At 49.1% G+C, this 217,725-nt stretch overlaps 5 protein-coding genes across 7 annotated transcripts; 2 read left to right on the top strand and 3 right to left on the bottom strand.

The window, feature by feature from the left end:
- The first annotated feature begins 9,835 nt into the window (after positions 1 to 9,835).
- LIMD2 (LIM domain containing 2) lies at positions 9,836 to 20,636 on the top strand. Of its 3 annotated transcripts, none has more exons than XM_038754583.1 (5): positions 9,836 to 9,916; positions 17,742 to 17,811; positions 18,936 to 18,989; positions 19,749 to 19,888; positions 20,462 to 20,636. In XM_038754583.1, exons 2-5 carry the CDS (start codon positions 17,770 to 17,772, stop codon positions 20,634 to 20,636), a joined length of 411 nt encoding a protein of 136 aa, XP_038610511.1. In that variant the 5' UTR covers positions 9,836 to 9,916; positions 17,742 to 17,769. The 3 variants fall into 3 exon arrangements, with proteins under 3 accessions (XP_038610511.1, XP_038610512.1, XP_038610513.1); XM_038754584.1 differs by having other exon boundaries at positions 9,863 to 9,916; positions 17,745 to 17,811; XM_038754585.1 differs by lacking the exon at positions 9,836 to 9,916 and adding an exon at positions 13,094 to 13,117.
- A 3,818-nt stretch (positions 20,637 to 24,454) lies between these two features.
- On the bottom strand, positions 24,455 to 111,338 carry MAP3K3 (mitogen-activated protein kinase kinase kinase 3). Its single transcript, XM_038753673.1, has 17 exons — positions 111,243 to 111,338; positions 83,147 to 83,265; positions 78,107 to 78,199; positions 77,845 to 77,885; positions 68,837 to 68,936; positions 67,468 to 67,581; positions 58,973 to 59,093; positions 48,674 to 48,807; positions 48,432 to 48,505; positions 45,805 to 45,872; positions 44,962 to 45,054; positions 44,013 to 44,204; positions 40,776 to 40,924; positions 38,729 to 38,860; positions 35,581 to 35,710; positions 35,278 to 35,455; positions 24,455 to 25,263 (listed from the first exon to the last, which is right to left on the bottom strand). The coding sequence occupies exons 1-17, from the start codon at positions 111,244 to 111,246 to the stop codon at positions 25,035 to 25,037; spliced, it is 1,971 nt and encodes a 656-aa protein (XP_038609601.1). The 5' UTR covers positions 111,247 to 111,338; the 3' UTR covers positions 24,455 to 25,034.
- On the top strand, positions 111,245 to 113,532 carry LOC119934721 (basic proline-rich protein-like). The gene is made up of 6 exons (XM_038754270.1): positions 111,245 to 111,380; positions 111,415 to 112,264; positions 112,372 to 112,553; positions 112,715 to 112,952; positions 113,056 to 113,301; positions 113,421 to 113,532. The coding sequence occupies exons 1-6, from the start codon at positions 111,245 to 111,247 to the stop codon at positions 113,530 to 113,532; spliced, it is 1,764 nt and encodes a 587-aa protein (XP_038610198.1).
- A 9,296-nt stretch (positions 113,533 to 122,828) lies between these two features.
- LOC119934851 (translational activator of cytochrome c oxidase 1) lies at positions 122,829 to 146,773 on the bottom strand. Its single transcript, XM_038754399.1, has 6 exons — positions 146,689 to 146,773; positions 143,727 to 143,984; positions 138,443 to 138,549; positions 131,720 to 131,847; positions 127,323 to 127,500; positions 122,829 to 123,432 (listed from the first exon to the last, which is right to left on the bottom strand). The coding sequence occupies exons 1-6, from the start codon at positions 146,696 to 146,698 to the stop codon at positions 123,232 to 123,234; spliced, it is 882 nt and encodes a 293-aa protein (XP_038610327.1). The 5' UTR covers positions 146,699 to 146,773; the 3' UTR covers positions 122,829 to 123,231.
- Positions 146,774 to 164,999: 18,226 nt separating this feature from the next.
- On the bottom strand, positions 165,000 to 216,522 carry DCAF7 (DDB1 and CUL4 associated factor 7). Its single transcript, XM_038754801.1, has 7 exons — positions 216,315 to 216,522; positions 189,291 to 189,449; positions 185,495 to 185,606; positions 185,270 to 185,388; positions 176,873 to 177,082; positions 171,664 to 171,781; positions 165,000 to 165,262 (listed from the first exon to the last, which is right to left on the bottom strand). Exons 1-7 carry the CDS (start codon positions 216,450 to 216,452, stop codon positions 165,090 to 165,092), a joined length of 1,029 nt encoding a protein of 342 aa, XP_038610729.1. The 5' UTR covers positions 216,453 to 216,522; the 3' UTR covers positions 165,000 to 165,089.
- Positions 216,523 to 217,725: the final 1,203 nt, after the last annotated feature.

Here is a 217,725-nt window from a genome sequence, read left to right as displayed (position 1 = left end):
CCCCTCCCTGTGGCCCCCAGGCCTGGGAGCTGCCGACCCCTCCTCTTAGCCCCCCACATTGTCCCCAGAGAAGCTACAAGAAGCAACACGGCTTAGTGGAAAGGGCCGGAGGACGTGGGTTCTAGTCCCCGCTCCGTCATTTGTCTGCCGTTTGACCCGGGGCAAGCCACTTCTCTGTGCCTGTGACCTCGTCTGTCAAATGGGGATGAAGACTGTGAGCCCCACGTGGGACAACCTGATCACCTTGTAGCATTTAGAACGGCGCTTGGCACACAGTAAGCACTTAATCAATCGTATTTATTGAGCGCTTACTGTGTGCAGAGCACTGGACTAAGCGCTCGGGAAGTCCAAGTTGGCAACGTATAGAGACGGTCCCTACCCAACAGTGGGCTCACAGTCTAAAAGGGGGAACTATCGTACTTAACAAGTACGATAGTTATTATTATTACAAGCCACCCATTCACCCCACCTTAGCCCACGTCACCCCAGTTTACAGCAAGAGACCACTGCCTTCTGACTGCCCACCTCCTGCTTCCCGGGTCGCTCAGCGGGCCCTGGCCCGCAGGGGAAGGGGCAGCTAATCCCCCTCATCCTGGCCCCCCTGAGCTCAGGATCTGGCCGGGCAGGGACCCCCCCTTTCCCCTGTCACCCTCCTGTCACCGGGCACCGTTGGCTACCCCTCTGGCCTCTCAGTCGCCTTCAGCCTCGGCTGGCCGAAGCCCCTGAGGTCTCCCGACCTCCTAAGTTTGGAGAAGACTGATGAAAAGGGAGGATGGGCCCACGCAAGCCCCGGCCCCCCAGCTCGAGCAACCCACCCGGGCCCGCCATTGGCCACCTCTTCTTGCCCGGGGCCACCTCGGTCCCCGACGATCTCCAGCTCCCCTCGAGAGCCTGGTCCAGGCCCTCTGGGGACAATTTTAGACTGTGAGCCCACTGTTGGGTAGGGACCGTCTCTATATGTTGCCAATTTGTACTTCCCAAGCGCTTAGTACAGTGCTCTGCACTTAGTAAGCGCTCAATAAATACGATCGATGATGATGATGATGGTCCAGGAGCTCGACCCCCACCACCCTCCTCGCCGCAGCCGCTGACGTCACGTCCGACCTTCTGTGGCCGTGGAAGTAGCATCTCCACCGTGCCCGCTGCCTGCCACGTGGAGCGAGCCCTGTCCCCGGCCCGTCTGAACCAGAGGCCCCGGGGGCAGCCGGACTGCTGTCAATCAATCAATCAATCAATCGTATTTATTGAGCGCTTACTGTGTGCAGAGCACTGTACTAAAGCGCTTGGGAAGTCCAAGTTGGCAACATATAGAGACGGTCCCTACCCAACAGCGGGCTCACAGGCTAGAAGTCTGCAGTCTTCCTTGTTCCCCTCTTGCACATGGTAAGCGCTCAACAACTACCACCATTATTATCAATCGTATTTATTGAGCGCTTACCGTGTGCAGAGCACTGTACTAAAGCGCGTGGGAAGTCCAAGTTGGCAACATATAGAGACGGTCCCTACCCAACAGCGGGCTCACAGTCTAGAAGTCTGCAGTCTTCCTTGTTCCTCTCTTGCACATGGTAGGCGCTCAACAAATACCACCATTATTATCAATCATATTTATTGAGTGCTTACTGTGTGCAGAGAACTGTGCTAAAGCGCTTGGGAAGTCCAAGTTGGCAACATATAGAGATGGTCCCTACCCAACAGTGGGCTCACAGGCTAGAAGTCTGCAGTCTTCCTTGTTCCCCTCTTGCACATGGTAAGCGCTCAACATATACCACCATTGTTATTATTTTTATCGACAGGTTGCCTTCAACCCACCCATCATCCCCTGGCCCTCCAATTTTCCCATCAGGAAAGCCCCTTTTTCCCAGTTGTGTGGCCGCCCATGGGTGATGCTTTGTGCCGAGCTCCGCTCCTTCTTTTGGCAGGGTGGGAGCACAACCTAAGTTTAGATTTCCCTGTCTGCCCTCATCCACCCCCTTTCTCCGACGCTTGTCCGAGTCCCCTGGGGGATGGAGAACTATTTCTAGACTGTAAACCCGCTGTTGGGTAGGGACCGTCTCTATATGTTGCCAACTTGGACTTCCCAAGCGCTTAGTACAGTGCCCTGCACACAGTAAGCGCTCAGTAAATGAATGAATGGGGGGGGGGGGGACCCCCATCCCCTCCAATCCCACCTCCCGGCCTGGTTCTTGGAAAAGCTCGGGTTCCCAGGGTGCAGAGGATGCGGGGCAAGGAGTGGGTCCGTGCTGTCGCCCAAAAGATAGGAGAGGGGTCCAGCAAGGTGGCCTTTGGGCCACCTTTTTTTTTTAATGGCATTTATTAAGCGCTTACTATGTGCAGAGCACTGTTCTAAGCGGTGAGGGGCATACAAGGTGATCAAGTTGTCCCACATTGGGGCTCACAGTCTTAATCCCCATTTTACAGATGAGGTAGGTTGCCGTTTGGTTCTCCGGTCAATGTGGAGTTTATCGAGCGCTCACTGGTGTTTTAGACTGTGAGCCCACTGTCGAGTAGGGACCGTCTCTATAGGTTGCCAACTTGGACTTCCCAAGCGCTTAGTACAGGGCTCTGCACACAGTAAGCGCTCAATAAATACGATTGATTGATTGGTGTTGAGGAGGGACCAGGTCCCTTCGAACAGCAACCCTTGGCCATCGGCTGTAATAATAATAATAATGATGATGATGATGACATTTGTTAATCACTTACTATCGATCAATCGTATTTATTGAGCGCTTACTATGTGCAGAGCACTGGACTAAGCGCTTGGGAAGTGCAGGTTGGCAACATATAGAGACAGTCCCTACCCAGCAGTGGGCTCACAGTCTAAAAGACTTACTATCATCATCATCATCATCAATCGTATTTATTGAGCGCTTACTGTGTGCAGAGCACTGTACTAAGCGCTTGGGAAGTCCAAGTTGGCAACATATAGAGACAGTCCCTACCCAACAGTGGGCTCACAGTCTAAAAGACTTACTATGCTTGCTTACTATGTGCAAAGCACTGTTGTAAGCGCTGGGGAGGATACAAGGTGATCAGGTTGTCCCACTGGGGCCTCACAGTCTCAATCATCATCATCAATCATATTTATTGAGCGCTTACTGTGTGCAGAGCACTGTACTAAGCGCTTGGGAAGTACAAGTTGGCAACATATAGAGACAGTCGCTACCCAACAGTGGGCTCACAGTCTAAAAGGGGGCGGGGGGGGGGAATGGGGAAATGTAAAATCCCCATTTTACAGACGAGGTAACTGAGGCACAGAGAAGCTAAATTCATTCATTCAATCGTATTTATCGAGCGCTTACTGTGCGCAGAGCACTGGACTAAGCGCTTGGGAAGCACAAGTCGGCGACATATAGAGACGGTCCCTACCCAACAAAGGGCTCACAGGCTAGAAGGGGGAGACAGACAACAAAACAAAAATGGAGATGGGTGTCAAAATAGAAAAAATGGAATTAAAATTAAAACTAACTTGCCCAAAGTCCTGCCCACCAGGAGCTTACAGTCTAGAGGGGGACGGGCATTAAAATGTGGATATGTATGCAACTGCCCTGGGGATGAGGGTGGGGTGAAGAATCCAAGTGCGAGGGTGATGTCTGTGAGCCCACTGTTGGGTAGGGACTGTCTCTATATGTTGCCAACTTGGACTTCCCAAGCGCTTAGTACAGTGCTCTGCACACAGTAAGCGCTCAATAAATACGAATGATTGATTGATTGATTGATTGATTGGAAGGGAGTGGGAGTTGAATAAATGAGGGCTCACCGGGGGAAGACCATTTTTAATTAGGAGACGTTATTTTACTAAGGCTTTGAGGGTGGGGAGAGTGGTGGTCTGTCAGATGTGAAGCAGAAGTAGCATGGCTCAGTGGAAAGAGCCCGGGCTTTGGAGTCAGAGGTCATGGGTTCAAATCCTGGCTCCGCCACTTTCATCATCATCATCAATCGTATTTATTGAGCGCTTACTGTGTGCAGAGCACTGTACTAAGCGCTTGGGAAGTACAAGTTGGCATCATATAGAGACAGTCCCTACCCAACAGTGGGCTCACAGTCTAAAAGGGGGAGACAGAGAACAAAACCAAACATACTAACAAAATAAAATAAATAGAATAGCTGTGTGACTTTGGGCATCACTTCATTTCTCTGCCTCACTTACCTCATCTGTAAAAGACTGTGAGCCCCCCATGGGACCACCTGATCACCTTGTATTTCATTCATAATAATAATAATGTTGGTATTTGTTAAGCGCTTACTATGTGCAAAGCACTGGGGAGGTTACAAGGTGATCAGGTGGTCCCGCGGGGGGCTCACAATTTTAATCCCCATTTTACAGATGATGATGATAAATACGATTAATGATGATGAGGGAACTGAGGCACAGAGAAGTGAAGTGACTTGCCCAAAGTCACACAGCTGACAGTTGGCAGAGCTGGGATTTGAACCCATGACCTCTGACTCCAAAGCCCAGGCTCTGTCCACTGAGCCACAGCAGCTTCTCAATTCATTCATTCATTCAATTGTATTTACTGAGCGCTTGCTGTGTGCAGAGCACTGGACTAAGCGCTTGGGAAGTCCAAGTCGACAACATATGGAGACGGTCCCTATCCAACAGCGGGCTCACAGTCTAGGAGGGGGAGACAGACGACAAAGCAAAACATATTAACAAAATAAAATCAATAGAATAGTAAATATGTACAAGTAAAATAAATAGAGTAATAAATATGTGCAAACATATATACAGGTGCTGTGGGGAGGGGAAGTGGATTCATTCATTCATTCAACTGTAGTAAAATAAATAGAGTAATAAATATGTGCAAACATATATACAGGTGCTGTGGGGAGGGGAAATGGATTCATTCATTCATTCAACCGTATTTATTGAGCGCTTACTGTAACCTCCCCAGCGCTTAGAACAGTGCTTGGCGCATAGTAAGCGCTTAATAAATGCCATCATTATTATTATGTGAAGGGGGAGGGCGCAGAGATAAAAGAGACTGAAGTGCAGGGAGTAGATTGGTGTTAGAGGAGCAAAGTGAATGTGCTGCATTTATAGGAGGAAATCAAGCAAGCTCCTTGTCGGCCGGGAAAAATGCCTACCAATTCTGTTCCCAAGGGCTTAGGACAGTGCTCGGCACGCAGGAAGCGGGCAACAAGGAGGTTTGATTGATATATGTTTGTATGTATTTATTACTCTATTTATTTATTTATTTATTTTACTTGTACATATCTATTCTATTTATTTTATTTTGTAAATATGTTTGGTTTTGTTCTCTGTCTCCCCCTTCTAGACTGTGAGCCCGCTGTTGGGTCGGGACCGTCTCTAAATGTTGCCAACTTGGACTTCCCAAGCGCTTCTTACAGTGCTCTGCACACAGTGAGCACTCAATAAATGCGATTGATTGATTGATTGATTGATTTCAAGCTGGTGCGAAGGACTTTTTGTTTGATGTGGAGCTGGGTGGGCCGCCACTGGACGTTGTTGAGGAGCGGGGAAACGTGGAGCGGGCCATCTCTGTAGAAGAACGATCGGGGCACCAGAATGAAGTGTGGACTTAGTGCAGTCAAGCGCTTAGTACAGTGCCAAGCGCTTAGTCCAGTGCTCTGCACACAGTAAGCGCTCAATAAATATGATTGATTGATTTCAAGTTGGTGCGAAGGACTTCTTGTTTGATGTGGAGCTGGGTGGGCTGCCACTGGACGTTGTTGAGGAACGGGGAAACGTGGAGTGGACCATCTCTAGAAGAATGATCGGGGCACCAGAATGAAGTGTGGACTTAGTGCAGTCAAGCGCTTAGTACAGTGCCAAGCGCTTAGTACAGTGCTCTGCACACAGTAAGCGCTCAATAAATTGATTGATTGATTGATTTCAAGTTGGTGCGAAGGACTTTTTGTTTGATGTGAAGCTGGGTGGGCCGCCACTTGGACGTTGTTGAGGAGCGGGGAAACGTGGAGCGGACCACCTCTGTAGAAGAATGATCGGGGCACCAGAATGAAGTGTGGACTTAGTGCAGTCAAGCGCTTAGTACAGTGCCAAGCGCTTAGTACAGTGCTCTGCACACAGTAAGCGCTCAATAAATACAACTGATTGATTGATTTCAAGTTGGTGCGAAGGACTTTTGATGTGGAGCTGGGTGGGCCGCCACTGGACGTTGTTGAGGGGCGGGGAAACGTGGAGCGGACCATCTCTGTAGAAGAATGATCGGGGCACCAGAATGAAGTGTGGACTTAGTGCATTCAAGCGCTTAGTACAGTGCCAAGCGCTTAGTACAGTGCTCTGCACACAGTAAGCGCTCAATAAATACAACTGATTGATTGATTTCAAGTTGGTGCGAAGGACTTTTGATGTGGAGCTGGGTGGGCCGCCACTGGACGTTGTTGAGGGGCGGGGAAACGTGGAGCGGACCATCTCTGTAGAAGAATGATCGGGGCACCAGAATGAAGTGTGGACTTAGTGCATTCAAGCGCTTAGTACAGTGCCAAGCGCTTAGTACAGTGCTCTGCACACAATAAGCGCTCAATAAATACAATTGATTGGACAGGAAGGGGGGAGAGACAGGAGGCAGGAAGGTCAGCAAGGAGGCTGATGCAGTAGTCCGGGGGGTGGATAGGGTAAGTGCTCGGATCAGAGAGGGTAACCTTGTAGTGATAAATAACGGTGGCATTTGCTAAGCACTTCATCATCATCAATCGTATTTATTGAGCGCTTACTGTGTGCAGAGCACTGTACTAAGCGCTTGGGAAGTACAAATTGGCAACATATAGAGACGGTCCCTACCCAACAGTGGGCTCACAGTCTAAAAGGGGGAGACAGAGAACAAAACCAAACATACTAACGAAATAAAATAAATAGAATAGCTATGTACAAGATAAATAAATAAATAAATAGCGTAATAAATATGTACAAACATATATACATATATACAGGTGATGTAGGGAAGGGAAGGAGGTAAGATGGGGGGATGGAGAGGGGGATGAGGGGGAGAGGAAGGAAGGGGTTCAGTCTGGGAAGGCACTTACTCTGTGCCAGGCACTGTACTACGCTCTGGGGTGGATACAAGCGAATCGGGTGGGCCGCCGTCCCAGTCCCACGTGGGGCACGTACTCTTCACCCCCATTTTACAGATGGGGTAACCGAGGCCCGGAAAAATAAATCAATCGTATTTATTGAGCGCTTACTGTGTGCAGAGCACTGGACTAAGCACTTGGGAAGTCCAAGTTGGCAACATCTAGAGACGGTCCCTACCCGACAGCGGGCTCACAGTCTAGAAAGGGGAGGCTGAGAACATGACAGAGCATATTAACAAAATAAAATAGAGTAGATATGTACAAGTGAAATAGAGTAATAACATCCCAGCTCCACCAATTGTCAGCTGTGTGACTTTGGGCAAGTCACTTAACTTCTCTGTGCCCCAGTTACCTCATCTGTAAAATGGGGATTAAGACTGTGAACCCCACCGTGGGACAACCTGATTACCTTGTTACCTCCCCAGAGCTTAGAACAGTGCATTGCACATAGTAAGCACTTTAACAAATACCATTATTATTATATATACATATGTACAGAAAAGTGGAGTGACTTGCCCATGGCCACACAGCAGAGAAGCAGAGAAGCAGCGTGGCTCAGTGGAAAGAGCCCGGGTTTGGGAGTCAGAGGTCACGGGTTCTAATCCTGGCTCAGCCACATAATAATAGTAATAATAATTATGGTATTTGTTAAGCGCTTACTATGTGCAAAGCACTGTTCTGAGCACTGGGGAGGTTACAAGGTGATCAGGTTGTCCCACGGGGGGCTGAAAATCTTAATCCCCATTTTACAGATGAAGGAACTGAGGCCCAGAGAATCAATCAATCAATCAATCGTATTTATTGAGCGCTTACTGTGTGCAGAGCACCGTACTAAGCGCTTGGGAAGTACAAGTGGGCAACATATAGAGACAGTCCCTACCCAACAGTGGGCTCACAGTCTAAAAATAATAATAATAATAATAACAATGGCATTTATTAAGCACCTACTATGTGCAAAGCACTGTTCTAAGCTCTGGGGAGGTTACAAGGTGATTGATTGCCCCTCAGGGGGCTCACAGTCTTAATCCCCATTTTACAGATGAGGGAACTGAGGCACAGAGAATCAATCAATCAATCAATCATTCAATCGTATTTATTGAGCGCTTACTGTGTGCAGAGCACTGGACTAAGCGCTTGGGAAGTACAAGTCGGCAACACATAGAGACAGTCCCTACCCAACAGCGGGCTCACAGTCTAGAAGGGGGAGACAGACAACAAAACCAAACATACTAACAAAATAAAATAAATAGAATAGATATGTACAAATAAAATAAATAAATAGAGTAATAAATATGTACAAACATATATCCAGGTGCTGTAGGGAAGGGAAGGAGGTAAGATGGGGGGGATGAAGAGGGGGACGAGGGGGAGGGGAAGGAAGGGGCTCAGTCTGGGAAGGCCTCCTGGAGGAGGAAAAGAGCCTGGGCTTTGGGAGTCAGAGGTCATGGGTTCAAATCCCTCTCTGCCAATTGCCAGCTGGGTGACTTTGGGCAAGTCACTTCACTTCTCTGGGCCTCCGTTCCCTCATCTGTAAAATGGGGGTTAAGACTGTGAGCCCCACCTGGGACAACCTGATCACCTTGTAACCTCCCCAGCGCTTAGAACAGTGCTTTGCACAGAGTAAGCGCTTAAAAAATGTCATTAAAAAAAAAGTCCTCTCCCCTTCCTCCCCCTCACCTTACCTCCTTCTCCTCCCCCCAGCACCTGTATATATCTTTGTACATATTTATTACTCTATTTTACTTGTACATAGTAGAGAAGCAGTATGGCTCAGAGGAAAGAACACAGGCTTTGGAGTCAGAGGTCATGGGTTCAAATCCCAGCTCCGTCAACTGTCAGCTGTGTGACTTTGGGCAAGTCACTTCACTTCTCTCGGCCTCAGTTCCCTCATCTGGAAAATGGGGATGAAGACTGGGAGCCCCACGTGGGGCAACCTGATCACCTTGCATTCCCCCCCCAGCGCTTAGAACAGTGCTTTGCACATAGTAAGCGCTTAACAAATACCAACATTATTATTCTTCTTCTCTGGGCCTCAGTTCCCTCATCTGTAAAATGGGGATGAAGACTGGGAGCCCCATGTGGGGCAACCTGATCACCTTGTATTCCCCCCCCCCAGCGCTTAGAACAGTGCTTTGCACATAGTAAGCGCTTAACAAATACCAACATTATATATATATTACATATATATTATATATTATATTATAAGCTTTTAGTACAGTGCTCTTCACACAATAAGCGCTCAATAAATACGACTGATTGATTGATTATTCTTCTCTGGGCCTCAGTTCCCTCATCTGTAAAATGGGGATGAAGACTGTGAGCCCCACGTGGGGCAACCTGATCACCTTGTATTCCCCCCCAGCGCTTAGAACAGTGCTCTGCACATAGTAAGCGCTTAGCAAATACCATTATTATTATTATTATTATTATGAATGACCCCAACAGGCTGACAGAGCCCGCCGCGCATGCGCGCTCGCTCCCTCGCTCGCGCGCTCCCCCCCTCCGCCCTCGCGCCCAACGGCCGCCACGTGACGCGCCGGGGAGCGATCCGATTGGCTGCGGCCACCGCCCCGCGGGAAGAAGGGGGGGGAAGGGGAGGGCGTGACGTCACCTCGCCGGGCGGGAGGAGCGCGGCCCCTAGCGGCGGCCCCCGGCGCTGCCCCCGGAGGGGGGGCGGCCCGCGGATAAAGAGGAGTCGGCGGCGCAGAAAGAGGAGGAGGAAGAGGAGGAGAAGGGGGAGGAGGAGGAAGAAGGGGAGGAGGAAGAGGAGGAAGAGGAAGAGAAGGACGAGGGTTTGCGAAGCCCCCCGACCCCCTCCGGCCGGACCCTCCTCCATCAGCTGCGGCGGCCGGGCCTGGTAAGACCCTTGGGGGAGGGGACCAGCTCTCTGTTGGAGCCCATTCATCCCTCCATCCCTCCATCTTACTCTATTTATATATTTATTTTACTTGTACAAATCTATTGATTTTATTGTGTTAATATGTTTTGTTCTGTTGTCTGTCTCCCCCTTCTAAACTGTGAGCCCGCTGTTGGGTAGGGACCGTCTCTATGTGTTGCCAACTTGGACTTCCCAAGCGCTTAGTCCAGTGCTCTGCACACAGGAAGCGGTCAATCAATACGATTGATTGGTTGATCCCTCCATCCATTCATTCATTCGATCGTATTGATTAAGCGTTTCCTGTGTGCAGAGCACTGGACTAAGCGCTTGTGAGCCCGCTGTTGGGTAGGGACCGTCTCTAGGTGTTGCCAACTTGGGCTTCCCAAGCGCCTAGTACAGTGCTCTGCACACAGTAAGCGCTCAATCAATACGACTGAATGAATGAATGAATGAAATACGATTGGATGAATGAAATACGATTGGATGAATGAAATACATTCAAAGCCCTACTGAGAGCTCACCTCCTCCAGGAGGCCTTCCCACACTCAGCCCTCTCCTACCTCTCCCCCTCCCCCTCCTTCCCTTCCCCACACCACCTGTATATATGTATAGATGTTTGTACGGATTTATTACTCTATTTTATTTGTACATATTTATTCTGTTTTCTTTTGTTAATATGTTTTGTTTTGTTGTCTTTCTCCCTCTTCTAGACTGTGAGCCCACTGTTGGGTAGGGTCCGTCTCTATATGATGCCAACTTGGACTTCCCAAGCGCTTAGTACAGTGCTCTGCACACAGTGAGTGCTCAATAAATACGATTGATTGTTGGAGTCCCTTCATTCATTCATTCATTCATTCATTCATTCATCCATCCATCCATCCATCCAACCATCCATCCGTATTGATTGAGCGCTTCCTGTGTCCAGAGTACTGGACTAAGCGCTTGGAGCCCACTGTTAGGTAGGGACTGTCTCTAGGTGTTGCCAACTTGTACTTCCCAAGCGCTTAGTACAGTGCTCTGCACACAGTAAGCGCTCAATCAATACGACTGAATGAATGAATGAATGAAATACGATTGGATGAATGAAATACATTCAAAGCCCTACTGAGAGCTCACCTCCTCCGGGAGGCCTTCCCACACTGAGCCCCCTCCTTCCTCTCCCCCTCCTCATCCCCGCCGCCTTACCTCCTTCCCTTCCCCACACCACCTGTATATATGTATAGATGTTTGTATGGATTTATTACTCTTATTTGTACATATTTATTCTATTTTCTTTTGTTAATATGTTTGGTTTTGTTGTCTGTCTCCCCCTTCTAGACTGTGAGCCCACTGTTGGGTAGGGTCCGTCTCTATATGATGCCAACTTGGACTTCCCAAGCGCTTAGTACAGTGCTCTGCACACAGTGAGTGCTCAATAAATACGATTGATTGTTGGAGTCCCTTCCTTCATTCATTTCATTCATTCATCCATCCATCCATCCAATCGTATTGATTGAGCGCTTCCTGTGTGCAGAGCCCTGTACTAAGCACTTGGAGCCCACTTTTAGGTAGGGACCGTCTCTAGATGTTGCCAGCTTGTACTTCCCAAGCGCCTAGTACAGTGCTCTGCACACAGTAAGCGCTCAATAAATACGACTGAATGAATGAATGAATGAAATACGATTGGATGAATGAAATACATTCAAAGCCCTACTGAGAGCTCACCTCCTCCGGGAGGCCTTCCCAGACTGAGCCCCCTCCTTCCTCTCCCCCTCCCCGCCGCCTTACCTCCTTCCCTTCCCCACACCACCTGTATAGATGTATAGATGTTTGTACAGATTTATTACTCTATTTTATTTGTACATATTTATTCTATTTATTTTCTTTTCTTAGTATGTTTGGTTTTGTTGTCTGTCTCCCCCTTCTAGACTGTGAGCCCACTGTTGGGTAGGGACCGTCTCTATATGATGCCAACTTGGACTTCCCAAGCGCTTAGTACAGTGCTCCGCACACAGTAAGCACTCAATAAATACGATTGATTGTTGGAGCCCCGTCATTCATTCATCCATCCATCCATCCATCCATCCATCCATCCAATCCTATTGATTGAGTGCTTCCTGTGTGCAGAGCACTGGACTAAGCACTTGTGAGCCCGCCGTTGGGTAGGGACCGTCTCTAGGTGTTGCCAACTTGGACTTCCCAAGCGCCTAGTACAGTGCTCTGCACACAGGAAGCGCTCAATCAATACGACTGAATGAATGAATGAATGAAATACGATTGGATGAATGAAATACATTCAAAGCCCTACTGAGAGCTCACCTCCTCCGGGAGGCCTTCCCACACTGAGCCCCCTCCTTCCTCTCCCCCTCCCCCCCCACCTTACCTCCTTCCCCTCCCCACAGCACCTGTATAGATGTATAGATGTTTGTACGGATTTATTACTCTATTTTGTTTGTACATATTTATTCTATTTATTTTATTTTCTTAATATGTTTGGTTTTGTTGTCTGTCTCCCCCTTCTAGACTGTGAGCCCACCGTTGGGTAGGGACCGTCTCTATATGATGCCAACTTGGACTTCCCAAGCGCTTAGTACAGTGCTCCGCACACAGTAAGCGCTCAATAAATACGATTGATTGATTGTTGGAGCCCCTTCATTCATTCATTCATCCATCCATCCAATCGTATTGATTGAGCGCTTCCTGTGTGCAGAGCGCTGTACTAAGCGCTTGGGAAGTACAAGTTGTGTAGGGACCGTCTCTAGGTGTTGCCAACTTGTACTTCCCAAGCGCCCAGTACAGCGCTCTGCACACAGTAAGCGCTCAATAAATACGACTGACTGAATGAATGAATGAAATACGATTGGATGAATGAAATACATTCAAAGCCCTACTGAGAGCTCACCTCCTCCAGGAGGCCTTCCCAGACTGAGCCCCCTCCTTCCTCTCCCCCTCATCCCCCTCCCCATCCCCCCCGCCTTACCTCCCTCCCCACAGCACCTGTATATATGTATATACGTTTGGACGGATTTATTACTCTATTTTATTTGTACATATTTATTCTATTTATTTTATTTTGTTAACATGTTTTGTCTTGTTGTCTGTCTCCCCCTTCTAGACTGTGAGCCCACTGTGGGGTAGGGACCATCTCTATATGTTGCCGACTTGGACCTCCCAAGCGCTTAGTACAGAGCTCTGCACACAGTAAGCGCTCAATAAATACGATTGATGATGATGATGATGATTGAGTGAATGAATGAATGAAATACGATTGAATGAATGAAATACAAGTTGGCAACATCCAGAGACGGTCCCTACCCAACAGCGGGTTCACAGTCTAGAAGGGGGAGACGGACGACAAAAAAGACATATTAACAAAATAAAATAAATAGCATTCATTCATTCAGTTGTATAGTGCGCTTAGTACAGTGCCCTGCACACAGTAAGCGCTCAATAAATACGATTGAATGAATGAAATACGATTGAATGAATAGAAGATTCATTCCATCGTCTTGATTGAGCCCGTTGTTGGGTAGGGACTGTCTCTATATGTTACCAACTTGTACTTCCCAAGCGCTTAGTCCAGTGCTCTGCACACAGTAAGCGCTCAATAAAGACGATTGAATGAATGAATAACTGTGTGCAGAGCACTGTGCTAAGCGCTTGGGAAAGTCCAAATGAGCAACAGGGACGGTCCCTCCCTCCCCAACAACGGGCTCCCAGGCTAGGAGATTCATTCCATCATATTTATTGAGCACCGACTGTGTGCAGAGCACTGTACTAAGCGCTTGGGAAGTACAATTTGGCAACAGATACGGTCCTTCCCCAACAACGGGCTCCCAGGCTAGAAGATTCATTCCATCGTCTTTATTGAGCCCGTTGTTGGGTAGGGACCGTCTCTATATGTTACCAACTTGTGCTCTCCCAAGCGCTTAGTACAGTGCTCTGCACACAGTAAGCGCTCAATAAAGACGATTGAATGAATGGCTGTGTGCAGAGCACTGCGCTAAGCGCTTGGGAAAGTCCAGTTGAGCAACAGAGGCGGTCCCTCCCTCCCCAACGATGGGCTCCCAGGCTAGGAGATTCATTCCATCATATTTATTGAGTACCGACTGTGTGCAGAGCACTGTACTAAGCGCTTGGGAAGTACAATTTGGCAACAGAGACGGTCCCTCCCTCCCCAACAACGGGCTCCCAGGCTAGAAGATTCATTCCATCGTCTTTATTGAGCCCGTTGTTGGGTAGGGACCGTCTCTATATGTTACCAACTTGTGCTCTCCCAAGCGCTTAGTACAGTGCTCTGCACACAGTAAGCGCTCAATAAAGACGATTGAATGAATGGCTGTGTGCAGAGCACTGCGCTAAGCGCTTGGGAAAGTCCAGTTGAGCAACAGAGGCGGTCCCTCCCTCCCCAACGACGGGCTCCCAGGCTAGGAGATTCATTCCATCATATTTATTGAGCACCGACTGTGTGCAGAGCACTGTACTAAGCGCTTGGGAAGTACAATTTGGCAACAGAGACGGTCCCTCCCTCCCCAACAACGGGCTCCCAGGCTGGAAGATTCATTCCATCATCTTTATTGAGCCCGTTGTTGTGTAGGCACTGTCTTTATATGTTACCAACTTGTGCTCTCCCAAGCGCTTAGTACAGTGCTCTGCAAACAGTAAGCGCTCAATAAATACGATTGAATGAATGACTGTGTGCAGAGCATTGCGCTAAGTGCTTGGGAAAGTCCAATTGAGCAGCAGGGAGAGACGGTCCCTCCCTCCCCAACAACGGGCTCCCAGGCTAGGAGATTCATTCCATTGTCTTTATTGACCTGCGGCACAATCAATCAATCAATCGTATTTATTGAGCGCTTACTGTGTGCAGAGCGCTGTACTGAGCGCTTGGGAAGTCCAAGTTGGCAACATATAGAGACAGTCCCTACCCAACAGTGGGCTCACAGTCGGAAAGGGGGAGAAGTGAAGTGACTTGCCCAAAGTCACACAGCTGTCGACAATCGGCAGAGTGCGGGATTTGAACCCATGACCTCTGACTCCAAAGCCCGGGCTCTTTCCACTAAGCCACGCTGCTCTCTTTCCACTGAGCCACACTGCTTCTCCAATGAATCGGGGGGGGAACTGGGGGTCCCCAATCAATCAATCAATCAATCAATTGTATTTATTGAGCGCTTACTGTGTGCAGAGCACTGTACTAAGCTGCTTGTACCAGCTTCTCTCTTCCGCTTCCTCCTTCGGCCCCGGGAACTGGGGCCCCAGCCCCGCCCCGGGGGGACCAGGCTTTGGGGCTGGGGACGGGGGTCTGAGCCGTGAGCCCACTGTTGGGTAGGGACTGTCTCTATATGTTGCCAACTTGGACTTCCCAAGCGCTTAGTACAGTGCTCTGCACACAGTAAGCGCTCAATAAATACGATTGATGATGATGATGATGAGAGCCGGGGGATTGTGGAGCCGCTTCTGGCCTTCTAGACTGTGAGCCCACTGTTGGGTAGGGACCGTCTCTAGGTGTTGCCAACTTGGACTTCCCGAGCGCTTAGTACAGTGCTCTGCACAGAGTAAGCGCTCAATAAATACGATCGATTGATTGATTCTGGGCCGGGCCGAGCAAGACTTATGTGGGGAGGGGGCCTTCGGGGGCTGGGGGCTTGGAGGGGGAGCTGGGAAAGGAGGGGGCCGTGGGGCCGAGCTTCGGGGGGTTGGGGAAAGGAGGGCTGATGGGGTGGTCTGATTCTAATAATGGCATTTATTAAGCGCTTACTATGTGCAAGACGCCGTTCTAAGCGCTGGGGAGGTTACAAGGTGATCAGGTTGTGCATGTACATACATATATATACATATACATATATACATATATAACCTGTATATATGTTTGTACATATTTATTACTCTATTTATTTACTTAATTTACTTGTAAATATCTATTCTATTTATTTTATTTTGTTAGTATGTTTGGTTTTGTTCTCTGTCTCCCCCTTTTAGACTGTGAGCCCACTGGTGGGTAGGGACTGTCTCTATATGTTGCCAACTTGGACTTCCCAAGCGCTTAGTCCAGTGCTCTGCACACAGTAAGCGCTCAATAAATACAATTGATTGATTGATTGATTGATCAGGTTGTGCCCCGGCGGGCTCACAGTCTTCATCCCTACTGAGAGCTCACCTCCTCCAGGAGGCCTTCCCAGACTGAGCCCCCCCCCATCCCCCCCACCTTACCTCCTTCCCCTCCCCACAGCACCTGGATATATGGATAGATGTTTGTACGGATTTATTACTCTATTTTATTTCATTTGTACATATTTATTCTATTTATTTTATTTTGTCAGTATGTTTGGTTTGGTCGTCTGTCTCCCCCTTCTAGCCTGTGAGCCCGCTGTTGGGTGGGGACCGTCTCTAGATGTTGCCAGCTTGGACTCCCCAAGCGCTTAGTCCAGTGCTCTGGTAAGCGCTCAATAAATACGACTGAATGAATGAATGAATCCCATTTTCCAGAGGAGGTCACCGAGGCCCAGAGAAGTGAAGTTTTGTTAGTATGTTTGGTTTTGTTCTCTGTCTCCCCCTTTTAGACTGTGAGCCCACTGTTGGGTAGGGACCGTCTCTAGATGCTGCCAACGTGTACTTCCCAAGCGCTTAGTCCAGTGCTCTGCACACAGTAAGCGCTCAGTAAATACAATTGATTGATTGATTGAAGTGACTTGCCCGAAGTCACCCAGCTGACAGTCGGCGGAGCCGGAATTCGAACCCACGGCCTCCGACTCCACAGGCCGGGCTCCTTCCGTTGAGCGGCCCCACGGGCAGCGGGCGCGGTGGCCACAGGCCCAGAGTCTGGGGCCGAGCCCAGCGCCCTCCCCCAGACCCTCAGCCCCTAGTCCAGTGCTCTGCACACAGTAAGCGCTCAATAAATACGATTGAGGGATTGATCCCTTCAAGGCCCTGCTGAGAGCTCACCTCCTCCAGGAGGCCTTCCCACACTGAGCCCCTTCCTTCCTCTCCCCCTCCTCCCCCTCTCCATCCCCCCCATCTTACCTCCTTCCCATCCCCACAGCACCTGTATATATGTATAGATGTTTGTACAGATTTACTACTCTGTAGTAAATTATTTATTTATCATCATACCAAATAAATAAATAAATAAATAAATATCTATTTATTTATTTAAATAAATAAATATCTATTTATTTATTTTACTTGTCCGTATCTATTCTGTTTATTTTATTTTGTTGGTACGTTTGGTTCGGTTCTCCGTCTCCCCCTTTTAGACTGTTAGCCCACTGTCGGGTAGGGGCCGTCTCTAGATGTTGCCAACTTGGACTTCCCAAGCGCTTAGTCCAGTGCGCTCTGCGCACAGGTAGCGCTCAATAAATACGATTGATGATGATTGATGACTCCTTCTCCCAGGTTGGGACAACCTGATGACTTTGTAAGCTCCCCAGCGCTTAGAGCAGTGCTTTGCATATAGTAAGCGCTTAATAGTCTCCCCCTTTTAGACTGTGAGCCCACTGTTGGGTAGGGACTGTCTCTATGTGTTGCCAATTTGTACTTCCCAAGCGCTTAGTACAGTGCTGTGCACATAGTAAGCGCTCAATAAGTACGATTGATTGATTGATTGATTAATAAATGCCATTGTTATTATTAATATTATTCCATCCAGCCCCCTGCAAGCCCTTGGGGCTGCAGGCGAATCCGGAAGTCGCTGAACCTGCAGCCGCAGGAAATGACTTGGGGAAAGTCCCAACCGCAGCCCCTCCGCCCCAACCCCAGCCTGAGCCGTAAACAACCCCCCAACCCCGGGGGGCCTTCCTTGCCCCCCCTGACCGACTTCTCCTTCCAGAAGAGCCTGAGCCCGTCCTCTCGCCGCCATGTCCCAGCCCACGGGAGCCGCCACCACCCCAGTCGCCCACGTAGGTGCCACCTTCGACGGGGCGCGGGAGGTTGGGCCGAAGACGCCGGGCCGGGGCCCAGAGACCCTTTGGGTGGGGGGAAGAACGGTTGGGTAGGGACTGCCTCTATATCATCATCATCAATCGTCTTTATTGAGCGCTTACTGTGTGCAGAGCGCTGGACTAAGCGCTTGGGAAGTCCAAGTTGGCGACACATAGAGACGGTCCCGACCCGACGGCGGGCTCACGGCCTAAAAGAGGCGGAAAGGGGGACGAGGACCGACTGGCTCCCGGTTGGAGAGAAGGCACCTTTGGGAAGAGGAGGAGGAGGGAACTTCCCAAAGGTGTACTTCCCAAGCGCTTAGTACAGTGCTCTGCACATAGTAGGCGCTCAATAAATACGATTGATTGATTGATTGAGGGAAGGGAGGAGCCGAAAAAGGGGCATCCAGACCTGAGGAATCCCAGTAGGGCGGACCTCTATATGTTGCCAACTTGTACAGTGCTCTGCACACAGTAAGCGCTCAATAAATACGATTGATGATGTACTTCCCAAGCGCTTAGCAATAATAATAATGATGTTGGCATTTGTTAAGCGCTTACTATGTGCAAAGCACTGTTCTAAGCTGCTGGGGAGGTTACCAGGTGATCAGGTTGTCCCACGTGGGGCTCACAGTTTTAATCCCCATTTTACAGATGAGGGAACTGAAGCGACTTGCCCAAAGTCACACAGCTGCCACTTGGCAGAGTCGGGATTTGAACCCATGACCTCCGACCCCAAAGCCCGTGCTCTGTCCACTGAGCCACGCTGCTTCTCTAAAATGTGGATGGTATTTGTCAAGCACTTACTAGGTGCCAAGCACTGTTTTCAGCACTGGGGTAGAGGCAAGGTAATCACGTTGTCCCCCGTGGGGCTCACAGTCTTAATCCCCATTTTGCAGATGAGGTCACTGAGGCCCAGAGAAGGGAAGCGACTTACCCAAAGTCACCCAGCTGACAAGTGGCGGAGCCGGGATTAGAACCCGTGACCTCTGACTCCCAAGCCCGGGCTATTTCCACTGAGCCATGGAGTGGCTTAGTACAGTGCTCTGCACACAGTCAGTGCTCAATAAATACGATCGATTGATTTTTTTTTTTTTCCCCAGGAAGCGAAGAGCAGCCCAGGCGGCGGCGGCGGCAACAAAGTGCAGCGATCCAAGGTACCCCCCCAGGCTGGAAGTCGGGGAGGAGGAGCTGGGGGCATGGGGAATCCCGTCCCCCGACGGATACCTCCCCCTTCATCATCATCATCATCATCAATCGTATTTATTGAGCGCTTACTATGTGCAGAGCACTGTACGAAGCGCTTGGGAAGTACAAGTTGGCAACATCTAGAGACAGTCCCTACCCAACAGTGGGCTCACAGTCTAAAAGGGGGAGACAGAGAACAAAACCAAACATACTAACAAAATAAAATAGCATAGATAGTACAGTGCTCTGCACATAGTAAGCGCTCAATAAATACGATTGATGATATGTACAAGTAAAATAAATAGAGTAATAAATATGTACATACATATATACAGGTGTTGTGGGGAAGGGAAGGAGGTAAGATGGGGGGGATGGAGAGGGGGACGAGGGGGAGAGGAAGGAAGGGGCTGAGTGTGGGAAGGCCTCCTGGAGGAGGTGAGCTCTCAGCAGGGCCTTGAAGGGAGGAAGAGAGCGAGCTGGGCGGATGGGCAGAGGGATTGGGGGCATTCCAGGCCCGGGGGAGGACGTGGGCTGGGGGTCGATGGCGGGACGGGCGAGAACGAGGTACGGGGAGGAGATTAGCAGCGGAGGGTGCGGGCTGCGATGGACAAGGAGAGAAGGGAGGGGAGGTAGGAGGGGGCCAGGGGATGGATGGACAGCCTGGAAGCCCAGGGGGAGGGGTTTCTGCCTGATGTTTCCCCCTTCCCCTCGATCCCCCCGCCCCGCAGTCGTTCAGCCTGCGGGCCCAGGTGCAGGAGACGTGCGCCGCCTGCCAGAAAACCGTCTACCCCATGGAGCGGCTCGTGGCCGACAAGTTCATCTTCCACAGCGCCTGCTTCTGCTGCAAGCACTGCCGAGCCAAGCTCAGGTACCCCTTCCCCTCCTGACGCCCGCCTCCCCAACTCGCTGGCCGCTTCCTCAGATCAATCAATCAATCAATCAATCGTATTTATTGAGCGCTTACGGTGTGCAGAGCACTGGACTAAGCGCTTGGGAAGCACAAGAAGCAGCGTGGCTCAGTGGAAAGAGCACGGGCTTTGGAGTCAGAGGTCATTGCTGTGTGACCTTGGGCAAGTCACTCCACTTCTCGGAGCCTCGGTCGCCTCCTCTGTAAAATGGGGATGATGACTGTAATGATGATGATGATGGCATTTATTAAGCGCTTACTATGTGCAAAGCACTGTTCTAAGTGCTGAATACTAATAATGATGATGGCAGCCCCACGCGGGACAACCTGATCGCCTTGTATCCGCCCCAGCGCTTAGAACAGTGCTTTGCACATAGTAAGCGCTTAACAAATGCCATCATTATTATTATTATTATTGCAAGTTGGCAACATCTAGAGACGGCCCCTACCCGCCAGTGGGCTCGCAGCGTCCCCTCCTCCCTCGGCCCCCGCGCGGGTGGGCTCGGGGGTCCCTGACTGGGGCGTCTACCGCAGCCTGGGCAGCTACGCGGCCCTGCACGGGGAGTTCTACTGCAAGCCGCACTTCCAGCAACTCTTCAAGAGCAAAGGCAACTACGACGAGGGCTTCGGCCGCAAGCAGCACAAGGAGCTCTGGGCCCACAAGGAGCTGGACGGCGGCGGCGGCGGCGGCGACGCCAAGACGGCCTGAGCGCCCTGCTGCCCCGGACCCAGGGTCGGGGGTGGGCTGGAGGGTGGCATCCAGGGGGTGGGTGGGGGGAGAGGGTCAAGCTGGTTAGATCTCAGGCCGCCGGGCTCGCCCGCGGGGTGAAGAGGAGGGGTGAGGCGGGGAAAGCGTTCAGGCCTGCCCGTCTGGATGCCCCTTTTTCCGCTCCTCCCTTCCCTCCCCAAAGGTGCCTTCTCTCCTCGTCCCTCTTTTTCCCCCCCGCTCCCCTCACCCCGGCCTCGAGTCGCTGCCATCTACCTCTGCCCGCCGGCGGGCTGCGGATTAGGGAGGCCGGGAGGGGCTACGGCAGCGGCGGCCGGGGTGGATTTTACAGCTCAGCGGACCGGACGGCACCGGGCCCCCGGGGGGGAGCCCAGGAAGCCCCCCAGCAAGACCCCGGAACGGCGCGGATGCTGGTGAACCGCAAAGCCTCGGGGCAGCTCAAGTGCCGTGAGCCGTAATGTTGCCAATTTGTACTTCCCAAGCGCTTAGCACAGTGCTCTGCACACGGTAAGCGCTCAATAAATACGATTGATGATGATGATGATGATGATGGCCAAAGGGCTAGAGGTGGGTGGCGTCCTAGCATCCCTGCCCTGCCTCCGCCCGGGTGGTGCCCGTCGGCGTGACCGTTGTGACCTCTGTTGCCCGTTTTAACAAACACATTCCCAAACCTCTGCCTGGCTGTGTCCGTTCTCGGGAAGGTCGGGGGCGGCTCAAAGTGCGCCCCGGGGGGGAGCAGGGTTGTTTGGGGGGGGAGCCAGTCCTGTGGATAATTAATAATAATAATAACGATAGCATTTATTAAGCGCTTACTATGTGCAAAGCACTGTTCTAAGCGCTGGGGGATTACAAGCTGATCAGGTTGTCCCACGGGGGGCTCACAGTCTTCATTCCTATTTTACAGATGAGGGATGAAGTTAAGTGACTTGCCCAAAGTCACCCAGCTGACAGTTGGCGGAGTGGGGATTTGAACCCACGACCTCTGACTCCAAAGCCCGGGCTCTTTCCACTGAGCCACGCTGCTTCTCTAATAATAATGGTATTTGTTAAGCGCTTACTATGTGCAAAGCACTGTTCTAAGCGCTGGGGGGGATACAAAGTGATCAGGTTGTCCCACGTGGGGCTTACAGTCTTAATCCCCATTTTACAGATGAGGTAACTGAGGCTCAGAGAAGTGAAGTGACTTGCCCAAGGTCACACAGCAGACATGTGGCGGAGCTGGGATTCGAACCCATGACCTCTGACTCCAAAGCCCGGGCTCTTTCCACTGAGCCATGCTGCTTCATGGGCACTGGGGGTGGGAGAGGAGTCAGGCCCCTGGAAAGAGAAGAGAGCGGGAGGGGAGGGCTGCAGAGCGGGGCCTCTTCTCCCCCCTCCCCACCCCGGCTGCTCTTCCATGGTCGCCATGGGCCGGATAATAATAATATAATAATAATAATAATAATAATGTTGGCATTTGTTAAGCGCTTACTATGTGCAAAGCACTGTTCTAAGCGCTGGCGGGGGAATACAAAGTGATCAGGTTGTCCCACGTGGGGCTCACAGTCTTAATCCCCATTTTACAGATGAGGTAACTGAGGCTCAGAGAAGTGAAGTGACTTGCCCAAGGTCACACAGCAGACAGGTGGCGGAGCTGGGATTCGAACCCATGACCTCTGACTCCAAAGCCCGGGCTGTTTCCACTGAGCCACGCTGCTTCTCTGATGCAGGGGCAGAACGGGCAACAGCCAAGTGGAGGAAGTTTGAGATTCCCCCTCTCTCTTTCAGGCCAGGTTGAGCAGTGTGGCCTAAGGGCTAGAGCCCGGGCCCGAGAGTCAGAAGGACCTGGGTTCTAATCCCAGCTTCCCCATTTATTTGCTGGGTGAACTTGGGCTAGTCCCATCATTTCTCTGTGACTCGGTTTCCTCACCTGTAAACTAAGGACCGAGACCGTGAGCCCCATGAGGGACATGGAAGGTGCCTACCCCAATGAGCTTGTATCTACCCCAGTGCTTAATACAGTCAATCGTATTTATTGAGCGCTTACTGTGTGCAGAGCACTGTACTAAGCGCTTGGGAAGTTGGCAATATATAGAGACAATCCCTACCCAACAGTGGGCTCACAGTCTAGAAGAGTCTACAGTGCCTGCCACGCAGGAAGCGCTCAATAAATGCCTTAAAAAAAACCCACCACCCAAGCTCGGGGGCTAGACGGGGTCAGTGAGGAGGTGGGCCGGGTTCTGGGGCTGATTCTCTCCCTCGAACCCCCCACCCCAGAGCCCCCCCAAACCCGGCGGCTCCGGTTGGGGGTGCGAAGACCGCAGGCGGACGCTCCCTCGTTCTCGGCTGGGAACGCGCGGCGTGTCCACTCGTTCTGTTGGATTGCACGCTCCCGACGCTCAGTCCAGCGCTCTGCACACAGTAAGCGTCCGTAAATGCCGTTGAATGATTTTTCCCCCCTGCCTGGCGGAGTCCCCCAGGGTCGAAGGGCAAGCAGGGCAGCCAGAGCCGGTCCGTATAAATGATCATTTATTGGAAAGAAAACACGCTACGCTGGCTTTGCACTGCAAGCCCTCGGTCGGGATAGAGTCGGGTAAACTGCGGCTGCGAGTTCTTTCCCCCACCGGGACCCCCGACCTCCGACCTCTGACCCCCGGGGGAGCGGCTCCTCGCCTCTACGGGTCGGAGGTCAGGGGTCAGGGAAGGCGAGCAGGCTCCGGCCGGCCGCGGGCCCAGCCCAGGTGGCCCTCGAGCCCCAGACGGTGGCCCAAGGCGAAGGGCGGAGGGACGGCGCTGCTCCCGGGCCGCGGGCTTCGGATAATTTAATACAAAAATAATAAATTAAGCAGCAGCAGCAGCTCAGTCAGGCCTGAGGCTGCAGGTCCAGCGCCTCCACAGCGTTTTGGCACAATAATCAAGTGTTTTGGGGAGTGGGCTTTGTTTCTTTTTTGATGTTTTTTTTCCCTTTTGAGACCAAAAAACGATTAACCGCTTCCCGCCTGTGGCGCTCGGGGCCCGGAGAGGTGCCCCGGGCAGGACGGGCCCGTCCCCTTCTCCTCCGGCAGCGCCCAGCTCAGGGGGAGGGCAGGGGATTGGGATGGGGCGGGGAGGGGGAGACCCCCGTCCCGAGCCCCTACGCCAAGCTGAAAGCAGCTTTGGTCCAGGCAAGATTCCCCCAACTGGAGTCGGCGGGGAGGAATGGGGGACAGGGGACGGGGTTGGGGGGCTTGGAAGGCCCCGGCCGCCAGAAGGGGAAGAGGCGGGAGGTCCGGCCGGAGCCCCCCGCGTCAGAACCAGCGGCAAGAAACCGGCTGAGGCGGGTCGAGGGGGGTCAGGAGGATGCGGGGTCGGGGCCGTGACCCGCCGGGCGGCTCGGCCCGAGGCCTCACCCGCCGGCCCGGCCGGGAAGGAGCCGAGCGAGCCCTACCCACGACGTTCGGGAAAAGTGCATCGTCGACAACGAAGGCGGGAATGGAGGTTGGAGGGTCGGGACTTTGGCTTCTTCTGGTCCGCTGCAAGGCGGGCCCGCCCGACCCCCGGGCGAGGACGCCCCCCGCCACGCTGGGCAGTTTTGCTTCCTTCGCTTTAGCTTGAAGCCCAAAGAAGTCGGGGGGTCGGGGGAGGTGGGCTTCTCTGCTAGGCACGTGGGTGGGCCGGGGGTAGGGGGGCGGCTGAGGTAAAACGTGGGAGCTGGAAGCCGCCCAGGGACTCCGCTCCCGTCCCCCCAGACCCATCCCGGGCCGAAGTGGGGAGCCGGCCGGGGGGCGAGGGGCACGCGGCCCCGGCCCGGAGGGACCGGGGTGAGAGCCACCGGGGCCCGGAGCGTGACCTCTGCCTCCCCCCGACACCCTGGGGCCCCCCAAGGTGCGGGGAGAGGGGAGGGAAGACAGCATGGCCAGGCCTCTGGCTCCCCCGGCCCCTACCCTCCACCCCGCGTCGCCTCCCGGGCTCTGCCCGCCCCGTCCGGGCCCGGCCAGCTCTTCCCTGAATAAGGCAGCCGAGACTTTTTTCCGTTCATCTTTGGTCAGCGGAGGGGTAGGGAGGGGAGAGCGGGGACGGGAGCCGATCCCCTCCTTTCCTCTCCCGTCCCCTCCGCGGCCTGGGGGGGCTGTGACCCCCCGGGTTCTTCTCCAGAAGACAAGTAACACCGCGCGGCCCGCGCGGCCGGTGGGACCGGGGTCCGTGGGGGGTGGGCGTCCTTCCTCCGCGCGCCTCCCCAGAGCGGACTGCGAGTCCGGCGGGCCCACGGGCCCGGAGCGCGGCGTGGCCGCGGCCCGGCCCAGGCGAGCCTCGCGCTTGCGGGTCGGACGACTCGGTCCCCGCGGCGGTCCCCCCTCCGGGCCCGACGGCCGCGGGAGCTCGGTCGGCGGCGGCGGCGGCCTCGGTCGGCGGCGGCCAGCCTCAGTACGCGAGCTGGGCAAAGTGGTGCCGGAGCAGCTCCTCGGCCGAGGGCCTGTGCCGCGCCTCCACGAAGATTCGCCGGAGGAAGTCCCGGCCGTGCTCGGAGATGTGGGGCGGCAGCTGCGGGTTGGTGGGCTGGGTGGCGATCTTGAAGATGGCGGCCATGGCCTCGTACTCCGCCCAAGGGGGCTTCTCCGTCAGCATCTCCACCACGGTGCAGCCCAGGCTCCTGGGGAAGGCGGAGGGCGTCTCGTCGGCAGCCCGCCCGCCCCGTCCCGCCCCGGTCCCCCCAGGAAGCCCCCAGCCTCCGGAACCGGGAGTGGGGGAGGGCCGCGGCCTCCATGGCTTCCACAGCTATCATCATCAATCCCGCCATCGACCCCCGGCCCACGTCCTCCCCCGGGCCTGGAATGCCCCCAGTCCCTCTGCCCATCAGCCCAGCTCGCTCTCTTCCTCCCTTCAAGGCCCTGCTGAGAGCTCACCTCCTCCAGGAGGCCTTCCCACACTCAGCCCCTTCCTTCCTCTCCCCCTCATCCCCCTCTCCATCCCCCCATCTTACCTCCTTCCCTTCCCCACAGCACCTGGATATACGTAGATATGTTTGTACATATTTGTTACTCTATTTATTTTACTTGTACATATCTATTCTATTTATTTTGTTTTGTTAGTATGTTTGGTTTTGTTCTCCGTCTCCCCCTTTTAGACTGTGAGCCCACTGTTGGGTAGGGACTGTCTCTATATGTTACCAATTTGGACTTCCCAAGCTCTTAGTACAGTGCTCTGCACATAGTAAGCGCTCAATAAATACGATTGATGATGATGATGATCAATCATATTTACTGAGCGCTTACTATGTGCAGAGCACTGTACTAAGCACTTAATCGTATTTATTGAGCGCTTACTGTGTGCGGAGCACTGGACTAAGCACTTGGGAAGTCCAAGTTGGCAACACATAGAGACCGTCCCTACCCAACAGTGGGCTCACAGTCTAAAACACTACCACCCCTACACGGGGTCACTCCTAAATCTCCCTCCCTGGCCCCAGCATTTTTTTTTTAATGGCATTTAACTAAGCACTTACTATGTGCAAAGCACTGTTCTAAGCGCTGGGGAGGTTACAAAGTGATCAGGTCGTCCCACAGGGGGCTCACAGTCTTAATCTTTTAGACCGTGAGCCCACTGTTGGGTAGGGACGGTCTCTATATGTTGCCAACTTGGACTTCCCAAGCGCTTAGTCCAGTGCTCTGTACACAGTAAGCGCTCAATAAATACGACTGATTGATTGATTGATCCCCATTTTACAGATGAGGGAACTGAGGCCCAGAGAAGTGAAATGACACGCCCAAAGTCACACAGCCGACAAGTGGCAGCATGGCATAGTGGAAAGAGCCCGGGCTTTGGAGTCAGAGGTCATGGGTTCAAATCCCAGCTCCGCCACTTGTCGGCTGTATGACTTTGGGCAAGTCACTTAACTTCTCTGGGCCTCAGTTACCTCATCTGGAAAATGGGGATTAAGACTGTGAGCCCTGTGTGGGACAACCTGATCGCCTTGTAAACTCCCCAGCGCTTAGAACAGTGCTTTGCACATAGTAAGCGCTTAATAAATGTCATTATTATTATTATTATTATTATTAAGTGGCAGAGCCGGGATTTGAACCCATGACCTCTGACTCCAAAGCCCGGGCTCTTTCCACTGGGCCATGCTGCTTCCCCAGTATCTCCCCTCCTCTGCTATCCTGCCAGCCTCACCCATGTTTTCAGTCATTTGATCCTATTTATTGAGCGCTTACTGTGTGCAGAGCACTGGACTAAGCGCTTGGGAAGGACAAGTCAGCAACATGTAGAGACGGTCCCTACCCGACAACGGGCTCACAGTCTAGAAGGGGGAGACAAGACGATAAAACAAAACATGCAGACGGGTGTCAAAACTGTCAGAATAAATAGAATTATAGCTATATAATAATATTAATATAATAATAATAATAATAATGGCATTTGTTAAGCGCTTACTATGTGCAAAGCACTGTTCTAAGCACTGGGGAGGCTACAAGGTGATCAGGTTGTCCCACTTGGGGCTCACAGTCTTAATCCCCATTTTCCAGATGAGGGAACTGAGGCCCAGAGAAGTGAAGTGACTTGCCCAAAGTCACACAGCTGACAGTTGGCGGAGCTGGGATTTGAACCCATGACCTCTGACTCCAAATCAATCAATCAATCGTATTTATTGAGCGCTTACTTTGTGCAGAGCACTGGACTAAGCGCTTGGGAAATACAAGTTGGCAACATATAGAGACGGTCCCTACCCAACAGTGGGCTCACAGAGCCCGTGCTCTTTCCAATGAGCCACGCTGCTTCTCTAATGCTATATATATACATATTATAATATATAATTTGCTATATAATTTGCTATAGAGTAGCAAATATGTACAAGTAAAATAGAGTAAGAAATATGTACAAATATATACAAGTGCACCTTCCCTGTTCTCCCCATCTTCCAAGCCCTTCTGAAGCCACATCTCCCCGTGGTTTTCCCCGATTAATCTCTCAAATAATAATAATGATGGCATCTATTAAGCGCTTACTATGTGCAAAACACGTCCGACCCAATTTCCCCAATTTCCCCAATTTCCCCCCAATTGCCGTCTCACTTCTCGAGAACCTCCAGAGGTTGCTCATCCCCCTCCCCATCAAACAGAAACCAGGCCACCTTACCCCTTCCTAATAATAATAATGGCATTTATTAAGCGCTTACTATGTGCCAAGCACCGTTGTAAGCACTGGGGAGGTTATAATGTGATCAGGTTGTCCCACGGGGGGCTCACAGTCTTCACCCCCATTTTACAGATGAGATAACCGAGGCACAGAGAGGTTAGGTGACTTGCCCAAAGTCACCCAGCTGACCAGTGGCGGAGCCGGGATTAGAACCCGCACCTGTATATATATGTATATGTGTTTGTACATATTTATTACTCTATTTATTTATTTTACTTGTCCATATCTATTCTATTTATTTTATTTTGTTAGCAAGTTTGGTTTTGTTCTCTGTCTCCCCCTTTTAGACTGTGAGCCCGCTGTTGGGTAGGGACCGTCTCTACGTGTTGCCAACTTGGACTTCCCAAGCGCTTAGTCCAGTGCCCTGCACACAGTAAGCGCTCAATAAATACGATTGATTGATTGATTGTACCTAAGTGCCGTGGGATTGAGGGGAGAAAATCAAAGTGCTTAAGGAGAACGGACACAAGTAGGCAAGCGATGCAGAAGGGACGGAGCGCGGCGTGGCCTAGTGGCCAGGGCAGGGGCCACCAGGGACTCAGAGGACTTGGGTTCTAGTCCCACTCTGCCACTTAATAATAATAATGAGGGCATTTATAAAGCGCTTACTCTGTGCAAAGCACTGTTCTAAGCGCTGGGGAGGTTACAAGGTGATCAGGTGGTCCCACGGGGGGCTCACAGTCTTCAACCCCATTTTCCAGATGAGGGAACTGAGAGAAGTGAAGTGACTTGGCCAAAGTCACCCAGCTGACAATTGGCGGAGCCGGGATTTGAACCCCTGACCTCTGCTGACTCCAAAGCCCAGGCTCTTTCCACTGAGCCATGCTGCTTCCCCTAGTCTACTTGCTACACTGGTCCACTGTGTGACCCTCCCCTTCGTCCCCCTCTCCATCCCCCCCCATCTTACCTCCTTCCCTTCCCCACAGCACCTGTATATATGTTTGTACGTATTTATTACTCTATTTATTTTACTTGTCCATATCTATTCTATTTATTTTTATTTTGTTAGTATGTTTGGTTTTGTTCTCCATCTCCCCCTTTTAGACTGTGAGCCCACCGTTGGGTAGGGACCGTCTCTAGATGTTGCCAACCTGGACTTCCCAAGCGCTTAGTCCAGTGCTCTGCACACAGTCAGCGCTCAATAAATACGACTGATTGATTGATGGACCCTGGGAAAGTCACTTCACTTCTGTGTACCTCCGTCTCTTCATCTGTAAAATGGGGATTAGATCCCACTGTTTCATCATCATCATCATCATCAATCGTATTTATTGAGCGCCTACGGTGTGCAGAGCACTGTACTAAGCGCTTGGGAAGTACAAGCTGGCAACACATAGAGACAGTCCCTACCCAACAGTGGGCTCACAGTCTAAAAGGGGGAGACAGAGAACAAAACCAAACACTAACTAAGCGGTTAACACAAATCATCATCATCATCATCATCAATCGTATTTACTGAGCGCTTACTATGTGCAGAGCACTGTACTAAGCGCTTGGGAAGTACAAGCTGGCAACATATAGAGACAGTCCCTACCCAACAGTGGGCTCACAGTCTAAAAGGGGGAGACAGAGAACAAAACCAAACATACTAACAAAATAAAATAAATAGAATAGATATGGACAAGTAAAATAAACAAATAAATAAACAGAGTAATAGCCTGTCAGCCCCGGGGTGGGAAAGGGATTGTGTGTGACCTGATTACTGCGTATCGACTCCAGCCCTTCGTAGAGAGCTTGCCACATAGTAACCCTTAACAATGATCTTAATAGTAATAATTATTAATATTATTATAGGGAATACTTCACATAATAATAGTCATTACTATTATTATAGGGAAGTGAGGGCTTAGTTGGGGAAGGCCTCTTGGAGATGAGATTTTAAGAGGGTTCTGAGGATGGGTTATCCTTCCTCTCCCCCTCGTCCCCCTCTCCATCCCCCCCATCTTACCTCCTTCCCTTCCCCACAGCACCTGGATATATGTATAAATCTTTGTACATATTTATTACTCTATTTTAGTTGTACATATCTATTCTACTTATTTTATTTTGTTAGTATGTTTGGTTTTGTTCTCTGTCTCCCCCTTTTAGACTGTGAGCCCACTGTTGGGTAGGGACTGTCTCTAGATGTTGCCAATTTGTACTTCCCAAGCGCTTAGTCCAGTGCTCTGCACACAGTAAGCGCTCAATAAATACAATTGATGATGACGATTGATGATGATGGGGAGAGTTGGCTATTAAAGGGGGAGGATTTCCTGGCCAGAGGGAGGATGGAAGGCCAGGGGTCAGCGGGGACCACCTGGATTACCACCACAGCCTCTTCGCTGACCTCCGGGCCTCCTGTCTCTCCCCGCTCCAGTCTCTACTGGAGAAGCAGCGTGGCTCAGCGGAAAGAGCCCGGGTTTTGGAGTCAGAGGTCATGGGTTCAAATCCTGGCTCCACCAACGGTCAGCTGTGTGACTTTGGGCAAGTCACTTCACTTCTCTGGGCCTCCGTTCCCTCATCTGTAAAGTGGGGATTGAAACTGTGAGTTTTAGGATGTTTTAGGCTGTGAGCCCGTTGTTGGGTAGGGACCGTCTCTAGATGTTGCCAACTTGTCCTTCCCAAGCGCTTAGTACAGTGTTCTGCACACCCTAAGCACTCAATAAATACGACTGATTGATTGAGTCCCCCGTGGGACAACCTGATCACCTTGTAACCTCCCCAGCACTTAGAACAGTACTTTGCACATAGTAAGCGCTTAACAAACACCATCATCATCATTATTATTATTATTATTATTACTACTTCACTCTGCTGCCCAGATCTTTTTTCTACAAAAACGCTCAGGGCAAGCCTCCCCACTCCTCAAGCAACTCCAGCGGTTGCCCATTCACTTCCGCATCAAACAAAAGCTCCTCATCATTGGCTTAGTGAGCGCTTAGTCCAGTGCTCTGCACCCAGTAAGCGCTCAATAAATACGATTGATTGATTGATTGGCTTTAGGGCGGCTCCTACCTCACCTCACTGCTCTCCTTCTACAACCAGCCCGCATGCTCCGCTCCTCTAAGGAATAGAATAGAATAATGGTATTTGTTACCATTACAGTACACTGTAATGCACTGTACTAAGCGCTTGGGAAGTACAAGCTGGCAACATATAGAGACGGTCCCTACCCAACAGTGGGCTCACAGTCTAGAAGGGGGAGACAGCATCACCATGATTTGCTCCTTTTATTCATCCCTCCCTTCCCAGCCCTACAGCACTTATGCGCAGATCTGTAATTTTTTAAAATATTAACATCCGTCTGCCCCCCTAGGGACTGTAAGCTCGTTGTGGGCAGGGAACGTTTCTGTTTACTGTTGTACTTGCACTTACCAAGCGCTTAGTACAGTGCTCTGCACACAGTAAGCGCTCAATAAATACGATTGATTGATTGTACTGTCCTCTCGCATGCGCTTAGTTCAGTACTCTGCACACAGTAAGCGCTTGATAAATAATAATAATAATAATAATGATAGCATTTATTAAGCGCTTACTATGTGCAAAGCACTGTTCTAAGCGCTGGGGAGGTTACATGGTGATCAGGCTGTCCCACAGAGGGCTCACAGTCTTAATCCCCATTTTCCAGATGAGGTAACTGAGGCCCAGAGAAGTTAAGTGACTTGCCCAAAGTCACACAGCTGACAACTTGAGAAGGCTGGATGGCTCAGTGGAAAGAGCACGGGCTTTGGAGTCAGAGGTCATGGGTTCAAATCCTGGCTCTGCCAATTAGCTGTGTGACTTTGGGCAAGTCACTTCACTTCTCTGGGCCTCAGTTCCCTCATCTGTAAAATGGGGATTAAGACTGTGAGCCCTACGTGCGACAACCTGATCGCCTTGTAACCTCCCCAGTGCTTAAAACAGTGCTCTGCACATAGTAAGCACTTAATAAATGCCATCATTATTATTATTACTATTATTATTATTTGAACCTCTAACCTCTGACTCCAAAGCCCAGGCTCTTTCCACTGAGCCACGCTGCTTCTCAAATATGACTGAATCAATGGATACAAGGGAGGAAATTGGTTTTAGGCAAAGCAGCGTGGCTCAGTGGAAAGAGCCCGGGCTTGGGAGTCAGAGGTCGTGAGTTCTAATCCCGGCTCCGCCACTTGTCAGCTGGGTGACTTTGGGCGAGTCACTTCACTTCTCTGGGCCTCAGTTCCCTCATCTGCAAAATGGGGATTAAAACTGTGAGCCCCATGTGGGACAACCTGATCACCTTGTATCCCTCCCAGCGCTTAGAACAGTGCTGCCAACCTCCTCCTCCACCCCACCTCACCCACTCACCAACTTGGTCATATCCTCGACCTCATCATCTCCTATCGCTGCACTGTGTCCACCCTCACTAACTCTGTAATCCCTCTCTCTGATCATAATCTTCTCACCTGCCTCCTCACTCACACTCCTTTCCCCTGTAAATCCGTATTACTCCCTCACAGAGATCTCCGCTCTCTGGACCCCACCCATCTTTCGGAGCGCCTCACACCCCACCTCGCCGCCCTCTCCTCTCTACCCAGTCTTGATGATCAGATTACTGCTCTCAACTCTACCCTTTCTACTCAGCTCGACTCGCTCGCTCCCCTTTCCCTTCGCCGCTCTCGCACCACTAACCCACAGCCCTGGATCACTGCCACTGTCCGCCTCCTTCGCTCTTATGCTCGAGCTGCCGAACGCTGCTGGCGAAAGTCTAAACACCATGCCAACCTCGTTCACTTCAAGTTTATCCTTTCCTGCCTTAACTCAGCCCTCTCTTCTGCCAGACAAAACTATTTCTCCTCCCTTATTGACACCCATGCCCATCACCCCCGCCAGCTCTTCCGTACATTCAACTCCCTTCTCAGGCCCCCGGTTCCTCCCCCTCCTCCTTCCCTCACCCCCAACGATCTGGCCTCCTACTTCATTAACAAAATTAAATCCATCAGGTCCGACCCCCCCCAAAGTCTCTTCCCCCCTTTCTCCATCCCCCGCCGCTCTCAACACTCTCTGCTACTCTCCCATCCTTCCCAGCGGTATCCTCAGAGGAACTCTCCTCCCTCCTCTCAAGTGCTACTCCGGCCACCTGTGCTTCTGACCCCATTCCCTCTCATCTTATGAAATCTCTCGCTCCATCCCTTCTCCCCTCCTTAACTTCCATCTTCAACCGCTCACTCTCCACTGGTTCCTTCCCCTCTGCCTTCAAACCTGCCCATGTCTCTCCCATCCTAAAAAAACCCTCTCTTGACCCCACCTCACCTTCTAGTTATCGTCCCATATCCCTCCTACCATTCCTTTCCAAACTCCTTGAACGAGTTGTCTACACGCGCTGCCTAGAATTCCTCAACAACAACTCTCTCCTCGACCCCCTCCAGTCTGGCTTCCGTCCCCTTCATTCCACGGAAACTGCCCTCTCAAAGGTCACCAATGACCTCCTGCTTGCCAAACCCAACGGCTCATACTCTGTCCTAATCCTCCTCGACCCCTCAGCTGCCTTTGACACTGTGGACCACCCCCTTCTCCTCAACACCTCAACACGCTATCTGACCTTGGCTTCACAGACTCCGTCCTCTCCTGGTTCTCCTCTTATCTCTCCGGTCGTTCTTTCTCAGTCTCTTTTGCAGGCTCCTCCTCCCCCCCCATCCTCTTACTGTGGGGGTTCCCCAAAGTTCAGTGCTTGGTCCCCTTCTGTTCTCGATCTACACTCACTCCCTTGGTGACCTCATTCGCTCCCACAGCTTCAACTATCATCTCTACACTGATGACACCCAGATCTCCATCTCTGCCCCTGCTCTCTCCCCCTCCCTCCAGGCTCGCATCTCCTCCTGCCTTCAGGACATCGCCATCTGGATGTCCTCCTGCCACCTAAAGCTCAACATGTCGAAGACTGAGCTCCTTGTCTTCCCTCCCAAACCTTGTCCACTCCCTGACTTTCCCATCTCTGTTGACGGCACTACCATCCTTCCCGTCTCACAAGCCCGCAACCTTGGTGTCATCCTCGACTCCGCTCTCTCATTCACCCCTCACATGCAAGCCGTCACCAAAACCTGCCAGTCTCAGCTCCGCAACATTGCCAAGCTCCGCCCTTTCCTCTCCATCCAAACCGCTCCCCTGCTCATTCAAGCTCTCATCCTATCCCGTCTGGACTACTGCACCAGCCTTCTCTCTGATCTCCCATCCTCGTGTCTCTCTCCACTTCAATCCATACTTCATGCTGCTGCCCGGATTATCTTTGTCCAGAAACGCTCTGGGCATATTACTCCCCTCCTCAAAAACCTCCAATGGCTACCAATCAATCTGCGCATCAGGCAGAAACTCCTCACCCTGGGCTTCAAGGGTGTCCATCACCTCGCCCCCTCCTACCTCACCTCCCTTCTCCCCTCCTACTGCCCAGCCCGCACCCTCCGCTCCTCCACCGCTAATCTTCTCACCGTACCTCGTTCTCGCCTGTCCCGCCGTTGACCCCCGGCCCACGTCCTCCCCCTGGCCTGGAATGCCCCCAATCCCTCTGCCCATCCGCCAAGCTAGCTCTCTTCCTCCCTTCAAGGCCCTACTGAGAGCTCACCTCCTCCAGGAGGCCTTCCCAGACTGAGCCCCTTCCTTCCTCTCCCCCTTGTCCCCCTCTCCATCCCCGCCATCTTACCTCCTTCCCTTCCCCACAGCACCTGTATATATGGATATATGGTTGTACATATTTATTACTCTATTTATTTATTTATTTTATTTGTACATATCTGTTCTATTCTATTTATTTTGTTAGTATGTTTGATTTTGTTCTCTGTCTCCCCCTTTTAGACTGTGAGCCCACTGCTGGGTAGGGACTGTCTCTATATGTTGCCAATTTGTACTTCCCAAGCGCTTAGTACAGTGCTCTGCACATAGTAAGCACTCAATAAATACAATTGATGATGATGATGATGCTTTGCACGTAGTAAGTGCTTAATAAATGCCGTCATTATTATTATTATTATGTGTCAGCTGTGTGACTCTGGGCATGTCCCTTAACGTCTCTGAGCCTCAGTTCCCTCATCTGCAAAATGGGGTTTAAGTCTGTGAGCCCCACCTGGGACTGTGAGCCCCCCTTTTAGACTGTGAGCCCACTGTTGGGTAGGGACTGTCTCTCGATGTTGCCAACTTGGACTTCCCAAGCGCTTAGTACAGTGCCCTGCACATCGTAAGCGCTCAATAAATACGACTGATGATGATGATGACGACAACCTGATGACCTCGTATCCACCCCGGCGCTTCGAACAGTGCTTGGCCCAGAGCGAGCGCTTGGCAGATGCCATCATCATCCAGTGTGTGGGTCGTTTCAGCGTCCCTCTCCCCGGCTGGGCCTCGGGGGCGGGAATCGCGTCCTCTAAGGTCCCTCTCCCAGGTGGTCAGCGAGGTGCCCATGACGAGTTAGGCGCTCAATAGGTAGGGCGGACTGACTGAGGGCTTGCCTCCCGTGCCCGCCGTCCCCGCGCCGGCGGCTCACCAGACGTCGGCCTTCCTGCCGTAGCCCTCGCCGCTGATCACCTCGGGGCTCATCCAGTAGGGCGTCCCGGTGACGGAGCGGATGCCGCTGCCGGACACGCAGATGGTCTGCAGCCGCTTGCTCGCCCCGAAGTCCCCCAGCTTCACGTTCCCGGCTGAGTCGCGGAGGATGTTGGCGCCTGCGGGGAGTCGGGGGTGGGGGGGGGACGGCGGCGGCTGGAGCTCCGCTCTCCGAGCGCCCCGGCCCGCCCGCCCCCCCGGGAGTGGGAGGATGGTGGGCGGCTGGCGGGGAGGTGGTCCTCACCCTTGATGTCCCGGTGCACGATCATGTTGCTGTGCAGGTAGGATACGCCCTCCAGGATCTGCCGCGTGTATCTCCGCGTCACGTTCTCCGTCAGGGCGCCGTAGGCCTTCAGCTGGTCTTTCACCGAGCCCTGGGACATCATCCTCATCATCATCATCATAATTATGGCATTTATTAAGCACTTACTATGCGCAATGATAATAATAATAATAATAATGATGGCATTTATTAAGCACTTACTATGCGCAATGATAATAATAATAATAATAATGATGGCATTTATTAAGCGCTTACTATGCGCCAAGCACTGTTCTAAGCGCTGGGGAGGTTACAAGGCAATCAGGTGTCCTACGGCGGGGGGGCTCACAGTCTTCATCTTCTTCTCTGGGCCTCAGTTCCCTCCCCTTTTCATTCAATCGTATATATTCATTCATTCATTCATTTTTAGACTGCAAACCCGCTGTTGGGCAGGGACCGTCTCTATTATGTTGCCAACTTGGACTTCCCGAGCGCTTAGTCCAGTGCTCTGCGCACAGTAAGTGCTCAATAAATACGATTGATGATGATGATGATGATATTCATTCATTCATTCATTTTTAGAGTGCGAGCCCGCTGTTGGGCAGGGACCGTCTCTATATGTTGCCAACTTGGACTTCCCGAGCGCTTAGTCCAGTGCTCTGCACACAGTAAGCGCTCAATGAATGCGATTCATGATGATGATGATATTCATTCATTCATTCATTTCTAGAGTGCAAGCCCGCTGTTGGGCAGGGACCGTCTCTATATGTTGCCAACTTGGACTTCCCAAGCGCTTAGTCCAGTGCTCTGCACACAGTAAGCGCTCAATAAATACGATTGATGATGATGATGATATTCATTCATTCATTCATTTTTAGACTGTGAGCCCGCTGTTGGGTAGGGACCGTCTCTATATGTTGCCAACTTGGACTTCCCGAGCGCTTAGTCCAGTGCTCTGCGCACAGTAAGCGCTCAATAAATGCGATTGATGATGATGATGATATTCATTCATTCATTCATTTTTAGAGTGCGAGCCCACTGTTGGGTAGGGACCGTCTCTATTATGTTGCCAACTTGGAATTCCCGAGCGCTTAGTCCAGTGCTCTGCGCACAGTAAGCGCACAATAAATACGATTGATGATGATGATGATATTCATTCATTCATTCATTTTTAGAGTACGAGCCCGCTGTTGGGTAGGGACCGTCTCTATATGTTGCCAACTTGGACTTCCCGAGCGCTTAGTCCAGTGCTCTGCACACAGTAAGCGCTCAATAAATGCGATTGATGATGATGATGATGATATTCATTCATTCATTCATTTTTAGACTGCAAGCCCGCTGTTGGGCAGGGACTGTCTCTATATGTTGCCAACTTGGACTTCCCGAGCACTTAGTCCAGTGCTCTGCACACAGTAAGCGCTCAATGAATACGATTGATGATGATGATGATATTCATTCATTCATTCATTTTTAGAGTGCGAGCCCGCTGTTGGGTAGGGACTGTCTCTGTATGTTGCCAACTTGGACTTCCCAAGCGCTTAGTACAGTGCTCTGCACACAGTAAGCGCTCAATAAATACGATTGATGATTCATTCATTCATTCAATCGCATTTATTGAGTGCTTACTGTGCGCAGAACACTGTGCTAAGCGCTTGGGAAGTACAAGTTTGGACGGTCCCTGCCCAACAGCGGGGCTCACAGTCTAGAGTATATACTGTATATACTGAGCGCGCTTACTGTGTGCAGAGCACTGTACTAAGCGCTTGACAGCCTCACCTGTCAAAAGGGGATCAAGACTGTGAGCCCCACATGGGACAACCCCCCAGTGCTTAGGACAGTGCTTGGCACATAGGAAGCCCCCATCCCCCCCCCCCCCCGCCTTACCTCCTTCCCCTCCCCACAGCACCTGTATAGATGTATATATGTTTGTACGGATTTATTACTCTATTTTATTTGTACAAATTTATTCTATTTATTTTATTTTGTTGATATGTTTTGTTTTGTTGTCTGTCTCCCCCTTCTAGACTGTGAGCCCACTGTTGGGTAGGGACCGTCTCTAGATGTTGCCGACTTGCACTTCCCAGGCGCTTAGTACAGTGCTCTGCACACAGGAAGTGCTCAATAAATACGACTGAATGAATGAATGAAAGTACAGTATATACTACAGACTGTAAGCCTGTTGTTGGGTAGGGACCGTCTCTATATGTTGCTGGTTTGTAATTCCCAAGCGCTTAGTACAGTGCTCTGCACACAGTAAGCGCTCAACAAATGCTACTGAATGAATGAATACTACATAGTGCTTAGTACAGTGCTCTGCACACAGTAAGCGCTCAATAAATACGACTGAATGAATGAATGAAAGTACAGTATATACTACAGACTGTAAGCCTGTTGTTGGGTAGGGACCGTCTCTATATGTTGCTGGTTTGTAATTCCCAAGCGCTTAGTACAGTGCTCTGCACACAGTAAGTGCTCAACAAATGCGACTGAATGAATGAATACTACAAAGTGCTTAGTATGGTGCTCTGCACGCAGTCAGTGCTCAATAAATATGATTGATTGACAGCTGTTGCACTGTGCCCCCCAAGTGCTGAGTATGGTGCTCTGCCCATGGTAAGTACTCAATAATAATGACAATAATAATGATAATAATGATAATAATAATAATAATAATAATAATAATAATAATAATGGCACTTATTAAGCACTTACTATGTTAAAGCACTGTTCTAAGCGCTGAGGAGGTTACAAGATGATCAGGTTGCCCTGATCCTAAGGGGCTCACCATCTTCATCCCCATTTTCCAGATGAGGTCACAGAGGCCCAGAGAAGTGAAGCAACTGGCCCAAAGTCACCCAGCTGACTAGCGGCGGAGCCGGGATTCGAACCCCTGACCTCTGACTCCCAAGCCCGGGCTCTTTCCGCTGAGCCGCGCTGCTTCTCTGGACTGTGAACAGCGCTGCGTGGTTGAATGGCTAACGGGGGCTTTTCCGAGCGCTTAGTACAGTGCTGTGCACACAGTAAGCGCTCAGTAAATACGACTGATTGACGGGGTGCGGCCCGGGCGGCTCAGGTCCCCCGTCCCGCCGTCCGTCGGGACCCCCGGGGTGGCGGGGTCCCCGCGACGTACCCCCGGCATGTACTCCATGAAGATGGTGAGGGTCCTCTGGGAGCGGTCCCGCAGGCAGCCGTAGTACTGGACGATGCGCTCGTGCTGCAGGTTCTTCAGCAGCTGGATCTCACACTCCAGGGCGCTCACCTCCTGCGGGGACGGGCCATACATATTTATTACTCTATTTATTTATTTTACTTGTACCTATCTATCCTATTTATTTTATTTTGTCGGTATGTTTGGTTTTGTTCTCCGTCTCCCCCTTTTCGACTGTGAGCCCACTGTCGGGTAGGGACCGTCTCTATACGTTGCCAATTTGTACTTCCCAAGTGCACAGTACGGTGCTCTGCGCCTAGTAAGCGCTCAATAAATATGATTGATGATGATGATGATGATTCATTCATTCAACCGTATTTACTGAGCGCTTCCTTTGTGCAGAGCACCGCACTAAGCGCTTGGGAAGTCCACGCTGGCAACGTCTAGAGACGGTCCCTACCCGACAGCGGGCTCGCAGGCTAGAAGGGGGAGACGGACAACAAAACATATGCACAAAATAAAATAGAATATGTACAAATAAAATAGAGCAATAAATCCGTACAAACATATATACATATATCCAGGTGCTGTGGGGAGGGGAAGGAGGTAAGGCGGGGAAAGGAGGGGGAGAGGCCTCTGTCCGGGGGCCACGCGGCCTCTTTTTTAACGCCATTTCTCAAGTGCTATGGATCGAGCGCTGTTCGAAGCACTGGGACGGACACAAGTTAATCAGGATGGATTGACTTTATGGATGGATGGATTTTAGACTGTGAGCCCACTGTTGGGTAGGGACTGTCTCTATATGCTGCCAATTTGGACTTCCCAAGCGCTTAGTACAGTGCTCTGCACATGGTAAGCGCTCAATCAATACGATTGATGATGATGATTGACTATCCCACGTGGGGCTCACGATCTAAGCAGGAGGGTGAACAGGTATTGAATCCCCCTCTGACAGGTGAGAAGAGGGAGGCACGGGGACGTCCGTATGTTTTGTTTTGTCGCCCGTCTCCCCCTTCTAGCCTGTGAGCCCGTTGTTGGGTAGGGACCGCCTCTATATGTTGCCGCCTTGGGCTTCCCAAGCGCTTAGTCCGGTGCTCTGCACGCAGTAAGCGCTCAATAAATACGACTGAAAGGATGAATGAGATCATTCAATCGCATTTATTGAGCGCTTACTGCGTGCAGAGCACCGGACTAAGCGCTTAGATCAAAGAGATTAGATGCCAGGTCCTCTGACTCCCGGCCCCGGGCTCCTTCCAGTTGGCCACGCTGCTTCCCTGCCCTGAAGGGCGGGATGTTAGTGGGGTCTAACGGCAAGGGCCCAAGGCTGGGAGTCCGGAGTTCGAATTCCAGTATGGGCTCGGCCTTCGGACAAGTCGCTTACCTTCTCTGTGCCTCCGTTTCCTCATCTGTACAATAGGGGTAATACACCCGCCATCCCCCCATCCCCCCAGGCCGCCCACGACCTGCCAGGAGTCCACAGTGTCACAAGGGCAGAGGGGAAGGAACTCGAGGAAGACAGGGCAGGGGCTAGTGGCTAAATCTCCAAGGGAAAGGACAGGAGGAGGGGAAGGAGGGACAGAGGGCCCCATCGTCCTACAGAAGCCCTGGCACTCCCTGGACCCCAATTTCAAAGGCCCAGCCAACCTGTACTTCCCAAGCGCTTAGTACAGTGCTCTGCACACAGTAAGCGCTCAATAAATACGACTGATGATGCCGATGGGCTTCTGGATTTGCAGAAGCTTGGGATCCCCCTTCCCTGGCTTCTTCCTCGGATTCAGGGGCCTCTGGAGGGGTGGTACCCCTCCCGGTACCTTACGTTTTGATCACGAGACTCCCCTTTTCCTGACCTCACCCGGTGGGAAAGCAAGCGTTGGGAGGTGAGGGGTGGGAGGGAAAGGATGGAAGGAAAGAGAGGAGGAGGAGGAGGAGGAGGAAGAGGAGTCCACCGGGGCCAGCGCAGCCGGCGGGAAGGGGCAGGAGTCGGGGCCGGGGGAAGGGGCAGCCGGAGGGAGAGGCGCCGGGCCGGTACCTTGCTGGTCTCGGGACTGTCCGGGTCAAACTGGACCTGCTTGGAAGCCAGCTCCCGCCCGGTGTCCACGTCGTAGCACAGGTAGACCTGGCCGAAAGCCCCCTGGCCCAGTAGCTTCCCCCGGCGCCAGTTGATGGGGGCGCTGGGGGCTGCGGGGACAGAACGGGGACAGGGCTGAGCCGACGGCCCCGGCCGAGCATCGGCCGCCCCTCTCCAGCTCTCGGCATCGCGGGGAATCGGGGAGGGGGTTCGGCGTGACCCCGGCGGGCCGTCCCTCCGGCTCCACTGTCCGGACTGGGGGCCCTGAGGAATCTCCAGCGGCTGCCTGGCAATCTAAGAATCAAGCCAAAACTCCTCCCTGTCGGCTTCAAGGCTGCCCATCCCCTCGCCCCCTCCTTCCTCACCTCCCTTCTCGCCTTCTCCATCGCAGCCCGCAACCTCCGCTCCTCTGCCGCCGCTCACCTCCTCACTGGGCCTCGTTCTCGCCCGTCCCGCCGTCAACCCCCGGCCCCCGTCCTCTCCCTGGCCCGGAATTCCCTCCCTCCGCACATCCGCATATACCTGTATATATGTATATATGTTTGTACATATTTATTACTCTATTTATTTTACTTGTACATATCTATTCTATTTATTTTATTTTGTTAGTATGTTTGGCTTTGTTCTCTGTCTCCCCCTTTTAGACTGTGAGCCCGCTGTTGGGTAGGGACTGTCTCTGTATGTTGCCAAGTTGTACTTCCCAAGCGCTTAGTACAGTGCTCTGCACATAGTAAGCGCTCAATAAATACGATTGATGATTGATGATGATCCGCCCAGCTAGCTCTCTTCCTCCCTTCAAAGCCCTACTGAGAGCTCACCTCCTCCGGGAGGCCTTCCCACACTGAGCCCCCTTTTCCCTCTCCTCCTCCCCATCGCCCCCGCCTTACCTCGTTCCCCTCCCCACAGCACTTGTATATCTATCTGTACAGATTTATGACTCTATTTATTTTCCTTTTACATATTTACTATTTATTTTTTAATGATGTGCATCTAGCTCTATTTCTATTTATTCTGATGACTTGACCTCTGTATACCCGTTTTGTTTTGTGGTCTGTCTCCCCCTTCTAGACCTTTGTCGGGTAGGGACCGTCTCTATATGTTGCCGACTTGTACTTCCCAAGCGCTTAGTACAGTGCTCTGCACATACTAAGCGCTCAATAAATACGATTGATGAACGAATGAATGAACGGGGGCAGCAGGAACCACTATGTCCAGGGTCTCAGCTGACCAGAGCTCTAGCCACCTCGGGAAGGATGGGGGCAAGGCCGGAGGGGTGGAAAGGGGAAGGGCAAGGGGAGTGAAAGGGAAAGAAGGAGGAAGGCTGGGAATGTCTCCCTCGGGCACGGGGCGGGAACGTCCGGGGACCGAGCAGCTCCCGGCCCCTTATTTTTTACGGTATTTGTTAGGCACTTACTACGGGTCAAGCACCGTACTAAGCGCCGTACAAGGTAATCAGGTTGGACACCTTCCCTGTCCCCTGTTGTGGGCAGGGAATGTGTCCGTTTATTCATTCAATCACATTTATTGAGCGCTTACTGTGTGCAGAGCACTGTACTAAGCGCTTGGGAAGTACAAGTCGGCAACACATAGGGACAGTCCCTATCCAACAACGGGCTCACAGTCTAGAAGGGGGAGACAGGGAACAAAACAAAACACGTGGACAGGTGTCAAGTCCTCAGAATAAACAGAAATAAAGCTCGATGCACATCATTAACAAAATAAATAGAACAGTAAATATGTACAGGTAAAATAAATAGAGTAATAAATCTGTACAAGCATATATACAGGTGCTGTGGGGATGGGGAGGAGGAGAGGGAAAAGGGGGCAATGTGACCTTGGGCAAGTCACTTCACTTCTCTGCGCCTCAGTTCCCTCATCTGTAAAATGGGGATTCCATTTTGATGCTGTTGATGCCTGTCTATTGTTTTGTTTTGTTTTCCGTCTCCCCCTATTAGACTGTGAGCCCACTGTTGGGTAGGGATTGTCTCCATCTGTTGCCGAACTGTACTTTCCAAGCGCCCAGTACAGTGCTCTGCACACGGTAAGCACTCAACAAATTTGTTTACTCTCCTACTGTCCTCTCCCAAGCGCTTAGCCCAGTGCTCTGCACAAAGTAAGCGCTCGACACATTCGACTGACTGAATGGCAGTCCACGTCCCACGGAAGGCTCACGGTCGTGATCCCCCTTTTACGGATGAGGAAACTGAGGCACAGGGAAGGTGAGTGGCTCGCTCAGGGTCACCCAGCGGGGCAAGGGGCAGAGCTGGGATTAGAACGTAGATCCTGAACGTTTGGGAGTTGGGGAGGAGGCACAATAATAACAACAACAATAATAAAGACGGTATTTGTAAAGTGCTTACTACGTGCCAGGCAGTGTACTAAGCCCTGGAGCGGATACAAGCAAATCGCGCTGGACACAGTCCCCGTCCCACGTGGGGCTCGCCGCCTCAATCCCCATTTTACAGAGGAGGAGACTGAGGCCCAGAGAGGTAAAGCGACTTGCCCAAGGTCACCCAGCAGGCAAGTGAAGCAGCGTGGCTCAGTGGAAAGAGCCCGGGCTTGCGAGTCAGAGGTCATGGGTTCAAATCCCAGCTCCGCCGCCTGTCAGCTGCGTGACCTTGGGCAAGTCACTTCACTTCTCTGAGCCTCAGTTCCCTCATCTGTAAAATGGGGATTAAGACTGTGAGCCCCATGTGGGACAACTTGATCACCTTGTATCCACCCCCAGCGCTTAGAACAGTGCTCTGCACACAGTAAGTGCTTAACAAACGCCATTATTTATTTATTTACTTAACTTCTCTGTGCCTCCGTACACATCTAGTGGTTTCTTCCTGACTCTAAAGGACTTGGGGGACGCATCATCCCCCATTGCTTCATCTGTAAAATGGGGATTAAGACTGGGAGCCCCACATGGGACAACCTGATCACTTTGTTACTTTGCACACAGTAAGCGCTTAACAGATACCAAAATTATTATTATTATTAAGCGGCAGAGAGGGATTAGAAGCCATGACCTTCCGACTCTCAAGGCCGGGCTCTGTCCGCGTCGCCATGCTGCTTCCTTAGACGGGGCAGATCCTGGAAAATGATGGTTCTCTCCCCCCATCCCTCCCACGGTCCCCCGAGCCCCCATCCTCCCTCCTTCCAGGACGGGGTCCGGCGGCCCCCGGCGACCCCCACCCCGGCTGCTTTGCTTACATTTGGTGGGCACGTTCCTCTCCTGCACCGAGAGGGAGTTCTCGCTGTCGGCGGGCCGCAGGCGGCCCCGGGGGTCCAGGTACTGCCCTGTCAGGCCCAGGTTCTCCCCGTTGGTGCTCAGGGAGCGGCTGGACGGCACCAGCGTAAACAGGTTGCCTTGGTGACGCCGTATCCGGGGGAACGTCCTCCGGCCTGTGGGGTCGGGCACGGGCAGGGGGGAGTTGAGTCGGGCAAAGCCCTCCCATCACCCCAGGGAGGGTCACCTTCTTGCCCTGTCTCTGCTCTTCTGGACCGTGACCCCGCCGTCGGGTAGGGACCGTCTCTATACGTTGCCAACTTGGACTTCCCAAGCGCTCAGAACACAGTAAGCGCTCAATAAATACGATTGAATGAGTGCCCGGGCACCCCAGTCTGGCTGAGCTCGTTGTGGGCAGGGAATGTTACCGTTTATTGCTGTATTGTACTTTCCCAAGCGCTTAGTACAGCGCTCTGCACGCAGTAAGCACTCAATAAATACGACTGGCTGAACTGAATGAGCGAATGATTGGATGAATGCTGCCCGGAGGAGAAGGCCTGCTGTAGGGCAGAGGGCAGAGCCGGGCCGAGGCATCACGCAAAGGGGGCGGGGGGGATGCCCACACGTGTGGCTAACCCCCGCTCTGTGCCCTCGACACCCTGCGGCCTCAGGGCCCCCGAGGGCAAGTGCCGTGCGAGAGGCTGGAGGGGTGGTGGGCCTCAGTTTCCCATCTCCCCCACCCTTTTCCCTGCCCCCAGCCTGGCCAGGCTGGGATCCATCCTGGGGGAAGGGGAAAAGGGACTCCAGGGCCCGCCTTCGCACAGGGATGTCTGCTCGGGGAAAGCTCCGGAGACAGGTGGCGGCCCCGGAGATGACTGAGGGTGAAGGCCCTGGGTGGGCCGGGCCGGGGCACGGCAGGACCCGGGAGCTCACCGTCATTGTAGTCCTTGTGCTGCATAGACACGTGGTAGCGCCTTGGGTAGGTGCCGCCCTTCACGCCCTTGTCATAGAGCTGCGAGTCCCGATCTGGGAGAGACACGGGAGAGGTTGGGTGCGCGGGGGGCCGGCCCTCGCGGTATGCTGACTGGGCAGGCCCACCCCCTCAGGGCAGGGTCCCGCAGACGCCCGCGGCCAGGCTCGGCGGGGGCCGCCAAGTCGGTCTCCCGCTCAACCGCCGGGACGGACCGCGGGCCTGCTGCTTGTGACGGTGCGGAACGGTGGGTAGACCCCATCCCCGCGCTCGGGAATAATAATAATAATAATAATAATAATGGCGGCATTTGTTAAGCGCTTACTATGTGCAAAGCACTGTTCTAAGCGCTGGGGGGATACAAGGTGATCAGGTTGTCCCACGTGGGGGCTCACGGTCTTAATCCCCATTTTACAGATGAGGGAACCGAGGCTCAGAGAAGTGAAGTGACTTGCCCAAGGTCACACAGCAGACGTGGCGGAGCTGGGATTCGAACCCATGACCTCTGACTCCAAAGCCTGTGCTCTTTCCACTGAGCCACGCTGCTTCTCGGGAAGCCTCCAGTCTAGCTGGAAACGGACCGGGAAATCATTTACCGCCCGAAGCATGCGGGAGGAAAGGGATGTGGCCCAGAGTTAGTACTTCCACAACTGTGGGGACTGGCTCATTAGTATGGAAGTGCCTCGGATACTTGTTTAATTGATGCGTTCTTCCCCGCTCCCCTCTTCCCTCCAACCTGGCCGCTCAGTCCCTCCCCACTCCTCTCCCACCCCTTCTCTCCCAACCCACGTGGCCCGGCGGCCTACCGGAGCATTCCTGCCTGTTATCCGGGAAACTCTGGGCTCTGGACATCCGGGACTTCCGGAAGGAAGGACTAGAGAAGCGAACACAGAGAACCGACGGGAGACCCTCAGAGGGCTCCCCCGAGGAGCCGACTGGGGCCGCGGGTCACTCCCCTCCGGGAACCATTATTGGTAGTATTTACTAAGCGCTTACTGTGTGCAGAGCACTGGGAACAAATACACCCATGGAAATTAGACATGGTCCCTTCCCCCTCAGGGGTGGGGGGAGGGCCTGTAAACTGAAAATAAGAAGGGGGAAGGGGAATGGATTCAGATTTCCCTGTTTTTATCTGCCGGCCCACAAATCACCAAGGGAACTCAGCATCGTTCTCCAAGACTCCCACACTGAGCCCCTTCTTTCCTCTCCCCCTCATCCCCCTCTCCATCCCCCCCATCTTACCTCCTTCCCTTCCCCACAGCACCTGTATATATGTATAAATGTTTGTACATATTTATTACTCCATTTATTTATTTTACTTGTACATATCTATTCTATTTATTTTATTTTGTTAGTATGTTTGGTTTTGTTCTCTGTCTCCCCCTTTTAGACTGCGAGCCCACTGTTGGGTAGGGACTGTCTCTCTATGTTGCCAACTTGTACTTCCCAAGCGCTTAGTACAGTGCTCTGCACACAGTAAGCGCTCAACAAATACGATTGATGATGACGAAGTGCCGAGGGCCGCACTGAGGGCTTCTGGGTAGCAAGCGGGTCGGGTGCCGGGGTGGCCGAGCTTGTGCATATTTATTCTATTTATTTTGTTAATATGTTTTGTTTTGTAGCTGCCCTCGACACTGCAATCACCCCCTTTTACTCTATTTATTTTACTTGTACATATTTATTCTATTTTATTTTGTTCCTATGTTTTGTTTTGTTGTCTGTCTCCCCCTTCTAGCCTGTGAGCCCGCTGTTGGGTAGGGACCGTCTCTAGATGTTGCCAACTTGGACTTCCCAAGCGCTTAGTCCAGTGCCCTGCACACAGTAAGCGCTCAATAAAAACAATCGAATGAACGAATGAATGAAACTTTATCCAACTTCGACTTCACTGACCCTGTCCTCTCCTAGTTCTCCTCCGATCTCGACTTACACGTTGCCAGCTTGTACTTCCCAAGCGCTTAGTCCAGTGCTCTGCACACAGTAAGCGCTCAATAAATACGATTGATTGATTGACTGATTGTCTGTCTGTCTCCCCCTTCTAGACTGTGAACCCGCTGTCGGGTAGGGACCGTCTCTATATGTTGCCAACTTGGACTTTTCAAGCGCTTAGTCCAGTGCTCAGCACACGGTAAGCGCTCAATAAAAACGATTGAATGAACGAATGAATGAAACTTTATCCAATTTCGACTTCACTGACCCTGTCCTCTCCTAGTTCTCCTCCGATCTCGACTTATACGTTGCCAGCTTGTACTTCCCAAGCGCTTAATCCAGTGCTCTGCACACAGTGAGCCCTCAATAAATACGATTGATTGATTGATTATTGTCTGTCTGTCTCCCCCTTTTAGACTGTGAACCCGCTGTTGGGTAGGGACCGTCTCTATATGTTGCCAACTTGGACTTTTCAAGCGCTTAGTCCAGTGCTCTGCACACGGTAAGCGCTCAATAAATACGATCGACTGAATGAAACTTTATCCAACTTCGACTTCACTGACCCTGTCCTCTCCTAGTTCTCCTCCGATCTCGACTTACACGTCGCCAGCTTGTACTTCCCAAGCGCTTAGTCCAGTGCTCGGCACACAGTAAGCGCTCAATAAATACGATTGATTGATTGACTGATTGTCTGTCTGTCTCCCCCTTCTAGACTGTGACCCGCTGTTGGGTAGGGACCGTCTCTATATGTTGCCAACTTGGACTTTTCAAGCGCTTAGTCCAGTGCTCAGCACACGGTAAGCGCTCAATAAAAACGATTGAATGAATGAAACTTTATCCAACTTCGACTTCACTGACCCTGTCCTCTCCTAGTTCTCCTCCGATCTCGACTTACACGTCGCCAGCTTGTACTTCCCAAGCGCTTAGTCCAGTGCTCGGCACACAGTAAGCGCTCAATAAATACGATTGATTGATTGACTGATTGTCTGTCTGTCTCCCCCTTCTAGACTGTGACCCGCTGTTGGGTAGGGACCGTCTCTATATGTTGCCAACTTGGACTTTTCAAGCGCTTAGTCCAGTGCTCTGCACACGGTAAGCCCTCAATAAATATGATTGATTGATTGATTGATTGATTGACTGATTGTCTGCCTGTCTCCCCCTTCTAGACTGTGACCCGCTGTTGGGTAGGGACCGTCTCTATACGTTGCCAACTTGGACTTCCCAAGCGCTTCGTCCAGTGCTCTGCACACAGTAAGCGCTCAATAAATACGACTGATTGATTGATTGATTGTCTGTCTGTCTCCCCCTTCTAGACTGTGATCCGCTGTTGGGTAGGGTCCGTCTCTATACGTTGCCAACTTGGACTTTTCAAGCGCTTCGTCCAGTGCTCTGCACACGGTAAGCGCTCAATAAATACGATCGACTGACTGAATGAACTGAGCAGGGCCCGCCCGCCCGCCCGCTGCGGCCTCAACGCTCCGGTCCCCGGGGACCCCTGCGGTCCTACCTGTCCGCTGACCTCTCCAGGGACTGGCAGCTCCCGGACATCGAGTTCTCCGCGCTGCTCAGGGGGTCCAGCATCTGCAAGGCCGAGCCACTCCGTCCTGAGCCAACGGCCGGCGTCACGGGCCCAGACGCAAAGCCCAGGGCCCGCGTCGACCCTGCCTCTCCCGTCCGCTTGCCCCCCGAAGACCCCCGGCGGCTTGGGGGGTTTGGGCGCTCCGCCCCTCGGCCCCTGGGATTACTCACGCACTGCTCGTTGGCTTCCGGGATGAACTCGCCCTCGCTGTTGATGCTGGTGTAGGAGCCCTGGCGGGCAATGCGCTGCTGCCGCTCGGGGACGTAGCCCGGGGGAGGAGAGCTGCGGCCTGTGTTCTGGGAGCCTGGAACGCACAAGCCCGGGATGGCCCTGGAGAATCCAGCCTGGAGAGGGTGGCCGGCCAGCGAGGGCCAGCGTGCCCGCCAACGGAGATCCTCGGATCGGCCACGCTCCCTTCCCTGCAGCTCCCGAACAGACCCGGCAGATCCCCGTGCTCTGCACATAGTAAGCGCTCAATAAATACGATTGATGATGATGATCCCCGGCCGGGAGACCCAGGAAGCCCGCTCATCATCATCATCATCAATCGCATTTATTGAGCGCTTACTGTGGGCAGAGCACTGGACCAAGCGCTTGGGAAGTCCAAACTGGCAATATCTAGAGACAGTCCCTACCCAACAGTGGGCTCACATCATCATCATTATCATCAATCGTATTTATTGAGCGCTTACTATGTGCAGAGCACTGTAGTAAGCACTTGGGAAGTCCAAATTGGCAACATATAGAGACAGTCCCTACCCAACAGTGGGCTCACATCATCATCATCAATCTTATTTATTGAGCGCTTACTGTGCGCAGAGCACTGGACTAAGCGCTTGGGAAGTCCAAATTGGCAACATCTAGAGACAGTCCCTACCCAACAGTGGGTTCACATCATCATCATCATCATCAATCGCATTTATTGAGCGCTTACTGTGTGCAGAGCACTGGACTAAGCACTTGGGAAGTCCAAACTGGCAACATATAGAGACAGTCCCTACCCAACAGTGGGCTCACATCATCATCATCAATCGTATTTATTGAGCGCTTACTGTGTGCAGAGCACTGGACTAAGCGCTTGGGAAGTCCAAATTGGCAACATATAGAGACAGTCCCTACCCAACAGTGGGCTCACATCATCATCATCAATCGTATTTATTGAGCGCTTACTGTGTGCAGAGCACTGGACTAAGCGCTTGGGAAGTACAAATTGGCAACATAGAGAGACAGTGCCTACCCAACAGTGGGTTCACAGTCTGAAAGGGGGAGACAGAGAACAAAACCAAACATACTAACAAAATAAAATAAATAGAATAGATATGTACAAGTAAAATAAATAGAGTAATAAATATGTACAAACATATATACAGGTGCTGTGGGGAAGGGAAGGAGGTAAGGCGGGGGGATGGAGAGGGGGGCGAGGGGGAGAGGAAGGAAGGGGCTCAGTCTGGGAAGGCCTCTTGGAGGAGGTGAGCTCTCAGCAGGGCCTTGAAGGGAAGCAGGGGAGGCTCCACCTCCACAGGTGACCTCGGCCAACCCTGGGGCGGAAGAGGGGCACCGAAGGCCACCTCGGTGGAGACCAGACTTCCGGGGACCTCAGTGTCAATCAATCAATCAATCGTATTTATTGAGCGCTTACTGTGTGCAGAGCACCACACTAAGTGCTTGGGAAGTCCAAGTTGGCAACATCTAGAGACGGTCCCTACCCAACAGCGGGCTCCCAGCCTCAGCCAGCTGATGGGCCTGGGCAATGGGGATAATTAGCTCCCAGTGGGATGATGGAGAGGAAGATTGGAGGGGCGGGGAACAAACCAGGAAAGCCGGCATCTCCCCTCCGGCCCCCAGCCCAGGGACGGGTGAGGGGTGAACGGTCGGGGGCTCCCCCATTGGCCTGCCTCCCTGAAACCCCTGGTTTCCGGAGGTCAGTACGAGGGTCGTCATCATCATCATCAATCGTATTTATTGAGCGCTTCCTGTGTGCAGAGCACTGGACTAAGCGCTTGGGAAGTCCAAGTTGGCAACATCTAGAGGCGGTCCCTACCCAACAGCGGGCTCACGGTCTAAAAGGGGGAGACAGAGAACAAAACCAAGCATAAACAAAAACATAAAAACAAAACCAATCAGGTGATGGCGGTGACGTGGGAGCGGAGGAGGTGATGGCTCCCAGGACCCCATGGTGAGAAGGGGATCTGATACAGCCTGGGCGCCCCCACCCCCTTTTTAATATAGCATTTATTACTATGTGCAAAGCACTGTTCTAAGCGCTGGGGAGGATACAAGGTGATCAGGTTGTCCCACGGTGGGCTCACGGTCTTCACCCCCATTTTCCAGATGAGGTCACTGAGGCCCAGAGAAGTGAAGTGACTTGCCCAAAGTCACACGGCTGACAGTTGGCGGAGCCGGGATTTGAACCCGTGACCTCTGATTCCCAATCCCGGGCTCTTCCCACTGAGCCACGCTGCTTCCCTTGAGTGGACTTCACTTTACCAACAAATGGGAAGAGGAGGTCAAGGCAGTTAACGTAACCACCCGATGAGAAAGGCCGGGAAAAGGCAACAACTGCCAATTCATTCATTCAGTCGTATTTATTGAGCGCTTACTGTGTGCAGAGCACTGGACTAAGCGCTTGGGAAGTCCAAGTTGGCAACGTATGGAGACGGTCCCTACCCAACAGTGGGCTTACAGTCTAGAAGGCAGGTTCACAGTCTAGAAGAGGGGTGGGTTAGGGAAACAGATGTTACGGAGCCGGGATTTGAACCCGTGACCTCTGACTCCAAAGTCCGTGCTCTTTCCACTGAGCCACGCTGCTTCTAGTTTCCCTCCCTTCCCCACAGCACCTGTATATATGTATATATGTTTGTACATATTTATTACTCTATTTATTTATTTATTTTACTCGTACATAGCTATTCTATTTATTTTATTTTGTTAATATATTTGGTTTTGTTGTCTGTCTCCCCCTTTTAGACTGTGAGCCCACTGTTGGGTAGGGACTGTCTCTATATGTTGCCAACTTGGACTTCCCAAGCGCTTAGTCCAGTGCTCTGCACATAGTAAGCGCTCAATAAATACGATTGATGATGATGATGATGATGATGATGTTACGACCAATGAGGGCGACTGAATTAGGGCATTCATTCGATCGTATTTATTGAGCGCTTACTGTGTGCAGAGCACTGGACTCCGCACACAGCAGAGTAGGGCAGCAAATGTTACCACCGGGCTATGTTAGAGAAGCAGCGCGGCTCGGTGGAAAGCGCGCAGGCTTGGGGAGTCAGAGGTCATGGGTTCTAATCCCAGCTCCGCTACTTATCAGCTGCGTCACTTTACTGCTCTGTGCCTCAGTTACCTCATCTGGAAAATGGGGATTAAGACTGTGAGCCCCATGTGGAACAACCTGATTACCTTGTATCTCCCCCAGCGCTTAGAACAGTGCTTGGCACATAGTAAGCGCTTAACAAACACCAAAATTATTATTATTATTATTACCAGCCAGTGAGAGGATGTGGGGCAGGAAATGCGTCCCCCAAGTCCTTTAGAGTCAGGAAGAAACCACTAGATTGTCAAATCCTGGAGGGCAAGGATGATGTCTTCTTTCCCTAGTGTCCTCTCAATCAATCAGTCAATCAATCAATCGTATTTATTGAGCGCTTACTGTGTGCAGAGCACTGTACTAAGGGCTCGGGGGCTGTAGCGCTCAGTACAATACTACGCATCCAGCGAAATGTCAGTAATTACCACGGACCGAACGAAGGGATTCAGGCTTGTCCAGGTTCTGGGGGACGGCCCACAGTTGTGCGGGGAGGTGGCCATCTAGGAGGGAGCTGGAACGGCCAGTACGTTCCCCCAACGATAAGCCCAGCAATCATCATCACCATCAATCGTATTTATTGAGCGCTTCCTATGTGCAGAGCACTGTACTAAGCGCTTGGGAAGTCCAAATTGGCAACACATAGAGACGGTCCCTACCCACCAGTGGGCTCACAGTCTAAAAGGGGGGAGACAGGAAACAAAACCAAACATACCAACAAAATAAAATAAATAGGATAGATATGTACAAGTAAAACAAATAAATAAATGGAGCCGGAGCCGCCGACTGAGGCGGGTGTTGGGGGTTGTGCCCAGCTGTCTGCACCAGCCCGGCCGGCCAAGGACTACAGTCCTTAGGGGAGCCCGCCGTTGGGTAGGGACCGTCTCTATATGTTGCCGACTTGGACTTCCCAAGCGCTTAGTACAGTGCTCTGCACCCAGTAGGCGCTCAATAAATACGACTGAATGAATGAATGAAAGGGGAGGGCTGGAAGTGGGCCGGTGGGGTGAGCCGGGAAGAGCCGTTTTGCGGGCCAGGGTGTCTCTGTAGAGAAGCAGCGTGGCTCAGTGGAAAGAGCCCGGGCTTTGGAGTCAGAGGTCGTGGGTTCGAATGCCGGCTCCGCCACTTGTCAGCTGGGTGACTCTGGGCAAGTCACTTCACTTCTCTGGGCCCCAGTTACCTCATCTGTAAAAATGGGGATTAAGACTGTGAGCCCTCCGTGGGACAACCTGATAATAATAATAATGGCATTTATTAGGCGCTTACTATGTGCAAAGCACTGTTCTAAGTGCTGGGGAGGTTACAAGGTGATCAGGTTGTCCCACAGGGTGATCCCCTTGTAAACTCCCCAGCGCTTAGAACAGTGCTTTGCACATAGTAAGTGCTTAATAAATGCCATCATTACTATTATTATTATTTGGAGTCAGAGGTCGTGGATTCAAATCCCAGCTCTGCCAATTGCCAGCTGTGTGACTTTGGGCAAGTCACTTCACTTCTCTGGGCCTGTTACCTCATCTGTAAATTGGGGATTAAGACTGTGAGCCCCACGTGGGACAACCTGATCACCATGTAACCTCCCCAGCGCTTAGAAGAGTGCTTCACACATAGTAAGCACTTAATTAAATGCCATCATTATTATTATTTCTCTGGGCCTTTTAACTCTTCTGTAAAATGAGGATTAAGACTGTGAGCCCCACGTGGGACAACCTGATCACCTTGTAAACTCCCCAGCGCTTAGAACAGTGCTTTGCATATAGTAAGCACTTAATAAATGCCATCATTATTATTATTATTATTTGGAGTCAGAGGTCGTGGGTTCAAATCCCGGCTCCGCCAATTGCCAGCTGTGTGACTTTGGGCAAGTCTCATCATTTCTCTGGGCCTGTTACCTCGTCTGAAAAATGGGGATTAAGACTGTGAGCCCCACGTGGGACAACCTGATCACCGTGTAACCTCCCCAGCGCTTAGAAGAGTGCTTTGCACATAGTAAGCACTTAATTAAATGCCATCATTATTATTATTTCTCTGGGCCTTTTAACTCATCTGTAAAATGGGGATTAAGACTGTGAGCCCCCCGTGGGACAACCTGATCACCGTGTAACCTCCCCAGCGCTTAGAACAGTGCTTTGCACATAATAAGCGCTTAATAAATGCCATTATTATTATTATTATTATTATTATTATTATTATTATTATTATTTGGAGTCAGAGGTCGTGGGTTCAAATCCCGGCTCCGCCAATTGCCAGCTGTGTGACTTTGGGCAAGTCACTTCACTTCTCTGGGCCTGTTACCTCATCTGTAAATTGGGGATGAAGACTGTGAGCCCCCCGTGGAACAACCTGATCACCGTGTAACCTCCCCAGCGCTTAGAAGAGTGCTTTGCACATAGTAAGCGCTTAATTAAATGCCATCATTATTATTATTTCTCTGGGCCTGTTACCTCATCTGTAAAATGGGGATTAAGACTGTGAGCCCCCCGTGGGACAACCTGATCACCGTGTAACCTCCCCAGCGCTTAGAACAGTGCATTGCACATAGTAAGCGCTTAATAAATGCTATCATTATTATTATTATTATTATTATTATTATTATTATTATTATTATCTGGTACGTGTGTCCCCCCCATGTGAGATGACCAAGGTGGGCGGCTGGATTAGGGAGGGGGCGGATGGAAGCCAGGGAGGCCCCTGGGATTACAGCATCTGGGACAAGGGCCCGGGAGATGAAAGGAACCTGTCTGGACGGCAGTCACCATCAATGAATTGTATTTATTGAGCGCTTACTATGTGCAGGGCACCATACTAAGCCCTTGGGAGCAGCGTGGCTCAGTGGAGAAGAGCCCGGGCTTTGGAGTCAGAGGTCATGGGTTCGACTCCCGGCTCTGCCACCTGCCTGCTGTGTAACCTTGGGCAAGTCACTTAACTTCTCTGAGCCTCACTTACCTCATCTGTAAAATGGGGATTAAGACTGTGAGCCCCATGTGGGGCAACTTGATCACCTTGTATCCAGCGCTTAGAACAGTGCTCTGCACATAGTAAGCGCTTAACAAATACCATTATTATTATTATTACAATATAACAGAATCGGTAGACACGTTCCCTGCCCATGACGAGCTTACACTCTAGAAGACTGCAAGATTACAGTCTAGAGGACACGTCAGAGGTGGCGGACTACCGGGAAGCCAGGAGGGGTGAGCAGCTTGGGGCTGGGTGCCCACGGGTGAGGCAGAAGGTCCCCCCACGGCCTCATACGCTACGTTCGGGGGGCACCGACAGGCTGAACGGTGGTGCCAGGCCCCGGCAAGATTTCCAAAGCAACTGGCAGGTGGGTGGGTGGAAGCAGCCCCGAAACCCCGACAGACCCAGGGGAGCCCAACTCCTGCCTCTTTCTCTTTTTTTTTTGGTATTTCTTAAGCGCTTACAATGTGCCAAGCACTGTTCTAAGCACGGGGGGCAGGGATACAAGGTAATCAGGTTGCCCCACGTGGGGCTCCCAGTCTTCATCCCCATTTTACAGATAACTGAGGCCCAGAGAAGTGAAGCGACTTGCCTAAAGTCACCCAGCTGACAAGCGGCAGAGCCGGGATTAGAACCCATGACCTCTGACTCCCAAGCTCGGCCTCTTTCCACTGAGCCCCGCTGCTTCTCGTTGATCTCCTCCAGGAGGCCTTCCCAGACTGAGCCCCTTCCTTCCTCTCCCCCTCGTCCCCCTCTCCATCCCCCCATCTTACCTCCTTCCCTTCCCCACGGCACCTGTATATATGTATATATGTTTGTACATATTTATTACTCTATTTATTTTACTTGTACCTATCTATTCTATTTATTTTATTTTGTCAGTAGGTTTGGTTTTGTTCTCTGTCTCCCCCTTCTAGACTGTGAGCCCGCTGTTGGGTAGGGACTGTCTCTATGTGCTGCCGACTTGTACTTCCCAAGCGCTTAGTCCAGTGCTCTGCACATAGTAAGCGCTCAATAAATATGATTGATTGATCTCTGGTCAATGATTGGGGTCAGTCCCACACTCTCAACCTGCCTGCCGGGGAGGAGACCGGGGTGGGCCCGGGGGTTCTGCCACAGATGTAATTACTGAACTGTTGGGTAGGGACTGTCTCTATATGTTGCCAACTTGTACTTCCCAAGCGCTTAGTACAGTGCTCTGCACACAGTAAGCGCTCAATAAATACGATTGATTGATTGATTGAACGCTATGCAGCGCATAGTACTAAGCGCTGGGACCCTTTCCTCCTCTCCCACTCCCTTCTGCGTCGCCCTGCCTTGTTTCCTTTGTTCATCCCCCTCTCCCGGCCCCACAGCACTTACGTACATAGCTGTGGACTTTTTAAATAAAATATTAATGTCTGTCTCCCCTCATCTAATCTGTGAGCTTCTTGTGGGCCGGGAATGTGTCTATGATTGTATTGTGCTTTCCCCAAACACGTAGTACAGTGCTCTCTACCCGCTAAGCGCTCCGTCTCCCCCTTCTAGACTGTGAGCCCGTTATTGGGTAGGGACCGTCTCTATATGTTGCCGACTTAATACTAATAATAATTATGATGGCATTTATTAAGCGCTTACTATGTGCAAAGCACTGTTCTAAGCGCCGGGGAGTTTACAAGGTGATCAGGTTGTCCCACGGGGGGCTCACAGTCTTCATCCCCATTTTACAAATGGGGTAATTGAGGCACAGAGAAGTTAAGTGGCTTTCATTCATTCATTCGTATTGAGCGCTTACTGTGTGCAGAGCACTGTACTAAGCGCTTGGGGAAGTACAAGTTGGCAACATATAGAGACGGTCCCTACCCAACAGCGGGCTCACAGTTGGAGACAGACAACAAAACACATTAACAAAATAAAATAAATAGAATAAATACATACAAGTAAAATAGAGTTTTTAGACTGTGAGCCCACTGTTGGGTAGGGACTGTCTCTATATGTTGGCAATTTGTACTTCCCAAGCGCTTAGTACAGAGCTCTGCACACAGTAAGCGCTCAATAAATACGATTGATGATGATGAGTTTTGCTCAAAGTCACCCAGCTGACAAGTGGGTGACCTCTGTCTCCAAAGCCCGCGCTTTCCGCTGAACCACGCTGCTTCTTCATCATCATCATCATCAATCGTATTTATTGAGCGCTTACTATGTGCAGAGCACTGGACTAAGCGCTTGGGAAGTCCAAATTGGCAACATCTAGAGACAGTCCCTACCCAACAGTGGGCTCACAGTCTAAAAGGGGGAGACAGAGAACAAAACCAAACATACTAACAAAATAAAATAAATAGGATAGATATGTACAAGTAAAATAAATAGAGTAATAAATATGCTTCTTGGGACTTGTACTTCCCAAGCGCTTAGTACAGTGCTCTGCACGCCGTAAGCGCTCGTACATATCTATTCTATTTATTTTATTTTGTTAGTCTGTTTGGTTTTGTTCTCTGTCTCCCCCTTTTAGACCGTGAGCCCAGTGTTGGGTAGGGACTGTCTCTATATGTTGCCAATTTGTACTCCCCAAGCGGTTAGTACAGTGCTCTGCACACAGTAAGCGCTCAGTAAATACGATTGATGACGATGATGATAAATACGAAGGAATGAATAAATGTGACTGAATGAAGGAAATACAAGGGCGACCACTGGATGCTAAGCCCTCATTTCCCCTATCCACCCACCCCTCCGCGTCAACTCCCCTCTTGGCTGTGTGTCCGGGTTGAAAACTCACCCTAGCCTATCTCTCCTCCTACTCTGCTATTTCCCATATCGGTCATTTCTTTTGATACCTGTTTCCCTCTGTGGATTGTAAGCTCCTTGTGGGCAGGGACCACGTCTACCCCCTCTGTTGTTCTGCGCTCAGCCCAGGGTCACGGTAAGCGTTGAATCAACGCCAACGACTGATCGATAGACACGGTCCCCGGTCCCCGAGGGGCTCGCCATGGGGCGGCCTCACGTGAGCCCGGGCCGGCGGGCCGGGGGTGGGGGAAAGGGGACCTTTTGGCTCTTATTTCCAGCCGGGACTTTCACTTTTTCCAATACACCCTGCAGCCCGCACAGAGCCGGCGGCTATCTGATGGGCCGCGGGCCAGAGGCTATTGTGGAAAGACCTGCGACTCTGGGCAGGAAACGGAAGTCTCCCCGCATCAATGTCTATCGGAGGAAGTGAACGGAAAAACCGAGAGCTGGCCGGCCTGCCCGCCCGCCCGCCGTCCCCAGAGCGTTGTCGATTTTGTTTCGGTCTCAGCTCCAGGAGCGGCAGGGGATTTGGGCGCGGGACGGGGTCGGCGAGGGGCCGGGCGTCCGCAAACGTTCGGCTAGTGGCAGCGGAGGCCGCTCGAGGCAGGGCCGGGCCTTCTGGTCCAGGAGTTTCCCTGAGCTCCTCCGACAGGCCCTGTGCCCACCGGAAGCTCAGGAAGCGGGGAGTCCTAGTGTCGACGGTTCTCGGAGGAGAGCTCTGGCCAAGGTCTTGGCGCTCCCCCGTCCCTCCCCGATGACCCACTCACGGAACTGAAGCCCTCGCCCCGGGGAGCCGACCGGCTGCGGCTCTGCCGGCTGGGGCCGTCCTGAGAGAGAGGTTGGCGAGAAGGAAACAACCACAAGATTCCTCCTCCTTCCCTCCCTTCTGCCAGGCTCTAGGATCTCCCCCTTGACCCGAGGCGAGCCTATTAGCACCTCCCCGACTGGCCCGACTCCTGCTCTAGGGCACAGGGTGGCCAGAGAAGGCCAATCCTCCACGAGCGCGTCCACCCTCCGGCTCCTCGAGGCGGCACCAGGCCCGGCGAACCTCGGCCCGCTTCCGTCTGGCCGCTCGAGCCGAGTGGACGAGGGTATAGGGCCGGGCCCGGCTATCCGATCATTTTCCTCCACCCGACACGGGCGGCCTGACCGACTCCTTTCCCCGAGGGGCCGGCGGTCACCTTGGCTCCCTAGAATATTAATTCTGGCCCTGCCGGGAGGCCGCTTCCAGAACAGCCAGGCCGGAGGAGCAAACCAGTGAACTGTTGCCGGTTGAGGACCGGAACGGAGGCGAGGCAACGGTGTCTCCGCGCTCCCCCAAAGTGCCTCCCGCGGGCAAGGAGTCGAGGGGACGGGCCGGCCGTCGCTCGAAGCGCGGGGATCGGATCCCTCCACCCCAACCCCTAGACAGGCACAGAGGCGAGCGGGCGATACTCACTGACAGAGAGGTGCCTGCTTCTGGGCTCTTGGGGCTGGTACACCGTGGTAACGTCCGCCAGAGACTGGGAGGCCTTGATCCGCACCTGCTTGGGCCCCCCGGGGTGGGGAGAGGAGCCGGTCTACGGGCGGAGAGAGACGAGAGCGGCCGGGTTAGGGGTGTACGGCCTTGCCCTCCCCGAGCCCCCTTCCCGGAGTCTGCCAGCTTCCCGGGCGCCACCGCACAAGCCCCGGAAACCACCGCGATACAGGTCTCGGTGACCGTGAGGAGCCTGGGTCTGGAAAAACGCTGGAATTTCAGAAGGTCACGGGGAGAGAGGAGGAGGAAGCTACGTCTCCCCGGCACAAAACGCTTCTGGAGCCCCGCCAGATCTGCCCTCGCTTCCCGGGCCCTGCTGGGGAAGCGGCGTGGCTCCGTGGAAAGAGCCCGGGCTTTGGAGTCAGAGGTCAGGGGTTCAAATCCCGGCTCTGCCAATTGTCAGCTGGGTGACCATGGGCAAGTCACTTCGCTTCTCTGGGCCTCAGTTCCCTCATCTGTAAAATGGGGGTGAAGACTGTGAGCCCCCCATGGGACAACCTGATCACCTTGTAACCTCCCCGGCGCTTAGAACGGTGCTTTGCACATAGTCAGTGCTTAATAAATGCCATCATTATTAAGAAATACCACTTTTTAAAAGGATCATCATTACTATTATTCTTTCGTCGGGCTCAAAGGCTGACTCTCCACGAGGTGATTGAGGCCCAGAGATGGGAAGTGCCTTGCCCAAGGTCTCCCGGCAGAGCCGCGATTAGAACCCGGGTCCTCCTGAAGTCCAGGTCTGTGCCCTATCCACTAGGCCATGTTGCTTCTCTGCTTGGATGACATCCCTGGGCCTCAGTGGCCCGTGGACGGGAAAGCCATCTGGGGCAGCGGCATGGTCTAATAATAATAATAATAATGATGGCTTTTGTTAAGTGCTTTACACATAGTAAGTGCTTAATAAATGCCATTATTATTATTATTATTATTATTACCCTCTTCTCGTCAGAGGCCCGGGGGCCGGGCCAGGGGTAGCAGGCTAAGGGTTCGTGCCAAGAGAAAGCCTTGGCTCAGCATCGCGAAGGGACTCTCTAAGCAGGCAGGTGCCCCCCTCTATTGGGAGGCTGGCTTCCCGGGGCACCCGGGGAAGGGTGAGGAGGATGGCAGTCCCCTCCTCTAACGGGTCCCCAGCTCCAGTGGACGCCTTAGCAGAGTTGAACAATCGTGGCAAGAAGAAGAAACCGAGTCCCGCGTGCTGGCCCCCGAACACATCCCCTTAATTATCAGAGACTTGGCAAGATACAGGCTGGGTGTCCACGGGAACACCCCACCAAGCTCCCTCATATCTAAAATGGGGACTGAGACTGTAAGCTCCTTGCGGGACAAGGACTGTCTCCAATCCGATTTGCCTGTACCCACCGCAGCGCTTAAAGTTTAGTGCCTGTCACCTAGTAAGCACTTAAGAAGTGGAGAAGCAGCGTGGCTCAGGGGAAAGAGCCCGGCCTTCGGAGTCGGAGGTCATGGGCTCAAATCCCAGCTCCGCCAACTGTCCGCTGTGTGACTTTGGGCAAGTCACTTCGCTTCTCTGGGCCTCAGTTACCTCGTCTGTAAAATGGGGATGAAGACTGGGCCCCACGTGGGACAACCTGATCACCTTGTATTCCCCCAGCGCTTAGAACAGTGCTTTGCACGTAGTGAGTGCTTAATAAATGCCATCATTATTAAGAAATACCACTTTTTAAAAGGATCATCATTATTATTATTCTTTCGTCGGGCTCAGAGGCTGACTCTCCACGAGGTAATTGAGGCCCAGAGGTGGGAAGTGACTTGCTCAAGGTCACCCGGCAGACAAGCGGCAGAGCCAAGATTAGAACCCGGGTCCTCCTGACGTCCAGGTCTGTGCCCTATCCACTAGGCCATGTTGCTTCTCCGCTTGGATGACGTCCCCGGGCCTCAATGGCCTGTGAACGGGAAAGCCATCTGGGGAAGCAGCATGGTCTAATGATAATAACAACAATAATCACCATCATCATCATCATCAATCGTATTTACTGAGTGCTTACTGTGTGCAGAGCACTGTACGAAGCGCTTGGGAAGTACAAGTTGGCAACATATAGAGACAGTCCCTACCCAACAGAGGGCTAATAATAATGATGGCATTTGTTAAGCGCTTACTATGTGCAAAGCACTGTTCTAAGCGCTGGGGAGGATACAAGGTGATATCTAGATCTAGTGGATACCCCCTCTCCCTCCTGAAAATGCATAAGCCCCTTCTGATAATCTTGTAGTGGCTCCAGGGTTGAGCAAGGGCCCGGGATTTAGGTCATGGGTTCTAATCGCGGCTCTGCCACTTGTCTGCTCCGTGGCCTCGGGCAAGTCGCTTCACTTCTCTGGGCCGTATTTTCCTCATCCGGAAAATGGGGATTGAGACTGTGGGTCCCACGGGGACTGTGGGCCGCCCAATCTGCTTGTATCCACCCCAGCGCTTAGTCCCTGGCACACGCTCAACAAGTACCACAGTTATTATTTTTATTATTAGCCCCAACAGGCAGTCTCAAAGGTCCCGGGAAGGCAGGTGACCGGGACTAGATGTTGCCAATTTGTACTTCCCAAGCGCTTAGTACAGTGTTCTGCACATAGTAAGCGCTCAATAAATACGATTGATGATGATGATGACTACTGGAAAAACACAGTCTGGGCCCCAGTTCCTGCCGGGGCTCAACCCCTTCCACTCCCGCGACACCCGCCACCCGCCCCAGGCCCCTCGCCCTCTTTCAGCAGGAGAAGAGGCCTGAGCTCTCGCCCCCAACAAACCCCGCATCCTGTTCTCCGGGAAAATTGCTTCCTGCTCGAGGGGGTGAACCGTGCGTCCAGGCAGCGGCCCCGGCAGGGCCGTCTTGACCGAGCGACAGGAAGCGAAGCTCTGAGGGGAAGTTGGAGCTCTCTCCCTGAAGCCTTTGCTGCCCGGCGGCGGCGGTTCGACGCTGTCGGGCGCCGGAGAGGAAACGACTGCCGGTGGCGGGCTCTGTCCGGGAGGGGAGCGGGCGGGCGAGGCGGGAGGGATCTGCCGCCCGCCGCAGCACAGTCGCCGAGATGCCCGGCGAGGCCAAACCCCTCCATCCCACGGAGCCTCGCAGGGAAGCCTGGAGTCACCTCGCTGAGGGGAGGCGGAGGGGAACGGATTACCATCCTTACGGTCCGTCTCCATGGGGCCTGGTGAGGGGGTCCTTTTTGACATCCTCCTATTGCGGGGACCGGCGCGGCGCCCCAGTTCTAGTCCCGGCTCTGCCACCCGCCTGCCAGGTGACTTTGGACATGCCACTGTAAATATGTTATTACTCTATTTATTATTTATTTTACTTGTACATCTCTATTCTATTTATTTTATTTTGTTAGTATGTTTGGTTCTGTTCTCCGCCTCCCCCTTTTAGACTGTGTTGGGTAGGGACTGTCTCTATACGTTGCCAACTTGGACTTCCCAAGTGCTTAGTACAGTGCTCTGCACACAGCAAGCGCTCAATAAATACGATTGATGATGATGATGATGCCACTCACCCTCCCCGGGCCTCAGTTTCCTCATCAGCTAAATGGGTAGAAGATACCCGCTCTGCCTCCTGAAAATGCGTAAGCCCCTTCTGATAATCTTGTAGCGGCTCCAGGGCTGAGCACAGAGAAAGTGCTTAACAAATAAATATCATGAGAGTGATTATTATTGCTACGGTACATGTGCCATGGGCGTTAGAATGCTTTCAAACTGTTTGGCATCTCCTTGGGAGCACTAAATGTTACGGGGCACGGGGTCCACCTCCCTGTCGCTGATTATTAATAATAATAATAATAATAATAATGATAGCATTTATTAAGCGCTTACTATGTGCAAAGCACCGTTCTAAGCGCTGGGGAGGTTAACAAGGTGATCAGGTTGTCCCACGGGGGGCTCACAGTCCTCATCCCCATTTTACGGATGAGGGAACTGAGGCCCAGAGAAGTGAAGTGACTTGCCCAAAGTCACCCAGCTGATAAGTGGTGGAGCCGGGATTTGAACCCACGACCTCTGACGCCAAAGCCCGGGCTCTTTCCACTGAGCCACGCTGCTTCTCCAAGGAATTATTATTATTTTTACTATTGTTAAACGCTTACTAGGAGTCAAGTAGTATTCTAAGCACTGGGGTAGATACCAATTAAATCAGTCCCCATCCCACATGGGGCTTGCAGTCTAAGCAGGGGGGAGAAGAGAGACTGAATTGCCTTTTTACAGATGAGGGAACAGAGGCGCACAGAGAAGGGAAGTGACTTGTCCAAGGTCATACAGCAGACAAGAATTCCCAGGCCCAGGATCTGTCCGCTGGGCCACGGTGCTTCTCACTGTCCCAAGAACATTACTTGGGAAGGCTGCCGCCCACGGCCCCCCGACCCCCAAGGGTCCAGGGACCCCAGCCTCCTCCTTCTGAATTTGGATATTCAAGGGATGCTGGAGTGGGATGGGTTTTCCCAATTGGGATGGGGGTAGGAGGAGAACAACGCGGGCGTGGAAGAAGAGGAGAGAATCTTCTCCTTACTCTAAGACGCCTCCCCCTGCTATCCTCTGCCAAGAGAAGCAGCTTGGCTCAGTGGAAAGAGCCCGGGCTTTGGAGTCGGAGGTCATTTATTTTACTTGTACCTATCTATCCTATTTATTTTATTTTGTTAGTATGTTTGGTTTTGTTCTCTGTCTCCCCCTTTTAGACTGTGAGCCCGCTGTTGGGTAGGGGCTGTCTCTATATGTTGCCAATTTGGACTTCCCAAGCGCTTAGTCCAGTGCTCTGCACATAGTAAGCGCTCAATAAATACGATTGATGATGATGATGATGATGGGTTCAAATCCCGGCTCCGCCAGTTGTCAGCTGAGTGTGACTTTGGGCAGGTCACTTCACTTCTCTGGGCCTCAGTGACCTCACCTGGAAAATGGGGGTGGAGACTGGGAGCCCCCCGTGGGACAACCTGATCACCTTGTAACCTCCCCAGCGCATAAAACGGTGCTTTGCACATAGTAAGCGCTTAATAAATGCTATAATAAATAAATAAATAAATCTCCAGTGGCTACCAATCAATCTGCGCATCAGGCAGAAACTCCTCACCCTGGGCTTCCAGGCTGTCCATCCATCCCCTGGCCCCCTCCTCCCTCACCTCCCTTCTCTCCTTGTCCATCGCAGCCCGCACCCTCCGCTCCTCCACCGCTGATCTCCTCACCGTACCTCGCTCTCGCCTGTCCCGCCATCGACCCCCGGCCCACGTCCTCCCCCGGGCCTGGAATGCCCCCAATCCCTCTGCCCGCCCGCCCAGCTAGCTCTCTTCCTCCCTTCAAGGCCCTGCTGAGAGCTCACCTCCTCCAGGAGGCCTTCCCAGACTGAGCCCCTTCCTTCCTCTCCCCCTCGTCCCCCCTCCATCCCCCCATCTTACCTCCTTCCCTTCCCCACAGCACCTGGATAGATGTATATATGTTTGTACATATTTATTACTCTATTTATTTATTTATTTATTTTACTTGTCCATATCTATTCTATTTATTTTATTTTGTTAGTATGTTTGGTTTTGTTCTCTGTCCCCCCCTTTTAGACTGCGAGCCCACTGTTGGGTAGGGACTGTCTCTATATGTTGCCAATTTGTACTTCCCAAGCGCTTAGTACAGTGCTCTGCACATAGTAAGCGCTCAATAAATACGATTGATGATGATGATGATGATCATTATTATTGTTACTATTATTATCTCCCCAGCCCCCGCTTCCAGCCATAGTCTCTCCCATCATCACCCCCGCCCCTGTCCTGCGCTCCCCACCCAGACGTGTTGGCCGCATCCCGGATCCTAAGCACAGAGGACCCCCAAAGAGCTCCCCAGTGGAAATTTAGTGTGTGTATGTGCGTGTGTTGGGGGGAAGTCTCTATCCTCCTGCCCCCCGGCTCCTTTAACCCTCTCCCCTCAAGTGGGGGCATTTCAGCCAGGTATACCCGCTGCCCACGCCACTAAGCGCTCCGTCTCCCCCTTCTAGACTGTGAGCCCGTTACTGGGTAGGGACCGTCTCTATATGTTGTCGACAATACTAATAATAATTATGATGGCATTTATTAAGCACTTACTATGTGCAAAGCACTGTTCTAAGCGCCGGGGAGTTTACAAGGTGATCAGGTTGTCCCATGGGGGGGCTCACAGTCTTCATCCCCATTTTACAAATGGGGTAATTGAGGCACAGAGAAGTTAAGTGGCTTTCATTCATTCATTCGTATTTATTGAGCGCTTACTGTGTGCAGAGCACTGTACTAAGCGCTTGGGAAGTACAAGTTGGCAACATAGAGAGACGGTCCCGACCCAACAGCAGGCTCGCAGTCGGAGACAGACAACAAAACAAAACATATTAACAAAATAAAATAAATAGAATAAGTACATACAAGTAAAATAAATAGTTTTTAGACTGTGAGCCCACTGTTGGGTAGGGACTTTCTCTATATGTTGCCAATTTGTACTTCCCAAGCGCTTAGTACAGTGCTCTGCACACAGTAAGCGCTCAATAAATACGATTGATGATGATGAGTGTTGCCCAAAGTCACCCAGCTGACAAGTGGGTGACCTCTGCCTCCAAAGCCCGCGCTCTTTCCGCTGAACCACGCTGCTTCTTCATCACCATCATCATCAATCGTATTTATTGAGCGCTTACTGTGTGCAGGGCACTGGACTAAGCGCTTGGGAAGTACAAATTGGCAACATATAGAGACAGTCCCTACCCAACAGTGGGCTCACAGTCTAAAAGGGGGAGACAGAGAACAAAACCAAACATACTAACAAAATAAAATAAATAGGATAGATATGTACAAGTAAAATAAATAGAGTAATAAATATGCTTCTTGGGACTTGTACTTCCCAAGAAGAAGAGAGGAAGAAGAGAGGGTCACCGCCGGAGACCCCTCAGGACAGGCATGGCAGCGGGGCTGCCTTGGCAATCGCCTGCCCGGGACCTGGGCGGCGCCCGGGTGAATCACGGGCGGCCGTCCAGGCCTCCGGGCTCTCTCGCATCCAGCACAAGAACGGTTTCCTTCCTGCATGTGCCCCGGGGGAAGGAAGGAGCCCGGGCAGCCGGGAGAGCTGAGAACGGCGGCCTGCACGGGACGCTGGCGATACCAATCCTGGATGCTTCTGCCCGAGGAAAGCAGTGCCCCATCTTTCCCCTCTGCTGCTCCTTTGGAACCGAACTGGGAAGCAGTATGGAGAGAAGGGCACGGGGGCTTTTCGGCAACTGCCATTTTCCCCATTTTTTATGGTACTTGTTCAACGCTTACTCTGTGCCAGGCAATGTACAAAGAGCGGGGGTAGACACACGCTGTTCAGGTTGGACAAAGTCCCCGTCTCCCATAAAGCTCACGGTCTTGATCCCCGCTTTGCAGATGAGGTAACGGAGGCGCAGAGAAATGAAGTCACGGAGCAGACAAGTGGTGGAGCTTCCGACTGCCCGGCCCGAGCTCTACCCACTAGGCCACACTGCTAACCTGCTTCCTTCCTCTCAAACCCCAGCTGCCGTGGCTCCGAGGTGGTCCAGCCAGCCCTGGTTGGAGTTAAAAGGCACACCTTGGCCCTCCCCGGGCCCGATGCCCGCCAGGCCCAGACGGCCAGGACGGTGGCATCCGAAGAGGGGTCCAATCCTCACTTTTGAGAAGGAAGAGAAGGCCGTACCAGGGCCAGGGTCGTCGCTCTCTGCGAGGTGTAGGGAGCGGGACTCCAGCTACTGCACCGAAATCAGTGGGACGACACCCAGGAGCCCCAGAGAGATGTCTGAGCATCCCAGGCCAGGCCAGCGCTTCCGTGGATTTTGGGCTTTTTTTATGGTACTTATTAAGCGCCTATTATGGGCCAGGCATTGTACCAAGTGCTGGAGTAGATTCAAGCTAATCAGATGGGACAACTGTCCCTGTCCCACATGGGGCTCAACGTCTCAATTGCCGTTTTGCAGTTGAGGGAACTGAGGCCAAGAGAGGGGCCCGTGGAGTCAGGAGGCTGACTTGGGTCTCTGCAGGCCCGACCGGGGGGCATCGGCACCTCGGATCTCCTGGGGCTACTTCCTACTTCCCACTCCTGGGGCTGGAAAATAATACCCCCCACCACGGAAACCGCAGACTCACAAGGAAGCCCTTTGGGGCTTTCCACTCTGTCCACGTGGGACTCTAGCTCCGGGGGCAGCTGCAAATGGTCTGCCAGTCTAAAATGGTCTTTTAGACTGTGAGCCCACTGTTGTGTAGGGACTATCTCTATATGTTGCCAATTTGTACTTCCCAAGCGCTTAGTACAGTGCTCTGCACATAGTAAGCGCTCAATAAATACGATTGCTGATGATGATGATGCCAGGGATGCCTGGGTCCTCCCTGAAGCCCTCTCTCCACTCCACCCTCAACAAGTGCAAGCCCAGGGGTCCGAGGAGCCCTCGACATGGGGTCCCGAGCTGGGCTCTACTCACTTGGTTACTCTCCTGGGACAGCAGCAGTATCCTAAGGCTCTTCATGCTTGAGCTTCTATCCAAGAGGTCGATGGCTTTATCCAGGTCATCTTGGTTTTTCAGCGGGATGGAGAGCTGGAAGACGGGACCGGGAAGAGAAGGCGGTTTAATACTGGGCCGCGGACGCGGTCGGCTTATCGGAAGCGCGGGAACAGAAAGCGGCTGGGAGGAGAGCGAAGGGCAGGCCCGGGGGCTTTCGGCAAAGGCCACCTCCCACCCACCCGACGCCGCCCCTCGCCTACCACCCACTAACCGACAGCTCACCCTAAACCAGGGAACCCTTCCCCACCCCGAGACATCGCCCCGGGATCAGGAAGCCGCTCGAGCAGCTGATCGGAGTCGTGGATGTTGTTTGACGAGGCACAAAGCTGGAGAGGGGTCGGGGGAAGTAGGGTGGGGGTCTCCGAGAGGGACGGCAGTTCAAAGGGCATCATTCTGCCCCCAGAAGCCGGGGTCGAGGGGCTTAGGGTCTTCAGGAACCAGGACCCCCAACTTTACCCTCCTCTCACCCTCTCCTCACGGAGACCAAGCAGGACCCTCGAATGGAGGCCAATTTCTCCCCAAAGGGCAGAAACGGCTCCTCGCCATTCTGCTCCCTCTGAACACCGGCCCCGAGAATGCCCGAGCCCCGCCAGGGTGGAAAAGGCATTCCCAGTGGCTCAAGGGGGAGGAACCAATCAATCAATCAATCAATCATATTTATTGAGCGCTTACTGTGTGCAGAGCACTGTACTAAGCGCTTGGGAAGTACAAGCTGGCAACATATAGAGACAGTCCCTACCCAACAGTGGGCTCACAGTCTAGAAGGGGTGGGCACCCCTTCAATCAGTCAATGGTATTGATTGGGCGCTGACTGTGTGCAGAGCACTGGACTGATCACTCGGGAGAGTATCAATCAATCAATCAATCGTATTTATTGAGCGCTTACTATGTGCAGAGCACTGTACTAAGCGCTTGGGAAGTACAAACTGGCAACACATAGAGACAGTCCCTGCCCAACAGTGGGCTCACAGTCTAAAAAAGAGAGAGTACAATACGACAGAGTTGGTAAACACGATGCCTGCCCGCAGGGAGTTTACAATCAAGAGGGGGGGACACAGACATCAAAAGAGAAGCAACGGAGTGCAAGGTCACATACATAAGTGCCTTGGGGGGTGGGGTGAACCCCAAAGTGCTTTGGGGGTAGGGATAGGAGTCCACGGGCGATGCCGGAGGGAGGGAGGGAAGGAGGGAGCGCTTAGTACAGTGCTCTGCACACAGGAAGCGCTCAATAAATACGATTGATGATGATGAGGGAGGCTGCGGTGGGGGGGAAAGGAGACGCCCTCACCTCGTTGTTCATATAATGGAGAGCCAGGGGCTGCCCGAAGGCCGTCTTCACTTTCTGTTCCACGTCTTCATAGCTCACGGGCCGGCTGAAGGGGATGATTCTGGGAAGCAGAAGGGGGTCCGGTCACCCAGCACATCGCCGGGGGGGTCCCGGGGGCCGGCCGGCCGGCGTATTGGCTGTTTTGTCGCCCGGGCCCTGGTGACCACCCGCCCTCTCTCCCCCGGAAGCCTACTGGGCGGCAGAACGCAGCCCAAACCTCCTCACCTGCCTTATCCCCGGACACTAGCCGGTTTTGTTAATTTGTTTTGTTGTCTGTCTCCCCCTTCTAGACTGTGAGCCCGCTGTCGGGTAGGGACCGGCTCTAGATGTTGCCAACTTGGACTTCCCGAGCGCTTAGTCCGGTGCTCTGCACACAGTAAGCGCTCAACCCGATCACCTTGTAACCTTCCCGGCGCTTAGAACAGTGCTTTGCACGGAGTAAGCGCTTACTAAATGCCATCATTATTATTATGGAGGGGAAGGGGCTCAACCCGGAGTCCGGCTCAAGGGGACGGGGAAGGGACGGACCCCGTTCCGACCCCCTTCGGCCTCCCGAGCCCCACCTCCCCGGCCTGGGCCACGACGGGCCTCGGGGCCTAGGGGAGGGAGGTGGGGTGGCCCGGTGGAAAGAGCCCACGATTGGGAGTCAGGAGAGGCGGGTTCTCAGACCAGCTCTTCCACTGGTCTGCTGCGTGACCTTGGGTCGGTCACTCTGCCTTCCTGGGCCTCCGTTTCCTCGTCTGTAAAATGGGGGCCAACGCTGCTCTCTCCACCTCAGACTACGAGCCCCGTGGGGGACTGCAACTATTTCAGTCATTCATCCAGGAGGCCTTCCCAGACTGAGCCCCTTCCTTCCTCTCCCCCTCGTCCCCCTCTCCATCCCCCTCATCTTACCTCCTTCCCTTCCCCACAGCACCTGGATATATGTATATATCTTTGTACATATTTATTACTCTATTTTACTTGTACCTATCCATTCTATTTATTTTATTTTGTTAGTATGTTTGGTTTTGTTCTCTGTCTCCCCCTTTTAGACTGTGAGCCCACTGTTGGGTAGGGACTGCCTCTATATGTTGCCAATTTGTACTTCCCAAGCGCTTAGTACAGTGCTCTGCACATAGTAAGCGCTCAATAAATACGATTGATGATGATGATGATGATTCAGAGAAGCAGCGTGGCTCAGTGGAAAGAGCCCAGGCTTGGGAGCCACGGGTCATGGGTTCTAATCCCGGCTCCGCCGCTTGTGTCAGCTGTGTGACCTTGGGCAAGTCACTTCACTTCTCTGGGCCTCAGCTACCTCATCTGTAAAATGGGGATGAAGACTGTGAGCCCCACGTGGGACAACCTGATCACCTTGTACCGCCCCCCCCCAACCCCAGAGCTTAGAACAGTGCTTCGCACATAGTAAGCACTTAACAAATGCCATTATTATTATTATTATTCAATTCATTCAGTCGTATTTATTGAGCGCTTACTGTGTGCAGGGCACTGTACTAAGCGCTTGGGAAGTCCAAGTCGGCAACATATAGAGATGGTCCCTACCCAACAGTGGGCTCACAGGCTAGAAGGGGGAGACAGACAACAATCAATCAATCAATCAATCGTATTTATTGAGCGCTTACTGTGTGCATAGCACTGGACTAAGCGCTTGGGAAGTACAAGTCAGCAACATATAGAGACGGTCCCTACCCAACAACGGGCTCACAGGCTAGAAGGGGGAGACAGACAACAATCAATCAATCGTATTTATTGAGCACTTACTGTGTGCAGAGCACTGTACTAAGCGCTTGGGAAGTACAAGTCGGCAACATATAGAGACGGTCCCTACCCAACAACGGGCTCACAGTCTAGAAGGGGGAGACAGACAACAAGACAAAACATGTGGATGGGTGTCAAGTCGTCAGAACAAATAGAATTAAAGCTAAAATAGAATTAAAGCTATTAACTATTTCCTATCTGATCATTTGGTACATACCCCAGCACTTGGCCAGGAAGCGCTTAATACGTATCATCATCGCTATCACCATCATCATTATTATTATTCTTATTCTCATTCTGGTGATGATAACGATGATGGTGCTGAGATGTGGCGTTGGCCTTGGGTCCCGGGCTCAACGCTGGACACTTCTACTGTCGAGCCTGGGCAAAGGGGCCACTAGCCTGGTGGCCATTTATTGGGGTCTTCCCCGGGCAAGTGGGAAAATGTCTTCCACTTCCAGACTCTGTGGAATTCCAGAGCTCAGCTCGGACTTGGGACCTTTCGCTGCGCCTCACAGCACGTGGCTGAGAAGCAGTGTGGCCTCATAGGAAGAGCCCGGAGACTTCAGAGTCCAAGGACCTGGGTTCTAATTCCGGCCCCTCCACCTGGGTGTCCTTCTCGGGTCTCAGTTTCTTCATCGGCAAAACGGGGGTTAAACACATTCTCCCTCCTGCTTAGGCTGTGAGCCCCATGTGGGACAGGATACAGCGCTTAGTAATAATAATAATAATAATAATAATGATGGCATTTATTAAGTGCTTACTATGTGCAAAGCACTGTTCTAAGCGCTGGGGAGGTTACAAGGTGATCAGGTTGTCCCATGGGGGGGCTCACAGTCTTAATCCCCATTTTATAGATGAGGTAACTGAGGCCCAGAAAAGTGAAGTGACTTGCCCAAAGTCGCACAGCTGACAACTGGTGGAGTCGGAATTTGAACCCATCACCTCGGACTCCAAAAGCCTGGGCTCTTTCCACTGAGCCATGCTGCTTCTCAGCCATCAAGTACAGTGCTTGATGAAAACCACAATAATTCAAATGAGGATTACTATTGTTCCTTTCCCTTTCCTTCCCTTTGTGTATATATGTTTGTACATATTTATTACTCTATTTATTTATTTATTTTACTTGTACATATCTATTCTATTTATTTTATTTTGTTAGTATGTTTGGTTTTGTTCTCCGTCTCCCCCTTTTAGACTGTGAGCCCACTGTTGGGTAGGGACTGTCTCTATATGTTGCCAACTTGTACTTGCACACAGTAAGCGCTCAATAAATATGATTGATTGATTGATTGATTTCCCCAAAATGGGATCCAGTGGGGGTTTCTGAGGCCAAGAGCCCTGCTGCTGCTGCTGTCGTCGCCTGAGCTCCCAGTCCAACGACAAGAGGAGCCATGACCTGGCATGTGTTTCGTTCCTTCATTCATCCAATCGTATTTATTGAGCGCTTACTGTGTGCACAGCACTGTACTAAGCGCTTGGGAAGTCCAAGTTGGCAACATAGAGAGACAGTCCCTACCCGACAGTGGGCTCACAGTCTGGTAGAGCGGGCTCACAGTCTAGAAGAGTGGGCTCACAGTCTCATCATCATCATCAATCGTATTTATTGAGCGCTTACTGTGTGCAGAGCACTGGACTAAGCGCTTGGGAAGTCCAAGTTGGCAACATCTAGAGACGGTCCCTACCCAACAGTGGGCTCACAGTCTAAAAGGGGGAGACAGAGAACAAAACCAAACATACTAACAAAATAAAATAAATAGAATAGATATGTAAAAGTAAAATAGAGTAATAAATATGTCTACACATCATCATCATCATCATCATCAATCGTATTTATTGAGCACTTACTATGTGCAGAGCACTGACTAAGCGCTTGGGAAGTCCAAGTTGGCAACATCTAGAGACAGTCCCTACCCAACAGTGGGCTCACAGTCTAAACGGGGGAGACAGAGAACAGAACCAAACATACTAACAAAATAAAATAAATAGAATAGATATGTACAAGTAAAATAAATAAATAAATAAATAAATGGAGTAATAAATATGTCTCCACATCATCATCACCATCATCGATCGTATTTATTGAGCGCTTACTGTGTGCAGAGCACTGGACTAAGCGCTTGGGAAGTCCAAGTTGGCAACATCTAGAGACGGTCCCTACCCAACAACGGGCTCACGGTCTAAAAGGGGGAGACGGAGAACAGAACCAAACATACTAACAAAATAAAATAAATAGAATAGATATGTACAAGTAAAATAAATAAATAAATAAATAAATAAATAGAGTGATAAATATGTCTCCACATCATCATCATCATCATCATCATCATCAATCGTATTTATTGAGCGCTTACTGTGTGCAGAGCACTGGACTAAGCGCTTGGGAAGCCCAAGTTGGCAACATCTAGAGACAGTCCCTACCCAACAGCGGGCTCACAGTCTAAAAGGGGGAGACGGAGAACAGAACCAAACATACTAACAAAATAAAATGAATAGAATAGATATGTACAAGTAAAATAAATAAATAGAGTAATAAATATGTCTCCACATCATCATCATCATCAACCGTATTTATTGAGCGCTTACTGTGTGCAGAGCACTGGACTAAGCGCTTGGGAAGTCCAAGTTGGCAACATCTAGAGACGGTCCCTACCCAACAGCGGGCTAACGGTCTAAAAGGGGGAGACGGAGAACAGAACCAAACATACTAACAAAATAAAATGAATAGAATAGATATGTACAAGTAAAATAAATAAATAGAATAATAAATATGTCTCCACATCATCATCATCATCAATCGTATTTAGTGAGCGCTTACTGTGTGCAGAGCACTGGACTAAGCGCTTGGGAAGTCCAAGTTGGCAACATCTAGAGACGGTCCCTACCCAACAGCGGGCTCACGGTCTAAAAGGGGGAGACGGAGAACAGAACCAAACATACTAACAAAATAAAATGAATAGAATAGATATGTACAAGTAAAATAAATAAATGAATAAATAAATAGAGTAATAAATGTCTCCACATCATCATCATCATCATCATCAATCGTATTTATTGAGTGCTTACTGTGTGCAGAGCACTGGACTAAGCGCTTGGGAAGTCCAAGTTGGCAACATCTAGAGACGGTCCCTACCCAACAGCAGGCTCACAGTCTAAAAGGGGGAGATGGAGAACAGAACCAAACATACTAACAAAATAAAATGAATAGAATAGATATGTACAATTATTGAGCGCTTACTGTGCGCAGAGCACTGGACTAAGCGCTTGGGAAGTCCAAGTTGGCAACATCTAGAGACGGTCCTTACCCAACAGTGGGCTCACGGTCTACAAGGGGGAGACGGAGAACAGAACCAAACATACTAACAAAATAAAATGAATAGAATAGATATGTACAAGTAAAATAAATAAATAGAGTAATAAATATGTCTCCACATCATCATCATCATCAATCGTATTTATTGAGCGCTTACTGTGTGCAGAGCACTGGACTAAGCGCTTGGGAAGTCCAAGTTGGCAACATCTAGAGACGGTCCCTACCCAACAACGGGCTCACGGTCTAAAAGTGGGAGACAGGGAACAGAACCAAACATACTAACAAAATAAAATGAATAGAATAGATATGGACAATTATTGAGCGCTTACTGTGCGCAGAGCACTGGACTAAGCGCTTGGGAAGTCCAAGTTGGCAACACCTAGAGACGGTCCTTACCCAACAGTGGGCTCACGGTCTACAAGGGGGAGACGGAGAACAGAACCAAACATACTAACAAAATAAAATGAATAGAATAGATGTGCACAAGTAAAATAAATAAATAAATAGATAAATAAATAAATGAATGAATAAATAAATAAATAAATGAATAAATAAATAAATAGAGTAATAAATATGTCTCCACATTAGCCAGGGGGATTATTCTTCTCCTCCCTGGGGGGGCTCCTATGGGCTAGCAACCCAGGAGTGCTCTGAGAACTTGTCCCGTGGGCTTGGGCGGACAGAGACCCCGGACCACCTTTTCTTGGCAGCGGTAGCCACGGCCTCCGGCCCTTCACTCTTTCTCCTCCTCGGGAGCTAACGGCTCTGAAGTCACGTGCCCGCTAACTTGTTTCTCCTGCATTCTTAAGGCCAGAGAGCTGAACCTGTTCCAAGAATCCAAGCAAGGATTCCTGTAAGGGATAGACTCCAAAGCCAGGCCAGGGCTAGCGGGGGTGGCGCAGCGCCAGCGACTACGTTTCACCGGGAGACACGTAAATTCTGAGGTTCAGACCTAGCGATACCCCCCTTCCCTCCCCCGGCCAACAGACGCGGCCTGCCAGGCAGCTGAGGGACAATCCAAAAGCACAGAATTCCACATCCGAAGAAGAAGCGGGGGACTCACGGAGCGTGGAATAAAATCACTCCGGCTACCACTTTGACGGTCGGAGCACTTTCTAAAATCGCTGGAAATTCTAGAGTGAAACAGTCCCGTTGATTGTTGCCAACTTGTGCTTCCCAAGCGCTTAGTGCAGTGCTCTGCACACAGTAAGCGCTCAATAAATACGATTGATTGATTGATTGTCGCCTTGATGACAACAATACTGATTGTGGTACTGGTTAAGCGTTCATTCACTGTGTGACAAGTATTTTACTGAGGACTGGGGTAGACACAAGATAATAGGGTCGGACGTAGTTCCTTGTTGCCGGCTTTGTGACAACAGAGGGGGAAGAGGCTACATAGCAGGAATAGCAGTAGGATGTATTAATTGCTAACTGTGGACAGAGCACTCTGCGAATAATAATTGTGGTATTTGTTAAGCGCTTATTATGTGCCAGGCACTGTACTAAGCACTGCGGTGGGTACAGAGAAGCAGCGTGGCTCAGTGGAAAGAGCCCGGGCTTTGGAGTCAGAGGTCGTGGGTTCGAATCCCGGCTCCGCCAACTGTCAGCTGTGTGACTTTGGGCAAGTCACTTCACTTCTCTGGGCCTCAGTTCCCTCATCTGTAAAATGGGGATGAAGACTGTGAGCCCCCCGTGGGACAATCTGATCACCTTGTAACCCCCCAGCGCTTCGAACAGGGCTTTGCACATAGTAAGCGCTTAATAAATGCTATCATTATTATTATTATTATTATTATTACAAAGCAAATCAGACTGGACACAGTTCCTGTCCCACACGGGGCTCACAGTCTCAATCCCCATTTGACAGATGAGGTAACTGAGGCCCAGAGAGATAGAGTGACGTACTCAAGGTCACATAGCAGACAAGAGGCAGAGCCAGGATTGGAACCCAGGTATTTAGGCATGGTCCCTGTCCCTCGGGGGGCTCCCGGTACATGGTCCCTGTCCCTCGGGGGGCTCCCGGTCGGTGAGAACAAGTGGGGAGAAGGGCCTGGAGATGGACGCTCAGGAAGGATGAAACGTTAGAGCGGGCCTGGTGCCCACAGCACCAGCACAGGACCAGCCCACAGCCTGGTCCTTCCCCACAGCACCTGTTTATATGTATATATGTTTGCACATATTTATTACTCTAGTTATTTATTTATTTTACTTGTACATATCCATTCTATTTATTTTGTTAGTATGCTTGGTTTGTTCTCCGTCTCCCCCTTTTAGACTGTGAGCCCACTGTTGGGTAGGGACTGTCTCTATATGTTGCCAACTTGGACTTCCCAAGCGCTTAGTCCAGTGCTCTGCACACAGTAACCGCTCAATAAATACGATTGATGATGATGATGATGATGCCCCATCTGAAACCCTGTCCCGTGCATGGGGCTCCAACCGACTTCAGGGTCCCTGGGGAAGGCACCCTGGAGGAAACTGAGGGCAGATTCTGGTTCTGGCCCTGGGACCGGAGGCGGTTCTCCAACTGAGGGTCCTGAGATCGGCCCGGCCCTGGAGGAGACTTTCACAAAGCCGGCAGCAAGGAACTACGCCTGACCCTATTATCTTGTGTCTACCCCAGTCCTCAGTAAACTACTTGTCACATAGTGAGCGAGCGCTTAACCAGTACCACAACCAGTATTGTTGTTATCAAGGCAACAGTCAACGGGGCTGGTTCACTCTAGAATTTCAAATGATTTTAGAAACTACTCTGACCATCAAACCTCGAGAGCGCAGGAGAGGTGCGGCTCTCTTTGACCCCGGGGAAAGCCTTGGGTTTGGCTGCCGAGTACCGTCCCTTCGGGTGGAGCGGGGGCACCCAGGGGGTTGGGGCCCGGGACTCTCCCCTAAGGCTGCCCAAGGTCCCCCAAACTGAGCTCATTCCTTCCTCTCCCCCTCGTCCCCCTCTCCATCCCCCCCATCTTGCCTCCTTCCCTTCCCCACAGCACCTGTATTTATATATATATATCTGTTTGTACATATTTATTACTCTATTTATTTATTTATTTTACTTGTACATATCTATCACTATTACATATTTACTATTACTATACATATCTATTACTATTACATATTTATTACTCTATTTATTTATTTATTTATTTATTTTACTTGTACATTTCTATCCTCCTTATTTTATTTTGTTGGTATGTTTGGTTCTGTTCTCTGTCTCCCCCTTTTAGACTGTGAGCCCACTGTTGGGTAGGGACTGTCTCTATGTGATGCCAATTTGTACTTCCCAAGCGTTTAGTACAGTGCTCTGCACATAGTAAGCGCTCAATAAATACGATTGATTGATTGATTGATTCTCCGTCTCCCCCTTTTTGACTGTGAGCCCACTGTTGGGTAGGGACTGTCTCTACATGTTGCCAATTTGGACTTCCCAAGCGCTTAGTACAGTGCTCTGCACATAGTAAGCGCTCAATAAATACGATTGATTGATTGATTGATTCTCTGTCTCCCCCTTTTTGACTGTGAGCCCACTGTTGGGTAGGGACTGTCTCTACATGTTGCCAATTTGGACTTCCCAAGCGCTTAGTACAGTGCTCTGCACATAGTAAGCGCTCAATAAATACGATTGATGATGATGAAGGCCCGGGGAGTCTGTCTCCAACTGGACCCTTCGCCGGTGGCCACAAACTGCTAGAGGGAGCGGTGTGTCGGCTGCCCTCCTGGACGGCCACCCCGCAGGGAGGGAGGGAGGGAAGGAAAGAGGGGGACCCTCAAGCCCTGGAGGGATCTCGCCGGGCAAAACGGCCCACTGGCTCGACTCCTCATCGCCGGGGCCGGCGGGTTACAGCAGAGAGGTCAGGGAGCACAATTCCCACACTGCACCCGGGGGGTCAACGCTTACCGCCTCTCCCCGCTGTGCTCGAACTTGATCCTCACGTCGGCCTGCCAGAGGAAAGGCGCCGACAGGTTAGGCTCCTCTTCCAGAATCCCTGTTCCCCAGGCCGGCCCTCCCGCCCTCGAGAGCCATTCAGAGTCCCCGTCCGCCCGTTAGCGATGCTGGGCTGACACATCTGATTCAGGTGTTCCCCTCCGTCCTCCCTCCCGTCCCTCCCTCTTCCTCCTCTCCTCCCGCTTCCACCCGGGTTGCTCAGTGGATCCCTCACCGAAATCTTTTTCTCCTTGCTGGCTCCGGCACAAGGGCTTGGTGTTATGGTGGTGCCGCTCCCAAGGCCTGGGCTGCAGGGGCTGTGTTTTTTCTTAAAAGACAAAAAACAACAACCAGTAAAACCCCGGTTTCATCAATCAATCAATCAATCAATCGTATTTATTGAGCGCTTACTATGTGCAGAGCACTGTACTAAGCGCTTGGGAAGTACAAATTGGCAACACATAGAGACAGTCCCTACCCAACAGTGGGCTCACAGTCATCGAGACCAGCCGGGGAAGGCGCAACTTGTGGATCAAGAGGACGTCCGGGCAGGTAAATTATGGCTTTCTGGCCACCAGCCAATCCTTCCTCCCAAGAAGCAGATTCCCCAAATGCCCATTTTTCGCCTCCCCGGGCAGGCGGAGAAATGGGAATTCCCGGCTCGGGGTGGCTCACGGGGACCAGGGATCCAGGCTCGGAACCACGCTGGACCAGAGGACTGAGTTCGGGCCGGGATTGGGCTCCTCCTCCGCGGCCCCTGCCCGGCCCCCGCTCCAGCCCCCAAACTCTTGGAAGGCTTCCCGGGCCGCGACGCGGCCAATAGGGCCCACCGCCCTAGCCTGCTCACTCCCTTGGGTTTCTGGGATTTCACAGGCCTCCGGAGCAAATGGATCATCATCATCATCATCAATCGTATTTATTGAGCGCTTACTGTGTGCAGAGCTTGGGAAGTGCAAATTGGCAACATATAGAGACAGTCCCTGCCCAACAGTGGGCTCACAGTCTAAAAGGGGGAGACAGAGAACAAAACCAAACATACTAACAAAATAAAATAAATAGAATAGATATGTACAAGTAAAATAAATAATAGAGTAATAAATACGTACAAACATATATACATATATACAGGTGCTGTGGGGAAGGGAAGGAGGTAAGATGGGGGGGATGGAGAAGGGGACGAAGGGGAGAGGAGGGAAGGGGCTCAGTCTGGGAAGGCCTCCTGGAGGAGGTGAGCTCTCAGTAGGGCCTTGAAGGGAGGAAGAGAGCTAGCTTGGCGGATGGGCAGAGGGATTGGGGGCATTCCAGGCCCGGGGGATGACATGGGCCGGGGGTCGACGGCGGGACGGGCGAGAACGAGGTACGGTGAGGAGATCAGCGGTGGAGGAGCGGAGGTTGCGGGCTGGGCAGTAGAAGGACAGAAGGGAGGGGAGGTAGGAGGGGGCGAGGGGATGGATGGACAGCCTGGAAGCCCAGCGGGAGGAGTTTCTGCCTGATGCGCAGATTGATTGGTAGCCACTGGAGATTTTTGAGGAGGGGAGTAATATGCCCAGAGCGTTTCTGGACAAAGATAATCCGGGCAGCAGCATGAAGTATGGATTGAAGTGGGATCTCCCCAGGAGATGGATCTCCCCAGGAAATGGATCTCCCCAGGAGCAGCCCCCAAGCCCAGTCCGGCCTCGGAAGCCAGGCCCAGGCCAGCTAAGGGCCGGGGAGGGGACGGGGGGTAGTTGGGAAAACTCTCTCTCTCCCCATCCCTCTCTCCCTCTCTCGTCTGCTTGCTGCAGACATCATGCAGGCTCCTTTGGTTAAATAGGGAAGGGGCTTTAGACACCCTGCGTGCACGCTGCCCTCTCCTCCCAGGACCCCAGAGACCTCTCCCTCTCGGGGTCTCGCACCCTCCAGCCTTCCCGTCTACTCATGTCTTCTCTGCGGCTCAGTTTCCTCAACTGTAAAACGGGGATTAAACCCTACTTCCTCCTACTTAGATGGAAAGCCCCAGGTAGGACAGGGGACTGTGTCCAAAATGATGAACATGTATCCACCCCAGGGCTTCGACAAGTGCTTGACACATAACAAGTGCTTAACAAATACAACACAATAATAATAATAAGCCCCTGCTTGAGAAGCAGCGTGGCTCAGGAGAAAGAGCACAGGCTTTGGAGTCAGAGGTCATGGGTTCAAATCCCGGCTCCGCCAATTGCCAGCTGTGTGACTTTAGGCAAGTCACTTCACTTCTCTGTGCCTCAGTTCCCTCATCTGTAAAATGGGGATTAAGAATGTGAGCCCCCCGTGGGAAAACCTGATCACCTTGTAATCTCCCCAGCGCTTAGAACAGTGCTTTGCACATAGTAAGCGCTTAATAAATGCCATTATTATTATCGGGCAACAGGCCCTTCTCTTAGCACTGCCTGGACAGGAAGGCCCAGGAAAGGGGACCAAAGTGCACTAGGGAAGAGATCCAACCCTGGATCAAAGGCCAGGGGAAGGGGCCTCTCTTAGGGGAAACGACAAATCCTTTTTTCCTTTTTTTAATGGTATTTTTTTAAGCACTCACTCTGCGTCAAGCACTGGGGCGGGTGCAAGCTCATCAGGTAGAACATCATCCATCGTCCCACATGGGGCTCACGTTCTGCGTAGGTGGGAGAACAGGTATTGAGCCCCCTTTTTACAGCGGAGGAAACCGAAGCACAGAGAAGTGAAGTGACTGGCCGAAGGTCACACAGCGGGAAAGTGGCGGAGTGGGATTAGAACCCAGGTCCTCTGACTTCCAAGTCCGTGCTTTTCCCACTAAGCCGTGCTGCTTCCTAGGCTACTTCTGAATGGGGCTTTCGCTCCCAGACTATTAAGGGAGATTCTGCCCTGATCACCTTAGAAAAATACCTCGGCCACTCCTAAACAGCAGGGCCTAGTGGCAACAGCCTGGGCTTCGGAGTCAGAGGACCTGGGTTCTAATCCCAGCTCCGCCACTCGTCTGCTGTGTGACCTGGGGCAAGTCACTTCACTTCTCTGGGCCTCAGTTACCTCATCTGTAAATAAGGATTAAGACGGTGAGCCCCATGTGGGACAACCTGATTACCTTGTATCTACCCCCCCCTTCTAGACTGTGAGCCCACTGTCGGGTAGGGACTGTCTCTATATGTTGCCAGCTTGTACTTCCCAAGCGCTTAGTACAGTGTTCTGCACATAGTAAGTGCTCAATAAATACGATTGATTGATTGATTGATTACCCCAGTGCTTAGGATATGGCACATAGTAAGCGCTTAACGCATACTATCGTTATAATTATTAATTATGGTATTTGTTAAGCGCTTACTATGTGCCAGGCACTGTACTAAGCGCTGGGGTAGATACAAGCAAATCGTGTTGCATACAGTCTGTGTCCCACATACAGCTCACAGTCGTACTCCCCATTTTACGGATGAGGTAGCTGAGGTAACTGGTCGTCGAGGCCAGATGAGGTAACTGAGGCACAGCGAAGTGAAGTGACTTGCCTAAGGCCACACAGTAGGCGAGTGGTGGCACTGGGATTAGAACCCGCGACCTTCTGACGCCCACGCTCTAGCCACTAGGCCATGCTGCTCCTCAGAGGCTTGCAATCAATGGCTCACCCTGGCTAGGTGGCTCCTTATGACCCTGGGCTAACAGGCCTTGGAACCCAGTAGCCTTCAAGACGGGGAAGGAAATTTTTCAGCGGGAGGGCCCGGGGCCTCCCGCTTCCCGGGAGCCACGTGGCGGGACAGTTGGGACAGGTGAGGCTGGGAAGAGGCAGTGCCTGGTGGGGCCCCGGACCCCCGAAGCTGGGCAGAGCATCTGGGGGCCGGTTTCCATCGATCAGACAGAGGCTCTCTGCTTCAGTGTCCCCGGCTTCCCGGATTGTCTTTGTCCAGAAACGCTCTGGGCATGTTACTCCCCTCCTCAAAAATTATCATCAATCGTATTTATTGAGTGCTTACTGTGTGCAGAGCACTGTACTAAGCGCTCCAATGGCTCCAATGGCTACCAATGAATCTGCGCATCAGGCAGAAACTCCTCACCCTGGGCTTCCAGGCTGTCCATCCCCTCGCCCCTCCTACCTCACCTCCTTTCTCTCCTTGTCCATCGCAGCCCGCACCCTCCACTCCTCCACCGCTAATCTCCTCACCGTACCTCGCTCTCGCCTGTCCCGCCATCGACCCCCGGCCCACATCCTCCCCCTGGCCCGGAATGCCCCCAATCCCTCTGCCCATCCGCCAAACTCGCTCTCTTCCTCCCTTCAAGGCCCTGCTGAGAGCTCACCTCCTCCAGGAGGCCTTCCCAGACTGAACCCCTTCCTTCCTCTCCCCCTCATCTCCCTCTCCATCCCCCCCATCTTACCTCCTTCCCTTCCCCACAGCACCTGTATATATGTATATATGTTGTACATATTATCACTCTATTTATTTATTTATTTATTTATTTATTTATTTTACTTGTACATTTCTATCCTATTTATTTTATTTTGTTGGTATGTTTGGTTCTGTTCTCTGTCTCCCCCCTTTTAGACTGTGAGCCCACTGTTGGGTAGGGACTGTCTCTATGTGTTGCCAATTTGTACTTCCCAAGCGCTTAGTACAGTGCTCTGCACATAGTAAGCGCTCAATAAATACGATTGATTGATTGATTGATATTTATTACTCTATTTATTTATTTATTTATTCTGCTTGTACCTATTCTATTTATTTTATTTTGTTAGTATGTTTGGTTTTGTTCTCTGTCTCCCCCTTTCAGACTGTGAGCCCACTGTTGGGTATGGACTGTATCTATATGTTGCCAACTTGTACTTCCCAAGCGCTTAGTCCAGTACTCTGCACACAGTAAGCGCTCAATAAATACGATTGATTGATTGATTGAGGAGGGGGGCCCCGGGTGGGTGGTCCCAAGCCCAGCAGAAAGCACTCCAGGAGGAGAGAGTCGCCTCGGGCCCCCGATCCCGGCGTTTTGTCCGCGCAGGCCCCGAGACGTCAACACCCTCTGTCTCCCGGGAGTCGATGTTTGGTTTTGTTCTCTGTCTCCCCCTTTTAGACTGTGAGCCCACTGTTGGGTAGGGACTGTCTCTATATGTTGCCAATTTGTACTTCCCAAGCGCTTAGTACAGTGCTCTGCACATAGTAAGTGCTCAATAAATACGATTGATGATGATGATGATGTTGTTCCGGGGGGATGGAGAGGATGAGATCGAGTCCGGGAAGAGCGGCTGGGAAGCTCGGCCCGTTTTCCGGGGTGTCCCGGTCGCCCCCGCCGCCAGGCGCACACCCACCTGCTTGCTTGGGTGCCCGCCGTCTTTGTTCTTCATGGCCTCGAAGGCTGGAAGTCGACGTCGGCCCATCTGGAGGGCCACCAGGTCCTTCATGATCGAATTTAACGCCTCCTGTTCGTCTGCAACCAAAGAGAGTTCAGGAATGGCACTGCCCCATTCATTCATTCAGTCAGTCAGTCATACTGATTGAGCCATTGCTATGTTCACAGCATTCATTCAATCATTCATTCATTCATTCAATCGTATTTATTGAGCGCTTACTGTGTGCAGAGCACCGGACTAAGCGCTTGGGAAGTACAAGTTGGCAACATATAGAGACGGTCCCTACCCAACAGTGGGCTCACAGTCTAGAAGGGGGAGACAGACAACAAAACAAAACATATGAACAAAATAATATAAATAGAATATGTACAAGTAAAATAAATAGAGTAATAAATCCGTACAAACGTATATCCATATATACAGGTGCTGTGGGGAAGGGAAGGAGGTAAGGCTGGGGGGGATTGAGAGGGGAAGGAGGGGGCTCAGTTTAGGAAGTGACGGAGCTGGGAGTAGAATCGTATTTATTGAGCGCTTACTGTGTGCAGAGCACTGTGCTAAGTGCTTGGGAGAGTACGCTACAATAAGCAGACGCATTCCCTGCCCTCGATGAGCTTACAGTCTAGAGAAGCAGCGTGGCTCGGTGGAAAGAGCCCAGGATGGGGAGCCAGTGGTCGTGGGTTCTAATCCCGGCTCCGCCACTTGTCAGCTGTGTGATTTGGGGCAAGTCACTTAACTTCTCTGGGCCTCAGTTACCTCATCTGTAAAATGGGGATGAAGACCGTGAGCCCAACAAGGGACAACCTGACCACCTTGTATCCCCCCCAGCACTCAGAACAGTGATTCGCACATAGTAAGCGTTTAACAAATGTCATCATCGTTATTATTAGAGGGGGAGACATACATTAATAGAAATTCTGTCAGCCCCCGGGCCAGGGGCCAGGCTGGTGACGGAGTGTATCAATCAATCAATCAATAGTATTTATTGAGCGCTTACTGTGTGCAGAGCACTGTACTAAGCGCTTGGGAAGTACAAGTCGGCAACACATAGAGACGGTCCCTACCCAACAGCGGGCTCACAGTCTAGAAGGGGGGAGACAGAGAACAAAACCAAACATACTAACAAAATAAAATAAATAGAATAGATAGGTACAAGTAAGAGAAGCAGCGTGGCTCAGTGGGAAGAGCCCGGGCTTTGGAGTCAGAGGTCATGGGTTCAAATCCCGGCTCCACCACTTGTCAGCTGTGTGACTTTGGGCAAGTCACTTCACTTCTCTGGGCCTCCGTTCCCTCACCTGTAAAATGGGGATGAAGACTGTGAGCCCCCGTGGGACAACTTCATCACCTTGCAACCTCCCCAGCGCTTAGAACAGTGCTTTGCACATAGTAAGGGCTTAATAAATGCTATCATTATTATTATTTACCCCAGCGCTTAGAACAGTGCCTTGCACATAGTAAGCGCTTAATAAATGCCATTATTATTATTATTATTATTACTATTATAAATAAATAAATAAATAAATAAATAGATAAATAGATAAATAAATAGAGTAATAAGTTGGGCCTCTGTATGCAGAGCACTGGACTCAGTGTATGGAAGAGTAAAATATACAGTAGAGTTGGCAGACAAGAGCCCCACCATGAAGGAGTTTACAATCTAGTTGGCGAGGCGGACGTTAAAATATTCAAGAGACAAACGGCAAAACCAGAGGCAACAGAAGTGAGGAAGACGGCAGATACAAACATTCAGAAGAAGAAGAAAAAAAACCAAGCGCACAGGGTGGGATTGAGGTGGAAAAGGGGCAAGACAGGGTAGAGATGGGTTCCCAATTGTGAGCTAAAGGAACGGAGGGGCAAGGATCATCATCATCATCATCAATCGTATTTATTGAGCGCTTACTGTGTGCACAGCACTGTACTAAGCGCTTGGGAAGTACAAGTTGGCAACATCTAGAGCCAGTCCCTACCCAGCAGTGGGCTCACAGTCTAAAAGGGGGAGACAGAGAACAAAACCAAACATACTAACAAAATAAAATAAATAGAATAGATATGTACAAGTAAAATAAATAGAGTAGTAAATATGTACAAACATCTATACATATATACAGGTGCTGTGGGGAAGGGAAGGAGGTAAGATGGGGGGGATGGAGGGGGGACGAGGGGGAGAGGAAGGAAGGGGCTCAGTCTGGGAAGGCCTCCTGGAAGAGGTGAGCTCTCAGTAGGGCCTTGAAGGGAGGAAGAGAGAGGAAGAGGAAGGATGATCTCCGGGAGGAGCCGGACCGTTTCGAGCAGCTCGACCGAGGGGTTGGAGGTGGGAAAGTACATACTTATTACTCTATTTATTTATTTATTTTACTTGTACATATCTATCCTGTTTATTTTATTTTGTTAGTATGTTTGGTTTTGTTCTCTGTCTCCCCCTTTTAGACTGTGAGCCCACTGCTGGGTAGGGACTGTCTCTATATGTTGCCAATTTGTACTTCCCAAGCGCTTAGTACAGTTCTCTGCACATAGTAAGCGCTCAATAAATACGATTGTTGATGATGATGATGATGATGATGATGATGAAAAGGTGGGCCGCCAACCCGGGAGAGGAAACAGATTGGAGGGTGACCAGGGTTGGGGAGACTGGGCTGTTCCTTCAGATCCCGGCTCTGCCGATTGTCAGCTGTGTGACTTTGGGCAAGTCACTTCACTTCTCTGGGCCTCAGTGACCTCATCTGGAAAATGGGGATGAGGACTGTGAGCCCCCCGTGGGACAACCTGATCACCTTGTAACCTCCCCAGCGCTTAGAACAGTGCTTTGCACATAGTAAGTGCTTAATAAATGCCATTATTATTATTATTATTATCAGGCCTGGTCGGGGACGGTTTGCTGCTGGTGGCCGTCAAGGCCAGCAGGTTTGGGGCCCGTCCGAGCTGGTCGCGATGGCCCCCAATGAATCAATCAATCAATCAATCGTATTTATTGAGTGCTTACTATGTGCAGAGCACTGTACTAAGCGCTTGGGAAGTACAAATTGGCAACATATAGAGACAGTCCCTACCCAACAGTGGGCTCACAGTCTAAAAGGGGGAGACTTTTAGAATGAAGATGACCAGTTTGGGTTAGGAAGAGGCCAACGGGGAATCCTAGGGGTTGTGTCTCTGTCAGGAGGACGCTCGCATGGCGAACGCCAGGAAGGTCTCACAGACAGCGAAGGGTCGGGTTTGCACGAGGGGTGAGGGGGAGACTTGAGAGTCATCCCTCTACAACGGGAATTAATAATAATAATAATAATAATAATAATAATAATGGCATTTGTTAAGCGCTTACTATGTGCAAAGCACTGCTCTAAGCGAGGCTACAAGGTGATCAGGTTGTCCCACAGGGGGCTCACAGTCTTCATCCCCATTTTCCAGATGAGGTCACTGAGGCCCAGAGAAGTGAAGTGACTCGTCCAAGGTCACCCAGCTGGCAACTGGCGGAGCTGGGATTTGAACCCATGACCACTGACTCCAAAGCCCGGGCTCTTTGCACTGAGCCACGCTGCTTCTCGGGAATTGAAACCACAAGGGTGCTGTCCCCTCCCACACGCACAGTAGGTGCTCAGTAAATACCACTGAATGATTGACTGATGAGAGTGAATCAGCTGCCCAAGGTGGTGTGTAGACGGTGGAAGGACACCGGTGTTGGAGGAGGAGGGTGAGCTGGTCATAGAGAAGCAGCGTGGCTCAGTGGAAAGAGCCCGGGCTTTGGAGTCAGAGGCCATGGGTTCGAATCCCGGCTCTGCCAATTGTCAGCTCTGTGACTTTGGGCAAGTCGCTTAATTTCTCTGGGCCTCAGTTCCCTCATCTGTAAAATGGGGATGAAGGCTGTGAGCCTCCTGTGGGACAACCTGATCACCCTGTAACCTCCCCAGCACTTAGAACAGTGCTTTGCACATAGTAAGTGCTTAACAAATGCCATCATTCTCACAGAGTGAGAAGGAAATAGGAAAAAGGATCAGAGGGGAACTACTGACCGTATCCCAGAAGTCAGTCAATCAATCAATCAATCGTATTTATTGAGCGCTTACTGTGTGCAGAGCACTGTACTAAGTGCTTGGGAAGTCCAAGTTGGCAACATATAGAGACAGTCCCTACCCAACTGTGGGCTCACAGTCTAAAAGTCAAGCCTAGGGAGGGGGCGTTTTCTGGAAAACCAATCGATTGATCGATCAATTGGTGGCATCTGCTGCATGCTTACGCTGTGCGGAGCGCTGTGCTAATGCAGGAGGGTGGATAGAACAAGTGCCTTTGGATAATAATAATAATGATGGCATTTATTAAGCGCTTACTATGTGCAAAGCACTTTTCTAAGCGCTGGGGAGGTTACAAGGTGATCAGGTTCTCCCAGGGGGGGCTCACAGTCTTAATCCCCATTTGACAGATGAGGGAACTGAGGCCCAGAGAAGTGAAGTGACTTGCCCAAAGTCACCCAGCTGACAATTGGCGGAGCCAGGATTTGAACCCATGACCTCTGACTCCAAAGCCCGGGCTCTTTCCACTGAGCCACGCTGCTTCTCCATCTGACCCCAGGGAAGCCTGGGGGTTAGATAGGGGAGACAGAGTCAGTGCGGGGTGGGGAGGAGCAGAAGTGAGGTGGGCCGGGATTCAGAAAGGAGTTTGAGGAGAGGATTTGGGAAACAGCAGGAATCATCATCATCATCATCATCATCATCAATCATATTTATTGAGCGCTTACTGTGTGCAGAGCACTGGACTAAGCGCTTGGGAAGTACAAGTTGGCAACATATAGAGACAGTCCCTACCCAGCAGTGGGCTCACAGTCTAAAAGGGGGAGACAGAGAACAAAACCAAACATACTAACAAAATAGAATAAATAGAACAGATATGTACAAGTAAAATAAATAAATAGAGTAATAAATATGTACAGACATATATACAGGTGCTGTGGGGGAGGGAAGGAGGTAAGATGAGGGGGATGGAGAGGGGGGCGAGGGGGAGAGGAAGGAAGGGGCTCAGTGTGGGAAGGCCTCCTGGAGGAGGTGAGCTCTCAGTAGGGCCTTGAAGGGAAGAAGAGAGGAATAAATAAGGGAGAGCGCTAGGGGTTGGCTGGGTCAATTGAGAATTCTTTGAAGACAGGAAAAGGGAATAGGCAGGCAGAACTGGAAGGGGACAGAGAAGTTGGAGCGGGTTGGGGGAGAGATAAGTGCCGGGGCGAGAACCCCTCCGAAGGCGAAAAGAAACCAGATCCCCGAGGCACCGAGCGCTGTACTAAAAAACAAAATAATCAGGTTGGATCCCTGGTCCACACGGGACTTCCAGGCTTCCCTTTCTCGGCCTCAGTTTCCCCCGCTGGAAAAAGGGTATAACGATCCCGGCCTCTCCCTGCCTCATGGAGATATCGGGAAGATAAAATGAGCTAACTGATGTAAAAGTGCTTTGGAAAAATGCTACACAGATGCAATAAATTATTACTATCATTATTATTATTATGGCACCTGGAAGGAAGGATTCCTTCACAACCTTCCCAGAAATGCTGCTGCCCTACACTTCTGTGGTCTTGTTCCTCTCTACCCCTGGTCTTCGCCTGGACCGGAGGCTCAGTAAGCAGCGCGGCTCAGCGGGAAAGAGCCCGGGCTTTGGAGTCAGAGGCCGTGGGTTCAAATCCCGGCTCTGCCAATGGTCAGCTGGGTGACTTGGGGCGAGACACTTCACTTCTCTGGGCCTCAGTGACCTCATCTTTAAAATGGGGATTAAGGCTGCGAGCCCCCTGTGGGATAACACGATCACCTTGTAACCTCCCCAGCGCTTAGGACAGTGCTTTGCACATAGTAAGCGCTTAATAAATGCCATTATTATTATTATTATTATTAGCTGCAAAATTAATTTGGGTCCGACCCCGACGCAAAATCATTCCTGGATTTTGAAAACCAAGCAGTCCAACCCAGTGCGGCCTCCTGGAAAGGGCCCGGGAGCCAGGAGACCCAGGCTGGAATCTCGGTTCCGCCCCCGGCCCGCTGGGTGACTCTGGGCAAGTCGCTTCACCTCTCTGGGCCTTGGATTCCTCATCTCCCGTTCGCTCACGGACCGTGAGCCCCGTACGCCGCTCCAACGCCAAGCCCTTCCCTTCCCTTTTTAGACTGTGAGCCCACTGTTGGGTAGGGACTGTCTCTATATGTTGCCAATTTGTACTTCCCAAGTGCTTAGTACAGTGCTCTGCACATAGTAAGCGCTCAATAAATAGGATTGATTGATTGATTGGGTCTGAGGGGAGCACGAGTCCCGAAAACCCAAGTCCTGGACTCGGAGCTGTCCGATGCCGTAGCTCATCCGTTCGATCGCATTTATTGAGCGCTTCCTGTGTGCAGAGCGCTGTACTAAGCGCTTGGAGAGTACAATTCGGCCACCAATAGAGACAGTCCCTACCCACCAATGGGCTCACAGTCTAGAATAATAATAATAATAAGATAATAATAACAACAACAATAATAAATCATAACAATTAACAATTAATTTATTATTAAATCAATTAAATTAAATAATTAATAGTAATAATAATTAATAATAATACTCTAGAAGTATAGCTGTACTGGTTCGGGGGGGACGGGTCAGCTGAAAACCAGACGGTCACCAGGGTAGCAAATTGGACAAATGGCCACCTCATCTGGAGCCAGAATGTACGTTCCTAACAGTGCTTTGTACGTAGTAAGCGCTTAATAAATGCCATCATTATTATTATTAGGCTTTTAGACTGTGAGCCCACTGTTGGGTAGGGACTGTCTCTATATGTTGCCAACTTGTACTTCCCAAGCGCTTAGTACAGTGCTCTGCACGCAGTAAGCGCTCAATAAATACGATTGATTGATTGACTGTCTCTATATGTTGCCAACTTGTACTTCCCAAGCGCTTAGTGCAGTGCTCTGCACACAGTAAGCGCTCAATAAATACGATTGATTGATTGATTATTATTATTATTGAGGACAGTACTCTCCCATTAGCTGAAGACAGGGCGGGGAGCCTGTCTACTAAGTGTCTGATCTTCTCCCAGGTACTCAGTACAACGTCCTGTCCCCATTAGGCGCTCAAATACCACTGACTGCCTGATCAGTGTGAGATTTAATCAATGGCCTTTACCAATGGTATTTATTGAGCACTTACTATGGGCAGAGCACTGTACTAAGCGCTTGGGGGAGCACAATACATCAGCATTAGCAGATACATTCCCTGCCCGTAACCACCTTACAGTCTAGAGGGAGAGACAGACATTAACATGAAAACGTAATTTCATCATCATCATCATCATCAATCGTATTTATTGAGCGCTTACTATGTGCAGAGCACTGTACTAAGCGCTTGGGAAGTACAAATTGGCAACATATAGAGACAGTCCCTACCCAACAGTGGGCTCACAGTCTAAAAGGGGTGGGGGGGAATTTATAATATAAATTAATATATTATAAATATAATATAATATAGAATTTAAAGAAGGAGTGTGGCTTAACGGAAAGAACCCGGGAGTCGGAGGTCGGGGGTTCTAATCCCGGCTCCGCCACTTATCAGCTGTGTGACTTTGGACAGGTCACTTCTCTGGGCCTCGGTTACCTCATCTGTAAAATGGGGATTAAGACTGGGAGCCCCATGAGGGACAAGCTGATCACCTTCTATCTACCCCAGCTTACTTGGCACATAGTAAGCGCTTAACAAATATCATTATTATTATTAAAGATACGTACATAAGTGCTGCGGGCTGGGGTGAATAATAATAATAATAATGATGGCATTTATTAAGCGCTTCCTATGTGCAAAGCACTGTTCTAAGCGCTGGAATATCAAATGTCCAAAGGTCACCGACCCAAGGGCGTTGAAGATGCAGAAGGGAGAGCGATCCGGGGAAAAGGGGGCTTAATTGGGAAAGGCCTCTTGAAGAAGACTATAAGTTCTTTGTGGGCAGGGATCAATCAATCAATCGTATTTATTGAGCGCTTACTGTGTGCACAGCACTGTACTAAGCACTTGGGAAGTCCAAGTTGGCAACATATAGAGACAGTCCCTACCCAACAGTGGGCTCACAGTCTAAAAACCCTAAAAATCACGTCTTCCAACCCTATTTTGTTGTGCTTCCCCAAGAGCTCAGCAAACTGGAAGTGCTCAATAAAATCCACTGCCTGGTTGACTGGGAGGCATGGGGTCGAAACCCCAACTCTCAGAGAAGCAATGTGGATAGAGCGCGGGCCTGGGTTCTAATCCTGCTCTGCCACTTGACTGCTGTGTGACCTTGGGCAAGTCACTTCACCGTGCCTCAGTTACTTCATCTGTCAAATGGGGATTAAGACTGTGAGCCCCACGTGGGACAACCTGATTGCCCTGCATCTACCCCAGGGCTTAAAACAGTGCTTGGTACACAGGAAGTGCTTAATAAATACCAGAATTATTATTATTATTATTCACTTCTCTGGGCCTCCGTCACCTCATCTGTAAAATCAATCAATCGTATTTATTGAGCGCTTACTGTGTGCAGAGCACTGTACTAAGCGCTTGGACTAGGAGCCCCACATAGGACAGGGACTGTGTCCAACCCGATTTGCTTGCCTCCACCCCCGTGCTCAGTAGAGTGCTTGGCACATAGTAAGCGCTAAACAAATACCACAATAAATACCACAATTAACTCTCCATCGCCATTATTAAATTAAATTAAATATAAATAAATGGCTATAGATGTATACATATATACATACGTGCCGTGAGGGGAAGAGCAAAGGGAACGAGTCTAGCTGAGGCGAAGGGGGCTTAGTCTGGGAAGGCCTCTTGGAGGAGGTGAGCCTTCAGTAGGGCTTTGAGGGGGGGGGGGAGGCAGAGGTTATGGGTTCGAATCCCGCCTCCCCCACATGTCTGCTGTGTGACCTTGGGCAAGTCACTTCACTTCTCCGGGCCTCAGTTCCCTCATCTGTAAAATGGGGATTAAGACTGTGAGCCCCACGTGGGACAACCTCATCTCCTTGCGTTCCCCCCAACCCCCGGCGCTTAGAACAGTGCTTTGCACATAGTAGGCGCTTAACAATAATAATAATAATTATTACATTAATAATAATAACATTATTATTATTTGAGGAGGGAGGCCCTTCCGGGCCGGGGGTCGGCGGCGGGACAGGCGAGATGGAGGCACAGTGAGAAGGTTATTACCAGGTTAAATTACAGAGTGCGAGGATGTGTACGTAAGTGCTGCGAGGCAGAAGATGAGGCGACTATCAAGTGTTTAAATTGTAATGATGGTATTTGTTGAGCGTGTACTATGTGCTCAGCACTGTTCTAAGCACTGAGGGAGGAGTGCTCCCCTCCCCATCCCCCTGCCTTATCTCCTTCCTCTCCCCACAGCACCTGTATATATGTTTGTACAGATTTATTACTCTATTTTACTTGTACATATTTATTCTATTTATTTTATTTTGTTAATATGTTTTGTTTGGTTGTCTGTCTCCCCCTTTTAGACTGTGAGCCCGCTGTTGGGTAGGGACCGTCTCTATATGTTGCCAACTTGGACTTCCCAAGCGCTTAGTCCAGTGCTCTGCACACAGTAAGCGCTCAATAAACACGACTGAATGAATGAATGAATGAAAAGGTCATCAGGTTGTCCCCTGTGGGGCCCACAGCCTTGATTCCCATTTTCCAGATGAGGGAACTGAGGCCCAGAGAAGTGACTTCATCAATCGTATTTATTGAGCGCTTACTATGTGCAGAGCACTGGACTAAGCGCTTGGGAAGTACAAATTGGCAACATATAGAGACAGTCCCTACCCAACAGTGGGCTCACAGTCTAAAAGGGGGAGACGGAGAACAAAACCAAACATACTAACAAAATAAAATAAATAGAATAGATATGTACAAGTAAAATAAATAAATAAATAAATAGAGTAATAAATATGTGCAAACATATATACATATATACAGGTGCTGTGGGGAAGGGAAGGAGGTAAGAAGGGGGGGATGGAGAGGGGGACGAGGGGGAGAGGAAGGAGGGGGCTCAGTCTGGGAAGGCCTCCTGGAGGAGGTGAGCTCTCAATAGGGCCTTGCCCGAAGTCACACGACTGACAAGTGGCGGAGCCGGGATCCGAACCCACGACCTCCGACTCCCAAGCCCGGGCTCTCTCCCCTGAACCACATTAAGGGGTGTAGATCTGAAGCGCTTAGTACACTGCTCTGCACACAGTAAGCGCTCAATAAATACGATTGATGATTCAGAAGGGAGGGAGAGGGGTCACGGAGGGGAGGGGAAATGAGGACTTAGTCAGGGAAGGCTTCTTGGAGGAGATGTGATTTTAGGAGGGCTTTGAAGGAGGGGATGAGGGATGGGGATGAGGTTTTTCCAAGCTCTCAGTCCAGTGGTCTACACACAGAAAGGGCTCGATAAATACCACTGGTTGGCTGACTGAAGAGCGGGAACGGCACCACAAAAATCAATCAATGTGATTTATTTAGCGTTTCCCGTGTGCAGAACACTGTGCGAAGCGCTAGAGTCCCGCAGAATTAGCACATCGGTTCCCTGCCCAAAATGAGTCTAGAGAGGGGGAGACAGATGCTAAAATAATTAATTTATAATGTATAAAGATATGGAGACTGTGAGCCCACTGTTGGGTAGGGACTGTCTCTATATGTTGCCAACTTGGACTTCCCAAGCGCTTAGTACAGTGCTCTGCACACAGTAAGCGCTCAAGAAATCATCAATCGTATTTATTGATGATAAATTTATTGATTTATTGATAATAAATACGATTGATTGATTGATTGATAAACGCTGTGCAAGCCCCGAGCATTAGAAGCCACTCCTCTGGGCAGATTCATTCATTCATTCATTCAATCGTATTTATTGAGCGCTGACCGTGTGCAGAGCACTGGACTAAGCGCTTGGGAAGTACGAGTTGGCAACATCTAGAGACGGTCCCTACCCGACAGTGGGCTCACAGTCTAGAAGGGGGAGGCAGGCAACAAAACATATTAACAAAATTAAATAAATAGAATAAATATGTACAAATAAAATAAATAAGTACAGTCGTGGCAGATGTAGTAAGGACTGAAACCCATCCATCAGGAAGCGACAAGCTAAGCTTTCTCCATTTCTATCAAACCGCGAAGGTGAGGGACTATTTACTGTTTGTACATATTTATTACTCTATTTATTTTACTTGCACATATCTATTCGATTTTTATTTTATTTTGTTAATATGTTTGGTTTTAATAATAATAATAATAATAATAATAATAATAATGGCATTTATTAAGCGCTTACTATGTGCAAAGCACTGTTCTAAGCGCTGGGGAGATTGCAAGGTGAACAGGTTGTCCCACGGGGGGCTCACAGTCTTAAACCCCATTTTACAGATGAGGTCACTGAGGCCCAGAGAAGTGAAGTACATATTTATTACTCTATTTATTTATTTATTTCTATTTATTTATTTATTTATTTTACTTGTACATTTCTATCCTACTTATTTTATTTTGTTGGTATGTTTGGTTCTGTTCTCTGTCTCCCCCTTTTAGACTGTGAGCCCACTGTTGGGTAGGGACTGTCTCTGTGTGATGCCAATTTGTACTTCCCAAGCGCTTAGTACAGTGCTCTGCACATAGTAAGCGCTCAATAAATACGATTGATTGATTGATTGATTGAAGTGACTGTTCTCTGTCTCCCCCTTCTAGACTGTGAGCCCACTGTTGGGTAGGGACCGTCTCTATATGTTGCCAACTTATATTTCCCAAGCGCTTAGTACAGTGCTCTGCACACAGTAAGCGCTCAATAAATACAATTGATTGATTGATTGATTGATACCCTCGGACAGTCAAGAAGACACAATCTTTACGCCCTCATACTTTGCCAAACTTTGCACTGTGGGTTTTCCTCCTGTAATACTCACGCGCTCACTAAATCCTTGAATCTGTGACACCCTAAATTAAGATCGCTGGCAGCACCATTTAGAATAATAATAATAATAATAATAATAATGGCATTTTATTAAGCGCTTACTCTGTGCAAAGCACTGTTCTAAGCGCTGGGGAAGTTACAAGGTGATCAGGTTGTCGCCCGGGGGGCTCACAGTCTTCATCCCCGCTTTCCAGATGAGGGAACTGAGGTCCAGAGAAGTGAAGTGACTTGCCCAAAGTCACCCAGCTGACAATTTACGGAGTTGGGATTTGAACCCGTGACCTCTGACTCCCAAGCCCGGGCTCTTTCCACTGAGCCACGCTGCTTCTCTAGATAACAGCGGCTCAGTGGAAAGGGTAACGGGCTTTGGAGCCAGAGGTCATGGGTTCAAATCCCGGCTCCGCCAACTGTCAGCTGGGGGACTTTGGGCAAGTCACTTCACTTCTCTGGGCCTCAGTTCCCTCAACTGTAAAATGGGGGTGAAGACTGTGAGCCCCCCATGGGACAACCTGATCACCCTTGTAACCTCCCCAGTGCTTAGAACAGTGCTTTGCACATAGTAAGCGCTTAATAAATGCCATTATTATTATTATTATCATTATTATTATTATTATTATAACAGTCCATGCCAAAGACAAACTTCAAGGCCACGTGGGGGGTTCCTGGGCACTGTACATCCCCTAGACTGTAAACCCCGAGAGCAGGCATCGGGTCTCCTAATTCTACCGTACTCTCTCAGGTGCTTAGTACAGTGCTCTGCATGCAGAGAAGAGCTCATCAATCAAACCATCAGTGGCATTTCTGCGCTTAGACAGTGCTTTGCATTCATTCATTCGTATTTATTAAGTGCTTACTGTGCGCAGAGCACTGTACTAAGCACTAGACGAAGATTGTGAGCCCCACGTGGGACAACCTGATCACCTTGTATCTCCCCCAGCGCTTAGAACAGTGCTCGGCATCTAGTAGACGCTTAACAAATACCATCGTTATTATTATTATTATTATTCTCTGTGCCCCACGTGGGACAACCTGATCACCTTGTATCTTCCCCAGCGCTTAGAACAGTGCTCGGCATCTAGTAGGCGCTTAACAAATACCATCGTTATTATTATTATTATTATTATTATTATTATTATTATTATTATTCTCTGTGCCCCATGTAGGACAACCTGATCACCTTGTATCTCCCCCAGAGCTTAGAATAGTTCTCGGCATCTAGTAGGCGCTTAACAAATACCATCATTATTATTATTATTATTCTCTGTGCCCCATGTGGGACAACCTGATCACCTTGCATCTCCCCCAGTGCTTAGAACAGTGCTCAGCATCTAGTAGACGCTTAACAAATACCGTCATTATTATTATTATTCTCTGTGCCCCACGTGGGACAACCTGATCACCTTGCATCTCCCCCAGTGCTTAGAACAGTGCTCGGCATCTAGTAGGCACTTAACAAATACCATCATCATTATTATTATTATTATTCTCTGTGCCGCACGTGGGACAACCTGATCACCTTGTATCTCCTCCAGTGCTTAGAACAGTGCTCGGCATCTAGTAGGCGCTTAACAAATACCATCATTATTATTATTATTATTCTCTGTGCCCCACGTAGGACAACCTGATCACCTTGTATCTCCCCCAGCACTTAGAATAGTTCTCGGCATCTAGCAGACGCTTAACAAATACCATCATCATTATTATTATTATTATTATTATTATTATTATTATTATTATTATTATTATTCTCTGTGCCCCACGTAGGACAACCTGATCACTTTGTATCTCCCCCAGCGCTTAGAACAGTCCTCGGCATCTAGCAGGCGCTTAACAAACACCATCATCATTATTATTATTATTCTCTGTGCCCCACGTGGGACAACCTGATCACCCTGTATCTCCCCCAGCGCTTAGAACAGTGCTCGGTATCTAGTAGACGCTTAACAAATACCATCATCATTATTATTATTATTCTCTGTGCCCCACGTGGGACAACCTGATAAACTTGTATCTCCCCCAGCGCTTAGAACAGTTTTCAGCATCTAGTAGGCGCTTAACAAATACCATCGTTATTATTATTATTATTATTCTCTGTGCCCCACGTGGGACAACCTGATCACCTTGTATCTCCCCCAGCGCTTAGAATAGTTCTCGGCAACTAGTAGATGCTTAACAAATACCATTATTATTATTATTATTATTATTATTATTCTCTGTGCCCCCCGTGGGACAACCTGTTCACCTTGTATCTCCCCCAGCACTTAGAACAGTGCTCGGCATCTAGTAGGCGCTTCACAAATACCATCATCATTATTATTATTATTCTCTGTGCCCCACGTGGGACAACCTGATCACCTTGTATCTCCCCCAGCGCTTAGAACAGTGCTCGGCATCTACTAGGCGCTTAACAAATACCATCGTTATTATTATTATTATTCTCTGTGCCCCACGTAGGACAACCTGATCACCTTGTATCTCCCCAGCGCTTAGAACAGTGCTCGGCATCTAGTAGGCGCTTAACAAATACCATCATCATTATTATTATTATTCTCTGTGCCCCACGTGGGGCAACCTGATCACCTTGTACCTCCCCCAGCGCTTAGAACAGTGCTTGGCATCTAGTAGGCGCTTAACAAATACCATCATTATTATTATTAATATTATTCTCTGTGCCCCATGTGGGACAACCTGATCACCTTGTATCTCCCCCAGCGCTTAGAACAGTGCTCCGCATCTAGTAGGCGCTTAACAAATACCATCATTATTATTATTATTATTATTCTCTGTGCCCCACGTGGGACAACCTGATCACCTTGCATCTCCCCCAGCGCTTAGAACAGTGCTCGGCATCTAGTAGACGCTTAACAAATACCATCATCATTATTATCATTATTATTCTCTGTGCCCCACGTGGGACAACCTGATCACCTTGTATCTCCCCCAGCGCTTAGAACAGTGCTCGGCATCAAGAAGGCGCTTAACAAACACCATCATCATTATTATTATTATTCTCTGTGCCCCACATGGGACAACCTGATCACCTTGTATCTCCCCCAGCGCTTAGAACAGTGCTCGGCATCTAGTAGACGCTTAACAAATACCATCATCATCATTATTATTATTCTCTGTGCCCCACGTGGGGCAACCTGATAAACTTGTATCTCCCCCAGCGCTTAGAACAGTTTTCAGCATCTAGTAGGCGCTTAACAAATACCATCGTTATTATTATTATTATTATTCTCTGTGCCCCACGTGGGACAACCTGATCACCCTGTATCTCCCCCAGCGCTTAGAACAGTGCTCGGTATCTAGTAGACGCTTAACAAACACCATCATCATTATTATTATTATTATTCTCTGTGCCCCACGTGGGACAACCTGATAAACTTGTATCTCCCCCAGCGCTTAGAACAGTTTTCAGCATCTAGTAGGCGCTTAACAAATACCATCGTTATTATTATTATTATTATTCTCTGTGCCCCACGTGGGACAACCTGATCACCTTGTATCTCCCCCAGCGCTTAGAATAGTTCTCAGCAACTAGTAGATGCTTAACAAATACCATTATTATTATTATTATTATTATTATTATTATTCTCTGTGCCCCACGTGGGACAACCTGATCACCTTGTATCTCCCCCAGTGCTTAGAACAGTGCTCGGCATCTACTAGGCGCTTAACAAATACCATCATTATTAGTATTATTATTCTCTGTGCCCCACGTGAGACAACCTGATCACCTTGTATCTCCCCCAGCGCTTAGAACAGTGCTCGGCATCTAGTAGACGCTTAACAAATACCATCATCAGTATTATTATTATTCTCTGTGCCCCACGTGGGACAACCTGATCACCTCGTATCTCCCCCAGCGCTTAGAACAGTGCTCGGCATCTAGTAGGCACTTAACAAATATCATCATTATTATTATTATTATTCTCTGTGCCCCACGTGGGACAACCTGATCACCTTGTATCTCCCCCAGAGCTTAGAACAGTTCTCGGCATCCAGTAGGCGCTTAACAAATACCATCATCATTATTATCATTATTATTCTCTGTGCCTCACGTGGGACAACCTGATCACCTCGTATCTCCCCCAGCGCTTAGAACAGTGCTCGGCATCTAGTAGGCGCTTAACAAATACCATCGTTTTATTATTATTATTATTCTCTGTGCCCCATGTGGGACAACCTGATCACCCTGTATCTCCCCCAGCGCTTAGAACAGTGCTCGGCATCCAGTAGACGCTTAACAAATACCATCATTATTATTATTATTCTCTGTGCCCCACGTGGGACAACCTGATCACCTTGTATCTCCCCCAGCGCTTAGAACAGTGCTCGGCATCTAGTAGGCACTTAACAAATACCATCATTATTATTATTATTATTATTATTATTATTCTCTGTGCCCCATGTGGGACAACCTGATCACCTTGTATCTCCCCCAGTGCTTAGAGCAGTGCTCGGCATCTAGCAGACGCTTAACAAATACCATCGTTATTGTTATTATTATTCTCTGTGCCCACCGTGGGACAACCTGATCACCTTGTATCTCCCCCAGCGCTTAGAACAGTGCTCGGCATCTAGCAGACGCTTAACAAATACCATCATTATTATTATTATCATTCTCTGTGCCCCACGTGGGACAACCTGATCACCTTGTATCTCCCCCAGAGCTTAGAACAGTGCTCGGCATCTAGTAGGCGCTTAACAAATACCATCATCATTATTATTATTATTCTCTGTGCTCCACATGGGACAACCTGATCACCTTGCATCCCCCCCAGCGCTTAGAACAGTGCTCGGCATCTAGTAGGCGCTTAACAAATACCATCATTATTATCATTATTATTATTCTCTGTGTCCCACGTGGGACAACCTGATAACCTTGTATCTCCCCCAGCGCTTAGAATAGTTCTCGGCACCTAGTAGGCGCTTAACAAATACCATTATTATTATTATTATTATTATTATTATTGTTATTCTCTGTGCCCCACGTGGGACAACCTGATCACCTTGTATCTCCTCCAGCACTTAGAACAGTGCTCAGCATCTAGTAGACGCTCAACAACTACCATCGTTATTACTATTATTATTCTCTGTGCCCCACGTGGGACAACCTGATCACCTTGTATCTCCCCCAGCGCTTAGAACAGTGCTCGGCATCTAGTAGACGCTTAACAAATACCATCATCATCATTATTATTATTCTCTGTGCCCCACGTGGGACAACCTGATAACCTTGTATCTCCCCCAGCGCTTAGAACAGTGCTCGGCATCTAGTAGACGCTTAACAAATACCATCGTTATTATTATTATTATTATTCTTATTCTCTGTGCCCCACGTAGGACAACCTGATCACCTTGTATCTCCCCCAGCGCTTAGAATAGTTCTCGGCATCTAGTAGACGCTTAACAAATACCATTATTATTATTATTCTCTGTGATCCATGTGGGACAACCTGATCACCTTGTATCTCCCCCAGCGCTTAGAACAGTCCTCAGCATCTAGTAGATGCTTAACAAATACCATCATCATTATTATTATTATTCTCTGTGCCCCACGTGGGACAACCTGATCACCTTGTATCTCCCCCAGCGCTTAGAATAGTTCTCGGCATCTAGTAGACACTTAAATACCATCATTATTATTATTATTATTATTCTCTGTGCCCCCCGTGGGACAACCTGATCACCTTGTATCTCCCCCAGAGCTTAGAACAGTGCTCGGCATCTAGTAGACGCTTAACAAATACCATCATCATTATTATTATTATTATTCTCTGTGCCCCACGTGGGACAACCTGATCACCTTGTATCTCCCCCAGCGCTTAGAACAGTGCTCAGCACCTAATAAGCGCTTAACAAATACCATTATTATTATTATTATTCTCTGTGCCCCACGTGGGACAACCTCATCACCTTGTATCTCCCCCAGCGCTTAGAACAGTGCTCGGCACCTAATAAGCGCTTAACAAATACCATTATTATTATTATTCTCTGTGCCTCAGCTACCTCACCTGTAAAATGGGTATTCAAACAGTGAGCCCCCTCATGGGACAACCTGATACCCTTGCATCTCCCCCGGCACTTGACACATAGTAAGCGCTTAACAAGTCCCATGATCAGTACCCCAGCGCTTAGAACAGTGCTCGGCACCTAGTACGCGCTTAACGAATACCACCATTATTGTTCGTAGTAGCGGTAGGATGTTTCCCAACTTGTACTTCCCAAGCGCTTAGTACAGTGCTCTGCACACAGTGAGCGCTCAATAAATATGACTGAAAATGAATGAAATTCCCCTTCTAGCTTGTGAGCCCGTTGTTGGGTAGGGATTGTCTCTACCTGTTGCTGAACTGAACTTTCCAAGCGCTTAGTACAGTGCTCTGCACATAGTAAGCGCTCAATAAATACAATTGATGATAGTAAGTGCTTAACAAATAATTTTAGACTGTGAGCCCACTGATGGGTAGGGACTGTCTCTATATGTTGCCAATTTGTACTTCCCAAGCGCTTAGTACAGGCTCTGCACATAGTAAGCGCTCAATAAATACGATTGATGATGATAATGATGATGATGGTGGTAGAGGAGCAGCGTGGCTTAGTGGCAAGAGACCAGGCTTGGGAGTCAGAGGTTATGGGTTCTAATCCCGGCTCCGCCACTTGTCAGCTGTGTGACTTTGGGCAAGTCACTTCACTTCTCTGGGCCTCAATTACCTCATCTGTAAAATGAGGATTGAGACTGGGAGCCCCATGTGGGACAACCTGATTAAGCTGTATCTACCCCAGCGCTTAGAACAGTGCTATGCGCATAGTGAGTTCTTAACAAAAAAAAATTATTATTATTATTAAGTGCTTAACTCTGTGCCAGGCACTGTACTAAGCGCTGGGGTTGGCTCAGTGGAAAGAGCCCGGCCTTGGGAGTCAGAGGTCATAGGTTCTAATCCCAGCTCTGCCACTTAATAATAATAATAATAATAATGTTGGTATTTGTTAAGCACTTACTATGTGCAAAGCACTGTTCTAAGCGCTGGGGAGGTTACAAGGAGATCAGGTTGTCCCACGGGGGGCTCACAATTTTAATCCCCATTTTACAGATGGGGTAACTAAGGCCCAGAGAAGTGAAGTGACTTGCCCAAAGTCACACAGCTGACAGTTGGCGGAGCTGGGATTTGAACCCATGACCTCTGACTCCAAAGCCCTGGCTCTTTCCACTGAGCCACGCTGCTTCACGCTGCCACTTGCCTGCTGGGTGACCTTGGGCAAGTCACTTAACCTCTCTGGGCCTCAGTTCCCTCATCTGTAAAATGGGGATGAAGCCTGTGAGCCCCATGCGGGACAACCTGATCACCTTGTATCCCTCCCAGCGCTTAGAACTGTGCTTTGCACATAGTAAGCGCTTCACAAATGTCATCATCGTTATTATTATTATCACTGATACAAGCAAATTGGGTTGGACACAGTCCCCTGTCTCGTGTGGGGCTCACCGTCTCGATCCCCATTTGACAGATGAGGTAACTGAGGCCCAGAGAAGTGAAGTCAAGCGCTTAGTACAGTGCTCTGCACACAGTAAGCGCTCAATAAATACGATGGATTGATTGATTGAAGTGACTCACCCAAGGTCACCCAGCTGACAAGTGGTGGAGCCGGGATTAGAACCCATGACCTTCTGACTCTCAAGGCCGGGCTCTACTCACTAGGCCAGGCTACCATCGTTACTGTTATTATCGGAGCCCGGCCGGACTGTGCTAACCTCCTCACCGTTAGGCCTCGTTCTCGCCCGTCCCGCCGTCGCCCCCCGGCCCACGTCCTCCCCCTGGCCCGGAATTCCCTCCCTCCGCACATCATCATCAATCGTATTTACTGAGCGCTTACTCTGTGCAGAGCACTGTACTAAGCACTTGGGAAGTACAAATTGGCAACATATAGAGACAGTCCCTACCCAACAGTGGGCTCACATCCGCCAAGCTCGCTCTCTTCCTCCCTTCAAGGCCCTACTGAGAGCTCACCTCCTCCAGGAGGCCTTCCCACACTCAACCCCCACTTTTTCTGAGCCTGAACCTGAGAAGCAGCGTGGCTCAGTGGAAAGAGCCCGGGCTTTGGAGTCAGAGGTCACGGGTTCGAACCCGGCTCCGCCAGTTGCCAGCTGGGTGACTCTGGGCAAGTCGCTTCACTTCTCTGGGCCTCAGTTCCCTCATCTGTAAAACGGGGATGAAGACTGGGAGCCCCCCGTGGGACAACCTGATCACCTTGTCACCTCCCCAGCGCTTAGAACAGTGCTTTGCACATAGTAAGCGCTTAATAAATGCCATCATTATTATTATTATTATTGTCAGCTGTGTGACCTTGGGCAAGTCACTTCACTTCTCTGAGCCCCAGTTCCCTCATCTGTAAAACGGGGATGAAGACTGGGAGCCCCACGGGGGACAACCTGATAATCTTGCATTACTCCGTGCAAAGCACTGTTCTAAGCGCTGGGGAGGTTACAAGGTGATCAGGTTGTCCCATGGGGGGGCTTCCAGTCTTCATCCCCATTTTACAGATGAGGTCACTGAGGCCCAGAAAAGTGACTTGCCCAAAGTCACACAGCTGACAATTGGCGGAGCCGGGATTAGAACCCATGACCTATGATCAAGGCCCTACTGAGAGCTCACCTCCTCCAGGAGGCCTTCCCAGACTGAGCCCCTTCCTTCCTCTCCCCCTCGTCCCCCTCTCCACCCCCCCATCTTACCTCCTTCTCTTCCCCACAGCACCTGTATATATGGATATATGTTTGTACATATTTATTACTCTATTTATTTATTTATTCATTTTACTTGTACATATCTATTCTATTTATTTTATTTTGTTAGTATGTTTGGTTTTGTTCTCTGTCTCCCCTGTTTAGACTGTGAGCCCACTGTTGGGTAGGGACCGTCTCTAGATGTTGCCAACTTGGACTTCCCAAGCGCTTAGTACAGTGCTCTGCACATAGTAAGCGCTCAATAAATACGATTGATGATGATGATGATGACCTCCGACTCCAAAGCCTGGCCTCTTTCATTCATTCAATCGTATTTATTGAGCGCTTACTGTGTGCAGAGAGCACTGGACTACGTGCTTGGGAAGTCCAAGTCGGCTACATATCAATCAATCAATCAATCGTATTTATTGAGCGCTTACTGTGTGCAGAGCACTGGACTCGGCGCTTGGGAAGTACAAGTTGGCAACATCTAGAGACGGTCCCTACCCAACAGCGGGCTCACAGGCTAGAAGGGGGAGACAGACAACACAACAAAAAATGTGGTCGGGTGTCAAGTCAGCAGAATAAACAGAAGTAAAGCTAGATGCACATCATTAACAAAATAAATAGAATAGTAAACATGTACAAGTAAATTAAATAGAGTAATAAATCTGTACACTGAGCTGTGCTGAATAATAATAATAATAATGGCATTCGTTAAGCGCTTACTATGTGCAAAGCACTGTTCTAAGCGCTGGGGGGATACAAGGTGATCAGGTTGTCCCGCGTGGGGCTCACAGTCATCATCCCCATTTTCCAGATGAGGTAACTGAGGCTCCGAGAAGTGAAGTGACTTGCCCAAGGTCACACAGCAGACATGTGGCGGAGCCGGCATTCGAACCCAGGACCTCTGACTCCAAAGCCCGGGCTCTTTCCACCGAGCCACGCTGCTTCTGAATACCACCATTATTATTGTTATTATTTCCCTCTCCTCCTCCTCCCTCCCCCTGCTCTACGCCCTTCCTCTTCCCACAGCACTTGTGGATATTTGTACCTATTTACTATTCTATTTATTTTGTTAATGGTGTACATGTAGCTATAATTCTATTTATTCTATTTGGACACCCGTCCACATGTTTTGTTTTGTTTTGTTTTGTTGTCTGTCTCCCCCTTCTAGCCTGAGAGCCCGTTGGTGGGTAGGGACAGTTCTCTAGATGTTGCCGAGAGGAAAGAGCACCGGCTTGGGAGTCAGAGGTCGTGGGTTCTAATCCCTGCTCTGCCACTTATGAGCTGGGTGACTTTGGGCAAGTCACTTCACTTCTCTGGGCCTCTAGTCCCTCATCTGTAGAGAAAGCAGCGTGGCTCAGTGGAAAGAGCCGGGGCTTTGGAGTCAGAGGTTGTGGGTTCAAATTCCAGCTCTTCCAACTGTCAGCTGGGTGACTTTGGGCAAGTCACTTCACTTCTCTGGGCCTCAGTGACCTCATCTGTAAAATGGGGATTAAGACTGTGAACCCCCTCTGGGACAACCTGATCACCTTGTAACCTCCCCAGCGCTTACAGCAGTGCTTTGTACATAGTAAGCGCTTAATAAATGCCATTATTATTATTATCTGTAAAATGAGGATTAATAATAATAATAATAATGGCATTTATTAAGCGCTTACTATGTGCAAAGCACTGCTCTAAGCGCTGGGGAGGTTCCGAGGTGATCAGGTTGTCCCACGTGGGGCTCACAGTCTTCATCCCCAGTTTACAGATGAGGGAACTGAGGCCCAGAGAAGTGAAGTCATCAACATCATCAATCGTATTTATTGAGCGCTTACTGTGTGACTTACCCAAAATCACCCAGCTGACAAGTGGCGGAGCCGGGATTTGAACCCACAACCTCTGACTCCAAAGCCCGGGCTCTTTCCACTGAGCCATGCTGTTTCTCCGATTAAGACTGTGAGCCCCATGTGGGGCAACCTCATTACCTTGTATCTACCTCAGCGCTTAGAACAGTGCTTGGCATCCAGTAAGCGCTTAACAAATACCATCATCATCATTATTATTATTATTCTGCTTCCCCAGCGTTTAGTACAGTGTATATGTATATCACCCGTATATATGTTTGTACGTATTTATTATTCTATTTATTTATTTTACTTGTACATATCTTATTCTATTTATTTTATTTTGTTAATATGTTTTGTTTTGTTGTCTGTCTCCCCCCTTCTAGACTGTGAGCCCACTGTTGGGTAGGGACCGTGTCTAGATGTTGCCAACTTGGCCTTCCCAAGCGCTTAGTACAGTGCTCTGCACACAGATTGAGCCCCCTCCTTCCTCTCCCCCTCCCCCTCCTCCCCATCCCCCCGACTTACCTCCTTCCCCTCCCCACAGCACCTGTATAGATGTATATATGTTTGTACAGATTTATTACTCTATTTATTTTACTTGGACATATTTACTATTCTATTTATTTTATTTTGTTAATGTGCTTTGTTTTGTTTTGTTGTCCGTCTCCCCCTTCTAGACTGTGAGCCCGCTGTTGGGTAGGGACCGTCTCTAGATGTTGCCAACTTGGACTTCCCGAGCGCTTAGTCCAGTGCTCTGCACACAGTAAGCGCTCAATAAATACTTTTGAATGAATGAATGAACTTAAATTAATGAGTGCTTCCTTCACGCATTCCATCGTCTTGATTGAGCACTTACTGTGTGCAGAGCACTGTACTAAGTGCTCCCCATCCCCCCCACGGCTTACCTTCTTCCCCTCCCCACAGCACCTGTATATATGTTTGTGCAGATTTATTACTCTATTTATTTTACTTGGACATATTTATTCTATTTATCTTATTTTGTTAATATGTTTTGTTCTGTTGTCCGTCTCCCCCTTCTAGCCTGCGAGCCCGCTGTTGGGTAGGGACCGTCTCTAGATGTTGCCAACTTGGACTTCCCAAGCGCTTAGTCCAGTGCTCTGCACACACTCAATAAATTCATTCACTCATTCATTCAATCGTATTTATTGAGCGCTTACTGTGTGCAGAGCACTGTACAGTAAGTGCTCAATAAATTAATTCATTCATTCAATCATATTTACTGAGCACTTACTGTGTGCAGAGCACTGTACAGTAAGCGCTCAATAAATTCATTCATTCAATTGTATTTATTCATTCATTCAGTCAGTCAGTCATATTTACTGAGCGCTAACTGTGCACAGAGCACTGGACTAGGCACTTGGGCAGTCCAAGTTGGCAACATCTAGAGACAGTCCCTACCCAACAGCGGGCTCACAGGCTGGAATTTATATGTACATATGTTTGTACATATTTATTACTCTATTTATTTATTTATTTTACTTGTACATATCTATTCTATTTATTTTTATTTTGTTAGTATGTTTGGTTTTGTTCTCTGTCTCCCCCTTTTAGCCTGTGAGCCCACTGGTGGGTAGGGACCATCTCTAGATGTTGCCAGCTTGTACTTCCCAAGCGCTTAGTACAGCGCTCTGCACACAGTAAGAGCTCAATAAATACAATTGATTGATTGATTGATTGTTGGGTAGGGACTGTCTCTATGTGTTGCCAGCTTGTACTTCCCAAGCGCTTAGTCCAGTGTTCTGCACGCAGTAAGCGCTCAATAAATACGATTGATTGATTGATTGATTGACTGAATGAATGCTCTGCACATAGTAAGTGCGTGAGCCCACTGTTGGGTAATAATAATAATAATAATAATAATAATGTTGGCATTTGTTAAGCGCTTACTATGTGCAAAGCACTGTTCTAAGCGCTGGGGGGGGGGGGGTACAAAGTGATCAGGTTGTCCCACGTAGGGACCGTCTCTATATGTTGCCAACTTGGACTTCCCAAGCGCTTCGTCCAGTGCTCTGCATACAGTAAGCACTCAATAAATACGACTGATTGATTGATTGAATTTATTGAGCGCTCACTGTGTGCAGAGCGCTGGACGAAGCGTATTTATTGAGCGCTGTGTGCAGAGCACTGGACTAAGCGCTTGGAAAGTCCAAGTTGGCAACATCTAGAGACGGTCCCTACCCAACAGCGGGCTCACAGGCTAGAAGGGGGAGACAGAAAACAAAACCAAACATACTAACAAAATAAAATAAATACAATAGATATGGACAAGTAAAATAAATAGAGTAATAAATATGCACAAACATACATACATACAAATTCTAGTCTGCGAGCCCGCTGTTGGGCAGGGACCATATCTAGATGTTGCCAACTTGTACTTCCCAAGCGCTTAGTCCAGTGCTCTGCACACAGTAAGCGCTCAATACGATTGATTGATTGACAGAATTTATTGAATGCTTACTGTGTGCAGAGCACTGGACGAAGCGTATTTATTGAGCGCTGCGTGCAGAGAACTGGACTAGGCGCTTGGGAAGTACGACTGAATAATAATGCCGGTATTTGTCATCATCATCATCATCAATCGTATTTATTGAGCGCTTACTATGTGCAGAGCGCCGTACTAAGCGCTTGGGAAGTCCAAATTGGCAACATCTAGAGACGGTCCCTACCCAACGGTGGGCTCATGGTCTAAAAGGGGGAGACAGAGAACAAAACCAAACATACTAACAAAATAAAATAGACTAGATATGTACAAGTAAAATAAATAAATAGAGTAATAAATATGTACAAACATATATATATATATACATATACTTGTTAAGCGCTTACTTGTACTTCCCAAGCGCTTAGTCCAGTGCTCTGCACATAGTAAGCGCTCAATCATCATCATCATCATCAATCGTATTTATTGAGCACTTACTGTGTGCAGAGCACTGGACTAAGCGCTTGGGAAGTACAAATTGGCAACATCTAGAGACGGCCCCTACCCAACAGTGGGCTCACAGTCTAGAGGGGGAGACAGAGAACAAAACCAAACATACTAACAAAATAAAATAAATAGACTAGATATGTACAAATAAAATAAATAAATAGAGTAATAAATATGTACAAACATATATATATACATATACTTGTTAAGCGCTTACTTGTACTTCCCAAGCGCTTAGTCCAGTGCTCTGCACATAGTAAGCGCTCAATCATCATCATCATCATCAATCGTATTTATTGAGCACTTACTGTGTGCAGAGCACTGGACTAAGCGCTTGGGAAGTACAAATTGGCAACATCTAGAGACGGCCCCTACCCAACAGCGGGCTCACAGTCTAGAAGGGGGAGACAGAGAACAAAACCAAACATACTAACAAAATAAAATAAATAGAATAGATATGTACAAGTAAAATAAATAGAGTAATAAATATGTACAAACATATATATATACATATATTTGTTAGGTGCTTACTTGTACTTCCCAAGCGCTTAGTACAGTGCTCTGCACATAGTAAGCGCTCAATCATCATCATCATCATCATCAACCGTATTTATTGAGCGCTTACTGTGTGCAGAGCGCTGTACTACGCGCTTGGGAAGTCCAAATTGGCAACACCTAGAGACAGTCCCTACCCACCAGTGGGCTCACAGTCTAAAAGGGGGAGACGGAGAACAAAACCAAACATACTAACAAAATAAAATAAATAGAACAGATATGCACAAGTAAAATAAATAAATAAATAGAGTAATAAATATGTACAAACATATATATATACACATATATTTGTTAAGTGCTTACTTGCACTTCCCAAGCGCTTAGTACAGTGCTCTGCACATAGTAAGCGCTCAATCATCATCATCATCATCAATCGTATTTATTGAGCGCTTACTATGTGCAGAGCGCTGTCCTAAGCGCTTGGGAAGTCCAAATTGGCAACATGTAGAGACAGTCCCTACCCAACAGTGGGCTCGCAGTCCAAAAGGGGGAGACAGAGAACAAAACCAAACATACTAACAAAATAAAATAAATAGAATAGATACGTACAAGTAAAAAAAATAAATAGAGTAATAAATATGTACAAACATATATATATATGCATATATTTGTTAAGCGCTTACTTGTACTTCCCAAGCGCTTAGTCCAGTGCTCTGCACATAGTAAGCGCTCAATCATCATCATCAATCGTATTTATTGAGCGCTTACTATGTGCAGAGCACTGGACTAAGCGCTTGGGAAGTACAAATCGGCAACATCTAGAGACGGTCCCTACCCAACAGTGGGCTCACGGTCTAAAAGGGGGAGACGGAGAACAAACCCAAACATACTAACAAAATAAAATAAATAGAATAGATATGTACAAGTAAAATAAACAAATAGAGTAATAAATATGTACAAACATATATATATATATACATATATTTGTTAAGCGCTTACTTGTACTTCCCAAGCGCTTAGTCCAGTGCTCTGCACATAGTAAGCGCTCAATCATCATCATCAATCGTATTTATTGAGCGCTTACTATGTGCAGAGCACTGGACTAAGCGCTTGGGAAGTACAAATCGGCAACATCTAGAGACGGTCCCTACCCAACAGTGGGCTCACAGTCTAAAAGGGGGAGACAGAGAACAAAACCAAACATACTAACAAAATAAAATAAATAGACTAGATATGTACAAGTAAAATAAATAAATCAACAGAGTAATAAATATGTACAAACATATATATATACATATATTTGTTAAGCGCTTACTTGTACTTCCCAAGCACTTAGCACAGTGCTCTGCACATAGTAAGCGCTCAATAATCATCATCAATTGTATTTATTGAGCGCTTACTATGTGCAGAGCACTGTACTAAGCGCTTGGGAAGTACAAATTGGCAACATCTAGAGACGGTCCCTACCCAACAGTGGGCTCACAGTCTCAATAAATACGATTGATGATGATGATGTGCAAAGCACTGTTCTAAGCGCTGGGGGGGAACACCAGGAGATGAGGTTGTCCCACGGGGGGGCTCACGGTCTTCATTCCCATTTTACAGATGAGGGAACTGAGGCCCAGAGAAGTGAAGGTCGCCCAGCAGACATGCGGGGCTTACCTCCTTCCCTTCCCCACAGCACCTGTATATATGTATATATGGTTGTACATATTTATTACTCTATTTATTTATTTATTTATTTATTTATTTTACTTGTACATTTCTATCCTACTTATTTTATTTTGTTGGTATGTTTGGTTCTGTTCTCTGTCTCCCCCTTTTAGACTGTGAGCCCACTGTTGGGTAGGGACTGTCTCTATGTGATGCCAATTTGTACTTCCCAAGCGCTTAGTCCAGTGCTCTGCACACAGTAAGCGCTCAATAAATACGATTGATTGATTGATTGCTGCGGGGGGGGCGGGATTCGAACCCACGACCTCCGACTCCCAAGCCGCGCCGCTTGAATGAATGGATGATTGCCCTGCACGTAGTGAGCGCTCCATCGAGGCGGTGGGATGCGTGAATGAATGAAGGAAGGAAGGAAGGAATGAATGAATGACTGCCCGAGCCGGGGGGGGGGGGGGGGGAGGAAGTGACCGGGGCCGGGCCGCACTCACCCATGGCGGCGTTGGCGTTGGCGTTGGGGCAGCGGGTCAAAGGTCACCTCCACAGCCCGGGTTGCATCCCGGAGGGCCGCGCGGCGGAGGCGGCGGCTTTGGCGTCGGCGGCCCCGCTACCTGCCCGTCCCCAGGAAGGCAGGCTCCGAAAAACAAACCGCTGGCCGCGCAGTCCCCGCCCGTCACTCACCGCCCCGCCCGCCAATCCGCGGCCCCGACGCACGGCGGGACCCGCCCCCGAGGCCGGCCCCCGCCAATCGGCGCCCGCCCGTCGGTGGCGGCCAGGCCCCGCCCCCGAGGCCGGCGCCCGCCAATCCGCGCGCTCCCCCGCCCCCCGAAGTCGGCGCCCGCCAATCCGCGCGCTCCCCTGCCCCCGAGGGGTCCCGCCCCGAGATCTGCGCCCGCCAATCCGCCCGCTTCCCTCAGGCCCCGCCCCCTAATCCGCCCCCGCCAATCCGCGCGTTTCCCCGGCCCCGACAGGCCCCCCCCCCACCCCCGATATCTGCGCCCGCCAATCTGTTGCGGTCAGGCCCCGCCCCCCGAAGTCGGCGCCCGCCAATCCGCGCGCTCTCCTGCCCCGAGGGGCCCCGCCCCGAGATCTGCGCCCGCCAATCCGCGCGCTTCCCTCAGGCCCCGCCCCCTAATCCGCCCCCGCCAGTCCGCGCGTTTCCCCGGCCCCGACAGGCGCCCCCCCCCGAGATCTGCGCCCGCCAATCTGTTGCAGTCAGGCCACGCCCCCGAAGTCGGCGCCCGCCAATCCGCGCGCTCTCCTACCCCGAGAGGCCCCGCCCCGAGACCTGCGCCCGTCAATCCGCGCGCTTCCCTCAGGCCCCGCCCCCTAATCCGCCCCCGCCAATCCGCGCGTTTCCCCGGCCCCGACAGGCGCCCCCCCCCCCGCGATCTGCGCCCGCCAATCCGTTGCAGTCAGGCCCCGCCCCCCCGAAGTCGGCGCCCGCCAATCCGCGCGCTCTCCTGCCCCCGACAGGCCCCGCCCCGAAATCCGCGCCCGCCAATCCGTTGCAGTCAGGCCCCGCCCCCCGAAATCGGCCCCCGCCAATCCGCGCGCTCTCCAGCCCCCGATAGGCCCCGCCCTTATAACTGCGCCCGCCAATCCGCGCGCTCCCCTCAGGCCCCACCCCGAAATCCGCCCCCACCAATCCGCGCGCTCCCCCGGCCCCCAGGCCCCGCCCCGAAATCCGCGCACGCCATTCCGTGGCAGTCAGGCCCCGCCCCCGAAATCTGTGCCCGCCAATCCGCACGCTCCCCGCCCCCCAAAGGGCCCCCCGCCCCTAGATAAACGCCCGTCAATCCGTGCGATCCCAAGGACCCGCCCCGAAATCCGCCCCCGCCAATCCGCGCGCTCCCCCGACCCCGACAGGCCCCTCCCCGAGAGCTGTGCCCTCCAATCTGTTGCAGTCAGGCCCCGCCCCCCGAAATCGGCGCCCGCCAATCCGCGCGCTCTCCTGCCCCAGATAGGCCCCGCCCTTATATCTGCGCCCGCAAATCCGCGCGCTCCCTTCAGGCCCCACCCCGAAATCAGCCCCCACCAATCTGCGCGCTCCTCCGCCCCCGACAGGCCCCGCCCCTAGATCTGCGCCCGCCAATCTGTTGCAGTCAGACCCCGCCCCCGAAGTCGGCGCCCGCCAATCCGCGCGCTCCCTCGGCCCCCTCAGGCCCCGCCCCGAAATCCGCGCCCGCCAATCTGTTGCAGTCAGGCCCCGCCCCCGAAATCGGCCCCCGCCAATCCGCACGCTCTCCCGGCCCCCAGGCCCCACCCCTAGATCTGCGCCCGCCAATCCGCGCGACCCCCCAGGCCCCGCCCCGAAATCCGCTCCCGCCACACCGCGCGCTTCCCCGCCCCCCGACAGGCCCCGCCCCCGAAGTCGGCGCCTGCCAATCCGCGCGCTCCCCCGCCCCCGATAGGCCCCGCCCCTACGTCTGCGCCCGCCAATCCGCGCGTCCCCGCAGGCCCCGCCCCGAAATCCGCGCTCGCCAATCCGTTGCAGCCGGGCCCCGCCCCCGAAATCTGCGCCCGCCAATCCGCGCGCCCCCAGCGGAGGTCAGGCCCCGCCCCGAAACCCGCCAATCCGTTGCAGCCAAGCCCCGCCCCTCCATCTGCGCCCGCCAATCCCGGACGACCACTCTTTCTCTCCCCCCCACCCCGCCCCGCTAATGGAGAATTCCTCCTCGGCGGCCAATGGGAGAAGAGGAGGCCGCGGCCAGGGCCCGCCCCCTCCCCGCGCACTCTGATTGGCTGCCGATCATCGGGAGGGCCCCGCCCACCCCCTAGCTGGGCCAATCGGTGGCTGCGATTGGAGCCCCGCCCAGGCTGGAACCGCCTGGAGGTCACGTGCGGCGCGCGCCGGCTTCTTATTGAGCGCCCTCTGCAGGCGCGGCACTGTACTAGGCGCTGGGGACCAGTTGGTAGATGCGATTCTGGTCCGCAAGGGGTTTGCATTTCATTCATTCACTTATTCAATCGTATTTATTGAGCGCTTCCTGTGTGCAGGGCACTGTACTAGGCGCTCCTCCTAACCACCTTCGAACGGCGCTGGAGGTCTCCTCCCCACCTGCTGAGGCTACAGGCTCCGGCTCATCATCATCATCATCAATAGCATCAAGAAGCATTGTGGCTTAATAATGATAATAATAATAATAATAATGGCATTTATTAAGCGCTTACTATGTGCAAAGCACTGTTCTAAGCGCTGGGGAGGTTACAAGGTGATCAGGTTGTCCCACGGGGGGCTCCCAGTCTTCATCCCCATTTTCCAGATGAGGGAACTGAGGCCCAGAGAAGTGACTTGCCCAAAGTCACCCAGCTGACAATTGGCAGAGCCGGGATTTGAACCCATGACCCCTGACTCCAAAACCTGCGCTCTTTCCACTGAGCCACGCTGCTTAGTAACAATAATTAGTAACAGCAATTGGGAACAGCAGTATTTATGGAGCGCCTACTTTGTGTATTGGGGAGAGCCCGGGCTTGGGAGTCTGAGGTCGTGGGTTCTAATCCTAACTTTGCCCCTTGTCAGCTGTGTGACTTTGGGCGAGCCACTTCACTTCTCCGTGCCTCAGTTCCCTCATCTGTCAAATGGGGATGAAGACTGGGAGCCCCCCCGTGGGACAACCTGATTGCCCTGTAACCTCCCCAGCGCTTAGAACAGTCTTTTGCACATAGTAAGCGCTTAATAAATGCCATCATTATTATTATTATTACGCCAGCGCTTAGAACAGTGCTTGGCACATAGTAAGCACTTAACAAATATCATTATTATTCTTATTAATTAAGCACTTACTAATAATAATAAACAACCCAATGACCTTGTATCTACCCCAGCGCTTAAAACGGTGCTTGGCACAGAGTAAGCACTTAACAAATACCATCATTATTATTATTATTATTATTTATTAAGCACTAATAGTAATAACCCAAATTACCTTGTATCTACCCCACTCTTAGTGCTTGGCACAGAGTAAGCGCTTAACAAATACCATCATTATTATTATTTATTAAGCACTAATAATAATAACCCCGATTACCTTGTATCTACCCCAGTGCTTAGAACAGTGCTTGGCACAGAGTAAGCACTTAACAAATACCATCATTATTATTATTATTTATTAAGCACTAATAATAATAACCCCGATTACCTTGTATCTACCCCAGTGCTTAGAACGGTGCTTGGCACAGAGTAAGTGCTTAACAAATACCATCATTATTACTATGGTATTTGTTAGGTGCCGGACCCAATCCCTGTCCCATGTGGGGCTCAGTCTTCATCCCCATTTTCCAGATGAGGGAACTGAGGCCCAGAGAAGGGAAGCGACTCACACAAGGTCACACAGCAGACAGGTGGTCCTTCCGACTCCCAGGCCGGGCTCTATGCACTAATAATAATAATAATGACTATATTTAATATGATATAATATATAAATGATATTATTATAATTTCTCTGTCTCCCCCTTTTAGACTGTGAGCCCACTGTTGGGTAGGGACTGTTTCTATATGTTGCCAACTTGGACTTCCCAAGCGCTTAGTCCAGTGCTCTGCACACAGTAAGCGCTCAATAAATACGATTGATTGATTGATAATGATGGTATTTATTAAGCTCTATGTACAAAGCACCGTTCTAAGCACTGGGGGAGATTCGAACCCACAACCTGTCTCCCAAGCCCGTGCTCTTTCCACTAAGCCACGCCGCTTCTCGCGTACTAGTTGGCGGTCTTTAGCTTTCCGTGTCTTAAGACAAATTTCTCCTGTCTCCCATCTTTTCCGAAGGCGGGGTGGGGTGGCGTCAACACATCTTTTTTAAAAAAGAAATTTAATGGTATTTGTTAAGCGTTTACTATGTGTCTGTTGGGGTGGATACAAGTTAGGTTGGAAACAGTCCCTGTCCCTCATGGGGCTCAGTCTCAGTCATCATCATCATCAATCGTATTTATTGAGCGCTTACTGTGTGCAGAGCACTGGACTAAGCGCTTGGGAAGTACAAGTTGGCAACAGTCTTGGGGAAGTGGAAAGCGCCCGGGCTTTGGAGTCAGAGGTCGTGGGTTCAAATCCCGGCTCCGCCAATTGTCAGCTGGGTGACTTTGGGCAAGTCACTTCACTTCGCTGGGCCTCAGTTACCTCATCTGGAAAATGGGGATGAAGACTGTGAGCCCCCCGTGGGACAACTTGATCACCTTGTGACCTCCCCAGCACTTAGAACAGTGCTTTGCACATAGTAAGTGCTTAATAAATGCCATTATTATTATTATTATTAAAAGGAGGGAGAACAGGTATCAAATCATGGGTACAAATCCCGGCTCTGCCAATTGTCAGCTGGGTGACTTTGGGCAAGTCACTTCACTTCTCTGGGCCTCAGTTCCCTCATCTGGAAAATGGGGATTAAGACTGTGAGCCCCCCGTGGGACAACCTGATCACCTTGTGACCTCCCCAGCGCTTAGAACAGGGCTTTGCACATAGTAAGCGCTTAATAAATGCCATTATTATTATTATTATTATTAAAAGGAGGGAGAACAGGTATCAAATCATGGGTACAAATCCCGGCTCTGCCAATTGTCAGCTGGGTGACTTTGGGCAAGTCACTTCACTTCTCTGGGCCTCAGTTCCCTCATCTGGAAAATGGGGATGAAGACTGGGAGCCCCCCGTGGGCCAACCTGATCACCTGTAACCTCCCCAGCGCTTAGAACGGTGCTTTGCCCATAGTAAGCGCTTAATAAATGCTATTTTAAAAAATCCTCATTTTGCAGTTGAAGAAACTGAGGCATGGTGAAGTGACTTACCCAAGGTCGCACAGCAGGCAAGTGGTGGAGTCAGGATTCGAACCCAAGCCCCCTGGCTCCCAGGCCCAGACTTTATCCACTAGGCCATGCTTGTCTTGTCTTCTAAAGGTAACTCTGCAGAGGCTGTACAAGGCCTCAGACCCTACGTGCCTCTTTGAAGCAGCGTGGCTCAGTGGAAAGAGCCCGGGCTTTGGAGTCAGAGGTCGTGGGTTCAAATCCCGGCTCCGCCAATTGTCAGCTGGGTGACTTTGGGCAAGTCACTTCACTTTGCTGGGCCTCAGTTCCCTCATCTGCAAAATGGGGAAGAAGCCTGTGAGCACCCCGTGGGACAACCTGATCACCTTGTAACAAATGCCATCACTATTAGTAGTAGTAGAGACAATCCTGCCCTCAAGGAGCTTCTAGTCTGGTTCGGTAGGGATAACGATAATAATGATGGTATTTGTTAAGCGCTATGTGCAAAGCACTGTTCTAAGCGCTGGGGAGGTTACAAAAATACGATTGAATGAATGAATCAAAATATACGTACTGTGAGCCCGCTGTTGGGTAGGGACCGCCTCTATATGTTGCCAACTTGTACTTCCCAAGCGCTTAGTACAGTGCTCTGCACACAGTAAGCGCTCAACAAATACGATTGAATGAATGAATACATATATACGTATAATTCTCTTTATTAATAATAATGATGACGGTATTTGTTAAGGGCTAAGTGCAAAGCACCGTTCTAAGCGCCGGGGGGATACAAGGCAATGAGGTTGTCCCACGTGGGGCTCGCGGTCTTCATCCCCATTTTCCAGGTGAGGGAACTGAGGCCCAGAGAAGTGAAGTGACTTGCGCAAAGTCACACAGCTGACAAGTGGCGGAGCCGGGATTAGAACCCATGACCTCTGACTCCCAAACCCGGGCTCTTCCCACTGAGCCACATGGCTTCTTTTCATTCATTCATTCATTCAATGTTCCCAACTTGTACTTCCCAAGTGCTTAGTCCAGTGCTCTGCACACAGTAAGCGCTCAATAAATACGATTGATTGATTGATCAGGTTGTCCCACGGGGGGCTCGCAGTTTTAATCCCCATTTTACAGATGAGGTCACTGAGGAATGGAGAAGCGACTTGCCCAAAGTCACACAGCTGACAGCTGGCGGAGCCGGGATTTGAACCCATGACCTCTGACTCCTGGCTTTCCACGGAGCCACGCTGCTTCTCTGGAGGTGCAGCTGGGCAAACTGGCTGGGGGCAGCGGGCAGGACTCCCCCGAAGAAGACCCTGGCAGGACTTTTCATCATCATCATCATCATCAATTGTATTTATTGAGCGTTTACTGTGTGCAGAGCACTGTACTAAGCGCTTGGGAAGTCCAAATTGGCAACATCTAGAGACAGTCCCTACCCAACAGTGGGCTCACAGTCTAAAAGGGGGAGACAGAGAACAAAACCAAACGTACTAACAAAATAAAATGAATAGAATAGATATGGACAAGTAAAATAAATGGAGTAATAAATATGTACAAACATATATACATATATACAGGTGCTGTGGACCCCAGCCCCACCAGTGGGATGCCGCAACTTCCCCCTCCTTCCTCTCCCCCTCGTCCCCCTCTCCATCCCCCCATCTTACCTCCTTCCCTTCCCCACAGCACCTGTATAGATGTATATATGGTTGTACATATTTATTACTCTATTTATTTTACTTGTACATTTCTATCCTATTCATTTTATTTTGTTGGTCTGTTTGGTTCTGTCCTCTGTCTCCCCCTTTTAGACTGTGAGCCCACTGTTGGGTAGGGACTGTCTCTATGTGTTGCCAACTTGGACTTCCCAAGCGCTTAGTACAGTGCTCTGCACATAGTAAGCGCTCAATAAATACGACTGATTGATTGATTGATTGATTCAGGCCGGGCATCGTCATCGTCAATCATATTGATTGTGCCCCTGGGCAGAGGGAGAGGGGAGGGCGAGAAATGACCGTGACCGACGGGCAGAGCCCGGCCCCGAGACCCCGACGGACAACCGGCGACCTCAAGCAGGTCCCCGCTCTTTCGGGTGCAGGACTGGCCACACTTCCACACGATCCCTGTTTCTCGCGGGAAAATATCACTTACGGCGTTTATTAAGTTATTTGCCCCACACCTTCTAGCTCTCTTCCTCCCTTCAAGGCCCTACTGAGAGCTCACCTCCTCCGGGAGGCCTTCCCAGACTGAGCCCCTTCCTTCCTCTCCCCCTCGTCCCCCTCTCCATCCCCCCCCCCACACCACCTGTATATATGTTTGTACGTATTTATTACTCTATTTATTTTACTTGTACATATCATCATCATCAATCGTATTTATTGAGCGCTTACTGTGTGCAGAGCACTATATGTATATATGGTTGTACATATTTATTACTCTATTTATTTTACTTGTACATTTCTATCCTACTTATTTTATTTTGTTGGTATGTTTGGTTCTGTTCTCTGTCTCCCCCTTTTAGACTGTGAGCCCACTGTTGGGTAGGGACTGTCTCTATGTGATGCCAATTTGGACTTCCCAAGCGCTTAGTACAGTGCTCTGCACATAGTAAGCGCTCAATAAATACGATTGATTGATTGATTGATTGATTGATTGATTGAGCACTGGACTAAGCGCTTGGGAAGTACAAATTGGCAACATCTAGAGACAGTCCCTACCCAACCGTGGGCTCACATATCTATTCTATTTATTTTATTTTGTTAGTATGTTTGGTTTTGTTCTCCGTCTCCCCCTTTTAGCCTGTGAGCCCGCTGCTGGGTAGGGACCGTCTCTATATGTTGCCAATTTGTACTTCCCAAGCGCTTAGTCCAGTGCTCTGCACACAGTAAGCGCTCAATAAATACGATCGATTGAATAAATGAAGGCTTCTAGTGCCAATTTGTACTTCCCAAGCGCTTAGTCCAGTGCTCTGCACACAGGAAGCGCTCAATAAATACGATCGATTGATTGAATAAATGAAGGCTTCTAGTGCCAATTTGTACTTCCCAAGCGCTTAGTCCAGTGCTCTGCACACAGTAAGCGCTCAATAAATACGATCGATCGAATAAATGAAGGCTTCTAGTGCCAATTTGCACTTCCCAAGCGCTTAGTCCAGTGCTCTGCGCACAGTAAGCGCTCAATAAATACGATTGATTGATTGAATAAATGAATGCTTCTAGTGTAATGTAATGTAATAATGGCATTTGTTAAGCGCTTACTATGTGCAAAGCACTGTTCTAAGCGCTGGGGGGGATACAAGGTGATCAGGTTGTCCCACGTGGGGCTCACAGTCTTAATCCCCATTTTACAGATGAGGGAACTGAGGCTCAGAGAAGTTAAGTGACTTGCCCAAGGTCACACAGCAGGTATGTGGCAGAGCGGGATTGCCAATTTGTACTTCCCAAGCGCTTAGTCCAGTGCTCTGCACACAGTAAGCGCTCAATAAATACGATCGATCGAATAAATGAATGCTTCTAGTGCCAATTTGTACTTCCCCAGCGCTTAGTCCAGTGCTCTGCACACAGGAAGCGCTCAATAAATACGATTGATTGATTGAATAAATGAATGCTTCTAGTGTAATGTAATGTAATAATGGCATTTGTTAAGCGCTTACTATGTGCAAAGCACTGTTCTAAGCGCTGGGGGGGATACAAGGTGATCAGGTTGTCCCACGTGGGGCTCACAGTCTTAATCCCCATTTTACAGATGAGGGAACTGAGGCTCAGAGAAGTTAAGTGACTTGCCCAAGGTCACACAGCAGGTATGAGGCAGAGCGGGATTGCCAATTTGTACTTCCCAAGCGCTTAGTCCAGTGCTCTGCACACAGTAAGCGCTCAATACGATTGATTGACTGAATAAATGAATGCTTCTAGTGCCAATTTGTACTTCCCAAGCGCTTAGTCCAGTGCTCTGCACACAGTAAGCGCTCAATAAATGCGATTGATTGAATAAATGAATGCTTCTAGTGCCAATTTGTACTTCCCAAGCGCTTAGTCCAGTGCTCTGCACACAGTAAGCGCTCAATAAATACGATTGATTGATTGAATAAATGAATGCTTCTAGTGCCCATTTGTACTTCCCAAGCGCTTAGTCCAGTGCTCTGCACACAGTAAGCACTCAATAAATACGATTGATTGATTGAATAAATGAATGCTTCTAGTGTAATGTAATGTAATAATGGCATTTGTTAAGCGCTTACTATGTGCAAAGCACTGTTTTAAGCGCTGGGGGGGATACAAGGTGATCAGGTTGTCCCACGTGGGGCTCACAGTCTTAATCCCCATTTTACAGATGAGGGAACTGAGGCTCAGAGAAGTTAAGTGACTTGCCCAAGGTCACACAGCAGGTATGTGGCAGAGCGGGATTGCCAATTTGTACTTCCCAAGCGCTTAGTCCAGTGCTCTGCACACAGTAAGCGCTCAATAAATACGACTGATTGAATAAATGAATGCTTCTAGTGCCAACTTGGACTTCCCAAGCACTTAGTCCAGTGCTCTGCACACAGTAAGCGCTCAATAAATACGATTGATTGATTGAATAAATGAATGCTTCTAGTGCCAACTTGTACTTCCCAAGCGCTTAGTCCAGTGCTCTAAACACAGTAAGCGCTCAATAAATACGATTGATTGATTGAATAAATGAATGCTTCTAGTGCCAATTTGTACTTCCCAAGCGCTTAGTCCAGTGCTCTGCACACAGTAAGCGCTCAATAAATACGATTGATTGACTGAATAAATGAATGCTTCTAGTGCCAATTTGTACTTCCCAAGCGCTTAGTCCAGTGCTGTGCACACAGTAAGCGCTCAATAAATACGATTGATTGAATAAATGAATGCTTCTAGTGCCAATTTGTACTTCCCGAGCGCTTAGTCCAGTGCTCTGCACACAGGAAGCGCTCAATACTATTGATTGATTAAATAAATGAATGCTTCTAGTGCCAATTTGTACTTCCCAAGCGCTTAGTCCAGTGCTCTGCACACAGTAAGCGCTCAATAAATACGACTGATGATGATGATGACGATGATGATGTATCCCCGTTCTGCTGGTTTTACAGGGGTGCGACCACCAGACGAGGCTACTGACAGCCAATGACCGGAGAAGCAGCGTGGCTCAGTGGCAAGAGCCCGGGCTTTGGAGTCAGAGGTCGTGGGTTCGAGTCCCGGCTCCACCAACTGTCAGCCGGGTGACTGTGGACAAGCCACTTCACTTCTCTGTGCCTCAGTTCCCTCATCCGTAAAATGGGGATTAAGACCGTGAGCCCCCACCACGGGACAAACTGATCACCTTGTAACCTCCCCAGCGCTTAGAACAGTGCTCTGCACATAGTAAGCGCTTAATAAATGCCATTATAATAATAATAATAATAATAACGGCGCTCGGAGGGCAACACTCGCTGCGGGCCGCCGACCAAGTCCTTCGCCTCGGGCCCGTCGGGGCTCAGCGGGCCGGTCCCGGGAGGCAGCGGGCCGGGTGTCCCGGGTTCGGGGCTGAGCCGGACTCCACGAGAGAGGGAGAGAGGGGCAGGGGTCCGGGTGGGGAGAGCCGAGCCGGGCAGGAGGCCGCAGCCGTCCGCCGGGATGGACGTCCAGCCGCGGGGCGTCCCGGCTGGGCCTCATCATCATCAATCGTATTTACTGAGCGCTTACTATGTGCAGAGCACTGGACTAAGCGCTTGGGAAGTCCAAATTGGCAACATCTAGAGACGGTCCCTACCCAACAGTGGGCTCACAGTCTAGAAGGGGGAGGCGGAGAACAAAACCAAACGTACCAACGAAATAAACTAAATAGAATAGATAGGTGCAAGTAAAATAAATAAACAAATAAATGAGTAATAAATATGTACAAACATATATACATATATAGAGGTGCTGTGGGGAAGGGAAGGAGGGAAGATGTATTTATTTATTCATTTTACTTGTACCTATCTATTCTAGATTCTATATCTAGAATAGACAGGTACAAGCAAAATAAATAAATAAATGAGTAATAAATCTGTGCAAACATATATACATATATAGAGGTGCTGTGGGGAAGGGAAGGAGGGAAGATGTATTTATTTATTTATTTTGCTTGTACCTATCTATTCTAGATTCTATATCTAGAATAGACAGGTACAAGCAAAATAAATAAATAAATGAGTAATAAATCTGTGCAAACATATATACATATATAGAGGTGCTGTGGGGAAGGGAAGGAGGGAAGATGTATTTATTTATTTATTTTGCTTGTACCTATCTATTCTAGATTCTATATCTAGAATAGATAGGTACAAGCAAAATAAATAAATAAATAAATGAGTAATAAATCTGTACAAACATATATACATATATAGAGGTGCTGTGGGGAAGGGAAGGAGGGAAGGTGGAATCAATCATAGGGCCCACTTCCTCCTCGGGAATGAGGGAGGGAGAAGGGGTCGGGGGTTCCCCCCCACCGCCAGGCCAGCCCTCCCAAGCCCCCCGGCTGGGCCTCGGGGGGTCTCGCGCCGACGCGGCTGTTTCTGGTGCTGCTTCTCGGCCGTGGGGGCATTGTGTGTTGCCGATTTGTACTTCCCAAGCGCTCCGTACAGTGCCCTGCACATAGTAAGCGCTCAATAAATACGATTGATTGATTGATTAGCCCTCCCTCGCCCCGTCCGGCCGTAGGAGAGGCCCGCGAGGCTGCCTCGGTGGCCCGGGGGCCTCGGGCTCTGAGGTCCGGGCCCGGGCCGCTACTCGATGTTGTCGAAGACCCGGATGACGTCCTCGTGGGCGCCGAGGGCCTCGACGAGCCGGGCCGCCGCCTCCAGGTCTTGGCCGCCCAGCCGCACCACCGTGTGCGGGATGAACTCCAGGGAGCAGGTCACGGGGCGGAGGCCCAGGCTGGCCAGTCGCCGCCTCACTTGGTGCAGCGCGGGCACGGCGCAGATGAACTGGACACGGCGGGGAGGAGGGAACGGGTGGGAAGAAGAAGGGAAAAAGGGAAGAAGGGAGCTGGGGGGCGGATAGGAGGTGTTGCCTCGAACACCCGGTCCCCACGGACCCCTTCGGGATTCTCCGTCGACCTCAGCCGCTCGGCTTACGCTCGGTCAATAATAAAAAGTAATTACGGTCCTCGTTAAGCGCTTACTACTACTCCTAATAATAATAATGATGGCATTTATTAAGCGCTTACTACTACTCCTAATAATAATAATGACGGCGTTTATTAAGCGCTTACTACGCGCAAAGCACTGTTCTAAGCGCTGGGGAGGTTTACAAGGTGATCGGGCGGTCCCACGGGGGGCTCACAGTCTTCATCCCCATCTTACAGACGAGGGAACTGAGGCACAGAGAAGTGACTTGCCCGAAGTCACCCGGCTGACAATGGGCGGAGCCGGGATTTGAACCCGTGACCTCTGACGCCAGGTCCCGGGCTCTTTCCACTGAGCCGCGCTGCTTCTGCTGGGCGCCGCGCACTCTTCTGAGCACTGAGGTAGATAACAAGGTCATCGGGGTGTCCCACGTGGGGCTCACGGTCTTTATCCTCCTTTTACAGATGAGGTGACTGGTATATGTTGCCAATTGGTACTTCCCAAGCGCTTAGTACAGTGCTCTGCACATCGACCTCAGCCGCTCGGCTTAGACTCATTCAACAATAAAAGTAATTACAGTACTCGTTAAGCGCTTACTAGGCGCCGCGCACTCTGCTAAGCACTGAGGTAGATACAAGGTCATCGAAGTGTCCCACGTGGGGCTCACAGTCTTTATCCTCCTTTTACAGATGAGGTGACTGGTATATGTTGCCAATTGGTACTTCCCAAGCGCTTAGTACAGTGCTCTGCACATCGACCTCGGCCGCTCGGCTTAGACTCAGTCAATAATAAAAGTAATTACAGTACTCGTTAAGAGCTTACTAGGCACCACGCACTCTGCTAAGCACTGAGGTAGATAACAAGGTCATCGGGGTGACCCACGTGGGGCTCACAGTCTTCACCCTCCTTTACAGATGAGGTAACTGGTATATGTTGCCAATTGGTACTTCCCAAGCGCTTAGTACAGTGCTCTGCACATAGTAAGCGCTCAATAAATACGACTGATGATGAACTGGGGCCCAGAGAAGTGAAGCGGCTTGCCCAAGGTCACACAGCAGACATATTTATTACTTATACATATTTATCACTCTATTTATTTTACTTGTACATATGTACTTGTACAAATAGAGTACATTACTCTATTTTACTTGTACATATCTATTCTATTTATTTTATTTGTTAGTATGTTTGGTTTTGTTCTCTGTCTCCCCCTTTTAGACTGTGAGCCCGCTGTTGGGCAGGGACTGTCTCTATATGTTGCCAATTTGGACTTCCCAAGCGCTTAGTACAGTGCTCTGCACACAGTAAGCGCTCAATAAATACGATTGATGATGAACTGGGGCCCAGAGAAGTGAAGCAGCTTGCCCAAGGTCACACAGCAGACATATTTATTACTTATACATATTTATTACTCTATTTATTTATTTTACTTGTACATATGTACTTGTACAAATAGAGTACATTACTCTATTTATTTATTTATTTTACTTGTACATATCTATTCTATTTATTTTATTTTGTTAGTATGTTTGGTTTTGTTCTCTGTCTCCCCCTTTTAGACTGTGAGCCCACTGTTGGGTAGGGACTGTCTCTAGATGTTGCCAATTTGTACTTCCCAAGCACTTAGTACAGTGCTCTGCACACAGTAAGCGCTCAATAAATACGATTGATGATGATGATGATTGATTTGTACATATTTATTACTCTATTTATTTTACTTGTACATATCTATTCTATTTATTTTATTTTGTTAGTATGTTTGGTCTTGTTCTCTGTCTCCCCCTTTTAGACCGTGAGCCCGCTGTTGGGTAGGGACTGTCTCTATATGTTGCCAACTTGGACTTCCCAAGCGCTTAGTCCAGTGCTCTGCACAAAGTGCTCAATAAATACGATTGATTGATTGATTGATTTGTACATATCTATTCTATTTATTTTATTTTGTTAGTATGTTTGGTCTTGTTCTCTGTCTCCCCCTTTTAGACCGTGAGCCCGCTGTTGGGTAGGGACTGTCTCTAGATGTTGCCAACTTGGACTTCCCAAGCGCTTAGTCCAGTGCTCTGCACAAAGTGCTCAATAAATACGATTGATTGATTGATTTGTACATATCTATTCTATTTATTTTATTTTGTTAGTATGTTTGGTCTTGTTCTCTGTCTCCCCCTTTTAGACCGTGAGCCCGCTGTTGGGTAGGGACTGTCTCTATATGTTGCCAACTTGGACTTCCCAAGTGCTTAGTCCAGTGCTCTGCACAAAGTGCTCAATAAATACGATTGATTGATTGATTTGTACATATTTATTACTCTATTTATTTATTTATTTTACTTGTACATATCTATTCTATTTCTTTTATTTTGTTAGTATGTTTGGTCTTGTTCTCTGTCTCCCCCTTTTAGACCGTGAGCCCACTGTTGGGTAGAGACCGTCTCTATATGTTGCCAATTTGGACTTCCCAAGCGCTTAGTACAGTGCTCTGCACACAGTAAGCGCTCAATAAATACGATTGATTGATTGATTGATTGAGTCCCCGGGCCCGGGCACCGAGCTGCGTGGTGTGCCGGGCACCCGGCCCTGACCAGGCTCTCCCTTTTGGGGCCACCAGCCCGGCCCCAAGGCTCCCAGCCGGCCGGCCGCTTATGGGCTCCGGGCCTGAGACTTTAATAAGTGAAATTTTATTTTGTTAGTATGTTTGGTTTTGTTCTCTGTCTCCCCATTTTAGACTGTGAGCCCACTGTTGGGTAGGGACTGTCTCTAGATGTTGCCAATTTGGACTTCCCAAGCGCTTACTACAGTGCTCTGCACATAGTAAGCGCTCAATAAATACGATTGATGATGATGATGATGATGAAAAACTCCCAAGGATTAGGGGGCTGGGGACTCCGGTCCTCTCCGCCTCCCTCTCTGGCCTCAACCAACGTGGCTCGGTGGAAAGAGCCCGGGCTTTGGAGTCGGAGGTCACGGGTTCAAATCCTAGCTCCTCCAACTGCCAGCTGTGTGACTTTGGGCAAGTCACTTAATAATAATAATAATAATAACGATGGTATTTGTTAAGCGCTTACTATGTGCAAAGCACTGTTCTAAGCACTGGGGAGGTACAAGGTGATGAGGTTGTCCCACCGGGGGTCACAGTCTTCATCCCCATTTTCCAGATGAGGAAACTGAGGCCCAGAGAAGTGAAGTGACTTGCCCAAAGTCACCCAGCTGACAAGTGGCGGAGCCGGGATTAGAACCCATGACCTCTGAGTCCAAAGCCCGGGCTCTTTCCACGGAGCCACGCTGCTTCTCTACTTCTCCGGGCCTGAGTTCCCACATCTGGAAAATGGGAATGAAGACTGTGAGCCCCCTGTGGGACAAGCTGATCACCTTGTAACCTCCCCAGCGCTTAGGACAGTGCTTTGCACATAGTAAGCGCTTAATAAATGCTATCATTATTATTATTATTATTATTATTATGGCCGCGGTGGCTCCTTCCAGGGCTCCGCACCCAGGAATCATCACCAATCATCAATCGTATTTATTGAGCGCTGACTGTGTGCAGAGCACTGGACTAAGCGCTTGGGAAGTCCAAATTGGCAACATATAGAGACAGTCCCTACCCAACAGTGGGCTCACAGTCTAAAATCCAATCGGATGACTGATCGGCCCCCCGGCCCGCCCCGCTCTAGGCCTTTGCCTGTGGGGCCAAACCCCAGGATCCCCGGCTGGTCCGGTCACAGGGCTTCCGCGGCGCCGCGCGACGGGGGCGGACTCACCTGGAAGTGGCCGTGGCCCTCGTCGTCCTCGGCCTCCCTCACGTCCTCGGCGCCCGCCTCGATGGCCAGCTCCAGGGCCCGTTCCAGGTTCACGGTCCTCTTCTCCCGGTCCTCCAGCCCCACCACGATCACCCCCTTCTTGTCGAAGGCGTGGCGCGCCCCGTCCGCCATCAACCCCCTGGGGGGAGAGGGGAGCAGAGGGGACTCAGGGCGAGCCGGGGCGGGGGCCTTGCAGCTGACTGACAGTGCTCTACACATAGTAAGCGCTCAATAAATATGACTGATTGATTGATTGACTGGCACCAACCACCCCATGGGGTCCTTCCTGGGGGGTCACCGGAGAGCCAGCCCTCTGCCCATCCGCCAAGCTAGCTCTCTTCCTCCCTTCAAGGCCCTGCTGAGAGCTCACCTCCTCCAGGAGGCCTTCCCACACTGAGCCCCTTCCTTCCTCTCCCCCTCGTCCCCCTCTCCATCCCCCCCATCTTACCTCCTTCCCTTCCCCACAGCACCTGTATATATGTATATATGTTTGTACGTATTTATTACCCTATTTATTTATTTATTTTACTTGTACATATCTATTCTATTTATTTTATTTTGTTAGTATGTTTGGCTTTGTTCTCTGTCTCCCCCTTTTAGACTGTGAGCCCACTGGTGGGTAGGGACTGTCTCTAGATGTTGCCAATTTGGACTTCCCAAGCGCTTAGTACAGTGCTCTGCACATAGTAAGCGCTCAATAAATAGGATTCATGATGATGATGATGATCACTCTAGGAGGTTCCGGGCCGGGCTGGAAGCCTGGAGAAGGGCAGGAGAGCAAAGGGTGGAATGGCAGGGCTGGGTGGGGGCGGCGGGTCTCCTCCCCTCCCTTATCAGCGGAGTGGTGAGGAACCATAGTGAGCTTTGAGCTCTTGATTCTCCTTTTCAGTCCCCAAACCAGGACAAGCTGACAGCTGTGGTCAAACTCTGGGCCTGGAATCAATCAATCGTATTTATTGAGCGCTTACTGCGTGCAGAGCACTGTACTAAGCGCTCGGGAGAGTACAAGCTGGCAACATCTAGAGACAGTCCCTACCCAACAGCGGGCTCACAGTCTAGAAGGGGGGAGACGGAGAACAAAGCCAAACGTACTAACGAAATAAAATAAATAGAATAGATAGGTACAAGTAAAATAAATAAATAGAGTAATAAACATGTACAAACATATAGACATATATACAGGTGCTGTGGGGAAGGGAAGGAGGTAAGATGGAATCATCATCATCATCAATCGCATTTATTGAGCGCTTACTATGTGCAGAGCACTGTACTAAGCGCTTGGGAAGTACAAGCTGGCAACATCTAGAGACAGTCCCTACCCAACAGTGGGCTCACAGTCTAGAAGGGGGGAGACGGAGAACAAAACCAAACATACTAACAAAATAAAATAAATAGAATAGACAGGTACAAGTAAAATAAATAAATAAGTAATAAATATGTACAAACATATATACATATATACAGGTGCCGTGGGGAAGGGAAGGAGGTAAGATGGAATCATCATGTTCATCATCATCAATCGTATTTATTGAGCGCTTACTATGTGCAGAGCACTGGACTAAGCACTTGGGAAGTACAAACTGGCAACATCTAGAGACAGTCCCTACCCAACAGTGGGCTCACAGTCTAGAAGGGGGAGAGGGAGAACAAAGCCAAACATACTAACGAAATAAAATAAATAGAATAGATAGGTACAAGTAAAATAAATAAATAAATAAATGAGTAATAAATCTGTACAAACATATATACATATATACAGGTGCTGTGGGGAAGGGAAGGAGGTAAGATGGAATCATAGGAGAACAAAACCAAACATACTAACGAAATAAACTAAATAGAATAGACAGACAAGTAAAATAAATAAATAATGAGAATAATAAATCTGTACAAACATATATACATATATACAGGTGCTGTGGAGAAGGGAAGGAGGTAAGATGGAATCATAGGAGAACAAAACCAAACATACTAACGAAATAAACTAAATAGAATAGATAGGTACAAGTAAAATAAAGAAAGAAATAAATGAGTAATAAATATGTACAAACATATATACATATATACAGGTGCTGTGGGGAAGGGAAGGAGGTAAGATGGAATCATAGGAGAACAAAACCAAACGTACTAACGAAATAGACTAAATAGAATAGATAGGTACAAGTAAAATAAATAAATAATGAGAATAATAAATCTGTACAAACATATATCATCATCATCATCATCAATCGTATTTATTGAGCGCTTACTATGTGCAGAGCACTGTACTAAGCGCTTGGGAAGTCCAAATTGGCAACACATAGAGACAGTCCCTGCCCAACAGTGGGCTCACAGTCTAAAAGGGGGAGACAGAGAACAAAACCAAACATACCAACAAAATAAAATAAATAGGATAGATATGTACAAGCAAAATAAATAAATAAATAAATAGAGTGATAAATATGTACAACCATATATACATCTATACAGGTGCTGTGGGGAAGGGAAGGAGGTAAGTAAGATGGGGGGATGGAGAGGGGGACGAGGGGGAGAGGAAGGAAGGGGCTCAGGGGCTGGAGGAGGTGAGCTCTCAGCAGGGCCTATATATACATATACCCAGGTGCTGTGGGGAAGGGAAGGAGGTAAGATGGAATCATAGGAGAACAAAACCAAACATACTAACGAAATAAACTAAATAGAATAGATAGGTACAAGTAAAATAAATAAATGATGAGAATAATAAATCTGTACAAACATATATACATATATACAGGTGATGTGGGGAAGGGAAGGAGGTAAGATGGAATCATAGGAGAACAAAACCAAACATACTAACGAAATAAACTAAATAGAATAGATAGGTACAAGTCAAATAAATAAATAATGAGAATAATAAATCTGTACAAACATATATACATATATCCAGGTGCTGTGGGGAAGGGAAGGAGGTAAGATGGAATCATAGGAGAACAAAACCAAACATACTAACGAAATAAACTAAATAGAATAGATAGGTACAAGTCAAATAAAGAAAGAAATAAATGAGTAATAAATATGTACAAACATATACACATATATACAGGTGCTGTGGGGAAGGGAAGGAGGTAAGATGGAATCATAGGAGAACAAAACCAAACGTACTAACGAAATAAACTAAATAGAATAGATAGGTACAAGTAAAATAAATAAATAATGAGAATAATAAATCTGTACAAACATATATACATATATCCAGGTGCTGTGGGGAAGGGAAGGAGGTAAGATGGAATAATAGGAGAACAAAGCCAAACATACTAACGAAATAAACTAAATAGAATAGATAGGTACAAGTCAAATAAAGAAAGAAATAGAGTAATAAATAGGTACAAACATATATCCAGGTGCTGTGGGGAAGGGAAGGAGGTAAGATGGAATCATAGGAGAACAAAACCAAACATACTAACGAAATAAACTAAATAGAATAGATAGGTACAAGTCAAATAAAGAAAGAGATAGAGTAATAAATAGGTACAAACATATATCCAGGTGCTGTGGGGAAGGGAAGGAGGTAAGATGGAATCATAGGAGAACAAAACCAAACATACTAACGAAATAAACTAAATAGAATAGATAGGTACAAGTCAAATAAAGAAAGAAATAGAGTAATAAATAGGTACAAACATATATCCAGGTGCTGTGGGGAAGGGAAGGAGGTAAGATGGAATCATAGGAGAACAAAACCAAACATACTAACGAAATAAACTAAATAGAATAGATAGGTACAAGTCAAATAAAGAAAGAGATAGAGTAATAAATAGGTACAAACATATATCCAGGTGCTGTGGGGAAGGGAAGGAGGTAAGATGGAATCATAGGAGAACAAAACCAAACATACTAACGAAATAAACTAAATAGAATAGATAGGTACAAGTCAAATAAAGAAAGAAATAGAGTAATAAATAGGTACAAACATATATCCAGGTGCTGTGGGGAAGGGAAGGAGGTAAGATGGAATCATAGGAGAACAAAACCAAACATACTAACGAAATAAACTAAATAGAATAGATAGGTACAAGTCAAATAAAGAAAGAGATAGAGTAATAAATAGGTACAAACATATATCCAGGTGCTGTGGGGAAGGGAAGGAGGTAAGATGGAATCATAGGAGAACAAAACCAAACACACTAACAGAATAAACTAAATAGAATAGATAGGTACCAGTCAAATAAATAGAGTAATAAATAGGTACAAACATATATCCAGGTGCTGTGGGGAAGGGAAGGAGGTAAGATGGAATCATAGGGCCCACTTCCTCCTCGGGAATGAGGGAGGGAGAAGGGGTCAGGGGTTCCCCCCCGCCGCCAGGCCAGCCCTCCCAAGCCCCCCGGCCTCTGGGCACTGACCCGTTCTTGCTGAGGATGTGCTTGAGGTGGGCATGGCACTTCTGGCTGTTGCTGGAAAGGGCCTCTATGAGCAGGGAGGAGCCGCCGGGGCCACGGCCTTCGTACAGCAGATACGTGTCCTTGTCCTTCTGCAACACAGACCCCACGGCCCACTGCCCCGCTGGCCCCAGGCCCCCGGGCCGGGGGTCCCCCTCGCACCCCACGGTGACGCCAATCCCCCGGAGGCTGCGGGGAAGTCTCCCGTTGTCCGATGGTTTATCGGACATATATACGTATATGTATATGTATGTATGTATGTAAGAGGAGCAGCGTGGCTCAGTGGAGAAGAGCACGGGCTTTGGGGTCAGAGGTCATGGGCTCGAATCCCGGCTCCGCCACAGGTCTGCTGGGTGACCTTGGGCAAGTCACTTCACTTCTCTGAGCCTCAGTTCCCTCATCTGGAAAATGGGGACTAAGACTGGGAGCCCCATGTGGGACAACTTGATCACCTTGTATCCGCCCCCAGCGCTTAGAACAGTGCTCTGCACATAGTAAGCGCTTAACAAATGCCATCATTATTATTACTATTATTATGTACATGTATGTATGTATATACATATACACATGTACATATGCATATATGTATATGTGCATGTGTGTATATATGTATATATGTACATATATGTATATGTATATAGGTATATGTATATATGTACCTGCATATATCATCATCATCATCAATCGTATTTATTGAGCGCTTACTATGTGCAGAGCACTGTACTAAGCGCTTGGGAAGTACAAATTGGCAACATCTAGAGACAGTATATATGTATATATGTGTTTGTGCATAATAATAATATTAATAATAACAATAATAATAACGATGGCATTTATTAAGCGCTTACTATGTGCAAATCAATCAATCAATCGTATTTATTGAGCGCTTACTGTGTGCAGAGCACTGGACTAAGCGCTTGGGAAGTACAAGCTGGCAACATCTAGAGACAGTCCCTACCCAACAGTGGGCTCACAGTCTAGAAGGGGGAGACAGAGAACAAACCCAAACATACTACCAAAATAAAATAAATAGAATAGGTAGGTACAAGTAAAATAAATAAATAAATAAATAAATAAATAAATAAATAAATAAATAAGCACTGTTCTAAGCGCTAGGGAGGTTATAAGGTGATCAGGTTGTCCCACGGGGGGCTCACAGTCTCAATCCCCATTTTCCAGATGAGGGAACTGAGGCCCAGAGAAGTGAAGTGACTTGCCCAAAGTCACCCAACTGACAACTGGCGGAGCCGGGGTTTGAACCCATGACCTCCAACTCCAAAGCCCGGGCTCTTCTCCACTGAGCCACGCTGCTTCTCATATTCATTACTCTATTTATTTACTTAACTTGTACATATCTATTCTATTTATTTTATTTTGTTAGTATGTTTGGTTTTGTTCTCTGTCTCCCCCTGTTAGACTGTGAGCCCACTGTTGGGTAGGGACTGTCTCTATGTGTTGCCAATTTGTACTTCCCAAGCGCTTAGTACAGTGCTCTGCACACAGTAAGCGCTCAATAAATACGACTGATTGATTGATTGATGGTTTGAATAAGGAAGCCTACCTCGTCGACATGCCCACTATGGAATTAACCAGATGTGAGGCAAAAAGAAAATGTATGGAAGACACGTGGTCACTGGTATAATTCTTGATAAACTGGAATATTAAAATGTGGGGTAAAGAGATTGTTGGGGTAAAGGTAGTACTAGAGAAGCTGAGCGGCTCAGTGGAAAGAGCTCGGGCTTTGGAGTCGGAGGTCATGGGTTCGATTCCTGGCTCTGCCACACGTCTGCTGTGTGACCTTGGGGAAGTCACTTAACTTTTCTGAGCCTCAGTTACCTCATCTGTAAAATGGGGATGAAGACGGTGGGACAACCTGATCACCCTGTAACCTCTCCAGCGCTTAGAACAGTGCTTTGCACATAGTAAGCGCTTAATAAATGCTATCATTGTTATTATTATTATTAGCTTGTATCCACCCCAGCGCTTAGTACAGTCATTGGCACTTAGCAAGCACTTAAATGCCATTAAAAATAATAACAATAATAATAATAATAATAGCCCCTTCCTTCCTCTCCCCCCCATCCCCCTCTCCATCCCTCACATCTTACCTCCTTCCCTTCCCCACAGCACTTGTATATATGTATATATGTTTGTACATATTTATTGCTCTATTTATTTATTTACTTATTTTACTTGTACATATCTATTCTATTTATTTTATTTTGTTAGTATGTTCGGTTTTGTTCTCTGTCTCCCCCTTTTAGACTGTGAGCCCACTGTTGGGTAGGGACTGTCTCTATATGTTGCCAACTTGTACTTCCCAAGCGCTTAGTACAGTGCTCTGCACACAGTAAGCGCTCAATAAATACGATTGATTGATTGATTGATTAATAAAGTAGGTACTTAATAAATACTATCATTTGGCTGAATTGAGTGTGCAGCACCTGATCACCTTGTAACCTCCCCAGCACTTAGGACAGTGCTTTACACATAGTAAGCGCTTAATAATCGCCATCATTATTATTATTAGCCTGTATCCACACCTGCACTTAGTACAGTCATTGGCACTTAGCAAGCACTTAAATGCCATTAAAAATAATAATAAAGTAGGTACTTAATAAATACTATCATTTGGCTGAATTGAGTGTGCAGCACCTGATCACCTTGTAACCTCCCTAGCGCTTAGAACAGTGCTTTGCACATAGTAAGCGCTTAATAATTGCCATCATCATTATTATTATTATCATAATTACTTAACTTCTCTGAGCCTCAGTTCTCTCATCTGTATAATGGGGATTAATGGGAGCCCCCCCCGTGGGACAACCTGATCACCTTGTAACCTCCCCAGCACTTACAACAGTGCTTTGCACATTGTAAGCGCTTAATAAATGCTATCATTATTATTATTAGCTTGTATCCACCCCAGCGCTTAGTACAGTCATTGGCACTTAGCAAGCACTTAAATGCCATTAAAAATAATAATGAAATAGGTACTTAATAAATACTATCATTTGGCTGAATTGAGTGTACAGCACCTGATCACCTTGTAACCTCCCCAGCGCTTAGAACGGTGCTTTGCACATAGTAAGCGCTTAATAATCACCATTATTATTATTAGCCTGTATCCACCCCAGCGCTTAGTACAGTCATTGGCACTTAGCAAGCACTTAAATGCCATTAAAAATCATAATAAAGTAGGTACTTAAAAAATACTATCACTTGGCTGGATTGAGTCTGCAGCACCTGATCACTTTGTAACCTCCCCAGCGCTTAGAACAGTGCTTTGCACATAGTAAGCGTTTAATAATTGCCATTATTATTATTATTATAATTACTTAACTTCTCTGAGCCTCAGTTCTCTCATCTGTAAAATGGGGATTAATGGGAGCCCCCCGTGGGACAACCTGATCGCCTTGTATCCTCCCCAGCGCTTAGAACAGTGCTTTGCACATAGTAAGTGCTTAATAAATGCTATCATTATTATTATTAGCCTGTATCCACCCCAGCGCTTAGTACAGTCACTGGCATTTAGCAAGCACTTAAATGCCATTAAAAATAAGAATAAAGTAGGTACTTAATAAATACTATCATTTGGCTGAATTGAGTGTACAGCATTTGATCACCTTGTAACCTCCCCAGCGCTTAGAACGGTGCTTTGCACATAGTAAGCGCTTAATAATCGCCATCATTATTATTATTAGCCTGTATCCACCCCAGCGCTTAGTACAGTCATGGGCACTTAGCAAGCACTTAAATGCCATTAAAAATCATACTAAAGTAGGTACTTAAAAAATACTATCACTTGGCTGAATTGAGTCTGCAGCACCTGATCACCTTGTAACCTCCCCAGCGCTTAGAACGGTGCTTTGCACATAGTAAGCGCTTAATAATCGCCATCATTATTATTATTAGCCTGTATCCACCCCAGCGCTTAGTACAGTCATGGGCACTTAGCAAGCACTTAAATGCCATTAAAAATAATAATAAAGTAGGTACTTAAAAAATACTATCACTTGGCTGAATTGAGTCTGCAGCACCTGATCACCTTGTAACCTCCCCAGCGCTTAGAATGGTGCTTTGCATACAGTAAGCGCTTAATAATCGCCATCATTATTATTATTAGCCTGCATCCACCCCAGCGCTTAGTACAGTCACTGGCACTTAGCAAGCACTTAAATGCCATTAAAAATCATAAAGTAGGTATTTAATAAATACTATCATTTGGCTGAATTGAGTCTGCAGCACCTGATCACCTTGTAACCTCCCCAGCGCTTAGAACGGTGCTTTGCACATAGTAAGCGCTTAATAATCACCATCATTATTATTATTAGCCTGTATCCACCCCAGCGCTTAGTCACTGGCATTTAGCAAGCACTTAAATGCCATTAAAAATCATAATAAAGTAGGTACTTAATAAATACTATCATTTGGCTGAATTGAGTGTACAGCATTTGATCACCTTGTAACCTCCCCAGCGCTTAGAACGGTGCTTTGCACATAGTAAGCGCTTAATAATCGCCATCATTATTATTATTAGCCTGTATCCACCCCAGCGCTTAGTACAGTCATGGGCACTTAGCAAGCACTTAAATGCCATTAAAAATAATAATAAAGTAGGTACTTAAAAAATACTATCACTTGGCTGAATTGAGTCTGCAGCACCTGATCACCTTGTAACCTCCCCAGTGCTTAGAACGGTGCTTTGCACATAGTAAGCGCTTAATAATCGCCATCATTATTATTATTAGCCTGTATCCACCCCAGCGCTTAGTACAGTCGTGGGCACTTAGCAAGCACTTAAATGCCATTAAAAATAATAATAATAGCCCCTTCCTTCCTCTCCGCCCCCCCCCCCCGTCCCCCTCTCCATCCCCCCCATCTTACCTCCTTCCCTTCCCCACAGCACCTGTATATATGGATATATGCTTGCACATATTTATTACTCTATTTATTGATTGACTTTACTTGTACATATCTATTCTATTTATTTTATTTCGTTAGTATGTTTGGTCTTGTTCTCTGTCTCCCCCTTTTAGACTGTGAGCCCACTGTTGTGTAGGGACTGTCTCTAGATGTTGCCAACCTGGACTTCCGAAGCGCTTAGTACAGTGCTCTGCACAGAGTAAGCGCTCAATAAATACGATTGATGATGATAATGATGCTTTGCACATAGTAAGTGCTTAATAATTGCCATCATTATTATTATTATTATAATTACTTAACTTCTCTGAGCCTCAGTTCCCTCATCTGTATAATGGGGATTAATGGGAGCCCCCTGTGGGACAACCTGATTGCCTTGTAACCTCCCCAGCGCTTAGAACGGTGCTTTGCACATAGTAAGCGCTTAATAATCGCCATCGTTATTATTATTAGCCTGTATCCACCCCAGCGCTTAGTACAGTCATGGGCACTTAGCAAGCACTTAAATGCCATTAAAAATAAGAATAAAGTAGGTACCTAATAAATACTATCACTTGGCTGAATTGAGTCTGCAGCACCTGATCACCTTGTAACTCCCCAGCGCTTAGAATGGTGCTTTGCACATAGTAAGCGCTTAATAATTGCCATCATTATTATTATTAGCCTGTATCCACCCCAGCGCTTAGTACAGTCATGGGCACTTAGCAAGCACTTAAATGCCATTAAAAATAACAATAAAGTAGGTACCTAATAAATACTATCACTTGGCTGAATTGAGTCTGCAGCACCTGATCACCTTGTAACCTCCCCAGCGTTTAGAACGGTGCTTTGCACATAGTAAGCGCTTAATAATCGCCATCATTATTATTATTAGCCTGTATCCACCCCAGCGCTTAGTCACTGGCATTTAGCAAGCACTTAAATGCCATTTAAAATTATAATAAAGTAGGTACCTAATAAATACTAACACTTGGCTAAATTGAGTCTGCAGCACCTGATCACCTTGTAACCTCCCCAGCGCTTAGAACGGTGCTTTGCACATAGTAAGCGCTTAATAATCGCCATCATCATTATTATTAGCCTGTATCCACCCCAGCGCTTAGTACAGTCATGGGCACTTAGCAAGCACTTAAATGCCATTAAAAATCATACTAAAGTAGGTACTTAATAAATACTATCATTTGGCTGAATTGAGTGTACAGCATTTGATCACCTTGTAACCTCCCCAGCGCTTAGAACGGTGCTTTGCACATACTAAGCGCTTAATAATCGCCATCATTATTATTATTAGCCTGTATCCACCCCAGCGCTTAGTACAGTCATTGGCACTTAGCAAGCACTTAAATGCCATTAAAAATCATAATAAAGTAGGTACTTAATAAATACTATCATTTGGCTGAAATGAGTGTACAGCATTTGATCACCTTGTAACCTCCCCAGCACTTAGAACGGTGCTTTGCACATACTAAGCGCTTAATAATCGCCATCATTATTATTATTAGCCTGTACCCACCCCAGCGTCACTGGCATTTAGCAAGCACTTAAATGCCATTAAAAAGAAGAATAAAGTAGGTACTTAATAAATACTATCACTTGGCTGAATTGAGTCCCCTTGTGTCCCGGCAGGCTGACTCCCCTCCTTGGGCTGCCCACCCCCGTAGCTGACATTAAGGCTCCCGTGCCCCCTTAGCCGGTCCTCTCAGTTGGCACCGAGGCTTTCACCCTTCCCACCCCTCTGCCCGGAGAAAAACCGGCTCAGGGACACACCACATTCTTCAGCGCGGTCTCGATCGTCGACTTGGGCATGTTCTTGCTCCGGCATATTTCCAGGAGGTTGGCCAGGCTTGGGTTGAACTCGGGTTTGGGCCCCCCTTCTGCGTGGAGAGACACAGTTGGGTCACCAAAGGAGGATCAATCCATCAATCAATCAATCAATCAATCAATCGTATTTATTGAGCGCTTACTATGTGCAGAGCACTGGACTAAGCGCTTGGGAAGTACAAATTGGCATCACATAGAGACAGTCGCTACCCAACAGTGGGCTCACAGTCTAAAAGACTGGGCTGATTGATCAATCAATCAGCCTGGCTCGGCAAAAAGAGCCCGGGCTTGGGAGTCCGAGGTCGTGGGTTCTAATCCCGGCTCCGCCACTTGTCAGCTGGGTGACTTTGGGCAAGACCTGTATATATGTTTGTACATATTTATTACTCTATTTATTTTACTTGTACATATCTATTCATTTTATTTTGTTAGTATGTTCGGTTTTGTTCTCTGTCTCCCCCTTTCCGACTGTGAGCCCACTGTTGGGTAGGGACTGTCTCTAGATGTTGCCAATTTGTACTCCCCAAGCGCTTAGTCCAGTGCTCTGCACATAGTAAGCACTCAATAAATACGATTGATGATGATGAAGTCACTTCTCTGGGCCTCAGTTCCCTCATCTGGAAAATGGGGATGAAGACTGGGAGCCCCACGTGGGACAACCTGATCCAGCGCTGAGAACAGTGCTCTGCAATCGATCGATCGTATTTATTGAGCGCTTACTGGGTGCAGAGCACTGGACTAAGCGCTTGGGAGAGTACCAGCTGGCAACATATAGAGACAGTCTCCACCCAACAGCGGGCTCACAGTCTAGATGGGGGAGACGGAGAACAAAACCAAACATACTAACGAAATAAAATAAATAGAATAGCAAGCTCACAGTCTAGGCGGGGGAGACAGACATCAATATAAATAATAAAATTACAAATATACACATAAGTGTATATGAGAGAGAGAGAGACAGAGAGAGACAGAGAGAGAGAGAGAGAGAGAGAGAGAGAGAGAGAGAGAGAGAGAGAGAGAGAGAGAGAGAGAGAGAGAGAGAGAGAAGCAGCGTGGCTCAGTGGAAAGAGCACAGGCTTGGGATTCAGAGGTCATGGGTTCAAGTCCCGGCTCCGCCAATTGCCAGCTGTGTGACTTTGGGCAAGTCACTTCGCTTCTCTGGGCCTCAGTTACCACGTCCGTAAAATGAGGATTAAGACTGTGAGCCCCACGTGGGACAACCTGATCACCTTGTCACTTCCCCAGCGCTTAGAACAGTGCTTTGCACATAGTAAGTGCTTAATAAATGCCATTATTATTATTATTATAGGTACAAGTAAAATAAATAAATAAATAAATAGGGTAATAAATCTGTACAAACATATATCCATATATCCAGGTGCTGTGGGGAAGGGAAGGAGGTAAGATGGGGGGATGCAGAGTGGGTCGAGGGGGAGAGGAAGGAAGGGGCTCAGTCTGGGAAGGCCTCCTGGAGGAGGTGAGCTCTCAGTAGGGCACATAGTAAGCGCTTAACAAATGCCATCATTATTATTATTGTTACAATCCAGCAGTATCAGCAGACACGTTCCCTGCCCTCAATCGTATTTATTGAGCGCTTACTGTGTGCAGAGCACTGTACTAAGCGCTCAACGGGCTTTACGGTCTAGAGGCTGAGAGAGAGACGTTAGAAGGCGACACACAACCAGGCCTTTTGCGGTGGGAGCTCTCCGACCCTCAGAGACCCCCCGGGTCCGGGTCTGCTCCTGCGGGTGACCTTCTCTCGACCCGCTCGACTCTTCCCTTGACCGTCCCGGGCCTCTCCCCTCCCCGGCTCCATCCCGTCACCTCAGTCACTCCAAACCCCTGAGGCTGAAGGGCCCTGGGGAGAAAGGTCAGAGGGCACCGACCCCATCAGTCCCTCCATCCTCCTTCCCGCTCCCCCATCCCGCCCGAGCACGGTCTAGCCTCCGTCATCATCATCATCATCAATCGCATTTATTGAGCGCTTACTATCAATCAATCAATCAATCAATCGTATTTATTGAGCGCTTACTATGTGCAGAGCACTGGACTAAGCGCTTGGGAAGTACAAATTGGCAACACATAGAGACAGTCCCTACCCAACAGTGGGCTCACAGTCTAAAAGGGGGAGACAGAGAACAGAACCAAACATACCAACAAAATAAAATAAATAGGATAGAAATGTACAAGTAAAATAAATAAATAAATAAATAGAGTAATAAATATGTACAACCATATATACATATATACAGGTGCTGTGGGGAAGGGAAGGAGGTAAGATGGGGGGATGGAGAGGGGGACGAGAGGGAGAGGAGGGAAGGGGATCAGTCTGGGAAGGCCTATGTGCAGAGCACTGGACTAAGCGCTTGGGAAGTACAAATTGGCAACAAATAGGGACAGTCCCTACCCGACAGTGGGCTCACAGTCTAACAGGGGGAGACAGAGAACAAAACCAAACACACTAACAAAATAAAATAAATAGAATAGATATGTACAAATAAAATAAATAAATAAATAAATAGAGTGAAAAATATGTACAAACATATATACATATATACAGGTGCTGTGGGGAAGGGAAGGCGCTGGACCGGCTCAAGGGGGCTAAGACACCACCCCTCAGCAAGCCCACTCCCTTCCCTCTTCAACCCTAGAGCAGCGTGGCTCAGTGGAAAGAGCCCGGGCTTTGGAGTCAGAGGTCATGGGTTCGAATCCCGGCTCCGCCACATGTCTGTTATTATTACTCCATTTATTTATTTATTTTACTTATTAATCTATTTATTTATCTATTTATTTTACTTGTACACAACTATTCTATTTATTTTATTTTGTTAGTACGTTTGGTTTTGTTCTCTGTCTCCCCCTTTTAGACTGTGAGCCCACTGTTGGGTAGGGACTGTCTCTGTATGTCGCCAATCTGTACTTCCCAAGCGCTTAGTCCAGTGCTCTGCACATAGTCAGCGCTCAATAAAGACGATTGATGATGAATAATAATCATAATGGCGGTGAATCGCGAACTTCTGGGCGAAAAAGAAAAAAATTCTTTCATTTCAGTCGTATTCATGCATTTCGTATTGAGGCCAAACGTTTACCCCGGGGGAGAATTCGAAGTTGAAGTGACGGTCCGCGCGCATCCCACGGCTAAACGAGACCTTTTAGACTGTGAGCCCACTGTTGGGTAGGGACTGTCTCTATATGTTGCCAATTTGTACTTCCCCAGCGCTTAGTACAGTGCTCTGCACATAGTAAGAGCTCAATAAATACGACTGATGATCTCTCCTGAGATACAGCCTAGGCGAAAGCAAGTTGTCTTGCTCAACAGCCATCCCTTCGGGGAATAATCCTTGCCAGGCAAAGGAACAATCCCACCAGCATTCGGGATGTGTCTTGATATCCCCGTGGAGACGGTTGTATTTTCACGTCAGATTGAAATGTCCGTTTTCCTCGTCTGCTTTCTCTACCTGGTTTTTGTGGCCGTCCCGATAACGGGATGTCCGTAAAGCTGTTTCCCTTGAGAAGCCGCGTCCATTCATTCGTCCATTCGTTCTTCAGTCGTATTTCTCCCCCTTCTAGACTGTGAGCCCACTGTTGGGTAGAGACTGTCTCTATATGTTGACAACTTGTACTTCCAAGGTGCTTAGTACAGTGCTCTGCACACAGTAAGCGCTCAATAAATACAACTGATTGATTGATTGATTAAGCGCTATGTGCAAGGTACTGTACACAATCTAACAAGCTCGCGAGGGCAGATTCGCTCTCTGGCACCAGGCCGGACACCTCCCGGGCCCGGGGAACCTAAATGAGCCCCCTCCTCCCTCTCTCCATCCCCCCCGCCTTACCTCCTTCCCTTCCCCACAACACCTGTATATATGTTTGTACGTATTTATTACCCTATTTAATTATTTTACCTGTACCTATTTATTCTACTTATTTTATTTTGTTAATGTGCTTGGCTTTGTTCTCCGTCTCCCCCTTCTAGACTGTGAGCCCGCTGTTGGGTAGGGACCGTCTCTAGATGTGGCCAACGTGGACTTCCCAAGCGCCTAGTACAGTGCTCTGCACACAGTGAGCGCTCAATAAATAGGACTGAATGCATGAATGGCCTGGGTCTCAGCTGAGCCGGGTTTAGAGGGCTTTGGGTTGACTGAGCTTCTTCAACCTTGTCTTCTCACAAGGAGAAAGCAGGCAGCTGGGTGGAAGACGACGGGGCGGACGGGGAGGTCTAAATCTGGCCCTTTCACGGGGGGAGATCAAAGGAGGGATGGTCTAATCAATCAATCAATCGTATTTATTGAGCGCTTACTGTGTGCAGAGCACTGGACTAAGTGCTTGGGAAGTCCAAGTTGGCAACATATAGAGACAGTCCCTACCAAACAGTGGGCTCGCAGTCTAGAAGGGGGAGACAGAGAACCAAACCAAACATATTAACAAAATAAAATAAATAGAATAGATATGTACAAATAAAATAAATAAATAGTGTAATAAATATGTACAAACATATACATTTACAGGTGCTGTGGGGAAGGGAAGGACGTAAGACGGGGGGCTGGAGGGGGGATGAGGGGGAATACTAATAATAATAATGGCATATTTATTGAGCGCTTACTGTGTGCAGAGCACTGTACTAAGCTCTCCCCGGCCGGTCACCATCATCATCATCAATCGTATTTATTGAGCGCTTACTATGTGCAGAGCACTGTACTAAGTGCTTGGGAAGTACAAGTTGGCAACATCTAGAGACAGTCCCTACCCAACAGCGGGCTCACAGTCTAGAAGGGGGAGACGGAGAACAAAACCAAACATACTAACAAAATGAAATAAATAGAATAGGTATGTACAAGTAAAATAAATAAATAGTGTAATAAATATGTACAAACATATACTTTTACAGGTGCTGTGGGGAAGGGAAGGAGGTAAGACCGGGGGGATGGAGGGGGACGAGGGGGAATAATAATAATAATAATGGCATATTTATTGAGCGCTTACTGTGTGCAGAGCACTGTACTAAGCTCTCCCCAGCCGGTCACCATCATCATCATCAATCGTATTTATTGAGCGCTTACTATGTGCACAGCACTGTACTAAGCGCTTGGGAAGTCCAAACTGGCAACATCTAGAGACAGTCCCTACCCAACAGTGGGCTCGCAGTCTAAAAGGGGGAGACGGAGAACAAAACCAAACATACTAACGAAATAAAATCAATAGAATAGATAGGTACCCGCGCCTCTCTCACCTTTGACGGCGTATCTGATCATCAGCGCGAGCTTCGAGAACACGCGGCTTTTGGCCTCGTCCTTCGGGCCCTTGATGTGCCGGACCTTGGACCACTTGTTGTGCCCGGCCGCGGGCGCGGCGGACAGCTGGAGGGCCCGGGCCCGGGCGGGCCGGGGGGCCGGGAGCCCGAGGGGCCGGGCTGAGGGCTCTGCCAGGACCAGGGCCCAGCGGGCGGCTGCCCTCTTCAACGCTGCGACGGTGGCCATGGCTCGGGACCCTACGATGACACCCAAATCAGTAATAATAACGATGATGGCATAGTAAGCGCTCAATAAATACGATTGATGATCATTTGTTAAGTGCTTACTATGTGCAGACTGAGCCCCTTCCTTCCTCTCCCCATCTTACCTCCTTCCCTTCCCCACAGCACCTGTATATACGTATATATGTTTGTACAGATTTATTACTCTATTTATTTATTTTACTTGTACATATCTACCCTATTTATTTTATTTTGTTGGTATGTTTGGTTTTGTTCTCTGTCTCCCCCTTTTAGACTGTGAGCCCACTGTTGGGTAGGGACTGTCTCTATGTGTTGCCAGTTTGGACTTCCCAAGCGCTTAGTACAGTGCTCTGCACATAGTAAGCGCTCAATAAATACGATTGATGATGATGATGATCGTCCCCCCTCTCCACCCCCCCATCTTACCTCCTTCCCTTCCCCACAGCACCTGTATATATGCTTGTACATACTTATTACTCCTTTTATTTATATATTTATAAATAAATATTAATATCAATTAATTTATTATTAATAAAATTAATATTAATATATTCAGCGCTTAGTACAGTGCTCTGCACACAGTAAGCGCTCAATCAATACGATTGATGATATTTAACTTGTACATATCTATTCTATTTATTTTATTTTGTTAATATGTTTGGTTTTGTTGTCCGTCTCCCCCTTCTAGACTGTGAGCCCACTGTTGGGTAGGGACTGTCTCTAGATGTTGCCAATTTGTACTTCCCAAGCACTTAGTCCAGTGCTCTGCACACAGTAGGCGCTCAATAAATACGATTGATTGATTCATTGATTGCAAAGCACTGTTCTAACCGCTGGGGAGGATACAAGGTGATCAGATTGTCCCACGGGGGGCTCACAGTCTTCACCCCCGTTTTCCAGATGAGCTCACTGAGGCACAGAGAAGCTAAGTGACTTGCCCAAGTTCACCCAGCTGACAGTTGGCGGAGCGGGGATTGGAACTCATCATCATCATCAATCGTATTTATTGAGCGCTTACTATGTGCAGAGCACTGTACTAAGCGCTTGGGAAGTACAAATTGGCAACACATAGACAGTCCCTACCCAACAGTGGGCTCACAGTCTAAAACTCATAACCTCTGACTCCAAAGTCCGGGCTCTTTCCATTGAGCCACGCTGCTTCTCCAGTCGATGCTTGAGGTCCGAGCCACGGGGCACCCCCCTCCCACCTGCCCCAACCTCCTCCAATCAATCAATCGGATTTATTGAGCGCTTACTGTGTGCAGAGCAATGGACTAAGCGCTTGGGAAGTCCAAGTTGGCAACATATAGAGACAGTCATCATCATCAATCGTATTTATTGAGCGCTTACTGTGTGCAGAGCACTGGACTAAGCGCTTGGGAAGTCCAAGTTGGCAACATCTAGAGACAGTCCCTACCCAACAGCGGGCTCACAGTCTAGAAGGGGGAGACATCATCATCATCATCATCAATCGTATTTATTGAGCGCTTACTGTGTGCAGAGCACTGGACTAAGCGCTTGGGAAGTCCAAGTTGGCAACATATAGAGACAGTCCCTACCCAACAGTGGGCTCACAGTCGAAAAGGGGGAGACAGAGAACAAAACCAAACATACTAACAAAATAAAATAAATAGAATAGATATGTACAAGTAAAATAGAGTAATAAATATGTACAAACAGATATACATATATATATCCAGCCCTCCCACTCCCTATGGGCTCTCCTCGCCCGCCCCCGCCAGCTCCTCCACATTCCCCCTTGCCCGGCCTCGCCCCCTTCCCCTGGCACTGCCCCCTCCCCATCTTCCCCCCTGGCACAGAGAAGCAGCGTGGCCTACTGGCTTCGGAGTCAGAAGACATGGGTTCTAATCCCGCCTTCACCCTTGATCACCTTGTAACCTCCCCAGCGCTTAGAACAGTGCTTTGCACATAGGAAGCGCTTAATAAATGCCATCATTATTACTACTGTCAGCTGCACGACCTTGGGCAAGTCGCTTCACTTCTCTGGGCCTCAGTTCCCTCATCTGGAAAATGGGGACGAAGACTGTGAGCCCCCCGTGGGACAACCTGACCCCCTTGTAATCTCCCCAGCGCTTAGAACAGTGCTTTGCTCATAGTAAGAGCTTAATAAATGCCATTATTATTACTATTATTATTATCCCAGCAGTTAGAACAGTGCTTGGCACTTAGAGAAGCAGAGTGCCTCAGCGGAGAGAGTCTAGGCTTGGGAGTCTGAGGTCGTGGGTTCAAATCCCTGCTCCACCACTTGTCAGCTGTGTGACGTTGGGCAAGTCACTTGACTTCTCTGGGCCTCAATTCCCTCATCTGTAAAATGGAAATGAAGACTGTGAGCCCCCCGTGGGACAACCTCATCACCTTGTATCCTCCCCAGTGCTTAGAACAGTGCTTGGTACACAGTAAGCACTTAGCAAATGCCTTCATTATTCATTCATTCATTCAGTCAATCATATTTATTCATTCAATCGTATTTATTGAGCGCTTACTGTGTGCAGAGCACTGTGCTAAGCACTTGGGAAGTCCAAGTTGGCAACATATAGAGACGGTCCCTACCCGACAGCGGGCTCACAGTCTAGAAGGGGGAGACAGACAACAAAACAAAACATAAACAAAATACAATAAATAGAATAGTAAATATGTACAAGTAAAATAGAGTAATAAATTATTAGTAAGCACTTACCAGGTACCATAATTATTAATTATGATTGCAAGCCACCCCTTCAGTCCACCTTCCCTGGATCTCCCCGGGCGCTCAGAACAGTGCTATGTGCTTGGCACCTAGTAAGAAGCAGCGTGGCTCAGTGGAAAGAGCACGGGATTTGGAGTCAGAGGTCGTGGGTTCAAATCCAGGCTCCGCCGATTGTCAGCTGTGTGACTTTGGGCAAGTCACTTTACTTCTCTGTGCCTCAGTTACCTCATCTGTAATATGGGGGTGAAGACTGTGAGCCCCCCGTGGGACAAGCTGATCACCTTGTATCCCCCCAGCGCTTAGAACAGCTTTTTGCACATAGTAAGCACTTAACAAATGCCATCATCATTATTATTATTATCACCTTGTATCCTCCCCAGAGCTTAGAAAAGTGCTTTGCACACAGTAAGCACTTAACAAATTCCATCATTATTATTATTATTATCACCTTGTATCCTCCCCAGCGCTTAGAACGGTGTTTTGCACATAGTAAGCGCTTAACAAATGCCATCATTATTATTATTATTATTATTATCACCTTGTATCCTCCCAGCACTTAGAACGGTGCTTTGCACATAGCAAGCGCTTAGAGAAGCAGCGTGGCTCAGTGGAAAGAGCACGGGTTTGGGAGTCAGAGGTCCTGGGTTCGAATCCTGGCTCCGCCACTTGTCAGCTGCGTGACCTTGGGCAAGTCACTTCACTTCTCTGGGCCTCAGTTCCCTCGTCTGTAAAACGGGGATTAAGACTGTGAGCCCCACGTAGGACAACCTTGATCACCTTGTATCCCCCCAGCGCTTAGAACAGTGCCTGGCATATAGCAAGCACTTAATAAATGCCATCTTTATTATTAACAAATACCATCATTATTATCTTCCCGGGCGCTTGGAACAGTGCTATGCCCTTGACACCTAGTAAGTGGTTAACGAAAAGCATGGTGATCTCCCCGGGCGCTTAGAATAGTGCTATGGGCCTGGCACCTAGTAAACGGGTAACACAAAGCATGGCGATGATCACCCCGAGCGCTTAGAACAGTGCTTTGGGCCTGGCACCTGGTAAGCGGTGGGTCACACACGTCTGCTGTGTGACCTTGGGCAAATCACTTAACTTCTCTGAGCCTCAGTTACCTCATCTGGAAAAATGGGGATTAAAGACCGTGAGGCCCCCCGGTGGGACAACCTGATCACCTTGCAACCTCCCCAGCGCTTAGAACAGTGCTTGGCACATAGTAAGCGCTTAACAAATACCATCATTATCATCTCCCCGGATGCTTAGAACAATCAATCAATCAATCGTATTTATTGAGCGCTTACTGTGTGCAGAGCACTGTACTAAGCGCTTGGGAAGTCCAAGTTGGCAACATCTAGAGGCAGTCCCTACCCAACAGTGGGCTCACAGTCTAGAAGTGGGAGACAGAGAACAAAACCAAACATACTAACAAAATAAAAATAAATAGAATAAATATGCACAAGTAAAATAGAGTAATAAATATGTACAAACATATATACATAAATACAGGTGCTGTGAGGAAGGGAAGGGTGAAGACTGTGAGCCCCCCGTGGAACAACCTGATCACCTTGTGTGTGTCCCAGCGCTTAGAACAGTGCTTTGCACATAGTAAGCGCTTAACAAGTACCATCATTATTATTAGTAGTATCATCATCATCATCAATCGTATTTATTGAGCGCTTACTGTGTGCACAGCACTGGACTAAGCGCTTGGGAAGTCCAAGTTGGCAACATCTAGAGACAGTCCCTACCCAACAGTGGGCTCACAGTCTAAAAGGGGGAGGCAGAGAACAAAACCAAACACTAACTAAGCGGTTAACACAAATCATCATCATCAATCGTATTTACTGAGCGCTTACTATGTGCAGAGCACTGTACTAAGCGCTTGGGAAGTCCAAATTGGCAACATCTAGAGACGGTCCCTACCCAACAGTGGGCTCACAGTCTAAAAGGGGGAGGCAGAGAACAAAACCAAACATACTATCAAAATAAAATAAACAGAATAGATATGTACAAGTAAAATAAATAAATAAATAAATAACACAAATCATGGTGATGATCTCCCGGGGCGCTCAGAACAGTGCTATGGGCTTGGCACCTAGTAAATGGTTAACGAAAAGCATGGGGATGGTTAGGACGCTTTCGGGGCGCTTCCCCCGCTCCCCGTCCTCCCGTCAGGCCCCCCTCACCTGGTCCCGGAGTGAGCGAGGCCTACACTTCCGCTCCTGCTCCCCGGAAAGAGCCCGGCCTCTGGAGTCACAGGTCACGGGTTCAAATCCCGCCCCCGCCACTCGTCAGCCGGGGGACTCTGGGCCCCAGTTACCTAAAATGGAAAATGAGGATTAATCAATCGTATGTCTTGAGCGCTTACTGTGGGCGGAGCACTGGACTAATCAATCAATCAATCGTATTTATTGAGCGCTTACTGTGTGCAGAGCACTGGACTAATCAATCAATCAATCGTATGTATTGAGCGCTCACTGTGTGCACAGCACTGTACTAAGCGCTTGGGAAGTCCAAGTTGGCAACTTATAGAGACGGTCCCCACCCAACAGCGGGCTCACAGTCTAGAAGGGGGAGACAGACGACAAAACCAAACATACAAAATAAAATAAATAGAATAGATATGTACAAGTAAAATAAATAAAAAATAGAGCAATGAATAGGTACAAACATGTATACGTATAATGATTATTATTACATAAATGATTGAGAACAAAACCAAACATACTAACAAAATAAAATCAATAGAATAGATATGTACAAGTAAAATAAATAAATAAATAGAGCAATAAATAGGTACAAACACACAGACTAACAAAATAAAATAAATAGAATAGATATGTACAAGTAAAATAAATAGAGCAATAAATAGGTACGAACATGTATACGTATAATGATTATTATTACATATGTGATTGAGAACAAAACCAAACATACTAACAAAATAAAATAGAATAGAAATGTACAAGTAAAATAAATAAATAGAGCAATAAATAGGTACAAACATGTATACGTATAATGATTATTATTACATATATGATTGAGAACAAAATCAAACATACTAACAAAATAAAATAAATAGAATAGATATGTACAAGTAAAATAAATGAATAAATAGAGCAATAAATAGGTACAAACATGTATACGCATGATTATTATTACATATATGATTGAGAACAAAACCGAACATACTAACAAGATAAAATAAATAGAATAGGTATGTACAAGTCAAATAAATAGAGCAATAAATAGGTACAAACATGTATACGTATAATGATAATTATTACATATATGATCGAGAACAAGACCAAACATACTAACAAAATAAAATCAATAGAATAGATATGTACAAGTAAAATAAATAAATAAATAGAGCAATAAATAGGTACAAACATGTATACGTATAATGATTATTATTACATATATGATTGAGAACAAAACCAAACATACTAACAAAATAAAATCAATAGAATAGATATGTACAAGTAAAATAAATAAATGAATAGAGCAATAAATAGGTACAAACATGTATACATATAATGATTATTATTACCTATATGATTGAGAACAAAACCAAACATACTAACAAAATAAAATAAACAGAATAGATATGTACAAGTAAAATAAATAAATAGATAATAAATAGGTACAAACATGTATACATATAATGATTATTATTACATATATGATTGAGAACAAAACCAAACATACTAACAAAATAAAATAAATAGACATGTACAAGTAAAATGAATAAATAATAGAGCAATAAATAGGTACAAACATGTATACGCATAATGATTATTATTACATATATGATTGAGAACAAAACCAAACATACTAACAAGATAAAACAAATAGAATAGATATGTACAAGTAAAATAAATAAATGAATAGAGCAATAAATAGGTACAAACATGTATACGTATAATGATTATTATTACATATATGATTGAGAACAAAACCAAACATACTAACAAAATAAAATCAATAGAATAGATATGTACAAGTAAAATAAATAAATGAATAGAGCAATAAATAGGTACAAACATGTATACATATAATGATTATTATTACCTATATGATTGAGAACAAAACCAAACATACTAACAAAATAAAATAAACAGAATAGATATGTACAAGTAAAATAAATAAATAGATAATAAATAGGTACAAACATGTATACATATAATGATTATTATTACATATATGATTGAGAACAAAACCAAACATACTAACAAAATAAAATAAATAGACATGTACAAGTAAAATGAATAAATAATAGAGCAATAAATAGGTACAAACATGTATACGCATAATGATTATTATTACATATATGATTGAGAACAAAACCAAACATACTAACAAGATAAAACAAATAGAATAGATATGTACAAGTAAAATAAATAAATGAATAGAGCAATAAATAGGTACAAACATGTATACGTATAATGATTATTATTACATATATGATTGAGAACAAAACCAAACATACTAACAAAATAAAATAAACAGAATAGATATGTACAAGTAAAATAAATAAATAGAGCAATAAATAGGTACAAACATGTATACGTATAATGATTATTATTACCTATATGATTGAGAACAAAACCAAACATACTAACAAAATAAAATAAATAGATATGTACAAGTAAAATAAATAAATAAATAGAGCAATAAATAGGTACAAACATGTATACGTGTAATGGTTATTATCACATATGTGATGGAGAACAAAACCAAACATACTAACAAAATAAAATAGACATGTACAAGTAAAATAAATAAATAAATAGAGCAATAAATAGGTACAAACATATATACGTGTAATGGTTATTATTACATATATGATTGAGAACAAAACCAAACACACTAACAAAATAAAATCAATAGAATAGATATGTACAAGTAAAATAGAGTAATAAATATGTACAAACATGTATACGTATAATGATTATTATTACATATATCATCATCATCATCAGTCGTATTTATTGAGCGCTTACTGTGTGCAGAGCACTGTACTAAGCGCTTGGGAAGTCCAAGTTGGCAACATATACAGTCCCTACCCAACAGTGGGCTCTGTTATCGACAAGTAGGGTGCAAAATAGGTTAATCGGTGTAAATCGGCCGCAGGGTTCTTGTACCCAGGGTGGTGACGCAGATAGGAAAAATGACTCGGAGACGTGAGTTCAGATAAAGCAGTTAAGAAGGAAAGTGGCTACTTGCCCGTTCACCTCCCGGGAGAGGTACGAGTGACAAGCGACCCCGATCCCATTCTCACTGTGTCTTTTATTGAGTTACAGCAACATGGGAGTGGAGCACCTGGGAATTTCAGGAATCCAATTAGGACCGACAGGATGCTATAAATTCTAATTATTCTCTGTTTTCACTGCCTTGTGCCGGTTGTTGTTATCTGCCCTATGGCCTTGCCTAGATAGGTGTTACTGGCCTTGAAGACATCTGTTGCTGAGCCTTGCATAAAATACAAAAAAAGGAGTTGTTCTCTTGGCCTGCACAAAATGGAGGGTTACTGTCAGCATACACAAAATGGAGTCAGTCATGTCAAGTCCGCTAGTGGACAACAGCTCACAGTCTAAAAGGGGGAGACAGAGAACAAAACAAAACATACTAACAAAACAAATAGAATAGATATGTACAAGTAAAATAAATAGAGTAATAAATATGTACAAATCAATCGTATTTATTGAGCGCTTACTGTGTGCAGAGCACTGGCCTAAGCGCTTGGGAAGTCCAAGTTGGCAACATCTAGAGACGGTCCCTACCCAACAGCGGGCTCACAGTCTAAAAGGGGGAGACAGAGGACAAAACCAAACATACTAACAAAACAAAACAAAAATAGAATAGATATGTACAAGTAAAATAAATAAATGAATAAATACACGTATGCATATAATGATTATTATTACATATATGATTGAGAACAAGACAAAAAATACTAACAAAATAAAATAGAAGAGACATGTACAAGTAAAATAAATAAATAGAGCAATGAATAGGTACAAACATGTATACGTATAATGATTATTATTACATGTATGGTTATTAATTATGATTATTGGGTGGGGTAGACGGCGGGATTCGAACCCACGGCCGGGGCCGAACCGTCGTCGCCTCAGCGGCTCGCTCGGCCGGAACTCGTTTTCTTCGATTTGTTCACGTCTCCCTCCGCACCTCATGCGCAACTACGCTGTCACACACCGCGGCCCGTGTCCTTCCGTCCACTATGACGCCTCCTCCAAACCCCTCACGATTTGGGTAGGGACTGTCTCTATATGTTGCCAATTTGTACTTCCCAAGCGCTTAGTACAGTGCTCTGCACATAGTAAGCGCTCAATAAATATGATTGATGATGATGATAATTTTTATTTTACTAAGCGCTTGGCACCTAGAGGAGCAGCGTGGCTCGGCCTTTGGATCCGCACACAGTAAGCGCTCAATCAATACGGTCGATTGATATGTTTGTACAGATTTATTACTCTATTTATTTATTTTACTTGTACCTAACTATTCTATTTATTTTATTTTGTTACTATGGTTTTGTTCTCTGTCTCCCCCTTCTAGACTGTGAGCCCACTGTTGGGTAGGGACTGTCTCTATATGTTGCCAATTTGTACTTCCCAAGCGCTTAGTACAGTGCTCTGCACATAGTAAGCGCTCAATAAATACGATTGATGATGATGATGATGACTGTCTCTATATCTATTTATTTATTCTATTAATTTATTTATTTATTTTGTTAGTATGTTTGGTTTTGTTCTCTGTCTCCCCCTTTTAGACTGTGAGCCCACTGTTGGGTAGGGACTGTCTCTAGAGGTTGCCAACTTGGACTTCCCAAGCGCTTAGTCCAGTGCTCTGCACACAGTAAGCGCTCAATAAATACAATTGATGATGATGATGGTGCCAACTTGGACTTCCCAAGCGCTTAGTACAGTGCTCTGCACACAGGAAGCACTCAATAAATACGATCGATTGATATGTTTGTACATATTTATTACTCTATTTTACTTGTACTTATCTATTGTATTAATTTTATTTTGTTAATATGTTTGGTTTTGTTCTCTGTCTCCCCCTTCTAGCCTGTGAGCCCGCTGTTGGGTAGGGACTGTCTCTAGATGTTGCCAACTTGGACTTCCCAAGCGCTTAGTCCAGTGCTCTGCACACAGTAAGCACTCAATAAATACGATCGATTGATATGTTTGTACATATTTATTACTCTATTTTACTTGTACATATCTATTGTATTTATTTTATTTTGTTAGTATGTTTGGTTTTGTTCTCTGTCTCCCCCTTCTAGACTGTGAGCCCACTGTTGGGCAGGGACTGTCTCTATATGTTGCCAACTTGGACTTCCCAAGCGCTTAGTACAGTGCTCTGCACACAGTAAGCGCTCAATAAATACAATCGATTGATTGATTGATTCCTCCCTTCAAGGCCCTACTGAGAGCTCACCTCCTCCAGGAGGCCTTCCCACACTCAGCCCCCTCCTTCCTCTCCCCCTCGTCCCCCTCTCCATCCGCCCACCTTACCTCCTTCCCTTCCCCACAGCACCTGTATATATGCATATATGTTTGTACAGATTTATTACTCTATTTATTTATTTTACTTGTACTTATCTATTCTATTTATTTTATTTTGTTAATCTGTTTGGTTTTGTTCTCTCCCCCTTCTAGACTGTGAGCCCACTGTTGGGTAGGGACTGTCTCTAGATGTTGCCAACTTGGACTTCCCAAGCGCTTAGTACAGTGCTCTGCACACAGTAAGTACTCAATAAATACGATCGATTGATATGTTTGTACATGTTTATTACTCTATTTATTTTACTTGTACATATCTATTCTATTTATTTTATTTTGTTAGTATGTTTTGTTTTGTTGTCTGTCTCCCCCTTCTAGACTGTGAGCCCACTGTTGGGTAGGGACTGTCTCTAGATGTTGCCAACTTGGACTTCCCAAGCGCTTAGTACAGTGCTCTGCACACAGTAAGCACTCAATAAATACGATCGATTGATATGTTTGTACATATTTATTACTATTTATTTTACTTGTGCATATCTATTCTATTTATTTTATTTTGTTAGTATGTTTTGTTTTGTTCTCTGTCTCCCCCTTCTAGACTGTGAGCCCACTGTTGGGTAGGGACTGTCTCTAGATGTTGCCAACTTGGACTTCCCAAGCGCTTATTTGTTTTACTTGTACTTATCTATTGTATTTATTTTATTTTGTTAATATGTTTTGTTCTCTGTCTCCCCCTTCTAGACTGTGAGCCCACTGATGGGTAGGGACACGCTGCTTCTCCAATGTCGCCACCGCCTCGCCCCCAGGCCCGCCCCTTTCCCGCCCTCTCAGGTCCCGCCCCGCCCTTCCCCCCGCCCCCTGAGGCCCCGCCCCGCCCTTTTCGCCCCCTCAGGTGTCGCCCCACCATTTTCCCGCCCACTCAGGCGTCGCGCCGCCATTTTCCCTCCCCCTCAGGCCCCGCCCCTCCCTTTCCCCGCAACCTCAGGCCCCTCCCCGCCCTTTTCCCGCCCTCTGAGGCCCCGCCCCCTCAGGCCCCGCCCCACCCTTTTCCCGCCCCCTCGGGCGTCTCCCCGCCCTTTCCCCGCCCCCTCGGGCCCCTCCCCACCACTTTCCCGCCCCCTCAGGCGACGCCCCTCCCTTTTCCCCCTCCCCCTAAGGCACCGCCCCACCATTTTCCCCGCCCCCTCAGGAACCGCCCCGCCCTTTTCCCCGCCCCCTCAGGCCCCGCCCCGCCCTTTTCCCGCCCCCTCAGGCGATGCCCCTCCCTTTTCCCCTCCCCCTGAGGCCCCGGCCCGCCATTTTCCCCGGCCTCTGAGGCCCCACCCTACCCTTTCCCGTCCCCTGAGGCGCCGCCCCGCCCTTCTCCCGCCCCCTCAGGCGTCGCCCCACCATTTTCCCGCCCTCTCAGGCGCAGCCTCACCGTTTTCCCCGCCCCGCCCTTTTCCCGCCCCCTCAGGAGTCTCCCCGCCCTTTTCCCGCCCCCCTCAGGAAGCGCCCCGCCCTTTTCCCCGCCCCCTCAGGCCCCGCCCCGCCCTTTTCCCACCCCCTCAGGAACCGCCCAGCACTTTTCCCGCCCCCTCGGGAGTCACCCCACCATTTTCCCGCCCCCTCAGGCCCCGCCCCTTTCCCGCCCCCTCAGGCCCCTCCCCTCCCTTTTCCCGCCCCCTGAGGCCCCGCCCCTCCCCTTTCCCGCCCCCTCAGGCTTCGCCCCGCCCCTTAAATATGAATAATAATGATAATGATGATGGCATTTATTAAGCACTTACTATGTGCAAAGCACTGTTGTAAGCGCTGGGGGAGGTTAGAAGGCGACCAGGTTGCCCCAAGTGGGACACCACGGGCTTCATCCAGAGAAGCAGCGTGGCTCCGTGGAAAGAGCCCGGCCTTTGGAGTCAGAGGTCGTGGGTTCAAACCCCGGCTCCGCCAACTGTCAGCTGGGTGACTTTGGGCGGGTCACTTCACTTCTCTGGGCCTCAGTTCCCTCATCTGGAAAATGGGGATGAAGACTGGGAGCCCCCCGTGGGACAACCTGATCACCTTATAACCTCCCCAACGCTTAGAACAGCGCTTTGCACATAGTAAGCGCTTAGTAAATGCCATCATTACTATTCATTCATTCAATCGTATTTATTGAGCGCTTCCTGTGTGCAGAGCACTGTACTAAGCGCTTGGGAAGTCCAAGTTGGCAACATATAGAGACGGTCCCTACCCACCAGTGGGCTCACAGTCTAAAAGGGGGAGACAGAGAACAAAACCAAACATATTAACAAAATAAAATAAATAGAATAGATATGTACAAGTAAAATAGAGTAATAATAAAGAAATAGAGTAATAGTAATTATTTTTATTATGCCCGTATGTCCTCTGCCAGCCCTGCCCCCTCCCCCCAGGGTCCCCTTACCCCTCCCCTCGGGCCCCCCTTCCTCCCAGTGGGATTAACACTGGGATGAGGGACTGTATCCAACCCAATTTGCTTGTATTCACCCCAGCGCTTAGAACAGTGCCTGGCACAAAGTAAGCGCTTAATCAATACATTATTACAATAATAATGATGGCATTTATTAAGCGCTTACTATGCGCCAAGCACCGTTCTAAGCGCTGGGGAGGCGACAAGGTGATCAGCTTGCCCCACTTGGGTCTCACAGTCTTCATCCCCATTTTCCAGATGAGGGAACTGAGGCCCAGAGAAGTGCCTTGCCCAAAGTCACCCAGCTGACAATTGGCAGAGCCAGGATTTGAGACCGTGACCTCCGACTCCAAAGCCCGGGCTCTTTCCACTGAGCCGCACTGCTTCTCAGTCCTAGGAATAGTTATTATTATTATTAATAAATGCCATTATTATTATATATGTGTAATTTATTTGTATGCCTGTCTCTCCAGCTCTAGACAGTAGGCTCGTTGTGGGCAGGGCAGGAAATGTCTTTTAGACTGTGAGCCCACTGTTAGGTAGGGACTGTCTCTATATGTTTCCAATTTGTACTTCCCAAGCGCTTAGTACAGTGCTCTGCACATAGTAAGCACTCAATAAATACGATTGATGATGATGTGTCTGCTTATTGTCGTATTGTTGGAGAAGCAGCGTGGCTCAGTGGAAAGAGCCCGGGCTTTGGAGTCAGAGGTCGTGGGTTCAAATCCCGGCTCCGCCAACTGTCAGCTGTGTGACTTTGGGCAAGTCACTTCACTTCTCTGGGCCTCAGTGACCTCATCTGTAAAATGGGGATTAAAACTGTGAGCCCCCTGTGGGATAACCTGATCACCTTGTAACCTCCCCCGGCACTTAGAACAGTGCTTTGCACATAGTAAGCGCTTAATAAATGCCATCATCATCATCATCATCATCTCCAGCTCTAGACAGTAAGCTCGCTGTGGACAGGGCAGGGAATGTGTCTGCTTATTGTTGTATTATTATTAATCATATTTATTGAGCATATACTGTGTGCAAAGCACTGTAAGAAGCGCTTGGGAGAGGACAATATAACATCAGACACATTCCCTGCCGACAGTGAGCTCAGTCTAGAGAGGGGAACAGACATTAATATAAATAAATACTCTCCCAAGCGCTTAGTACAGTGCTCTGCACACACTAAGTGCTCAATAAATACGACTGAATGACTGACTGACTAAATGAACGAAAACCCGTTCTCTCTCACCCTTAGACCGTAAGCCCTGTGTGGGGCAATCAATTGATATGTTTGTACATATTTATTACTCTATTTTACTTGTACTTATCTATTGTATTTATTTTATTTTGTTACTATGTTTGGTTTTTTGTCTCCCCCTTCTAGACTGTGAGCCCACTGTTGGGTAGGGACTGTCTCTAGATGTTGCCAACTTAGACTTCCCAAGCGCTTAGTACAGTGCTCTGCACACAGTAAGTGCTCAATAAATACGATCGATTGATATGTTTGTACATATTTATTACTCTATTTTACTTGTACATATCTATTCTATTTATTTTATTTTGTTAATATGTTTGGTTTTGTTCTGTCTCCCCCTTCTAGACTGTGAGCCCACTGTTGGGTAGGGACTGTCTCTAGATGTTGCCAACTTGGACTTCCCAAGCGCTTAGTACAGTGCTCTGCACACAGTAAGCGCTCAATAAATACGATCGATTGATGTTTGTACATATTTATTACTCTATTATTTTACTTGTACATATCTATTCTATTAATTTTATTTTGTTAATATGCTTGGTTTTGTTCTCTTTCTCCCCCGTCTAGACTGTGAGCCCGCTGTTGGGTAGGGACTGTCTCTATATGTTGCCAACTTGGACTTCCCAAGTGCTTAGTACAGTGCTCTGCACACAGTAAGCGCTCAATAAATACGATCAATTGATATGTTTGTACATATTTATTACTCTATTTATTTATTTTACTTGTACATATCTATTCTATTTTATTTTGTTAATATGTTTGGTTTTGTTCTCTGTCTCCCCCTTCTAGACTGTGAGCCCGCTGTTGGGTAGGGACCGTCTCTATATGTTGCCAACTTGGACTTCCCAAGCGCTTAGTACAGTGTTCTGCAGACAGTAAGCACTCAATAAATACGATCGATTGATATGTTTGTGCATATTTATTACTCTTTTTATTTATTTTACTTGTGCATATCTATTCTATTTATTTTATCGCCTTGTAATCTGTTCCAGCCCCCGGCCCACAGAATCTAATAATGCCATCATCACCATTATTACGAGGTAACGGGAAGAGCAAGATTCACCACCAGGATGCTGTCAGTCTACAAAGGTCCAACTTTTATTACAAAGTATGAAAGGCGGAAAACACCCTACCGTTTACACGGGAAGCTAAAACTCAGAATAAGAGGATAAAAAAATTTGAACTACATTAAGAGGAATGAGATAGCATCGGAGTTTGAGGTGGGCGCTTCACAGCTCCCTACAACGTACAAGAATTTCAACAATATCACAACAGGGTAGAAACTGGTATCACAAAGTCCTTTATATTACCGTTTTCCGAAAAAAAAAAATAATTAAAAGGGCTTCCTCTCCATCTGCCCGGGGGGATGTGACAATGCCCACGGCACGGTATCGAGTTGTGGACTGCAAGCAGACGAAGGGAAAGGGGGAAAAAAAACCCGTGCAGACGCCGTAGATTTAGAGATGGAAAGAATAAAAGTTGGCAACTGTTGCTTAACGGACTCCTAAGAACGAGCGCTCTGCCAGGGGCGAGAAAAGAGGTTACAATCATGCTACAAAGGTCATATTTCGGGAGGCGCTCGGAAAAGGATTTTAGGGGGTTCACAACCAAAGTGAATACACGCGTGAGGGGCGGGGGGACCAAAATAAATGTCTCCTAGTCGTCTAAAGTAACGAAAAGCATAGGCTCCGTGAGTAAAACGGGCCCATGATACATTGCTGGCCACCCAAGTGGCAGATCCCGCGCTGAGGAGTCAGCGCTCACGTGGCTCAGTGGAAAAAGCCCGGACTTTGGAGTCCGAGGTCATGGGTTCAAATCCCAGCTCCGCCAACTGTCAGCTGCGTGACTTTGGGCAAGTCACTTCACCTCTCTGGGCCTCACCTCATCTGGAAAATGGGGATGAAGACTGTAATCCCTCCATGGGACAACCCGATCACCTTGTAACCTCCCCAGCGTTTAGAAGAGCTTAACAAATCCCATCGTTATTATCATCTGCCAGCCTCGGCCCCGTCTCCCGGCAGCTGAGCCCTTTCCCGAAGCCCACCCTCGCCGGCTCAGTTTGGCCACCCGTCTCCCGGATCCCGGTCCGACGCCTGGTTTCGGAGCGGCTTGGGGGAAGCGGTTTGGGAAGACGCCACGTCGTCCCGCTCGGTTCAGGCCGCGGGGGCGACCTGCTCGAGTCCCGGAGTCGGCGGCAAAGGCGGCTGGGTGGCAAGGGGGGAATGGGCAGGGAATGGAGGGTCATTCCCTCTCCTTTCCCAAGGCTCCAGCTCGGCTGCAACTCCCAGGAACCCCTCTTGGACTTGGAGAGATGACGTTAAACGGGCCTCCTCCGCTGTCCCCTGCCATCCGAGGGGCAGGAGGGGAGGAAAACGGACGAATAAGGGGATTAGCGAAGGGCGTTGAGGACCTCAGTTGCTCGCCCACTCCAACGCCAATGGGTTTCCCTCCGGCCCGCACAATCGATTCATCTTCCTCTTTCTCCTTCCTGCAGCTCAGCTGCCTTCCACCCGGAGCCTCGGCATTCGTTCAATCAATCAATCAATCAATTGTATTTATTGAGCGCTTACTGTGTGCAGAGCACTGTACTAAGCGCTCGGGAAGTACAAGATGGCAACATAGAGGCAGTCCCTTCATTCAATCGTATTTATTGAGCGCTGCGTGCAGAGCACCGTACTAGTCTATTTATTTTGTTAGTATGTTTGGTTTTGTTCTCTGTCTCCCCGTTTTAGACTGTGAGCCCACTGCTGGGTAGGGACCGTCTCTAGATGTTGCCAACTTGGACTTCCCAAGCGCTTAGTACAGTGCTCTGCACACAGTAAGCGCTCAATAAATACGATTGATTGATTGATTGATTGATTGATTGGGAAGGCAACAAAGCTCCGGTCGGCCGGTGGCTTCCCGTTCTCCCTTGCCTGATGGAGCCCAGCCGGCTTCCGCTGCCTCTGCTGGGGCTCGAATTCCACCCCTTCCGGCCGGGATCCTTCGGACCCTTCGGGATCCTTCGGCTCGGCCGAATCTGGAAAACGCGGGGCAACCGTCCTGCAGGGGTTAAGGGTCAGCCGGGGATGGCGAGCGGGATCTGCGCTTAGTACAGTGCTCTGCACGTAGTAAGCGCTCAATAAATACGATTGATGATGATGATGATGATCTGCGGCAGAGGGAGGAGGCGGGAAGATGCCTAACCCCGGGCTTGGCCTCTCAGATTCGGAACGGGGAACTCGAGCCCCCAAACTGGAAACCGAGGCTCGGCCTGAACCTAAGGGTGTTGGAGGCCCATCTCCTCCAAGAAGTCTTCCCTAAGCCCTCCTTTCCTGCAGCGTGGCTCAGTGGAGAAAGCCCGGGCTTTGGAGTCCGAGGTCATGGGTTCAAATCCCGGCTCCACCACTTGTCAACTGTGTGACTTTGGGCAAGTCACAACTTCTGAGGGCCTCAGTTCCCTCATCTGTAAAACGGGGATGAAGACTGTGAGCCCCGCGTGGGACAACCTGATCACCTTGTAAATTCCCCAGTGCTTAGAACAGTGCTCTGCACATAGTAAGCGCTTAATAAATGCCATTATTATTATTATTATTATTCTTCCACTCCCTTCTGCGTCACCGACTTGTTCCCTTTATTCATACCCAGCCCCGTTATTATTCCCATTATAATTATTCCCATTATTATTCATTATTCCCAGCCCCACGGCACTTATGTCCGTAACTGTCATTTATTTATTTTTGTTCACGTCTGTCTCCCCCCCACAGACCGTAAGCTGGGGAATGCGTCTAACAAGTAAATTATAATGTGCTCTCCCAAGCGCTTAGTTGAGTGCTCTGCACACAGTATGCACTCGATAAATACTCGATTGACGGACTGAGTCTCACCCTTTGCTAGTCCGGAGGGAGTCAGGGAATCCCACGAGCTCAGAACGGGCTCCTCTGCCCGGTTCTTCAGAATAATAATAATAATTGACATTTGTTAAGCGCTTACTACGTGCCAAGCACTGTTCTAAGCTCTGGGGAGGATACAGGGTAATCAGGTTGTCCCACGTGGGGCTCACGGTCTTAATCCCCGTTTTACAGATGAGGGAACTGAGGCCCAGGGAAGTGAAGTGACTTGCCCAAGATCACACAGCAGACATGTGGCGGAGGCGGGATTCGAACCCGTGACCTCTGACTCCAAAGCCCGGGCTCTTTCCACTGAGTCACGCTGCAGCGAGTGCCCGGGGGGCCGGCTGCTCCGGGGAGGACCATCACCCCACCGCCGAGGGCCTCCGCGGGGGCTCGGCGGAGCTCACTGGGCTGGCAGTGTGGCCCAGTGGAAAGAGCCCTGACCCGAGCGTCGCAAAGACCTGACTTCTAATCCTTTTAGACTGTGAGCCCACTGTTGGGTAGGGACTGTCTCTATGTGTTGCCAATTTGTACTTCCCAAGCGCTTAGTACAGTGCTCTGCACATAGTAAGCGCTCAATAAATACGATTGATTGATTGATTGATTCTGATCCCAGCTCCGCCGTTTGGCTGCTGTGTGACCTAGGGCCAGCCCCTTGACTTCTCTGGGCCTCAATCCCCTCCTCTGCGAAATGGGGATTCAATACCTAGTCTCCCTCCTGCTTAGGCCGTGAGCTCCACGAGGGACCTGATCCCCGGCGCTCAGTACAGTGCTCGACACATAACAAGCACTTACGGAATACCACAATTATTATTCATTCATTCAATCGTATTTATTGAGCGCTTACTGTGTGCGGAGCACTGTACTAAGCGCTTGGGAAGTACAAGTTGGCAAAATATAGAGACGGTCCCTGCTCAACAGCGGGCTCCCTGACAGGTGGAAAAGTCCACCTTATTATTAGCCACATTATTAGCCCTCCCCGTTGAACGGTCTCCCCCTTCTAGACTGTGAGCCCACTGTTGGGTCGGGACCGTCTCTATACGTTGCCAACTTGGACTTCCCAAGCGCTTAGTACAGTGCTCTGCACACAGTAGGCGCTCAATAAATATGATTGAATGAATGAATGAACTGTACTCTCCCAGGCATGCTTAGTACAGTGCTCTGCACACAGTAAGCGCTCAATAAATATGATTGAATGAATGAACGAACTGCACTCTCCCAGGCATGCTTAGTACAGTGCTCTGCACATAGTAAGCGCTCAATAAATCATCATCAATCGTATTTATAAATTATAAATTTATAAATGCCATTGATTGCTGGATTGTTTGAATGGTCAGGGGACGGGGAGGGTGGGAGCGGGGCAGGAAAGCCTCCCCTCAGACTCCTGCCCACCACGGTTCACCCGGGGCTCCTTTATAGGCACCCACTTGGGGGTCGGTGTTTCTCCGTGGGTACAGGGAAGGCAACCATTCCCGGCTAAATCACCGGGAACATCAAATCCCGAAGGGACAAGGTGCTGACTGTGAGCCCGCCGTTGGGGAGGGACCGTCTCTAGATGTTGCCAACTTGTACTTCCCAAGCGTTTAGTACAGTTCTCTGCACACAGTAAGCGCTCAATAAATACGATTGATGATGATGCCCCAGCGGGTGGTTACCGGGGACAGTTTCAGCCTCCTGGTGAGATCGGAACCCAGCGCCAAGCCCCTCCCTGGCGCGGGGGAGAGCAGCCCGGGCTCCTTGCTTTCTTCTCCTCCGATACCTCGTCCTGATCACAGGACAGAGCGTTACATCGCCCCAGAAGTCAAAGGTGTGACGTTGGAATATCAGGATCGGCCGGGACTCACTGCTCCGGAGACGCGGCCGCCGCCGCCGCCACCGAAGGCTCGGTTCAGTCGGGAGGGGTGAGGGCTCACCCCAACTCACGGACGGGCCGGCGGCAAGTCAACCGACGAAACGGGAAGGACCCAAATTCCCGTGGAGCACCATCCCGCGGAAGCACGGCCGAGTCCGTGGAAGACGGGAGGCCCCCGGCGGGCTGCGGGGCGAGGGAAGGCGGGAGGCGGAGAAACGGGGCCTGAACCGAAGGGGGTGGGGGCGGGCCTCTTCCCGCCGGCGATCCCATCCGCAGTCAAGCATTCCGAGTCTTAGGCCGCAGGAGCGCTTCCCTAGAGGTCCCGGGGAGCAGGTCGGCCGTTTTGCTCTTCAGCCCCCAAGGCTTCCTCCCGGCTCAGAGGGTTCCTGCGGCGTCCCAGCCGCTCTCGGCTCCGTCCCAGAGAACATATCACCTTCGACAACCATTCCGGGGATCCCGGATCCCCGCCGAGGCCGTGCCCAACGGACCCCGGCCTCTGACCTCCTCCGGGCGGCTACGTTCCTCGATGACCCGGAGTTCGGACCAACGGATCCGTCGGTGACTTTCCCGGTCCCTCTGGTCGCCACTCGACGACAGCTGGCCTGAAAGGGCGCCTAAGAAGGGTGAAAGCCCCCACTGCCGCCTCCCCAAGCCCACCCACCTTGGAACCCACTGCGATCAAGAATCCACGGGTCACGTGCCAAACCACATCAACGGGCAGAAGAACGCTTCCAGGTTGTCCTGGCCAAGCGGCAGGATCTTTAAACCGTTGCGGTCGACCGGATAACTCACAGAACCATCCCCCTGGGAGGGAGAGTTCCCCGAATTCCCGCTGGGATCACGACGTCTCCATCCATCCCTCTTCCGGCGGGCGTTTGTGACGGTAGCCAGTCGGCTCACGCCACTTCAGGGCCCCAAGTGATCCCGGCCGGACCCCCGGCGACCGAGACTCGCGAGGAAAGGAGCAGGTGGGGCGAGCGTTGGCCAGAGCTGGGAGAACTGGACACGACCCACTCCCTGAAAATCCCGAGAGGAAGCCAAACCTGAATCCGACGTAAGGTGGTTGCGGCGGGATGGGGGGCGGGCCGGTCTCTCCCCTCTTTTCGGGCCGATAAGCCCACCGGTCCGCTGGCTGAGGCGGCCGCCCGCCCCCCGGGCCCGGGCAGGCGGGCGCCCGCTGTGGCCCGGGATGCCTCGCTAACACAACGGCTGACAGAAGTAAATACGCGGAGATTTTTTAATTTGAGAAAATCGTGGTGGGGGAGAGGGGAAATCTTAAAACTCGACCCCGGGGGACCCAGGGGGCTCCCGAATGTCACCGCGGGGGGAGCCCGGCCGGGGACTCCGGGTCAGCTTCCGGGGACGGGACGGGAAGATGGACGTGTCCGTTCTCACTCTGGGGTGGGGGGGGGGACGAGGAGACCGGGGAGGAGGGGGGGGCCTCCGGCCACGACCCCCCCTGACGCCACTACACTCGGAGGATCTCCAGGCAGTTGTTGTAGCAGATGGCTATCCAGTCGGGCTGGGTGGACGCCCACTGCACGTTGTTGATTTCGCCTTCGGCCGTGTACGCCAAGATGGGGTCCTCGATGGCCCGGGGCATCTGCTGGATGTCCCAGATGAGGGCCTGATGGTCGTCCGCTGCCGCGCGGGAGAAGGGCGAGGTCAGCGGGGGGCCGTCTCCCGGCCGGGTCCCCCCCACCCGCTGGGGAGGGCCCCCCCCCCAAAATGGAGCCCATTCTCCCTCGGAGATGTGAGGTCACGAGGACCCCTCGCTTCCCGTGGGTGCCCGCGTCGGAGCACCCACGGAGGGGAATGGGTGCTGGCAGCCGATTGAGGGGGGACTGACGGTGGCAGTTCTGCCCTGGGGTCTTCCTTCTAGACTGTAAGCCCACTGTCGGGTAGGGACCGCCTCCATATGTTGCCAACTTGGACTTCCCAAGCACAGCGAGCGCTCAATAAATACGACTGATTGATTGATTCCTTCCCCCTTAGCCAAACGACCCCTCCCTGCCTGCTCTGGGCCCCTGTGACGGAGAAGCAGCGTGGCTCAGGGGAAAGAGCCCGGGCTCTGGAGTCAGAGGTCACGGGTTCGAATCTCGGCTCCGCCAACTGTCAGCGGGGTGACTTTGGGCGAGTCATTTCACTTCTCTGGGCCTCAGTTCCCTCATCTGTCAAATGGGGATTAAAACTGTGAGGCCCCCCGTGGGACAACCTGATCACCTTGTAACTTCCCCAGCGCTTAGAACAGTGCTTTGTACAAAGTAAGCGCTTAATACCATCATTATTATTATTATTATTATGGGGGGAGTCCACGGACCAGACCAGTGGCTGCCCTCTCACTCTCTTCTCGGCTGTGAGCGCTTAGTACATATTGGTTGTACATATTTATTACTCTATTTATTTATTTATTTATTTATTTCTTTATTTTACTTGTACATTTCTATCCTATTTATTTTATTTTGTTGGTATGTTTAGTTCTGTTCTCTGTCTCCCCCTTTTAGACTGTGAGCCCACTGTTGGGTAGGGACTGTCTCTATGTGTTGCCAATTTGTACTTCCCAAGCGCTTAGTACAGTGCTCTGCACATAGTAAGCGCTCAATAAATACGATTGATTGATTGATTGATAGTACAGTGCTCTGCACATAGTAAGCGCTCAATAAATACGATTGATGGTGATGATGATGAGCTCCTGGGGGGGCTGGGACCCCTTCTTCCATTACTACTCCTGCCGATAATAATAATAATTGTGGTAATAATAATGACGGCATTTATTAAGCGCTTACTATGTGCAAAGCACTGTTCTAAGCACTGGGGGAGGTTACAAGGTGATCAGGTTGTCCCACAGGGGGCTCGCAGTTTTAATCCCCATTTGACAGATGAGGTAACTGAGGCCCAGAGAAGTGACTTGCCCAAAGTCACCCAGCTGACAATTGGCGGAGCCGGGATTTGAACCCATGACCTCTGACTCCAAAGCCCGGGCTCTTTCCACTGAGCCGCGCTGCTTCTTATTAAGCGCTTCCAATGTGCCAGGCACTGTGCTAAGCGCCAGAGTAGGTGCAAGGGAATCAGGTCCCACACGGGGCTCATCATCATCAATCATATTTATTGAGCGCTTACTATGTGCAGAGCACTGTACTAAGCGCTTGGGAAGTACAAATTGGCAACATATAGAGACAGTCCCTACCCAACAGTGGGCTCACCGTCTAAGTAGGAGGAAGAACAGATATTGAGTCTCCATGAAGCAGATGAGACGACTGAGGACCGGAGGAGTGAGTTGACTTGCCCCAAGTCACACAGCGGACATGTGGCAGAGCCAGGATTAGAACTCAGGCCCTTCTGACTCCACAAGGCCACGGCGCGTCCACTTCTACAACTCAACTTCCACCACGGTGCGTCTTCTACAACTCAACTTCTACTAACCCTAATTCCCTCTCCTAAGCTCTTAGTACAGTGCCCCGAGCCCAGTAGGCTGATTAATAGTTAATAGTATTAACTATTAATACAGTTAATAGTGCTGATTGACTGAATGGGAGGGGGCTGGGGCGCGTACAATAGGTGTCAGCGCCAATAATAATAACGGCGTTTGTTAAGCGCTTACTATGTGCCAAGCACTGTTCTACGCGCTGGAAAAATAATGGCATTTGCTAAGCGAGGCCAAAGGCAGAGAGAGCCCGGGTTCCCCTCATGAATGCTGACAAGTGGATCATCATCATCACCAATCGTATTTATTGAGCGCTTACTGTGTGCAGAGCACTGTACTAAGCGCTTGGGAAGTCCAAGTGGGCAGCATATAGAGACGGTCCCTACCCAACAGTGGGCTCACAGTCTAAAAGGGGGAGACAGAGAACAAAACCAAACATACTAACAAAATAAAATAAATAGAATAGATATGGACAAATAAATTAAAGAAATAAATGAATAGAGTAAAAAAAAAGTGGATGGAAAAGCAGCACGGTCTGGAGGACAGAGCCCGGGCCTCTGGTCATGGGTTCTAATCCCGGCTCCACCACTTGTCTGCCGTGTGACCCTGGTCAAGTCACTTCACTTCTCCGGGCCTCAGTGACCTCCTCCGGAAAATGGGGATCGGGAGTGTGAGCCCTAGATGGGACCGGGACTGTGGGCAGGGACTGTCTCTAGATGTTGCCAATTTGTACTTCCCAAGCGCTTAGTCCAGTGCTCTGCACATAGTAGGCGCTCAATAAATACGATTGATGATGATGATGACCGGGACTGTGTCCATCCCGATCTGCTTGTGTCCACCCCAGTGCGCAGTGCAGTGCCTGGCACATACTAAGTGCTTAACAAATACCACAATGGTGACGATGATGATTATTTTTACGGAGGGGTCGGCGTTGGTTCCGCGGGGGCCCGAAGTCGGGCCGGGCTCCGGCCCTGGGCCGGGACCCTCCCGAGATGTTATTTATCCCGGCTCTGTCTGCTGTGTGACCTTGGGCAAGCCACTTAACTTCTCTGTGCCTCAGTTGCCTCATCTATAAAATGGGGATTAAGACTGTGAGCCCCACGTGGGACAACTTGATCTCCTTGTATCCCCCCAGCGCTTAAACCCCCCGGTTCCTCCCCCTCCTCCTTCCCTCACCCCCAACGATCTGGCCTCCTACTTCATTAACAAAATTCAATCCATCAGGTCCGACCTCCCCAAAGTCTCTTCCCCCCTTTCTCCAACCCCCCCGGCTCTCAACATTCTCCGCTACTCTCCCATCCTTCCCAGTGGTATCCTCAGAGGAGCTCTCCTCCCTCCTCTCAAGTGCTACTCCGGCCACCTGTTCTTCTGACCCCATTCCCTCTCATCTTATGAAATCTCTCGCTCCATCCCTTCTCCCCTCCTTAACTTCCATCTTCAACCGCTCACTCTCCACTGGTTCCTTCCCCTCTGCCTTCAAACATGCCCATGTCTCTCCCATCCTAAAAAAACCCTCTCTTGACCCCACCTCACCTTCTAGTTATCGTCCCATATCCCTCCTACCATTCCTTTCCAAACTCCTTGAACGAGTTGTCTACACGTGCTGCCTAGAATTCCTCAACAACAACTCTCTCCTCGACCCCCTCCAGTCTGGCTTCCGTCCCCTTCATTCCACGGAAACTGCGCTCTCAAAGGTCACCAATGACCTCCTGCTTGCCAAATCCAACGGCTCCTAGGCTATCCTAGTCCTCCTCGACCTCTCAGCTGCCTTCGACACTGTGGCCCACCCCCTTCTCCTCAACACGCTATCTGACCTTGGCTTCACAGACTCCGTCCTCTCCTGGTTCTCCTCTTACCTCTTCGGTCGTTCATTCTCAGTCTCTTTTGCAGGCTCCTCCTCCCCCTCCCATCCCCTTACTGTGGGGGGTCCCCAAGGTTCAGTGCTTGGTCCCCTTCTGTTCTCAATCTACACTCACTCCCTTGGTGACCTCATTCGCTCCCACGGCTTCAACTATCACCTCTACACTGATGACACCCAGATCTCCATCTCTGCCCCTGCTCTCTCCCCGTCCCTCCAGGCTCGCATCTCCTCCTGCCTTCAAGACATCTCCATCTGGATGTCCACCCGCCACTTAAAGCTCAACATGTCGAAGACTGAGCTCCTTGTCTTCCCTCCCAAACCTTGTCCTCTCCCTGACTTTCCCATCTCTGTTGACGGCACTACCATCCTTCCCGTCTCACAAGCCCGCAACCTTGGTGTCATCCTCGACTCCGCTCTCTCGTTCACCCCTCACATCCAAGCCGTCACCAAAACCTGCCGGTCTCAGCTCCGCAACATTGCCGAGATCCGCCCTTTCCTCTCCATCCACACCGCTACCCTTCTCGTTCAAGCTCTCCTCCTCTCCCGTCTGGACTACTGCATCAGCCTTCTCTCTGATCTCCCATCCTCGTGTCTCTCTCCACTTCAATCCATACTTCATGCTGCTGCCCGGATTATCTTTGTCCAGAAACGCTCTGGACATATCACTCCCCTCCTCAAAAACCTCCAATGGCTACCGATCAATCTGCGCATCAGGCAGAAACTCCTTACCCTGGGCTTCAAGGCTGTCCATCACCTCACCCCCTCCTCCCTCACCTCCCTTCTCTCCTTCTACTGCCCAGCCCGCCCCCTCCGCTCCTCCACCACTAATCTCCTCACTGTACCTCGCTCTCGCCTGTCCCGCCATCGACCCCCGGCCCACGTCATCCCCCGGGCCTGGAATGCCCCCAATCCCTCTGCCCCTCCGCCAAGCTAGCTCTCTTCCTCCCTTCAAGGCCCTGCTGAGAGCTCACCTCCTCCAGGAGGCCTTCCCAGACTGAGCCCCTTCTTTCCTCTCCCCCTCGTCCCCCTCTCCATCCCCGTCTTACCTCCTTCCCTTCCCCACAGCACCTGTACATATGTATATATGGTTGTACATATTTATTACTCTATTTATTTATTTATTTATTTATTTTACTTGTACATTTCTATCCTACTTATTTTATTTTGTTGGTATGTTTGGTTCTGTTCTCTGTCTCCCCCTTTTAGACTGTGAGCCCACTGTTGGGTAGGGACTGTCTCTATGTGATGCCAATTTGTACTTCCCAAGCGCTTAGTACAGTGCTCTGCACATAGTAAGCGCTCAATAAATACGATTGATTGATTGATTGATTAAACCAGTGCTCTGCACATAGTAAGCGCTTAACAAATACCGTCATCATCATCAATCGTATTTATTGAGCGCTTACTATGTGCAGAGCACTGTACTAAGCGCTTGGGAAGTACAAATTGGCAACATATAGAGACGGTCCCTACCCAACAGCGGGCTCACAGTCTAAATACTATTATTATTTATCATTATTATTATTATTATCTGCCCTGGGGTCAGTGAGGTGCCCTTGGGTCCCTGGAGCGTCGGGGCCGGGACCCTCCCGAGATGTTACTTATCCCGGCTCGGTCACTTGTCTGCTGTGTGACCCTGGGCAAGCCACTTAACTTCTCTGTGCCTCAGTTGCCTCATCTGTAAAACAGGGATTAAGACTGTGAGCCCCACGTGGGACAACCTGGTTACCTTGTATCTACCCCAGTGCTTGGAACAGTGCTTGGCACATAGTAAGCGCTTAACAAATACCATCATCATCATCACCAATCGTATTTATTGAGCGCTTACTATGTGCAGAGCACTGCACTCAGCGCTTGGGAAGTACAAATTGGCAACATCTAGAGACGGTCCCTACGCAACAGCGGGCTCATAGTCTAGAAGGGGGAGACGGACAACAAAGCAAAACATATAAATCAATCAATCGCAGTGCTCTGCACATAGTAAGCGCTCAATAAATACGACTGAATGAATGAATGATTATTCTTATCTGCCCTGGGGTCAGCATCAATTGTATTTACTGAGTGCTTACTATGTGCAGAGTTCTGTACTAAGCGCTTGGGAAGTACAAATTGGCAACATCTAGAGACAGTCCCTACCCAACAGCGGGCTCACAGTCTAGAAGGGGGAGACGGACAACAAAGCAAAACATATCAATCAATCGCAGTGCTCTGCACATAGTAAGCGCTCAATAAATACGACTGAATGAATGAATTATTATTATTATCTGCCCTGGGGTCATCATCAATCGTATTTATTGAGCGCTTACTATGTGCAGAGCACTGTACTAAGCACTTGGGAAGTACAAATTGGCAACATCTAGAGACGGTCCCTACCCAACAGCGGGCTCACAGTCTAGAAGGGGGAGACGGACACCGAAGCAAAACATATAAATCAATCAATGGCAGTGCTCTGCACATAGCAAGCGCTCAATAAATATGACTGAATGAATGAATGAATTATTATTATTATCTGCCCTGGGGTCATCATCAATCGTATTTATTGAGCGCTTACTATGTGCAGAGCACTGCACTAAGCGCTCGGGAAGTACAAATTGGCAACATCTAGAGATGGTCCCTACCCAACAGTGGGCTCACAGTCTAAATATTACTATTTATTATTCTTATTATTCTTATCTGCCCTGGGGTCAGTGAGGCGCCCTTGGGTCCCTGGAGCGCCGGGGCCGGGGGAGCGGGAGAAGGGGCCCCCGGGATACGCACCGGCGGTGCAGATGTGGCAGGATGAGTGCGGGGCCCAGGCGATGCCGTTGACACAAGCCCGGTGGTTATTGAGCCGGGCCACGGGCGTGCAGGGAACTCGGACGTCCAGAATCACAACCTGCGGGAACCGGGGGCGGGGAGCCGGGCCGCGGGGGCCCCTCAGGAGGGTCTCCTCCTCCCCGCGGGGCCCACGGCGGCGCGGCTCGAACCCCGGATCCCACTGCGGCTCGGGGGGCCGGGGCAGAACCGTGCGGAGCCCTCCCTCCGCCCCCCACAAAAAAAAAACGGTGAAAAGCCAAACCCGTTGGCAATTAAACCCCGGAAGAAGAATGGGAGAGGTTTAGTCATCATCATCATCATCATCATCATCATCATCAATCGTATTTATTGAGCGCTTACTGTGTGCAGAGCGCCGGACTGAGCGCTTGGGACGTACAAATTGGCAACATCTAGAGACGGTCCCTACCCGACAGTGGGCTCACAGTCTAGAACAAAGGAGAAGAAGAAGCAGCGTGGCCCAGAGGAAAGAGCCCGGGCTTTGGAGTCAGAGGTCGTGGGTGCAAATCCCAGCTCCGCCAACTGTCGGCTGGGTGACTTTGGGCAAGTCACTTCACTTCTCCGGGCCTCAGTTCCCTCATCTGGAAAATGGGGATGAAGACTGGGAGCCCCCCGTGGGACAACCTGATCACCTTGTATCCTCCCCAGCGCTTAGAACGGTGCTTTGCACATAGTAAGCGCTTAATAAATGCCATTATTATTATTATTAAAAGGAGACTCCGCGGGGCCGGGGGTTGGAGCCAATGACCTGAGTCACCTCTGCCCATCTCTCAGAGAAAGTCATCCCGCCCCGTCCTTCCGAAGATACAGTGCTCCTGGGATCAGTGGGGGGAAAGCTTTCTTTCCCGGTGGCCCAAGAGGACACCCCCGCGTGGGCCTCATTCATTCATTCATTCATTCAATCGCATTTATTGAGCGCTTACTGTGTGCAGAGCACTGGACTCGGCGCTTGGGAAGTACAAGTTGGCAACATATAGAGACGGTCCCTACCCAACAGCGGGCTCACAGGCTAGAAGGGGGAGACAGACAACAAAACAAAACATATTAATGAAATAAAATAAATAGAAAAAATATGTACAAATAAAATAAATAAATAGAGTAATAAATCTGTGCAAACATCTATACATATATCCAGGTGCTGTGGGGAAGGGAAGGAGGTAAGATGGGGGGGATGGAGAGGGGGACGAGGGGGAGAGGAAGGAAGGGGCTCAGTCTGGGAAGGCCTCCTGGAGGAGGTGAGCTCTCAGCAGGGCTCTGAAGGGAGGAAGAGAGCTCTGCCCCTGCTTTACCGGCCAAAATAATAATAATAATAATAATGATGGCATTTGTTAAGCGCTTACTATGTGCAAGGCACTGTTCTAAGCGCTGGGGGGGATACAAGGTGATCACATTGTCCCACATGGGGCTCACGGTGTTAATCCCCATTTTAGAGATGAGGTAACTGAGACTCAGAGAAGTTAAGTGACTTGCCCAAGGTCACCCAGCGGACGTGTGGGGGAGCCGGGATTAGAACCCATGACCTCTGACTCCCAAGCCCGGATTCTTTCGACTGAGCCACGCTGCTTCTCTAATAAGCCCGTGTTGATGTAGGTCACCCCCACTCTAGGACATAAGCTCATTGTGGGCAGGGAATGTGACTGTTACATTGTTATACTGTACTCTCCCAAGCGCTTAGTACAGTGCTCTGCACAGAGTCCAATAAATACGATTGAACAAATGAAGGATTCTCCAAACAGCGCTCAGATGCAGAGCAACCCGCTGAGCTTCGGCCCCGCCGGTCTCGCCTGGTCCCCCCGGTCCGGTTCCAGATATATATATATATACTGCACACAGTAAGCACTCAAGAAGTACGATTGAATGAATGAATGAGTAAGCGCTCGATAAATACGGCTGATTGAATTGAATGAGTGACTGAATCCGATTCATTCAATCGAATTTATTGAGCGCTTACTGTGTGCAGAGCACTGTACTAAGCGCTTGGGAAGTACAAGTCGGCAACATATAGTGCGGTCCCTACCCAACAGCGGGCTCACAGTCTAGAAGGGGGAGACAGACAACAACATAGATTGACAAAATAAAATAAATAGAATAAATATGTACAAGTAAAATAAACAGAGCAATTCATTCATTCAATTGTACTTATTGAGCGCTTACTGTGTGCAGAGCACTGTACTAAGCGCCTGGGAAGTACAAGTCGGCAACATATAGAGATGGTCCCTACCCGACAGCGGGCTCACAGTCTAGAAGGGGGAGACGGACAACACCACAGATTGACAAAATAAAATAAACAGAATAAATATGTACAAGTAAAATAAATAGAGCAATTCATTCATTCATTCATATTTATCGAGCGCTTACTGTGTGCAGAGCACCGTACTAAGCGCCTGGGAAGTCCAAGTCGGCAACATATAGAGGCGGTCCCTACCCGACAGCGGGCTCATAGTCTAGAAGGGGGAGACAGACAACAACACAGATTGACAAAATAAAATAAACAGAATATGTACAAGTAAAATAGAGCAATTCATTCATTCATATTTATTGAGCGCTTACTGTGTGCAGAGCACTGTACTAAGCGCCTGGGAAGTGCAAGTCGGCAACATATAGAGGCGGTCCCTACCCGACGGCGGGCTCACAGTCTAGAAGGGGGAGACGGACACCACCACAGATTGACAAAATAAAATAAATAGAATAAATATGTACAAGTAAAATAAATAGAGCAATTCATTCATTCAATCGTAACAACAAAACATATTAACAAAATATATATGTTGCCAATCTGTACTTCCCAAGCACTTAGTCCAGTGCTCTGCACACAGGAAGCGCTCAATAAGTACGATTGATGATAATGATGAACGAAATAAAATAAATAGAATAAATATATACAGGTAAAATAATAGAGGAATTCGTTCATTCGGTCCCTCATTCATTCATATTTATCGAGCGCTTATTGTGTGCAGAGCACCGTACTAAGCGCCTGGGAAGTGCAAGTCGGCAACATATAGAGACGGTCCCTACCCGACAGCGGGCTCACAGTCTAGAAGGGGGAGACGGACAACAACACAGATTGACAAAATAAAATAAACAGAATAAATATGTACAAGTAAAATAAATAGAGCAATTCATTCATTCATTCATATTTATCGAGCGCTTATTGTGTGCAGAGCACCGTACTAAGCGCCTGGGAAGCCCAAGTCGGCAACATATAGAGACGGTCCCTACCCGACAGCGGGCTCACAGTCTAGAAGGGGGAGACGGACAACACCACAGATTGACAAAATAAAATAAACATAATAAATATGTACAAGTAAAATAAATAGAGCAATTCATTCATTCATTCATATTTATCGAGCGCTTATTGTGTGCAGAGCACCGTACTAAGCGCCTGGGAAGCCCAAGCCGGCAACATATAGAGGCGGTCCCTACCCGACAGCGGGCTCACAGGCTAGAAGGGGGAGACGGACAACACCACAGATTGACAAAATAAAATAAACAGAATAAATATGTACAAGTAAAATAAATAGAGCAATTCATTCATTCATTCATTCAATCGTAACAACAAAACATATTAACAAAATATATATGTTGCCAATCTGTACTTCCCAAGCGCTTAGTCCACTGCTCTGCACACAGGAAGCGCTCAATAAGTAGGATTGATGATGATGATGATGGACGAAATAAAATAAATAGAATAAATATGTACAGGTAAAATAAATAGAGGAATTCGTTTATTCGGTCCCTCATTTATTCATATTTATCGAGCGCTTACTGTGTGCAGAGCACTGTACTAAGCGCCTGGGAAGTGCAAGTCGGCAACGTATAGAGACGGTCCCTACCCGACAGCGGGCTCACAGTTTAGAAGGGGGAGACGGACAACACCACAGGTTGACAAAATAAAATAAACAGAATAAATATGTACAAGTAAAATAAATAGAGCAATTCATTCATTCATTCATTCAATCGTAACAACAAAACATATTAACAAAATATATATGTTGCCAATCTGTACTTCCCAAGCGCTTAGTCCACTGCTCTGCACACAGGAAGCGCTCAATAAGTAGGATTGATGATGATGATGAATGAAATAGAATAAATATATACAGGTAAAATAAATAGAGGAATTCGTTCATTCGGTCCCTCATTCATTCATATTTATCGAGCGCTTATTGTGTGCAGAGCACCGTACTAAGCGCCTGGGAAGCCCAAGTCGGCAACATATAGTGACGGTCTCTACCTGACAGCTGGCTCACAGTCTAGAAGGGGGAGACGGACAACAACACATACTGATGAAATAAAATAAACAGAATAAATATGTACAAGTAAAATAGAGTAATTCATTCATTCATTCAATCGTAACAACAAAACATATTAACAAAATATATATGTTGCCAATCTGTACTTCCCAAGCGCTTAGTCCAGTGCTCTGCACACAGGAAGCGCTCAATGAGTAGGATTGATGATGATGATGAAGGAAATAAAATAAATAGAATAAATATGTACAGGTAAAATAAATAGAGGAATTCGTTCATTCGGTCCCTCATTCATTCATATTTATCGAGCGCTTATTGTGTGCAGAGCACCGTACTAAGCGCTTGGGAAGTGCAAGTCGGCAACATATAGAGACGGTCCCTACCCGACAGCGGGCTCACAGTCTAGAAGGGGGAGACGGACAACACCACAGATTGACAAAATAAAATAAACAGAATAAATATGTACAAGTAAAATAAATAGAGCAATTCATTCATTCATTCATATTTATCGAGCGCTTATTGTGTGCAGAGCACCGTACTAAGCGCCTGGGAAGCCCAAGTCGGCAACATATAGAGGCGGTCCCTACCCGACAGCGGGCTCACAGTCTAGAAGGGGGAGACGGACAACACCACAGATTGACAAAATAAAATAAATAGAATATGTACAAGTAAAATAAATAGAGCAATTCATTCATTCATTCAATCGTAACAACAAAACATATTAACAAAATATATACGTTGCCAATCTGTACTTCCCAAGCGCTTAGTCCAGTGCTCCGCACACAGGAAGCGCTCAATGAGTAGGATCGATGATGATGATGATGAACGAAATAAAATAAATAGAATAAATATGTACAGGTAAAATAGAGGAATTCGGTCCCGGGGTGGGGGGCGGGGGGGCTCACCTCCATCCCGTCCATGGCCATGGTGGCCAGGTAGTTGGGGTCCTGCTTGTTCCAGCAGAGCCGCAGCAGCGGGTGGTGCTGGGGGTCCTCGTAGATGATGGTGCTGTGCTCCAGGTGCCGCAGGTCGAACATGCGCACGGAGCCGTCGGCCCCCACCGAGGCGAACATGTCCCGGCCGCCGCCCGCCCGGCTGAACGCGATGTCGTACACCTGCTCCGGGGGGGGGGGGCGGAGGGAGGAGGGCAGGGCGTCCCCCCAGGGGACACCGGTGGGAAGGGGGGGGCGGTTAGCGAGGTGGCCGGGGCCCGGGGACGGTCGCCTCCGACTGCCGGGGACGGGGACGTCCGGGCCCGGACGGTCCGAGGCCGCCCCCCCGATCTGCCCCATCATCAATCAATCAATCAATCAATCGTATTTATTGAGCGCTTACTATGTGCAGAGCACTGGACTAAGCGCTTGGGAAGTACAAATTGGCAACATATAGAGACAGTCCCTACCCTACAGTGGGCTCACAGTCTAAAAGGGGGGGGGGGGGGACACGTCAACTAATCCTGTTGATGGCACTCTCCCAAGCGCTCAATCAACATCAATCGTATTTATTGAGCGCTTACTATGTGCAGAGCACTGGACTAAGCGCTTGGGAAGTACAAATTGGCAACATATAGAGACAGTCCCTACCCTACAGTGGGCTCACAGTCTAAAAGGGGGGGGGGGGGGGGACGACACGTCAACTAATCCTGTTGATGGCACTCTCCCAAGCGCTCAATCAACATCAATCGTATTTATTGAGCGCTTACTATGTGCAGAGCACTGGACTAAGCGCTTGGGAAGTCCAAACTGGCAACATCTAGAGACGGTCCCTACCCAACAGCGGGCTCACGGTCTAAAAGTAACTCCAAGTGATAAAAATGATGGGTATCTGTTAAGCGCTCTAAGCACTGGGGGGGATAGAGAAGCAGTGTGGCTCGGTGGAAAGAGCACGGGCTTTGGAGTCAGAGGTCATGGGTTCGAATCCCGGCTCCACCACGGCTGCTGTGTGACCTTGGGCAGGTCACTTAACTTCTCTGAGCCTCAGTTCCCTCGTCTGTAAAATGGGGATGAAGACTGGGAGCCCCAGTGTGGGACAACTTGATCACCTTGTATCCCCCCCAGCGCTTACAACAGTGCTCTGCACATAGTAAGCGCCGAATAAATGCCATTATTATTATTATACAAGGTGATCAGGTTGTCCCACGTGGGCCTCACAGTCTTAATCCCCACTTTACAGATGAGGGAACCGAGGTACAGAGAAGTGAAGACACAAAACTGACAGATGGAGGAGCTGGGATTTGAACCCGTGGCCCCGCCGCCCTCCTCCCCGCCCCCGGCTCTGCGGTTCTGGACACTCAGGGTCCGGAGAAGCTGCCTGGCTCAGTGGAAGGAGCCCGGGCTTTGGAGTCAAGAGGTCGTGGATTCGAATCCCGGCTCCGCCAACTGTCGGCTGGGTGGCTTGGGGCAAGTCACTTCACTTCTCTGGGCCTCAGTTCCCTCGTCTGGAAAATGGGGATGAAGACTGTGAGCCCCCCCGTGGGACAACCTGTCTGTCTCCACCTTCTAGACTGTGAGACCGTTGGTGGGTAGGGGCCGTCTCTATATGTTGCCAACTTGTACTTCCCAAGCGCTTAGTACAGTGCTCTGCACACAGTAAGCGCTCAGTAAATGCGATTGAATGAATGAATCCTGTAACCTCCCCAGCGCTCAGAACAGTACTTTGCACATAGTAAGCACTTAATAAATGCCATCATTATTATTATTATCTCTACTCCAAAGCCCAGGCTCTTTCCACTAAGCCACCCTGCTTCACTAATAATAATAATGATGGCATTTATTAAGTGCTTACTACGTGCAAAGCACTGTTCTGATAATGATAGCATTTATTAAGCACTTACTATGTGCCAAGCACTGTTCTAAGCACTGGGGAGGTTACAAGGTGATCAGGTTGCCCCACGGGGGGCTCACAGTCTTAATCCCCATTTTTACAGATGAGGTCACTGAGGCCCAGAGAAGTGAAGTGACTTGCCCAAAGTCACCCAGCTGACAACTGGCGGAGTCAGGATTTGAACCCACGACCTCCGACTCCAAAGTCCGGGCTCTTTCCACGGAGCCACGCTGCACTGGGGAGGTTACAAGATGAGCAGATTGTCAGGAGCCCCCACATAGGACTCACAGTCTTAATCCCCATTTTACAGGCGAGGTAACTGAGGCCCAGAGAAGTGAAGTGACTTGCCCGAAGTCACACAGCTGACAGCTGGCAGAGCCGGGACAATAATAATAATAATGATGGCACTTATTAAGCGCTTACTATGTGCAAAGCACTGTTCTAAGCGCTGGGGAGGTTACAAGGTGATCAGGTTGTCCCATGGGGGGCTCACTGTCTTAATCCCCATTTGACAGATGAGGGAACTGAGGCCCAGAGAAGTGAAGTGACTTGCCCAAAGTCACACAGCTGACAATTGGCGGAGCTGGGATTTGAACCCGTGACCTCTGACTCCAAAGCCCGGGCTCTTACCACTGAGACACGCAGCCGACGCTTCTCTCTGTGCACCCGAGCGAGAGACAAATGAGGACCCGCCGGCCTTGCTGCTTTCCACTTCCCTTCCCTTTCCTTCCCTTCCCTTGGGAAGGGACATGGATTGCAGGGGAGGATGGGAAGGGGGCAATGGGCAGGCTGGGAGGCCACCGTTTACCGGAGCAAACGGAATTTATTCATATTCATTTCTGTCTCCCCCTCTAGACTGTAAACTCGCTATGGGCAATCAATCAATCAATCAATCGTATTTATTGAGCGCTTACTATGTGCAGAGCACTGTACTAAGCGCTTGGGAAGTACAAATTGGCAACGTATAGAGACAGTCCCTACCCAACAGTGGGCTCACAGTCTAAAAGGGGTCGGGGGGGGGGAACACGTCAACTAATCCTGTTGATGGCACTCTCCCAAGCGCTCACTACCACAGTACGCAAAGTCACTTCACTTCTCCGGACCTCATTCCCTGATCTGTAAAATGGGGATTCATAATAACAATAATAATAATAATGTTGGTATTAAGTGCTTACTATGTGCCAAGCACTGTTCTAAGCACTGGGGTAGGTACAAGGTAATCAGGTTGTCCCACGTGGGGCTCCCAGTCTTCATCCCCATTTGACAGATGGGGGAACTGAGGCCCAGAAGTGAAGCGACTTGCCCAAAGTCACCCAGCTGACAAGGGGCAGAGCCGGGATTTGAACCCACGACCTCTGACTCCAAAGCCCGGGCTCTTTTCCTCTGAGCCACGCTGATTAAGAACGTGAGCCCCACATGGGACAGGGACCAATTTAATTAACTCGTATCTGCCCCCGCACTTGGAACGGTGCTTGGCACATAGTAAGCGCTTAACAAGTATTCTACCAGTCTAAGCTACGGGAGGAAAGAGTCAAGGAGAGGCATACTCTTCCCAAGCGCTTAGTACAGTGCTCTGCACATAGTAAGCGCTCAATAAATACGATTGATGATGATGATGATGATGATGATTCCACTCCTCGCTTGGGCGGTGGCTAGCGAGCGGAGGGCCATCGGCTACGAGTCCAAACTCACCCTCGCTGGGCCATCAATCAATCAATCGTATTGATTGAGCGCTTACTGTGTGCAGAGCACTGGACTAGGCGCTTGGGAAGTCCAAGTTGGCAACATATGGAGACGGTCCCTACCCAACAGTGGGCTCACGGTCTAAAAGCGGCATGGGGGAGAGGCGAGGAAAGAGACTCAAGTTGACTGGGACTCCGCTTCCATGTACCAAGAAAACTCTACGGATCATCATCATCAATCGTATTTATTGAGCGCTTACTATGTGCAGAGCACTGTATTAAGCGCTTGGGAAGTCCAAATTGGCAACATATAGAGACAGTCCCTACCCAACAGTGGGCTCACGGTCTAAAAGGGGGAGACAAGGAACAAAACCAAACAGACTAACAAAATAAAATAAATAGAATAGATATGGACAAATAGATATGTACGGATCCACTACGATGGGGCGTTCTGGGAGAGAGGTGTCTATGGCGTCGCCGTGGGTCGGACACGACTCGAAAGCGTAACTCAATTAACTCGGAGGCGGCTGGCTCGGCCTAAAGACTCCGCCTAAAAAGACGGCCTTTATGCCAAGCACCGGGCTACCCTCGCTTAGAACAGTGCTTGGCACATAGTAAGCGCTTAACAGCGTGGCTCAGTGGAAAGAGCCCGGGCTTTGGAGTCAGAGGTCACGGGTTCGGATCCCGGCTCCGCCAATTAGCTGTGTGACTTGGGGCAAGTCCCTTACTTCTCTGGGCCTCAGTTCCCTCATCTGGAAAATGGGGATGAAGACTGGGAGGCCCTCTGTGGGACCACCTGATCACCTTGGAACCTCCCCAGCGCTTAGAACAGTGCTTTGCACATAGTAAGCGCTTAATCGATGCCATTATCATCATCATCATCTAATTGACTCTCTGTGCCTCAGTTACCTCACCTGTAAAATGGGGATTAGGACTGTGAGCCCCCCGTGGGACAACCCAATCACCTTGTAACCTCCCCAGCGCTTAGAACAGTGCCTTGCACATAGTAAGCGCTTAATAAAGGTCATTAAAAAAAAAAACAAATACTAACATTATTATTACAACAGCTCCTGTCCTACATGGGGGCTCGCAGTCAAATAATAATAATAATAATGATAGCATTTATTAAGTGCTTACTCATCATCATCAATCGTATTTATTGAGCGCTTACTGTGTGCAGAGCACTGTACTAAGTGCTTGGGAAGTACAAATTGGCAACATATAGAGACAATCCCTGCCCAACAGTGGGCTCACAGTCTAAAAGACTGCTTACTCTGTGCAAAGCACTGTTCTAAGCGCTGGGGAGGTTCCAAGGTGATCAGGTTGCCCCACGGGGGGCTCACAGTCTTCATCCCCATTTTCCAGATGAGGTGACTGAGGCCCAGAGAAGTTAAGTGACTTGCCCAAAGTCACCCAGCTGGCTCTTGGCAGGGCCGGGATTTGAATCCACGACCTCGGACTCCAAAGCCCGGGCTCTTTCCACTGAGCCAAGGAGGGACAACAGCTATTTTGTCACCCCTTTCCAGATGAGGAAACGGAAATCCAGAGAGGTTAAGTAACTTGTCCAAGGTCACACGGCAGGCAAGTGGCAGAAGCAGGACTAGAACCCGGGTCTCCTGACCTCTTTCTGCTATCCTATGCTGCCTTCGGATCCAAAGTCTGGGACAAAGAAACAGACATTTAATACTATCCCAAGGCCAATGGGAAGCTAACAAAAAAAATGCAGGCCCCGAATTCCCGACTTGTAAATATTTTTACGCCCGTCTCTCCCATTGGAGGGTGGACAGAGAATGGGTCTTGTGCTTCTGTGCATTTATTTATTTACGTGTATTCATCATCATCAATCGTACTCATTGAGCGCTTACTATGTGCAGAGCACTGTACTAAGCGCTTGGGAAGTACAAATTGGCAACATATAGAGACAGTCCCTACCCAACAGTGGGCTCACAGTCTAAAAGACTGTGTATTAATAATGTCTGCCTCCCCCTCTAGGCTGTGAGCTCGTCGTGGGCAGGGAATGTGTATGTGTCTGCTGTTGTACTGCACTTGGGAAGCAGCATCGCACAGAGGATAAAGCACAGACCCAGAAGTCAGAAGGTCATGGGATCTAATCCCTATTTATTACTCTATTTATTTATTTTACTTGTACATATCTATTCTATTTATTTTATTTTGTTAGTATGTTTGGTTTTGTTCTCTGTCACCCCCTTTCAGACTGTGAGCCCACTGTTGGGTAGGGACTGTCTCTGTATGTTGCCGATTTGTACTTCCCAAGCGCTTAGTACAGTGCTCTGCACACAGTAAGCGCTCAATAAATACGATTGATGATGATGATGATCCCGGCTCCCCCGCTTATCTATTGTGTGCCCTTGGGCAGGTCACTTCACTACCCTGTGCTTCAGTTACCTCATCCGAAAAATGAGGATTAAGACCGTGAGCTCCATGTGGGACCGGGGCTGTGTCCAACCTGATTACCTTGAATCCACCCCAACGCTCAGTACAGTGCCTGGCACATAATAATAATAACAATGGCATTTATTAAGCGCTTACTATGTGCAGAGCACTGTTCTAAGCGCTGGGGAATTTACAAGGTGATCAGGTTGTCCCCCGTGGGGCTCACAGTGTTAATCCCCATTTTACAGATGAGGTAACTGAGGCCCAGAGGAGTTAAGTGACTTGCCCAAAGTCACCCAGCTGACGAGTGGCGGAGCCGGGAGTTGAACCCACGACCTCTGACTCCAAAGCCCGGGCTCTCTCCACTGAGCCACGCTGCTTCTCTAGCATAGTAAGGGCTTAACAAATGCCACAATTACTATTATTAGGAGGAGGACAGTGCTCTGCACGTAGTGCCAACTTGTACTTCCCAAGCGCTTAGTACAGTGCTCTGCACACAGTAAGCGCTCAATAAATACGACTGAATGAATGAATGGTGGGCGCTCATCAAATACGATTGAATAACGGTGTTCAGTACATTGCACTGCCCCCTAGTGGGCACTCAGGAAATACAATCACAACTACCACTATTCATTCATTCATTCAATCGTATTTATTGAGCGCTTACTGTGTGCCGAGCACTGTACTAAGCGCTTGGGAAGTCCAAGTTGGCAACATATAGAGACGGTCCCTACCCAACAGCAGGCTTACAGTCTAGTACTACTCCAACAGAACTGGATAAATAATAATAATAATAATGGCATTTTTTAAGCACTTACACTGTTCTAAGCGCTGGGGAGGATACAAGGTGATCAGGTCATTTGTTTCTTTTTTTTTTTTTTTTTTGGTATTTGTTAAGCGGTCCCTGTGTGTTTAGGAGGCCTTCCCAGACTGAGCCCCTTCCTTCCTCTCCCCCTCATCCCCCTCTCCATCCCCCCATCTTACCTCCTTCCCTTCCCCACAGCACCTGTATATATGTATATATGGTTGTACATATTTATTACTCTATTTATTTTACTTGTACATATCTATCCTATTTATTTTATTTTGTTAGTATGTTTGGTTTTGTTCTCGGTCTCCCCCTTTTAGACTGTGAGCCCACTGTTGGGTAGGGACTGTCTCTATGTGTTGCCAATTTGTACTTCCCAAGCGCTTAGTACAGTGCTCTGCACATAGTAAGCGCTCAATAAATACGATTGATGATGTGCCCAATCTGGGGGTGGGGGCAGCTGTTCACTGAGGAAGTTGAAGGGGTTTATCCAGAGAAGCAGCGTGGCTCAGCGGAAGGAGCCCGGGCTTTGGAGTCAGAAGTCATGGGTTCAAATCCCGGCTCCGCCACTTGTCTGCTGTGTGACCTTGGGCAAGTCACTTTACTTCTCTGAGCCTCAGTTACCTCATTTTTAAAATGGGGATTAAGACTGTGAGCCGCACGTGGGACAACCTGATCACCTTAAATCCCCCCAGTGCTTAGAACAGTGCTCTGCACAGAGTAAGCACTTAACAAAGGCCATCATTATTATTATTATTATTATTATTATTTATCCAGAGAGGCAGCGTGGCTCAGGGGAAAGAGCCCGGGCTTGGGAGGCAGAGGTCATGGGTTCTAATCCCGGCTCCACCGCTTTTCAATCAGTCGATCGTATTTATTGAGTGCTTACTGTGTGCAGAGCACTGTACTAACCGCTTGGGAAGTACAAGTTGGCAACATATAGAGACGGTCCCTACCCAACAGTGGGCTCACAGTCTAGAAGGGGGAGAACCCGATTAGCTTGTATCTACTCCAGTGCTTAGTACAGTGCCCGGCATCCAGTAAGCATTTCACAAATGCCATTAAAGAAAAAAAATCCTGAGGGCACGCCTCACTCCTCTCTCCCTGGGCCCCTGACCTGGTGCCCTGCTGCCCATCTTGCCCACCCCCCTCTCACTGGAAGATAGTGGGGGGGGTTCCCTCCCCTCAGCTGTGTGACTCTGGGCAAGTCACTTCATCATCATCATCATCACCAATCGCATTTATTGAGCGCTTACTATGTGCAGAGCACTGTACTAAGCGCTTGGGAAGTACAAATCACTTCTCTGGGCCTCAGTTCCCTCACCTGTAAAATGGGGGTGAAGACTGTGAGCCCCCCGTGGGACAACCTCATCACCTTGTCACCTCCCCAGTGCTTAGAAGTGTGCTTTGCACATAGGAAGCGCTTAATAAATGCCATTATTATTATTATTATTAATAAATCCCACTGATTAATGGACCGACCGATGGCTAAGAGGGAGGTGGACCACCTGGAAGGCGGTCTGGATTCAGAGGTGGGGCGCTTTTGGGGACAGAGCCTCGAGGGAGGGTGGTGGGGTGCGGGGTGGAGGGGTCACCTCTTTGTCGTGGGCGATCAGCTGGGTCTTCACGTGGCCGGACACGAGGTTGACTCTCCCCAGGACCTGCCCGGTCTCCAGCCCCCAGATGGTGCAGGTGGTGTCGATGCTGGACGTTCCTGAAAACCGTCCCCGTCAGGGGGAGGGGGCGGCCGGGAGACCCCCCCCCGCGGGGCCCGCCCCCCTCTCCCTCCCCACCCTCTTCTCCCGTCCCGGTCTGCTCACCGAGGAGATAGGGGTCCACCTCGTTCCAGTCAAAGGAGGTCAGCGGGGCGCAGAAATCCGAGTTCTTGTTATTGTTCAGCAGGCACTCCAGGCGGGTCTCGGTTTCCCCCACCTGCCCCCGGGGACGGGGAGAGGCAAGCCCCCGCGGTCAGTCACGCGCTCAGAGATGCTGGCACCCCGGTGCCCAAAAATCCTCAAAAATCTCCAGTGGCTACCAATCAATCTGCGCATCAGGCAGAAACTCCTCACCCTGGGCTTCAAGGCTGTCCATCCCCTCGCCCCCTCCTACCTCACCTCCCTTCTCTCCTTCTCCAGCCCAGCCCGCCCCCTCCGCTCCTCCACCGCTAATCTCCTCACCGTACCTCGTTCTCGCCTGTCCCGCCATCGACCCCCGGCCCACGTCATCCCCTGGGCCTGGAATGCCCCCAATCCCTCTGCCCCTCCGCCCAGCTCGCTCTCTTCCTCCCTTCAAGGCCCTGCTGAGAGCTCACCGCCTCCAGGAGGCCTTCCCAGACTGAGCCCCTTCCTTCCTCTCCCCCTCATCCCCCTCTCCATCCCCCCATCTTACCTCCTTCCCTTCCCCACAGCACCTGGATATATGTATATATGGTTGTACATATTTATTACTCTATTTATTTATTTATTTATTTATTTTACTTGTACATTTCTATCCTATTTATTTTATTTTGTTGGTATGTTTGGTTCTGTTCTCTGTCTCCCCCTTTTAGACTGTGAGCCCACTGTTGGGTAGGGACTGTCTCTATGTGTTGCCAATTTGTACTTCCCAAGCGCTTAGTACAGTGCTCTGCACATAGTAAGCGCTCAATAAATACGATTGATTGATTGATTGATTGCCCAGGCAGGGAGGAGACCAAGCGCTTAGTACAGTGCTCTGCACATAGTAAGCGCTCAATAAATACGATTGATGATGACCAAGGACGTTGGGGCCTTGGGTGGGACCAGCCCTCCTTGGTGCCCAGCAGCCCAAGGGAAGGGTGGGGGGTACGGGCCCGCCTGCCTATGCCCAATGCCCCGGGCGTGGCCAGGATCCACGCTCCCTATATCATCAATCGTATTTATTGAGCGCTTACTGTGTGCAGAGCACTGGACTAAGCGCTTGGGAAGTACAAATTGGCAACATCTAGAGACAGTCCCTACCCAACAGTGGGCTCACAGTCTAAAAGGGGGAGACAGAGAACAAAACCAAACATACTAACAAAATAAAATAAATAGAATAGATATGTACAAATAAAATAAATAAATAAATAGAGTAAAAAAAAAATATGTACGAACATATATACATATATACAGGTGCTGTGGGGAAGGGAAGGAGGTGAGATGGGGGGGATGGAGAGGGGGACGAGGGGGAGAGGAAGGAAGGGGCTCAGTCTGGCTTAGTCTCTATGTAATCTATCTTAACATCCGTCTCCCGCTGAGACTGGAAGCTACTTGAGGGTAGGGATCATGCCTAACCACTCTACTGTGCATTCATTCAGTCCCTCACTCAACTGTATTTATTGAGCGCTTGCTGTGTGCAGAGCACCGGACTAAGCGCTTGGGAAGGACAAGTCGGCAACATATAGAGACGGTCCCTACCCATTTCGATTCTGTTGTACTGCATCCTCCCAAGCTCTTAGTTCAGTGCCCTGCACATAGTAAGCGTCCAATAAAGTACAGTGCTCTGCTCACAGTAAGTACTCAGTAAATACAATTGATTGAATGAATGAATGAATGAATACCACTGAATGGTTCTTTTCCGAGCACCTAGCATGAGGCTCAGTAGGCAGGAAGCACTCAGTAAATACTACCGAGCAGCAGCGTGGCTTAGTGGAAAGAGCCCGGGCTTTGGAGTCAGAGGTCATGGGTTCAAATCCCAGCTCCGCCAACTGTCAGCTGTGTGACTTTGGGCAAGTCACTTCACTTCTGAGGGCCTCAGTTCCCTCATCTGTAAAATGGGGATAAAGACTGTGAGCCCCCCATGGGACAACCTGATCACCGTGTAACCTCCCCAGTGCTTTCCCACACTGAGCCCCTTCCTTCCTCTCCCCCTCGTCCCCCTCTCCATCCCCCCCATCTTACCTCCTTTCCTTCCCCACAGCACCTGGATATATGTATATATGTTTGTACAGATTTATTACTCTATTTATTTATTTTACTTGTCCATATCTATTCTATTTATTTTATTTTGTTAGCATGTTTGGTTTTGTTCTCTGTCTCCCCCTTTTAGACTGTGAGCCCACTGTTGGGTAGGGACTGTCTCCGTATGTTGCCAATTTGTACTTTCCAAGCGCTCAGTACAGTGCTCTGCACATAGTAAGCGCTCAATAAATATGATTGATTGATTGCCAACTTGTACTTTCCAAGCGCTTAGTACAGTGCTCTGCACACAGTAAGTGCTCAATAAATACGATTGACTGATTGATTAAAACAGTGCTCTGCACACAGTAAGCGCTCAATAAATACGATTGATGATGATCACTGACATTGACTGCAAAAACATTTTCTGGCTCTAAGCGCTTTGGGGAGGGTGTGGAGGCCGGGTCTACTCGTTTGACTGCACTCTCCAGAGCGCTTAGTGCAGTGCTCTGCACACCGTATAGGGGCTCAGTAAGTACGAGCGATTGTTTGGTTATGGTAAATCAAGCGCTCCTTCAAAGTCCCAAACAATGCCCGGTGACGGGCTGTGTATGGAGACAGTAACCGGGCTTGTCTCAAGGATCCGGCAGCGTGGCCTAGCGGAAAGAGCCCGGGCTTGGGAGTCGGAGGTCATGGGTTCTAATTCCGGCTCCGCCACTTGTCAGCTGTGTGACTTTGGGCAAGTCACTTCACTTTTCTGGGCCTCAGTTCCCTCATCTGTAAAATGGGGATTAAGACTGGGAGCCCCATATGGGACAATCTAATTACCTTGTATCTCCCCCAGTGCTTAGAACAGTGCTTGGCACACAGTAAACGCTTAACAAATACCAGGATTATTATTATTATGAGGAAGTCCGCGCTGGCCAGATCAACGCAAAGCCTCCTTTCCCTTCCCATCATTTATACTGTACTCTCCCAAGCGCTTAGTACAGTGTTGGTGGTAATAATAATAACGTTGGTATTTGTTAAGCACTTACTATGTGCCAAACACTGTTCGAAGCGCTGGGGGGGATACAAGGTAATCAAGGTTGTCCCACGTGGGACTCACAGTCTTAATCCCCATTTTACAGATGCTCTGCACTCACTAAACGCTCAATAAATATGACCGAATGAGTAAATATGACTGAACGAGTAAATCACACCCCTCTCCCTGGCTGCAGGGGACTCTTCAAATAATAATAATGATATTTATTTTAGACTGTGAGCCCACTGTTGGGTAGGGACTGTCTCTATATGTTGCCAACTTGGACTTCCCAAGCGCTTAGCACAGTGCTCTGCACACAGTAAGCGCTGAATAAATACAATTGATTGATTGATAACAATAATAATGGCATTTATTAAGCACGTACTATGTGCAAAGCACTGTTCTAAGCGCTGGGGAGGGTACAGGGTGATCAGGTTTGTCCCAAGTGGGGCTCACAGGCTTCACCCCCATTTTCCAGATGAGGGAACTGAGGGCCAGAGAAGTTAAGTGACTTGCCCCGAGTCACCCAGCCGACAGTTGGCGGAGCCGGGATTTGAACCCCCGATCTCGGACTCCAAATCCCGGGCTCTTTCCACCGGGCCACGCTGCTTCGAAGGGCGCCCCAGCCACCTCCCTCCGGACGGCCCGACCGGTTGCCCGGCCCGGCCCGGCCCGGCTCGGCTCGGCTCGGCTCACCCTCCAGACGCGCAGATAGTCTCCGCTTGTGGCCAGCAGGTCCGGGTAGACTCCTTTGGTGTCGGGGATCCACATCAGCTTCGTGGTGGGGTAGGGATGGTCGAAGGTGTTTCGGCAAATAAACTCGGAACTCTCCTCGTCCAAACCCACGAGCTGCACCTGAGGCGCCAAACGGGGACCCCGTAAATGTTCGCTTTTCTGGAAATCGCGTTCGCTTTTCCATATTACTACCTCACAGAGACCACCGCTCTCTCGACCCCATCCATCTTTCTGAGCGCCTCACACTCCACCTTGCCTCCCTTTCCAACCTTGATGACCGGATTACTGCTCTCAACTCTACCCTCATTCATTCATTCAATCATATTTATTAAGCGCTTACGGTGGGCGGAGCACTGCACTAAGCGCTTGGGAAGTACAAGTTGGCAACATATAGGGACGGTCCCTACCCAACAGCGGGCTCACAGTCTAGAAGGGGGAGACAAACAACAAAACATATTAACAAAATAAAATAAATAGAATAAATAAGTACAAGTAAAATAGAGTAATAAATATGTACAAACATATATACATATATACAGGTGCTGTGGGGAGGGGAAAGAGGTAAGATGGGGGGGTTGGGAGGAGAGGAAGGGGGGGGGCAGTGCACTGCGGGCAGGGAACAGGTCTTGAGCACCCGATAATAATAATAATTACTTTGGTACTTGTTGAGTGCTTACTAAGTGCCCTCTCTACTCAGCTCCACTCACTCGCTCCCCTTTCCCTTCGCCGCTCTCGTACCACTAACCCACAGCCCTGGATCACTGCCACTGTCCGCCTCCTTCGCTCCTATGCTCGAGCTGCCGAACGCTGCTGGCGAAAATCTAAACACCATGCCAACCTTGTTCACTTCAAGTTTATCCTTTCCTGCCTTAACTCCTCCCTCTCCTCTGCCAGACAAGACTATTTCTCTTCCCTTATTGACACCCATGGCCATCATCCCCGTCAGCACTTCCGTACATTCAACTCCCTACTCAGGCCCCCGGTTCCTTCCCCTCCTCCTTCCCTCACCCTCAACGGTCTGGCCTCCTACTTTATTAGTAAAATTAACTCCATCAGGTCTGAGCTCCCCAAAGTCACTCCTCCCCCTTCTCCAACCCCCCTGCTCTCAACCCTCTCCGCTACTCTCCCATCCTTCCCAGCAGTATCCTCAGATGAGATCTCCTCTCAAGTGCTACTCCGGCCACCTGTGCTTCTGACCCCATTCCCTCTCATTTCATGAAATCTCTCGCCCCGTCCCTCCTCCCCTCCTTCACTTCCATCTTCAACCGCTCACTCTCCACTGGTTCCTTCCCCTCTGCCTTCAAACATGCCATGTCTCCCCCATCTTAAAAAAAACCCTCTCTTGACCCCACCTCCCCTTCTAGTTATCGTCCTATCTCCCTCCTACCATTCCTTTCCTAACTCCTTGAACGAGTCGTCTACACCCGCTGCCTCAAATTCCTCAACGCCAACTCTCTCCTCGACCCCCTCCAATCTGGCTTCCGTCCCCTACATTCCACAGAAACTGCCCTCTCAGAGGTCACCAATGACCGCCTGCTTGCCAAATCCAACAGCTCCTAGGCTATCCTAGTCCTCCTCGACCTCTCAGCTGCCTTCGACACTGTGGCCCACCCCCTTCTCCTCAACACGCTATCTGACCTTGGCTTCACAGACTCCGTCCTCTCCTGGTTCTCCTCTTATCTCTCCGGCCGTTCATTCTCAGTCTCCTTTGCGGGCTCCTCCTCCCCCTCCCGTCCCCTTACTGAGGGGGTTCCCCAAGGGTCAGTTCTCGGTCCCCTTCTGTTCTCTACCTTGGTAAACTCTTTCGCTCCCAGGGCTTCAACTATCATCTCTATGCTGATGACACCCAAATCTCCATCTCTGCCCCTGCTCTCTCTCCCTCCCTTCAGGCTCGTGTCTCCTCCTGCCTTCAAGACATCTCCACCTGCATGTCTGCCCGCCATCTAAAACTCAATATGTCCAAGACTGAACTCCTTATCTTCCCTCCCAAACCCTGCCCTCTCCCTGAATTTCCCATCACTGCTGACGGCACTACCATCCTTCCCGTCTCACAAGCCACAACCTTGGTGTCATCCTCGACTCCGCTCTCTCGTTCGCCCCTCACATCCAATCCGTCATCAAAACCTGCCGGTCTCACCTCCGTAACATTGCCAAGATCCGCCCTTTCCTCTCCATCCAAACTGCTACCCTGCTGGTTCAATCTCTCATCCTATCCCGACTGGATTACTGCATCGGCCTCCTCTCTGATCTCCCATCCTCCTGTCTCTCCCCACTTCAATCCATACTTCATGCTGCTGCCCGGATTATCTTTGTCCAGAAACGCTCTGGGCATATTACTCCCCTCCTCAAAACTCTCCAGTGGCTACCAATCAATCTGCGCATCAGGCAGAAACTCCTCACCACCCTGGGCTTCCAGGCTGTCCATCCATCCCCTGGCCCCCTCCTCCCTCACCTCCCTTCTCTCCTTGTCCATCGCAGCCCGCACCCTCCGCTCCTCCGCCGCTAATCTCCTCACCGTACCTCGTTCTCGCCCGTCCCGCCGTCGACCCCCGGCCCACGTCCTCCCCCGGGCCTGGAATGCCCCCAATCCCTCCGCACATCCGCCAAGCTCGCTCTCTTCCTCCCTTCAAAGCCCTACTGAGAGCTCACCTCCTCCAGGAGGCCTTCCCAGACTGAGCCCCCTCCTTCCTCTCCCCCTCCCCATTCCCCCCCCGCTCTACCTCCTTCCCCTCCCCACAGCACCTGCATATATGCTTGTACAGATTTATTACTCTATTTATTTTACTTGTACATATTTATTATTCTATTTATTTTATTTTGTTAATATGTTTTGTTTCGTTGTCTGTCTCCCTGTTCTAGCCTGTGAGCCCATTGTTGGGTAGGGACCGTCTCTATATGTTGCCAACTTGTACTTCCCAAGCGATTAGTACAGTGCTCTGCACAAAGTAAGCGCTCAATAAATGATTGAATGAATGGAAACCGCTGGGGCCATGGGCCTTAAGGCGACAGACCCCACCCCCACCCCATCAAAGACTGGAAGCTTCATGTGGGCAGGGAATGTGTCTACCAACTCTTTTGTATCGTAGTCTCCCAAGCACTTAGTATTATTATTCGTACTAGTAGTAGTAATAACAATAATAATTTTGGTATTTGTTAAATGCTTACTATGTGCCAGGCACTGTACTAAGTGCTGGGGAGGTTACAAGGTGATCAGGTTGTCCCACGGGGGGCTCACAGTCTTCATCCCCATTTTACAGATGAGGGAACTGCGGCACAGAGAAGTGAAGTGTCTTGCCCAAAGTCACACGGCTGGCAATTGGCGGAGTCAGGATTTGAACGCATGACCTCTGACTCCAAAGGCTGTGATCTTTCCACTGAGCCACGCTGCTTCTCATCAAAGACTGGAAGCTTCATGTGGGCAGGGAATGTGTCTACCAACTCTGTTGTATCGTAGTCTCCCAAGCACTTAGTATTATCATTCGTAATAGTAGTAGTAATAACAGTAATAATTACGGTATTTGTTAAGCGCTTACTAAGTGCCAGGCACTGTACTAAGTGCTGGGGTGGATATGAGCAAGTGTGGTCCTCAATCAATCAATCAGTGGTGCTTACTGTGTGTAGACACTGGATTAAGCACTTGGGAGAACACAAAATAATACAGTTGGTAGACACGTTTTGTGTGCCTCCACACAGAAAGCACTCAATAAATACCACTGACAATGATGTTGATAGTGAAAGACCACTAGATTGTAACCTGCTTGAGGGCACAGGCAGGCGTTTTACTTTCATTGTATTCCCCCAAGCACTGAGCAAAGGGCTCTGCCCCAGGCTAAGCCCTTGATAAACACCGACCCATGACAGAAAATCAAGTACTGCGTGTAATAATAATAATAATAATGATGGCATTTATTAAGCGCTTACTATGTGCAAAGCACTGTTCTAAGTGCTGGGGAGATTACAAGGTGATCGGGTTGTCCCACGGCGGGGGGCTCACAATCTTAATCCCCATTTTCCCGATGAGGTAACTGAGGCACAGAGAAGTTAAGTGACTTGCCCAAAGTCACACAGCTGACAAGTGGCGGAGCCGGGACTTGAACCCAGGACCTCTGACTCCAAAGCCCGGACTCTTTCCACTGAGCCACGCTGCTCCCAGACTGAGCCCCTTCCTTCCTCTCCCCCTCGTCCCCCTCTCCATCCCCTCCATTTTACCTCCTTCCCTTCCCCACAGCACCTGCATCTATGTATATATGTTTCTACATATTTATTACTCTATTTATTTATTTTACTTGTACATATCTATTCTATTTATTTTATTTCGCTAGTATGTTTGGTTTTGTTCTCCGTCTCCCCCTTTCAGACTGTGAGCCCGCTGTTGGGTAGGGACTGTCTCCATATGGTGCCAACTTGGACTTCCCAAGCGCTTAGTACAGTGCTCTGCACACAGTAAGCGCTCCATAAATACGATTGATTGATTGATTGATTGATTGATTCTCACTTACAGTAGAGCACTGTACTAAGCCCTTGGGAGAATACACTATAACTGACCAAGTCCTTGCCCACAACGAGCGTGCAGAGGGTTTGAATCCTACGATCTGTGAAGCCCGGATGCATGGATCGATTCAAGGCAAAAAGCTATCGATAAGAAAGCTCATTTTCCTGGTTCTTAGAGTACGTAAAGGAACACAACCTGGGCTTCTCGGAAATCTGGGAAGGGGCTCCGAGAGTCCTAGCAGTCAGGGAAGGGTCAGTCGGCTGCTCCCCGCGGCCTCGCCCTCCTGGCAAAGTCGGGGGCTGATCCCGGTGGGCACAACACCCAATAAGTTTTATTAATTATCACTACTATTATTGTCATTACTAGTAGTGGTACTTGCCCATCGCTTACTACGTGCCGAGAACCACACTCAATACCGTAGATACAAGATAATTAATAATTTCTGTATTTGTTAAGCGCTTACTTAACAAAGAAGAGAAGCAGCGTGGCTCAGTGGAAAGAGCCCGGGCTTTGGAGTCAGAGTTCATGGGTTCAAATCCCGGCTCCGCCAGTTGTCAGCTGTGTGACTTTGGGCAAGTCACTTCACTTCTCCGGGCCTCAGTTACCTCATCTGGAAAATGGGGATTACGACTGTGAGCCCCCCGTGGGACAACCTGATCACCTTGTAACCTCCCCAGTGCTTAGAACAGTGCTTCGCACATAGTAAGTGCTTAATAAATGCCATTATTATTATTATTACTGTGTGCCAGGCACTGTACTAAACACTGAGGTGGATACAAGCAAATGCAAATTGGGTTGGACACAGTCCCTGTCATTCATTCATTCAATCAATCGTATTTATTGAGCGCTTACTGTGTGCAGAACACTGTACTAAGTGCTTGGGAAGTACAAGCTGGCAACATATAATAATAATAATGGCATTTATTAAGCACTTACTATGTGCAAAGCACTGTACTAAGCGCTGGGGAGGTTACAAGGTGATCAGGCTGTCCCACAGGGGGCTCACAGTCTTCACCCCCATTTTACAGATGAGGTAACTGAGGAACAGAGAAGTTAAGTGACTTGCCCAAATTCTCACAGCTGACAATTGGCAGAGCCGGGATTTGAACCCATGACCTCTGACTCCAAAGCCCATGCTCTTTCCACGGAGCCACACTGCTTCTCTAGAGACGGTCCCTACCCAACAACGGGCTCCCAGTCTAGAAAGGGGAGACAGACAACAAAACAAAACATGTGGACAGGTGTCAAGCCATCAGAATAAATACGAATAAAGCTAGATGCACGTGGGGTTCACAGCCTAATCGATCAGTGCTATTTATTGAGGACTTACTATATTCAGAGCACTGTACTAAGCGCTTGGGAGGCTACGATACGAAAGAATTAGCAGACATGTTCCCTGCCCATAAAAGGCCTAAGTATGAGGGAGACTTGATAACAAATCCCCATTTTATAGAAAAGGAAAAAAGCACAGAAAAATGAAGTGATTTAAAAGCACAGAAAAATGAAGTGATTTGCCCAAGGTCACACATACCAGACAAACGGCGGAGCTGGAATGAGAACCCAGGCCCTCTGACTCCCAGGTTTGGGTTCTTTCCACTAAACTCCACTACAGAATCAGCGTGGCTCAGTGGAAAGAGCAAGGACTTGGGAGTCAGAGATCATGGGTTCTAATCCCAGCTCCACCACTTGTCAGTTGTTGGGGAGGTTACAAGGTGATCAGATTGTCCCCTGGGGGGCTCACAGTCTTCACCCCCATTTTACAGACGAGGGAACTGAGGCCCAGAGAAGTGAAGTGTCTTGCCCAAAGTCACACGGCTGGCAATTGCCGGAGTCAGGATTTGAACCCATGACCTCTGACTCCAAAGGCTGTGATCTTTCCACTGAGCCACGCTGCTTCTCATCAAAGACTGGAAGCTTCATGTGGGCAGGGCAAGTCCACATACTAACAAAATAAAATAAATAGAATAGATATGTACAAGTAAAATAAATAAATGAATAGAGTAATAAATATGTACAAACATATATACATATATCCAGGTGCTGTGGGGAGGGAAGGAGGTAAGATGGGGGGGATGGAGAGGGGGACGAGGGGGAGAGGAAGGAAGGACACAGTTTCCTCCTCTGAAAAATTGGGGTTCAGTCCTCATTTGACAGCAGGGGAAGATTTTCAGGGCCTACACTGATATGCCCAAGATGTACAGTTTTCCATCAGTGATCCGTTTGTTCCCGGACCAGGAGGTCCGGGAGACCCGGCTTCCTTCCCCAGCTCTGCCCGGGACATGATTTGGGAGCCGGGAAGGGCAGGTTCATCGCTGCGCCCTCAAAGCCCGGTGCTTCTTAGCAGACGGGCCCAAGATAGGAGTGCCATCCCTCCGTCTCCTAGTTTTCCTCTCTTCCTCTCAGACCTGTTCATTCATTCATTCAATCGTATTTATTGAGCACTTACTGTGTGCAGAGCACTGTAATAAGCGCTTGGGAAGTCCAAGTGGGCAACATCTAGAGACGGTCCCTACCCAACAGTGGGCTCACAGTCTAGAAGGGGGAGACAGACAACAAAACATATTAACAGAATACAATAAATAGAATAAATATGTACAAGTAAAACAAATAGAGTAATAAATACAAACATATATACATATATAATGAGCTGTTGATGTCCCTGAAGAGTTCCACGCTCTCTGCGGGGAAAAAAGGCGCCTCAAGTTGAGATCGCATCCCCACACCTCAAGAGTGAAGGGGAGAATGGGGGCTGAAGGGGAGGCAGGGGTTCAATCTTTCACCCCAAAGAGAACAGAAGGGAAGAAACGGGGAAAGAAAGAGACAGGGTAACAACATTCATTCATTCAATCGTATTTATTGAGCGCTTACTGTGTACAGAGCACTGTACTAACAACAGCAGGAGACGGTCCAGTCGCAGCGGGGATGGGAGGCCGGATTATTCGCTAGACTGTCAGCTCCTTGAGGGCGTGGATCGGGTCTACTACTGTACTCCCCCGAGCGCTCAGTACAGTGCTCTGCACATTCTACACCATAAGCTCCTTGAGGGTGGGAATCGTGTCTACATGGATGGGGTCTACTACTGTACTCTCCCGAGCGCTCAGTACAGTGCTCTGCACAACACCATAAGCTCCTTGAGGGTGGGAATCGTGTCCACTAACGCCACTGATACCTTTTGATGCTGCACGATCTAGTGGAAAGAGTCGGACTCTGGGAGTCAGAGGGCCTGGGTTCTAATCCCGGCTCTGCCGCTTGACCCCGTGGGACCTTAGGCAAGTCAATTCACTTCTCTGGACCTCAGTTTCCTCATCTTTAAAGTGGGAATTCCACACCTGTCTTCCCTCCTACTTGGACTGTGAGCCCCATGTGGGACCTGATTGTGTTGTGCCTACACCCGAGAAGCAGCGTGGCTCAGTGGAAAGAGCCCGGGCTTTGGAGTCAGAGGTCGTGAGTTCAAATCCCGGCTCTGCCAACTGTCAGCTGTGTGACTTTGGGCAAGTCACTTCACTTCTCTGGGCCTCAGTTCCCTCATCTGTAAAATGGGGATTAAGACTGTCAGCCCCCCGCGGGACAACCTGATCAGCTGCATATATGTATGCACATATTTGTTACTCTATTTATTTATTTATTTTACTTGTACATATCTATTCTATTTATTTTATTTTGTTAGTATGTTTGGTTTTGTTCTCTGTCTCCCCCTTTTAGACTGTGAGCCCACTGTTGAGTAGGGACTGTCTCTAGACTTTGCCAACTTGGACTTCCCAAGCGCTTAGTCCAGTGCTCTGCACACAGTAAGCGCTCAATAAATACAATTGATGATGATGATGATCAGCTTGTAACCTCCCCAGCGCTTAGAACAGTGCTTTGCACATAGTAAGCGCTTAATAAATGCCATCATTATTATTACCCTGCTGCTTAGGACAGTGCTTGGAACATAGTAAGGGCTTAATAAGCACCAGAATAATTATTATTCTCTCAACTGCTCAGAACAGTGCTCTGCAAACAGTGGGCACTCAGTAAATACCAATAACTGACTGATTGTGGGTCCCGGCTGCCCATGTGAAGTAGCACAGAGTTCAAGGCTTTTAGACTGTGAGCCCACTGTTGGGTAGGGACTGTCTGTATGTGTTGCCAGTTTGTATCATCATCAACAATCGTATTTATTGAGCGCTTACTGTGTGCAGAGCACTGGACTAAGCGCTTGGGAAGGACAAGTTGGCAACATAGAGAGACAGTCCCTACCCAACAGCGGGCTCACAGTCTAGAAGGGGGAGACAGACAACAAAACCAAACACATTAACAAAATAAACTAAAATAAATAGGATTTATTTGTATTTATAAATAAATAGAAATACGATTGAGTGAATGAATGAATGAAAGAATTGAGCGCTTACGGTGTACTGTGTGAATGAATGAACGACAGGGACTGTGGCCACTCCCATTCACTTGTATGCCCCCGCCTCGTACTTCCCAAGCGCTTAGTACAGTGCTCTACACATAGTAAGCGCTCAATAAATACAATTGATGATGATGATGATGAGTCCGAAAACCCCTAGGTTCTAATCCCAGATCTGCCACTTGCCTGCTGAATGACCTGGGGCAAGTGGCTTGACTTCTCAGTGCCTCGGTTCCCTCATCTGTAATTACCCATTCTCCCTTCCTTTTCCACTGAGGACTGCGTCCAGTGCAATCAGTGCTTAGTAAAGGGTTCAGCACACGGTCAGTGCTTAACTCATGCTATCCCTGAGCCCCTTCCTTCCTCTTGAGCCCCTTCCTTCCTCTCCCCCTCGTCCCCCTCTCCATCCCCCTCCTCTTACCTCCTTCCCTTCCCCACAGCACCTGTATATATGGATATACGTTTGTACATATTTATTACTCTATTTATTTTACTTGTACATATCTATTCTATTTATTTTATTTTGTTAGTATGTTTGGTTTAGTTCTCCGTCTCCCCCTTTTAGACTGGGAGCCCACGGTTGGGTAGGGACTGTCTCTACATGTTGCCAATTTGTACTTCCCAAGCGCTTAGTACAGTGCTCTGCACATAGTAAGCGCTCAATAAATACAATTGATGATGATGATGATGATTACAGCATCAGCCTCCTCTCTGAGCTCCCATCCCCCGTCTCTCCCCACTTCGCGCTGCTGCCCGGATCATCTTTGTGCAGAAGTGCTATGGGGAGCCCACTGTTGGGTAGGGACTGTCTCTATATGTTGCCAACTTGGACTTCCCAAGGGCTTAGTACGGTGCTCTGCACACAGTAAGCGCTCAATAAATACGATTGATGATGATGTCACTCCCCTCCTCAAAAATCTCCAGTGGTTGCCAATCAATCTGAGCATCAGGAAGAAACTCCTCACCCTGGGCTTCAAGGCTGTCCATCCCCTGGCCCCCTCCTACCTCCCCTCCCTTCCCTCCTTCTCCAGCCCGGCCCGCACCCTCCGCTCCTCTGCCAACCTTCTCACCGGGCCTCGCTCTCGCCCGTCCCACCGTCGACCCCCGGCCCACGTCCTACCTCTGGCCTGGAATGCCCTTCCCTCCTCAAATCTGCCAAACAATTACACTTCCCCCCATTCAAAGCCCTTCTGAAGGATCATCTCCTCCAAGAGGCCTTCCCGGACTAACCTCCCCCTCACCTGCCCCACAGAGATTGTGCACATTCACTCCCCTTCCTTCCTCTCCCCCTCGTCCCCCTCTCCATCCCCCCATCTTACCTCCTTCCCTTCCCCACAGCACCTGTATATATGTTTGTACATATTTATTACTCTATTTATTTATTTATTTTACATGTACATATCTATTCTATTTATTTTATTTTGTTAGTATGTTGGGTTTTGTTAAGCACATAGTAAGTGCTTAATAAATGCTATTATTATTATTATTATAATAAACACACATTCCCTGTCCACAATGAGCTTACAGTTTAGATGGGGAGACAGGCATTAATGTGAATAAATAAATGACAGACATGGACATATGCACTGTGGAGCTGGGACGGGGGATGAATAAAGGGAGCAGGTCAGGGCGATGCAGAAGGGAGTTGAAGATAAACGATCATCTGGGTGGCCCCTTTCCCATCTCACCCTCGCTTCCCGCGAGACAACCAACCCATCTTCTTTTTAATGTTTTATTTTTGCTTATTATGGTATTATTTTATTTATTTATTTATTATTTATTTATTTATTACTCTATTTATTTATTTATTCATTTTACTTGTGCATATCTATTCCATTTAGTTTATTTTGTTAGTATGTTTGGTTTTGTTCTCTGTCTCCCCCTTTTAGACTGTGAGCCCACTATTGGGTAGAGACTGTCTCTATATGTTGCCAAATTGTACTTCCCAAGCGCTTAGTACAGTGCTCTGCACACAGTAAGCGCTCAATAAATACGATTGATGATGATTGATGATTCATTCAATCGTATTTATTGAGCGCTTACTGATCGCAGAGCACTGTACTACACGCTTACATATGTACATATCTAAAATTCTATTCATATCAATGACTGTTTACTTGTTCTGATAATAATAATAACGATAATGATGGCATTTATTAAGCGCTTACTAGGTGCCAAGCACTGTTCGAAGCGCTGGGGTAGATACAAGGTAATGAGACTGTGAATGTCACATGTGAATGAAGGTCACAGTCTAGACCTTCTAGACTGTGAGCCCACTGTTGGGTGGGGACCGTCTCTATATGTTGCCAACTTGTACTTCCCAAGCGCTTAATACAGTGCTCTGCACACAGTAAGCGCTCAATAAATACGATATGAATGAATGAATGAATAAATGAATAAATATGATTGAAGGAATGAATGAATGAATAAATGAATAAATATGATTATTTGTGAATAAATATAAATAGTACAGTGCTCTGCACACAGTAAGCGCTCAATAAATACGATTGATGATGACTGATGATTTAACAAAAGGAATGAATGAATAAATGAATAAATATGATTGAAGGAATGAATGAATAATGAAGGCGCTCAATAAATACGATTGATTGATTGAGGTTGTCCCACGTGGGGCTCACAGTCTTCACCCCCATTTTCCAGATGAGGGAACTGAGGCACAGAGAAGCTAAGTGACTTGCCCAAAGTCACACAGCTGACAAGCGGTGGAGCCAGGATTTGAACCCATGACCTCCAACTCCAAAGCCCAGGCTCTTTCCAATGAGCCACGCTGCTTCGCATGCTTCTGGTGTGTATATATCTATAATTCTATTTATTTATACTGGTGCCTGCTTAACTGTTTGGATGTCTGTCTCCCCCGTTCTAGACTGTGCGCCCATTGTGAGCAGGGATTGTCTCTCTCTGTGGCTGACATACTTTCCAAGCGTTTAGCACAGGGCTCTGCACACAGTAAGCACTTAATAAATATGCTTGAATGAATGAACAAATACCACTATTAGGCTGTCCCTGCCAATCGAAACACGACCGATCGGTCAATCAAGTAGCAGGGTAGCCTAATGGAAAGAGTACCGGCCTGAGCGTCAGAGGACCTGGATTCCAATCCAACCCCCGCCACAAACCTGCCGGGTGACTTTGGGCAAGCCCCTTCCGCTCCCCCGCTCTGCCACTTGTCTGCTGTGCGACCAAAACACAAGTCACTTCACTCATCTGGGCCACAGTTACCTCATCTGAAAAATGGGGAGGAAAACCGTGAGCCCTGTGTGGGGCAGGGACGGTGTCCAACCCGATTTGCTTGTATTAACCCGCGCGCTTTGTACGAAGCCTGGCACACGGTAAGCACGTCACAAATACCACCGTTACTCCTCAACTTCTCCGGGCCTCGGTCACCCCACCTGTAAAATGGGCAATAAGACCGTGAGCCCCATGCGGACCACGGACGGTGCCCAACCTGATTGTCTTGTATCTACCCCAGTGCTTGGTACTGTGCCTGGCACATAGTAAGTGCTTAAAATAATACCATAATAAGCAAAAAAAAAAAATTAAAAAGAAGATGGGTTGATTGTCTCGCGGGAAGCGAGGGTGGGAAGGGAAAGGGCTTAATAAATGCCATTATTATCATTATTATTATTACAAATCGGCCCTGCCGTCCACCCCCAGCCCCCGTCCTCCCCCTGGCCCGGAATTCCCTCCCTCCACACATCCACCAAGCTCGCTCTCTTCCTCCCTTCAAAGCCCTACTGAGAGCTCACCTCCTCCAGGAGGCCTTCCCACACTGAGCACCCCCTTATCCTCTCCATCACCCCCTCTCCCTCCCCACAGCACTGGCGCATATTTTTACGTAGTTATTACTCTATTTATTTGATTAATGATGTGTATCTAGCTATAATCCTATAGCTTGGGCACGTTACTTAACTTCTCTGAGCCTCAGTTCCCTCATCTGTAAAATGGGGATGAAGACTGTGAACCCCACGTGGGACAACCTGATCACCCCCGCCAGTGCTTAGAACAGTGCTTTGCACATAGTGAGCGCTTAACAAATTTATTTATTTATTTGTACATATTTACTGTATTTATTTTATTTTGTTAACATGTTTTGTTCTCTGTCTCCCCCTTCTAGACTGTGAGCCCGCTGTTGGGTAGGGACCGTCTCTAGATGCTGCCAACTTGGACTTCCCAAGCGCTTAGTACAGTGCTCTGCACACAGTAAGCGCTCAATAAATACGATTGAATGAATGAATGAAAGGGGCCACCCAGGTGATCGATTTCTTCAACTCCCTTCTGCATCGCCCTGACCTGCTCCCTTTATTCATCCCCCGTCCCAGCTCCACAGCGCATAGATCCATATCTGTCATTTATTTATTCACATTAATGCCTGTCTCCCCATCTAAACTGTAAGCTCATTGTGGACAGAGAATGAGTGTTTATAATAACAATAACAATAGCATTTATTAAGCACTTACTATGTGCCAAGCACTGTTCTAAACTCTAGGACTGAAATACTGTACTCTCCCAAGCACTTACTGCAGTGCTTTGCACACAATAAGCGCTCAATAAATCCGACTGAATGAATAAATTCTCCCCACCCAGCCCCGCAGCATGTATGTCCATATTGATAATTTCATTTCTATTAACATCTGTTTCCCTGCTAGACTGTAAGATCGTTGTGGGCAGGGAACGTGTCTACCAACTGTTATAGTGTCCTCTCCCATCAAGTGCTTAGTACAGTGCTCGGCACACGGTGAGAGCTCAATAAACACGATCGACTGAATGAATCTTTTAGACTGTGAGCCCGCTATTGGGTAGGGACTGTCTCTATAATGTTGCCAACTTGTACTTCCCAAGCGCTTAGTACAGTGCTCTGCACACAGTAAGCGCTCAATAAATACGATTGATGTTGAATCCCTCCTCCCAGCCCCCGAGCACGTATGTCCTTATCTGTAATTTATTCATTTCTAATGTCTCCCTCCCACCTCTGGACTGTCAGCTCGTTGTGGGCATGGACTGTGTCTACCAACTCCGTTGTGTGGTCCTCTCCAATCAATCAATCAATCAATCGTATTTATTGAGCGCTTACTATGTGCAGAGCACTGTACTAAGCACTTGGGAAGCACAAATTGGCAACATCTAGAGACAGTCCCTACCCAACAGTGGGCTCACAGTCTAAAAGGGGGAGACAGAGAACAGAACCAAACATACTAACAAAATAAAATAAATAGAATAGATACGCACAAATAAAATAAATAAATAAATACATAGAGTAATAAATATATACAAACATATATACATATATACATATCTCCAAGCGCTTAGTGCAGTGCTCTGCACACAGTAAGCACTGGGATTGGCTTTCTTGTACTTTCCAAGCTCTCAGTACAGTGCTCTGTACATAGTAATCGCTGGGATTGCCTCTCTTTATTGCTGTATTGTTTCCAAGCGCTTAGTACAGTGCTCTGCACACAGTAAACCCTGGGCTTGTCTCTATCGTTGTACTGTTTCTAAGCGCTTAGCACAGTGCCTTGCACACGGTAAGCCCTGGGACTGTCTCTCTTTATCACCATATTGTACTTTCCAAGCGCTCAATACAGCGCTCTGCACAGAGTAAGCGCTCAATAAATCCGATTGAATGAATGAACGCGAATGACTGACCTCCCTCTGCTCGACCCCCTTCCCTCTCCACAACGCTTATGTATATTTGCACATATTTATTACTCTATTTGATTAATTTGTACTTCCCAAGCGCTTAGTACAGTGCTCTGCACACAGTAAGCGCTCAATAAATACGATTGATGGTGATGATTAATGATGTGCATATAGCTTTAGACTTTAGACTTTATTCTTTTAGACTGTGAGCCCACTGTTGGGCAGGGACTGTCTCTATATGTTGCCAATTTGTACTTTCCCAAGCGCTTAGTACAGTGCTCTGCACACAGTAAGCGCTCAATAAATACGATTGATGATGATATAGCTATAATTCTACTGATCTATTTTGATGCTATTGATGCTTGTCTACTTGTTGGCTGTCTCCCCCCTTCTAGATTGTGAGCCCCTTATAGGGTAGGGATTGTCTCTACCTGTTGCCGAATTGTGCTTTCCAAGCGCTCAGTACAGAGTTCTGCACACAGTAAGTGCTCGATAAATACGATGGAATGAATGAATGAATACTGTACTTTCCAAGCGCTCAGTACAGTGGTCTGCACACAGTAAGCCCCGGGATTGTCTCCATTACTGTATTGTTTCTAAGCACTCAGTACAGTGCTCTGCACACAGTAAGCCCTGGGATTCTCTCTCTTTATTGCTGTATTGTTTCCAAGCGCTTAGTACAGTGCTCTGCACACAGTAAGTGCTCAATCAATACGATTGAATGAATGAATGAATGCTGTACTTTCCAAGTGCTCAGTACAGTGCTCTGCACACAGTAAGCCCCAGGATGATGATGATGGTGGTATTTGTTAAGCGCTTACTATGTGCAAAGCACTGTTCTCCATTGCTGTATTGTTTCCAAGCGCTTAGTCCAGTGCTCTGTACACAGTAAGCGCTTAATAAATCCTACTGAATGAATGAATATTGTACTTTGCAAGTGCTCAGTCCAGTACTCTGCACACAGTAGGTGCTCAATAAATACGACTGAATGAATGAATGAATGAATACTGTATTTTCCAAGCGCTTAATATAGTGCTCTGTACACAGTAAGTGCTCAATAAATACGACTGGATGAATGAATATTGTACTTTCCAGGTGCTCAGTGCTCTGCACAGTCAGCGCTCAATAAATACAAATGATTGAATTAATTTTGTACTACAGAAGCGCTCAGTCCAGCGCTCTGCACACAGTAAGTGCTCAATACATACAACTGAATGAATGAATAAATCCGACTGGATGAATGAATGAATGCTGTACTTCCCCAGCTCTCAGCCCAGCGCTCTGCACGCAGTAAGTGCTCAATCTGAATGAATGAATGTTGTACTTTCCCAGCGCTCAATCAATACAATGGAATGAATGAATGAATACTGTGCTTTCCAAGCGCCCAGTCCAGCGCTCTGCACACAGTAAGCGCTCAATCAATACGATGGACTGAATGAATGGATATTGTACTTTCCAAGCGTTTAGCCCAGCGCTCTGCACACAGTAAGCATTCAATCTGATTGACTGAATGAATATTGTGCTTTCCAAGTGCTCAGTACAGTGCTCTGCCCACAGTAAGCGCTCAAACAATACGACTGAATGAATACTGTACTTTCCAAGTGCTCAGTCCAGCGCTCTGCACACAGTCAGCACTCAATCAATACGATGGAATGAATGAATGAATGAGTATTGTGCTTTCCAAGCGCTCAGTCCAGCGCTCTGCAGTGAGCGCTCAATAAATCCTACTGAATGAATGAATGAATATTGTACTTTCCAAGTGCTCAATCCAGTGCTCTCCACACAGTAAGCGCTCAAACAATACAATGGAATGAATGAATGAATATTGTACTTTGCAAGCGCCCAGTACAGCGCTCTGCACACAGTAAGCGCTCAACCAATACGACGGAATGAATGAATGAATACCGTACTTTCCAAGCGCTTAGTCCAGCGCTCTGCACGCAGTGAGTGCTCAATAAATCTTATTGAATGAATGAATGAACATTGTACTTTCCGAGCGCTTAGCCCAGCGCTCTGCACACAGTCAGTGCTCAATCAATCCGACGGGATGAATGAATGAATACTGTGCTTCCCAAGCGCTCAGTACAGTGCTCTGCCCACAGTAAGCGCTCAAACAATATGACTGAATAAATGAATACGGTACTTTCCAAGTGCTCAGCCCAGCGCTCTGCACACAGTGGGTGCTCGATAAATGAGGTGGAATGAATGAATGAATATTATGCTTTCCAAGCGCTCAGTCCAGCGCTCTGCACACAGTGAGCGCGCAATAAATCCTACTGAATGAATGGTGTCCTTTCCAAGAACTCAGCACGGCGCTCTGCACACAGTAAGCGCTCAAACAGTACGACGGGACAAATGAATGAATATTGCACTTCCCCAGCGCTCAGTCCAGTGCTCTGCACACAGTCAGCGCTCAATCAACACAATGGAATGAATGAATGAATATTGTACTTTCCTAACGCCGAGTCCAGCGCTCTGCCAGTAGGCGCTTGATAAATAGGGTAGAATGAATGACTGAAAATTGGGCTTTTCAAGCGCTCAGTCCAGTGCTCTGCACACAGTCAGCGCTCAATAAATCCTACTGGATGAATGAATGAGTGAATACTGTACTTTTCCAGTGCTCAGTCCAGTGCTCTGCTTACAGTAAGCACTCAAACAATCCGACTGAATGAATGAATATTGTACTTCCCAAGCGCTTAGTACAGTGCTCTGCACATAGTAAGCGCTCAATAAATATGATTGATGATGATATTGTACTTTCCAAGCGCTCAGTCCACTGCTCTGCACACAGTCAGCGCTCAATCAATACGATGGAATGAATGAATGAATACTGTACTTTCCAAGTGCTCAGCACAGCACTCTGCACACAGTGAGCACTCAAATACGACAACGAATGAATGAACATTGTACTTTGCAAGGGCTCAGTCCAGTGCTCTGCACACAGTGAGCGCTCGATAAGCACTTAGTCCAGTGCTCTGCACACAGTAAGTGCTCAATCAATACGATGGAATGAATGAATGAATGAATACTGTACTTTCCAAGCGCTCAGTCCAGTGCTCTGCACACAGCAGGCGCTCAATACATGCAATTGAAGGAATAAATAAATCCGATTGGATGAATGAATGACTATTGTACTTCCCCAGCGCTCAGTCCAGTGCTCTGCACACAGTAAGCGCTCAATCGGATTGAATGAATGAATGAATATTGTACCTTCCAAGCGCTTAGTCCAGCGCTCTGCACAAAGTAAGTGCTCAAACAATACGATGGAATGAACGAACACTGTACTTTCCAAGTACTCACCACGGCGCTCTGCACACAGTCGGCGCTCAATCAATCCGATGGAATGAATGAATGAATATTGCACTTCCCAAGCGCTCAGCCCAGCGCTCCGCACACAGCGCTCAATCCGATGGAATGAATGAATGACTACTGTACTTCCCCAGCGCTCAGCACAGCACTCTGCACACAGTCAGAGCTCAATCAATACGATGGAATGAATGAATGAATATTGTACTTCCCAAGCGCTCAGCCCAGCGCTCTGCACACAGTGAGCGCTCAATCCGATGGAATGAATGAATGACTTTTGTACTTTCCCAGCGCTCAGCACAATGCTCTGCACACAGTGGGCCCTCAAAAAATACTACTGAATGAATGAATGATTTTTGTACTTCCCCAGCGCTCAGCACAGCGCTCTGCACACAGTGGGCGCTCAATAAATAATAATAATAATAATAATAATAATGGCATTTGTTAAGCGCTTACTATGAGCAAAGCACTGTTCTAAGCGCTGGGGGGGGATACAAGGTGATCAGGTTGCCCCGCGTGGGGCTCACAGTCATCCCCATTTTACAGATGAGGTAACTGAGGCTCCGAGAAGTTAAGTGACTTGCCCAAGGTCACACAGCAGAAATGTGGGGGAGCCGGGATTCGAACCCATGACCTCTGACTCCAAAGCCCGGGCTCTTTCCACTGAGCCACGCTGCTTCTCTGAATGAATGAACATTGTGCTTCCCAAGGGCTCAGTCCAGCGCTCTGCACAACAGTGAGCGCTCACACAATACGATGGAATGAATGAATGAACACTGTACTTTCCCAGCACTCAGTCCACCGCTCTGCACACAGTCAGCGCTCAATCAATATGATGGAATGAATGAATGACTATTGTATTTCCCAAGCACAGCACAGCGCTCTGTACACAGTCAGCGCTCAATCAATCCGATGGAATGAATGAATGAATGAATACTGTACTTCCCAAGAGTTCAGCCCAGCGCTCTGCACAGTCAGCACTGAATCAATCCTACGGAATGAATGAACATTGTACTTTCCAAGCGCTCAGCCCAGCGCTCTGCACACAGGAGGCGCTCAATAAATCCTATTGAATGAATGAATATTGTGCTTCCCAACCGCTCAGCCCAGCGCTCTGCACACAGTCAGCGTTCGATCAATATGATGGAATGAATGAATGAATGAACACTGTACTTCCCAAGCGCTCTGTCCAGCGCTCTGCACACAGTGAGCGCTCCATACGACGGAATGAATGAATGACTATTGTACTTCCCCAGCGCTCAGCCCAGCGCTCTGCACACAGTCGGCGCTCAATCAATCCGACAGAATGAATGAATGACTATTGTACTTCCCCAGCGCTCTGCACAGTCGGCGCTCAATCAATCCGACGGAATGAATGAATGACTACTGTACTTCCCCAGAGCTCAGGAGAGTGCTCTGCACACAGTCAGCGCTCAATCAATCCGATGGAATGAATGAATGACTATTGTCCTTCCCCAGCGCTCAGCACAGTGCTCTGCACACAGTCAGCGCTCAATCAATACGACTGAATGAATGAACACTGTACTTTCCCAGCACTCAGCACACAGTAGGCGCTCAATAAATCCTACTGAATGAATGAAAACTGTGCTTCCCAAGGGCTCAACATAGCGCTCTGCACACAGTCAGCACTCAATCAATACGACGGAATGAATGAATGACTACTGCACTTGCCCAGCGCTCTGCACACAGTGGGCGCTCAATCAATCCGATGGAACGAATGAATGACTACTGTACTCCCCAACGCTCAATCAATCGTATTTATTGAGCGCTTACTGTGTGCAGAGCACTGTACTAAGCGCTTGGGAAGTACAAGTCGGCAACACATAGAGACGGTCCCTACCCAACAGTGGGCTCACAGTCAAGAAGGGGGAGACAGAGAACAAAACCAAACATACTAACAAAGTAAAATAAATAGAATAGCTATGTACAAGCAAAATAAATAAGTAAATAAATAAAGTAATAAACATATACAAACATATATACATATATACAGGTGCTGTGGGGAAGGGAATCAATCCGATGGAATGAATGACTACTGTACTTCCCCAGCGCCCAGCACAGCGCTCTGCACACAGTCGGCGCTCAATCAATCCGACGGAATGAATGAATGAACACTGTACTTTCCCAGCGCTCAGCACACAGTAGGCGCTCAATAAACCCTATTGAATGAATGAATATTGTGCTTCCCAAGGGCTCAGCACAGCGCTCTGCACCCAGTGGGCGCTCAATCAATCCTACGGAATGAATGAATGACTATTATACTTCCCCAGCGCTCTGCACACAGTCGGTGCTCAATCAATCCTACGGAATGATTGAATGACTACTGTACTTCCCCAGCGCTCAGCACAGCGCTCTGCACACAGTGGGCGCTCAATCAACCCGACGGAATGAATAAATGACTATTGCACTTCCCCAGCGCTCAGCCCAGCGCTCTGCACACAGTCGGCACTCAATCAATCTGATGGAATGAATGAATGGACACTGTACTTTCCCAGCGCTCAGCACACAGTAGGCACTCAATAAATCCTACTGAATGAATGAATATTGTGCTTCCCCAGGGCTCACTCAGCACAGCGCTCTGCACACAGTGGGCACTCAATCAATCCGACGGAATGAATGAATGTCTATTGCACTTGCCCAGTGCTCTGCACCCAGTGAGCGCTGAATCAATCCGACGGAATGAATGAATGACTATTGTACTTCCCCAGCGCTCAGCCCAGCGCTCTGCACACAGTCGGTGCTCAATCAATCCGACGGAATGAATGAACACTGTACTTTCCCAGCGCTCAGCCCAGCACTCTGCACACAGTAGGCGCTCAATAAGCCCTATTGAATGAATGACTATTGTGCTTCCCAAGGGCTCAGCACAGCGCTCTGCACACAGTGAGCGCTCAATCAATCCGATGGAATGAATGAATGACTGTTGTACTTCCCCAGCGCTCAGCCCAGCGCTCTGCACATAGTCGGCGCTCAATCAATCCGACAGAATGAATGAATGACTACTGTACTTCCCCGGCGCTCAGCACAGCGCTCTGCACAGTCGGCGCTCAATCAATCCGACGGAATGAATGAATGAACACTGCACTTTCCAAGCGCTCAGCACGCAGCAGGAGCTCAATAAATCCTATTGAATGAATGAATACTGTGCTTCCCAAGGGCTCAGCACACAGTGCGTGCTCAATCAATCCGACGGAATGAATGAATGAATGACTATTGCACCTGCCCAGCGCTCTGCACACAGTGGGCGCTCAATCAATCCGACGGAATGAATGAATGACTATTGTACTTCCCCGGCACTCAATCAATCCGGCGGAACGAATGAATGACCATTGCACTTTCCAAGCGCTCAGCACGCAGCAGGCGCTCAATAAATCCTATTGAATGAATGAATACTGTGCTTCCCAAGGGCTCAGCACAGCGCTCTGCACACAGTGAGCGCTCAATCAATCCGACGGAATGAATGAATGACTACTGTACTTCCCCAGCGCTCAGCACAGCGCTCTGCACCCAGTGGGCGCTCAATCAATCCGACGGAATAAATGAACACTGTACTTTCCCAGCGCTCTGCACACAGTAGGCGCTCAATAAATCCTACTGAATGAATGAATACTGTGCTTCCCAAGGGCTCAGCACAGCGCTCTGCACACAGTGAGCGCTCAATCAATCCGACGGAATGAATGAACGACTATTGCACTTCCCCGGCGCTCAGCGCACAGTGGGCGCTCAATCGATCCAACGGAATGAATGAATGACTATTGCACTTCCCCGGCGCTCAGCGCACAGTGGGCGCTCAATCGATCCGACGGAATGAATGAATGACTACTGCACTTGCCCAGCGCTCTGCACACGGTGGGCGCTCAATCAATCCGACGGAATGAATGAATGACTACTGCACTTGCCCAGCGCTCTGCACACAGCGGGCGCTCAATCAATCCGAAGGAATGAATGAATGACTATTGCACTTGCCCAGCGCTCAGCACACAGTGGGTGCTCAATCAATCCGACGGAATGAATGAATGAATGACTACTGCACTTCCCTGGCGCTCAATCAATCTGGCGGAACGAATGAATACTGCACTTTCCAAGCGCTCAGCACGCAGCAGGCGCTCAATAAATCCTACTGAATGAATGAATACTGTGCTTCCCAAGGGCTCAGCACAGCGCTCTGCACCCAGTGGGCGCTCAATCTAATCCGACGGAATGAATGAATGACTACTGCACTTGCCCAGCGCTCTGCACACAGTGGGCGCTCAATCAATCCGACGGAATGAATGAATGACTACTGCACTTCCCCGGCACTCAATCAATCCGGCGGAACGAATGAATGAACATTGCACTTTCCAAGCACTCAGTACGCAGTAGGCACTCAACAAATCCTACTGAATGAATGAAAACTGTGCTTCCCCAGGGCTCAGCACAACGCTCTGCACCCAGTGGGCGCTCAATCTAATCCAACGGAATGAATGAATGACTATTGCACTTGCCCAGCGCTCTGCACCCAGTGGGTGCTCAATCAATCCGACGGAATGAATGAATGAATGCCTATTGCACTTCCCCAGCCCTCTGCACACAGTAGGCGCTCAATAAATCCTACTGAATGAATGAATATTGTGCTGCTCGAGGGCTCAGCCCAGCGCTCTGCACCCAGTGGGCGCTCAATCTAATCCGACGGAATGAATGAATGACTATTGCACTTGCCCAGCGCTCTGCACCCAGTGGGCGCTCAATCGATCCGACGGAATGAATGAATGACTACTGCACTTGCCCAGCGCTCTGCACCCAGTGGGCGCTCAATCGATCCGACGGAATGAATGAATGACTACCGCATTTGCCCAGCGCTCTGCCCACAGTGGGCGCTCAATCAATCCGACAGAATGAATGAATGACTACCGCACTTGCCCAGCGCTCTGCACACAGTGGGCGCTCAATCGATCCGACGGAATGAATGAATAAACATTGCACTTTCCAAGCGCTCAGCATGCAGCAGGCGCTCAATAAATCCTACTGAATGAATGACTATCGCACTTGCCCAGCGCTCTGCACACAGTGGGCGCTCAATCGATCCGACGGAATGAATAAATGACTATTGCACTTCCCCAGCGCTCTGCACACTGTCGGCGCTCAATCGATCCGACGGAACGAATGAATGAACACTGTACTTTCCAAGCGCTCAGCACGTAGCAGGCGCTCAATAAACCCTACTGAATGAATGAATACTGTGCTTCCCAAGGGCTCAGCACAGCGCTCTGCACCCAGTGGGCGCTCAATCAATCTGACAGAATGAATGAATGACTATCGCACTTGCCCAGCGCTCTGCACCCAGTGGGCGCTCAATCAATCCGACGGAATGAATGAATGACTACTGCACTTGCCCAGCGCTCTGCACCCAGTGGGCGCTCAATCAATCCGACGGAATGAATGAATGACTACTGCACTTCCCCAGCGCTCTGCACACAGTGGGCGCTCAATCGATCCGACGGAATGAATGAATGACTACTGCACTTGCCCAGCGCTCTGCACACAGCGGGTGCTCAATCAATCCGAAGGAATGAATGAATGACTACTGCACTTCCCCAGCGCTCAGCACACAGTGGGCGCTCAATCGATCCGACGGAATGAATGAATGACTACTGCACTTCCCCGGCGCTCAATCGAGATCCGACGGAACGAATGAATGAACATTGCACTTTCCAAGCGCTCAGCAGGCAGCAGGCACTCCATAAACCCTACTGAATGAATGAATATTGTGCTTCCCAAGGGCTCAGCACAGCGCTCTGCACACAGTGGGCGCTCAATCTAATCCGACGAAATGAATGAATGACTACTGCACTTGCCCAGTGCTCCGCACAGCGGGCGCTCAATCAATCCGACGGAATGAATGAATGACTACTGCACTTGCCCAGCGCTCTGCCCACAGTGGGCGCTCAATCAATCCGACGGAATGAATGAATGACTACCGCACTTGCCCAGCGCTCTGCACACAGTGGGCGCTCAATCAATCCGACGGAATGAATGAATGACTACTGCACTTGCCCAGCGCTCTGCACAGAGTGGGCGCTCAATCGATCCGACGGAACGAATGAATGAACACTGTACTTTCCAAGCGCTCAGCACGTAGCAGGCGCTCAATAAACCCTACTGAATGAATGAATACTGTGCTTCCCAAGGGCTCAGCACAGCGCTCTGCACACAGTGGGCGCTCAATCTAATCTGACAGACTGAATGAATGACTACTGCACTTGCCCAGCGCTCTGCACACACTGGGTGCTCAATCGATCCGACGGAATGAATGAATGACTACCGCACTTGCCCAGCGCTCTGCCCACAGTGGGCGCTCAATCAATCCGACAGAATGAATGAATGACTACCGCACTTGCCCAGCGCTCTGCCCACAGTGGGCGCTCAATCAATCCGACGAAATGAATGAATGACTACTGCACTTGCCCAGCGCTCTGCACACAGTGGGTGCTCAATCGATCCGACGGAATGAATGAATGACTACCGCACTTGCCCAGCGCTCTGCACACAGTGGGCGCTCAATCAATCCGACAGAATGAATGAATGACTATCGCACTTGCCCAGCGCTCTGCACACAGTGGGCGCTCAATCTAATCTGACGGAATGAATGAATGACTATTGCACTTGCCCAGCGCTCTGCACCCAGTGGGCGCTCAATCAATCCGACGGAATGAATGAATGACTACTGCACTTTCCCAGCGCTCTGCCCACAGTGGGCGCTCAATCAATCCGACAGAATGAATGAATGACTACCGCACTTGCCCAGCGCTCTGCACACAGTGTGCGCTCAATCAATCCGACGGAATGAATGAATGACTACTGCACTTGCCCAGCGCTCTGCACAGAGTGGGCGCTCAATCGATCCGACGGAATGAATGAATAAACATTGCACTTTCCAAGCGCTCAGCATGCTGCAGGCGCTCAATAAATCCTACTGAATGAATGAATGACTATCGCACTTGCCCAGCGCTCTGCACACAGTGGGCGCTCAATCGATCCGACGGAATGAATGAATGACTACTGCACTTGCCCAGCGCTCTGCACACTGTCGGCGCTCAATCGATCCGACGGAACGAATGAATGAACATTGTACTTTCCAAGCGCTCAGCACGTAGCAGGCGCTCAATAAACCCTACTGAATGAATGAATACTGTGCTTCCCACGGGCTCAGCACAGCGCTCTGCACACAGTGGGCGCTCAATCTAATCTGACAGACTGAATGAATGACTACTGCACTTGCCCAGCGCTCTGCACACACTGGGTGCTCAATCGATCCGACGGAATGAATGAATGACTACCGCACTTGCCCAGCGCTCTGCCCACAGTGGGCGCTCAATCAATCCGACAGAATGAATGAATGACTACCGCACTTGCCCAGCGCTCTGCCCACAGTGGGCGCTCAATCAATCCGACGAAATGAATGAATGACTACTGCACTTGCCCAGCGCTCTGCACACAGTGGGCGCTCAATCGATCCGACGGAATGAATGAATGACTACCGCACTTGCCCAGCGCTCTGCCCACAGTGGGCGCTCAATCAATCCGACAGAATGAATGAATGACTACCGCACTTGCCCAGCGCTCTGCCCACAGTGGGCGCTCAATCAATCCGACGAAATGAATGAATGACTACTGCACTTGCCCAGCGCTCTGCACACAGTGGGTGCTCAATCGATCCGACGGAATGAATGAATGACTACCGCACTTGCCCAGCGCTCTGCACACAGTGGGCGCTCAATCAATCCGACAGAATGAATGAATGACTATCGCACTTGCCCAGCGCTCTGCACACAGTGGGCGCTCAATCTAATCTGACGGAATGAATGAATGACTATTGCACTTGCCCAGCGCTCTGCACCCAGTGGGCGCTCAATCAATCCGACGGAATGAATGAATGACTACTGCACTTTCCCAGCGCTCTGCCCACAGTGGGCGCTCAATCAATCCGACAGAATGAATGAATGACTACCGCACTTGCCCAGCGCTCTGCACACAGTGTGCGCTCAATCAATCCGACGGAATGAATGAATGACTACTGCACTTGCCCAGCGCTCTGCACAGAGTGGGCGCTCAATCGATCCGACGGAATGAATGAATAAACATTGCACTTTCCAAGCGCTCAGCATGCTGCAGGCGCTCAATAAATCCTACTGAATGAATGAATGACTATCGCACTTGCCCAGCGCTCTGCACACAGTGGGCGCTCAATCGATCCGACGGAATGAATGAATGACTACTGCACTTGCCCAGCGCTCTGCACACTGTCGGCGCTCAATCGATCCGACGGAACGAATGAATGAACATTGTACTTTCCAAGCGCTCAGCACGTAGCAGGCGCTCAATAAACCCTACTGAATGAATGAATACTGTGCTTCCCACGGGCTCAGCACAGCGCTCTGCACACAGTGGGCGCTCAATCTAATCTGACAGACTGAATGAATGACTACTGCACTTGCCCAGCGCTCTGCACACACTGGGTGCTCAATCGATCCGACGGAATGAATGAATGACTACCGCACTTGCCCAGCGCTCTGCCCACAGTGGGCGCTCAATCAATCCGACAGAATGAATGAATGACTACCGCACTTGCCCAGCGCTCTGCCCACAGTGGGCGCTCAATCAATCCGACGAAATGAATGAATGACTACTGCACTTGCCCAGCGCTCTGCACACAGTGGGCGCTCAATCGATCCGACGGAATGAATGAATGACTACCGCACTTGCCCAGCGCTCTGCCCACAGTGGGCGCTCAATCAATCCGACAGAATGAATGAATGACTACCGCACTTGCCCAGCGCTCTGCGCACAGTCGGCGCTCAATCAATATGACGGAATGAATGAATGAGCACTGTACTTTCCCAGCGCTCAATAAATCCTATTGAATGAATGAACACCGTGCTTCCCAAGGGCTCTGCCCAGCGCTCTGCGCACAGTGGGCGCTCAATCAGTCCGACGGAATGAATGAATGACTAGTTGCCCAGCGCTCTGCACCCAGTGGGCGCTCGATGGATGAATGAATGAATCCCGAATGAATGAATCCCGAATGAATGAATGAATGAATCCCAAGGAGGGGAACGTGCTGCGGAGGGTGAGGCACCTTGTTGTTGTACTCCTCCACGAAGCTGCCCAGGGCCAGGCGGAAGCGCTTGTCGGGCCTGACGCTCCAGTTCATGGCATAGACGGTCCAGGGCGCCTCATACTTGTAGATCTCCTTCCGCTTCCCGTGGAGGGACATGGCGGGGGACCCCCGGGACCCCCGGGACCCCAGAGCACCGCCGCCGCCGTCGTCGTCGTCGTCGTCGTCGTCGTCGCCTCAGCCCCCCGGCCTCCCTCAGGGCGCCCGCCACTTCCGCCCCCACCCCTCCCCGGGAGCGGAAGTACCGCCCCCCTCCCGCCCCATTGGCCACCCCGCGCGTCGCCTGGAGGCGCCCTGCCCTCCCATTGGCCGGCGCGCCCCGCCCCTCCCCGAGGCGTCCTTTCTATTGGTCGGAGCGGGTGTCAGTCTTGGGGGGGCGGAGAGAGCCGAGGAGGGGCGGGAAGGGGGCGGGACGGTGGGATCCGCGAAGCCCATTGGCCGCCCGGGCTGTCAGTCGGGAAGGGAAGCGGCGGGGCTCAGGGCGTGGAAGCCGGTCGTGGGTTCTAATCCCAGACTCTGCCACTTGTCCCCTGTGTTACTTTGGACAAGTAATAATAATAATGGCATTTGTTCATTCATTCATTCACTCGTGAATGAAGTAATAATAATAAAATGGCATTTGTTCATTCATTCATGAAGTAATGATAATGGCATTTGTTCATTCATTCATTCACTCATTCATTCATTCATGAAGTAGTAATAATAATAATAATGGCATTTGTTCACTCATTCACTCATTCATTCATGAAGTAATGATAATAATGGCATTTATTCATTCATTCACTCATTCGTTCATGAATGAAGTAATAATAATAATGGCATTTGTTCATTCATTCATTCACTCATTCATTCATGAATGAAATAATAATAATAATGGCATTCGTTCATTCATTCATTCACTCATTCATGAAGTAATAATAATAATGGCATTTGTTCATTCATTCATTCACTCATTCATGAATGAAGTAATAATAATAATGACATTTGTTCATTCATTCATTCACTCATTCATGAATGAAGTAATAATAATAATGGCATTTGTTTATTCATTCATTCACTCCATTCCATGAATGAAGTAATAATAATAATAATGGCATTTGTTCATTCATTCACTCATTCATGAATGAATGAAATAATAATAATAATTTCATTTGTTCATTCATTCATTCATTCATTCATGAATGGTCATAATAATAATAATAATTACATTTGTTCATTCATTCATTAATAGTGGCTTAATAAATGCCATTATTAGTATTATTATTCATTCAATTGCATTTATTGAGCGCTTCCTGTTCATTCATTCATTAATAGTGGCTTAATAAATGCCATTATTATTATTACTATTCATTCAATTGCGTTTATTGAGCGC

The sequence above is a fragment of the Tachyglossus aculeatus genome, chromosome 11 (genome assembly GCF_015852505.1).
Source record: "Tachyglossus aculeatus isolate mTacAcu1 chromosome 11, mTacAcu1.pri, whole genome shotgun sequence".
Classification (NCBI taxonomy): domain Eukaryota; kingdom Metazoa; phylum Chordata; class Mammalia; order Monotremata; family Tachyglossidae; genus Tachyglossus; species Tachyglossus aculeatus.
This window is presented reverse-complemented; position numbering and strand designations above follow the sequence as displayed.

Coding starts and splice junctions, on each gene's coding strand:
- MAP3K3 (XM_038753673.1), bottom strand. Junction 77,886..78,106: donor GCAAGGAGAAAAAGATTTCG/GTGAGGGATCCA, acceptor TTCCTCTGGCAG/GCCGACGTGAGGATCAAGTT. Junction 25,264..35,277: donor GGCAGGAAGGCCGACGTCTG/GTGAGCCGCCGG, acceptor CGCCTTCCCCAG/GAGCCTGGGCTGCACCGTGG.
- LIMD2 (XM_038754583.1), top strand. CDS start 17,770: ATGTCCCAGCCCACGGGAGCCGCCACCACCCCAGTCGCCCAC. Junction 17,812..18,935: donor CCACCACCCCAGTCGCCCAC/GTAGGTGCCACC, acceptor TTTTTTCCCCAG/GAAGCGAAGAGCAGCCCAGG. Junction 18,990..19,748: donor ACAAAGTGCAGCGATCCAAG/GTACCCCCCCAG, acceptor CCCGCCCCGCAG/TCGTTCAGCCTGCGGGCCCA.
- LOC119934851 (XM_038754399.1), bottom strand. Junction 138,550..143,726: donor GATCAGATACGCCGTCAAAG/GTGAGAGAGGCG, acceptor CTCTCCACGCAG/AAGGGGGGCCCAAACCCGAG. Junction 123,433..127,322: donor AGGGCCACGGCCACTTCCAG/GTGAGTCCGCCC, acceptor CGCCGTGTCCAG/TTCATCTGCGCCGTGCCCGC.
- DCAF7 (XM_038754801.1), bottom strand. CDS start 216,452: ATGTCCCTCCACGGGAAGCGGAAGGAGATCTACAAGTATGAGGCGCCC. Junction 189,450..216,314: donor TGGAGGAGTACAACAACAAG/GTGCCTCACCCT, acceptor TTGGCGCCTCAG/GTGCAGCTCGTGGGTTTGGA. Junction 185,607..189,290: donor ACTATCTGCGCGTCTGGAGG/GTGAGCCGAGCC, acceptor CCCCGGGGGCAG/GTGGGGGAAACCGAGACCCG.
- LOC119934721 (XM_038754270.1), top strand. CDS start 111,245: ATGGCGGCGTTGGCGTTGGCGTTGGGGCAGCGGGTCAAAGGTCACCTC. Junction 112,554..112,714: donor AGATAAACGCCCGTCAATCC/GTGCGATCCCAA, acceptor CTCCTGCCCCAG/ATAGGCCCCGCCCTTATATC. Junction 113,302..113,420: donor TCCGCGCGCCCCCAGCGGAG/GTCAGGCCCCGC, acceptor CCGCTAATGGAG/AATTCCTCCTCGGCGGCCAA.